This window comes from Patagioenas fasciata, chromosome 19 (genome assembly GCF_037038585.1).
Source record: "Patagioenas fasciata isolate bPatFas1 chromosome 19, bPatFas1.hap1, whole genome shotgun sequence".
NCBI classification, from domain to species: Eukaryota; Metazoa; Chordata; class Aves; order Columbiformes; family Columbidae; genus Patagioenas; species Patagioenas fasciata.
In genome coordinates, this window is record NC_092538.1 from 2,128,144 (window position 1) to 2,402,255 (window position 274,112).

The 274,112-nt window shown below is 55.6% G+C and overlaps 16 protein-coding genes and 2 non-coding genes across 22 annotated transcripts in view; 9 read left to right on the forward strand and 9 right to left on the reverse strand.

Annotated features, from left to right (window-relative positions):
* Positions 1-2,576: 2,576 nt before the first annotated feature.
* On the reverse strand, positions 2,577-6,947 carry LOC136110193 (fibrinogen-like protein 1-like protein). Its single transcript, XM_065853425.1, has 4 exons — positions 6,806-6,947; positions 5,627-5,770; positions 4,618-4,680; positions 2,577-3,205 (listed from the first exon to the last, which is right to left on the reverse strand). The coding sequence occupies exons 1-4, from the start codon at positions 6,945-6,947 to the stop codon at positions 2,577-2,579; spliced, it is 978 nt and encodes a 325-aa protein (XP_065709497.1).
* A 2,007-nt stretch (positions 6,948-8,954) lies between these two features.
* LOC136110194 (fibrinogen-like protein 1-like protein) lies at positions 8,955-12,127 on the forward strand. Its single transcript, XM_065853426.2, has 4 exons — positions 8,955-8,997; positions 11,055-11,151; positions 11,327-11,343; positions 11,377-12,127. The coding sequence occupies exons 1-4, from the start codon at positions 8,955-8,957 to the stop codon at positions 12,009-12,011; spliced, it is 792 nt and encodes a 263-aa protein (XP_065709498.1). The 3' UTR covers positions 12,012-12,127.
* A 2,240-nt stretch (positions 12,128-14,367) lies between these two features.
* On the reverse strand, positions 14,368-41,343 carry LOC136110195 (uncharacterized). The gene is made up of 4 exons (XM_071817010.1): positions 41,118-41,343; positions 16,527-16,670; positions 15,443-15,751; positions 14,368-15,222 (listed from the first exon to the last, which is right to left on the reverse strand). The coding sequence occupies exons 1-4, from the start codon at positions 41,341-41,343 to the stop codon at positions 14,603-14,605; spliced, it is 1,299 nt and encodes a 432-aa protein (XP_071673111.1). The 3' UTR covers positions 14,368-14,602.
* On the forward strand, positions 41,289-94,752 carry BAZ1B (bromodomain adjacent to zinc finger domain 1B). The gene is made up of 19 exons (XM_065853231.2): positions 41,289-41,546; positions 48,100-48,216; positions 50,115-50,259; positions 51,392-51,590; positions 54,989-55,110; positions 55,721-55,918; positions 59,413-61,108; positions 67,847-67,985; positions 69,144-69,274; positions 71,000-71,105; positions 79,384-79,482; positions 79,873-80,050; positions 80,330-80,515; positions 84,509-84,656; positions 86,147-86,294; positions 87,970-88,088; positions 90,280-90,431; positions 91,997-92,100; positions 92,639-94,752. Exons 1-19 carry the CDS (start codon positions 41,434-41,436, stop codon positions 93,003-93,005), a joined length of 4,467 nt encoding a protein of 1,488 aa, XP_065709303.1. The 5' UTR covers positions 41,289-41,433; the 3' UTR covers positions 93,006-94,752.
* Positions 94,753-98,435: 3,683 nt separating this feature from the next.
* FZD9 (frizzled class receptor 9) lies at positions 98,436-100,585 on the reverse strand. The gene has a single exon (XM_065853232.2). The coding sequence runs from the start codon at positions 100,557-100,559 to the stop codon at positions 98,808-98,810; it is 1,752 nt and encodes a 583-aa protein (XP_065709304.1). The 5' UTR covers positions 100,560-100,585; the 3' UTR covers positions 98,436-98,807.
* Positions 100,586-116,777: 16,192 nt separating this feature from the next.
* Positions 116,778-136,221, reverse strand: FKBP6 (FKBP prolyl isomerase family member 6 (inactive)). 3 transcript variants are annotated; one of them, XM_065852855.2, is made up of 8 exons: positions 136,009-136,221; positions 134,245-134,334; positions 133,632-133,834; positions 132,293-132,412; positions 131,495-131,689; positions 131,063-131,172; positions 127,883-127,973; positions 116,778-117,204 (listed from the first exon to the last, which is right to left on the reverse strand). In XM_065852855.2, exons 1-7 carry the CDS (start codon positions 136,187-136,189, stop codon positions 127,895-127,897), a joined length of 978 nt encoding a protein of 325 aa, XP_065708927.1. In that variant the 5' UTR covers positions 136,190-136,221; the 3' UTR covers positions 116,778-117,204; positions 127,883-127,894. The 3 variants fall into 3 exon arrangements, with proteins under 3 accessions (XP_065708927.1, XP_065708928.1, XP_071672988.1); XM_065852856.2 differs by lacking the exon at positions 134,245-134,334; XM_071816887.1 differs by lacking the exon at positions 132,293-132,412.
* Positions 136,222-138,650: 2,429 nt separating this feature from the next.
* On the forward strand, positions 138,651-143,791 carry TRIM50 (tripartite motif containing 50). Its single transcript, XM_065852850.2, has 6 exons — positions 138,651-139,061; positions 139,919-140,014; positions 141,267-141,497; positions 141,795-141,817; positions 142,546-142,670; positions 142,952-143,791. The coding sequence occupies exons 1-6, from the start codon at positions 138,657-138,659 to the stop codon at positions 143,557-143,559; spliced, it is 1,488 nt and encodes a 495-aa protein (XP_065708922.1). The 5' UTR covers positions 138,651-138,656; the 3' UTR covers positions 143,560-143,791.
* Positions 143,792-145,821: 2,030 nt separating this feature from the next.
* Positions 145,822-149,503, forward strand: NSUN5 (NOP2/Sun RNA methyltransferase 5). Its single transcript, XM_065852854.2, has 10 exons — positions 145,822-145,943; positions 146,087-146,209; positions 146,367-146,535; positions 146,606-146,714; positions 146,963-147,101; positions 147,711-147,826; positions 148,148-148,326; positions 148,437-148,641; positions 148,717-148,869; positions 148,983-149,503. Exons 1-10 carry the CDS (start codon positions 145,851-145,853, stop codon positions 149,083-149,085), a joined length of 1,389 nt encoding a protein of 462 aa, XP_065708926.1. The 5' UTR covers positions 145,822-145,850; the 3' UTR covers positions 149,086-149,503.
* A 1,715-nt stretch (positions 149,504-151,218) lies between these two features.
* On the reverse strand, positions 151,219-163,297 carry POM121 (POM121 transmembrane nucleoporin). 2 transcript variants are annotated; one of them, XM_065852847.2, is made up of 13 exons: positions 163,005-163,297; positions 162,736-162,930; positions 162,075-162,239; positions 160,003-160,083; positions 159,530-159,701; positions 158,553-158,644; positions 157,760-157,830; positions 156,914-157,032; positions 156,407-156,509; positions 155,527-155,700; positions 153,566-155,257; positions 152,276-152,404; positions 151,219-152,033 (listed from the first exon to the last, which is right to left on the reverse strand). In XM_065852847.2, exons 1-13 carry the CDS (start codon positions 163,277-163,279, stop codon positions 151,939-151,941), a joined length of 3,363 nt encoding a protein of 1,120 aa, XP_065708919.1. In that variant the 5' UTR covers positions 163,280-163,297; the 3' UTR covers positions 151,219-151,938. The 2 variants fall into 2 exon arrangements, with proteins under 2 accessions (XP_065708919.1, XP_065708918.1); XM_065852846.2 differs by having other exon boundaries at positions 155,527-155,703.
* Positions 163,298-164,206: 909 nt separating this feature from the next.
* HIP1 (huntingtin interacting protein 1) lies at positions 164,207-217,387 on the reverse strand. 2 transcript variants are annotated; one of them, XM_065852848.2, is made up of 31 exons: positions 217,205-217,387; positions 189,199-189,262; positions 188,487-188,629; positions 188,020-188,076; positions 186,324-186,404; positions 184,231-184,307; positions 183,903-183,964; positions 181,922-182,062; positions 181,340-181,397; positions 178,572-178,647; positions 177,577-177,708; positions 176,898-176,995; positions 176,703-176,775; positions 173,630-173,813; positions 173,453-173,541; positions 173,247-173,363; positions 173,057-173,158; positions 171,660-171,854; positions 171,373-171,520; positions 171,159-171,245; positions 170,943-171,050; positions 170,595-170,731; positions 170,403-170,513; positions 170,232-170,290; positions 170,012-170,105; positions 169,566-169,666; positions 169,347-169,452; positions 167,985-168,108; positions 167,750-167,811; positions 166,577-166,688; positions 164,207-166,274 (listed from the first exon to the last, which is right to left on the reverse strand). In XM_065852848.2, exons 1-31 carry the CDS (start codon positions 217,319-217,321, stop codon positions 166,270-166,272), a joined length of 3,120 nt encoding a protein of 1,039 aa, XP_065708920.1. In that variant the 5' UTR covers positions 217,322-217,387; the 3' UTR covers positions 164,207-166,269. The 2 variants fall into 2 exon arrangements, with proteins under 2 accessions (XP_065708920.1, XP_065708921.1); XM_065852849.2 differs by lacking the exon at positions 217,205-217,387 and adding an exon at positions 196,430-196,573.
* A 1,082-nt stretch (positions 217,388-218,469) lies between these two features.
* LOC136109879 (C-C motif chemokine 4 homolog) lies at positions 218,470-227,001 on the forward strand. Its single transcript, XM_065852857.2, has 3 exons — positions 218,470-225,819; positions 226,095-226,209; positions 226,654-227,001. Exons 1-3 carry the CDS (start codon positions 225,594-225,596, stop codon positions 226,751-226,753), a joined length of 441 nt encoding a protein of 146 aa, XP_065708929.1. The 5' UTR covers positions 218,470-225,593; the 3' UTR covers positions 226,754-227,001.
* Positions 227,002-227,307: 306 nt separating this feature from the next.
* LOC136109876 (E3 ubiquitin-protein ligase TRIM39) lies at positions 227,308-232,620 on the forward strand. Its single transcript, XM_065852851.2, has 6 exons — positions 227,308-228,084; positions 228,725-228,820; positions 230,383-230,613; positions 230,750-230,772; positions 231,372-231,484; positions 231,896-232,620. Exons 1-6 carry the CDS (start codon positions 227,653-227,655, stop codon positions 232,465-232,467), a joined length of 1,467 nt encoding a protein of 488 aa, XP_065708923.1. The 5' UTR covers positions 227,308-227,652; the 3' UTR covers positions 232,468-232,620.
* A 6,247-nt stretch (positions 232,621-238,867) lies between these two features.
* LOC136110096 (C-C motif chemokine 4 homolog) lies at positions 238,868-240,146 on the reverse strand. The gene is made up of 3 exons (XM_065853286.2): positions 239,981-240,146; positions 239,456-239,570; positions 238,868-239,169 (listed from the first exon to the last, which is right to left on the reverse strand). Exons 1-3 carry the CDS (start codon positions 240,048-240,050, stop codon positions 239,082-239,084), a joined length of 273 nt encoding a protein of 90 aa, XP_065709358.1. The 5' UTR covers positions 240,051-240,146; the 3' UTR covers positions 238,868-239,081.
* A 9,829-nt stretch (positions 240,147-249,975) lies between these two features.
* LOC136110260 (C-C motif chemokine 4-like) lies at positions 249,976-251,630 on the forward strand. The gene is made up of 3 exons (XM_065853485.1): positions 249,976-250,108; positions 250,604-250,715; positions 251,543-251,630. Exons 1-3 carry the CDS (start codon positions 250,036-250,038, stop codon positions 251,628-251,630), a joined length of 273 nt encoding a protein of 90 aa, XP_065709557.1. The 5' UTR covers positions 249,976-250,035.
* Positions 251,631-257,762: 6,132 nt separating this feature from the next.
* LOC136110113 (C-C motif chemokine 5-like) lies at positions 257,763-260,127 on the reverse strand. Its single transcript, XM_065853307.2, has 3 exons — positions 259,882-260,127; positions 259,275-259,386; positions 257,763-258,374 (listed from the first exon to the last, which is right to left on the reverse strand). Exons 1-3 carry the CDS (start codon positions 259,961-259,963, stop codon positions 258,287-258,289), a joined length of 282 nt encoding a protein of 93 aa, XP_065709379.1. The 5' UTR covers positions 259,964-260,127; the 3' UTR covers positions 257,763-258,286.
* Positions 260,128-266,084: 5,957 nt separating this feature from the next.
* TRNAE-CUC (transfer RNA glutamic acid (anticodon CUC)) lies at positions 266,085-266,156 on the forward strand. The gene has a single exon. It is a non-coding gene; the product is annotated as a tRNA-Glu (tRNA).
* Positions 266,157-266,709: 553 nt separating this feature from the next.
* TRNAS-UGA (transfer RNA serine (anticodon UGA)) lies at positions 266,710-266,791 on the reverse strand. The gene has a single exon. It is a non-coding gene; the product is annotated as a tRNA-Ser (tRNA).
* Positions 266,792-272,959: 6,168 nt separating this feature from the next.
* Positions 272,960-274,112, forward strand: part of LOC136110047 (myeloperoxidase-like) — a 12,339-nt gene continuing 11,186 nt past the window's right edge. The window contains exons 1-2 of the mRNA XM_065853204.1: positions 272,960-273,056; positions 273,628-273,724. Of these exons, the coding sequence (XP_065709276.1) occupies positions 272,960-273,056; positions 273,628-273,724 (194 nt within the window). The remainder of the gene's footprint in view (positions 273,057-273,627; positions 273,725-274,112) is intronic.

Below are 274,112 nucleotides of genomic sequence, written 5' to 3' on the forward strand. Positions count from 1 at the left end.
CAAGAGAGTTAGCCAAAAAAAAAAAAAAAAGATTCCTAAATACAACAAGAAAGTCCCAAATTCGACAGCTGAGAACGTTTTATTTAGGCTGTTATCTCCTACATCGGGTACAGTCTTTGCTGGGAGCTGGCAGCTGCCTCCTCTTGCCTGCCACGCACCTCATGATTCACCGCAAAGGGGCCTGAGCAGGAGGTGGTAGGAGGCGGGGGAGGAATACCGCTTCAAAAGGCAGATACGCAGACCCAGTAAAACTGTAGTGTAAAAAAATCCCACACAAGCATGACAAGACAGCAAAATATTTGTTTTCAGCACTTCTTATTTGGTAGCTTATCTTTCTCCATTTGTGAGGAAGGCAGCTCTCATCTCACCGAGCCAAACACACTATAAATTTAATGTGCTGTTGCAGGCTTTTTTAGCACATTAATATCACAGTGGCTGGAAGCTGAAATGGATGACATCTGCTGATGTGCTTCTTCCCACAGAGAAGGGAACACATTGATCCTTTCAAGAAAAGAGTAAAGCCATGATTTTTGCGGGAAACATTTTGCTTTGGTGAGTTGACGGTCGGTGACGGGATTGGTGTGTCCATAGGCTTGACCCTGGCAGAGGGGACACAGAGAATCACAGAATCACACAGAATCCCAGAATGTCAGGGGTTGAAGGGCCCTGGAAAGCTCATCCAGTGCAATCCCCCCATGGAGCAGGAACACCCAGCTGAGGTTCCACAGGAAGGTGTCCAGGCGGGTTTGAATGTCTGCAGAGAAGGAGACTCCACAACCTCCCTGGGCAGCCTGGGCCAGGCTCTGAGACCCTCACTGGGAAAAAGTTTCTTCTCAAATTTAAGTGGAACCTCCTGTGTTCCAGTTTGCACCCATTGCCCCTTGTCCTGTCACTGGTTGTCACTGAGAAGAGCCTGGCTCCATCCTCCTGACACTCCCCCTTTCCATATTGATCCCCATGAATGAGTCCCCCCTCAGTCTCCTCTTCTCCAGCTCTAGAGCCCCAGCTCCCTCAGCCTTTCCTCACACGGGAGATGCTCCACTCCCCTCAGCATCTTGGTGGCTGCGCTGGACTCTCTCCAGCAGTTCCCTGTCCTTCTGGAACTGAGGGGCCACAACTGGACACAATATTCCAGGTGTGGTCTCAGGCAGATCCTGCGTGAAGACATTTGCGCTTTCTGAGCTGTGATGTTAAGTCCTGCCATAAATCAATGCAAGAGCTGGTCTGTCCACTTGCCTGCTGACACCTCGGGCCAGAGCTCTTCTGAGCCCTTCCCGTGCTCCCTCACCTTGTTCTTCCCTGCTGGTTCAGACCTGAGTCCCTCCTCCCCAAACAAGATCTCTCTCACACAGTCTTAAAATCCCAGATATATATGTATATATAACCTTTGCTGGGACATGTTAGTTACATGTGAACTGTGCTAAGCCTGCAGCCTTTCTTTGTTAAGCCTGCAGCCTTTGGTGTGCTTCTGCTCTTGGAGAGACCAGGCAGTGTTTGGGGTGTGCTGTTGGAAAGTCCAAGCAGAGGAACGTGGTGTTTGCAGATGGTTTTGAGGGCAGGCTGCTTCACTTGCTCACCTGGAGCTTGGGAGATTCCAGGTGACATCCTCCTGCCCAGGGAACATTAGGACACCGCTGGACTCATCCTGCTTCCCCCGACTGTGGCGTTCCCCCTGCGGCAGGCAATGGGAGGGCAGCAGAGCCCACCTGCAAACCTCGACACTGGCAGCAAACCCCCCCGTGAGGAACAGTCCTGCGGGTGCTAGAGCGATGGACTGCAGGAGGCAGGAGGTCTTTCCACACGGAGATTTTGAAATCTCTTTTCCGTTTCAACATAGCAAAGGCAGGATGGTGCCTCCTCTTCGTGCTGTCATCTCTCAGAAGCCACCATGGCCCTGGCTCAGGAGGTGGACTCCACACAACACTGGGGGATGTGAGATGCATGGACAACGAAACCTAAACCTCAGTGTTGCTGAGAAATGTGAAAAGGTTTTGACATTTCCTTGGCAAAGGCCAAGTCTACACTCAGTATTTCAAGCTTTATTTTTGCATTGCTTTTGCTGTGCTGTCCTCAACGTGCGTCCTACAGAACCTCCTAACACGTTAACCTCTGTGAGCACTTCAAAGACTTGAGAGAGACTTTTACAATTGAGACATTTTGAATACAGATTTATTCGAATATTTAACAATGCTTAAGCCTGAAATGTAGAAGGTACAGAGTGGGAATTTGACTGTGCACATTAATATCTTGAGCAAGATCTTCAGCAGGTGAAAATTAGGTGGTTTGCCTGAAGTTGAGGATGTAAATTAACCATATAGGTTCACTGGGTTTGGCTGTTTCACATTTTATATGAAGCACAGTACAGACCTGGAAACTCCAGATCTTGCAGCACAGTTGAAGGGAAAGAGGGAATCTACAGGAGGGAGAAGAAGCGGAAGATGCCTTATTTACTTCAGTAGCCAGGATATGGCCAATCCTAGGACACCAGGTTTGGCTGTGACATGTTTTTCCTTTTTCCATCTCTTTGCAGAGCCAGAATCAGCCTCAGGTTGGACAGAAAGGAAACAAAAATGCAACTAACAGTAGGAAACTGGTTTGATGAGGATGGCAGACGCTTTGCAGTTCCCATTGCACAGGCTGCCCCATGTTATGGCCCCCCTAACATTCAGCCGTGCAGAATAACACGCCGAGTACCACCAGCCACCCCCGTAGCTGGAGGCACAGTTACCGCTGGAAGTGTCCTGATCCCGATCTTTAGTAGAGAACTTCATATTGTCGTGCGTGGCGGAAGCACTGTTCAAGGCCATGGCATCTCCTGCTGACCCCGAGTATGTTCCCAGCCTCAGCCGGTAGCCCTGGGACTCATTTTCCACACTGAAGAGGTTGTAGTCTGCAAACCTTGCATAGTTCGCAGCATCCCAGATGATAAACCTGACCTGGTAGACCTTCTGCCTAGAGATCTGATGGATGTACTCAGTGCCCAGCCAGTAGTCGGTGTGCAGGTTCCCAAAGCCGTACTTGTAGGTGGTCCAGGACTCGGCCCAGGTGATCTCGGTGCTGTGCCGGTTCCTCTGGATGACCGTCCAGCCCCCGTCTGCCACGCTCATGTTGCAGTACACCACGATGGGGTGCAGGCCGGTGGGCTGGATGACATAGATGCCGCTGGGGCTGCCAGGAGACACCTCGCTGCAGTCCCTGGGCCACCCTGGGGAAGGAGAGAACATGCAGGACCACCAGACACAGCACCTCCCCCAGTGTGGGACAGGGATTTCTAGGAAATGGGCAGATGTGGGATTGTGCCAGAATAGCAAAATTCTGCCACTGCTTCCTACTGCAGGTGTAAAAGCAGAAACTTCTATAAGGGATATGAAGTGATTAAAAGAATATGCATGTTTTTTGAAGGTATAAGCATAGAAATTACTTCTCCTTGGGGCTCAGGCTCCTGTTTCCTCACTCTTTCCTAGCATTCAGGTGTTTCTCTTTCCTTATAATGATATAGGGATCCAAGCTTAGCTTGGGGAGGGCTCTTATTACATAGTTATGCAGAAGTTTAGATGAGCAAGCGAGTTGTTCCTGCAGCCCTGGTATCCCCTGCATCGCTGCAGTGGGGAAAGAGGAAACCTCATTCCCTTGGCACTGGATGCCGTGGTCAGGTGTGAGACCCCAGCAGGTGTTGCCCAGGGGCACATCCTCTGCTCACCCTGTGCAGAGCTTCACAGCATAGGAGAGGACACGTGGCATGTAAGCAGCAGTTGCAAAATCCTTTGGGATTTGTATGGTACGGTGCAATGCGAAGCTGTCGCTACTAATGAGTGATGTCTGCGTGGCCTTGGCCCATGGAGTGGAGGAGCACATTGAGTCATAGAATCATTGAGCCATTTTGGTTGGAAAAGCCCCTCAAGATCATGGAGTCCACCCATAACCCACCCCTGGCACTGCCCCATGTCCTGAGAACCTCATGTCCGTCTGTCCAACCCTCCAGGGATGGTGACTCCAGCACTGCCCTGGGCAGCCTGTTCCAATGCCCCACAGCCCTTTGGGGAAGAAATTGTTCCCCACATCCAACCTCAACCTCCCCTGGTGCAACTTGAGGCCGTTTCCTCTGCTCCTGGCGCTTGTTCCTGGGGAGCAGAGCCCGACCCCCCTGGCTCCAAGCTCCTTTCAGGCAGTTCAGAGATCAGAAGGTCTCCCCTCAGCTCCTGTTCTCCAGCTGAACCCCCCAGGTCCCTCAGCCGCTCCCATCACACTTGTGCTCCAGCCCCTCACCAGCTCCGTTCCCTTCTCTCAACTCGCTCCAGCACCTCAAGTCCTTTCTTGGCATGAGGGGCCCAAAACTGCCCCCAGAACTCGAGGTTTGGCCTCCCCAGGTCCCAGCACAGGGACGGTCACTGCCCTGGGCCTGCTGGCCACACCAGTCCTGTTACCAGCCAGGATGTTTGTGGCATTTTGGCCATCTGGGCACACGCTGGCCCATGTTCAGCTGCTGTTACCACCATCCCCAGTCTTGCTCCCAGGAGTTGAACTGGGTTACCCCCAGGCCTGTTGCCCACCCACCACTGTTGGACCCTGGTGGCCTGGACCTCTCCCTGTTGCCAGTGGGGTGGAGGGGACACTCACGTTGGTTTGTGCTCTGCTGAGTGTTGCTGGATCTGCTCTGCCGTTCATTCTCTCCATCTTCTTCTACATTGGGAAAACAGAAAGAGTGAGATGAGCCACAGCCCAGGGGTAACTCCCGCCACACAGGCTGGTACTCCCAGCACTAAATTTTTCCTGGGCATTTCAGCAATGGCACTGAGCTAATTTTTCTTCTTAGATGGTAGCTTTTGGTTGTAAACTCTCGAAAGCAGTAAGATACTAGGAAGGGTAACACTCCAGTTATTGGGTGGCTGCCTTTTTGGTGCACTCAGCATTAAGGCTTTATGGAGATGCATGGAGTGGACAGCATATCCATGTGTTGGTACAAGGAGATACTGCTGGAGAGGAAGAACTGAGGACAAGATAGACTGTATATGGTTTCAGATCAAGATTAAACTGTCGAGTTTGATGCTGCTGTAAATCTGCATTGCTTCTCGGTGATGGTCAAAGGGATTCACTGTTCGTTCTGCTCATAAAAAGCTTCAGAAACATTCAGAGAGGTAAAGGAGCTCAAAGCATGTAAAGCAGCAACATTCTCTTTAGAGAGAAATCACAACATCCACATTTGTAAGACAACTTTCCCCAAGAGCCTCCAGTGGCGTGACCTTTATCAGTGACGTGACTAGGTTATTGTATTATTTAGTCACGGGCAGGCTTCAGAAAGCATTTTGGTTGGTCACCTATGCAAAGTTTCTCTGAAGTCTCAGGGCTACAGATGCATTGCAGATAGTGAAAGAAAAGGTTTTTCCTTTGAATATCTACAGTTGGCACATGTGGTCCTGTTAATAATAAAGAAGACTGAACTACAAAATCTTATGATGTTTGGTTAAGATCTGAAACTGGAGGAAGATTTGATCAGGTTCCTTTTATTTCTGAGTATGACTGCTCTTCCCCAACATTATTTTCCACTTTTCCCTCTCTGTGCAGAGGGGAGAGGGCTTCTGATGTTCGGATGAACAGAGTTTAGGGATGTAAAAGAGAAGACACATACCAGGATCGAGCTCATTTGAATGGAGATTAGCGATTTCATCTAAATTTACTTTTAATCTTTCCAGGTTTTCAATTTCCAGAGCAAGAAGAGGGGCTAGCAGGGCCAGCACCAAGGGGAAGACCAGCAGACTGGAGCGATGAGCAGCTGCAGAAAGAATACACACGGTCAATCTGGAAATGCAAACCCACTGGAAGAGAGCTGGCTAACTAAATTCAGCACAAGTTAAAACAAACTAATGGAATAAGTAAATCCACAACAGTATGTTTCTTCTTTCTTGAGCAGCGGAAGTATATAGAACAATTTCCAAAAAACAAGCATTCTCATTCTGCAAAGGCATACATCCCCAGAGAGAAGCACTTTTCCCCAGAAATTACACTTTACAGGTCTAAGTTTGCAGCTTCTAAGAGCAAGGTCATCCTCTTTGGCTGCAGTCTGGGCTAAAGCAAGGGGCTCTGGGTCCCACCATGGAGATGTGGAGCCAGCATCAGTGTGTGTGTCGAGAAAAACAGCTCACACTACAAGAGAGCGTGCTGGTTTGTAGGAGCTGCTGGGACCTTGGGGTAGTCAAACCCCAAGTGACAAACAAGGCACGGGAACCTGAGAGCTTGGGAAGAAAGGACCTGTTATGGCCACAATGCTGATGGTGCCCTGAGAATCAGGGGCTTCACTTAATTGTCCCCAAACTGTCCCCTCCCAGGAGGGTGCTGGGCAGAGGCTGGAGGCTGCCCCTTGTGTCACAGCTGTGGCTGCTGCAGGGACGTGCCAGGGGTCAGCGCGTCCTGCTGAAGCCTGGGCCAGCACACTGTGCTTTAGAGGGCGGTTTCTGCCAGCATCGGGAACCTGAGCAATTTGCCTCCTTGGACCATACAGATCAGGGCTCTCCCCAACAGTTTGTTCATGCTCAGCTCCATAGATTTGTGTCGACAGCTTGCTCACCCAGCTTCAGTACCCTGAAGGACTTATGGGGTCAATGGGTGATTAATACATTAATTAGCTTCCATTCTGATTTTTTTTTTTGGGGGGGGTGCTTTAGGTTGTGGCACAAATATAATTTAAACAAATGTTGCCTTTACAACACCACCCAGAGCAGAACGGCTTCGCTTATGGCCAGGAATGCAGGAGAGAGGATGAGGAGTAGGACAGTCACAGAGACCTACAGCAGGAATAGGGTCATCCCACCATCCCGAGGCCAGAAATGGTCAGTGGGAAAAGCAGAGCCGCAGGTGGGGTGGCAGAAGGGCAGGGGCAGGCAGAGGAGACGCGGTGTCCGGCCATAGTGTGGTCCCCCCAGCCCACCCCGTCCCACCCCACACTCACCCATGCCGTCTGCAGGGACCCTGCGCAGCGGGAAGCAGCGGGAAGCAGCGGGTTTGGCTGGCACAGGGTGGCCAACCGTGCCGTTATATAGGGCTCCGTGGGTGAGGTGGGACCAGCTGGCCCCAACTACAACACTCACCCCCTCCAGTTGTCACCAGTGTTGGAAATTTATGGTTTGTTTGCCCTCATCTGTAACCACCTCTGTTCATGCACCAGCTGTTGTGCTTCTGTGATAAGAGCTCCCGAATGCACCTCAGCAAACAGCACCTGGTGTTCACACAAAATTCCATCAAACCAACAAATACTCCTGATAAGAACTTTTCTTGAAGTTGTTATTACTTACGGGATTTGATGTCAAACCCTGTGGGGACATCCTGTGACCCGATGCCAGGGGTTTCTGTTAGACAGCCTCCAGGGTCTGCCCACCCCAGGATGGTGCATCCCCCCAGAGGGAGCCGTGCTCTCTGACACTGCACCCTGGTCCCTGCTCACCCCAGGGCTGCAAAGGGGCCTTGTCCCCAGCCCTGCCCCCCCCAGTGATGCAACTGCTTGGGCTGGTGTGAGCAGTGAGCCGGTCCCAGGGGGCAGCCACGCATGCGGGGGCGTTGCTGCCCAAGTGCTGCTGTGGGGCAGGTCCCACCACCCTCCCGAGGGCTCCAGGGCTGGCGCTGGAGCTGAGGGCTCTGCTGGAGGGTTTAGCACTGACTTCACAGCTCTGGGTAACCTGGGGAGCAACCCCTCATCACAGAGCTGGCTGCAGACTCGGTTAACTGGGTGACTGTGGGTTCGGCAGGTATTGACCAGTCCAGGCTGCAGCCAGGCTTGCAAATGCACAGGGATGGGAGGGGAGCGCTAAGAAAGGCAGTGGCACAGCTTGCCAGTGGTGGCTGATGGCTCAGTGACACTGATCTACGATCACGGTGAGGTGTTTATTGATGGCTTGAAACCAGCAGGTGCTGAGCTGCCAGAACACGTCCCTGTGCCAGCCCTGGGATGCTCCACAGTGTTGCCACGGACCCACACAGACTCTGCTGCCACCAAGCTGGTGCTGGCTGCTGGCCCCATGCTGCCTTCATCCCCAGGTCCTTCATCCTGGGTGGCATTGCCACCTCTGCTGTCCTTCAGGAGACCAGCAGGTGGTGGTGAAGGTCCCAGCACCAGCCCTGCCGCTGTGACAGCACCTGGCTGTGCCCTGCTCTGGGTTACACCAAGACTTGTCACCGAAGAACACATCCTCCCTGACCCCTTGTAAAATTCCATGTGTACTCACAGAAAAAAAGGATTCTTGCCAGCTCCGCTTGGCAGTATTATTTGTTGTGTTGGACAGCAATGAGTATCTCAGACCTGATCCAAGGCTGCTCCTCAGCAGTTTCCTTTTAATGAAGCACTTTTCTTCTTAGAAGAGCTTCCTAAAGTCCCTTGATAGATAACGTGGGGCTGTAGCATTTGTCTTTGAGACATTACTGGCGGCCAAATTTGAAAAAGATGAAAAGGGCCTCTGCAGCCCTTGGAGCCAGCCCCCCATGCCACGCAGGAGCTGCCCACGCTGCCCACACCCGCCATGGCACTCGGTGCCAGCACCAGAGCCAAGGTGCCAAGCTGTGTCTGTCACTGTGTGTGACCCTGGTGAGCACTGGGGTGGCCCTGCATGCTGTCACCCTTCAGTGCCTCCTGCCACCCTCACACGACAGGGATCCCCGGCAAGCTCTCCTTGTGCCGCTGTCCCTGGGAGGAGCAGCGATGGGGCATGAGCAGCCTCGGAGCAGTGATCCCAGCCAGGGCACGCAGAGGTGGCAAGAGGAGCTGAGTTACAGGGTGCAGGACAAGGGGCAGCAAGGGGACTGAGCCTCCTGTGCACATGGGGACAGGCGTCTGCCCTCGCTCCTCCGCTGCCCTCCCTCCCCCAGTGGGACCTGCTGCTGATGGAAGCATCACCTTCTAGAAGACAGAGTGTGCTGCAGCCAAAGACCCACCACTAGTGACACACAGGAGTGCAAATTGTCCCAACAGGATGGCAGCAGCGTGGGGCCAGCAGAGCCAGCTACAAGTGACAGGTGAGAAGCGGCTGGTGTATCCCAAGGCGTGATGTGAATAGAGGGAAGAAGAAGGTGAAGGTTTGGAGGGGAAGCCGGATGAGCAGCGGCTGAAGTCCCTGGGTTTGCTCAGCTGGAGCAGAGCACACTGAGGGCAGAGCTCATGGGCTGCAGGTTCCTCAGCAGGAGCAGGAGGGGCAGGGCTGAGCTCTTCTCTGTGACAGTGACAGAGCCCAGGGAACGGCAGCAGATGTGCCAGGGAGGGTCAGTGGGACATGAGGAAAAGGTTCTGCACCCAGAGGTGCTGGACACTGAACAGGCTCCCAGGGAGGTGTCACGGCCCCAACCTGACAGTGTTCAAGAAGAGACTGGACAGCGTCCTCAGACACACGGGGTGACCTGTGGGGTGTCCTGTGCAGGGACACGAGTTGGACTCAGTCCTTGTAGGTCCCTCCCAACTCAGGACATTCTATGAGTCTATGATAAGAGGGGAACAAGGATGAGACTCCAACCCAGTTCTGAGGGCTTGCTGAAACGACCATGTGTGAAACAAGTTAGACCTCCCGTGACAGATGCGGTTCCAACAGCTGTGGCTGCTGGATGAACTGGCCATGAGATGGACTCCCAGACAGCACCCAGCCCGGACCAGGCCGGAGCGATGCCCACCCCACATGCAGTGGGGAAGAGCAGAAGGTCGGCAGAGCCTTCCTGAGCCTGTTCCTTCCCACCAAGACGTGGGCCAAGGAAGGGATGTGTAGGGGAAGAAGAACTGCACAGACATCCCCCAGCATATTTTTGCTCAGAGATGCCCCAACCATCACAGGGACAGGATGGCCCCTGCAAAGGGGCTCCTTCGGCCCTCGGCCTCTGCTGATCAAGGACAAAAAAGGCGCCGGTGTTCGCAGCCCAGCTGCGGGTCTGGCTCCTTGGCAGCTCTCTGCAGGGAAGCAGCCCGAGACAGACCTCCAGCCATCGCTCAGGTGCCATGATGTGCTGGGATCTGGTGAATGTTGACAAATCATAGGTTTTACCCTCTTTGATCTCTGAATGAAACAAATCTCCCCTGTGCCCTTTTTGTTCACATTCCTTCCTTTCTGTTTGCCTTTCCCCTCTCCTTTAGCTCCTTTATTGTCCTGCAGCAGTTGGTAGATCCTCAGAAAGGTTTAACTCCTGGGCAGGTCCAGTATATTGCATTGATAAATGTCCCACAGCTGGGAGGTTAGGAGTAATTTATTTTTTTCCTCAAAAAAAAGTTTTAGGGCTTCTTTGTGTAATCTTGAGCAAAGAGAAGCTGCCAGATGGACACACAATGATTGCTTTGCCCGTGCAAACAGGGGAGCCAAGCTCCTCATACGGAGGAGGTGTGGGCAGGCAGGGACCTGGGTATAAAGAGACATGGGCCAGCATGGAGCTGAGGGCAGCGGCACCGACTGCTCAGGCTCCCAGCATCTGCTCAGCAGCACACAGCCATGGGTGAGTTCTCCTCTTCCTCACAGCTCCCTTTCTGCAGCACTAGGAAACCAAGCTAAGTGACAGCAGTGGGGCACTGCAGGAGCTGAGGACAACGTCCAGTGTCCATCCCACTCCTCCCCTTTCCATCCGCACGTTCCTGTCCAGTTCCCTGCTGCTGCCACAGGGCTGTTTCCTGCAGCCCTGGGGACTGCGTGCTGTGCACGTGGAGCGCCAGGTTTGTACACCAAACTCAGCTGCAGTGCTCTGAACCACTTGTTCTGAACGCTCTTAACACAGATTTACTTCTTTCCCATGAAAATACCCTTTTGCTGCTAGACCTGTAGAAAACACCAACAAACACGCCACATTTAAGACAAACATGAGAAAATGTGACTGCAGGTCGCTGTCTGGTGCAGGGAAGGGGCTGACCAGGAGGGTGACAAAGCCATTTCTCACCATCCTTCAGCCCTGCATAGGCAGAGCCTGCAGCAAAGCTGCAGCTCCCACCACCCCGGGACCCTCCTGCTCCTGCCTGTGCCCCATGGCTCTGCCATCCTGGGTCTGAGCTCCCCGGGGCTGTGGGGCTGCCCTGGGATCCTGGCAGTGACAGGCGCTTTCCTCCCCAGGGCTCCAGTCTGGAATGCGTTGGCTCTGCAGGGACCTTGTCCTGCCCGCCGTGCTGGGGTTGCTGCTCCTCTGTGCCAGCCCAGCGCAAGCGAGCAGGTTCCAGGGCGGTGAGTACGGGTGCTGGGGGCAGCGATGAGCTGCCGGGTGTGGGTGCAGCTGTACTACCCATTACTGATAAGAGGCATTCCCAGTATATTCCACTGGTTGTGCAGCACCCGGTGAGATCCAGAATCAGCAGCACCAGTACAGCTGCCCCACAATAACCTGTCAGTACGTCCTCCAGGACAGGTCCCTCACATCTTGCTTGACCTGCTCTTGCAGGGTTCCCCCCAGACTGCAGCCATCTCCGCAAGACCAGCCCCAGCGGGGTGTACGTCATCCAGCCGGCACGGTCTCCTCCACGCGTGGTGTGGTGCGACATGGACACGGAAGGCAAAGGCTGGACTGTTGTCCAGAGAAACACTTACTCCACCGAAATCACATGGAAGGAGTCCTGGACCACGTACAAGTACGGCTTTGGGAACGTGCAAGGTGATCACTGGCTGGGCACGGAGTACCTGCACCTGCTGACACAGCAAGGCACCTACAAAGTCCGCTTCGTCGTGCGGAACAGAGCCAATGTCACCCAGTATGCCGAGTATGACATCTTCAGCGTGCAGAGCGAGGCCAGTGGGTACCCACTGCGGCTGGGCCGGTTCCGGGGCAGCGGGGAGGACTATCTGACCGGCTACCACTCCCGCTACGGGGGCATACACGACAACATGAAGTTCAGCACGGCCGACAGGGACCAAGACCAGCACAGCGGGAACTGCGCCAACAGCTACGGGGGCTGGTGGTACGACAAGTGCCAGAACGTCCTGCTCAATGGGAAGAGGTACATCTTCTGGCCAGGAATCTGCTCGAGCGGTGACTGCACATCCTCCGTCATCCTGGTCAAGCCCACAGACGTGTGCTGACCGTGCCGCAGTGCCCAGCCTCCCGGGGGTTTCGGGGAGTGCCACCGTCCCCAGCTCAGTGCCCTGTCCCCGTGCCTGCCAACACCCTGTGCCAGCCCCGGTGCGTGTCCTGCGCAGCTGCAGCTCCTGCACCGTCAGCAGCTGGAACACAGCGGCTCTGGGGCTCAGGAGCAGTCGCCCGGAGCCCCGGGCATGCGGGCAGCTGTGCCCGGTGCCGCAGTGCTGGCCAGCACTGGGACGCAGGCACTGGTTTGGGGTGGGTGCCCCCACTCCTGTCCTGGGGAGAGGGAGACAGTGCACGTTCCCTTCCCTGTGCAGTCGGTGCCCCTGCTTTGCTCAGGCCCTGCTCCCCGCCCAAGCCCCATAGACCCCACAGCTCTGCTGCCCACGGTGGGAGAAATCAGCTGCAATAAACCCTGGAGCCAGACTTGCTGCCTCGTGTCTGCCTGCCGCAGTGACACTGCACACACACAGGAAGAGTCAAGGCCCCGGGGCAGTAGAGGTTGCTGGGGGGCATCTTGTTGGTGGTGGGGGTCCATTTGCTGCATCCCCTGTCTGAATCTCTCCCTTTCCTTGCTGCATTCCATGCCACATCTGGGACAGCCCCATCCTGCAGCCAGGACTGGGGGTGTCAGGGTGACCCCTGAGAGTGTCACGTCACCAACAGAAGGTTCATGCCATGGGGGATCCATCCCTGGCCTAGTCCCCAGGGTCCCTTGGCAGGGCTGGATACTGGGGGGTGATGCTTCGAGGCCCCAGCGGGGTGGGGCCTCGGGGTGAGCAGGGGTTTGGGGCACCCCATGGTCCTCATCCTGGGGCTGGGAGGCTCTGCGGGTGGCAGGACATTGCATGATGGCCACTGCTTTCCCACACTGGGGTGGATGACATGGGATGATCGCGACCTGCCAAGCCTGGCTGGTCATGGGTGACCCACATCTGCGTTTTGGTTGGAGGTCAGGGAGCACATGGGGGCTCAGGGATGGCACCTCCTGCCCTGTGAGCTGGACCCACGTCTGCACAGCCCGCCCCGTGGTGATGGTGTCAGCGTGCTGCTGTGGGACTGCGCTGGGATGGGCAGGCGGCAGCGCTGGGCACCAGTGGGAGCACTGGGTGGTGCCCCATGCAGGCACCAGCCTGCCAGTGTCTGCCCAGCAGGCACCAAACAGCCCTCCCCTCAGGGCTGGCAGAGCCCTGCAAAACACCTGGAGATACCTGTGCTTCCCCAAAGCTTCTCCAGCATCAAAAACGTGGAGTTTATTTAAAAGCAGATCTGCAGAGAAGGACTTGGCAGTTCTGGTCGACAACAGCATGACCATGAGTCAACAATGCGCCCTTGTGGCTGAGAGGACAATGGTACCTGGGGTGTGTGAGGAAGAGTGTGAGTGGCAGGTCAGGGAGGTTGTTCCTCCCCCTCTGCTCTGCCCTGGGGAGGCCACATCTGCAGAACCAGGTCTGGTTCTGGGCTTCCCAGTTCAAGAAGGACAAGGAATTACTGGAGAGAGTCCAGCGGAGGGACACAGAGATGCTGAGGCGTCTGGAGCATCTTTGTGATGAGGAGACACTGAGAGAGCTGGGGCTGTTGAGCTGGAGAAGAGAAGCTGAGAGGGATCTGATCAGTGGGATCAATAGCTCAGGGTGGGTGTCAGAGGATGGACCAGACTCTGTTCAGTGGTGCCCAGCGCCAGGGTGAGGGGCAACGGGCACAGACTGAAACACAGGAGGCTCCATGTGAACATGAGCAGAAACTTGTTTGCTGGGAGGTGCCAGAGCCTGGCCCAGGCTGCCCAGAGCGGGTGTGGAGTCTCCTTCTCTGAGCCACTCAAACCCGCCTGGACCCACCTGTGTGATCTGCTCTGTGACCCTGCGTGAGCAGCTGGGTTGGACTGGATGATCTCCAAAGATCCCTTCCAACCCCAACCATTCTGTGATTATGTGACTCATGAAAATTAATTCCCTGTTTCATATTTTCCCTGCAATCCCACAGACTTTTTTTGTAAGAAACCTGGCACTGCCTTAGCATGGTGGGTCACCCCAGATCACCCGTACAAACACACTGGAGATATGGAGCAGGTATTTGCAGGTCTTAGGTGTTGTTTCAGATGCAGGAGGTTTTAACAACTGCTGCACTGAGAGCCAGTGTGGGTGAAAACACTTCTCCGGATATAGGTGTTAAGGCCACAAGCAAGTGGGCTTAATTCAGATTTACTTGGAAATGAGGAATCCCTATCCTTCCACCACCCCAGCTAATGAGGGGGAGACAGAAACCATGAAAAGAAAGGGAACAATTATTTATATAGCTAAGAATAAGGACATCTTCCCATGATGTTCATCCAGACAGTATGTTTCTAAAGCACATTTTATTCTCTACAGCAGGTGTGTTTCAGAAGTACAGGGCTTGCAATGTGTTAGTCTGCTTGTAATGCAATTAAAATAAAAACAGCTCAAAAGGGAAGAACCCAGCAAGGGAAGCAGAGGAGAAAGAAGAACCTCTGTGAGCCCAGGGTGTGCCCCACCGCCAGCCGCTCCGCTCCCCCGGCAAAGGGGCCGGCGGGCCTGGCCACGTGCCCGGTGAGACGGGCAGCGAGGAAGCCCTAACAGGAGTTAACGGGTTTGATGAGGATGGCAGACCCTTTGCAGTTCCCGTTGCACAGGCTGCCCCACGTTATGCCCCCCCTGACGTTCAGCCGCACAGAATAACACGCCGAGTACCACCAGCCACCCGCGTAGCTGGAGGCACAGTTACTGCTGTGAATGTCCTGATCCCGATCTTTAGTAGAGAACTTCATGTTGTCGTGTACGGCACTGGGACTCTTTGAGGACATGGCGTCCTCCGCTGTCCCTGAGTACACTCCCAGCCTCAGCCGGTAGCCCTGGGACTCATCTTCCACACTGAAGGGGTTGTAGTCTGCAAACATGGTTCTGTTTGCAGCGTCCCAGATGATAAACCTGACCTGGTAGACCTTCTGCCTGGAGATCTGATGGATGTACTCAGTGCCCAGCCAGTAGTCGGTGTGCAGGTTCCCAAAGCCGTACTTGTAGGTTGTCCAGGACTCGGCCCAGGTGATCTCGGTGTTCTGCCGGTTCCTCTGGATGACCGTCCAGCCCCCGCTCATGTCACAGTACACCACGATGGGGTGCAGGCCTCTGGGCTGGATGACATACACACCGCTGGGGCTGCCAGCAGGGACCTCACTGCAGTCCCTGGGCAAACCTGGGGAAGGAGAGAAGGTGATTTAATAAGACCATGTTCAACAATGGGTTAGACCAGATGGCCTTTAAAGGTCCCTTCCACCCCAAACTATTCTAAGACTATTCTATTCTAAGACAGAGACACATCCTGTAGTCCTCCTGTGGCTGGTTCTGCAGGACCAAGACATTAATGAGACCTGGATTGCCAGAGCAGCAGGGATGGGTGCGAACACCATCCTCACCTGAGCACACAACGCCCGCGTCCTCGTTGTGGCCGCAGTTGTGTTCTCCCCAGGGCCGCCGCGAGCACTGGGTGAGGAGCTCCTCCTCCCCATTGCAGCTCACATCGTCCATCCAGATGGGCCCAGATCCACGCCCAAAATAAGCACTACTTTTGGCTGATATTGCCTCTCCACAGCCAAGCTGCCTGCACACCACAGAGGCATCTCTGATGTCCCAGCTGTCGTCACACACTGTCCCCCACTGATTGTGGTACCAAACTTCCACCCGTCCAGAGCACTGGTTGGAGCCGTTCACCAGCCGGAGCTGACCTGGAACATGGAGAACAACAATACAGAGGAGATTTGGAAATGGCGGATAAGACCAAAGAAAGCTGGAGCCCAGATCAGGAGATACTTTCTGACTCAAGAAGCGGAGTTGAGGCTCTAAGATGCAGGGTCTTTACACCTCTGATCATGTTCCTGGCTGGGGAGGGAGTCCTTGTCTTCTGAAGTGTGCACTTCCAACTATTTTGGCGTGTCTGGGCGTGGGTTTGCCATGTGTCTCCTCAGCCAGGTGGTCACCAGCCACCCTCTGCCACCACTGCAGGAGCTGTTTCACCCTCCCAGGATCATGAGTACCCCAGGAGCAAGGCTGAGGGTGAAGCAGGGAATGGTGCAGTCTGGTGAAGTACCCTCAGACAAGGGTCACAGGAGAAAACCACTTCTCAGTGATGGGACAAGTGAAATAGTGCTGGTGGTAGGAGAACCCTTCCTTTCTTCTGCATCCTTCCCACTGACCGCCCCCACTGTCCTCCCACAGGGCAGGGGATGTGTGGGGTGGGACAGCCTTGGCTTCGGGGGGGACTGGAGCAAACCCTCTGGGCTTCTCCACACACACACACGAGCAGAAAGGCGCGTGACTGCAAGGTCTGGTGTCCGTACCCACCAGACGTGTGAGGAGGGGCAGGTGGCACGTGTCTCTCTGGAGGGATGTTGGGGTTCTGCTGACAGTCTGGGGCGGTGGGAGATGCCCGCCCTGGCAGCCCACCCTGGGCAGTCCCGGCTGCGTGCCACGGGCAGAAACGAAGAGTTCCCATGTACCTACCGCTCACGGACACTCTCAGAGCAGACACGGTGTTATTTGAGAGAGATTGATTGGAGAGGGACGGGCTGGGGGTGCTCCCGGTGAGATGTGGGGCAGGCAAGGCCAACACACAGGTGAGGAGCAGGAGAGGAGCGTACGGGGCAGCTGTGGAGGAAGGGACAAGACAAGAGTCAAACAGAGCATCCCGCTGTCAAACATGCGATGGGGAATCAGCTGCAGTGAGCTGAAACAGCTGCAAGTCGCCCCAAAACTGGGAGGACAGCATGGGGTTGCCTTTCTGACGTGAACCTTGTAGCTGGACTCCTCCTTGCCCTCAAGCTTTGTGCCAGAGCCCAAGGTGCCCAAGAAATTTAGGGAGCAAAATCAAACAATAACAAGAGAGTCCTTTGCAGATCAGAAGAAATTTGTCCAAACAGAATCATTGCAGAATATTTTCTGCCCCTCCCACTCACTAAAGAGCTAGATGGTGTTTCTTCAGACGTAAATTCTGGAAATTCTGAAGAAAAAAAACAAGTTGTAATCAAATAGGAGTAATAATGTTATTCAACTTAATGATAATAATAGTTATTCCAAGATTAAAATCTGAACATTCATTTAAAGATGGCATCACAGCTGCACCTCTGGGGGTTACAGCAATGTTGGACTGCAAAACATGTGGAAATGGACGACTTTTCCAATGGTGCCTCTATTTTGGACACCCCGCAGTGATGGACCTTTGACAGCAATTGGAACCCTATGCTTTCATACACCAGTAAACTCAATCTTACATTTTTACCACAGTTACACTTCGGTTTATAACTCTGCTGGGCTAGAAATAGAGTGCAGCGGCTGTGCTGGATGTGAACCTGTCCTTTCCTCTGAACCTGTCTCTGCTCTGCTGGGACAGCGGGGCAGTACGAGGAGATGAGCTGCTGCCATACTTTTCTTCGTGCAACATCTTCTCTGCCCCCAGTGACCCATTTACGTGGGAAAGGCCACCCTGACCTCCCCTCGGTGGGATTTTCCCTCCTGCTCCTGAGCCCAGCCCTGGCAAACCCTGTTTGCAGGGACCTGCCCTCGCTTTGCAGGACCCCGAGCCTCACTGAAGCTCTCCCCGTGCGTTCACAGCGATGCGAGGTGTGAGACCCCTGTGCCTCCAGCCACAGGGACATGGTGACCAGGCCTGCAGGACGGCCAGCACCCCTCCAGTATGACCCAGCACTGGTCGGTCCCTCCTGCAGTCTCCAGGACAGGGAAACACGCAGGTTCGAACCCCTGAGCACCTGCCCTGACACTGCCCAGGGAGCTGGGCTGGGCACAGACCTGGGGACTTGCACGTCCCTTTTCAAACCTTCTCCCTTGCCCTGGAAGAAGCACCACAGACCTTGACTCTGCCCCTGCTTTGTGCCCTGTGCCATCTCCTGCCCCTGTGGCCAGTTCTCCATCCATGGGAGACATTGGACGACTCTGTCAGGGGGAGGGTCTGCACACCCCCTACCTGGCACTGCTTCTGGGGGTGCACGGATGGGGAAACCGCCCTGCCCCACTCCCCACGCTCACACTCACCCATGGCGACTCCACAGGGACACTTGGAAGTCCAGAAAGTCACTGTAGATATGCTTTCAGTCACAAGATTTATAGCTTTGCTGTGCCAGGGGAGGAGTGCGGTGACACCGCTGCGCTGGTCCCGTCCCACTCTCCTCTTGGGGTGTGTTAATCAGTGTTAATGAGTTGTCAGCGATGGGGCTGTAACCCGCAGCAGGGATGTTCATCTGCTCTGATAAGAGCCCTTATCAGGACCTAAGCAAATACAGCCCAGGAGCAGCAAGTGGCGTCCAGGCACTTCCATGTGTCAAGCGGGACTTTTCCTGGCCATGGCTGTGCCACCAAGGGGTGTTTGGAGATACTTGCTGAGCTCCCTCCTGTCACCCCCACAGGGCACAACCCTGGTGATCATCACACAGTCATCACACAGGGTCTGGGGTCCCTCCTGCACGATCCATGCAGAGATGGACAGGGGCTGGATGCAGCAATCCAGCACCAGGGACCAGGGCAGTGACCGTCCCTGTGCTGGGAATGGGGAGGTCAAACCTCGAATTCTGGGGGCAGTTTTGGGCCCCTTATGCCAAGAAAGGCCTTGAGGTGCTGGGGTGAGTTGAGAGAAGGGAACGGAGCTGGTGAGGGGCTGGAGCACAAGTGTGATGGGAGCGGCTGAGGGACCTGGGGGGTTCAGCTGGAGAACAGGAGCTGAGGGGAGACCTTCTGATCTCTGAACTGCCTGAAAGGAGCTTGGAGCCAGGGGGGTCGGGCTCTGCTCCCCAGGAACAAGCGCCAGGAGCAGAGGAAACGGCCTCAAGTTGCACCAGGGGGGGTTGAGGTTGGATCTGGGAACAATTTCTTCCCCAAAGGGCTGTGGGGCATTGGAACAGGCTGCCCAGGGCAGTGCTGGAGTCACCATCCCTGGAGGGTTGGACAGACGGACATGAGGTTCTCAGTGACATGGGGCAGTGCCAGGGGTGGGTTATGGTTGGACTTGATGATCTTGAGGGGCTTTTCCATCCAGAACAACTCTATGGTTCTATTCCATGATTCTCTGCAGCAGTCTGGAGCTCCTCAATGCTGACTAAAAGCTCTCCCACCCCCCTGGCCCTCCTGGGGCGCAGGGGGGAGTGGGGGCAGCCGCGGGCAGCGAGCGGGCAGGAGGCAGCTCCCGTCACCGCGGGGACGTCCTCCTGCCAGCGTGGCATCATTGAACAGCCACTGCTTGCTGATAGCAAGATGTTCTCCACCGGTTTTATGGACATTTGTTTCTAAGCAGATATTCCTACCTTACTCTCCTTGACTTTTTTTTTCCTTATTGGCCTCTGGGTCATCTGCAAGATGGGAAATGATTGTCTCCCAGCTGTGAGATGGGAGCAGTCGTTTATTTTCCCAGCAGAAATCTCAAAGCACATCCTGAGTAAAGAGAACACTAATATCTCTGCTGTCATGTACCTGTGCACACACATAAAATTTTATTGCAATGAATGTGTCACTTTCGGCACCTCTTGTGAGCATTATAAACCAGGATTGAGTTTATGTAAAGCAAATATTAATCTGTCGGGAAGACTGAACTCAAAAGTTCAATATCATCCAAGTACGGGCAGGAAGGAAATTCCCGTAATAGCTGATAAACTCTAACTGCACGTTCACCAGAAGAAAGGGGCCTTGGGTTACCATCTCATTGACAGAGGAACATCCTTCTCTTTGATTTCACTGCCTGCAAATGAAGACACCAAAAAGCACCATTTATGAACACTTTGCTGCTTACTGAGCCCTAATTCAGAAGCCAGGGCCTTTGTGGTGTATTTGCATTGCTTTTTGCACAAGTGTTAGTGAACTTTCCTCCTACCACCAACCTGCTGCTGGGCCAGCTGTCTCTGCCCCTGCTGTGCTGGTGCAGGAGCTCCAGCTCGCTCGTCCTCTCCTCCGACACCGCCAGGGAATTTGAGGCTCTTCCAGGATTGGGAACAGCGAAGGGATGTCCCTGCTGCTCAGGGATAACACATCGGCCCATCTGCTTCCATTTGCCTTCATCCCGGGCCGTTACAAGGATTTTGCTGTCCCCTTCCCATGTCAGACTGAGCCAGCAGCTGACCATGTCGCCTGTTTTTTGGGACCCACACAGGCACTGCTGAACCCCAAAGTGTTCACGTGAGCAGGGACCATCCCTGCACCAGCATAAATGAGACCGTGGAGGTGACAGCCCACTGGAGCGGGGCAGAGCGAGCAGGAGGACGCTGTGCTCTCCCGCATCCCTGCAGCAGCAGCCAGCGCCTGGGGTGACATTTGCCACCCAGTAGAGCAGGCCGGTAAAATCCACCTGCCCTAGGAAAATGCCTCCTGACCCCAAATCTGCATGTGGAGGGGATGGAGCAGGTGAAAAGTGTCTTCCTGTCCCCTGCCAGTGACAGCTGGTGCTTTGAAATGTGGGATTAATTAAAATCCACCATGTACAAAGCAAAGATGGTCAGCAAACGCTGGGACACTCCCAGCCTTTCTGTTCCCAGCCTGCATGAACTTGCTCCTTCCATGCAGAAACCCCAGAGCTGCATCTGGCCATTAAACCAGGAGGCCATTGGCCTCTTTCTTTACTAAAAACCCAAGGTCACCACTAGCCCTACACTGTCCTAGTCCCTGTCCCTGTCCCTTGCAGTTATGGATTAAAGGTTCATCACATAAGCAAGGTTTCTGCAGCACATCCCACGCCTGATTGTGACCGGTGCTGTGCAGGGATGGAAGAGGCACCCAGCGCCGATCCCTGGTGCCACCTGTGTGACAGAAAAGCCAACCCTGCAGCCCCAGTGGCAGCTGGGGCAGGAATGGGGAGACAGAACGGGCAGACACAGACCTTGTGCAAGGTGCTCCTGGTCTGAAGTTCACGACAAAAGCATCTGATGGTTGTCAGCAGGCAGAGCCCCTTCCCCGTGGCCTGCAGGGCTGGTGGGACACCCTGAGAACCAGAAATCAGACTTCCCAGCACACGAGAGAGCTGACCCCAGGGGCCGCAGCCGTGTCTCATCCGCTGGGAACCCAGCGTGGCACCATCTCGTGGCTGGGCAGCTCCTCCCTTCCCTTCAGAGCTTGTCTTCTGTCCCCCTGTGAGCCCAAAGGACGACGTGAGACAGGGCAGGTACATTATAACCACGTCACCTCCCTGCAGACCTCCTGATTCCCTCCTGGACACTCTTGAGGCACAATGTGACCATCGACTGGCACAGGAGTGAAAAGAAGAGATAGGATGAGCACTGGACCAGTGTGTAAACTCATCTTTGAGTAACAAATTGCTTAAAAAGGAAGAAATTAATGGCCAGCAAGCGTGTACCAAGAAACAGAAGCCCCTGAATGGCTCTGTGGCTGCTGGCGATGCTGTGGTGGCATCTGCTGCCTCCAGCTGAAATGCAGGAGCCTGCCCTGCACAGAGCTCCGTGGGGCAGGGACAGAGGGACGTGCTGCTCACTGCTTCCCATCTTCCAAACCCCGGACTTTATTGCCATGGATGAACTGATTAGCAAGCGAAGAACAAAACTAAGTGCTTTTACAGTGGTACTTTGTGCCATTTGTTTAAACCACTGTGATGATTTAACGCTCTGCTGTGGGGACTCTGTGACGATGGAGTTTCAGCCCGGGGAAGGGCTGGGGCTGTCAGGAGCCACCTTGCAGGTAGGACAGGTCGCTGCTGATCTCAGCACCGCTTTGTGTGCTGCAAGCACCGCAAGTCCTCAGAGAAAATGTGCTGGAGGAGTTTGCCGTGTGCAGACACAGACAGCACGGACAGCTTCAGCAGAGGGACAGGTTTGAACACGGCTTTCGAAAGGTGGTGTTGGCACCAGACTGGGTGTGACAAGAGCTGTTCAGGGCGAATTCTATTGGAGTTAAAATTAAAAATGTCAGCCAAATTCTCTAATTATATCCCTTTTTCTACCTTATTCATATCCATATATAACAGTTGTGCTGAGTTTTGGTACCTTCCCAGTGCTCCCAACACCTACACATCAGCCGCACTCCCCCTGCACAGGGCCAAGCTGTCTCCTGGTCCCCCTGGCCAAGTTCACGAGTGTCACCCCTTGGCACGGCGCACAAGGTCACTGCGGGAAACCAGCGTCACAGGGATGAAACACAAGGCTGTTTGAGTTTGCCAGTGCTATTGGCAAAATCCAGCTCTCCAGATGAATCTTTCATATTCCAAACCCAAGCATGGAAGAAATAAGATGATACAGCTGTCCTCATATCATCCCGGGGCCATCCTCCAAAGAGGCACTTCTAACACCCTTTTACTTTCAAGCCACTGAATTTTCATATGCACTCACAGCACACGCAGCCCCACAGCGCAGCGGCTGCCAGGTTCTATCAGCTCAGCAGAACATCATTTGCTTTACAGCGCTACAATACTTGATTACAGCATCCTCTTCCCTCTGCCCATAGATAGAAACTATTTTGAGGTCAGAGCTACTTGTCTCCTGAAATACCATCCTAGGTGTTAGGCAGCAAAGTGACTTTTTTTCCTACCCTGTCCTGACAATTGGGCTACAGTGACAGGCTTGGTGGGGCTCGGCCAAGCCCCGATCGCAGCAATTGCTGCCCTGTCCTGGTTCCTGCATCTTGGGTCCCCTCCAGGCTGGCCCTGGCCTGGGGGTGGCTTCAGCAGGACCATGGAGAAGCTCTGCAGGAGGCACCGTGTCCAGGAGCTGGGGACAACAAACTTCCCCAGAATGGGAAACCAGGTTAAACGGCAGCTTGGCATTATCTCCTCTTGGCCAGTGCTGAGGGGCCCAGTGAGAGCTGCGTGACTCAGCCTGAGGATGGGGTCTCCTCACTCCTTTCAATTCTCCGGCCACAGAAACCCAGTACATACGGAGGTGCTTCCCTGCCCGCTACCCAGCCTGTTAAAAACGCTCCTTTTAGGCCAGAGCAGATTTTTACCAAGCAGAGATCAGCAAAGAGAGGACCCCTTCTCAAAGACACCCTTGGGTGCCAAAGGAAAGGTCCTGGTTCAGGTGCAAAAGCCACCTCTGGTGCAGAGGTGACCACAGCTCCATACGTCTTGTCCACATGGCAACAAGAGGTGCCCCAGCACCCGCGGGACACACACGGCTGCGACTGACCCCAAAGCAGGATCCTCCCCTGGGGGCTGCTTTGACTGAAAACGACTTTTAGTTTTCTTCATGCAGTTAGAAACTTCGCACGGTCATTGTTTGGATTTAGTTTGAGCAGAAGAAGATAACACCTCAAGACAGAGTTAATGTTTTTCTCTGAGTAACTTTCCAGTGGTTTTGAGTTGGAACAAAGAGAATATAAGGAGTTACTGTTACCGTAGTCTTGTCTGGGAGCCAAGGTCTTCCTGAGCTCCCTGTCTGCGGTGCAGGCAGCTGGGAAGGGGGACACGGTGGGACAGACCTCGACTGACATCAGACTCAACAATGAGAACATCCCACGCCATTAGCGTCGCGCTTCCTATGTAAGGAGAGGTGGGTTTTCTGGCTAGAGAGATGGAACCTGTCTGGTTCTGCTCCGTTTCAGTGGAGTTCTGTTCGGAACTTCTCGAGTTTTTCTCCACTCCGCTGTCTGCAGAGGCCTCTGGGCCATTCTGCCTTGTTCGCTCTCTTCTCTCCCCAGGATCAGCTGTTGGGCACCAGGATGCTCCTTCCTGGGATGGGCTGCTCCGTGCGGATGGAGTTCATGAGGAATTGCGCGGAGTATCTTTTATATTCTATTTTCCATTTTATATATCTTACTACTAGTAATGGTATATTAGCATTATTTTTGTTAATTTATTTAACTGTGTTTGTCTCAATCCATGAGTTTCTCCCCTTTTGATTCCCTCCCCTGTTTAGGGGTCAGGGAGAAGTTAGCGAGTGCTATCGTGGTTTAGATTGTGAGCTCAGGTTAAACCACGACACTTGGTGACACTCATCAGTGAGGAGGTGTTTCCTGGCCAGGGCTGTTGAGCAGGGTTTGCCTGTTGCACACTCCTGCGGTGCAGCTGCCTGTGCTGCGGGGCTAGGCCTGGAGCTACCAAAACCCAGTAATGGCGATCATTATTGGCTCCAATAGTAAAATGATGACTGAAAATACATACACACGCATATTTGTGCCTGGGATGGACATCTACCGCCATGTCTCTCAGAACCGTACCTGAGGACTGGCACTTTGGTACCCGGGATGGTGCTGCCCCCAGCACACGCCTGTTCAGAGGGGACGCTGCCCACTGCCCCTCCTGTTTCAGCAGGACCACCGTGCTCTGGGCTCACAGGTATGAAGTAAAGCCAGAGCCTTTTGGTCAAGTTCAACAGCTCACTGATGCTGGAAAGAAATTAGAGCCTAGCTGAGTTAGATCCAGGCTGGAGCCAGGAGAGCTCGGCTCCAAGCTCAGCATCCAGAATCATAGAATCACAGACTCATAAAATGTCCTGAGCTGGAAGGACCCACCAGGATCATGGAGTCCAACTCGTGTCCCTGCACAGGACACCCCACAGGTCACCCCGTGTGTCTGAGGACGGTGTCCAGTCTCTTCTTGAACACTGTCAGGTTGGGCCGTGACACCTCCCTGGGAGCCTGTTCAGTGTCCAGCACCTCTGGGTGCAGAACCTTTTCCTCATGTCCCACTGACCCTCCCTGGCACATCTGCTGCCGTTCCCTGGGCTCTGTCACTGTCACAGAGAAGAGCTCAGCCCTGCCCCTCCTGCTCCTGCTGAGGAACCTGCAGCCCATGAGCTCTGCCCTCAGTCTGCTCTGCTCCAGCTGAGCAAACCCAGGGACTTCAGCCGCTGCTCATCCGGCTTCCCCTCCAAACCTTCACCAGCTTCGCAGCCTCCTCTGGACACTCTGCAGTAGCTTTGTCTCCTTTTCTCCTGTGTCCCCAGCCCTGCACACAGTGGATGCTGCAGGTGAGGCCGCCCCAGCGCAGAGCAGAGCGGGACAACCCCACCCCTGCCCGGCTGGCCGTGCTGTGCTGGGTGCACCAGGACACGGTCGCCCTCGCCCATTGAGCCTGCCCAGCACTGCAGGGACAAGAGGACATGCCGGAGGATGCCAGCAGCAAAGCGACTGAGCATCTGTCTGTGTCTCCATGCGATCTGCACCCACCATGTGTTATGAGCTGGGCCATGTTGGCTGCTGCACTGGGAGAGGGTCAGTGATGCTGGTGCTGTTTGGGACACCCCCTGACAGCCCTGCATGACCCGCAGCACACAGCGGGGTCGGGGTTTTCCTGCAGCTGGACCCACGCAGCCTGGTCCTCGCTGCAGGTGCTGCTCTGCCCACCCCACCTGCCACCTGTCAGGGACATGGACACGACCTCAGCAACAGGCAGGCGGCCATCACCATCGGAGCTGATTGACTGAAATCATCCGGGGAAAACTGCGGCAGAAAGTTTAGCACAGTCTCTGTGGAATATATCAAAGTGGCGTCAGTCATCTAATAGGATAAGTAACATAAGCTGTGTTGCACAAAGAGCAGCACTAATGGGATATTGCTTTATGCAGGAGACAGTTTGATATATCTGGGCCACTGCTAACTAAATCCTCCATGAAGTCCTCTCTTTGTGGCTCTTCTGGCTCCAGGATTAATCAGCTCTCTCCTTTTATCTGAAAGACACGAGGCCATCGGCTGCCTGCAGCTCCCAGTGCAAAGCACCGCGGGAACCCACGTCACCCACTGGTGGGAGCGCACAGCGGCGGCCTCGGCCACCCGCAGGGCTGTGTCCTGCGCTCAGGTCCTGATTTATTTGTGGTGGCTCATGCCTGCACGATGCCCAGGGACCCTGTGTGGTCCAGCGGGCACTGGGGCGTGTGGCAAGCCCTGATTTTGGTTGTGACAGCTGCCTGGGGCGCAGGGGAGAGGCGCGTCGGGACACACATGGCCAAAGTCGTGCTGAGGATCATAACTCGGGCTCATCCTGACTTTGGAGCACTTGAGGAAGGGTTGACTTCTGGTAGTCCAGGAATCCTCCCCAAAACCAAAAGTCTGCCTCATAAAAAGCCACAGGGCAGAGGAAAGGAGGAAACAAGAGACTCACAGGGAAAGATTGAAAAGCCCTTCTGAAATAAACCCACAGCAAGCTCAGCAAGCTGTGTCTTGGCAGGTAACAGGCCAAGTGGCCCCAGGAGGACCCAGGTGTCCTCCAATTTTGTGCAGCTGAGGCATGAAGTAGAGAAAAATGCCCCGTTTTACACCAGTGTACAGTTTAGCAGAGCCCTGCGCAGAGTCAAGCTCTGAGGGCAGCTGCAGGACTTTCCACAGCAGAGTCGTTTGGGTCCTCACACCCCGACTCGCTCCTCTGAGTGCATTTCATCCCCAAAACCCCGTTCCAGCAAGATGTGACATCCATTCGTGAGACCAAGACTCCCGGCCCAGCAGATCTCGGTGCTGCAGCCCGTGGTTTGGGTGCAAGCACCGAGGGCTTCAGCCGGTGGTGCTCACAGCTGGTGCAGGGTCCTCAGGCCAGGCTGGTGTCCCCTGTGGCAGCAGAACATGCACCAGCCTCGCTGCCACAGCCGCGGTGCTGCCACCAGCCTGCAAGGGCAGGCGGGGTAACTGAATAATCATGGGGGCTGACTGAGGAACATCATTGCTCAAGATGCAGGAACACAAGAGGAAACAGTTTTCAAGAACAGATTCCAAGAGCAGCCAACAGACCAGCAGGATGCTGCGTCCAGGGATCCTGTGTAATCAAAGGCCCATCAAGGGAGGGAGTAAGTGACCCAGAGAAGGGCTCTGCAAACCAGCAGGTTAAATGTCTCCAAGTCACAGCGTGTCCTGGAAGCTGTTGCGCGTTTCCCCAGGTGCCCTCAGGCCAGGCAAGCAGAGGCACAAGCCCAGGGACACCCACGTGTCGCCTCTCCAGTGCCCGCTGGCTCCTGTGGGTCACCACTCCTCAAACTCATTCTCCACACACTCAGGTACCAGTCTTGTAAAGCTTCTGCTTCTGTCTCTGAGGATGAAAAATCAAAGAACATCCTCAGAGAGGCAGCTTTACCTCCTCCTTGTATTCAACTCATTTTCTCAGATAAATCCCCTTAGTTCCAGCAGGTTTAACAGGAGTGGAAGGCCATTTGAAATGAGTCCAAACACTTCTGTTTCCTATATGTATGTCTTTCAACTTTAAACCAGCCTTTTTAAGTGCTACTTAAACAGCCTTCAGTCTCAGACAGGCATCAAAGGAAGAACTGGCCGGTCAGGAGAGCAGGCTGCCTTCTCCTCCTAAGTTTGGAAAGGAATCACAAGATAACAAATTAATTCCTCAACTAATGTGAATATTTCATGCTGAAAGGGTTTTCTACAGCTCCCAGTCTGAGGAGGCTTTTGAGCGTGCATTTGTACAAGGAGTTATTGCCCTGTTCATACTGAGATGGCATCTGGCAGCTGTGATGTAAAGGCACTAATCTACATTCGCAAAGAAACATTTGAAAGGAAGCTCTTAGGGCTGCAAAAGTTCAAAGAATGACCAAGTTTTCCATCCTTAAGTAGAAAAGTGACCAAGAAATAACTGATAACTTCAGTACAATATTACATAACCAGAAATATGTGCAAAGTTTAAAGAATAAAGACTACAAAGCATCTACTAAAGAATAGGATTTCAATAGGGGGATTTTTAGAATTGCTTACGTGATTTTAAAAAGAAAAGGGATGAAGAGGCTTCATCTCCCAAAGGAGTCTATGGCTCTGCAACATGACTGCAACCCTCGTTTTCCAGAGCGCTGAGCGGAGCGTTGTGACAGCGCTTCCCACTACAAAGTTCTGTTTCTACCCTAAAAATAATTCTAAGAAGTTTGTTTTCTCGCTTTGAAGGTCAGATCTTTCCCTAGCTGGTTTCTTTTCATTTGAGAAGATGCTCTTTTTGGTTGACTGTCTTTGGGCACAGCTCTCTCCAGATTTACAAGCTCTATTCGCAGCGCATTTCCGATCTGACGTCTCTTTGCAGGCGCTCTGTGCAGCACCACATCACGGGCTCTGACACTGATGACCGTCTTTCTAGGAGAACAATGAAGAGAAGAGTTTTGATGCTGCAGCCCAGGACAGGCGCCTGGGAGGTGGGACACATCAGCTTGTGCCCAAGGAGGTGGCACCGACTGACAGGCTTGCTGTTTGACCCTTGTTGAGACAGAACAACAGATTTCCTTGATGGGCTCAATGGTTTGCTTAGCAAACAATCATTTGCCCTCATCCTAAGTGTAAAAGTCATTTTACGTGCCTCCTGATCTGCAAAGACAGGTTTGCAGTGACCCAGAATTAGATCCCAAGTTGCTGCTGGTTATCCCCATCAGCCGCTGTGAAGGGCTGTGCATTGAGGACCAGTCCTATCACCTTCCAGCAACTGTGTCCCTTGCTCAGCTCTGCTGTCCCTCCTTTGAGCAGGGAACTGCCCCGTGGAGAATGTCACCTCTCACAGACCGCCGGGCAAATGAATGAGAGCAGGACAGGAGGTGGAGATGGCGCAGCCCTGAGCCAGGCCAGGAGCAGGACAGAGAGCCCCAGCAGGACAAGGGTGTCTGGGGGATTCTGGTGCAGGCAAGGGAGGACGGGGATGGAGGGGAAGAACGACAGTGGCTGAGGGCTGGAAATGGGGAAAGGGGGATAGATGGGGCTCCTGGCAGGGGTTGGCAGTGACCATGGTTCCCATCACACACTCCCTGCTTGAATGCTGAAGGCACCAGTCATGGCTCCATCTGGGAAGAGGCAGTTGATGATCAGGCTTTGCTCCAGATGGTTCTGTCCGCACGAGGATGCTTTCGCCTGGCTGTGATTAAAGCCTCCAGAGGAGCTGAAGCTGCACAGACCTCCCATCTCCAGGTCATCTGTGGGGGCACCTTCTGGACAGCAACACTGTCCCATCGCTCAGGTTTGCACCATCAACACGCACCCGGGATCACTTGCCTGCTGAGCACAGACTGTCCTCATGGCTGGTGGTTCACCACCCTGGTTTCGGTACCTCACAAAACAGGATGGACCACCAGTCACTGCAAGGATAACCCTCTCCTTCCCAGCAGGGCCAAACATCCAGCCCATGAGCTGGGTTGCCCTTCAAGCCTCAAACTGCTCTTCAAGAGATCTCTGGTGCTGCCTGGGGACCAGTTGCACACATTGTCCAAATGCAGGACTGCCATCTCCTGGGCAGCTGCAAATCTCAGCCTGCAACAGCCCCAGGAAACCGTCCCGGGGTGACTCAGAGGCCGCGTGGCTCGGGAGGCGCTGCGATGGCAGGTACTGCCCGCGATGACAAACTCAGCCTTTGGGTACTTCAAATGCAGCTGCAGTATGAGCTCCAGGGTCAATTAACAGCTCTGTGGCCACTGTGTGCTCAACCTGTGCACTAGGCAGAGCATGATTCCCATCACTGAGTAATGAGGTTTTGCTCCAATGCAAACATGAGCAGGGCATCATGGACTGAAAGTCCCTGAAGAGCCAACTGGGCTTGAACAGACACCCTTTGTTAGCCCACGGCACCTTTGGTGCAGTTTCTTACACACCATTTCCCAGTCTGAAAAAGGATTTGGGGAAACCAGACCTTCACCAGACTCCTGCACCGATGCCAGAGGGTCACCGTGCCTCAGAGCCCAGCGGTTTGCCATGGAGGAACGTGCACGTGGCTCCACGCTGGACACGTCCCTCCCCACGGGCCCTGCCCTGCCTCCTGCTCGCCGGGACTCCCCAGCCCAGCACTGGCCTCATCCCCCCCGGTCCCCCAGCCCACACGTTGTCACTCCCCATGGCCGGACCCCTCGTGCAGCTCCAGTGCCCGAGCCCGCAGTGGGGCTGTGCACGCTCACCTCTGCCCTTTGGCCAAACACCTCCACCCCAAACTACCCTAAAATCCCAAACCCTCCTCCTTTCATCACACACCAGTTTTCCCTCTCCTTTCCACCTTCCCCTGCAGCCCAAGGATGCAGGCAGGAGCCATGGGGGATTTCAGCCCAAGCGGTCACGCTCTGACACAACGACAGGTAACGTAACCAAGCCTTACGGGAAGGACCACACAATCCTTTTTTACTGGCTGGAGCTGCCTGCACTTTGAAAATAACTCCTATAGCACCTCAGAGAAGTGATGGGAATCCTCGACAGCTGTTCTTAAACTCACCACCAGATTTGTGGCATTAAACCTCCATTCTGGGAGCAGCAGGAAAGAAGAACAAGTATCACCATAATAAAGATTCAGATGCCTCAGCTTTAATGTTGTGGTCTATATATGTGTGCAGAAATTAGGAGAAGACACTGACTTGGGACAGGAAAGCTATGGAGGCATCGGCAGTGCTCCCAGAGGATCATTCTGGACGTGATCTGTCTGCCTGGTGTGGTGGGACGGCAGCGGGGAGCCGCGTGCCCCAGGCAGGATGGGCAGGGCCCTTTTTGGCAGCACCATGGCAGATACAGGACCTGCCCCAGAAATGAGGGTCAAGGAAGGGTATCTGTCGGGACAAAGCCAAGCAGAGGATGCACCACAGAGGCAGACATGGAGGTTCTAACTGCATGGGTGAACCTGGAGGTGACCGGGCTGAGACTACCCAAGCAGAGCAGGACACCGATGTGCCTTTTCATGCAGGAAGGACAACCCCAAATTTAGTCCAAACACAGAAGCCAAGTTAAAGATACCAAGTGTAGCAATGCAGTGAGAAGAGAGCCTGTGTCCAGCAGCCCTGTGCAGACTGTCAGAGAAGCCAGACACCCACTCTGTGACTGCGTTTCTCCCACTAAGTGACCCTGCAAAGTAATTTCTTGCTGCACAACATGGCACTTGCACAGGAAAACAGCAGGAGCTGAGCTTTGTCCTCCGCAGCACCCACAGCCAAGTGAGGTCCGGCAGCCACCCATCCACCCCGGCTCTCTCCAGAGCCTTGAAGAAGCATCCAAGGTGCAGCTGATTCTGTTATGAGGAAAATACTTCTCCTCTCTCTAAGCATGCTGCTGGATCCATACCTTGCATCACGTGGACAGAAAGAGATGCATTTGTAGCTGCATCCATTGGTAGGCACTCTCATTCTGTTAATAAACTTTATACTTACATTACAGCATTACCACTGTCTCCTGCCTGCTAAACAATAATTTTACATGCTGTGGAAAACACAGCTGACTTCTGTCTGCCCACAGACACGATGTTCTGTGCGTTAACCGATGTGTTACAGGGATACGCAAAGCACAAACCTCTCTGTTTCCAAGATTACAAACACCTCAAACAAATGTCCTGTGGAGTCAAATGCCTTTCCTGCTCCATCAGCAGAAATGATGTGGTTCTTCTCCTACTAAAGCAATAATAATCTGGTAATAACATCTACAATCTGGTAAATACTAAGTGTGAGATTCAGATACATAAGTGGGATCATTGAGGACCAAAAGTAACTGGAAAAGCCATGAAAATTCCGAGATCAGCAGAGTCCTGCTCCTGTATTTCAGCGGAAATACTTTCCATGGAGACATGAAGACTTATTGAACACAAAACCTGCATATTTATATTTAAGGAGTGATAAAGTTTTCCATGTTATACATATTTGTATGAAAATAAAATGGATGTCTCCTTGTAGCTTGGGTTACAGCTGAGGCCTGGGGACACGGCATGAGAAAAGAGATGGGAAAACTCAACGAGGGAGGACTCACAGCAGGCTAAAACTCATATATCTGATTAATCACCTTCTGCATCACACCCAGGGAAGTTCACGTTGAGTTATGGAAACTCTAGGGTCCTTTCATACCATTAAAGTGATGGGAAAGGCGCTTGTGTTCCTGAGAACTGGGCTATAAGGGAGTAGCACTGAGGAGATCTCCATCAAACCAAAATGGGTTTTTGTTCATTCAGTCCAAAGGGAGAGTGCAAACTTCAATTAACTCAATAGCTGTCAAGAGCTTGGAGACCTGCAGATTAATGGTTCTGGCTGCAAAACTGCAGAGCATCAGCACTGCAGGCAGCCCCGCCACGCTACAGACGGGCAGGGAGCACCAAGAGCCGCGTCAGACTCGCCCGGCCCGCGCTGATGCGGCTGTGCCGGGGAGCTCCTCACCGTGCCCGTGAAAATGCCAGAGCTCAGAAAAAGCCTGAGCCCGAGCTGCCCCGTCAGTGTCCCACAACATCCTTCTCTCTGAATGGGAGAGGTGTGGAGGTGATGGGTGGACTGTCACACCCAGAGAGTGGTGGTCAATGGCACAATGTGTGGATGGACATTGGTGACAAGTGGCGTCCCTCAGCGGTCCATACTGGGACCAGAACTGTTTAACATCTTCAGCAGTGACATAGTGGGATCAAGGGCACCCTCAGCAAGTTTGCAGATGACACCAGGCTGAGTGGGGCAGGTGACACACCTGAGGGACGGGATCCATCCAGAGGGACCCAGACAAGCGGGAGAAGTGGGTCCATGTGAACCCCACAAGGTTCAACAAGGCCAAGTGCAAGGTCCTGCACCTGGATCTGGGTAACCTCCAGTATCAGTCCAGGCTGGGGATGAAGGGATGGGGAGCAGCCCTGCGGAGAAGGACTTGGGGTCCTGGGAGGTGAAAGACTGGACATGAGCCAGCAACGTGCGCTTGCAGCCCTGAAGGCAAATCGTACCCTGTCTGCATCCCCAGCGCCGTGGGCAGCAGAGCAGGGAGGGGATTGTCCCCTCTGCCCCGCTCTGTGAGACCCCTGCAGTGCTGGTCCAGCTCTGGGTCCTCAGCACAGGACACACATGGACCTGCTGGAGAGGGGCCAGAGGAGCCCCAGGAATGATCCGAGGCTGGATCAGCTCTGCTGGGAGGACAGGCTGAGAGAGTTGGGGTGTTCAGCTGGAGAGGAGAAGCTCTGGGGAGACCTTAGTGCGGCCTTTCTGGATTTAAAAGGGCTGATAAGAAAGATGGGGGCAGACTTTTGAGCAGGGCCTGTTGTGATAGAGCAAGGGGTGATGGTTTTAAACTAAAGGAGGGAGATTCAGGCTGGGCATGAGGAAGGAATTGTTGGCCCTGAGGGTGGTGAGAGCCTGGCCCAGGTTGGCCAGAGAGGTGGTGGATGAACCATCCCTGGAGACATCCCAGGCCAGGCTGGACAGGGCTCTGAGCAACCTGAGCTGGTGAAGATGTCCCTGCTCATGGCAGGGGGGGCACTGGGGGAGCTGGGATGGTCCCTTCAACTCAAACTATTCTACAACTCCCTGATTTTATGTTAGATGCTGCCATTTCCAGTGAGCTCACACAGAGGTGCAATGTCGACTTTGGGAATAGGAAGGGCAATGCAGTGAGCTCTGGGGCTGTAGGCATCTCTGCTAGGAAGTGGTGGTACAAATGACACAAAACCTGCCTTTTTCCACATGTATAGTCAAGTTTTAGCTATGCAGTATCAGTTCCACGCAGGAGCAGAAAACCAGCCACCCAGGGATGTCACTGAGGGACAACGCCAGAACAAGCCTGCTCTGCGTCCACGGGAACGGAGAACCAGAACACAAGTCACTGACAACCCAAAATGTGCTTCTGCACATCAAGCACCACCACCTCTCCCTGCTGGCCCGCAGTGACACAGCTGAGCTGGTGTAAAGTTATCTCTGACTAAATCGGGAGAACCCACATCATCCAGTAGGTTCCATTTTCTCCAGTAAGGCATATGGATTCTTAGCATACAAAAACAATGGGCCTTTTCAGGATGCACCTTCACTGTGGGCTTTGCGACCATCAGATGACAAATCCCGTGTAGATGCAGAACATCTAATGCTCAGCTATCTTAACTCACAGTCCTTGTCCCAAATCCTGGATTCCCTTCCCCAGGAGCTGGACTGTTGGGATGGTCAGTGGCCCACTTGCTGCCAAAGGACACATATTGGATGGATCTCCTTCCTCTTCTTTCTAACACAACTAGGGTACACCAAACTAGAAGGTAAAGTAAAAACGTCATGATGGACAGAGATGCAAAAAACTGAAGCAGTAACTGGAGAGGTAGGTCTGTCTTGATGTGCATTATGATCTGCTCTTGCATCTCCCGGATTTTATAGAATTAGAGAATCGTTTTGGTTGGAAAAGCCCCTCAAGATCATCGAATCCAACCATAACCCACCCCTGGCACTGCCCCATGTCCTGAGAACCTCATGTCCGTCTGTCCAGCCCTCCAGGGCTGGTGACTCCAGCACTGCCCTGGGCAGCCTGTTCCAATGCCCCACAGCCCTTTGGGGAAGAAATTGTTCCCAGATCCAACCTCAACCTCCCCTGGTGCAACTTGAGGCCATTTCCTCTCATCATGTCACTTGCTATAATAGTTGGGAGAAGAGACCAACACCTTCCATAGTGAAACCTCCTTTCAGGTAGTTGTATAGAGCTCAAAGGCACTTCGACACAAAATATGAACCTGCCATGGCTCATTGGCTCCCACGTGGTGCTCCTGTGCATGATCAAAGAGTAAAACATTCTGGTTTCTGTCAGGCCAGGGATGGCAACCTGGTATCATTTCAGTGGCACCAGCCCTTCATGTCCCCAGGCACAGCTGCTTCCCACGACAGGCACCCAGGTCTGCACTGAGGACAAGGTGTCCTTTCTTCACCCTCAGACTACATGCCCTTGGTTTGCCTATGGGATCTTCTCAACTCTCATTTCCAAACTCATCTTCTTGTGCAGAACCTCTTGCCAGCACGGGCAGGCTGAGCTGCATTAGGTCTTAAAAAAGGCCCCATGGGCCTGGAGGACATTGTCACACAGCCCAGGACGGAGGCAGAGCCCGTACCTGGTGCAGACTCCGCTTCGGGGTGTCCTGTCCCAGCAGCCCTGGGAGAGGAGCAGCGAGCAGGGCTGGCCAGAGCAGGAGGGTGCAAGAAGGTGGATCTAGAGGTGGATCTTTGCTGCTGTCCAGCCACAGGGGAAAACGGCTGTTGTGACGCTGTCTGGCAAGTACTGGCAGCACTAAAGCAGAAGCATCCAGGTGTGGAGAGGGACAGGAAGGGTGGGACACCCCAATGCATTTGGGGGGGTGCAGTGTGGTACAGGAAGAAAAGGAGGATGGGCATGAGAAGGCAGTTCAATACCACCCTATTGCTGGGCCTTTTGTACAGCCTGAAGGCAGAGGGTATGCATATACATATATATAGCTAATAAAAGGCATTTCCCCTTTTCAACTCATTGCCTGGCCCCTTCAAACATAAGAACAGCTAAAATCAGACCAAGGGGCTATTTAGCCCAGCATTGCCTCTGCAGAAGCCTCTGGAGAAGCAATCGGGGCAATGATCGGTTTTAATTTCCATGAGAATGTCAGCCTCCAGATACCTTCAGCTGGGAGATTCTCGGGGCTGGATGTGGTTTCTGTCCTCTCTTGCCAGCTATTAAAGTAGGAATGGTTTCTTGGCTAACCCCCGCTTCCCCATGCTCTGGGAAGCCCATGGCACCATTTACAGAAGCTCACAACAAGCAACGGGTCTCCCATCATTACCAGACTGGGGTTGGGGGGGACCGGGATACTCCTGCTCTTCGGGGCTCCGTTTCACTAACTGCGAACTGCTGCCTGTGGCAGAGCTGCCACAGCGCTGCGCCAAGGATCTGGGGGCTGGGAAGGTGCAGGGACAGTCTCCTGTTCCCAGGAACCTGGGACCTCTGGAGTGTGAACTTGCAGCTTCCAAATTCCCGAGCTGACACAGCAGGATTCCCCCTGAGCTGGCTCTGGTATCCAAAAGGTCACTACGGTTCATTTTAGAAGGAGCGTTGGAATTGGTGATGTTGTGGGTAGGTAGGAAGCTCCTGCTTCCCCTGCTGCAGTAACAGCAATGAGTCTATGTCTTAAGAGTCAGAGATCTCAAACATCACCCTAGAGGACAGTTTTGAGTCTGTATACTTGGAAAGTGCTTTGGCTAGCCACGTGAAAGGACTTCGACTGGGAAAGGAAAACTCTTGATTACTAAAAATCATTTTACTAACCAAAATTTTTAAAAAATAATATTTCAGTAGGTAACTCAAACATGGAAAAAGAACAGCAAGTTCTGCTCTTGCCTTGGCTTCAGGGACATGAAAAGATTAAGGAAGGTGAAAATACGGGAGAGCTGTCAGTGTGATTTCATATGCGAATAAAATGCTGTTCCAAAGCTGTTGGGAGTGTGTGAGGAGCTAAAACACCTGCTAAGCAAACCCTGCAGAGCACACATGGGAAATGGTGTCTCTTCATTCCGGCTGTGGAAGCGGAGCTGGCGCTGCAGGGACCAGGAGAAGCACAACTGCCTCACGGCAGCTCTTTGCAACGCACCCAGAGATCGCAAGAACAGCCACAGGCGCTCAGGGCCGCGACACCACCTACCAACACAAGGGTGTGCAGCTGCTTTGAGGGGATTGCTGTTCCCTGAACCCTGCACATACGCCATCCGCCACTTCAAGCATATTGTACAGGCATGTACAAGGTGATGTTGTCCTTGAAAATGAGGGGACATTCAGCATGATGGTCTGACGAAAGCTGCAATTGCTCTCAGAAAGGAAATGCATCCAAAATGAACTTGACTGCTTGAGCTGAGGGGCTGAGCACAGACATGCGCACCCAGATGTGTTTGAGTCAGCAGGGCACTGCGGCTCCTGCCCTGCTTGCAGGTGCGCGTTGCAGACACGGTGTCATTGCAGCGTGGAGCAAGCAGCTCGGCCTCCAGCAGAAGGTGCTCTGAGGTCTGCAGAGGGCGAGTTGAGGCTCCAGGCAGGGCTGGGCTGCGCAAGTCTGCAGAGGGGAATGTCTGCAGCAGATACATGTACTTATCAGATAGGTTCTGCCAGCTGGAACATGAAGTGTTGGAGATAAACGTTCACCTGCTGGAAACTTGCCTGAGATGGGAACCGGCTTTCCATCGGAAACGAGGCTTTACAGGCTGAGAGCAGAGGTCACCAGCGCACCAGGGGACTTGCAGCGTCACTAGCAAACAAAACAGGAAAACCAGAACCAAGGGCAGTCTCAGAGCAGCAGCTGGGTAGAAACACCTTCCTGAAAATGTTCAGGCAACAACCTGTGTGCTGCCAGGGCAGATCACACTGGAGCTCTGCTTCAGCATCTTAGATAAACTCAATAGACGAGGCAGGTGACATTTTTGAACGCTGGGTCAACCGCAGCCCTTGGGCAGCAGGGATGCGCTGTCGGGGGGACACGCTCTGTGTACACCCGAGGTATGATTTTCAGTGCTGATGAGCTGTCACGGAGGCATCCTAAAATGACTCCAAGAAAATAATAAGCTTAAACCAAGTTTAATTCAGAACTGAAACCAAACGACAGACCATAACTGAACAACAGAAACCAATGCAAGGGGGAGGCGTAATCCAAATCGATCAGCACTGCGGCAACATTTAATAAACTGCAGGTTCGATGTACCAGTTGGGGATATTATTACTAAATGACCACATAAGACCGAGGATCACAGCCCGCACACACTCACTCAAGAGGCCTCTTTCACTCAGGAGTATCCAGAAGAAAGAGTCACTTGTGTGGGGTGGGCAATGGCTCACTAAGGGATGTATCCAGCAGAAAATCACTCACCAAGGAGCAGGTGAGGGCTCTCAATCCCAGGAATTCTTCTTAGATGGTGTCCCTGATCTCACAGGAACACCTGATCACAGTCCCACTCCTCCCAGACCAACTCCACAGGGCTCTTCAGACAGGGACCCATTTTATAGCCTGGTCAGATCTGACTGTGCTCATTACAAGATGGTCCAGAAGCTTCTCTGGGCCTGTGCACCTCCTTGCCTGAGGACCCATCTATTGACCAAGAGTCCTGCTCCTCCTGCTCCCCCCGCCGGGTGGGAGGTGGCCTTGAGCAGTCACCATGTCCTGGGGACCGGATGGTTGGCATTGACCAAGGTGTGTACACAAGGACACGCTCAGTGGGGCACAAAAGGTACTAAAGACCCAGCAACTACCCTACTGAAAGCTCCAGAGCTCATTGAGGATGTGCAACTGTCATGTGAGCGATTGACTCCTTTACACCAGAGAACATCTGCTCACCCTTCCTGAGGAAATAACTCATCTTCTAGAAACCTGCTCAGAAATGAAGACTTCAGAAGTGAAAATCATGCAAGAACGGAATGCCCCTGATGGTCTGAGAGACAGGGATATGGAGCCTGTCCCTTGGGTTCATTAGGATATGGATAAATGGAAGAGAATAAGCTCCTCAGGTCTTGGGATTCACTTATTTGTCCCTATGCTCAGCCTCAGCTATTTCAAAGCAATGGGCAGCATTAGGAAGCAGGAGCTTTGTCTCCAGGGAAGCCCCGAGGGCTGTCAGGCTGCTCTCCGGGTCAGCCCAAAGGTCAGTACCACTTCCCGCTCTGCTCTGTGCTCAGGCAGGACACTTCACTCTGCTCCTGTTCTGCAGCCCAGGATCAAGTCACAGAGAGCAAACACAGTGCCCAGCACAGCCAAAGCCACCCCGGGCATGGAGGAGCAGGTGCAGCTGCGGTGACGGCTACAGCGGCAGGAAGGACACCAGTGGACAGACAGCAGGACACAGCAGAGCTGACAACCACGAGGGCTGCGGTGACTGCAGCAAGAGGAACTGCGTAGATACCTGGAAGGACAGTGATGAATTACTCTGAATTATACAGGGGAGCTGCTTGGTGTTCAGCAGTGTAAACCCTGGATTTAACCACAAACAGATAAAGCTCACCTAGGGAGGGATTTTCTTGTTCTCTGACCACACCTAAATGCTGGGACAATTGGCAAACTCCCAGTTCTGGTGCTCCTGTCAGGTTTGCTCCTCTGAATCATCCCAGCTTGTCCTCATCACGTGTGGGCCTGGCAGCAAGAACAGGGCTGCAGACACAACAGCAGGGCTGCACGCACTGTCTCACGGAAACACTGTACCCAAAACTGCTCTGGCTCGCCTTTGGCTTTTTAACAGCCACAGCACATTGGCGGCTGTGCTGTCACCCTCTAACGGCACCCGGACTTCTTCCTCCTGCTATTTCCAAGCTATTTCCAACCAAGTTCCTTCAGTATATAAGTTCGTACACTGCACTGTTTTGTTTCTTCTGAAGCCAGCTCCCCCTGATCATCCTGTACCTGACCCTTCCCTGTACCCACAGCCTCTCCCGACCTCATACATTGCGTAATAAATTAATAGAAATAAGTCATTCTCTAAAACCAATTCCTTGTGATCCTTTATCCACCTCAACTCCCCCTCTGATAAATTGTCATCTTCTGTTTAGCTGGGCCCTTACCCACCCCATCATTTGTACATACAGCTCTGAAAGTCTGGGAACTTCACCAAAGCAGCATCAAACTTTGCCACATTCTTCATGCATTTTCCCCATGCTTCCCGTGTGCTTATGAGCACAGCTCAGCTGGAGTTGCACAGCCAAACACCAAGCCAGGGAGACTGAGACTTCATTGGCTGGAGGTGCAGAGGTTTTGAACTTCAGGGCCTGGTTAGAGCTTCAGCTGCTGCCGTGATCCCCAGGAGCAGGTGCATCCCTGAGTGCTGTCACCAACAGCAGGCAGGGCAGAGGGGACACCTGCCCTTGGCTCTCTTCAGCACCAGAGGAAGCCTTTGGCATAAAGTAGTAACTTCTGCATTTACAATTTATGCCATGATGCTTTTTCAGTGGAAATTCATAATGGAAGGACACATTTACAGTCTAGGTGGTAGAAAGGCATTACCCAACTTTGTGGGCAGTTTGGGGAGCTGAATTTTGCCCAGGCTGCTTCTTTTCACTCTGAGTCAGACACAGCAGGGCTTACAGAGCAGACCTACTCCTCAGTGCCATGAAGCAGCACCGACCCAGGATGACTAGAAAATACTTTTTTAATACACTAAATTTTAAGTGAATTCTGTTTTCCTGATCATTGAAAATGGGGTTAGAGGGAGCAATGCTGGGCTTTATTTTTGCTGTGCTTCTGGCCAGTGCTGCTTCAATTCCCAGGAAACTCTGATGAGACAAACACACCACATACAGAACCCCAGAGTGTCAGGGGTTGGAAGGGACCCGGAAAGCTCATCCAGTGCAATCCCCCCATGGAGCAGGAACACCCAGCTGAGGTTCCACAGGAAGGTGTCCAGGCGGGTTTGAATGTCTGCAGAGAAGGAGACTCCACAACCTCCCTGGGCAGCCTGGGCCAGGCTCTGCCACCCTCACCAGGAAGAAGTTTCTTCTCATATTTAAGTGGAACCTCCTGTGTTCCAGTTTGCACCCACTGCCCCTTGTCCTATCACTGGTTGTCACCGAGAAGAGCCTGGCTCCATCCTCCTGACACTCACTCTTTATATATCTGTAAACATTAATGAGGTCACCCCTCAGTCTCCTCTTCTCCAGCTCCAGAGCCCCAGCTCCCTCAGCCTTTCCTCACACGGGAGATGCTCCACTCCCTTCAGCATCTTGGTGGCTGCGCTGGACTCTCTCCAGCAGTTCCCTGTCCTTCTGGAGCTGAGGGGCCACAACTGGACACAATATTCCAGGTGTGACACAATATTCCAGTTTCTTATTAAAAAAAAAAAAAATCACCAAGCAAACGAACCACACAAAATACCAAACCCACAGCTCTCAACTTTTTCTTCCATGCTCGCACAGCAGCCCCAGGGCCCCGACTCTGCCGCCCCCGCTGTTCACTGTGCACCCCGGGCCGGCGGGTGCCCAGAGCCGGCACTCGGAGCACCGGAGCCGTCCCCACCGCCCCCGCCGCGTCCGGAGCCGAGCCGGCTGTTCCGCTGCCCCCTGGACCGGCCCTGCCCGCCGGACACCCCCGGCTGCACAAACCGGCGGGCCCGGCGACACCGGCCTCGGCCCCTCGCCCGCCCCAGGGCCCGGCCGGCGGGAGCCGCCGCTTTGTCTCCCCACAGAGCGGATGAGTTCAGTCCGCCGAGGCGAGCCCAGCGCTGCGGGGCTGTTCCAGCATGACTCAGGCCCGGCTCCGCCGACCGGAGCTCCCTGAAGGGCGGCAGCGCCACCGACCCGCCGGACCCCCACGCTCCCACAATGCCCCGCGCGCCCCTGCGCCTTTAAGAGGTGGTGGGCGGCACGAGCCGACCGAGCAGGACAAAGCCCGGCGCGCGGCCCCGCCGCAGTACCCGGATGGGCGGGGGGGCGGGGGCGCGACCCGATTGGCCGTCGCGGGAAAGGGGGCGGGCGGATAACGGAGCCACAAAATGGAGTCGCGCTCTCTGCTACTTACATAACGCGACCTCTCACCTCGCGCGCGGTGCAAGCCAGCTTGCTGCGCCGGTGGGCGGGGCGACGCGGAGAGATTCGTGGGCCGTGCAGCCAATCCAGAGCCGGGAGCGCCGGTGTCCTGCCAGTGGGCTCTCAGGGCTGCGGCGACGGGGGCGGGCCCTGCGGGGCGGGAGGCAGGTTGGGGTGCGCGCGGCGAGGCTGGGCCCGCCGCCCGCGCGGGAGGGGGAGGGAAATCTCCCGCCATTTTTCAATCCTCCCGCCCGGGTCCCGCCGCCGCCGCCGGGGTCGTCACGCGGATCCGCCGGCTCCGGCCGCGCCCCCGCCCGCTCCCGCCATGGCGCCACTGCTGGGCCGCAAGCCCTTCCCGCTGGCCAAGCCGCTGCCGCCGGGGGAGCCGGGGGAGCGGTTCGTCATCCCTCACACGCAGGAGGCCTTCCGCACCCGCGAGTATCCGCCCGGCCGGGGGCGCGGGGGGACGGGGACGGGGCGGCGGGGAGGACGGGAGGGGTTCGGTGCCGCCGCTGTCACCTGCCGCGGCGGCCGCCCCCGGGCCGAGCGGCCCCGCCGCTGCTGGGTGCGGAACCGGCCTCGGGCGGCCCCGGGGCGGCCCAGCGCGGGGGACCGGGGCGGAACAAAGCGGGAGCGGGGCCCTCAGGCTCCGGGCGGGAGGGGCCCGGCCCGCGCTGCCCCCGGGGCCGGTTGCGCCCGGACAAGTTTCCGGCCCGGTTCACGCGCGGGGACAGCGGGGCCGGGCCGCTCGGAAGCGCCGCTAACAGGGAAGGGCCGCCCGCGGGCTCGGCGGGCCCGGCAGCTGGGGCTGGTTAATGCAGTTAGCGCAGGAGCAGCGCCGGGGGGTGCGGTGCGATTTTGGGGTGTGAACCCCGTGGGTAGGGGGTGGGATTGAAACTGGAGACTCCCACAAGGAGGAGGATAAAGCGGTGACAAGCAGCTCGCCTGTGGACAGCCCAGGTTTTTGGACTCAGTGTGAGTTTTGCATGAAAAAGCATATTTTTGTGTGTGTGTGTGATTCCACAAGAATCAGAGTGTGACGGTCCCCGAGCGGCAGGACGTGGGTGGGCGACTGTCACAGCCCGCGTGTCACAGCCCGCGTGTCACAGCCCGCGTGTCACAGCCCGCGTGTCACAGCCCGCGTGTCACAGCCCGCGTGTCACAGCCCGCGTGCAGCCGGGGTGTGCGGGGCCGGGTGGGCCGGCAGGGTCGGGACCTGTGCGCCCTCCCCTGCAAACTGCTGGCTTGTTGCTTGTGTTAAAAGGATCAAAACCGCAAGAACTGAGGGTGGGAAGTGAGGCGGGAATGCGTGAATATGGGAACATACCTCAGAGATCTCGGGGTGTGGAAGACAAAGGGACTCTAGAACTTGTACAGACCCCGTACTGGAGAGGGTCTCCTTACCTCAGTGCGAGGAGCACTCAGTGAAAGCCTCTAGGAAGGGTTAGGCAGGTCTAGAGGAGGAAATGCCTATCTGAGTGCAGATAGACATTGCTAGTGCATTCAGCCCAATAAAATGAGACTGGAGAGTGTGTATATACTTGCTTTTTAGCAGTATTTTAACTTAAAGCATCCAGTCTGTGACTCAAATACCTGCTCTTGTGGCGTGTGCAAACTGAAAGTAGCTCAGTCATCCGTCTGGTCTGATGAGGCGGAGACTCGTTCTCTCACTTTCAGTATGAGGAACCCTCAGTGAACAAAAAGAGGGAGTTTAATCCTAATTACTGCTTTTGTGAGAGAAGATGTGACTTTTTGGTGTGGCTCAAGTGGATCTGTGAGTAGCTGCAGGGCATGTTTCTGCAGACACTGGAGGGTATTAACATTAGAGGAGAAGAGGATGGTTTCTCATCCTCAGAGGGGATGGTGGCAGCTGCAGGGTCAGAAGGAAGCAAGTGCTGAGGTTCTGGACAGATGCTCTTCTCTTGCAGAAACACTGCATGGGGTGCCGGGGGACATGGACAGCCCAGCATGTTCTAGAAAGTTCGTCCTGGCAGGTAGAGGTCATGAAGCTAAAAGGAGAAACTAAGCGATGTTTGGTTTTTCTATCTTGCTTTGTTGACTGTGTAACAGGCAAAAAGTGGAACAGAAAAGTGCACATGAGTAAGTTGGAGGGATCTGTTACCTAAGGAAGACTTGGCGCTGGTTTTTTTGGTCACTTGTGTCTGTCCTAGGTGGCGCAGAGGAATGGCTTTTGTGGGTGGCGTGGCCTGTGGATAGGCTGTGCTGAGCAGTACCCGAGTTCCCTTGAAAAACTATTGATCAGCTCTTCCCCTACAGGGTGTACAGGTTCTTGCCCTGCACAGCTACGAATGGGGTATTTGAAAGACTTAAAAAGTTTTTAAGAGTCTTTTGGTTTTCCTTGGCCAGGGTGTGCAGCTGTGGATGGGGCTGGTTGGGCTGAGCTGTCTGCCCAGGGGCTGGGCAGCACTGGGCACAGGGATGGGCTGCTCAGTGGAGCTCAGGTCTTTATTTGGGTCTGATGTTTATTCGGAGCTTTATTTGGTGTCCTGCGACTGCCAGATCCCCAAAAACCTTTTAAGAGAAACTGTGCTGTGTAGAGCCCGTTGTGTCCTGTCAAAGCTTTAGGCTCATGATACCTGACTGGGAGGGAGCGATGGGGATGGGCATCACTGAGCACTCAGTCTGGAGCTCTGGGATCTGCTCTGAGTTGTGTGAGGTGTCAGGCATGTGGAATCTCAGAAACATTTTGGTTGGAAGAGACCCTCAAGATCATGGAGTCCACCCATAACCCACCCCTGGCACTGCCCCATGTCCTGAGAACCTCATGTCCGTCTGTCCAACCCTCCAGGGATGGTGACTCCAGCACTGCCCTGGGCAGCCTGTTCCAATGCCCCACAGCCCTTTGGGGAAGAAATTGTTCCCCACATCCAACCTCAACCTCCCCTGGTGCAACTTGAGGCCGTTTCCTCTGCTTCTGGCGCTTGTTCCTGGGGAGCAGAGCCCGACCCCCCTGGCTCCAAGCTCCTTTCAGGCAGTTCAGAGATCAGAAGGTCTCCCCTCAGCTCCTGTTCTCCAGCTGAACCCCCCAGGTCCCTCAGCCGCTCCCATCACACTTGTGCTCCAGCCCCTCACCAGCTCCATTCCCTTCTCTCAACTCGCTCCAGCACCTCAAGACCTTTCTTGGCATGAGGGGCCCAAAACTGCCGCCAGAATTCGAGGTTTGGCCTCCCCATTCCCAGCACAGGGACGGTCACTGCCCTGGGCCTGCTGGCCACACCAGTGCTGTACCAGCCAGGACACTTTTTGGCCACTTGGGCACACGCTGGTTCATTCAGCTGCTGTTGACCAACACCCCCAGGTCATCATTTCACAGATGGTACAGTCTTGTCTGGTTTATGTCACCTGTGCACCAGGTCTGTGGGACGTGCACTGAGCATTTGGTGTCTACCAAAAGCCAGGATGTATTCCCTGGTGAGCGGCTCATTCTGCTCCAGCGTTGGAGCTGCTGCAGCTCGAGGGTGCTGGGTTTGGAGAGGTGACCACCTCGTGCTGGCAGGGGTGGCCTGTTCCAGCCCAGGCTTTCCTTCAGCCAGCAGTCTACGGTTTGGGAGGCTGTGTTGTTTTCCTCCCCAGACAAAGGCTTGCTGGCTGCTGGTGTTTTTGTACAGTAAGGAGCACGGAGTACAAGAGGAATTAGTGTGCAAGGTGAAGGCTGTTCACATCTTCACTGTGAGATCAGCCAGTCTAACTGGCTGAAAGATGGCAGCACCAAAGCACAGTCGTGTCATGCTCTACATCTATAGATATATATATAAAAATATAAAATATAGAATTATTTTATATATATGTTGAGCACCCCGAGGTGTTTAAAAGACATGTAGATGAGGTTCTCAGGGACATGGGTCAGTGCCAGGGCTGGGTTATGGTTGGACTCAATGATCTTGAGAGTCTCTTCCAACCAAAATAATTCTATGATTTTATATATAGATATATATACATGTATATGTATGTGTATATATATATGTATATATACACATAGGGCAACTTTTCCACCCGCGCAGGGACTAGTGTCTTATAAAGTACCCACCTTCCTGATAAGTTTGCCTTCTTAGCTAATACAAGTGGAAACAATTAAGATACTCCAAAGCTATTTTGGAGTTGATAGTAATTGCTGGGAGAGCATCAATAACCCAGGAAGAAGTAAATTTTGTATCTGCCTAATAGTCCTCTTGTGCAGTGGTTACCTTGTTTGCTTTTAAAGGTTTTCCTTTGAGTCCCTTGTTGCTAAAGTAACTCTTTTTGCCTTTCCCCATGGAGTGTTCTTCAGCGCATGCAAACAGATGTGATGTATTAACTGTTACACTGTGGGTAGTCGTCTGTTTACTTTAGCGTGTGTGTTATTCGTGGCTTTTGGGGGAATGTTCGCAAGTAGCTGGTGTCCAGGATTTTTTATTTGTTATTGTGTTGGGAATCGGTGGCGGTGGCAGCTCGGCTGTGTGGATGGTCAGTTATGGCACGGCACTGTGCCCGCACTCGTGTCCTGGATCAGACCCGCTCAACAGCCTGAAATGTGTTGGGTTTGTTTCCAGTCTGAGTGGAAAGGACAAATAGTGTATGTGTAGTGGAAAGTTTGAGCTATAGGAAGCTTTGCAAAAGCGTTCTCCTGTGTTTTGGCTGTGTGCTCACCCAGGGTATCAGAGCAGGACCTGGTTTGGATCAGAGCACAGGGTGAGGGCGCTGGGGACGGAGCGGCCGCGGGGGCAGCGTGCGCTGAGCTGACCCGCGACAGGGGGTTAAATTGCATTGCAGAGCTGAGCTGGACAGGGAAACTGCTGTGCCTGATGCTTTGAAATTCCATGTTGAGCTGAAAAATATGAGTCCTGATAGGGTGAGGTTGAGCTTGTTCTTATAGGTGTGTACCAGGAGGGGAAGAGTTGTGGGGAAAATGCTTGTGTTAGCATGGGAAACGGTGTTTGGAAAAACCATGTCTTTCAATTATTTTTCAACTGAAAATGAGCATTTATTTGCTGTCCTTGCTGGAAGGAAAGGAATCTCCTCACAAGTCTAGAGAGAAGAAAGTTGCTAAATGTAGGAGGGAAGACCGTAGTTTTATTTCCTAGCTGTATCTCAAAGACTTATTTATAGTTATGCTGTTGAAGTTATTCAGGCGATGTGCTGAACCCTAAAAAGGTGCCTTTTCCGTAGCACTCGTGTCACAGCTGCGAGTCCAGGAGGGACACGGAGGTGACGCAGGGGACGAGGGGAGGGCACGGGGCAGGGACTGTGCCACCCTGGCTCTTCAGGTTCCTGAAAGGGCTGAATTTGCTTTTAAATCTTCCTTCTGCAGGAAAGGCAGAGGAAGCAATAGTATTATGGTCGCAATTTAGTTGTTCTTAAAGTGGATAATTGCTGTAAATATGAGGAAGACTCCTGGCTTCTTGTTTGAAGGCTCTTGTTTTCTTTTTTTTTTTTTTTTTATTTCACAGCTTAGCATTGCTACAAAATTTTACTCCAATAGCAATTCTGGTGCGGCCGATGGTGCAGGATGGTGCAGCTGAGCTCCTGAGGCTGTGCCTGCCCCTCCTGCCCTGGAGCGCTGCTGGTTTCCATGGAAACCTGAGCATCTTGGAGGCCTCAGGGAGGGTCAGAACAGGCCAGGAGGCTCCGGGCTGGGTGAGGGAGGATGGAACTGCGGGACTTCTCCGTGGTTTCAGGAGCTTTTCCAGGCAGCGGGATCTCTGGGGCGACCCTCTGGAACCTGTTTCTGCGTCTGTTTTGGGGGCTGGAACGTACCTGTGCGTCAACAGCCACAGTGCAGCTGCTTTCTCATGGGGCTGTGAAGAAACGTCCAAGAAAACTGGCTTTGTTGGAGTTGTCTTGGCTTCCTAATAGGAATCTTAAAAAATAAACAATAATTTAAAAAATTAGGTTAGTTGCACTAAGATTTCCTTGCAGCACAAAGCATGGACAGGCTGCAGCGGGCGCTGCGCTGTGGCTGCTGACTCGGCCTCGCGGGAACGTGGAGCCATCCCAGCGAGACTTGTCACCGCGGTGCTGCCACAGGGACCTGCTTTGTGCTTTCCGCACACTCGAGGAGCAGGGAAAGGTGCTTTTCTCGCCTCTGTTGTGTTTTCTCCACTTAAATTACCACCGGTAAGCATATGGCAACTTGAGCAGGCTGCCACAGCGTGGCTTGGTGTGGATTTACACTGTGCCAGCTTCTCTGATAGTTGTTCCTGTATGTGTGCTATCCGTAGAAAGTGTGAAGTAGCTTCTGTCTGTTTTCAGTGGTGGTTAATTAGGGCTTAGGTGTGTGCAGCACAGCCAGGGGTGCTGCCAACAGGAGCGAACGCTGTAATTCACTGTGCTCCCCGCTTCGCAGAGCCTCACCCGGGCACCTCATAACCCTGAGGGCAGGAGAGCTGCACCTTGAGGACGCAGTTGGTAAGAAGGGTCATGATGTGCTCACACACGCACTGCTCTGGTTGTACCCACAGGGACGCGGCCTTTGGAGTGATTCCCGTTTCAAAGCTGCTGAGTTTTTTCCTCAAAAGATTTGGGGTACCGGGTAGACTGGTAATTTCTGCCTAGAGTCTGTAACACCGCCCTAGGGCACTCGGAGTAGCAGTTCCCCAGCAGTTACTGTTGAGCATTCCACGGCAGTTCCTGCAACAGCTCCTGCGTGTGCTTGTGATATTGTGAGTGGGATTTTCCAATGAATCAGGCTGGAAAAGCTGAAAAGTAGCTTAGCAATGCCACCAAACTGAACTGGTGGGGCTGTGGCTCCTGTCCCGGTATGGAACAGGACGGGCTTTCCAGCTGCAGAAAGCTCTGGTGCATCCTGGCCTGAAAACTGATGGCATTTAGTGCAGCATCGCCTCGGTACACGCAGGGTCGCGCTGTGCCGTCGCCATCCTCAGCCTTTGTGTGCCCCAATAGTACAGTTTTAACTGAATTCGATTGTCTTGCGCTACCGTGATGATGCTCTCCACCACAAAAATCCTGTTTTCCTGAGCTGCCGCTTCTCCAGAGAGTATGAAGCACGTTTAGAGAGATACAGCGAGCGCATCTGGACGTGCAAAAGCACCGGGAGCAGCCAACTGACCCACAAGGAGGCCTGGGAGGAGGAGCAGGAGGTGGCCGAGCTGTAAGTACCAGGGAAGGAACTGGTGTGTGTCCGTCCTCAAGCTTTGGGTGCATGTGGGGTAAGAGATTGCTGCTTGATGAGGTGAGTTAATTAGGGTGGTTTTTTTACTGACTGTAAGTAGATCTGGGGATTCTGGTGATGAAAGCAAATTAAGTCCAAATTTGATGCCATCACTACTGCAGTGGAGTGGTGCACTTATTCAGTGCTGTATCTCAGTATTACTTGACCTAAAATAGTTCAGCATATGGTGCTTGGCATATTTTAAAGCACCTTGAGCGGTGGGAATTTTTCAGAGGGAAAAAAATCTTGAAGGAGCTAAAGTGCAAATGCAGTAAAGAGGGACCATTGGAGTGTTTCACATCAGCCAGGTCCACAGCTGTCATTATTTTTTCCAGATCTGCGTTGGAATCAGTTGTACTAAATAAGAAAGATTATTTTAGGGTGAGGTTTTGGGGATCGCGTTGACTTGAAACAATAAAGACCAAAGGGAAACCAGCAAGTCATTCATTACTCTGCCAGCCCACCCAGTGCCGGTGTCCCTGACCCCCCTCTTGCCCCATGTCCCATCTGAGACCATTGGGGTGGCTGCAGAGACAGGATTTTCCATAAAGGTGCAAGTCCTTGGCTCAGCCAGCTTTGTGATTACAAAATTATATGAATTATGCCAAACAAACAGCATGTTTCTCTGTTCTGTGAACTGATGACCCTGATTTAAATGGGAGAGATTCAGCAGCTCTGCCTGAGAGGTGAAATTTGCTGCTGCCTCTGCCATGGAGCATCCACGTTTCTGATTAACTGGCAATATCACAGAGTTAATAGCCTAAGGAGAAACCCGCCCTTTGGGTTGGGGGGCGGCTGCAGGGCCCGTCCTGAGCTGGGCTGTAAGTCCTGACTCACAGATCACTGCTCTGGTGTCACTTACTTTTGCTTAACACTGTTGGGTTGGTTGCTCACTTCTGAAGACGTTAAGAAATGTAAATGAAATATAAATGGAAGTTTTCTCAAGAAATTTAGCTGTAGTGGCTCTAAATGTGGAAAAAAAAACTCTGTGAAATGAGATTTTGGTTTTGTATCTTTGAAATGGGATTAAAACTTCCCAGGCAGTTTCCTGGCAGCTTTATTACCTGACACGAGTCTGAATAAAAAAAGCTCATTAAAGGGATAAATTTGTTGGTGGCAGTTGCAGAGCAGCAGGCACAGCTGAGGGCTGTCAGCAAGGGACCCCTGAGTCTGGGCAGCTAAACTGGGCTTGGAAAAATGGAATAGTTCGTTCCTCCTTGCGGTAACTTGAAGCGGACTTCACTTTTTGGCCAGAACGCGTTATGCAGTACATTTCATGGTGCTGCTGGCAGGTGACTGACCTGATTCTTTAGAAAGATAAAGTCAGTCAGACAAACTTGTAGCAGTCCTTTCTCTTGGAATGAAAACGTTTGAAGATGATGGTGAAACGCACAAAATGTTCCTCTCTGGGAAGTTAATGTGGTTGTGAAGCCTGTCTCTGTCTTCACTGTGGCAGCAGTCTGCTTGGAAGGAATGCTAAACCTCTATCAGCATCGTGTTATTGTTGGAAACAAGAATTTAAACTAACAAGCCCCAGAATAATGACGTGGTCTTGAAATATATTTAACATCTACTAGGGAGGGAGCAATAACCAGCAGGAATGGGCTCCCCAGCACCGCTGGAACCCTCAGGATGCTCTTTCGGGGCAGGACAAGGACAGCCAGTGACCTTGGTGGGTACAGGGGAGGGCGGCAGAGACCCTGGGGTGTTTGCATGTGAATGTGGCATCTGCCCCGAACATTGTCCTGCTGTTAACGTCGGGAATTGCGACATGGGAGCTGCTTTGCATTTTGGCTTTTATTCCCTGAATAATGAGAATTTCTTATGTGCTTGCTCAGCTTGAAGGAGGAGTTCCCCATCTGGTATGAGAAACTGGTGCTGGAGATCGTGCACCACAACACCGTGTCTTTGGAGAAGCTGGTGGATGCGGCTTGGCTGGAGATCATGACCAAGTTTGCAGTGGGAGAAGAGTGTGACTTTGAGGTGAGGATCTGGTTTCCATTTTATCCCGGAGCTAATTTTGGATATCTGAGGGCAGGAGACGGGAAGGATGTGTTACCCGCTTGCATTGTCAGAAAGTTGGTGAGAATTTCTTTTCTATTGAATCCCAGTGGCAGCACCAGCGTTTGAACGCAAAACGGTTCTGGAAGCAGAAACACATGGGTGACCCATAGTGATGGCAAGAGAGAGATGACTGATCCATGTTGGGGGGGGAATAGAGATACATGTGTTACGCTGCTCAAATCAGGGGTGTCAGACTCATTTTTATCAGCCTTGGGATTGCCAAATGTAATTTTAGGACTGTGTAAATGAAAGAGTCATTACATTGATACAGGCCTCAAATTACCTTCAGCCCTTTGAAGACAACCCTGAGGCTGATGTGGCCCCCAGTGAAAAGGAGTTTGGCAGCCCTGGCTTAAATATTTGGTGGTCTGTGTATATATTTAAATATATTTAAAAATACATATTTTAATTAAAAGAAGTTAAAAATTGTAGTCTGCCGTAGTCTTTTCATCTAACGTGTTCCCAGAAGGAGCAGGGGTCTTAAACCAACGCAGCTTGAAGCCAACTGCTTATATACAAACTGCTGATGATGCTCAAATGATTAGAAAATTCCCTCCAAAACTGGGAATGATGGGGAAAGCTCACACTTTTTAAAAATAAAGGAAGGTTATGAGATATTCTCTGTTAGCACGCTGGTCAGGATCCGTTGTCTCAGCGGGGGCTGCTGCTGAGGCACCTCGTGTGCACACACACACACACACACACACACACACACACACACACACACACACACACACACACACACACTCTCTCTCTGTCCTTGGGCTGAAAAAGCAGCAGGGTAAACTCTGGAAAAGCTGGCACTTGTCTCTTAGTGATTTGTACAAAACATCCAGGTAGGAGGAATAGCAAGAAATCCTGTAGTTGTTTCATGAGAGGGACCATGAGCTTCTCTCAAGGAGGATGTGAATGAAGCGTTTTGCCAAATTATGGTTTGTAGGTCGTCTTGGTTGCTTTTTTCCTCCCTCACGATGTTAAAACTCGTTAATTCACGGTGTTAAAGCTTGTTAATTTGCGTGTCTGGCTCAGGTTCGGTTTTCATTCCATGCAGGTTGGTAAGGAGAAAATGCTGCCCGTGAAAGTTGTGAAGATACATCCCCTGGAGAAAGGTGAGGAAGAGATGTCGGAAAAGAAATCGGAGGGTGCCTGTGATTCCCCGTCCAGCGATAAGGAGAACTCAGGCCAGGGCACCCAGGACAACCAGAAGGAGGGGACCCTGAAGGAGGATGACAACAGGAGGGAAAGTCTGAGTAAGTACTAAGACACCTGGAAGTCAGTGTTTGAATCCAGGTGTTGGGGCTGGGCTGGGAGCGTTGGACAGGACGTTCGAATAGTGCCATGTCCTGAAAATCCTGGCATTGTCACTGTTGGTGGCACATCAGTGCTGATGGCTTTCAGCTGCCCTGGCCTGTTTTAAAGCAGAAAATGTGCTGTCGTACTGGGGTTTAATAGCAAAAGCTATGCCCGAAATGTAGAAGCTTTGAAAGTATAACAAGTGTATGTAAAAAGAAGAAAGCAGGGGTCGAACAGCAACGGTTCCTGCAGGATTGCCACATTCTGCTGTGATGATCACCCTCAGGATAAACAATAAACATCTCGAGTTCTAAAGCCTCTTCTGTCACAGACAAGCTTTAGTTTTCTTTCGTGTCCCCAGTTAACATAAGAAATAAATGATTTTTTTATTTTGGTTTATCCCCTTCCCAGTTGTCAAAATCTGAGACAAAATCAATGCAGAAAGATGCAGATCATTTCTTTTCCAAGGGTTCCAAATAACGCATGCTTGGAACTGTGCTCCCCTCTTCCATATCTGTTCCTCGCTGCTGCAGGACTCGCCGGGGATGTGCAGGGCTTTTCTTGACTCTGAGAAGGTGCTGGTGAAAGAGGGGAAACAAAAGTAGTTTTGCGTCCTGTGTAACTTCTTAGGAATGGAATTACGAGATTGTTTAAAAGAGATTTCGAAAAGCATTTTAAAACAAACAAAAAACAACCCTGCAGCATCGCTGTCATCTGGACCGCTTAATTTTAAAGGCATGTCGATGTAATAAACTGTTTCTGCTTGTGAATAGCCACTAAAACCTGGGGAAGGTGTGTGGAGAAAAGGAAACTGCGATCAGCTCAGTGAACAGAGTCGGGAGTAGAAAACAAGTTCTCTCAGGCTCTAGACCCAAACTTAATACTGGTCAGTGTTCCCGATCAGTACTGGGAAATGTGATGAGCTGTTCAGACTTCACTGAAGTGCTTTGTAAAACCAGGAAGGCAAAGTGTTGCAGGAACAATGTGGCCTTATACTCATCCTCTGAAACAGCAGTGGCGCTTGGAGAGGGACTGATGCGCGGTTTTTATGTTTAATTAAGCGCTGGTTCTCAAACTACCTCATAAAAGGCAGGGCAGGTACCTTTTACTTCAAAAATACTCATTGACCAGATGTTCAGCCCACTTGGTAAAAGGTGGACATGGACATTTTCAAATCAGAGATGCTCCCTGAGTCCTAACAAAAGCAGTGAGCACTCGTTCTTTTAACTCTTGTCCTTTTATGCATTTATTTTGTTGCTGATGGTTTTATATTCTGGGCTATAGCAGAACACAGGTTCATAGTGAACTCATTCCTGAATCTGTATTTCAGAGTTCGTTAAAAACACGACATAGTGTTTGTTCGTTTACACAGCGTCCTACAGGAGCCGTAAGGACTTGGTTAGATTGAGCGGGTTCAGGCCCTGAGCTGCAGCTGCGGGAGCCCCTGCGCGGTCTCGGGAGGCACCTGGCCGGGCTTCGTTTGACTTTTGCTTTCTGATAACCCGCATACTTGAGCACCGGTCATACGGGGGGGTCCCTGCACAGGTGAGCGGTAACGGGCTCTGCGTGGGGCAGAGTTCCCAAGGCCTCTGCGCTGATGCTCGTGATGAACTTGCTGATGATGTTTGTGAAAAAAGGAGCGGAGCAAGCGCTTCAGTCCCTCTGGTGAGCAGTCTGCTGTGCTTCAGAAGCTGAAAAGACAGCTTTATACCGGCTTTATCGCATCATGTGCGCAGTCTGGAGCGGGTTTGTGGTTTACGTTGCTTAGGGAGCAAATTCTGGGGAATCCACAGAAGTGAGAGGAAAGGGTGTTTTTTCCTGAGCGTGGATGGTGCAGGTTCTGCAGCTTGAGCTGCACTTGGAACTGCAACAACAAATGAAGTATGCTCTTTGTAAAATAACTTCAGCAAGGGATGGAGAGTGATTTCTCCCCCTGTCCCCACTGAGTATCCAGGTTCTGTTTGGTGCAATTCAGTGAAGTCATCCCTGTTTGTAGAATGCAGAGATGAAATCACAGAGGGAGCAACCGCTTCCAGGCCTGTTGCTGAGGAGCTGTAACCGAGTCCTTCAAAGTCGGAGCCAGAACTAAGCAGCACCTTGTTATTTCTTAAATATGAACTTGCCACGCACAGTGTTTGGCCACTTCAGAGGCCTCGAGGGAGATCTGTTACAGAGCTTGAGGTGTCTTGTGTGCGACTTCCATGGTGCTGTTGAGCAGAAAAACATCGCTCAGTGTTTTCGAACTAAGATCTTTTAATCACAAACGTGGAGCCAAAGTGCAGAAGTTAGATCTCGCCCAACTTCCAATGAGAGGATTTGGCTGCTTTCACATGCGCTGTTGCTGTCGTGACATTCGAGGGGGGTTATTTTAAAGAAAAACTGTGTGGAGAGAGGCTGCACATTGAGCCCGGAGTGCCCGTGACCTGTTCCAGCCGAGACGGCCAATTTTGGAAGGGCTGGAGGCAGGGGCACAACTTGATTTTATACCACGTGAGCTCTAATGCTGCTGAGGCTTGTAACACTATGGGGCTTACAGTGTGACAGTGATACATATATATATATATGATATTATTAAGTCTGACTTTGGTCTAGCATCTACTTGTATTCTGTGTATACTTAGGAGGTAATTATTCTCATCTAACGTGCTTTAGTGCTTTCCTTGAGTCAGAGCCACAAAGATAAAAACATTTGGGAGTTGCTTTCTTACATAAACTTGGATTTTGTCTTAAATTATTAGCGTTTGCATCCTGAACGTAGAAATAATAAACTCAACATCAGCTGGCAAGAAATATGATGCCTTTGTGTTCTTTCAGCTCCATCTCTCCTGAGAATAAAGTCTGGTTGTGTGAGCATGCTTAACATCTACAGCTAAACCAGCCCATACACACAGGGCTTGTAACTGTAAAGCACTTAATGGCTACCAAAGTGATTTTAAAAGTTAATTAGAGTCAGTAATTTCTCCCGTAGAATCATTTCAAATATGGCACAGCAGAGAGAGCCGGGCTCCCAGCGGTTTGGGAACCCTGCTCCTCATCAGCTCTTGGGATGTTCTCCCTGTGCATGGGGAGTTCCAGCTGATTGTCTGGAGAGAGATGGGTTTGATTGCTGGAGAGAGATGGGTTTGATTGCTGCAGGCGTCACCTGCCGCCCCAGAGCTGTGCAGGGGCTCCCTTCCCAGCCTGTGGCTTCAGGATATCTGTAAATCCCCATTTGGGATTTCCTTGTGATGTTCTAGTTTAACCAAACACTGCATAGATAGCGAAGGGTGGGGGACCCAGTCCAGCCACCGTCTGAATTCTTTAACTCTTTTTTTGGCTAATCCTAAGACCCTTCCTGCCTTTCCTCGCTTTACCAGACGATCGGGCGCGCAGGTCTCCTCGGAAACTTCCCACGTCTTTGAAGAAGGAAGAGAGGAAGTGGGTTCCACCTAAATTCCTGCCGCACAAATACGATGTCAAGCTGAAAAATGAAGATAAGGTGGGTTGTGCGCTCAGGTCCTTTCTATCATAACGTGAATATGCAAGTTTAATTAAATAATCACCGAGTCACAGTGCTGCAGTAGCTTTGGAGTTGTTGCTGTTAGCCGACTGATCTCGGTCAGGCAGTTAATGGAACAGACGGCAGCGGCTGCTCCCGTTCCATCGCAGGGAACTGTGCTGGGAAGCTCCGCAGCTCTGCTGCTCGGGGTTCATGATCTGCTAACTTGCCAGGAGAGGCAGCGCTGACCTCCCTTTAGTGAGAGCCACTGGCAGAATTACTCCTCTGGTCTCGGGGAAAAAAATCAAATAAACACCAATATGTGAAAGCTTTTAAGTTAGTAGGAAACACAAGCTGGAGCACGGTCAGAGGTAAAGCAGCAGATTTGGAAATCTGCAACATAAACTCACTTGTTAAACTTTTTTGACTGACTGAATCTCCTCGTGCATCTCAGTCTGCAAGGTCTGTTTGGTTTGAGTCTTTCCAAGAGCGCTTCGAAAGAGCAAAGAGTCTGGCCAGAAAGCAGTACAATGGTCCTTGCTCCATGCTATGTATTTCTGACGTGTTTAGAAGTGAAATGTTAACAGCCTGTCTGTCCGTTGTCTCAAAGATCATCAGCAACGTGCCGGCAGACAGCTTGGTGCGGACCGAGCGTCCTCCCAACAAGGAGATCCTGCGGTACTTCATCCGGCACAACGCGCTGCGGGCCGGCACCTGCGAGAACGCCCCGTGGGTGGTGGAGGACGCACTAGTGAAGAAATACTCCCTCCCGAGTAAATTTAGTGACTTCTTGCTTGACCCGCATAAGGTAAGAATTCCTCCAGGTATCTCCTTTGCTTTCTCAGCCGTTCCCCCTTTCAAACCGGCTGGGCAGAGCCCTCAGGGTGCGGGGTTTGGTGGTCCCAGCCTTAAATCAGCTCAGAGAGATGCGGAGCAGGAAGTTCCACTCTTGGAGATGGACCTTTGGGAGGTGGCACAGCCGAAACGTTCATCTGCTTTGAAAATCTGAGGTGTAACTGCCTTTTCTTGATGTTTTTTCGAGTAGTTTACATGACCTGGGCACAGAGTGGCTGGAGAGCAGTCAGGCAAAAAGGGACCTGGGGTACTAATGGACGGGAAACTCAACATGAGCCAACAGTGTGCCCAGGTGGCCAAGAAGGCCAATGGTGTCCTGTCCTGTATCCAAACCAGCGTGGTCAGCAGGCCAAGGGCAGTGATCCTTCCCCTGTGCTCTGCATTGGGGAGGCCACACCTGGAGTATTGTGTTCAGTTCTGGGCCCCTCAAGTCAGGAAAGAGATTGAAGTGCTGGAGCGGGTCCAGAGAAGAGCAACAAGACTGGGGAAGGGACTTGAGCACAAGCCCTATGGGGAGAGGCTGAGGGAGCTGGGCTTGTTCAGTCTGGAGAAGAGGAGGCTTAGAGGTGAGCTCAGCACTCTCTAGAACGACCTGAAGGGCAGTTCTAGCCAGGGGGGATTGGGCTCTTCTCCCAGGCACTCAGCAATAGGACAAGGGGGCATGGGCTTCAACTCTGCCAGGGGAAATTGAGGCTGGAGATTAGAAAGCAATTCTGTGCAGAGAGAGTGGTCAGCATTGGAATGGCTGCCCAGGGAGGTGCTGGACTCACCGACCTGGAGGTTTTTAAACTGAGATTGGCCATGGCACTTGGTGCCATGATCTGGTCAATGGACTGGAGTTGGACCAAGGGTTGGACTGGATGATCTCTGAGGGCTTTTCCAACCCAGTCCATTCTGTGATTCTGTGACTTGTGTACAAGTCAAGACTGATTTCCAGGTGTAAGGCAAACAGAACAGCTCCAGTTCTTAGCCAGTAGTGTCAGTTATTGGACCATTTTCATGGTTCCAGTGCAACAGCTGGAGGTATTTGACTTGTGATTCTTGGTTCTTGTGTGGTGCTGGATACCACAAATTTCGTATTGAAGAAGTAGCAGCAATGGGTTTTTTTTCCAGCCCTTTGTAATAACCAGCCAAATGTACTGTTAATCAAGTAAATGCCTTATCATGACATTTTCTGGTTTTCAATCCATCTTTGGGAGTAGAAAGCACGATTTTAATGTAGTAAACTCACTTTTTCGTGGACTCAATCTTTGTCAGGCATTGTTCTAGAGCTGCAGGAGAAGTACTTGCTTGTCAAGGTTGAAGGCAAGGCGGCAGTGAACTGTGGCAGATGCTCCCTTTACCTCCCGCCACCCCTTTCCTTTAGATCGGAAAGATGATAAGAAAGATAAGGGGAAAGGAAGAGAGACTTAGACTTCAAGTTGGAGAGTTTTAAGGGGTTTTACTAATGCTACTAATAAATAGAGACTATATATACAAAATATACAAACCCAGTCTGGAGCGCTGGATGTGGAGCTGGTGTCACTCCAGCAGCAGAGCTGGGTGTGCGGAGCTGGCGGCTCCAGCAGCTGCAGGGCCTGAGGCCTGTGGATCACAGGCAGACAGACAGACAGACAGGGGCCTCTGCAGATGCCGACCATGGTCGAGGAGAGCACGACCCTCGTGATCACCCTCTTATATAGGGGGTGTGACAATTATGGGGTGGAATACTCCGTTGGTCAGTTCTGGTCACCTGTTCATCCACCCCTCCTCAAACACGCCCCTCTCACAATGGAACAGGGGAAAACTTACCAGTCTTTGCTGGCTGCCATAGTAATAAATCTAAACATGAGCTTCTTCAGCATTCCCTTGGTCTCTGATCAGCACCGAGTGCAGCATCCTAGGGAAAATGTGCAGGCTAAAACTCAGCAAAGTACCGGCACCTAGAAGAACTGAACTGACAGAAAAATCACCAAAAGAGAACTGATCTTGTTTTTAACAAAAGCAGGACGTTGCCATAGCCCCTTTTCCCTCAGGAGAACACCTATTTCTAGCGAGCTACTGGGAACTGTTCTGGGCACCCGTAAATCTGCATAAAGGGAAAAATAAATTCGGTGTTTCCCCTTGCTGTAGCGTTTGGGGTCCCTGCCCTAAAAGAAATTAAAGTTTTTGCTGGTGGTGGACAAATACCCAGTGCCCTGCCAGACAGAGGTGCCTTCAGAATAAGAAAAGACACATAAGTGTAGGATCCTTGGTTTGCCTCACAGGAGGCCTGAGCTTTGTGTTTGGGGTGGTGGATTTGCCATCTGGCGTAGGTTGAATTTATGTGGAGTTTTTAAATACTGGGAAGTGGCTGGAGAATTTATTAATCCAGAATGAGTGTTCTGGCAAGAGATGGTTGAATGCAAAGGAGAAGTTTTAGATGTAATATGTTTGAATTCTGTCAGTGCTGGATGCTTTCAGCTTCAGGAACGCTCTTCAGCAGAGGTTTTAACACAGAATTTTTGTAGAATGAAGTTATGCAGACGCGTTTGAAAATCTTCAGTAGTGATGGGCTATTGAAGGCTCCTAAAACTTTGAAGAACCAGAAAATCTGAATATTCCCATGGCAGTTTTAACTTGATCACATTTGTGTATGTCTGTTCTTAAATGCTTCTCAGATACTTGCACCTTTTGCTATGCTTGCCACTCTGGAATTTATTGTTAAGGAATCTCAAATTTTCAGCCCGTTTTCTGGTAATTTTATCCATAATCTAAAGGTTATATCTTTGTATTTTATTTTTCACTTCTTGAAATGAGTTGGTGTTCTGGGTGCATCCCGAACCTGAGCTGGAGGTGCTGAGGCAGTCCTGAGCTCGGTCTCGTTGGCTCTGGGTTGCACTGGTCGGTGCCAAAGGTGCCGTCAGGGAGGTTGTGTCAGCACCTTTAAACCAGACGCATCAGGTATCCAGTGACGTTACTTCAGAACCGAATCCTCTCGCCTTTGTTCCAGCTGCTTTCGGGCAGTTCAGGGACCGTCTCTGGACCCATCACGCACCGTTTCTGTGCTCCGGCAGCTTTCGCCGGGTGCGACAGAACCCGACACGACTCGCTAAGAAATCTGGAGGCGGAGGAATGGTTTTTAAAATGAACGTCAGTGTTTTCCAGGCAATCCCCCTCCCTACAACCGTTTCAGTAGAAACAAAGCAGTTTCATGTAATGTAGTAGGAAACATTTACAACTTGTAGTGTTTCAATTTATAAAGCGAAATGTGAAGTTTCAGGAATGGGCTAAAAACCTCCTTGCCCAATGCAGTGACTACAGCGCGGCACATTGGAAGCCGTTGCAGGAGCCGGTTACCCTTGACGTATTGAGGTATTGCTTGTTCATTGGAAAAATACATTAAACGTGGGCAAAAATAATTGACAGAAAAGTATCTAGATAACGTTTTACCTTTGAATATTAATATGATTCTTTCTTTAATTTTAGTATATGACTCTCAACCCCTCAACCAAGAGGAAGAGCTCTCGGTCACCAGACAGAAAACCGCCCAAGAAACCCAAAGCTGATGGGTCATCCCTGGGCCAGCCCCTGAGCCCCACGCTCTGGTGCCACGTGCATTTGGAGAAGTCTATTATTTGCTCTCCGCTGAAGGTGAAAAACTCGAAGAATTCAAAAAGTCCTAAAGAGGAGCTGGAAGAGGTGATGAAAATTGTGTCACCTGCTAAACTTGGTTCCAACTTTCACATTCCAAAGAGGAGCCGGCTGGGGAAGGGCAGCAACAAATCCTTGGACAAAAAGCAAAGAGGCAAAAGGGTTCTGAACGGGCAGAAGTCATCGGGGAAATCGAAGTCTCCTAGAAAAGGCTTGAAGACCCCCAAGATGAAAATGAAACAGATGACACTGCTGGACATGGCCAAAGGTACCACTAAGGTGTCCAGGACTCCCAGGAATTCGGGAGGCACCCCCAGGTCTTCCAGCAAACCCCAGAAGCATCTTCCTCCTGCCGCGCTCCATCTCATCGCCTATTACAAAGAAAACAAAGACCGGGAGGACAAAAAAAGTGCTCTATCCTGCATCATCTCCAAAACAGCCCGGCTGCTCTCCAATGAGGATCGAGCCCGTCTCCCCGAGGACCTGCGAGGGTTGGTACAGAAACGCTACGAACTCCTAGAGCACAGGAAGAAATGGGCAACGATGACCGAGGAGCAGCGGAAGGAGTACATGAAGAAGAAAAGGGAGAAACTGAAAGAGAAACTGAAGGAGAGGGCAAAGGAGCGGAAGGAGAAGGAGATGAAGGAAAAACTGGAAAAACAGAAAAGATACGAGGACCAAGATCTCAAAGGGAAGGCCTTGCCTACGTTTAAACTGGTGGATACTCCAGAAGGACTCCCCAACACGCTCTTTGGGGACGTCGCCATGGTGGTGGAGTTTCTGAGCTGTTACTCAGGGTTGTTGATGCCAGATGCTCAATATCCCATCACGGCCGTTTCCCTGATGGAAGCGCTTTGTGCGGAAAAGGGAGGGTTCCTCTATTTGAACCGAGTGCTGGTCATTCTCTTGCAGACCCTTCTGCAGGATGAAATTGCTGAAGATTATGCTGAGCTGGGAATGAAGCTTTCTGAAATACCACTTACCCTGCATTCTGCTTCCGAGCTGGTTCGCCTGTGCCTGCGCAAGTCCGACGTGCAGGAGGAAAGCGAGGTCTCGGATAACGTAGACGAAAGCAAGGATTCGGCAGCTTTCGAGGATAACGAGGTACAGGATGAGTTTTTGGAGAAACTGGAGACGTCGGAGTTCTTTGAGCTGACTCCTGAGGAGAAGTTACGGATACTCGGAGCGCTGTGCCACCGGATCCTGATGACGTACTCGGTGCAGGACCACGTGGAGGCCAAGCAGCAGGCGTCGGTGGAGCTGTGGAAGGAGCGCCTGGCCATCCTGAAGGAGGAGAACGACAAGAAGAGAGCGGAAAAGCAGAAGCGAAAAGAAATGGTGGCCAAGAACAAGGAGAACGGGAAAGATGAGAATATGATGGGGAGAAACGAGAAGAAAAAAAACGAGATGATGAAAATGGAGCATCGGGTAGAAATAGAAGCTGATGATATGATCAGTGCTGTGAAGAGCAGGCGCCTGCTTGCCATCCAAGCCAAGAAAGAGAGGGAGCGACAAGAAATACAGATGAGAGGTAAGTAAAACAGCAGGAGAGTAGAGCGTTTGTGTGTTGTGGAGTGGTGTAAGTTAATGGCAGAATTCACAGCCCATTTTCAAAAGCATTACCTGGTTTTAAGGGATTTACTCACTGCAGTGTAATTCATCTGCTGTGGTTCCTATGACAGCCCCAGGTCTGGGATGTTAAGAAAAGCAATAACTGCTGCTAGTTTTTTGTCTCTGAGCATCTTTTGTTGAGTACCTTCCTAATCCTGTCAGGCCCAGGAAGGCTGGAGAACAGAAAATCTGTTTTGGGGGCAGAAAACAAACACACACAAAGGTGTTTGTGTATGTCTGTGTATCTTCTGGCTCTCACGACCAGAGGAGGCGTCTCCTGCCTCAGAGCTGCTGCCCTGCGTGGTCACATTGATGCGACCAGACCTCCCACGTAAGGACATAGGCGATAAATTTCAGTTTACAGCTTGTCACTTTAAGGACTTTGTTATAGAGTTGTATGAATATAAACTGTCCACTCAACCCTCTCTAAATCATGAGTTGCAACACCAAATTTTGTACACCTCAGTGTAAGTAATGCTTTTGATTCAGGAGTCTGGAATATGAAGAGCAAAATAGTTTGTAGTTACAGTTTGGGGCATTTTTGGGTTGTAGATGTGGGTGTTGGGCAGGTGGACGTGGACAGCACAGCTCAGCTGGGTGGTGGTTGTCCTCTGAAAGGGCTGCGGGATGAGTGGCCCACGTGGAGTCTGGCTTATCTGCTTGGCTGGAACCCGGGAGCAGCTGTTCTGGGAGACCAAGGACAGGTAGATAATGGGGAATGTCCTGAGAGTTCTGAGGAAGGACATGGATACAACCGCGCCTCACACTGAGCGCAAATAGACCTTTCGGAGCTGGTAGGAACTGTGAGTCTCAGAAGTGTCGATAAACTGCTGAGGATCTGGAGTGCTGTCCTGCTTCTCTAGCAGGAGACAAAACGCCAGCTATCTAACGTGCTGTGCTGAAGGGGCTCTGGGCCCTGGTTCTTGCAGTGCCCTGTTGTTTGATAGCAAGTTTATGGTAAGATTTTGCTGCAAAATGAAACACACTTCAGACACTACTGCTTGGGATGCTCCTTGTTCTCACTTAATAGTTTGTACTAATTATATATGAAGCACAAACATTGCCAGCTGGGCAGGGAGGGGATTGTCCCGCTCTGCTCTGCGCTGGGGCGGCCTCACCTGCAGCATCCACTGCGTGCAGGGCTGGGGACACAGGAGAAAAGGAGACAAAGCTACTGCAGAGTGTCCAGAGGAGGCTGCGAAGCTGGTGAAGGTTTGGAGGGGAAGCCGGATGAGCAGCGGCTGAAGTCCCTGGGTTTGCTCAGCTGGAGCAGAGCAGACTGAGGGCAGAGCTCATGGGCTGCAGGTTCCTCAGCAGGAGCAGGAGGGGCAGGGCTGAGCTCTTCTCTGTGACAGTGACAGAGCCCAGGGAATGGCAGAAGATGTGCCAGGGAGGGTCAGTGGGACATGAGGAAAAGGTTCTGCACCCAGAGGTGCTGGACACTGAACAGGCTCCCAGGGAGGGGTCACGGCCCAACCTGACAGTGTTCAAGAAGGGACTGGACACCGTGCTCAGACACACGGGGTGACCTGTGGGGTGTCCTGTGCAGGGACAGGAGTTGGACTCCATGATCCTGGTGCGTCCCTCCCAACTCAGGACATTTATGATTCTGTGAAGAAAAAACAATGTTACATGGATGGAGATGAGAATCACTTGTCTTGCTTGCTGGGGAGGTTTGCTTCATCCTTTTGAACTCCACACAGCAAACTGGGTCTCTCTGGCAGGGAAGGAAGGAGTGAGCCTTTCATTACAGTTTGAATTCATATTGCTTGCTTCCCACGCAACAAACCCCAGCATTTTGGGCACCCAAGGCTGTGTTTACCTCTTCAGCAGTGGCTCCCGGGTGTAAAGGTACCTTTGGAGTACCACAGAGCTGGGTCACTGATGGTGGTTGGGGCTGCGGGGTCAGCAGCTCGGGTTGGGTTCAGCGTGTGGAAGCAGCTCTGATAACCACGGGGAGAGCGTGTCCGTGTGCTCCTGCCGCCACGCGGCCTCTCTGCGCCTTTTGCGGCAGAACGGCTCTCACACTGCGGCAGGGGCATTTGCTTTTAATTGTATTATGTCTCTGGGGGAAGGAAGAGAGTAGTTGCTGACAAAACGCCTGTTGTGCAGTATTTCATATATATATATAGGCACACACAATATTGTATTAATACATGTACTATATGAACCATTGCATAATAGGCGTTTTGTCAGCAACTACTCTTTTACACATATAGCTCTCTATAGATCTATCTTGCAGTCAGAGATTTCTTTTCACCACTCTGGCAACAGCTGTGAGACCAGGAGCGCTCACCTCTTTCAGGTGAAACCTATCAGGGTTGCAGCCGGTGCTGCCAGGCTCAGAAAAGAGCCCAGTGTAAGGAACCATAAATGGTTTTTTTGTTGTTCTTTCGTAAAAAAAATCAGTACAGAACTTCCTGTTGAGATAACATCATTAATATCTGTATTTTCTCGATAGTAGGAGTCAAGTCACTTCCATTTCCACATTATTACAGCAGGTGTTCTTTGCCGTGTCGCTCTGTGAAGCAACAGCTCCATACAGGCTGGAGGAGGACGGGGAGCTGGACGGTGAGACGGTGACGGCGCCCGCTGGAGATGAGTGTGCCAGCCAAGGGCAGCTTGCTGTCAGATGTGAAAATGAGCTGTGGGGAGGAACCCTTTGCTTTGGTTTCTTTGTTCTCATTTTGATTGAACAGTTTTGGCGTATGAGTAAGAGGAAGACTTTCCCTTGGTTGAGGAAGAGCAGGTTAGAGATCGTTTAGACAAACTGGAGATCCCCAAAGCCGTGGGCCCTGATGGGATGTGCCCGCAAGGGCTGGGATGAGAGAGTTGGCAGATGTTATTGCAGAGTCACTCTCCATCATCTTTGAAAGGTCGTGGAGAACAGGAGAGGTGTCTGAGGACTGGAGGAAATCCAGAGTCACTCCAGCCTTCAGAAAGGGCCAGAAGGACAACCCAGGAAACTACAGGCCAGTCAGCCTCACCTCCATCCCTGGAAAGGGAACAACTCATTCTGAACATCATCTCCAAGCATGTGGAAGAGAAGGTGGTTATCAGGAGTAGTCAGCATGGATTCACCAAGGGTAAATCATGTTTGAACAACCTGACAACCTTCTATGATGGTACGACTGGCTGAATAGATGAGGGGAGAGCAGTGGACGTTGTCTACTTGGCTTCAGCAAGGCTTTTGACACCGTCCCTCACAACCTCCTCACAAACAAGCTCAGAAGTGCGGGCTGGATGAATGCACAGTGAGATGGATCAAGAACTGGCTGGATGGCAGAGCCCAGAGGGTTGTGATCAACGGTGCAGGGTCTGGTTCAGGCCTGTAGTCTGGGGGTTCCCCAGGGGTCAGTGCTGGGTCCAGTCCTGTTCAACCTGTTCATCGATGACCTGGATGAAGAGACTGAGTGCACCCCCAGCAAGTTTGCTGGTACCAAACTGGTACCAGAGGCTGAGCTGCCATCCAGAGACCTGGACAGGCTGGACTGAGCAGAGAAGAACTTCATGAAATTCAACAAGGGCAAGAGCAGGGTCGTGCCCCTGGGGAGGAACAATCCCCGGTATCAGTACAGGTTGGGGTGGACCTGCTGGAAAGCAGCTCTGCAGAGAAGGACCTGGGAGTGCTGGTGACAACAGGTTGACCGTGAGTCAACAATGTGCCCTTGTGGCCAAGAGGCCAACAATACCTGGGGTGTGTGAGGAAGAGTGTGAGCAGCAGGTCAGGGAGGTCGTTCCTCCCCCTCTGCGTTGCCCTGGGGAGGCCACATCTGGAGTTGTGTGTCCAGTTCTGGGCTCCCCAGTTTAAGAAGGACAAGGAATTACTGGAGAGTCCAGTGGTGGCTACAAAGATGATAATGGGTCTGAAGCATCTTTGTGATGAGGAGACACTGAGAGAGCTGGGGCTGTTGAGCTGGAGAAGAGAAGCTGAAAGGGATCTGATCAATGGGATCAATAGCTCAGGGTGGGTGTCAGAGGATGGACCAGACTCTGTTCAGTGGTGCCCAACGCCAGGGTGAGGGGCAACGGGCACAGACTGAAACACAGGAGGCTCCATGTGAACATGAGCAGAAACTTGTTTGCTGGGAGGTGCCAGAGCCTGGCCCAGGCTGCCCAGAGCGGGTGTGGAGTCTCCTTCTCTGAGCCATTCAAACCCGCCTGGACCCACCTGTGTGATCTGCTCTGTGACCCTGCGTGAGCAGGGCTGGGCTGGGGATCTGCAGAGGTCCTGCAGCCCAACCAGCCTGGGGTTCTGTAAATTTGGGGTTCTGTAAATTTAAGCTTCTCTTCTTTCTTTGCCTCGTCTTTATTGTGGCACTTGATGGTTCATGTTACAGCTGGGTAGAGAGGATCCCTTCTCGTTGGTCCCCACGATATCCGTGCAGAGTTTGCCGGCAGCTCGGTTTGGTCGGAGCGTTGGCTGAGGAGGGAACTGGACCTTGTGCTGGCGTCAGGTGGCGGCAGCGAGTCCTGGGGAGGTGTCAGGGAGAGAAATCCTGGGGACGTCCTGTCAGCTCTGTGTGTGTGTGGAGGGTGAGAACGGCGCTCGGTCAGCGCGGGACCTGTGGTTTGTGAGTCTCGGGTTTGGGTGACACGAGGCGTTGGGCGCTCTGAGAGCGGCTGTTGCTGCTCATCCTGACTGTGTTTGCCGTGGGGAGGCCGTGAGGTTCAGGGAGGAGCTGACATTTACAGACACGGGTTGTGCAGCTGCTGCGTCTGGCACCTATGGATTAACGGGACATTTTGCCATGCTGCAATTACTGCAAGTTGGTATATTGTTCGTATATTGTTATATAAAAGCTGATATCTAGTGTTGGTGTAAGAACTTCAAGGGTGTGTTTTCCCCTGTGTCACCTCCAATCAGTCGGGATTGATTACACTGGCAGGACTTCAGAGACTTACCACATATTTACTAATCAAGTGTTACCAAACCTTTCATGATACAGAAAGTGGCTGCAGGAGAAGGAGCAGGTAGTGGAACAGTGCCAGTGAGGCTGGGACAGCAACGGGCACCCAGCCTGTGCCTGCTCGCGTTCACCTGCCCCGCTCCACAGCCTTCCATGTGCTCTCATTCCATCTGCTTCAAACCCTCCTCTCTCACGCAAAGTTAAGTCTTCATTTCTTTCTCCTTTTTATTCTTTCCCGCCAGTTTTCTCAGGACACAGAAGGAAGTTGCCCAGAGCCTTGTGTGCAGGTTGTGAAGCAGCGACGGTTTTGTTGGATCAGGCTCTGAAGAGCCAGCGTGACACAGTTCGGTGTTTTGTTCCTTGTTGTTCAGGCAGTTCTTGGTGAACATACACCTGTTCTGTGTAGGGAGACTGTTGAACCATCAAGAGAAGTGTAAATCTTGTTGGCCTTAGTGTTTTGTCTCTTGGCAGAAGATGCTTTCCCTCTTGCTCTTTACCTAGAGATGGGAAATTACATGTTTTATTTTGTAAAACTCTCACCAAGGAGTCCATGATGCCAGGATTTAGGCCATTGCCTGTTTTTCTTCCCCTCTTCTTTGCCAACAGCCATAGATATTGAGAACTGGTGAAATTCCAGTACTTGTGTCATGAGTGTTTTAATGCTCTTCCACATCCCAGCGTGGCTGGGACAGCGGGGGCTGGCAGGAGCTGTGACTTGGTCGCTGCTGGGAGACTCTGGTGCCTGGAAGAGCCTCTTGTGCCGGGTCTGGTTTGGGGCAGGTGGGGACCGTCCCCGTGGCTGTGGTGGGAAATGCAGGTGACACATCTGGTGTCACCCCCGAGCCGAGGCCAGAGCGGGAGTCCTGTGGGATACCGAGCTCTGGTTAAAGATCTTTGAGCCTGTTGTAGGGAATTGCACAGCAATGGATGCTGCTTCACTGGTCTAGAATGAAATATGATAATAAGGACTAACTTCTCTGGTCAATTTTTATGCAAACTTTCCTCTTTCCTCAGCCCAGTTCATCCTTATGCTTTGATTTTGATTAAAGGAGTGGAGCATCTCCCGTGTGAGGAAAGGCTGAGGGAGCTGGGGCTCTGGAGCTGGAGAAGAGGAGACTGAGGGGGGACTCATTCCTGGGGATCAATATGGAAAGGGGGAGTGTCAGGAGCATGGAGCCAGGCTCTTCTGGGTGACAACCAGTGACAGGACAAGGGGCAGTGGGTGCAAACTGGAACACAGGAGGTTCCACTTAAAGATGAGAAGAAACTTCTTCCTGGTGAGGGTGTCAGAGCCTGGCCCAGGCTGCCCAGGGAGGTTGTGGAGTCTCCTTCTCTGCAGACATTCAAACCCGCCTGGACCCCTTCCTGTGGAACCTCAGCTGGGTGTTCCTGCTCCATGGGGGGATTGCACTGGATGAGCTTTCCAGGGCCCTTCAACCCCTGACACTCTGGGATTCTGTGACTTCTTAATAATTCTTGAGTTTTTTCTAGAATGGTGGGTGGAAAGTGAGATAAAGGATGGATGGCAGTGCTAAAGGAATGCTAACTAAAGTCACACACACACACACGTATATATGTGTATGTATATGTATATATGTGTATATATATGTGTGTGTATATATATATATATTTATATGTATATATATATGTATTTAATTTTTTTTACCCTAATGGTGTAGTAAAATGAAATAGAATATTGATGACTGGATACAATAAAAGCTAATGCTCCTCTATGCTAATTTCAACAGTGAGGATGGAGAAAGAAGCAGAGGAAGAAAGAATCCGGAAGCATAAAGCTGCAGCTGAGAAAACCTTCCAGGATGGAATCGCCAAAGCGAAGCTGGTGATGCGCAGGACTCCAATTGGCACCGACCGTAATCATAACAGGTGGGAAGGGAAATGGTCCAGAGGAGCTTGATCACATCACAGGCCCCAAGAAGCGATTGGTGTGGAGGGTATTGAGAGGAGTCCCTGTGTACTGAGCTGTGGGGAGAGCAGAGGTGAGGGGGTTGTGGATATCGAGTTGGGGTGGTTGAACCCGAGCTGGCAATACAACCACACAGCTGCTCACTCACCACCTCCCACACCCCCGACAGGGGAGGGAGAAACTTGGATTGAGCTAAACACAGTTTAATAAAATAACGAGATACTAATACACTGCTAGTAAATATAGATATAAAATAGAAATAGAAAATACTCAAGGCAATTCCCCATGAACTCCTTCTGCACCAAGCAGCCAGGCCCAGGAAGCGATACCCCAGTCCTGAACAGCCGATCCAAAAGAGAGAATGGCAGGAAAGCGCAAAGACCTCTGCAAAATGGCAAAAGGTCGAACTAAACATCCCAACCGAACTCCCCCGGCTGTGCCCCGGAGCAAGAGAGAGAGAGAACAACCCGGAAGGTCCTGACTTCTCTTAAACAATTAGCATGATACTAATGGGCTGGAACACTCTTATTGCTCAGTGTGGGGGTCAGTCCAGCTCTATCCGTCCATCCCCTTCCTCGCTGCCTCACACTGCGGGCAGAGCTCAGAGTGTCCTTTGCTCTCAGACCAGAGCAATTCAAAACATTAACTCTGTCCAGGGGTGTTATCTGCTTGTTCTTAAACTATGTCCAAATGATGAGCGTGCTAGCTATGAAAAAGAAAGGTTTCTAACTGTATGGAGAAAATTAACCCATTTTCAGGCAAACCAGCACACGAGTGTAACGGCCTTTGCCGCTTTACGGAGCAGCTTCTTGAGGCCTTCTATAGGGGTGAGGATCCACGAGCCAGTGGAGCCAGAAGTGCTGCCATTGCTGCTCAAGAACCCTCTTATTTATAGCATCTCTTTTTTTTTTTTTTTTAGTGTTTTTTGCACAGGAATGCTTTTAGGATGAAGCCTTGCTTCTCATGTCTCTCAACTGTGCTAATAGAAAGATACACATGCATTCAGTTTTTGTTGAGTCAAGCACACAGATGCTTCTCTCCTCTGTGCAAATAAAAGTGGACATGTGTAACTAGGCAGAAGAGGAGGCAGATAACCTGCTAATGTGTGTTTCCTACAGGTATTGGCTGTTTTCAGATGAAGTTCCTGGCTTGTTCATTGAGAAAGGCTGGGTGCATGACAGCATAGACTACAGATTCACCCTTTCCCATCAGAAAAAAGATGATTTTAAAAAGGACTGCAGCCCGGGAGGTATGGTCAACCTGCTTCTCCGTGGGTATTTCCTTTGTTGTTGTCTGTAAGGATGGATTGATGAATGTAAGAGAACTGTCTAGTCTGAGTGTTTTCATGGGGAAACTCTGATTTGAGCCTTCTTTAAACTCAAGAAGCCTGCACGCAGGACAGGCTGATGCTCATGATGATCCCCCACTGCTGCAAGTCCTGAGAGCTGCCTGCAGTGTCCCTCTGCCCGCAGCGTCTCGTGGGATACCATCACCTTTAGAAGCAGCCGGCTCGATGTCAGTCGCGGGCTAATTAATCCCTCTGGTTTGCTCTGACCCTGCTGTGCCAGGCGTCCTGGAGAAGGAGCCAGTTGTGCGCTGTAGAGTGAGGGTGTCCTCACTGTTAGAGTGGATCTGGGGAACAGTTTCTTCCCCAAAGGGCCGTGGGGCATTGGAACCGGCTGCCCAGGGCAGTGCTGGAGTCACCATCCCTGGAGGGTTGGACAGACGGACATGAGGTTCTCAGGACATGGGGCAGTGCCAGGGGTGGGGGAACAGTTGGTCTCTTCCAAGCAAGCTGGTTCTGTGATTCTGTCCGTCGCCATGCTGATGCTCCGCTGTTGGTAAGACTCCCAGGTTAATCTGTGAGGTAATATCAAGCAGGTCAGTCCTCTAGATCCCTGTGTCTTTGATGATTGCAGCCGTTGTGGCACACAGCCCTCTTGTACACATCCTCACCTGCTGTTCCCCTTGCAGCCAGCATGCAGGTGAGGTGCCATGATGAGCTGAAGTTCTGGTGTGTCCTCTGTCATTTTCCGGCTGACTTGGAGTCTGGGTGGTTGGGGCATTGCAGGGAGAACGTGGACATGCACAAAAATCAGTCTGTGGGGGGGGAAACTCAGCATGTGTATGTGGCAATAGTTCTGGGTACAGGAGGACATGCTGTGACCTGACTGCAGCTGCAGTGTCAGTCCTCATCGCCTCCTGCTCCTGGAGCATCGCAGGCTGACACGGGCTCCATCTGCAGCAACGCTGCACGAGAGGCTGTTGAGAGTTAAACCAGAACCCTCGCCTGGTGCTTTTGGTTTAGACAATGGTCAGAGCAAACATCTGAAGAAGATCGGAGCAGGGCACACGCACTGGGATACCTCACCCAGCTGTCTGCATCTTTGTGACTTGCTGAACTGGAGGTGGTGTCGTTCAGTGACCCTTCATGGGTGTATTTTATTATGTGAACTTTATCAAATATTGACCAGCTGTGTTCCTGTGCACCAGCTGCTTCCAGCTGCATTAATTCCTCAAATGCTGCCTGTCTGTTTACCCAGCTAATGTGCAAGATTTCAGCACATTCCTTTTGAAACTTAAACTCTTGCTGATTTAAGCCTTTGCTTGTTAAATTTGTGTCTGACTGCTGTGCCAAGGTGCTCAGAAATGCAAATACATCCTATTCGTGACTCAGTTCTAAAAGTATTTTTGACAGTGTGTAGCTAAAAAGTAAAACTAGTTTAATGTATTTGAAATAGTACGTGCAGTAATTTCTTTAAAAATCCATTATCTTTTGGTGTTTCTATAAATGAATATACAGTGTATTTTAGCAAGCTGATGCTGGAGTAGTTTTCCCTGACAAATGCATTGCTGGCCTAGGTGCTGAATATAAATGCTGAACTGGAGGTAGGTTTGCTTTTGCAAAATAAAAGCATTCTCAGAGGAGGAAGGCGAACGAGAGCAGCTCTGAGGTTGTGCCCTTGTGTTGCAGACAAGCGGAAGAGCGCGGACAGCAGACTGAGCAAGCTCCACCGCGCCGCGCACGCCGCCGACCTGCCCGCCGAGACCACCACCCCCAAGCAGGGCCAGAACTTATGGTAAGACGCGCTTCTATCGCTGCAAAGTGCTCACAGCTTAGAGGTCAAGGGAACCAGACAGGTTTCGTTTGGCAGGCCCTGCAGATGGCTGGAAGGGCAGCCAGTCAGAGCCAGTGAAACCACTGGAGTCAGTGTAATCTATCGGACTTAAAGCTTGTGTGAATTAAGTTGGTAAAACGCTACTTTGATGTATTGCTTTTTAAATATTTTATATTCAGAAGATTGTTAATTTAGAAGAACTGGTGTGTACTTTTTTACAATATTGGTAAGTGTTATTTTTTAACCAAAAAGGAAAGGAAAAAAAAAGGGGAGGAGTTGGGGAGCAGTGACCTAGCTAAGCATGTCTAGATTTTCTTTCATGGTTCATCTCAGCAGACCTGAATTGTGGCACATGAGGTCCTTGAGCACATGAAATTCACATCTTCATTGAGATCTCTGCAGCCAGGGCTGAGCCCCGCATGTTCCCGGCCCCTGTGAGACGTGCAGAGCGTCCCCAGCTCCTCGTCCCTGCCCTCCGGGCCGCACCGCAGACTCTGCTTGTGTCCGTTTGTTCTGCTCTAGCACCACAGCGTGGAATTGACTTTTGTTGCTACTGATAATTGTAGCTTAGCAAAATTATTCTCCCCAGTTGACAGCCTGTTATCCCTTTAACACTTCCCAACGCCAAGCAGTAGCCACCATGTCTTCTAAGTGAATCAAATCTAAACGCTCTGCCTTTGATGGGTTTGATTGTGACCTGCTCCAGTAATTGCCCCAAGGTCTTACCCTCACAGAAAATCTCCTATGTTGGCTGTTGCCCTGTGTGGTGGGGAGTGATCAGTGGTGTCCTTATGCCAGAACATACTGGCTACAGCTTCATCCGCTATGCTGCCTGGGAAGGATTCTGCGTTTTATTTATTTTTAGATAACCCTGAGAGGTAACTGTCTGAACGTTCTTGCTCGTGCGGCTCCTGTGTTAGCACTGACTTTCCCCCAGAATTTTCCCCTGCGGTTATTTGGTCTTTGGTAACATCCCCAGTTGTGAGCGTGGCTCTGTGGTTCCGCTGCTGCACATCAGAACGGCCTTAGTGAGGATGTTCCTGCGTCCCCACCAGGAACTGCTGAAGAAACTGAAACCTGTGGATGTCTTGATTCCTCTAAACCATCAGCACAGCCTGCTGAGGCTTTGGATTGTTCTAACCCTTCTGTTTCATTGCTGGCGGAGTTCTGTGCATGCCTCCCTTCCCACCAGTATTGCCGTGACAAATCTCACCTCTTTCTCAGTCTGGTCCTTTGCACGTGGCCAAAATTGAAGCAGTGGGGCTTTCCTGGGGAGTGGGGCTGAGCAGAGGCTGTAGAGGCCAGTGTGATCCCCAGGGGGTTCTCTCTGCTCTGATACTCCTTCCTTTCACAGACGTGTTCCAGTAAAAAGACAAATTATATAAGGAAAACAGTAGCTTAAACTAATACTGCATATAGCTATAAACTGAAGGCAACGTAAAGCCAAATCAGATGAGTGAAGTAACACAGAATGCCTGAAACTTGCAATTCCAGGCTGAACTTGAAAAAGCATAATATTAGATATTGCAGCGTTGAGTTGCTCAGTCAGGCAGCTCAACAGCACGCTGAGATACTAATGGACAGGAAGCTCAACAGGAGCCAACAGTGTGCCCAGGTGGCCAAGAAGGCCAATGGTGTCCTGTCCTGTATCCAAACCAGCGTGGTCAGCAGGACAAGGGCAGTGATCCTTCCCCTGTGCTCTACATTGGGGAGGCCACACCTGGAGCGTTGTGTTCAGTTCTGGGCCCCTCAGGTCAGGAAAGAGATTGAAGTGCTGGAGCGGGTCCAGAGAAGAGCAACAAGACTGGGGAAGGGACTTGAGCACAAACCCTATGGGGAGAGGCTGAGGGAGCTGGGCTTGTTCAGTCTGGAGCAGAGGAGGCTTAGAGCTGAGCTCAGCACTCTCTAGAACGACCTGAAGGGCAGTTCTAGCCAGGGGGGATTGGGCTCTTCTCCCAGGCAGTCAGCAATAGGACAAGGGGGCATGGGCTTCAACTCTGCCAGGGGAAATTGAGGCTGGAGATGAGAAAGCAATTCTGTGCAGAGAGAGTGGTCAGCATTGGAATGGCTGCCCAGGGAGGTGCTGGACTCACCGGCCCTGGAGGTTTGTAAACTGAGATTGGCCATGGCACTTAGTGCCATGATCTGGTCAATGGACTGGAGTTGGACCAAGGGTTGGACTGGATGATCTCTGAGGGCTTTTCCAACCCAGTCCATGCTGTGATTCTGTGATGAAAGAGGTCAGAGGGGGAGCAGAGGCAGGACAGCTCTGGAGGGAAAGAGCAGCTCTGTGAACCAGATCGTGCACACTTTCAGGGCTGAATTGAATTCTGTTACCAAGAGCTGCTTTGTAAGAAGTGACCAAAGTATGCAGTATTCTATTTTTCAAAAAAAGAGAGCAACAAAACCAAAAATTAAGCAACTTGTTAAGAAAAAAAAAGGCTTACATGGCAGCCAGAAGCCTAAAATGCTTCCGAAGAGATTGTCTTAAAGTTTCTGTACTAGATGGGCAGAGCAAGTGGTGCCTCTTACCTGTGAAAAAGAGGTTTGAGAAAACTTGGAAAACAAACTGCAGCAATGATGAAAGAGCGTTCTCAGTACGGTTCATGGCAGGATGAGGAAGCTATTAGAAGTGAGAATGCCTGCTTAAAAACTGAGTCTAAATGGAAGAAATAAAAAATGATAAACTGAAGTGCAGACCAAGGGCAAAATATTTCTTTTTCCTTGGGGAATAATGGTGCTTCATGAGACCCGGTGCTGCAAGGCCTGCGGAGGATAAAGCGGGAAGCTCCTCTCGTGAGTGAATAACTGCCTAAGAAATGTGAAAACCTGCAAAAATACTCTTAATTTGTGTGTTCAGCGGTGGGATGGGTGGATATAATGCTGGAGGAGAATGGGGAGGTCTAAAGAAAGAGGATTTTCTTATGATACAGAAAAAAGAACTGAAAACTACACCAGCAAAGGGCGGTTCTGAGATAGGGAGGCAAGTGCTGCTCTGGATCCCCCGGCCGATGTGTGCGACTCGCTGCCACCACCTGCTCGGGATCTGCCAATTCATAGCTGTTCAAAGCCCCAGCTGGACAAATCGTCAAAAGAGGAGCTCCCTGGGGAGTGTTAAACACAAATATCCCTGTCCTGGCACACAGGGTGCCCTCCAAAAGATGCCAGAATCCGTAGGGCCAAGTCGAAGCAATGTCCTTGTGTGGCTGTCCTGCTCTTTGCCACTCAGAAATAACACAGTAAGCCGGGGGAGTCTGGGGTTTGTTTGGCCTGGCTCCTGTGCTACAAGGCCTTTGTTTTCTGTCAGGTTTGGCACCGATCACCGTCCCAGCACCGCTGGTTTTCACCTGCGCGCACTGTTCAGCCAGGCAGTGTCAGGGTATGGAGCTGAATGAAGCCCAGGGGCAGGTCTGAGCCCAACGGGGCCCTCACGCCCTTCGGGTGAGTGGGGGGCACAGGGGCAGCTTCGCAAAGGAAACGTGACCACTTCTACCTCCATGTTCTGTGCTGTCTGAGTGCGTTTCTCCTGACAGGGCCACCCAGAGCCATTCCACAGGTAAGCACTAAGCTGCTTCAGCTGACAGACTGTTCTCCAAAGCTCTAGAGCTGCAGGAAGCCTGTTCGCTCAGTGCCTGTCTGGCAGCTGTCACCCGGAGCACTAAGCTTCCACAAAACACCGAGTGACAACCTGAGCGCTGTTATTTCAGGGGAGAACCAGTAACTAGAAATCCCTCAGAGGAAATCCTGTTACAGCATCTCCCTCGGTGGCCGTTGCCGTTGATCCCTCCAGTCTCAAGCATGCCCATGAGCATGGATGGTTATGGAGGAGTCTCCTCCTCAGCTGCTTTTTGTGGGTTGTCCGTGTGCGGCCCGAGGAGCCCTGAGACCACGCTGAAGTCCTTGGATATCTGCAGTTTCTCTTGTTTGGATACAAGGGCTGGTTCCGCTATAACTCGCGATAGTGTGTGGTGTGTTGGAAGTTGCATTTCTTTGCCTTCTGCTTTAACTGCTACTGTCTGTCTCTTATCAAGTAGTACATCTACCATGGGATTGAGAGTAGCCTTAGAGTGCATGGAGAGCATCTTTAGTTTACCCCATTATACTTAGATTTATGAAATTTTGACATGAACAGGAAATGAACTCCATGAATGGTTGTGTTTCACAGTCCTGCCCCTCTTCTCCTCGAGGACAGGAGCTGGTAGCACATGGATGCAGAGGGAAATAGGCTCCATATTTCTGCCAAGAGCTACAGAAACAGTATCTCATGGAAGTGGTTTCTGCTTTCAGTACTTTGTCCCCAAAAAGAAGAGGGTGCAGTGTTCTGTCCTAGAAGTACAGAGGCTGAATCATTGTTCTCATTCAGAATAAAAAATGTTTGATTCCTTCTGTCCAGAGGGATGGACCAGTCCCATTTGTAACGTTGTGCACCACTTTCACTGATCTTGATGCTTATTAAAAAATCTCCCCATTCAAAGCTTCTGGGCACGTGGGTCCTGAAAAACTCCTTTGTCCATTCCATAGTGCATTGTGAGCTGTGTCCGTCTGTCCAACACGAACCATGGGTTAATCACAACCTTTGCCGTATATCAGTGTGCAGGACACTTCTCACTCATCCTGGTCAGAAAGCAGCTGAATTTTGGAAATAGTGGCATCTCTGCAGAGTAACTCGGTTGTTCCTCATGTGTCAGGAATACAGCTTGGTACAGCGGGTCCCCTCAGCAGACGGTGTGAGTCACCTGGGTGGGTGCTGGCAGGGTCCATCTCACGCCTGTGTTCTGCAGATGGAGCTCCCCTGTTTGCACCAGCCCCCCCCGAGCAGGTGCTGATCCTGGGCTCCCCCAGACGTTATTCTCTCCATTTCTTCATTCCCTGCTCTGCAGTCCAGGTTTTACACCTTTCCCACTCTGCTCTGCACTGGAGCGGCCTCACCTGGAGCATCCACTGTGTGCAGGGCTGGGGACACAGGAGAAAAGGAGACAAAGCTACTGCAGAGTGTCCAGAGGAGGCTGCGAAGCTGGTGAAGGTTTGGAGGGGAAGCCGGATGAGCAGCGGCTGAAGTCCCTGGGTTTGCTCAGCTGGAGCAGAGCAGACTGAGGGCAGAGCTCATGGGCTGCAGGTTCCTCAGCAGGAGCAGGAGGGGCAGGGCTGAGCTCTTCTCTGTGACAGTGACAGAGCCCAGGGAACGGCAGAAGATGTGCCAGGGAGGGTCAGTGGGACATGAGGAAAAGGTTCTGCACCCAGAGGTGCTGGACACTGAACAGGCTCCCAGGGAGGTGTCACGGCCCAACCTGACAGTGTTCAAGAAGAGACTGGACACCGTCCTCAGACACACGGGGTGAGCTGTGGGGTGTCCTGTGCAGGGACATGAGTTGGACTCCATGATCCTGGTGGGTCCCTCCAACTCAGGACATTCTGTGATTCTTTGATTCTCTTTCTTTCTGTACCTCACGGCCCATTCCTCAGATCAGGGAGGGATATTCAGTTTCAGTGAATACTGAGAGCTTTTTACTTGATGCTTGTGCCATTTCTCTTTTGTTTCAATTGCTGACCAGTCTGCTGGCTTGTGCTGCCGGAAATGTGAGAACAGCATCCCAGCTGTTATTTAGGGATGCAGGAAGCTCTTACCCTGACTGGATCTCCCCCTTTGGATCAGTTTGAAACCCTCCATCTGGTCTTCACTCTCCCACAGGTGTCTTTCCCATCACTCTGGACTGTGTTATTAACCTGTGTCAGGGCACCAGTTGCCTTCCCCTCCCTCGTATCAAGACCCACAAGGTCACAGCCCTGTTGCCTCCCCCATTTAAACACAGCCCTGTCTTACCGTGTTCATGCCCTGGTCCCACGCTGGTTGAGCCCCAGGGGGAACTGGAGGCTGTTCCTTCATGTCAGGGAGCGTGTGGAGCTGGCTCAGGAACCGGGAGCTGTGGCTGCACAGAGCGGTGTCACCAGTCAAACTAACACAGGTTCCTTTTGATGTGTTTGTATTTTGCACATTTGAGTTCAAGCTGATGTAGATCAGTTTGCTCTCCCAGAAATCCCAGTTTTCCGCTCAGGGCATACCGGGAGGACGCAGGTACCTGTTGCACATGTTCTCCCTTCCCTGTCCCACTTCCTTTTCAGCAGGAATGAAGTCGTGCCAGGGCTTACCCCTCGCTGTCTCCCAAGGCTGATCTCTGCTTTCCCAGGCTGCCCAGCAGCCTGTGTTGTCTTTCCCCCAACCACAGAACACTGGGGAATCCAAGCGCCGTTTGCTGATTCTTTCCACTGCCCGTTCACATTTACCATAAGGCAAAACTGTGCAGAGAATTCCCCCCTTAGATTTGCAGCCATGAGGGAAGGCTGAGGACACTCGGGCATGGTCCGAGCTATTTTCCAGCTGGATGCCGTGGTGTATGGGCAGCAGTGACCGGTGTTGGTTCACCATGACCTGGGCAACCTCCTCACCATGCCTGAGGAGTCCTGCTGGGTGTCTGCAGGGGAGCTGTTTGGAAGCTTGGTTTATGCCGTTTTGAGGGATTCTGCATGCTGAAATATGGTTTAGAACCAATCCCAAGATTTGCCTCAAGGGTTTGGAAGCAATTTGATACCAAATATTCTAGAGAAATTTCTCTGTATTTAGCAGAAGTCCAGTAGACTTAGAAATGCTCGTCCTTGCAGTGGTCTGTGTGTAGACCCGCTGGTGAATGCAGGAATCTAATCTGTCACTGTACGTGGCATCCATAAGAAAAAGGCACAGGTTGTACTGTCACAGATCTGTGTGACTGTCGGTTGGGTCCCATGCCCGGCCCCTGGTCCGTCACTGACGCTGCCGAGGTGCCTGTGCTGGCTCTGGTGCTGGGACGTGTTTGAGCCGCCCTGTCCCGTTTCTCCGGGCGGGTGTGCAGGGGATGGTGGCGGCCAAAAGATTGGATCCCGGTGTGGGAGGTGAGGGTGCTCTGCGGGGCTGGAGCGCACTGAGCAGGTCACTGGCAAGGAATGATCTTTCTTCCATTTTTAAATCAATCCTATGTTTTATTAGAGTAATTTATTTTCTGACTGAACACAAACTGTGAGGCTGTTCCCCCAATATGAGCAAACTAGAACTCTGAAATATTTTCTTTTCAGAGATGATATTTAGTAGATATTTCAGACAGAAAAATAAGTATTGTGGATACAGCGATTCCAAGAGAACCAGAACAGCGTCTTTCTCTAGTTACTTGGCTCACCTGAGGTTGTACCCAAGGAGAAAAATCGGATCTGGAGTCTCCTGTGTGGCTGGCAAGGGTCACATCGTGGTCCTTTGTAATTGTTTCCATACAAGTTTGGTATTTCTGTTCCCTGGCTCCCCTCTTCTAAGGAGCAATCGTCTTCTGGAAGATTTGCAATTAGTCTTATCTTCTGTAAATGAGCTCTGGAGCTCGGATTGAATCCCTGTCTCCATCAGCCGAGGAGGTTCCGTGACATCCTAGAACAGAGTTGGGGGGAAGGAAAAGCGCAGAATTTCAGGCTGTATTGTAACTAGTTTAGATTACAACCCATCATTAAAACTCGACTGTACTGGAACTGCAGAGAGAGCACCTTGTGTAGAGAACCCTGCAGAAGTTTTCCCCTTTACATTCAGCCACTGCCATTGCTGTCCTGACAGACTTTCTGAGCAGAAAGGTTTAAAGCTAACAAGCGTGGTTTTCGCGTACCGCATCTCAGCGTTCAGGTTAGCGGGAGCTGCTCGGACAGGAGAATTTCTGCAGCCCCCGAGCCGCCCCGTCGCCATCGCGGTGTGAGCGGTGCCGTGGCCCTCGATAACCCACGGGGTTCATGGAAGACGCCACAGGCCCTGCAGAGCGACTGAACTGCCAGGCTGTGCAGCGTGTTAACGTTTCCTAGTGCATCTGCAATGATGCTCAGATCACTTAAACTGAGTGCAGTATGGGGAATCTAATCCCTGGGGTACATGACTAGATTCAAATGCTGATGTTTTAACAAATTTAATAGGGGGAAAAAAAAAAATCTATAAATCAGTTCTGCGTTTAGTTTGTTTTATTTTTCTTACCCTGGAACTGGCTACATTTGGGGACCTTGAAATGAGGCCCATCTGATTCAAAATGCTGATGCCAGCATTACTGGAAGTGTTTCACCTTGCTCCGCTGGAGGTTACCCGTCAGGCCTCCCGGATAATGCTGGTGAACTGTTGATAGGCAGCAGTTGTCTTGCCCCGGATACACGTTAGTGAGCTGGTGTTGATGTGTGTTTTATCTCGCAGGTTTCTGTGTGACAATCAGAAGGACCTGGACGAGCTGTTGGATTGTCTGCACGCGCAGGGGGTCCGCGAGAGCCAGCTGAAGGAGCGCCTGGAGAAGAGGTGAGGCTGCTGCTTCCCTTGGCACCTCCCCCAGCTCACAGCACCGTCACATCCTCAGCACCAGCCTGGCCGGGTCAGGGGCAGCGTCCTGCGCTTGGCTCTGATGGCGCCTGTGCTGAGGGGGGAGGATGTTGAAGATGAGGAATTGCTCATTTTTGGGCGGTGCCTGCAGGTTCCTGGTCAGTAACGCTTGAAACTGAGGAGGTTCTGTCAGTCTTTAAACTGCAACTGGAAACAGAGGCATTGCTGTTCCACCCCCCGAGCCAGTGCTGCCATGTGCTTCAGCCACCTCTCAAAGCACGTTCTGCTGGTGGAGCCCGCGGGTGGCGCTGGATACCGGCGCTGTCCCAGGGCACTGCCTGTGTTCAGAGGTTGTTTTTGATTTTCCAGGTATCAGGACATCACACATTCTATCCATTTGGCTCGGAAACAGAACCTGGGCCTCAAATCCTGCGATGGCAACCAGGAGCTGCTGAACTACCTCCGGAGCGATCTCATTGAGGTTGCAACTCGGCTGCAGAAAGGAGGGCTGGGATACATCGATGTGACACCAGAATACGAAGCAAGAGTGAGTGAACAGGCAAAGTGCTTGGTCATCACAGGTGTAGGTTTTTGGGAGGGGATTGGTGGGATTTTTTGCAGGGCACAATGCTTTTCTCTGAGCTGTGCCGTGCAGGATCTTCAGCTGCGTGTGAACTGCAGCAGAAGCAGCAGTAACGTGCTGATGCCATGAGCAGGGGCGGTAGATACCAACACTGCACTGAGTATCAGACGTACGGGACAGACGCACCTGAAACAGCACAGACAGGAGCCTGGGGCTGTTGGTGACCACATGCTCTTCCAACAGGTGTACTCGCTGGAGAGCCTGAAGGATTTTGGAGAGTGTGTGATCGCACTCCAGGCTGGGGTCGTTAAGAAGTTTCTTCAAGGCTTCATGGCCCCCAAGCAGAAGAGGCGGAAACATCAAGGAGAGGACTATGTTGCCAAGGCTGAAGAGATAGATGAAGACAAGAAAATGGCAGAAGAAGCCAAGGTATTGTTCACTTCAGGGCTCTGTTTTGGTCTTGTAACATAACTCTTTGAGCAGGGGTAATAGATTTCATTGGGTACTAAATCCTGAGCAGCTTCTCTCAGCTCCAGTATTAGAGCACATTGGGTTTGTCATTTACAGGGCAGGCGATCCATGGTTATTTTGAAGAGTAAAGGTATTGGCAAAATTAAAATAATTATGTGGAACTGCAGTTAATTTTCTCTGTATGAACAGGAAATGGGTCAAGTCAAATGTTTGACTTCTTTGTGCAGTTCCTTACACAAGTTGCGTAATTTAATAAAAGCATAGCAGGGAGAACCTGACAGGAGTTGTATCCATCAGGGAGCACTGATGGCAGCTTAGTGCCTTTGATCCACACAGAGAAGGAGCGGCAGGTCTGTGTGGCTGCTGGGGAACAAGGGCCGGGGAAATATCAGCGTTTCCAAGAGGCACAAATTGCGTGCACGGAGACAGCACAGCAGGTCTGACCTGGGGCTGGACACGGACACCTGGACAAACAAGCCGTGCGTGCCCGCAGCGGGAAAGCGGAACTGTGGTATAAATCCTTCCGAGTAAAGCTCAGGAGGGACGGAGGAGAGCTGTGGGGATGCGCCCGGGTCAGTGCAGCTGAGCTGTACCTGTGTTGCGTCTGAACAAGGATCCTGGTGCTCAGGGGAGTTTCTGGGCACAAAGTTGAACAGGACGTTAGTGCCCCACTGCCCCTCCAAGTGCTCCTGCCCTCATCAGTCACTGCTCCAGCAGAAGCAGCAAGGTCAGAATTGGGTCAAGACAAGCATTTGAAATTCCCAACTTAAAAAAACCCCCAGAAATATTAGATGTTTGACTGGTATGGTTTGTTCGGTGGTTTGGTTTTTTTAAAGCCCCTGTCAGTGCATGCTGGACCCTTGTTCAAACATCAAGTCTTTGCCATGCAGTGGCATTGCCATGTTAGCAGGATATTTGGATGGGCACTGGAGATTTTCACACTCCTCACTTGTCCTGGAGTATTTAAACTTCGCTGACTTTGAATCCCTTGTATCTTAGTGCAAAGGGAATGGAAGGCGACCTTGTCCTAACAGCTATCAGCAGAATAGCAAGCTGTAAAAACCAGTGATGTCTGGGACAAAAAGGACCTGGATCAGCACATTTCCTGTATGTACAGCAACACCACATTGTACCTTAGTCCGTGTGTCTTACAGCTGTAACTATAAAGATGGTACCTGTGGGACACACCTATTTACTACAATATCTAAATGGACAGTAATTGAGCAGCGTAAGCTCTGTATTTAGACCCTGGTCACTTCTCTACTATTGCTAAAGCTATACTAACTTTCAAACCCAAATTGGAGTTTTTTTGCCTGAAAATGGAGCCATTTTGGTCGTGAATGTTTGGGTATTTTCCCTATTCTACCTCAGAGCATCGCTCTGTTACTTCACGGCCTGGTTGCAGCAGTTGTTACCCGGCAAGGCCGGGCTGTGCTGTGGGTTGCATTGGAGCAGTTGCAGAACTGTCAGCTCCAGCCACCCCGTCTGACCAGTGACCAAAACCTCCCGGCTCGTCCTTTCCCCTCCGCAAACTGGCTGCAGCAGTAGCATTTCTGAATATTGCTGGACCTGTAATCATAAGTTACTTTGAATTTTTTTTCCAGTGTTATGCATTTTGTGGAATGAACCTCCACACTGAGCGGTACGGGCACGGGTTCGGCGCAGCCGGTTGGGTGTGTGGCCGTGCCGGTCTCCCCGGTGCACTGGCCCTTGTGCCGATGTCTCGGGGGTGTTTCCTGCCGCACTGCGGTGCCTTCGTTATCTGGCTCAGAGTTTTCTAGACGTCTGTGGTGGCACAGGCAACATTCAACCTTTTTGTTGTTTTTTTGGGTTGGTTTTTGGTTTTGGGGTTGGTTTTTTGCCTCGGTTTATCTGGAATAACCTTCCTTTTTGCCAAAACAGAAAACCTTTATAGATGCCCTTGGAAGAGCAGCCCAGATCTTAGATACAGTTATCTGATTTAGAACAAAAAACACCGCTAGGCTTTTAAAGATGAATCTCCTGCATAGGCCAAGAATTACCAAGTCTTTGAGAGCCAGAACTGCGCTGAGCTTGCATAGCAGGTAAAATACAGCATAGCCATACTGGAAAAATACACTTAATATACTTAGAGGCTATATGAGTGAAACTGCAGCCCTGCAGTGTGGTTGTGTCTCGTTTTCCCTGTGAGAAACAAGGTCTGGCCCCTGTTTGCTGACATAACCGTCTGTCCTGAGCGCTGAACGTCGCTCTGAGCTCCAGCCGTGCCAACGGAGCTTCCTCGGGCCTGTCCCACAGCAGGACAGGGACCGTGTCACCTCCTCGCAGTGTGACACCGTGACAACATAGTGAGAGTGGGATTGGGATCGGTCACCCAAAAACCAGCTTCACAAGCAATAGTTACAGTTGGCGCTGTTCAGAGGGATTTCTGTCATCTGCAGATACCAGACAAGGTTTGTCCGCCTTTACCCAAACAGGCGTTTTCTGGCACTCTGGAGTTGAAATGTGACTTTTCCTTTAGTATTTCTGTGGGTTTTTGTTTTCCCTGCTAGGTTGCTCCTCTCCAGTCCGGAGGGTATTTTCGTATCTTCTTGCAGTCTCCTGTTTTGCCTGGTTGGCACTGCGAACTCCCTTGAGAATGGTGCTGCTAAAATGCCACAGTCTCATGATGCTTGGGAAGCAAGGCTAGAAATCTGTTAAATTCCACAGGCTCGGGGAGAAAAATCTAAGCAAAACTTGCCAACAGCTTTTGCAGATTTATCTTGGCCCAGCAGTTCCCCAGTACGTTAACAGCAAAACCCACGGAACAGTTCCTTGGAAAATCAATTACACAGTATGAGAAGCACCTCAACAATGTTGTGCAAAGCAGCAGCGCGATCTGCCGCGGTGGGCTGGGCAGGATTCCGTCCGTCTCGAGCGTCTGGGGCTCCAGGTTCCACACCAGCGATGGCAGCGAGGATGTTGGCATTTTAGAACAGTGTGTGTGTTTTTCCAAGCATCTCATATATGCTGTGCTTCCTCAAATTCAGTGGGAGGAGAATGTGCAACTCTGCAAAAACCCTGGGTTTTGTTTGGCTCCCAAATTGCTGTCAGCTGCAGAGTTTAGACTTTCCCATCTGACACTTCACTGTTTGTTTTTTCATTCTCCTGGGGTAGAAGAACATTAACTTGAGTCCCATTATGTCCCTGTCATGTCTGGGCCATCACCTCATTGTTGTAAAGCGAAGGATTAACGTTGGTGTTGAACACGCAGCAGTTCTGGATTACTCTTCTGTTCTGGTGCATTTCCGATTTACCGCAACATCATTTCAAACCTCCAGAGCTGAGCTGGAGCTTTGGCGTGGGGCTGGCGATGTGCGGAGCGCAGCGGTTGCCTCGCTGCAAATCTCAGGTTTAATGAGCTCCCGCTTGCAGCGGATTCTGGGATTTCACGTGCACTGAGCTCATCTTGTCTCAGCAGAGTGGCTGGTTTGGTATTTGGGGCTCCAAACGCTTTGCCAGTCAAGTGTGATTGTCGCCGGTGTCACGGTCCCGCCGGCAGCGTGTGGCGGGTCCGGCTGCCGGTCCCTGGCCCGCGGCTCCACGGGAGGGCAGCACAGGCTGCTCCCGCCGGCCCCGCTGCCTCCTCAGTTGCATCCCGCGTTCTACAGTGCGAGATTCCTACCTTCTGTTTTCTTAGCCCCGTGATTATTTGGGTTAGACTTCCAGAGCAAGAATTCAGTGGAGTTCACGTGGGTTGTTTCAGCCTGGCCGTGAAACGCAAAAAGGCTCTACTGTTATGAGCAAACTGTCTGATCCAGGGAAGCTGGTTATGGATAAACCACAAACAGGGCTGCTGAGGCTCTACAGAAGGAAAGAAATACAGAGTTGAGCTTTGGTTGTTAAGGGCCCCAGCTAAAGGATGTAAAAACATCTTGGGACTGTAGCGAGCTGTGTCTGCGCTGCGTTGTAAGCTGTGAGCTCTGTCTGCAGGTTGCTTCAGCCACGGAGAAGTGGAAGACGGCGATCCGTGAGGCCCAGACCTTCTCCCGCATGCACGTGCTGCTGGGGATGCTGGACGCCTGTATCAAGTGGGATATGTCGGCAGAGAACGCCAGATGCAAAGTGTGTCGCAAGAAAGGTATGGATTCCTGCCCTGCGCCTGCCCAGGGGTGGACGCTGTCACCTCTCCATGCCCTGGTTAGGCAATGTGGCCTTGTAGCCTGTCACTCTGTCTTTTGGCTCTATTTTGAGTTTCAAACATCAGGATTTACAGTCAGAAGTGTTGATCTCACAGAAGCATTTGACCCTGACTCCAATAAACCGTTCTTATGAAACCAGTCTTGCAGAACATTGCAGAGCTGCTGACCCCGGGACACTTGGACACAAGTCATCTGCAAACCCTTCTGGGTGCACTTGTGCCCCTGTCCATTCCCTGGTTTCATTTCTGAGTTGGAATGGTCTTTGGGTCTCAGCCTTGTCAGTGGATCCTGTCTTTTCCAGAAGGAAGAAGCAGGGAGAGGATGGGAAGGTTAATGATCCTTTCAGCCGCGTGGCGGGAGCGAGGTGGGGTGACGCCACGTGGAGGCCGGAGCGCGAGCAGAACCGCTCGCTGAGCTGGGGAGATGCCCAGATGGGTGACACGGGGCCACCCTCTTTGTGTGCACTATAGGATGAAGGGTTTAGAGTGGTGCAGGTAGAGAGGGGACTAGAAAGAGTGTCACCAGTGACCAAGCGCTGGGATTTGTTCTGCCATAACCTCCTTTTGGATGGGAGCCTGGAGGAAAGAGCTTGCGAGTACATTCTGCCTCATCATGTGCTTTTTGTCTTATTTTGCTCAAACACTGGTGGGAAATGAGGGCAGGCAGAGCTCTGGGGAATGCTGGGCCGCTTTTGTTTACCAAAAGGCTGCACCATCCACCTCTTGAAAGAAATAAGGCCTGAATTGGTGCAACATCCTCTGTCACCCTGGAGCCTCAGGGACATTCCAAACCAATGCAAAACTGTCTGTCTGCTGGTGAGAGGGGATTCTAGGCCACATGTCAGGAGGGGCTCACCTGAGACTGGTTTCACAGGACTTAAGAAGCGGGGTGCTAAAGGACGTGCTGGCAAGCTCTCTGTGCTTTCCTCTTTCCCAATAGCTGGCTCAGGACTGTCCCTGTTCCCCCGCGTCAGTGGGAAGCACAGACAGACCAGTTCTGCTGCATACTGATTTCCTTGTAGGCTTGCTGCCTTAAGTAAAAAGCAGATGCTGTGCAGGTTGACCAGATTGAGGCCAGAATAAGAATAACTACATCTCCAGCTCCTTGCTGGGCTCAGGCACCTCTGCAGCAAACTTCTCTTTCTCTGTGTTTGACTTGAGATTTACCTCAGTGGAACCTATTTGGCAGGTTTCTCCCTTTGTCTCAAATGAAATCTTTGCAGGGCAAGAGACTTTGCGTTGTGTTTTTTTCTTTTGTTTTTAAATGTTTCCCGCTGCAGCGGTGGGGCCGGGCGGGAAGGTTCCCGCTTGCAGGGAGCGCTTTGCATCTTTCTCTTGCTTTGCCCCAACCTCCAGCACCGCGGCAGCTTCTGCTTCTCAGGCGAAGCGAGGCCGCGGCGCTGGGGTACGAGGACGTTGCACTCTCCTAGGCGAGGACGACAAGCTGATCCTGTGTGACGAGTGTAACAAAGCCTTCCACCTGTTCTGCCTGCGGCCGGCGCTCTACGAGATCCCGGACGGCGAGTGGCAGTGCCCGGCGTGCCAGCCGGCCACAGCACGGCGCAGCTCGCGGGGCAGGTGAGTCCGTGTCCCTCGCAGCGCCGTTCTGGCCGCAAGACGACCAAACCCTCCCGAACCAGAGCCCCTTGGAACGGTTTGAAATTGCCAGCCTGGCACTGGAACAATAGCAAAGCACACCTGTGTTGTACTGACCCATGACAGCTTCAGGGGTTTTAATAAATCACTTCAGCGTGGCAGTGAAAACATGCACAAAACATCAACCCAAACTGGGTGCGCGAAGGGCTGTTGTTTTCTGTGGGCAGCGGGCTGCATTGCGTTTCTGTGAGAGCGTAGCTGGCAGCGCTGCAGCTCTGTGTCCGCTGCGCTCGGCGCTGGTGTGTTCTTGTCAGGTTAGAGCAGACATCGCTCCAGGCCACAGTTCGGCCCCTACAGTGCTTCCAAAAAATCAAGCTGCAAAATGCCGCTCTGGTGTTTTTCTGGACCCGATAAACCTTAGCAAGGCAGGCGTCTTTCCAGGGCCACAGAGGGAACAGGATTTGAGGAGGAATCAAAGTTGTTCTGTGCAGCAGGAATTAGCAGTTTCCTCCTGGCAGCGAGGGATTGAACTGTTTTTTGAATCGCAAGCTGGGAGTTAAATGTATGCGAGATGTATTTCTCTGTTTACGATGTGTGGCTGTGCTGCACGTACCCGCTGCTCAGCGAGATGAAGCATGGAGTTGCACCTGACGCACAGACAGCGGCTCCTCCTCCGGGGCAGCAGCACAATGGGAGCTGCACTGGCTCCTAATGCACAGGTGGTGTACAGCCTAAACGTATTATTTACTCCCTGGGCACCGTTTAAGAGCTCGTCAGGCCTGTACAAAAATGACAGAGCTTCAGTGCAGCTGTTGTGGCCCGAGATCACGGTTACTTTGATGTGGCAGAGTCACCTGCAAGCTGCTGGGCCCCTGGCCCAGAGCCACCAGGTGGGGTGGCACCTGTCCTGTTCTCTGCTTTCTGCTCTTGTCCTCCCACCCCAGGCAGGAAAAAAATGTCAACCTGGGAGCACTTTGGCCTCCCCTGTACTGGGGGAGCTTATTCCTTTTACTACTTGAGATCTTCTTTCTCCAGAGGGCTGAGACTCCCACAGCAGCTTTGCCTTTGTCCCATTTTGCCCGTGTGTGCAGTTTTGTTTTCCTGTTTTTGCGTTGTTTGAATGCTTTAACAGACACATGCGAGAAGTCGGAACAGTCCTGGGCAGGGAGTCCCTGTGGCGTCTGACATCAGCGCTGGAGTCGGATGCTCTGCTCCCTAACAAACACAAGCTTAGCTGTGAATAATGCTAAACAAGGTCTGTTTCCTCTGGTGCGCGTCCGAGTGGCACAGCAGTGGAAGGAGATAATGGGAAAATATTCCAGCAGAATATTTTAAAAGCCCCCTTTTGAAACTCCTTAGGCCAGGCCTGCAGACCTGGGGAAACAGCTGCCCACGATCTTCTCATCCTTTATCACATGGTCAAGGTGCCTAGAACAGCAAAAAACATACAGATTTTCAGCCCAAATGTTCAGACAGCAGCCTGGGAAGTCTGATTTTAGCTGTAGCTACAACTTGATACTCTGAGAAATACAGGCGACTGCTTCAGCCCGAAGCCAGGTGTTTGTTTGACGTTGGGTGGTGAACAAGCAGGGCAGAGGGCCCAGGGCCTGCTGCCTGGGCTCTGGTACAATAAACATGTTTATCTGCCTTGCTGTAGAAACTACACAGAGGATTCTGCTGAAGATGAAGGTGGAGATGGTGAGGAAGCTTCTGATGAACCAGATGCTGAGGAGGAAGAAGAGGAGGAAGAAGATTACGAAGTTGCTGGACTGAGATGTAAGGCTTTGACCATGCAGCAAAGTAACAGAAAGCGTTAAGGCTCTGCATTCAGTGTCCAAAGTTTTGATCATATTTGGGACCCGTGCTTTTCCTCGCACAGAACAGGTTCTCACTTGGAAACAGTGTCGCAGGGAAGGCGCTGGGGGTGCTGCACGTTGCCGGGCGGCTGTTGTGAGCTCTTGTCCCCTTGTGGCAGGTCAGCGCTGGCAGAGATGGACCCTGCGGTGAGCAGTCGCTGCCCTGGCCGCGGCAGCAGCGTCCCCGGTCTGTGCCCACAGGGTTTGTCAATCAACTGGGTGCTCTCAGAGGTGCTTCTGAAGCTTTAACCACAACCCCCTCCCCCTGCGTTTTCCCTTCCCACCAGCTCACAATCTCTTAAGTGCAGGATTTGTAGTGATTTGGCAAGGAGGCATTTTCAGATAGCCGGACTAGCGCTTCCTCCGCCCATCCCTGTGGAAGGCGCAGCACTCGAGCCGCGGCAGCTCCCTTTGCTTGCACACAGACGCCACTCGGGATGCGAAACTGGCTCATTCCTGGGCAGCTGAGTGGAATAAAATAGCATTTTCTAGATCCTCAATGACCGCTTCTCCACTCACCCACTTTTTAGTATGTGTATCCACTTTGTTTTTAGTGGAATTTGACTTGGTCTCATTTGGGCAACTTGATGCACTGAAAAGATCCGTCTCAGAGTGGCACGCTGCCAGCACTTGCTTTCTGTCAAAATGCCCTTGACTGACATAAAATTAACTTCAGAGTGTCTTAACCAGGGCAGATGGTGAAATGTGTGGACTGGAACCCAAAGGATTATCCCCTCTTCTTTCAAGGGTTTCCATCCAGGTCTTTCAGGCTTGATTCCCCCGCTTTATTCTGGTTTCAGGGATGTTCACTGATACCCTGGCTATGTGCGCTGCTTGTTGTTCTGCGGTGTATCCATGTCCACACTTGGAGTGTGTTCAGCCTGTGTTGCTCGGCCAAGTCAGGAGCTGAGCCAAGGTTTCCAAACAATAGCAAAAGAGGGTTGCAGTCACTAAAAATAAAGCGCTAAACGCAACCCCTGGTTTTAAAGAGCATTAACATAGAAAAGGTCACCGTGGAAAACTTCTGTTTTAATAGAGAAGTCCCATTAATCCTTGTGGCGTTTATCCTGGGGGATATAACCTAGAATGTTGGATTGTCAGACATTTAACACATGCTGCACGCTTGACACACAAGCGGAGCGACAGCAGGCGGACGTCCCAGCGCCCCGACACACGCTCCCGTCGCGGGGGGCCCGGCAAGATGATTTATGGGACAGGGCTGGATTAGAGGCCGCAGATGAAGTGCTGCAGCGCTGGATGCAGCTCGCTGGAGCACTTGTGACCAGGTGGAAGGAGCTTGGCTGGGGAAGGCGACCGACACGTTCTCCTGATACAGAGGGGTCACGGGAGAAACTTAAGACAAGGGAGCGCGTCAGCACGCTTGTGTTTCCATCAGCACGAAGCTCTGACAGGGAGACTGACACACAGGCAAGTGCCTTTCTGTGGGATATGCTGCGGCAGCCCCAGTCTTGGGTAACAAAATCCCATTGTTTCCCACTTGCGGCACATGGAGCAGCTCCCGGCTGCAGTAACCCAACACTCCCCCTGCACACAGTTCACTTTTCGGGGGGGTTTAGCAACTGGCGTATCCCACTGTGTGGGGCTGCTTGGAAAAGCACCCGGCCCCAAAGTGGTGAGGAGCGAGGGGACAGCAGGACACCAGGGAAATGGCAGATTTCTGCTCCTGGTGCTTTCAGAAGGGGTGTTGCAGTGAGATCAGAGACGAGTGTCTGTCCTTGCGTTGCTTCCCCAGCTCTCCCTTGAGTCCCGACACATCAGGGTCTCGGCTCTTGGTTTGCAGGCAGAGGGGCTGGGACCCCCAGGTCTCCTCGGAGCTCGAGGATCTGGCCGTGCCCACCATTAAACAGGAGGCTGGTGCCAGACAGCAGCAGCCTCTTGTTGGGTAGAAGGGGATTACCCATGTATCTCAACTGAAGAGGGTATTGAGCACAGGACAGGAGTGAGGAGGAGCTGCCGGGGAGCTGGGTCACTGCAGCCACCCGTGGGCTCGCCAGCTCCTCTGTGCTGTGAGCAGGGGGCTGGGCAAGGGGTGTGTGATCTCTGCTCCCACCTTCACTCCTTCCTCTAAGCCCCTGGTGTGTCTGTTTCAGTGAGACCCAGAAGGGCAGCCCGGGGCAAGCAGAGCGTGGCCGTGTTCTCCTCCAGGCAAGGGAGGCACCAAAGGAAGAAGCAGTCGCTGCACCCCGCCAGGGGACCCCGGCAGCGGGCGGCACCTGACAACAGCGCAGACATTGATGAGCTGGTAAGAGCCAAATTGCTCCCTGGAGGCTGCTCACATCAAGAGTTATAAAGGAAACAGGTGTTGCGCTTCCTCCCCTTCCCAAAGAAATAACCCTGAATGGGATTTAAAAGCCAGGCTGGGGGCGGGTTAACAAAGGGGGCAGATCCTGAAGGGCCGGGTACCAGCACAGCACAGATATGCCAGGCATCTTTCCCCAGCCGCTTTCACACATTGTCCCTCTTGAGTAGCAAGCGGCCTGCAGCTTGTTAAAGGGTTTTTAATAGTATCCATGTGTCTCTGCAGAGAGGTGGGGGCACTGAGGGGGTCCTGCACAGTCAGAGAATGCCAGCAATGTTGGACCCTTGCTCCCCAGCCTTGGCCGTTTTCTGACAGTTGTTGTCCGTATGGTCACTCCCCAACCTCCACGACATAATTTGGCTGGTGTAGGTTTCACTTGACATTTAAAGAATAAAACCTTATGCTCCTGAACAGAGCAATTCTGTGCGTGCTGGGCAGGGTGGAGCTGCAGCGTGCGGTGCTGTTTGTCCCGGGAAGGGACACCCCGGGGGATACGTGAGGAGACTCCAGCCCCATGGGCCACGTCACCAGCTACATCTGTCATCTGTCCACTGAGCAGCACGACGAGTGCTGTGTCCCGTCACCTTCGGGAGTGGCTGCGATCATGGTCTCGTTGCTGGGTGGGCTGGCACTGGGACTGCAGTGTCCACTTAACTGGTCTGTGTTAGAGATTGGAGAGAACCAAACCAGTGAGCCTGGCACGGGCTGCCACAGCCAGCTTGGAGGGGTGTTAAATGGGGAAAATCATACTGGAACAGCGGGGTCTCTGACCAAAGGCTGACTTGGGGAAGAGGACTGTGCTGGGGCTCTTCCACTTACGGTTTGTCCCGGGAAGAGACCAAAACTGGCTCGGGAATAGCGCCCCATGTTGTGGAACCTTCCCGTGGTCGGGAGCTACGTGAGGGACGTTCCCGTGCGGGTGCCTGACCTTGTGCTCAGCCCGTGCACAGGACGGCAGCGCTGGAGACATCAGCTGCTCGGTGGTATTTAAAAGGGCACGGCCGGCTCTGCGGTGTTGGTGCAGCAGCACAGGCGCCTTCTCCCCCTGCCCCGGGCTCGGAGGAGCCAGGGAGAGGGAATTTACACTCTCGGTTTGCTGTCCTTTATTCCTTGGCTGCTCGTTTTGCCCATGCTGTCTTTGAACCTATCTTGAAAAAGCTTGCTGCCCCCGGAGAAACAGCCAGGCTGCTTGTGAGCAATTCCCATCAGAGCTTCTGGATGGGGCTCCCATTCCGCAGCTCAAGCTGCCTCTCTGTGTCTTGGCTGTTACCACCAAAGGTCCCGCAGCAGAGCAGTTTGTCTCGATTGTTGTGGAAGATGACTGCATTTGAAAGACTCGAACTTTATTTCTGCAGCAGTACCACGTATCCCCACCCTGTGGGATGCTCGTAAGCGAGAGGATTGAAAAGCTCTGCTAAGAACCAGCTTCTTTGGCCTCGAAACTGTTTGCCAAATACTGAAGCCTGTAGTGCTTCCCCTCCTTCTAACAGCATCCTTTGTGTGTGCAGGTCCTTCAAACAAAGAAGACGACACGTCGCCAAAACTTGGAGCTGCAGAAGTGTGAGGAAATCCTCAGCAAGCTGATCAAGTACCGCTTTAGCTGGCCCTTCAGGTGAGGGCGGCTGGCCTCTTCCTCCTCCTCCTCCTCCTCCTCCTCCTCCTCCTCCTCCTGGGGGCAGGTCTGTCCGCAGGCCGTGCGGAGCCGTGGGCTCCTGCTGGATCGTCGCTGGTTGCGAGACTGGGGTTTCAAAAGCCGGTTACGGGTGGGGAGAAAGGGAGAGAAGCTGCTGCAGAAGGAGCCCGCACGCTCTCTTAGCCCCGCTGGGTGGGAGATGAGGTGGTGTGGCAGCGGGTGCTGGGGTGGGGGCTCTGCAGCCCCTGGGTTTGCAGGGCGCTCTGCAGGTGCTGTGACAGCGATGGCAGCCGGACCTGCCACGTCCCTGTGCCTGCACCAGCTCTCTGGGCACAGGACGAGCTGCCGTCCCTCCCCTCGCGCCAGGGGTGTCGGTGCTGCGGGGTTGGTCACAGCACGGGGTGCAGGACGGGGCTGCGCTGGAGCCGAGGGCTGGGGGGGTTCTTGCTCCTGCAGCTCTGACCGCGTGGCCGGGACCGGCATTTTCCTCCTATCTCTGTGGCTCTTCGTTCGGCAGGGAGCCAGTGACCACGGAGGAAGCTGAAGATTACTTTGAGGTCATCAGCAACCCTATGGACTTCCAGACTATGCAGAGCAAGTGCTCTTGTGGCAATTACCGCTCGGTGCAGGAGTTCCTCGCCGACATGAAGCAGGTGTTCTCCAACGCCGAGCGCTACAACCAGAACGGGAGTCACGTACTGTCCTGCCTGGAGAAGACAGAGCAGTGTTTGATTGACATGGTGCACAAACACCTGCCTGGCCACACGTATGCGCGCAGGAAACACAAGAAGCTCTCTGCCGAGTGCCAGGAACTGGAGGAGCAGGAAGGGGACAGTGAGTCAGAGCCCCTCGAACATTCCCGGGGGCGGAAAAGGAAGAAATGAGGGATGGGGAGACCAGGGGAAGAGCCAGAGCTGGAGCAGGCCTGGTGGTGCTGCCGGGCAGCAGGATGGGTTGTCTGGAGGGAGCTGGGAAGCAGCAGGCACTTCTCTATTAATCCAGCCTTCCCTTTGGCCTGTCCTAGTTTCGATTTTTCTGCAATTTCCTCAAATATTTTGTCATCCATTGAGTAAGCAGAGATTAATTACTGCTTCCTGCATAATCCGCAAAGCTCTGAAGGAGTCTGTCCTGCAAGGAGGGGAAGGTGGGAGCGCGACGGGGAGGCCGGGCCGGGAGCTCGGAGCCGGAGCCAGCTCAGCGCTGCCTGCTCCCTGGGGATGAGCGGCCGAGCGCTGGGACCTCTGCCTTGTGCTGCCCGGGACGTGACACCCGCCTGGAGCTGCCGTGGAGGGATCATGTTGCTGCACGGAAGGACTGGGTGCGATCAGGCCAATGGGCTCCGAGTTCTTGTATGTATATATTTATATGGTGTTAATTCGGAGCCCCTGCTGAAAGGCTGCGTGGGGCGGGCAAGCACTTACATTTATGGAGATGCGGCTTTCACCAGCATCCTGGCACACTCGGCTTCCAGGTGCTCGTGCTTTTCCCCTCTCCCTTCCAAGGGAGCGATCTCGGGAGGCTGTGCTCCGAAGGAGGCTTTTCTGAGCTGGGCTTTTCTGAGCTCGGCTCTTCACGTGTACGCGGCACAGAGGAGCCCGTTGGCGTCCCCGCTCACCTGGATCCCACACAACCGCGCAGCCCTTTGGGTGGCCCGAGTGCCAGAAGCAGACGGGAGAGCGCTGGCTTCGTGCGCCCTCAGAGCCGGGGCAGCAGCAGAAACATCCCTGTAACTTTCAAGATTAATTTTCTAGTGAAAAGTGGCTCGTTTCTAGCTGTGATCTTGTACAAAGAACACCTGTAAGATACCGTTGTCTTGCTTTGGCACATGTACAGTTTATATGAAATTGTGTTTGCTTTATATCTTCCCCCCTCTTAAAAGTCATTTCCCTGCCAGTAGCTGGAGTTACATCAGGGTCTGTTGGCAGGGGCTGTCCCAGTCCCTCTGTAGCCGCGCTCTCACCATGTTTTATAGTGAAGCCATCCCCATTTCAGCTCCTTCGCCCTCCCCCAGCGCAGCGAGACCGTCCCGCACCGGCCGACCCGCCCGCCCTGGGGGAGCTCGGCCCCCGCAGCGGGTCCTGCTGCCCCACATACGGACTTTGCTCATCACCTCTCCCTTTCCATCACGACGGGTTTTTATCACACAATCAGGGCTCCAACTTTTTATTATAGAGGTTTTCAGTTTGGGACAAACCAGCCACAGGGCTGCTCTGTACTGCTTTTGCAACAGAAAAGCAAAAGCAGCTGTTGCCGCTCCTGTGATTTGAGAAGAAAAGAATCATTGATTAAAAATTTCAGCCTAATTTTATGAGATTTTAGGATTTTTTATCGATAGGTATTTGTTTGAGGTCTGGGCTGCCGGGGGCTGTGGAGCCCAGGCAGGTTCCAGCCTCTCCCTCCCAGCTCCTGCCCCACAGAGCAGCACTGACGTTTGTATTCCGCACGTCCCCTTCAGACGCTTTGTTCTGTCCTGTCCATAGAGAACGTTTTCTGCAGGCCCCACACGGTGAAACCTTTGGAATTGTACGTTTTTTAAAAATAAATGTCATTTGGGGGGGAGGGGGTTTCTGCTAAGGGCTGTACTTGTAATAAATTGGAAACTTAAAAATAAACATGTACTTGTGTTTGTAAGACCAGCGTGCAGCGTGTCCTTTGCGGGGCTGTCGGGGGTCTCTGCGCTCCCCGTCAGACACGGTGACGGTGTCGCTGCCTCCCGGAGGGACAATGGGGCCGCAGAGCGAGGGACGGAGGCAGCGGCAAGTCCGGGTCAGCTCAGCCCGCAGCTCTGGAGGAGCATCTTCTGGGCTGTGCTTTGCTGGGTTGGGTTGTACCTGCTCCGGGATGTGCTGCGGTTCCAGCGCTGCAGCCGGTTGTGCCACAGGGGCAGATCACGGGAGCAGCCCTGCGTGGCCACCCCTCCTGTCCTGTGGCTCTTGGCTGGCGGTGACTCGGGCTCTGTGGGGTGGTGCTGGGCGACGACCGAAGGGAAGGCGAGAGGGTGATGGTGGAGCTGAAATGTCTCTGCTCTTCCGCCCTGGCACGGGCTGGCTGCCTCCCTTGTGTGTTTTGCAAGTGCAGCGGGGAGCTCAGCGAGGACGGTTCCTGCTGCGTCCCTGGAAACACGACTCGTGTCCCCCCAGCCCGGGCTCCAGCCCGAGCCGTGCTGGGCTCTGCCAGCCGGAGCTGCAGACTGGGCCGGTGCTGGTGCACAACCCGCCAGCTGCGCTGGGCAAAGGTCTGTGTGCTCCTGCCGGTGCTGCACTGCAGGAGAGCGGTGGCTCCTGGGTGTCTCCATTGTCCTGGCTCAGGAGCTGAGCTGGGAGCGCTCCAACCAGGTCCAGCTCTGCGGGCGGAGGAAAGTCCCATGGTGGTCTGGGGGCTCCCAACAACAGGCAGATCCTGCTTTGCCCAGAGAAGCCTCATCCCTGCGCCACCAGAGCTGGACCGGCAGCAGGACCTGGGCGAATCAGTGTGACTCAAGCTGGGACGTTTCCAGGCCTCAGCGTGGAGACTTCACACCAGCATCTGCTCAGAGACCTTTGCTGAGATTTGCTTTTTATAGCAGCCCCTGCATGGCATCGGTGTCCTGTGCGGGCTATAAATAGCTGTCCCCGTGCCCGGCAAGCGAGTGTGCGGGGCTGGGGCAGTGCTGGCCCTGCTGCTGCTGGCACTGCGGGTGGGGGACAATCACTGGCCCAGCTGAACCCCATCTCATGGGGGCTGGCCTGTGACAAACCCCAGGCGGGCACAGCAGGTGAGGGGCCTTGAGCTTGGTCCCCCCCTTAGCTTCCTCATGGCTTAATCATTAATATTAATCAATTAATAGTCTGGGTAGCTTGGGCACACTCCCAGAGCACAGTGACTTTCCTTCTGTGACTCAAAACCTGGAGGGTGTCCTGCCTCACAAGTGGGAATAATACCCACAGCTCAGTGAGTGCTGGGGGGGCACAAGGCTCACTTCCATGCTTAGCTAGGCCAGGACTGGGGGTGTCCTGAGCAGCAGCTCTGGCTCAGCCTCTGCAGCCATCGCCCGGGCTGGGCTGAGCACCCTCAGCAGCTGTGCCCGAGCCGGGGCTGTGCCTGAGCCGGGGCTGTGCCGGAGCCGGGGCTGTGCCGGAGCCGGGGCTGTGCCGGAGCCAGGGCTGTGCCTGCAGGGACGGGGCAGCGCTGACCTCGCTCAGCCCACAAAGGGGCGGCTGCTGCTGCCCCCACCCCGCTGGGGCTGCCGCAGGATGGGGAGGGGGCACAGGGATGAGCCTGTGGGGGGAGCCGGAGGAGAGCTGAGCCACCCCAGCACGGGACTGAGAGCAGCTGTGACAAGGGGACCGGAGATGTCCCCGGCACAGGCCTCTTCCAAGGGGCAGCTCTGCTTTGGCACCGGCTCCCTGGCACAGCTCCATGACCCCAGCCATGCCCAGCGCTGTGGAGCCGCCGGGGCCGATAGTGGGCGGTCAGTGCCGGCGGTCCCGGTGCTGCCCAACATTTGGGCCCGGCGGGGCCGGTTATCAGGGCGAGCACTGGAGAGGCAGCGAGTTTCCTGGCAGTGCCGGGGTGCTCAAGGGCAGGCTGTCCCCGCCGGGTGCCGGGACACGCACACAGGCCCTGGCAAAATCGCTGTGATGCGTCTGGGCCCGCGAGTCGAAGGTGCACTGAGCTGGCTCAGGGCTCAGCGCTGGGGGAGTCCGGCACCCCGGCTGTACCCCTGGCACAGCGACGCAGCCTGTGCCCCCAGGCAGCCCCCACCCCGCACCGTGCCCAGCTCCCTGGGCTGGACTTTGGAGCCTCCCGCGGCCGATGTTGACTCTCCTGCCCCAGGTCACGGCCCTTTTATCTGCCCAAACAAACCTCCCGCGGCAGCTGGGGGAGCCCATGAAGCTGCGACCCCCCAGAGCAGTGGGGCCAGGAGATGTCACCCCTCTGGCACCATCACACCAGCCTGGGTGCCCAACAGCCCCACCTGCCCCCCCCAGCACCCCAGCTCAGGCACGAGCCCCTGGCCACCCCTCCCATCCACACCGGGGGCTGTGGGGGCTCCTTCACACCTCAGCTGCTCAAGGCTTTTGTCAGGTCACCAACATCTCCCACTTTGCTGCATCAATCACAAAGCCCTGGTGCAGCGTGGTGGGGGTGCGAGGGGCCACCAAACCCAGCCCTCCCGCCACCTCCAGCTCGGAGCAGGGGGTCTCACTCCTGTTCTTTGGCTGCTGCTCCTGCCCGGGGTCTGAGCTGTGGAGGCTTCGCAGGGGAGGGGACCCAGGGCTGCTGGGGCCGGGGGGCTAATTTGGGTGCAGAAAGGAGGGTCCCCGGCTGGCTTATTACTCCCTGGGCAAGAGGAACAGGGGGCCCAGAGACCCTCGTTGAGGCCCAGCACTGTCCCAGCCCGCAGGCTGGCTAATTAACAGGCAATTAGGTGACGGATGAACCCGAGCATCACCAGGGCTGCCTATGTCCCTCTCACAGCCCCTGCCTGCCGCAGGTCCCACGCTGCCCACGCCCCTGTCCCCAGAGCTCACCTCTCCCCCCGGCACCAGGCAGCCCAGCCCCACGCACGCTCCGCAGATGAGCTGCTCCCCGCAGAGGTGGCTCTGGGCAGGGTGGGCAGCGGCCACTGCTGAGCCCCCCAGAGCCCCCCTGCCCGGGAGGACGGTGTCACCCGTCACCGCTGCCAGCCTGCGCTGGGGACAGCCCTGGTCACCCCCCCAGCCCCGCTGACACCAGCTGAGGCTTGAGTTTCCCTCCGGACAATGGGGAAGGCGAGAGCTGGGATCGTAATGAGAGCGGGGGATAAATAAAGCTGCCCAGAAGTTTCCATTACCAGCACCTCGGGCTTCTGCGTGGGACATCAAAGCTGAGCGCTCTCCGCCCCACGGGCCCGTGTCCCCGGCCCATCCCCGCGGCTCCCGGCCTGCGGAGCCCAGGGCGCTGGAGCTGAGCCCCTCGCCCGGCACTGAGGCCACAGCAGCCGACTGCACCGACACAAATCACCTACGGAGCGCGGAGTGGAAAAGATGATTCGTTAGCGTGACAGCGCAGGAAAAGCCTCCTCCGCCTCCTCCTCCTCCTCCTCCTCCTTGGCAGGAGGCAGCAGGCACCAGAACCGGCCTGAGGAAGCCACGACGGGAGCGGGGTTGGGGACCCCCTGGCACTGCACTCCTGCCGAGGCCGGCGGTTCCCCGGTTCAGCACTGACCCCTTCCACCGGCACAGGAGCCCCCAGCACCCACCACAGGGACCCCAGCCCTGACCTGCCGGGCTGGGGGCTGCCCAGGGCTGTCCTCGACACCCTCAAATTCCTCCACACAGCACCAGGCTCGGTTGAAATAACACATCCAGGGTTTATTGTTTTTTCCATTCCTCGCAGCTAATGATTAAAAAAAAAAAAATCTAAAATAAATTACAGAATTAAATAAACATGACTGGATTATTCCCCTCGCCCGTCCCCGATGCCCCCCCCAAAGAAAGCGTTAGAGAGTGACTGGATTTGGCAACAGCAACAACAACAAAACAACCTCTAGGAAAAAGCAGCTACTTGTCAGGGTTCAGCAGTGCCGGGGGGGTCCCACGGGCCTCGCCACCCCAAACCAGTGTGCGTCCCCCCTCCTGCCCTCGCCCCCAGCGTCCCCTCGCCCTTACCCGTGCGGCCGCCTTCCCCCGGCGCGCCATCCCCAGGGAGGGGACGGCCCCGCTCTAGACGTGCGTCGGGTTGTCCAGGTAAGGGTCCGTCTTGGTCATGTGCAGCATGACCGTGGGGGCTTTGTAGTGGCAGTGCACCCCCCCGCAGCTCACCCCGCTGCAGGGCTTGCCCCTCGTCCTCACGCCCAGCTTTCTGTTGCACAGGCTCTGCCAGGTCTGCAGCGTCTTGGAGCTCCACACCCACACCCCGCTGGTGATGCCCACCACCAGCGACATGAAAATCTTTAGCATAAAGACGGCCACGGTGGGCACCGAGGCCTCCAGGGAGCAGTTGGCGGCGCGGCGGCCGGGGAGGTGCAGGCAGCCGCGCTCCAGGGCCCTGAGGTTCCAGTAATCCACGTTCAGCCGCTCGTAGAAGTAGCAAACGATGACGCAGGTGGCCGGGACGGTGTAGAGGATAGAGAAGACCCCGATCTTCACCATCAGCTTCTCCAGCTTCTCCGTGTTGGTGCCACCCGTCTTCATGATCTTCCGGATGTGGAAAAGGGCGACGAAGCCCGTGAGGATGAAGGAGGTGCCGATGACCAGGTAGCAGGAGAGGGGGATGAGGACAAAGCCGGTCAGGGCGCTGACGTCCATGCTCCCCACGTAGCACAGCCCTGTCAGCTCGTCCCCCGCCACCTTCCGCATGGTGAGGATGATGATGGTCTTCATAGCCGGGATGCCCCAGGCAGCCATGTGGAAGTAGCTGCTATGGGCCTCGATGGCCTCGTGTCCCCACTTCTTCCCAGCAGCCAGGAACCAGGTGAGGGTGAGGACAACCCACCAGAGCGAGCTGGCCATGCCAAAGTAGTAGAGGATGAGGAAGACAATGGTGCAGCCCGTGCTCTCCAGCCCCTCCTGGATGATGTAGAGCTCGCCGTTCTCCCGGTCGCAGGCGATGTTCTCAGCCCCTGCCACCGAGCGGATGATGAAGGCTACGGAGTAAACATTGTAGCACATGGAGAGGAAGATGATGGGCCTCTCGGGGTACTGGAAGCGGTGGGGGTCAAGCAGGAAGGTGAGGACAGTGAAGGCGGTGGAGACGAAGCAGAGGGTGGACCAGACGGCCATCCAGATGAAGGCAAAGTCCTTGTCCTCCCGGGACCAGTAGACGTCCACCCCAGGGGAACATCTGGGTGCGCAGGAGAGGCTCTTCTCCACGTACTGGAACTTCTCGGGGTTGTCGCAGGCCCCCAGCCCGTTGGGTCCCCGGCCCTCGGCGGTGCCCGGGGGCCAGGGCCGGGGAGCCACGGGCAGCATGCCCTGGCCCTTGTGGGGCTCGGCGGCCGAGGCGTTCTCGGGGGCCTCCATGCAGAGGGCGTTGGGGTCGTTCTTGGTGGGCAGCTTGCCGCAGTCGAGCGACTCGGGCCAGCCGAAATTGAACTGCTCCATGATGGGGACGCACTTGTGGCGGGCCTGCTCGCACATGGGGCGGCAGGCGGGGATGCTGGCGCTCACCTGGTCGGTGCACATGGGCGCGTAGAGGGAGCAGAGGAAGAAGCGCAGGTGGACGTGGCAGCCGTACTCCACCAGCGGCGCGAACTCGTGCAGCTTCAGGGCGGCTTCGCGCTGGCTCTCGTGGCCCAGCAGGTTGGGCATGCGGGTCAGGTTGTACCCGATGCCCCGGCACATGGGGATGTCCACGGGCTGGCACCGCGCCGCCCGCCCCCGCGGCCCCTCCAGCCCCCCCAGCTCCAGCCCGCGCCCGGCCGCCGCCAGCTGCCACAGCACGGACAGGGCCAGCCGCAGCCTCAGCGCCGCCATCGCCGGCCCCGGCCCCGCGGCTACAGCGCCGCCATCGCCCGGCCCCGCCGCCCCCGCGCCCCCGGAACGGCCGCTCGCTGCTGCTGCTGCTGCTGCTGCGGCGGCGGCGCCGCGACGGGGCTGCTGCTGCTGCCGCCCCCGCCCGCGGCCCCGGCCCGCGCCGCCCCGCGCGCCATGCGGCGGCGGCCCCGCCGAGCGCCCCGCGCCGCCCGAGCCCCGAGCGCCCCGCGCAGCGCCCGCGCCGGGACCGGCCCGCCGAGCCCCGCCCGCGCCACGCCCCGGACACGCCCCCGGGGCCGGGCCGGACACGCCCCTCGGGGAGGGGCGGGGCGGCGGCGGGACCCGGAACCGGCACAGGGACCCGCGCCGGGACCCGCAGCCGAGCCCGCCCCCGCACAGCCCTGCCGGGAGTCCCGGTTCACCCCGGGTGAACACCCGGCACCGCGGCCTGAAGCAGCCACAGCTCCACCCGCCCCTCCGCACCCCGACACCCCCGCCCGCGGACACGCACGTGTGTCCCCGACCCGCACCTGGGCACAGGAACGCGCGGCCTCGCCGGTGCCCAAACCCAGCGGGGCCTGCCGGGGCCCGACCCGCTCCCGGGTCACGGGTGAGCAGCTGCGCACACCCGGGCGACGGTGCCCGTGGGGTTCGGGGCTGCGCTGGGACAGTGGGGACCGTTGGGGGTGGCCCAGCCCCAGTGCCCACAGCGTGGGCTGGGAAAGCTGTGTCCCCACCTGGCACCCCTGTCCCCGGCTGTCACACAGGGCAGGGAAGGGTGTCCCACTCCCACAAGCAGGGGACAGCAGCGCCACCCAGTACTGGTGATGTGTGAGGCCAAGGCAACTCCCAGCTGGCGACACAAGTCAGCGTAGCTGAGCTGGGGCTGCCAGCCCCCAAAATCCATTGTCACCCGTGCCGGGGGCAAGGAGAGGCTGGAGGAGCTGATGGTGCTCAGGCCAGCATTAAAAACTCACTGTGGGTGGCAGAACAACTGGGGACAGGCTTTGCTGCCAGTGCCACCATCACAGAATGCCACCAGCTGCCCTCCATGCCCAGGAGCTGCCAGTCCCCTGTTTGACCCTGGACTGCTGGGACAGGGCTCTCTGTGCCATCCCCAGCACCCATTTGGATGGAGGGTGGCTCAGCCACCTCAGGGACAATTCGGGCAGGTCCCCAGGATGTCCTGCCGGGACACCTGGCACCCGGCGCCCGTCTGCGCTGGCGGCGGACACGGGCACAGGCTGGCGCCGGGGTCCGGGCACCGCGCCGTTCCCAGGCATTCCCACAGCCCTGCGAGTTCTTTGGTGACAACATAACAACCTGTCAACGCGGCTCCTAATCGCCAGCCGCGTCCTGACACCCTGGCCATACATTATTTAAACGTCCCCGATCCAGCTCTATAAGGAAATTCCATGGGAGCCACTTATCGGTTATTGTAACAGTGCGGGAGATAAGCCCTAGCACTGGAATTTCCCTTCAGCACAGGGCAACTGCTCACCCAGCCCCAGGGCCCTGGGAAAAGGGAGATTTGGGGGAATTTGGGGTGCTGGACAGAGCTTGGTCCCCTTGGCCCCCAGCTGCTGGGGGTCTCAGAAAGCACCGTCCCATGTGGCCGGAGCAGCATGTGGCTTCAAGTGGCTTCACACCTTCCTCAGGTGCTCTAAGAAATGGGGGGTTGGGGTATTTTGTGTCGTGGGGCAGGTTTGGGTGCAAACTGTCACCCATGGATGAGCTGGCATGGAGGCGGCACTGAGGGGTGCGGGGGCCTGTCCCTGGGGTCCCTCACCCCATCCATCCCCCACCCCAGGATGTGTGTGCTGTGCGGGGTAAGGGACACAAGGGTGGCGCTGTTACCACTCCAGAGTACCCTAAAGCCCAGCTCCTGTCACCAGGGCTTCACTTTAGGGAGCTGTTTGCTAAGGAAAATTCAGAAACCCCACCTGGAGGCACCTGAAGGACTCAGTGCCCAGCTCCAGGCAGGGGCAAGATGGGACCCCCGGTGCCAGCCCCATGTCCCAGCTCACCCCCATGGGTGCTCTCATACCTCCCAACCCCGCAGCTTGGGCTGTGAAGGGTTAATGGGGGGTGGGGAGCAAACACACAAATAAATGTCTTTTAATTTAATTTTGCTTTAATATGTAAAACTGTTGCTCTTGGCAGGAGGCACCGCAGCCCAGCCAAGAGCAACACGTGGATTTTGAGAGTCAAGGGGCTCCTTTTTTAAGGGAGAGGAGCAGCTGCCCCCACCTCCGCCATGCACCCTGGGGTGCTCCCCCCTGCCCGACACCCTCCTTGGGTGTCCCACGGGATGCCCAAGCTCTGCCCAAGCCCCAGGGACCCACAGAGGGGACAGCAAAGGGCACATGGGGCACTTCCTGGAGCTTCATCCCACCCGCAATGGCGGCAGCTTGGTGCCGGCTGTGTGCAGGGGTACCAGGGGGTGCCCCCAGCACGCCACCTTTGGCCATATCCTGCCCTTTCTTGGCAGCTCTGCCTGTGGGCAGTGACCTGCGCACCATGCCCGCAGCCCTGGGGACGCCGGGAGGGGACAGCACAGCGCCTGCTGCCAGGACGGGGGACATTGCTGCTCACAGAAGCCGAGATCTCCAGCAGGTCTGGAAGCTTCGCAGTGAAAACACGAACACCAGGTAGAGCAACCCAGCAGATTTACAGCCTTGGAAGTGGCACCGGGCTGGGAATCCAATGTCAATAGCTGGAAGAAACGGCTCACAGAGGCTGCACAGAAAGGCTGCCCGGGCCGCGGCCAGCCCGGCCAAGCGGGGCCGTATCGCAGGAGCCTGTGGTTCCTGGCAGCAGCTTTGCCCCATTTCCTTTCTTCCCGTCAACAGCACTTGCAAACCTGCGGAAGAGCCTCAGTGAGGGGAGGGGGAAGCAGAGCAGGGAGGGCCATGGCGTAAAGAGAAGCTGCAGTGATGCCTCTGTTGCTGTCCCGTGGATGGGCTCTCCCCAGGTATCAGGATCTGGGGGATCCCCCAGCACTGTCAATGGGGACAAGCCCCAGTGGCAGTCGTGGAGGGGGCAATGGAACTGGGGACAGGGTAATGGAGCAGGTGGGGTTGATGGACGTGTCAGGGCGATAGGTTGGGGGTGGTGATGGAGCTGGGGAGGGGACCGTGGGCTCTGTCCCGCTGAGCCTTGGCCATGCCAGAGGTGACAGCCCATGTCCCAGCCGTGCTGCCCCTGTCCCTACCCCTCTGGGCAGGCTCTGTCCTGCCAAGCCCACAGACCCTCGGGCGTCCCGGCTCCCCCAACACCACTGGCTGTGCCCAGGGATGAGCCTGGGCCCTGCAGCACCCCGGTCTGTCCCGGAGCGAGGGCCATGGCCCAGCCCCGCAGGGATCCGGGGTGATAATTTTCCCTTCCTGAAGAATTTCACAGGCACAGCCGGTGCGAAAGGCCGCTGGGTTTGATTTCAAAGGGATGCCGGGGCCGGATGGGCTGGCAAGGAGGTGGAGGGGTCTGTCCTGGGAACACTGCAGGGCCACAGGCTGGCACCAGGGGTGGCTGTCCCTGCCCTGGCCACCATCTCCCTGGGGACACCTCCCACGCATCAGCAGGAGGGATCCTGAAGCCCAAAGGCTTCGTGCCCCGCCACAGTCCCGCGCAATGCAGACGCACACACACGTGCACCAGACCGAGCACACCACAGGACAAGGGATGCTCCGTGTGACCTGGCAGGTGGCAGCAGGGTGGGAAGAGGAGGATTTTGGGGGTACAGACCCCCAAATCCAGGCAGAAGAACCTGACACTGGCAGGAGGACATGGGGGAACATACAGCATGGATCCTGCCCAACCCCAGCTGCCACCAGCGGAAGGGAAAAGCCATTTCTTCCCTGACTCCAGCATTAATTATAGAGCTGAGAACCCCAGCGGAGGGAATTGTCAGCACTGCTCATCCAAGCTGTAGCTATCCTGGTGGCTTCACAGGGCTCTGCGGCGTGTCACCAGGCTGGCAACCCCTGTCCCAGCATGGCACCAAGGGCACAGCAGCGCCGGTGGCATCGGGCAAGGCAGGGAGTGATGGGCACAGCGAGCTGAGCCCGCACGGCCCCACGTCCTGGGGGGGTCCCAGTGGCCCCAGCCAGATGCTGACACCCTGCCCCTTGCACTGGGACAGCCCGGCCCTGGCATGTGTCCCCTGAAGGACAGGACTGTCCCCTCCTTCTCTCAATCCGCTGCCACCCGCGCTCCCTGTGTCCCGGCTGACGCAGCACGGGCTGGGACAGTCCCCGGCCAGGCCAAAGCTTCTCAGTGTCCCCGAGGGCCATGACCCCCCCTCCCTGTCCTACCGCTGCCTGTGTTTGCCATCTCTGACTGAACGGGCAGCGGTGCAGCTGCGGGCAGGGGGGCGAGATGTGAGGCACTGTGCTCAGCTGCCCCCCTGCCATCCCCTTGTTGCCCCCACGGCCACCCCAGCCTGATGGCAGCAGTTGGGTGACACTGTGTCCTGAGCGCCCAGGGTCACCTCCTGGCCTCGGGACACCTGCGTGTGTTTGCGGTTACAACCCTGGAACATGTTGGGGACACCGGGTCCAAGGCTCAGGGACATGAGGACGGTGAGAACTCAGGGATCCTCGCTGCGGCCTGGTCACCCTGTCACCTGGCAGCTGGGGACCCTGTGGCCACCACAAATTGTGGGTGGCGTGGACGGGCAGTCCTGCTGCTGGCCAGCCCGTGTCCCTGACCACGGCCACAGGGTCCCCAGGCGCTGACAACCCTGTCAATGCAGTGTGGCCATAAAGCAGGTAGGGGACACATGGCATAGGGCATGTCCCCAGCCTCCCAAGAGCCCTGGGAGCCCAAGGGACCATCACAGGGATGGGAACCACGTGCAGCCGGGGGGGCTCTGGGGGACGGGGCGGAGGGCAGCGGGGTGTCCCAGCTGGGAGCATGGGGGGAGCTGGCGAGCAAGGGGACAAGAGGGGACACTGGGCAGGCCCCCCTCCACCTCCCCAGTGTTTTAGCCAGGGAGTGCAGCTGGCAGCACAACCAGCTGCCTGCAGCCTCTGGGGGGGCTGGGACACGTCCCTGGTCATGGGAACCCCCCAGCATCAAAGGGGAAGGCGGACTGAGCCCTGTTCTGCCCCAGCTGCCTCGCTCACCTCTACAGACCCCTCTGGGGGGCAGACAGGACCCAGCTGAACCTTGACAGCTGGCGTTCACTCTGAACCCTACTGATGGCAACATCCAGTGTTTGTGGCAGCTGCCTGAGGGAAGCAGGTGAAGGGCTGGAGCTCCCTCCCAGCTGGCTCAGCCCTGGGAAGAACAGATCACAGAGCTGCCAGACCAGCCGTGGGGCGACTGTCTGTGCCCCAGCTGACCCTCAGTGCCCACCCCCCCATTTCCTGGCAGCCCGAGGATGGGCAGAAGAGGTGCCTTGTGCCAGGAGCAGGCTCTGTGGTGCTCCCAGATGCCATCCCAAGCCAGCACAGAAGCGCTTTTCATCTTCAGCTCCACTTTCCCCCTCAAAAATGAAGCTTCTTCCCCAGGACACCACACCCTGCGGTGCAGCTGAGCCTCCCGCTGCCGCAGGTGGGTGTTGGTGCTGGGTCCCGGTGCCGGCACAGACACACGGCCCTTTCTTCGCCCCTCGGCCCCGTACAGCTCGCTCGGCGCTGGCAGACAGGTCTGCGCCGCACAATGTGCCTCCTTGTTCGCCCCGGCCCAGCGCCGGCTTGCGGGGAATGGCAGGGAATCGCCTCCGTTTCCTGCTGGAGTTTTATTACATTCACCGTATAAATAAACAAATATGATCCAGAGGAGAAGGGGAGAACCATGGGGCAGCCTGGAGCCAAGCAGGACGTGTGGGGTGGGGATGAGCCCCACGGCATCGGGGCTGGGAGCACCCCAGGATGGGGTTGGGGGTCCCAGTGTGCCCATGGTGGCTGTGCCCCCGGGATGGCTGTGCCCCACAGGATGTCCGTGCTCCCCAGCTGCATGCTGAGTCCCTCACGTCTCTGCAAGGAGCAGCCGAAATCCCAGCAAACACAACCCAGGAGGCGGCTCTGCAGCCATGGACACGGGCACCGCGACCCGCACCCCCGGCCTCTCCTGCTCTGCAGCCTCTGAACGGTGTGAGGGGCCCGGCACAGCCGCACCGGGGGCTCTCGGGCTGGACCGCAGTGGGACGTGGCCAAAGCAGCCCCGGGGAGGCAGGAGCAGCCCCACAGGGCCCAGCTGTGCTGCCCCGAGAGCGGAGCTGGCTGAGGGGACTGGGACTGGGACTACCTGGAGAGGGGTTTAATGTTCTACTGAATGGGGTGAGCTGCCCGTTTGGTTGCTCAGTCTGGAGTGAGTTGAGAGAAAGGAACGGAGCTGGTGAGGGGCTGGAGCACAAGTGTGATGGAGCGGCTGAGGGACCTGGGGGGGTTCAGCTGGAGAACAGGAGCTGAGGGGAGACCTTCTGATCTCTGAACTGCCTGAAAGGAGCTTGGAGCCAGGGGGGTCGGGCTCTGCTCCCCAGGAACAAGCGCCAGGAGCAGAGGAAACGGCCTCAAGTTGCGCCAGGGGAGGCTGAGGTTGGATGTGGGGAACAATTTCTTCCCCAAAGGGCTGTGGGGCATTGGAACAGGCTGCCCAGGGCAGTGCTGGAGTCACCATCCCTGGAGGGTTGGACAGACGGACATGAGGTTCTCAGGGACATGGGGCAGTGCCAGGGGTGGGTTATGGGTGGACTCCATGATCTTGAGGAACTTTTCCAATCAAAATGATTCTGTGATTCTACGATTCACATCCAAATGGGTGTCTGCTGGTCAGTCACTCTGCTCCTGGTTGCTCTCACGCTCCCATCACCTGCCCAGCACACGTCCACAGCCCCGCAGCCCCCAAACCCTTCACGGGGAAATCCGGACCCGATCCCAGGGGGACACCTGAGGCAGATGGGGTTCAGCACAGGGAATCCAAACCAGTGAAGAATTAAATTCAAGACGGCCCAAATGTGTCCTAGACAAGTGAGGTGACCTCCCTAGCATCCCCTGCAGTGCCACTTGGACCAGCCAAGGGCCGTCCCGTCCCACGGGCCCTGGGCAGCCTGTCCCTTGGGGCAGCCCCGGGCGCGTGTCCCACTGGGAAGGACTTTGCTACTGGGGTGGCACCGGCCTGTCCTACTTGTAGCTTAAAAACACCCTCATATGCGAAGATTTATGAAAATACTCAAGAATGTGACGTTTCACCAAAAACTCCTGCACCATGGCGGGTTAGCTGGCTGCCTCCTTTCCTTTTCCAAAAAATATTTTCATAAGATGGGGCAGAGCTGCTTCAGTTCCATCATCGTCATCACGGCATCGAGAGCTCAAGACGGCAACTTGGAATGGAAACCCTCAGGTATGTTAAACAAAAATACTATTTACCGTTCACTTACTAATCCTGCCCTCCTCTGGGGGAAAAAAACACAAAGCTCCCATATTTATTCAGCAGAACTCAGCACTTTTGGCTTTTGCCAATGGTACCTAAATATAGTTCGTGAGAAACAAGTAATCTTTCAGGGATTTTTGCTCCCTTGTCTCCCCAGCCACCTTTCTTTGAAGGTCAGGGGCTGCAGGGAAGGCTCTTAGCCCATTGGCAGCCCCTGCTATCTGGGTATGAATCCTGCACCAAGAAAAGGTGCTTTTTGGATGTGTCACCAGCCACCCCGCGTCCTCCCGCACAGTGACTCTGCCCTGTCCCCGTCCCCAGAGCCAGCCGGGCCCTCTCCTGCCCCTGCGAATGGCACCAACCCCCGGGCACACGCCGGGTCACGGGAGGAGATGGAGCAAGGCGAAGGGTTGTCGGGAAGGTCAACATCTGGAAATGACACCTGGTCCCAGGGCGGTGCTGGACCATGGGTCCCAGCCCCTGGTGCTGGTGGAGCTCCCCAGGTGGCATGAAGTGGTCACTTTTCAGGCTGGACATGAGGAAGGAATTGTTGCCCTGAGGGTGGTGAGAGCCTGGCCCAGGTTGGGCAGAGAGGTGGTGGATGAACCATCCCTGGAGACATCCCAGGCCAGGCTGGACGGGGCTCTGAGCAACCTGAGCTGGTGAAGATGTCCCTGCTCATGGCAGGGGGGGCTCTGGGGAGCTGGGAAGGGCCCTTCAACCCAAACTGTTCTGTGATTCTGTGACGCAGCAAAGGCAGAAGAGCTGCTGCCCAGGGGGACCACAGCTCTGCAGGAGGGAGATGGCCCTGGGGACAGGAAAGGAGAGAAGATGAGAGAATTAACGGACAGAAGACAGGGCAATCCCTGCCACTGCTGAAAGACCTTGCCGAGAAGAGTTGATGGAGGCATTTGCAGAGGGTGAAAACTGAGCTGAGCCTCTTCCCCTGACCTTCAACCTGTGTGTTCCTGTCTTCTACCTTGTTCTGGGGTACCGGGGAGTTATCTGGTTCCCCTTCTCCTCGTCTAATCCTTTGTCCAATGGGGACATGAACCGAGGGCATGGTGCTGGTGGTGGCGGGCAGGTTAATAATGTTCCCAGAGCTGACGATGGCAGGCAGAGCCAGCAGGTCCCACAGACACTCCATACTTCCAGAAACCATGACCGGAAAACAACGGTGCCTGGCCCGAGTGACTGTCGCATCCCCTCACAGCGCCGCCGGTGCCCGCAGGCCATGCCGGCAACGCTGAGCGCTGAGGATTTGGCCAGGACACAGTCAGCTCGCAGCTCCTGGCAGAGCCGGGTTCGCCGCAAACCCCCCAGAGCAGCGCTCGGGGTGGCTGCGTGGTGAGATGGGCGGCCTGGGCTGGCAAAACGGCTCCTGCCCAGCTTCTCCCCTCTGAGATGCTCCTTCCCTCCCCAGGAGTCCGCAGCTCCCCGAGTCCCCGCAGTGACAGACTGAGCCCAGCCCTGTGCCCTCTGGCCTGACAGGTCCCACAGGACCCCCCAAGCATCCCCGGCCCACGTGAGCCCCACAGGGCTGCCAGCCCATCCCATGGGATTCGGGAAGGCAAGGCAGCAGCCTGCCCGTGGCAGGACCAAAACGCCGTTGTCGAGCCACCCCAGGAAGGGATGTTCCCCAAAGCCACACGGGGGTTTGGCATGGAGCACGTCGGTCCCCCCACTGCCGTCCAGCGGGGCACGGACTCGGTCAGGCAGGCGTGGAACGTCCCAAACACCCTGGCACAGCAAACCCTTCAAACCCTTCCCCGCCGGCCGCGCTGCTCCCCCCGCCCGCCCTCCCCTCCTGGCTGTTGCATTTTCCACCCTCACTGCAAACTCGCCAGCACAGGAAAATGTGAGGCCATGGAAAACCGAGCTGCTCCCCGGCAGCTGTGCCACCTTCTTCCTCCTCAGCCCCTTCATCTCACAGACCACAGGTCACCCCGCTCTGTCCCACCCCAGACGTGCTGCCCATCCCCCCCGTGCCACAGCTCACCAGCCCCCAGCAGGACTCCAAGACCCCGAGCTGCGCAGAGACAGATTTGGGGCTCACTGAGGCTTTCATGGAGCAGCCAGAGCTCCGAGGGTGAGGGAGTATCACAGAAGAATAGAGTGTCCTGAGCTGGAAGGACGCACCAGGATCATGGAGTCCAACTCCTGTCCCTGCATAGGACACCCCACAGGTCACCCCCTGTGTCTGAGGACGGTGTCCAGTCTCTTCTTGAACACTGTCGGGTTGGGCCGTGACACCTCCCTGGGAGCCTGTTCAGTGTCCAGCACCTCTGGGTGAAGAACCTTTTCCTCATGTCCCACTGACCCTCCCTGGCACATCTTCTGCCGTTCCCTGGGCTCTGTCACTGTAGGAGCACCCAGGACCGAAGTCTCGGTGCTGCTGGAGCCTCTGCAGTTTCCCATCCACCCTCCCCAGGCTGCTCCGGGCCTGGCTCCTCTGCAGGTACATCAGCTCCACCACGGTGACCTCCAGGGCGGGATTGTCCCCGCTAGCAGGCGGCATCCCCGGCACACACGAGCCAGGGAGGTGCCGGCATCTCACCCCACAGCCCTTCTGCGGGAGCAGAGCTGGGAATCGCCCTTTCCCCAGCACACCGGGCAGCAGGTCCAGCACTTCTCATTCACTGGCCAGGGCAGGAGCCCTCCCTCAGCTTCCAGTCCCATTTTAGAGTCAATTCAGAGCCTCCTTTTGCCCACATCCCTCTACAACCTTCTCTACTCCCTTCTCCAGACCCCCCACCAGTCTGCCCAGCACGGCTCCCATCTGACCTTCTGCAGAAGGATGTTCTTCCAGGGGGAGAGGCAGGGTGGGCGTGAGGTGTGCGTGGGGACAAGGGGTAAAACAGCTCTACTCTGATTCACCTTTTCCCAAGAGCTGGAAAACAAAAGCCCAGGAACATGAGAGAGCTCCCGCTTCCCTGACAGGGCTGAAGATGCCTTGGCAGCCCCTGCCCGCGGTAGAGAACAGCGGTTCAGGGGGCCGGGCTGGGGGGCTGCCCCACAGACCATGGCACAGGTCGATAACCAGGGTGTGAGCTCCCCGAAAGGGATGCTACACAACACGCTCTGTCCCACTGCTGTCCTCCCCAGCTAAGGGACTCGTTCTCAACATCTGGCTGACTCAAAGCAGCATCTGGTGTGGCTTGAATTCCCACATGGCAGAGCCGAAACCGGCACTCGGGAGGAGGAAGGTGCCGAGGGGCCGGCGCGGCATCAGCCGAGTCCAGTTCCAGCAGCCTTGCCGTGGCCTCTCTGATCCGAGCAGGCCACAGAGCAGGGACCTGCTGGCATCTGCGGGGGGCACGGTCACCACACCAGAGAGGGACAAGCGGGGCCGGTTCAGGGCTGGGGATGCTGAGTCTTGCACAATCCCAACTCCCCTGCAAGAGCATCTTTAACTCAGAGCCGCATCACCCACAGGGAGGGCCCTTGGCCGCGGTCCCCACTGCGGATGGGGACACTTGTGTCAGCCGTCAGGCAGCGCTCAGCCCCAGGAGCCACAGCGAACAGACATAGGTTCGCTGAAACAACTGCTAATTGTTCCTAATTAGGGCCAGGTCTTGAATACTCATCAGTGCCCGGTACCAGCTCTAATGCCTTTCGCAGGAGCGGTGGCAGCGGAGCAGGGGAAGGCGCCCCCCCCGCTGGCGCCCGCCCTGCCGAGGGGCTTCGCGTTCGTGCTGCTTTCAGGAAACAGCAAAACACGCTCCGGGCTCCTCCGGGCTTGCACAGCAGCTCCTGGAGGGATGGAGACGGGACTGAGGGATCCCAGCACCGCTTTCCCCACAAAATGGGGTCCTTGCCGGAAGGCAGGGCCTGGGACAAGCACTGGGACACGATGGCAGCAGAGACATCGACATTAACACTGCTTCTCCTTGGAGCAAATCCTTATTCTGAGCTCTCCAATACTTTAGGGTTCACCTTAAAGCATCAATTCCAGTTCACTCATGACCATGGACCCTGCAGACAATGCCCAGGCCCTCGCTCAGCTGAGGACATTGTCACACTGTCACCTCCACCTGCGCAAAGGTTTGGGACGGGTGTCCCAGCCCAGCTGCGGGCACTGGAGGAGGAGGGGACAGCGGGGACTCGATGGCCAGACCCAGGTGCCAGCTCGTCCCACTGCCCCAGGGCTTGGAGGGGCTGGGGGCAAACGGCTGCCCCCGGGAAAAGCCCCCAGAAGGATGGTGGCCAGGTCTGAAACAGTTGCCCCATGGCTGCTGGTGGCCAGGCGGCCACCACAGTCACTCTTCCCTCCTACCCCGTCACCAAGTGCCAGCACAGGGGTCCCTTCTACCCCCGCCTCACCAGTGTCCCCCGCTGTGACCCCCAAAGCCAGCAGCTCCGGCAAGGGGGCGGTGGGGAGGGCACAAGCTCAAGGGCAGCTCCAGCCTGACCGGCCATGGGATGTCCCAGCTGCGGACACCAGGGGCTGCACGGCCACTGCTGCCCCACACCCTTACATAGCTCGGGAGCTGCAGCTACACAAAAACCACCTAAATGTGTCAAACTGCCAAAAAAAGAGCCTGTGGGGCTGTGGGTGCCCTTGGAGGAGCTCAGGCGAGAGGAAGCAGAGCCAATGCCAGTCTGGGTGCTCTGTGCGTGACACCAGCCCCAGGGTTCTTCCCAAAGCTGGAGACAAAACCTTCTGAATTTTGCAAAGCCGAGAAGCACAGCAAGGTGACAACATGAGGGCTCAGCTGCACCCGATGGCCCCAAACCCACCCAACAGAGAACAAGCTCCCAAAACCTCGCAGATGCCGGACACACCTTTGCCACCGAGCGCCAGCACGAGCGGAGCGGCTGGTGCAGTGCCCGCAGGGTCCCTGTGCTCAGACCCGACTCTGCCAGACGTGTTTGCACCAGGAACCCCAGCCTGGGGTGTCCCAGAGGAGCCCCTGCTCTGCTGGGGGGTGGGGGGACCCCTTAGTGGCCACACTGCAGGGGGGAGGTGAGCGTACCCCAAACGGCACCCCGTGTGTCCCCCACAGCCGGGGGCGCTGCCGCAGCCAGCGCCGGCACGCCGGGGAAGAAAGGAATTTCTGTGTAAATCCCATTTACTGTCGGGTTTCTCACTTCCCCTCCGGCAGACAACCCCGGCCCTCAGCGCTGCGCTGCATGAAGGGGCTGTTTAATGTATTTTTGGAAGAAGGGGAAGAAAAAAAAGAAACACTCTCTGAAAAGAGCCTCTTTCAGCTAATAATGAAGTGAGTATTATATTAAGAGTGAAAACATATTCAGGGTAACTTACAGAGGGAGACAGAAAACCTTTTCATAACACCCTGGCCACAAACACAACTGCCAATTAAACTGGCTTCATTTGCTGGCCGGTGCCAACACAAACGAGGGGCCGGGGAGCGGAACACGCCGGAGCTGCGCGGTCGGTGCCCGGTTGGGCTTGGCCGGGGCTGGCAGCACCGAGAGGTTTCCACTCCGCTGACTTTCAGAGCCAGACGCTGAAATATAAAGGTGCGAGTCCCCTGTCCCCATCCCGGGCTGTCCCGGCACAGGGTGTCTGGCGGAGGGGGGCTCCAGTACCGCCAGGGTCCTCAGTCTATGCCCGCGGTGACCGGGGCTGCACCAGGGCGCTGCCGCCAGCAGTGGGGATGGGGCAGGTGGCTGTTCCTGGCCACAGCGGAGGGTGCTGAGCTGTGGGGACCCACACATGATGCAAAGGTTTTGAGGGACAGCAGCTGCATCCCCCACCCCAACACCCCGTGCCGGGGAGAGGAGACTCGTGACCAGGGCTGAGCTCGGCCCAAACCTGGAGCACTTCCCAGCACCTCTGTCCCTGCTGACGGGCTCCCAGGTGCCCGGGATGTCCCCGCGTGTGCAGGTCTGCAGTCCCACGCATCCTGGTTCCCGGCCACCCCCTCAGCCCACGTGCCTGAGCACCCAACGTGATGGGGGTGTCCCCACCCACACCCTCCCAGGCTCTGCATCTGCTGCCACCCGAGGGGACAGCGCTGAGCGGGTGGCGCTGCCCTCGCCCATGGGTGACACATGGTGCGTGGTTCACACTGCACCAACGCTTCATCTTCGCATCACAGACCAAGGAACTGAATCAATGGGCCAAGGGCTCCCGACATTTGGGTTAAACACCCACGCTGGTGCAACAGCCTCTGAGATCAGATAATATTTTAGTGGAGCAAACGCTCAGCAAAGCGCAGGAGCTGCAGGTCGACATGTGGTAAACACCAACGGGAAACACAAGAGCGCTTGTGAGCTGGAACCAGCTTTTGGAGCAGTTTCTCCAGGGATTGTGCTGAGGATGTTTGTCAAACCATTTAATGGGCTGGGGACAGAGGGAAGAGTCATTTTGGCCAAAAATAAAAGTTCCAGTAGTGAACTTCTCAAAGGCCCAGGTTTTCTGGTTAACAAGGAGAAAGTGCCACTCTCTGTAGAGATTTTGTCTGTTTTGCTCAAGGACTTCTATTTCTGTTTTAATGCCAAGTCCAGATCCAAACACATCTTTGATTTCACCCAGAGGCTGCGAGTTTGTATTTCTTCCTTAAAAAAAAAGCGCATAAGTCATTTTTGGCTGTTATTTACTAAAGTAAAAATGGGAAAAAATAGACTTCAGCAAGCTCTAGTTAACCATGGGAAGTCTCTCATACAGCAGGAAAGTGGCCACCAACCTGGAGCCAGCGTCAAGGTCAGGCACGAGTCACAGAGCTGGCTGGGTGGCGGCTCAGGGCCGGCAGTGGCCGTCCCCGCAGAGCTCGCTGCCCGCAGCTGATGGGCAAATCTCCAGAGGCTCCAGCAGCTCCTCACCGGGCCCGGGGGCCAACCCACTCTGAAATATTTCTGTGTTTCAGATTTAGCAGGCGCGATGCCCTCCACAGTGAGGTTCGCTCATGGAAATTGGAGAGCTGCGGGTCCTGCCTCCGCAGGTCAGCGATGGGCCGGGGATGCGCCAAGTTTCCATGTGCGATGCAGCCGCCCGCGGCACCCAAGGGCTGGCAGAGAAACACCAGCGCGGCCGGGGCAGAGCAGGAGGAGCTCCGCGAATGGCACGGCTGCCTCCTGCGGAAAAGCCTGCCCACCTTTACGTCATAAAATAGAATCTTAGAATAGCTGGGGTTGAAGGGCCCTTCCCAGCTCCCCCAGTGCCCCCCCTGCCATGAGCAGGGACATCTTCACCAGCTCAGGTTGCTCAGAGCCCCGTCCAGCCTGGCCTGGGATGTCTCCAGGGATGGTTCATCCACCACCTCTCTGGCCAACCTGGGCCAGGCTCTCACCACCCTCAGGGCCAACAATTTCTTCCTCATGTCCAGCCTGAATCTCCCTCCTTTAGTTTAAACCATCACCCCTTGTCCTATCTCAACAGGCCCTGCTCAAAAGTCTGTCCCCATCTTTCTTATGGCACCTTTTAAGTCCAGAAAGGCCTCCCCGGAGCTTCCCTTCAGATCTATCTTATCACAACGGCCAGGATGCACAAAGTTCCTTCCTCCTTGTAGGGAAGAGGCAACCGTGTCTCAAAGGAATTTAGCAAAACGATTTGCACAGGAAAAGACCAATATCCAGATTTAAAGCCCATCAGAAATGGTGCCCTTATGCGATTGCCTTTGGCCAAGCACGACGAGGGCAGCATTGCCATCTAGTGTCCAGCCAGGACAAAGGACTCGGTGGGACACTCACCCCTGTCACCAGCCAGCAGGGACCATGGGGAACAGTTTTAACACCCTCCTGGAAAACAGTAACAGTGAACAGTGGGGGAGGCCCTGGCCACAGTGGCTGTGAGAGCCCTGGCAGTTTGATCAGCGAGAGCCAGGGCTGACAGGTTTTAATCAAAGCCAGGGACTAGAGTCGCCTGCCCAGCTCAGGTAAAAGTGTCACTTACCACCTTCCACACAACACTTGCTGTTCAGGTGTGTATCATCCCCGCATGCTGTTCACCAGGACAAAGCATCACAGTGCACGACTAAAAGAATTGGTATCAAATAACTGTTCCTTTCTGATGAAAGGCTCTTGGAGTCTTCTGGAAAGAAGCAGATCAGGGCAAAAAACCCAAACCAACTCATCACTGGCTTGTTCTACAGGGACAGATGACAAAACCCAAGCCCTGCACTGACTTTGGGTCTCTCTTCCTTCTCTATTCCTCCCAGAGCCCCCACCAGCCCTTCTGCAGCAGCACAGGACAGGACGAGCAGCAGAGCCCAGGAACGCTCGCACGGGGCTGCCAACCCAAAGCCTCTCTAACCTCCTCCTTTTTTCCTCTCTCTCTTCTTCTTGACATCCTAGGGCAAGGGCATTTTATTTTGAACAACATCAGAATGCAGTGGTGAGGAATCCAAAAGCCACTGGCAGAACAGGAACGATTCAGACATTTCTGTCCTGGCACAGGATCGCACGGTGACCACAGGCAACAAGGCAGGGAACCATGGTCAGAAGACATTATCCTTCCAAACTATCCAAACACAGGCAGGATAAATATTGTGAAGATATTTTATGTTACCAGGTTCCTCCTCCTTGCTGGTTTTGCAGTTACCTGCCACCCTCACTAAGCAGCTGGTTTTGCATTTGTTAAATCCCAGCCACACCACAAAGGCCACGTTCAGAGAGACGTGGGGAGCACCCAGCGGGTTTCTGCTCCGAAAGGAAAGAGACTTAATCAAAGGTAGAGGAGTTGGCAATATTTGTAAGAGATAAAGCTGCTGCTCTTGAGTAATTTGAAGTTTAGTATCAACATTCACATGAACATTCAGCCAAAACAAAGCGCGTAACAGGCTGCTGCCCAAGAAGGGAGCCAGCTACACAGCAACGGACCAGACCGTCTCTCCAAATTCCAGCTCCTTACACTGAAAGAAGAGACATTAATCACTCTTGCACAATAAACTGGCACAAGTCCTGCCAGCCTGAGTTCTCACTTCGCTTTATTTTCTCAGAACAAAAACAACATCAAACATAATCGTTTTAAAGAACAACCTGTATAAACAACATGAAACTTCATGGCATCCTGCTGCCATTTACAGGTTCCCTAAAGCAGCCCAGAGCCTGTAGGGTGTCAGGGAAGAGGAACGTGCGAGGGACAAGAGACGGCACTGCCCCTTCTGCACACAGCACTCTTGGTTCTTCTGGAAACAGCCTCAGAATACAGCAAACCAAACCAACCGCGGGAAAAACAGGTTGTGTGTGAACGCAGAACCTCCAGGTCGCACTCTGTGACCTCCAGGTCACACGCGGTGCTCCCGGCGCACAGCTGCGATGGAGACATCCCTGGGTGCCGGGTCTCCTCATCCACCAGGGGGTCCTGGATAACAAAACACTGCAGTCAGTGTTCCTACAGGGACCGCCTGGGCATTTTATTCCATTTTAGCATAAAAAGTCAGTTGTTACTACAGTGCTCCTGAAAGCAACACCCAGAATTTCTGTGGATTAGCCCAAGTAGAATGGGTGCAGTGAAATCCCCATAAAATTCCTTCAACTTCCTCACATCAGACCGGGAGGAAACTGAATATTAAGTGGCGAACTCCAAAGTAGCAAGTGCACCTCAGAGGAGCCCTGAGAGCACCGTGAGGCCACCTCCCCCTGCACAGCGTCACTGGGGAACCCAGAGCCTGACACTCACTCTTGGCCTTCAGGAGACAAGTCCTGTGTCTTCTAGAAGCTTCACCATACTCCTCACCTGGGATTTCTATTGCTTCTCACCATTTTTGCTTCCTCCCACCTTTTCCCCTCACCCACAGCCCTTTCTGGTCATCAGGCCACCCCACAGCAACACTGGTCACAAAATCCTCCCGGCACCTGGTTCTTGTTTGCTCCCCCATCCCCATCGCTCCCACTCGCAGTTGGGTCCTCACCAGCCCTGAGGTCCTGGCACACATGGAGAAGGTGGGGGGTTCAGTGCCCAGCGAAGCCTCTTTCTCTCATCTGGAGCCCCCACCCCGTCCCCACAGCTCTTGAGGGTCACTCGAGGGAACCAGCATGTCGGCATGGGGTCTGTTGCCTCTAGATACAACCCAGACCTGTTTCTGAGCTGGGGTTTTTCTTTTCCCCTCTGTATTTCAAAGGGGAACCTCTCAGGTCACTGATCAGGACTCGGGTCACCTGCCTCACCTTCTACATGGCTACGGTTCCAGGTCTCCTCCTGCTGCTCCTCTCCCAGCCCCGCTCTGCCTCTGTGCCCACAGAACCTGCTCCCCGGCCCCACAACCCGCTCCAGTTGGCTTTCAAGTGCTGGTCAAACCCTGCGAGACCTGCGGTGAACACAATGGAACGTGGAGGTCCCTCTTGTCCCCAGAGCCATCCAGCACCCAGGATAAATGCCCTCTGGACACACATTCACGCTGCTTTCTGATGCGCCCGTTATCTATTCCAACTTCCTGCTGCTCACAATGCTGCTGCTACTGGCACCTCTGAGATGCGGCCATGGGGGTATTTTCCCTGATTTGTTGGGTACAGATGGTATCAAAACACTGTTGAGAAGTGAGAAATCAGCTGCATCCCTCTGTCACACACAGAACAACAGAAGGAATAAAATTAAAGAAACCCAGAAGAATCCTTGGAAATCTTTCCACAAGACAACCCATCATCCACCTCCAACACAAGTCCTGAGAATCACAGTTCAGAACAGACCCATCCTCCCTCAGCTCAGGAACAACAGGAGCCCAAACCGATCTCTGCTGCTCCTGCACCAGCTGTAGCCACTGCAGCTCGCTCAGCAGCAGCGATCTCTGCAAATGTAAATCAAATTACCAGTAGCGAATGGGGAATCCCGCTCCTCAGAGGGTATCGGCTTACAGACTGCTAAGCAGGAGGAAAAAAAAGCAGTAATTGTCAGGAAAACAGATGCTTTACAGACTAAAGGATGCGAAGATGAAGGATCACATGAGGCTCAAAATACACATCTCGTTCATTAGACATCCTTGAAAGGCACCACAGGATCACGGGATAATTAGGGCTGCGAGAACACCAGCAGGTCTCCAGTCCCAGCTCCCAGCGCAGGGTGAGCTGTGAAGATCATTCGTCTTCCTCCCGTGACCCGAAGCAGCCGGCTCCATTCAGTCGATACGCTCAGGGCCACACGGAACCCGTGACTCCAGTGCCTCCCCGCCAGAAAAGCCTGAATGGGGACAATGGGCCTCGCTCAAGGGCCGTTCCCAGCTTCAAGTTTGGGCTAATAAAAGCACAAAATAGTCAAGCAGTTTAAAGCTTGCCAGAAACACCAGCAGAGCCCAGCACAAACTGGGATTCACGGTAACAAGTCAGCGCAGTCACCGCCCTGGCTCACCCAGACAAAAATCCCACCTTCCGGGCTCATTCCGGCCACCTTTTACTGCCAAACCTTCCAACCTGAGGGCTCATGGGGTTCATTGTAATGCAAGATATCCACACTCCATGCTTTCTGGCATCTCCTCCAACCAGGAGGAGGAGAGGGAGCTTCGACGGAGGAAAACTACTGGAGAACACTTCATCTCTTCTCTTTGGAAATGAATCAGAGATAGAAACACTTCAATCATTTCTCCAGCTCACAGCGTAAAGTTCTAGCAACCAGGACAAGGAAAGAAAGGTTTCCATGGCAGGAAATGGGAAAGAAAAATCATTATACTTGTGCTGCAGTTCCTGCGCATTACCAGAGAAAAGCGTCTTTGCTCCTGTTAAAATGCAGCTGACTTTACTCTGCTACTTGTCAGTCTAATATCATCCTCGTGCAGCACTTTCTTTTATGTGTCCCTGATAGGCATACTTAAAAGATAATCCTTAAAAGATAATCACCCGATGTTTCCACTGGCTGTTAGTGGTGGTTTGGGGTGTCTATCTGGGTATAAAACCTACAGCTACTGAAACTTCTTGCACACCATAAAAATAAAGGATCAAACTGTGAGTCTTCTGGTTTCACGGCTGCTATTTGAAGTAATAAAGTCTTTACACGGAGCTAATTAAAAAAAATATTCAAACTGAAACCCTAAAGCCATTTCAAGGAGTGTTTGATCAGTTCATCTCTTTCATTTCCACCTAATGGCTACACAATCAAAAGCGAAGCGGAGGGGAAGCCCACGGCCCTCAAGACGCAGAGCTGGATGATGTTCAAAGCGTTCCTGCTCCTGCAGGTAGAACGGCGCGCTCCAACCGCGGCTCCGCTCCAATGTTTGTTTCCTTCCCTTAACAGCAGCTTGGCAGCAACTCAGCCACGCAAACCCGCCCGGCACACGCTCGCTTTGATGTTCAGACACTAGTCTGTTGGTCCCAGCTATTTTAATTCGTGCTTCAGAAAGACAAGGCGGTTGAGCATCAATTTACAGCAAGCAACATGCCAGGTCACAGGTCGTTTATATTCACAGTCACCTTTCCTCTGCATTAAAGCTATAATCAACAGTTAATGCTTAACTAAGGGTTTAAAATTTGTTAAAGCTGCTCTCTTGCAAAAAGAACCGCTCTTCCCCAGCTCCCCCGTCCCCGGCTCCATCTCGCAGGGCTGTGGGGAAGCATCACGTAGGCACCAAACGCCGCAGGGAAGAGTTTCGCCAAAGCGGGAGGGAACTGGAAAGGAAGACGCGTGCACTGCAAACCCAGCTCTGCCCGCTCTGCTCTCAGCTCACCCGCGCTCTGAGCAGCAGCGTGGCCTCGAGATCACCCCGTGAGAGCCTGAGAGGAGCAACCAAGTCAGCAGCTCTGCAGAGAGGCCTGAAGGCTGGGCTGGCTCCTGCACCCAGGGAAACGCCTCTGGGAGACGTCCATGGAAATGCAGCCTCCACGTGTCTGTTGTGGGAGACACCAGAGTTTCTTTTCAGCACTTCTGTGCATGGGGTTTTCACCGTGGAAAGAAGGGAAGTTTTGAGTTGGTAGCCGGAAGGATCCAGCCCATCTTGTTTCACAGGAGCACGCTGGAAATGCAGGTGTTGGGTGCAGACGTTTGGAGTGCAGATCAGCTAAAACCTTGAGTGGCAATTGCCCGAGAAATGCTCTTCAGTCAAACCTCAACAAGCCCAAAAGGAAACACCACTCTGGAACAGCCTGGAGAAAAACCACAGCTACCGGGAGGGGAAGCAGCTCCTCCTGAAACCTGACAGGCTCCCGTGCTCCTGAGCGGCAAGAAGAAAACCCAGCGCCAGCCGGGGCAACACCAGCCCCGACAGTGAGATGAGCTGGGCAACCCGCCCGCTGCGCGGTGAAGGACCAGCTCCTTGCACCACCAGGCTGTCAGGGTTTTATGTGGACAATTACCAGCGGGAATACGCCGTGTCGCCAGCCCAGGGGCCCATCTTGGAGCACGCAGATAATCACCGCATTAAGGCACCACTTATCTGCTCTTGCAGAAGTGATTCTGCCATCAGCCACATCCTCATTTCTCTCTCTAGCATGTTGGTCAGGGATGTCCGGCTGTTAGAGCTTCAAGTGGATGCACTTTTATGGTCAAGACGACCATGACACCATCTTCAGAGTGCAATAGCACCCAAACATGCAGGGACTCCCCACAGCCAACAGCTTGAACGGGCTCCAACCGCCCACCGCAGCCGCACCATGCGTCCAGGTTCACAGGAGAAGGTGCGAGGAGCAGGCGTGCTGTTCCTCGTCTGTATAATCAAGCTGTATGAACTTCCACTGCCATCTCAAGATCTGTGCTTACAGGCTTTTTACTCAGGATGTGAAGTGGTTTTTTTCTTGCAAGTCAATTTGTCACAATGCTCAGCTCCGCGAAGGATCCACAGCGAGTTTGAAGCGCTGTCTGTGCGCTCGACAGACAGCTCAGTGGCAGGAGGAATTCTCCAGAGATCTTTAACAAGTCTCGACTCAAAAGACCCTGAATACTGATGACATGCAGCACCATCCTGAACCTGAGGTGATGGAAGAGGGATCTGTCAAGTCTGCTCAGATCTGTGACAGGACAAGGATACCCAAAGCAAAAAGGAGAAACACACCGCAGAGCTCTTTCCCAAGCATTTCTAAAAAGAAAGTCCCTTAAAAAAGCACCCAGACAGAGCAACAAAACAACTTGTTCAAAGAGCAAGAGGTCTCGCAAGAGGGACAATTATGGGAAGGTGAAAGGAAGGATGAACTCTTCAACACGCACTTCTGACTCCGAAAGAACTTCAGCCAGCAAGTCTGGGCTGCAACTGATCCCCGCGGCAGCTCCCGGCCCTTCAAGGGCTCAGATAACTCTCATGGCAATAATGCTCAGCATTCTGACAAATCAACAGGTCCCCAATAAAGCAGGGTGGGCAGGGGGAGCGGCACATGAAGGTCATGCCCACCCTTACTGGAAATAACTCTGCAATTCTGCAAACCAGCTCACAGCAGTGCCAGGACAGCCCCTGCGTCTGGGGCAACGCACTTTTCCCAAAGCCCCGCTCCCCGAAGCCACCGTTGGCATCTCCAGTCTCAGTGCTGCCAACCACAAACACCATCTTTTGGCAAAGCGCTCTTGCCATGATGTCAAACACATCAACGGGCACCGCGATGCCGCCCCTGACCCCCATCAGCTGCTCCGTGTCACTGGGACAGAACGGACACCCCAGGACGGGGCTGTGCTTGGGGAACAACACTTGGTATCTCACAAGCAGAGGAGTGTTTCCCAAACCCACAACGAACAGTTTTGAGGGCACTCGGCACTCTTTTTGTTAACCTCAGCTGTCTCTGTATCATCACAGCTACCAACATGCCCAGTTAGAGCACGTTAAACATCGCACAGCGTGTCAGTGCTTCACCGCTCACCCCGGCCGGGCTCTCCAGCCCCTGACCAGCGCCAGCACTCCCTTGCAATCCGGAGAACATCTCCCCTGAAGCCCAGGGTACCAGGTCATTAACAGTTTGCAGTTTCATTTGAACAAAGCAGTGACTGTGGAATAAGTAAAAAAACCCCAACAAAACAAACAAACAAACCCAAACCAAAACATGGAATGCCCCCCCGGCAAAAAAAAAATCAGGCACAAGGGCACTGTTCACACCACTATCATCCAAGGTTTTCTTCTTCCAAACTGTGTGTTGAATCATAGAATCACTTTGGTAGGAAAAGCACCTCAGGATCATGGAGTCCACCCATAACCCAGCCCTGTCCCTGCCCCACGCCCCTGAGAACCTCATGTCCGTCTGTCCAGCCCTCCAGGGATGGTGACTCCAGCACTGCCCTGGGCAGCCTGTTCCAATGCCCCACAGCCCTTTGGGGAAGAAATTGTTCCCCACATCCAACCTCAACCTCCCCTGGCGCAACTTGAGGCCGTTTCCTCTGCTCCTGGCGCTTGTTCCTGGGGAGCAGAGCCCGACCCCCCTGGCTCCAAGCTCCTTTCAGGCAGTTCAGAGATCAGAAGGTCTCCCCTCAGCTCCTGTTCTCCAGCTGAACCCCCCAGGTCCCTCAGCCGCTCCCATCACACTTGTGCTCCAGCCCCTCACCAGCTCCGTTCCCTTCTCTCAACTCGCTCCAGCTCCTCAAGGGCTTTCTTGGTGTGAGGGGCCCAAAACTGCCCCCAGGATTTAAGGTTTGGTCTCCCCAGGTCCCAGCACAGGGACGGTCACTGCCCTGGGCCTGCTGGCCACACCAGTGCTGTACCAGCCAGGATGTTCACGGTCTTTCTGGCCATCCAGGCACACACTGGTTCACGTTCAGCTGCTGTTACCAACACCCCCAGGTCCTTTTCCACCAGGCACATGAACACACTGCACTGCGCTCTGGGCCCTGTCTGCAGTTCCCTGCACACCATCATTAGATCAGACGTGCCCCCATGGTGTAACGAACTGGAAGCCATGCCCAGTGTCCTGGGCACACGTGTCCAGGGCAGCCCTGGCCACGGGCACCACAGCTGCTTCTCCTCTGCTGGCTGCTGAAGAGACCAGAGCCCACCCACCTTCCGGAGCCGTGTGACAGGTACTGGCACGGGCTGCAGAGCTGCTCTGGAAAGAGAACGATGCTAGGAGAGGGGAGAGCTGGAGAGAAACCAAAACAAACCAAAAAAAAGACAACTGAGCCACCTTATTAAAGCTTTTCTCCTTCCTGTGCTTAGCAAGGAGAATGCTTAATTAAGCCATCCTTCAAGCCCTCCCACTCACTCCAGCGACACTCAGCATAAAGCAGATATTTAACAATTTCCTGCACAGCACAGGACGTCTCGGTGGGACAATAATTTGCATACTCGAAAGGCAAAGTGAAATTGCCGGTTCTGTGTTGTTGAGCTCTTCGCGGTGGGGAGGGACAGCATCAGCAGGAGCACGTTTCAGATCTGCTCAGTAAGAAGGGAGAGCGGGAGGGGAAGGAACAAGTTGCTGTTTACTCCAAGTCTGGAGACTTCCCAAGGCAGGAGCTCTGACTGCGCTGCGTACATTCTGCTCCCTTTATTTGCAAGTCTCTTTCAGCTTATTAGGTCAGTTTAACTGGCAGCTGCTGATGATTTTAAGCCCAATTATAGTCACTTCTACCAGGTGACACAGCCCCAGTTCTGCACCCAACTCTCAGCAATTAACAGCTTCAGAACTGCCAGACCCTGCTGTTCGTAGTCATCTCAGGTTTGACCTCAGAGTTTCCCGCTGTAATTTCAGCATTGTCTGTTTTCCCTGGAGCACTTCCCTGCGTGCTCTCCACTACCGAGACCACTTCTCCTGTGTATTGAGCTCATACACAGGAGAGACAAGCTTTTGGCTCACCTTTAATTAAAAAAAAAAACCAAACCAACAACTCAGACTCATCTGTCTGGAGTGAAATTATCGCCAAGAACCCTTTACTAGAATCCAGACACTTCCAGGGAATTCTTCCCTACCCCTCAGGATTAAGTTCTCTCGATTGTGAAGGACCACAGCAACACAATGATGAGAAGTTCTGTCCCCGTTCCCCTGTCCATTCCGCAGGCTGGGGACACCCAGGGGGACTTTGATCTGCACACGTCCCAGGTAACCCGGCTCGACACGTGCTGCACCACACAAGGTGTGCAGACACAGATGAATAACCCAAAGAGGGACAAGCTCCAGACCCAAACCGCTGTGTTTGCAAGAAGCTGTAGCACGAGGGATTTAACAAAGTGTTTGTGCTTCTATTTCTCCCTCTGAGTATTTCTGAAATCTTCCAGGAAGCACCACAAGTGGCCCAGCATTTCACCAAAGAGAAGATCTGTCCTGACCTGAAACTCTGTTAAAAAAGAAGAAAGTGTGTTCTGAAAACAACATTGTGGCAGTTAGAGAAACTGGATTCTACAGTGGAAGGGACAGAGAAACACTGGGTAGAATGAAGATACCCAAGTGTGTCTGAGTTTGAGTGTCATTATGCAAAACATACAAACACAGCCCTGGATTATTTAGTACGGAGGAATGAAGCATTTGTTCCTGTAATGGAGCGACCTCTGCAGAACTCGGGGGGCCCAGCAAACCCCCCAGATGAGCTCTGATGGGCACAGCAGTGTGCTGGGCGAGAAAATGCCACAACTGCAGCTCCGAGTCTTTTAGCTGATAAACTGGGTAATGAGCCAGGTCCCAGCTCACCCAGCAGCTGCTGCCACAGGAAGTTCTCCTCAACTGTTGTGATTCCACTGGATCCTGCAACATGAGCCACAGGTGCTGTTCACAGGCCATCGACCAGCCAAACGCCCAAACCTAAACTGAACTCACACAAAGCTGTCAGAAAACACCAAAGAATGTTCTACCTCAGTCAGAGTAATGAGTGGTGCCTTTGATAGCGAGCAGGACCTCCAGCTGGAGCCGCTTTGCTACTCTACAAAGACATAATAAAGTTTTGAAGCAAGATGTGGCAGCAAATCCAGCATCAGCTCGCACGAGGCCCTGCCCTGCGAGAGCCTCCTCCAGCCAGGGGCTGTTCTTGCCCTGAATTAACAGGAGATTCTGTGTTGGTCTCAGTGAGTTGTGTTTGTCTGGAAGACATAGGTTTTTTTTTTTTTTGTAAATATTGTAACTAAAATCAGCTTCAAAGAAGGTGAGAAATCAGGCTGACTGACAGCTGTCTGTCAGCTGTGTCAGGCAGGAGAGCTCCCAGAGGGCGCTGCTACATTTGCATGGGAAGGAGCCCCAGGAGCAGCTCAGCCCCATCGTCACACTTGTCCCCAGCAGAGGTTTCTCTTTTCCCCTTCCCCTTCGCACTCCTCAGCCTCCACTAACCAAAGTCCCTGTTTTACTCACAACAACGGCTTTGTGCCATTACACCAACAGCGTGCACCTCAGCACCTCTGCCAGCTGCTTTTTGGGAAACAAGAGGCCACACAGCCTTTACCAGTGGAGGACCCAGAACCATAGAATGTCCTGAGTTGGAAGGACCCACCAGGATCATGGAGTCCAACTCGTGTCCCTGCACAGGACACCCCACAGGTCACCCCATGTGTCTGAGGACGTTGTCCAGTCTCTTCTTGCACACTGTCAGGTTGGGCCGTGACACCTCCCTAGCAGGACCTGGCTGGTGACCAGAGGGAACAGCTCATCAGCACGTTCATTTGGAGTTCCCACCACAAAGCAGGACCGGCTGATGGACAGGAGAAGCTGTCCTGGTTGGGCACTGCCACGTACCACTGTCAGACACAAGATCAGGTCCTGCAGTTTCCAAACTGAGTCTCAAACTCACCAAATGGAGAATCAGAGCCTCCTGACCAAGTCTGGGGCCACAGAACTCCTGCACACACTGGTGAGATTGCACACCATGGAATCATTTTGGTTGGAAGACGCTCAAGATCGAGTCCAACAATTAACCCACCCCTGGCACTGCCCCATGTCCCTCAGAACCTCATGTCTGTCTGTCCAGCCCTCCAGGGATGGTGACTCCAGCACTGCCCTGGGCAGCCTGTTCCAATGCCCCACAGCCCTTTGGGGAAGAAATTGTTCCCCACATCCAACCTCAACCTCCCCTGGTGCAACTTGAGGCCGTTTCCTGTGCTCCTGGTGCTTGTTCCTGGGGAGCAGAGCCCGACCCCCCAGCTACAACCTCATTTTAATTTTAAATCTGCTTTCACAGGTACTTGCCTGGGGGTAGGTACCTGCTAAGAGATGGGATCAGCCTCATTTGAACCCAAAGCAGCAGAATCTGCGCTCCGGGGCTGTTCAGCCCAGCTCAGAGCAGGGCACTGGGGTGCAGGCTCCGGCAGGGAGGCACGTCCAGCCCGAGGAGGGTTGCGCTGCTTTCAGAAGCAATCGTTCGATCAAACCTGTTCCTCAAAACACCCCAATGGCCTCAAAAGCACCAACAGAAGAGCCATCCTTAAAACACCGACCTGCACCCGCGCTGCTGCCAGTGGTGAGGCCGCCACCGCTCTTCGGCACGCGAGGCGCTGCCTGTGTCACCTGAGAGGGAACAGCAGCCAAGTGACAGCCCCGAGCTGCCGGTGCGTCCTGACAGACGGCTGCTGTCACTTTCCGCAGCTCCTTCCCCAGGGTTTACCCTGAGGCAAGAGACCAGCCAAGGCTTCCACTCCCCCTCAACCCTCCCGAAGGTTTTGACAAAAAAAAAAAAAAAAAAAGCATGATCAAAGAGCCTTTGTGCATTTATAAACCCGTCAATTTTGCTAGAAGATTTAAGGCTTTAAAGAGTCCAAAACATCTATTTGAAAATTTTCTATACAAACAGGTTTTTTAATATTAAAAAAAACACAAATAAAATATTTAGGTTTTTCTGAAGTGAGACATTCCAACAGCTCCAGACAGGAGCTGGAGGGGAGGAGGAAATCCAGTTCTTAAGTTTGACAGGAATCATTGTTTTGTTGTTTCTTTTAATTGGCAGAAAACAAGACTCCATTGCTACTTTCCCCCCCTGGCCCTGACAAGGAGTAGCTGGGATGAGCAGCGCAGGAAACAACAAACCCAAACTTACTCAAGTGGTACCAGTTTCAGTTCCTGTCCCACACCAGCATCGATTCACCTGCCATCAATTTACACCCTGTCCTACCCCATTACCTGATATTCCGCCTCCAAACCCCTCTCATGCAGCAGAGAAGCAGGTTCTCCACTTGAAAACACCGTTCTGACACAACAGAGGTTTGGGGAGACCTCGTTCTTTTTCACGACTCGATTACCTTTATTTCTGGTTAGCCAGAGGAAGACCTGAGGGAGGCAAACATTCGGCAGCACATTTCTTTCTCCTTTTCCATGTAGTCGGTGTAGCAGCTGCAAAGCAGAGCACAGCAAAGTGTCAGGGGCTGGGGACCGTCTGCCCAGCCAGCAGTGCCACAACCAGAAATGTGTATTAATTTTTCTAGAAAGATACATTCACCTAACGTAAGCGTGTGCTCACAGCGAAGCAGCAGCTCCTCCATTCCTTCCTTCTGCCTTGTCAGAGCTGGAAATGTTGTGCCTTATCCCCAGACCTTGGGTCTCAGCTCTACTGGTGACTCTTAGCCAAGTGGAATATTTGACTTTTGGTAGCCAGAAGCTTCCTACACCTTTTTTTTTAAGTATGTGATGATGCAGACGAACCCCTGCCCGTAGCCTGTGGCCTAGTTTGGTGTCTCCTGGTTTGTGTGGCTCCTTGTGCGAGTTCCAAGCAGGAGCCATCAGCCAAGCGCTCTCCCCAGGATATCCACCTTGGGCAGCGCACCTGGGCGGAGGAGGGGGAGGGGATGTGTGTCCAGACTATGAGGGTGACAGGGCAGATGCTTCATCCTCCATCCTCACTTCCCTGCCAGCATCACATGAACATGGCAAACGCTGCCCAGGCTGCTCTGGTTCAGTCGCAGCTTCTCCAGCACAGCGAACTCCACACCCTGCACTCCCACCAGCAACGACCTCTCACCGGTGAGGAATCCCTGAGCCAGAGGTGACTCAGTTTGGGCACCGTCCCAGGGATCAGTGGCTGCCCACAGGGTCAGCCTTCCTGCATCTGCTACCAAATAAGGCCAAAAGCTAAGGATTTTGCTGCAACGCATCAGAAAGAGCCCAAGTGAGGTGCTGGCTGACGCGCTCTCAGGCCCCCAGCACCAGCACTGCCTCCAGAACCCCCCAGTGCTTCAGTCAGCACAATCCCAGCACAGTAAGTCTGTCCTGTGAAGTCTCAGACAGATGTTGCCACAACTGTCCACACTGAGAAGATCACGAATGCCCATCCAGGCCATGGATGGTACACTCACGTGTGACCACAGCGGGAAATCCAAGAGCCCCCCACAGGGGGACACAGATTCATGCCAGATGTTGGAACCAGCCCATTTGGTTCTGGATTTGATGCAACGCAAACCACTGAATAAAAACCACCAAATCCAGCAGCAGAATTTGCACCAACCAGACTAAAACAGCTGGGACCAGACAAGCATTCCACAAAATCTCCACCTCAGATTCTGCTTCTTTTTCCCTGCAGTGAAGCGAATTTTGCCAAGAACCTGGTTCACTTGTGAAACAGATGTTTTTTCAAGTTTTGTTTCAGACAGCAAACCAGTTCATTAACACACAACATTCCTTCTGACAGAGTACAAATGGACTCAGCGAGGAAGTTAAAAGCCTCTGAGAACACGATTTTGATTCATGTTCCATTTCTGAAGCATTTGCCAGATCACATTACGAGTTTTCTCAGGCAAAGCAGTTCAACACCACTAACGGATCTAGACCGAGGCATGGCAAAATTAACAACACGCAATAACGTTGTCTTCATCTATTTCATACTAATCCCTCTCCTTGTCTAGTAAAAGCAAAAAAGACACCAATTTTAACTGGCACGGAAGCAGAAACTCTGAGACAGTGGTCATTCGACACGTACTCAGCTCATTGACACGCGTGTCAGCCGCATGTGCCACCAAGATGCGGTCAGAGGTGACGTGCTGCCCACTGCTCCCCCAAAGCAATGCTGGTGCCGTCCTGCAACATGGCCCCACTGGTATTAGCAATGTTTCTGCTCCATCTGCCAACGTCTTCCAAACAAGCCTATGGAAACACATGAGGCTTCTAGAATCAGGACTTCTAGCAGCTTTCACGAGTGACCCTGACACCCCTCACACCTCCAGAGTTCAGGAGCCAGATCTGCAGGGGGTTTCAAAAGATGGACCCAACACGTCACAATTACACAAACATTTACAAACCACTTAATGTGTTAAAGTTTTAGTAACCTTTTTATAAACACTACGTTCCCTTCACCTGCTGTACAGACTGTAAGAGCTCCATTCGTGGGCGGTTCGTGGTTGCAGATATAAGTGATTTCAAATCAGATCCAGCTTTTTGAAACGACTTGCACTCACTAACAGGTTGGTCGCTACATCCCCAGAGGCAGCTCAGGGTGAACAGAAGGGGTTTATTTCCAATCTCCAGACCAGCAGCTAATACTACTTTCAAGTTCTTTGTACTTCAGAAGTAATAGAAGTTTGCAGACTTGGTGGCGTTAAAGACGTGGCTATACAGGACACAGCATGACAGCCCTCTACCCAAACACCGCCCGGTGAGCACTCAGCCCACAAGAGCAGCTTTTCCAGCCGCACCAGCTGCTCTGAGAAGTGACGTTACTGCTCCCTACAAACCCTTTTGCAAACACCCACCAGCGACACACAGAAGAAGAGGCTTTGTATTCAGGGTCTGCTTGGTGAGGTCTGAAGCTGGGAACTGCGCTGCCTCCTGCACACATGAACAGTGTAGAACAGCACATGCTTTAGGGAACCAGCTCGTGCTTCTGCCCATTCCAAGGGGAGAGCAGAAAGAGGGCAGAGACCAGCATTAGGAATGTTTTGGTGGGGCATAACTAAAGCTGGCAGGACTGTGTATCCTCAGCCTGTGGGCCAAGGGAACATTTGCTTTCAGGATTGCTCGCTTACTGCCCCTGAGACAGCAAGGAATTAACCAATATTAGTATCTACAGATACTAGCACTGTACAGATACTAGCACTGCATACTGTGCTGAAGAGCTGCTGTAATTAACCACCGCATCTTAAAGGAAATGGAAATCATGCTGATTAATCCAGAACGTTACTGGCTTGAGTGCCAGCCTCCTGCATTTCATCGGTTTTGAGGTTGAGTGGCTCCTGTCTCCACCTGCTCACACGGAGCATAACAGAGAAATTGCGGGTGCTCTCAATTCTCACCCATCACCCGCAACCACTGTGTCTGCAGAACATTTGAATCAGCTGTCCCCACACTCAAACCTTCTGCATTTTCCTACGTCATTTACTGACCCAGTAGTTTTGTGTTTTGTTTCTTTTTTACACATTTTTCAGTATCTTTTGAGTGGTTGTTTCCAGCCTAAGCACTCTCTCTTCCCCAGGGATGGAAAGGAGTTCTCTCACCTTTCCAACTTTTTCAGCTCATTGTTAATGTCGTGGTTAAATGGCTGTACACGTTGAGCTCTGGCCAGGAAATCCCGGGCTTTCCCGTATTCTGTCATGCAGAGACAAGCCTGCCAGGGATAGAAGACAGATACATCGCAAGATAAATACAGACTCCTCACCATTCTTCAGGACTGAAATGTGTGCATGCACAACCATTTGAGAGGCAGATCCAGTTAGCTCAGGAATCCCTCACTAAAAATCTGTGTGACAGATTTACAGAGAGCCAGATTTTGCAAAAAGTCACATGTAGACAAGTCACCTCGACTGCTGCAGTAGCTTAGGAGGCTTGACCCAGGATTTAGTGGCTCTCCTGGGTTCATTTGAGGCTCTCCACAGTCAGACCAGGGTAATTCCTTGATGTGGCTATCAGAGGAATTTAATTTTGCCCACCTGGCCACACCTGAACAGTGCTTTGGCATTCCTGTGGTCAATCTCCAAGGCCTTCTCCCCATATGCCAGAGCTCGTGCAGGACGTTCCAGTTTCAGGTAAGTAAGTGAGAGATTCAGCAACACCAGCAACTTGGAGGCATCAATCTGAGACCGCTCGGCCTCACTGCCTGGGCTGCGACCGAGGATGGAGAACACCTGAGCAGAGACGGGAAAGAAAATGAGTGCACAACAACTTCTCCCCAGATCCAACCTCACCCTCCCCTGGTGCAACTTGAGGCCGTTTCCTCTGCTCCTGGCGCTTGTTCCTGGGGAGCAGAGCCCGACCCCCCCTGGCTCCAAGCTCCTTTCAGGCAGTTCAGAGATCAGAAGGTCTCCCCTCAGCTCCTGTTCTCCAGCTGAACCCCCAGGTCCCTCAGCCGCTCCCATCACACTTGTGCTCCAGGCCCCTCACCAGCTCCGTTCCCTTCTCTCAACTCGCTCCAGCACCTCAAGGTCTCTCTTGGCCTGAGGAGCCCAAAACTGCCCCCAGGACTGGAGGTTTGGCCTCCCCAGTGCTGTGATGTTCTCTTCCCTCTCAGAAAAGGGTTCAGCCTATTTCTGCCAACCCTCCCCCTGCTCCATTTACCACAGCTGCTCACACAAAAGCAGGTGTTTAAGATCTGTTCTTAAATATCAAACTATGCCTGAAAAATATAATGAAGTTACTTGATCTCAAAATTGTTATGGTGAGCTAGCACATAATAATCACTGCTTTCACGGCTTTTCACAATGGAAAACACATTTTTTCTGGTGTCGCACCCTTTTGTATCTGTCTTTGGCATCCTCAAAGCATTGCTTATTGTAGAGGTAGTTGCCAAACCTTCTCTCTGTGTCTGCCACTTTCAACACCTTTTGTAGTGGAAATGTATCCTGCTGCTCCTGTATAAAGAAATACCTAAATGTCAGCTCAAACAAAAGGCAACAAGCAGAGAGTTCAACAGGAGAGTCCTGCCCAGTCCCCTTCTATTCACAGAGCTGGTGCCGAGGCCCTACCAGGGTCCAGCCAGGCCACCAACATGTGACATTTCCCTTCACCAGGCTGCAAGATGCCACTGTCCTTGTGCGGGTAACTCCCGGTGAAGAGCACAACCTGCTTGGTCAGGGAACTCACCAGGACCAAACAGACTCCAGGGCAGGAAAAAAGCAGAAATTTGTTTTTAAATCCTGCCCAAGTCTCTCACCTGCTCAGCCCAGAGCAGCCAGTTACCACCAGGGCTGTCGCTGGCACAAAAGGTGACGCTGACTGAAAGGTTGCATCGCTCTAACGGCTCAGCATCACCCGCGGGGGCTGCCCCGGGCAGACCCTGGACCAGCCTGACACCCACATAAGACGGGGACCCAGCAAAACAAAGAAACCCCAACAGGAATAGAAAAATTAGAAAATATATTAAAAAAATGAAGGGATGGGTTTTCTGCTGGGTTTCCAAGTTTGAATCAGCTCCCAGAGAGCTCACTTAGCCAGAAAGGGCAGAGAACCAGCACAAGGGGGAGTGAGCACCTTGTAACAAGTGTGTTTGCTCGCAGGGGTCTGTGGGGAGGGAGGAGGGGGTAAGCAGGGCCTGCCCCAGCAGCAAGGCTGCCTGTGCCCCACAGCCACAGCCCAAAGCCCTCTCCATGGAAAGGGAATTACCAGGAACCAGGGAGGAGGGCAAACAGCGAGGCAGCCCTTGGGAGAGCAGCCGAGAAGCAGAAACAGAGGGGGGGTTGGGGGGGGGTGTGCACTTGAACACAGTGGACTGAACAGGGTTTTGTCCGGCCAGCTCATTCCTGCTCCTTCAGAGAAATTCCTTGAAGCTGGTGCCCTCTAGTGAAACCAAGAGGTTTCTTGAAAAGCTAAAAGTAACTGGAAGTTGTTCAACCAACTCCAGCACAGGGAGCAAACAAAGGGAGCAAACAAAGGCAGGACTCATGGCTCCCCCTGCGCAGGGGACACACAGAGGGACGTTTGTGTCCGGGCAGAGCCAGCAGCCAGGCTCTGGGTAACAGCACCTGCAATTCAGCTGAATGCAGGTAACACACGAGCAACAGGAACTGGAAGGAAAGGCAAGAAAGGTTTAGCCTCCAGATTTAGGTCTCAAACATTATTAAAGCAACTCACAGGAGTCAACTCAAAGAACGCGTCAGATTCAGCCGAGTCCAGGAAGTCCAGCAGCTCCACTTCGAAGACAACCGTGGCGTTCGGGGGGATAAGGGGGGGACAGCCCAGCCGCCCGTAGGCGTAATGTGGTGTGAAGACAAATCTCGCTGCCTCTCCCGTCTTCATCGTCAGCAGCCCAATCTCCAGCCCTGACAGCGTAACGTCTGTTGCAACAAGAAGCGGAAGGTTGTGAGAATCACAGATCTGGAAACCCCCTCACACACTAAACAACAATTTCTCCCAAAGCCTGGAGGGAAAAATCCTCAGGAGCTCATACGCCATTCTATCAAGGCAGCCTGTTGTGGAACCACAAGACAGTTTGGAGCCGGGGGCAAACAGCCAGTGCCGCGAGCGGTGCAGGTGCTGCTGCTCCTGCCAGTGCCAAGAGGGCAAAGAGCGACTGGTCTCAGACCGAGCAGCACCAGTGGGCAGCAGGAGCCTCGTGGGTTCCATTAGCAAGCTTGAAAAGCTTCAAATAACATAAAGATACTAAAGAGCATTTAAACTGACACAGCTTAATGGGCTGGCCTTCAGAGCCCCGAGTCCCAGGACAAACTTTTCACCTCAAACCCACCTTCTCCAAGTTTCATCAGCCCAGGATTCTTGCTGTGGCAGTTGGTGCAGAAGGGCTTGTCCCAGCGATCCAGGTACCCAGAGTACTTCACTGTGTGGCCCAAAGCGAGGAGTGGGGAGGAAAGCAAGAGCCTAATTTCACACCTAGTGACATTACCACTGGAAGCACATGGGGGGCTGATTTTATAGAATCAGAGAATCATTTTGATTGGAAAAGACCTCCAAGATCATTGAGTCTGACTGTTAAAACACCCCAGGCACTGCCCCATGTCCCTCAGAACCTCATCTCCATCTGTCCAACCCTCCAGGGATGGTGACTCCAGCACTGCCCTGGGCAGCCTGTTCCAATGCCCCACAGCCCTTTGGGGAAGAAATTGTTCCCCACATCCAACCTCAACCTCCCCTGGCGCAACTTGAGGCCGTTTCCTCTGCTCCTGGCGCTTGTTCCTGGGGAGCAGAGCCCGACCCCCCTGGCTCCAAGCTCCTTTCAGGCAGTTCAGAGATCAGAAGGTCTCCCCTCAGCTCCTGTTCTCCAGCTGAACCCCCCAGGTCCCTCAGCCACTCCCATCACACTTGTGCTCCAGCCCCTCACCAGCTCCATTCCCTTCTCTCAACTCACTCCAGCACCTCAAGGTCTCTCTTGGCCTGAGGAGCCTAAAACTGTCCCCAGGATTCGAGGCTCAGGCTCTTGCTTTTCTTCCTTCTGCTGCAGAACAGCAGAAGCAGCACAAACTACCTCATCTTTATACCAAAAACTTGGTCAGATCCAAGTAATCAAGTGATGATGATTGTGTTCTAACACTAAATAAAAGTTGCTTCAGTCCTGATGCCTTTGTAATCAAGGGGTGAGCTTTTGTGTTGCTAAGAACTGAAATGGAAACTTCAGCTGTAGACATTAAAATGCCCCAATTATTTGCAGAAATATGTAACAAAGCCTTTCCCAACCAAAGCTTGGAAGAGAAGCAAAGGGGGAAATGTCCCCCTCCGAGCTCAGCTACTCCCCAGGGAGCTGCATGGGTAACTCAGTTCGCAACCCCACTGCAACAGGCTTCCCTTGACACAGCACCAGGCCCTTGCGCTTCAGGAACCCCTGTCAGCTTCAAACTTCTGCTCTGCACTAGGAGCACAGGTGGGACCTGGAAATCTCCCTGTTCTCAAGGTCAGGATGCCCTTTCATTTAATCTGTCAGCCACAAGAACTTAAACAGAGTATCCCAGCTGCTAAAAGACTGATAAGCGAGACTAGTCTCAGAAAGACCTACTACTGGATAATAGAGGCACTTTTAAGTTCTTGTTCTGACCTCATGCTGAAGTCCAGTGCCTTCTGATTTGCTGCTCATGAGCACGTCAACATCAGAGGCTCAAGAATCCTTCAGAGCAGGTTCTGTCCCCTCCATTTCCCCAGTGCCCATGCCAGGCCCAGCCACACAGACCAAAACAAGGAGCTGGCAGCACGACCTCAGTGAGACAGAGGAGCACAAGACCCCAACTGCAGCCTACGCTGCCAAGGACTGTAGGCTTTCTTAGTCCTGCCATCAATAAAGAAAGTTGTCCAGGAGGCAGCTCCTGGTGGGGCCCACGGGGCTGTCCCCACCACACGGGGCAGAAGGGGCCTGTCCTGAGCTCCAAACCCCAGAGTTGAGCTCGAGGCAGGATGCCAGGCTCACTGGACCCCACCGGGCCTGGGGAGGTGGGAGAGCCAGAGTGGGACCAGCTGCTGCCCCACGGGAAGAGTGCGACCCCCGGGGCTGCCCCCCCAGCGGTACCTGCCACGGAGGCACCCGGGGGCACGAGCTGCCCGCGCCCAGGTCGCAGCTCCATCTTGCGCACCCCTCCATCGCCACTCAGGTCCTGCAGGCCCCGGGCCCGCACTAGCGCGGCCGGGGAGGACGCAGGCGGTCCCCACCGCTCCTCGGGCCCGGCCACGGTGCTCCCGCCACCCGCCATCGCTTCAGCGCCTCGTCCCGTCCTGTCCTGTCCTGTCCTGTCCACCCCTCGCCCTCTTCACCAATCGCTGCCCGCCACACTCTGCGCCCTCAGCCAATCACGCTCCGAAGAGCGACCTCGTCCCTACACGCTGCCTCAGAGCCACGCGCCGGCTCCTGTCGGGAGGACACGCCTCCACACAGCAATTGGCCAATGGGTGATGGATACGTCACGGGACTCGCAGTGCACGCTGGGGGGTGTAGTCCGTGCCGCCGGGGGCGGGCGCGGTGCGGCGGGGCTGCGGCTGCAGCTGCTGCCGGTCCCCGGGGAGAGCGGCCCCACGGGCAGTGCAGCCCTACGGGCAGTGCTTCCCTCCGGCACACCCAGAGGGTCCCGCTAGGCGTGTCTGCTTCTGGGCCGGGGCCGCGTTTTCCCCCCCGGGCAGCAGCGGCCCCAGCGCCGAACCAGCGGGCCGGGCCTGGGCTCGCTCCCCCGGCAGAACCTGCGGCCCCGGGGCGGTGCGGCTGGGGACGGGCCCCTCGGAGGGTGGAGCGGGAGACCCCCACAGCCATCCCCCCCCGCAAGGAGTTGGTGCTGCAGCCTCCTGGGCCCAGAGACCCGACACCTGGGGCTGATCCCTCAGCCTGTCCCCGCTCCCCCACCCGCAGCCCCTGGGGGTGCTCGAGGCCGGACCCTCCTGGGTGAGCAGCGTCCGCATCCCAGCTTTCCCAGGCGATGCTGAGAGGGAAGCTGCGGGCTGGCTGTGAGTCAAGAACTGGGAGCAATGGCACGAGAAACCAACTGTTTGCACAGTCACACAAAACCACGCGGCTGCCCCGGCCCGTGCTGCAGGGTCAGCGCTTGGAGTTTCCTTCTTGGCTTCTCCAAAAGAAAGAGTTTTTCTCCAAACAACAAGAAAACACTGTTTCAACCAAACAAGAGTTTTAGTTGATGAGAAAACGTGTTGGTGAGAACATTACCCCTGCCACAATGACTGAAGCCCCGGGACGCAGGGAGACCGGTTGCTCAGGGAGGCAAACCCAGCTCTTATCAGGCTCCTGCCCGCACAGTCATATGATGTGTGTGCCTGGACGTGTGCGGTGGGCAGCGCTCCGGGGGTGCGTCACCGTCCTCAGAGCTGGAGAGGGGCACAAGCCGCTCCCTGGCCTCTCTGCGGTGAGCAGGGACATCCTGAGGCTGCAGGAGAGGAGCAGCTCAGCTCCCTGTCCCATCAAGGGGACACTGGTCCTGCCACCTGCCTTGTCCGCCCTCTGGCAGGGTGGAAATCTTCAGCTTGATCGGGAGAAGCCAAGTGACGTCCTTGGGGCTCAGTGCAGCAGGACCAGCAGAGCCCCAGCCCAGGCCAGGAGGAAGCGGCACAGGGTGCGTGAGTGGTGCGGTGAGCGGGACGCTGTCATTCGGGTCTCTGGGAGGTGTCTCAGTGTGAGCAGAGGGAGCAGCTGAAGCTGGTTGCCCCATACAGGGTCCTACAGTGTCTGGCTGCTCACCAGCTGACACTGGAACTTCTCCGCTCACCGCTCCTATAGCAATGTGCGGTGAAAGTCAAGCTCAGGTCACAACCTCCCCTTTCCCTGAGGAAATTACCAAGTTTCTGACTTCAGGTTTATTTTCTTCAGCTTCAGGTCATGTTTGTGACTTGCCCAGGATCTTGGCAGTTTCATCCCACTGAGCTGGGAGCAGCCAGGGTGGCAAAGCTGCACAAACCTCATAATTCAATAACAGGCCAGCCACAGGTGGCCCCAGGGCCACAGGAGAGGCTGGGATGTGGGCTCGTGCCCCGTGGGGGTGCTGGCCCGGAGCGTGGAGCACTGTGGGGACCACAGAGCGCAGTGTGTTCCAAGGGGCTGAGCTGCAGCCACAGCCCTGCACGCTGTGCCTCAGCTTCCCAGCCCTGGTGTCAGTCAAATCCAGCTTTATGGGTGTTTGCTACGTGGTGGTTGTCCCCGTCTCCTCGATGAATGTGCATTTTATTATTTCCTTTTGCTTAGATGCACCACTTGAGCTAATGCCAATCTTTTGGAGGATGTCCATGGGCTGAGACAATGAGCTGAAAGAGATCTGTAGGAATTCATACAGGCCAGGGTCAATACTGGCATTTTTCAGCAGAAAATCCCTCTGGGCTCTGTCTCCAGCCCTGACACAAGGTGGGCTGCACTCTGACACCCCCACCAGGCAAAGGCAAACGGGAACAGCTTGGTGGTCAGTCCTGCTGCCCTGGGCAGATCCAGCAGGCACAGCCAGGAGCGAGCTCATGTCCTCAGTGCCCAAACCCATCGTGGGTTAAAACAAACATCTCAGACTTTGCCTGGAGCCTGAAGATGAGTTTGCAACTCTGCGCTGCTGCAGGGCGGGAGGGCGGTAGAGGCATCTCTCTGTTTCACCTTTTCTCCATCTTTGCTCATCTCTACTCCTCCTGCTCTTAGAGCAGGACTGAGCTCCCACCCGTGTTTCCCAGACCAGGTCTGTGATGGCTCGGAGGATGAGCATCAATGAGCTGGAGGACCAGCTCCTCTGTCCCATCTGCCTGGAGGTCTTCAAGGAGCCCCTGATGCTGCAGTGTGGGCATTCGTACTGCAAGTCCTGCGTGGTGTCACTGTCCGGAGAGCTGGATGGGCGGTTCCTGTGCCCCGTGTGCCGCCAAACTGTGGACTGCAGCGCCTCGCCACCCAACGTCACGCTGGCCCGTGTCATTGAGGTGCTGCAGAGCCGGAGCGAGGCAGAGCCCACCCCGGAGTCCTGCCCCACGCACCACAACCCCCTCAGCCTCTTCTGCGAGGCCGACCAAGAGGTGATCTGCGGGCTCTGCGGCACCATCGGCAACCACCGCCAGCACAAGATCACCCCCATCTCCACCACGTACTGCCGCATGAAGGTTGGTGGGCAGAGCTGGCCAGGATCTTGGGGTGGGGATCAGTGCGCACTGGCCAAATGTCCCCTTTCCTTCAGGACACAGGCTGGAAATGATGCCAGCTTGGGGAGCACAGCACAGTCAGATGTGGGGCAGGGTCCCTGGGCTGGGGGACAGAGCACAGTTCCATGGCACAGCCAGATGTGGGGCAGGGGCCCTGGGCTGCGGGACAGCTGTTTCAGGCTGAGCATATCCCCAGCCGAGAGGGCTCAGGATTTGGGTGGCTGCAGTGTGGCAGGGAGGGTTGGGGAGTGTCGGCGGGGCCTTTCAAGACTGTTTCCAAACACCATCAAAAGGAGTCTGGAGATAAGGGCTGAGGCAGGTGCCACAGGAGAGCGGGGAAACAGGAGCCCCAGCCATGCAGAGTAAACAGCTAGCGTCCCCTGCCCGACATCACATGAAAGCCCCAGGAATGGAAACGCGCAGGGTCACCCGTCCCCTCTGCTCCTGGCACTGGGGAGATCAGAGCAGGAGGCAGCAGCGACACTCCTGCCCAGCCGGGGTCTGGGCACGGGCGGTGGGACGGTGCTGCCGGCCGGGTGCTGTTTGCAGCTGCTGCCACCCGCTCACCTGGTGCGGAGCTGCCACGGGGTGGGAGATACGGAGGGTTGGGAATGGGAGCAGAGTATTGGTCAGCAGCGGCGATTGCTCTGCTGCCTCTGGCAACCCCAAATCCTCTGGACCAGGAGAGCAAAGATCAGCAGGGCCACAGAGCTCAGAGAACATGGCTTCTGAGGGCCATGTGCTCCTTGGGGGACAATGAGCACTGCCTGCCATCATGGATGCAGCCAGAGGTCCCTCAAGAGGTGCTGTGTTTTCAGGAGGAGCTGTCTGTGCTGTTGACTGATGTCCAGCAGTACAAGAGAAACCTGGATGAACACTTCAGCAAGCTCATCAACAACAAAAGCCGCATCGCAGTGAGTGCCACGGGAGCCTGTGTCCCCATGTCCTTTGTGTCCCACACAGCCCCTGGAGTAACAGCAGCTCCTGGCTCTCCCCAGCTCGCCTCCTGTACCCCTTCCCTTCCCTGGGGTTGCAGACAGGGTTTATCTTCCACCCCGATCCCTGAGGTTTGTGTTCTCCACAAAACTCAGTGATTAAACACAGATCTGTTTTGGGGAGGGGTGACGTAGCCCTCTGAGGCGGCACAGCCCTGTTTTCAGAAGGGGTGAGCTCACCCTTGTCAAGTGTCCTGGCGGGAGCAGCAGTTGGAGCTGTTTTGACCAAATGTCCTTGGAGGTGGGGAGAGAACAGGTGGGAAGGACCCTGATCTGAACAGGCTGGTGCTTTCACATTGAGTTCACACCTGGTTTAGCTGTGTGTCCATTTCCCATGGAGCAGTTGTCTCCAGGGGACCTCCTGGAATCCCTTCTGTGGCCAAAGCTTCCCTGTGGGGCTCCTCAGGAGGGCTCAGCCCAAATGAACAGCTCTGCTGGGAGGACAGGCTGAGAGAGTTGGGGTGTTCAGCTGGAGAGGAGCTCTGGGGAGACTTTATTGTGACCTTTCTGTACTTTAAAGGAGCCGATAAGAGAGATGGGGACAGACTTTTGAGCAGGATCTGTTGTGACAGGACAAGGGGTGATGATTTTAAACTGCAAGAGGGGATATTCAGGCTGGACATAAAGAACAAATTGTTGGCCCTGAGGGTGGTGAGAGCCTGGCCCAGGTTGCCCAGAGAGGTGGTGGAGGAACCATCCCTGGAGACATCCCAGGCCAGGCTGGACGGGGCTCTGAGCAACCTGAGCTGGTGAAGATGTCCCTGCTCATGGCAGGGGGGGCACTGGGGGAGCTGGGAAGGGCCCCTCAACCGAAACCCTTCTGTGATTCTATGAAAGTGGAACTGAGCTTTCTCCTCCTTAGCCCAGGACATGGGTTGTTCCCTGGGAGCAGAGGGACCCAAGAGCTCTTTTAAGGCTCTTCTGAAGCTGGTTGGGACATCAGGGAGTGAAAACCTGGGGGAGGAGAGGTGAAAGGCGAGGTGTCTCTGTGGTGACCTGCTGAGAACAGCAGGATGAAACAACACCCAGTGTAGAGCTGTGCTTCATTTGGAAAACAAGTGGAGGGCAGCTTGGTGGGACACATTGACATTGCTGGTGGCATCTCTGAAGGTAAACAGTAGGTGAAGAGATGGAAGGGGCAGCCTGCACAGCCACTCACTGTCTCCCGCAGAACGAGGCAGATGTCTTCAAGTGGGTGATCCGGAAGGAGTTCCAGGAGCTGCACAGGTACATTGACGAGGAGAAGGCCACCTTCCTGGAGAGCGTCGAGGGGAAGGCGGCCCAGCTCATCACCTCCATTGAGAGCCAGGTCAAGCAGACATCTGATGCACTGCAGCGGCTAAAGGAGATGCAGAGCTCTCTGGAGGTGCTCGGCAACGAAAGCCAACTGGATTTCATCCGGGTGAGTGCACTCGCTGGTGAAGGCAGCGAGGGTGAGCCAGGCTCTCCAGCCCCGAGGCCTCCCCTGGGCAGTGGTACCCTCACCCAGCACAGCTGTGGTATCCCCAGCAGTGAGAGCTGAGAGTCCTCTGCCCAGCCAGGGCGAAGGGAGAACCCTGTCCTCCAGGAGAGCGATGCCCTGAGCTCTGCCCCAGCCTCCTTAGCCCCGGGCACAGATGTGTGGACCTGTGACCACACAGAGGAGCTGCTGTTCCATGAGTCTCCGACCACCAACTCTCTCTTTTCTTGTGTTTTCCAGAAATACGGCTCCTCCCAGTTCAGGTGAGTGGTGGGACCCAGCAGCAAACAACATGGATGGGGACAGTGAGAGAGCCCCGACCAGTGGCACCTCAGCACTGCTGGGGCAGCCTCGTGTGGACAGAACCCCAGGCTGGCTGGGCTGCAGGAGCTCTGCAGATCCCCAGCCCAGCCCTGCTCACTCAGGGTCACAGAGCAGATCACACAGGTGGGTCCAGGTGGGTTTGAATGGCTCAGAGAAGGAGACTCCACACCCGCTCTGGGCAGCCTGGGCCAGGCTCTGGCACCTCCCAGCAAACAAGTTTCTGCTCATGTTCACATGGAGCCTCCTGTGTTTCAGTCTGTGCCCGTTGCCCCTCACCCTGGCGCTGGGCACCACTGAACAGGGTCTGATCCATCCTCTGACACCCACCCTGAGCTATTGATCCCATTGATCAGATCCCTCTCAGCTTCTCTTCTCCAGCTCAACAGCCCCAGATCTCTCAGTGTCTCCTCATCACAAAGATGCTTCAGACCTCTTAGCATCTCTGTAGCCCTTTACTGGACTCTCCAGTAATTCCTTGTCCTTCCTAAAGGACACTTCAAACACTGCTGTACTGGTGGGCAGCCACTGCCAGAGCCATGCACCAGCCCCAGGAGAGGGGAAGAGCAGCTGGTGAGACAGCAGTGGCTCCATCACACACGGCAGCCAGGTGAGAAGAGGTCACACACTGTCCCCTTCACCTGTGTCACGGCTGCCTGTGTCTTTCCAGGTCAGAGCTCCCCAGCCTGCACCCAGGTGATGGCATCTTTAACCCCGTGTCCTTCAAGCCATGCTTCCACCAAGATGACATCAAGATGACGGTGTGGAAGCGCCTGCACCGCCGTGTCCTGCCAGGTACCAACCTGCCCCCCCAGCAGCGTGCTGGTGTGTGGGACATGCTGCCCAGCCAGTGTCGCGCTGCCCCGGCCTCTCTTCTGCTCTCTGGTTGTGTCCTCCCCTCCAGGAGAGCTCCTGGAGCGCTGGCTGGCGCAGTGTCTTGTACTGGTGCTGTTATAACCCTTCCAGCTGCATGAAGTTCAGCAACACCAGCTTGTCCAGCTGTGCCAGCCAGGGGGGTCACCCAGAGCCAGACCCCGTCCTGCTGCTGCACCTGGAGCCATGTGCTTTCCTTCCAGCTCCAGAGATGCTGAAGCTGGACCCGGTGACAGCGCATCCCCTCCTGGAGCTCTTCAAAGGGGACACGGTGGTGCAGTGTGGGCTCTACCAGCGCCGGGACAGCAACCCCAAGCGTTTCAACTCCAGCAACTGCATCCTGACCTGCAAGGGCTTCTCCTGTGGGCAGCATTACTGGGAGGTGATAGTGGGCACCAGGAACCACTGGCGCGTGGGCATCATCAAAGGCACAGTCAGCCGCAAAGGGAAGCTCAGCAAATCTCCCGAGAATGGTGTGTGGCTCATCGGCCTGAAGGAAGGGAAGGTCTATGAGGCTTTCAGCACCCCACGGGCTGTCCTGCCGCTGACCACCCGGCCCCAGCGCATCGGCATCTACCTGCACTACGAGAAGGGTGAGCTGACCTTCTACAATGCCGACAGCCCCGACGAGCTCAGCCCCATCTACACCTTCCAGGCGGAGTTCCAGGGTCAGCTCTACCCCATCGTGGACCTGTGCTGGCCAGAGCGAGGGCCATACTCGCCCCCCATTATTCTGCCTGCACCCCCCACCAACCGGCACTCCCGGGTGCTGCAGGACCATCCCGTCCCAGGGGAGCCCCAGAAGCCGTAGCCCGGCAGTGGGACGAGGCTGTGGCTGCATCCCAAGGGCCCGCAGCAGGGACAGTCACGTGCGTGCAGGGCTGTCCTCCCATGAGAGCTGTGCTGCCACGGTGTAGAGCTTCAGCAGCATGGGAGGGTCCTTCTCCTCTCCTCTAAGTGCACAGGATGTCAGCCTTGGTCTGCAAATCCCTGTCCCCAGTCTGGTGGGGTCACCCAAAAATCTCCAAAAGATCTCCCTACGGAAAGGAGCATCTGCTGGAAACGTGGAAGCTGTGAGCGTCCGAGGGTCTTTGTTCACATCTGTCTTCTGAACAAATAAAGTTTGCGTGGGGTGAGCTGGTTGCTGGCTAATACCGGTACCGTGTCTGAGAAACCACTGCAGCCAGAGCTGGGCGGCCGCAGTGCTCTGAGGGGCCGGGAGGGGCTGCCGAGAGGGGGGGAGCCAAAAGAATCTGCAGAGAGCAGCTTGCTGGGGTAGACACCAGCCTGCCCGGGGCAGAGCTGCTTCCAGCTGCACAGGGGTGACAGCGGTGTGGTCAGAGCCTGCAGGCAGGGAACCGCGCCTGGGGCCGAGGCGGCGTGAGGAGGGGAGCACAGCCCAGCCCCGCACACAGCGGGGAGCACAGCCGGGCAGCGGCTCTGCAACAGCCCCTGGGCAAAGAGTCACCTGCCACCCATTCTAGGGCTTGTCACCAAAATTCACACCCAGCCCACACCAACTGAGAGGCTGGCACACAAAATGTACCATCACGAGGGGCAGTAGTTATCCCTGTGAGGTGCATCTGCCAAACTGGGGCACCCAAATGTGGCTTTACACCCATCAGACACAGGGACAATGCAATTGCAGTGATCACTGGCACTCAGCACCCATCACTGCTGACAGTGCACGGCCGCTGTGTTCCCGCAGCGTTCCCACTGCTCGGCTCCTGACCCGGCACCCCTGGAGCTGGTCCTGGCAGAGCTACTGCTCTGTGACACCAGGCCAGGTGTCAGAGGTGCGCCAGCTGTGACAGGTAACAGCCAGAGCTGGTGTCCTCCCAACTGACACAAGGACAAGGGTGTCCTTGTTCGCTCATGGGCAGCTCTGAGCTTCCCAGAAGGAAAGTTCTTATTTCCAGGGCTGGGCTCTCACAGAAGGTCCTGAGTTGGGAGGGACCCACCAGGATCACGCAGTCCCCGTGTGTCTGAGGACGCTGTCCAGTCTCTTCTTGAACACTGTCAGGCTGGGCCGTGACACCTCCCTGGGAGCCTGTTCAGTGTCCAGCACCTCTGGGTGCAGAACCTTTTCCTCATGTCCCACTGACCCTCCCTGGCACATCTTCTGCCGTTCCCTGGGCTCTGTCACTGTCACAGAGAAGAGCTCACCCTGCCCCTCCTGCTCCTGCTGAGGAACCTGCAGCCCATGAGCTCTGCCCTCAGTCTGCTCTGCTCCAGCTGAGCAAACCCAGGGACTTCAGCCGCTGCTCATCCGGCTTCCCCTCCAAACCTTCACCAGCTTCGCAGCCTCCTCTGGACACTCTGCAGTAGCTTTGTCTCCTTTTCTCCTGTGTCCCCAGCCCTGCACACAGTGAATGCTCCAGGTGAGGCCGCCCCAGCGCAGAGCAGAGCGGGACAACCCCACTCCTGCCCGGCTGGCCGTGCTGTGCTGGGTGCACCAGGACACGCTGTGGCTCATGTGCAACGTGCCGCCTCCTTCACTCGGTTTCACTCCACCACACAACGCTGTCCCTCACACCGAGTCACCTGTTACCGCGGCTCCACGGCACCAGGATGGGCCGGCGGCACCAGGATCCCCGGGGCAGCCGCTGCCCTCGCACCACAGCTCCTGCAGCCCCGCACGCTGCACACCTCCTGCCGCCAGGCGGGGCTGGTCACAGAACCCCAGAGCATCAGGGCTTGGAGGGACCTGGAAAGCTCATCCAGTGCAATCCCCCATGGAGCAGGAACACCCAGCTGAGGTTCCACAGGAAGGTGTCCAGGCGGGTTTGAATGTCTGCAGAGAAGGAGACTCCACAACCTCCCTGGGCAGCCTGGGCCAGGCTCTGTCACCCTCACCAGGAAGAAGCTTCTTCTCATATTCAAGTGGAACCTCCTTGTCCTGTCACTGGTTGTCACCGAGAAGAGCCTGGCTCCATCCTCCTGACGCTCCCCTGTCCACACTGATCCCATGAACGAGTCACCCACCCCTCAGCCTCCTCCCCCGGGCTCAGCCCGTCCCGCAGCGCGGCCAATGCTGAGGCGGCCCCGCCCCGGCCTCTCTCGCCCCCTGGCGGCCCCCGGGCCGGAGCGGCGCACGCGGCCATGGCGCTGTACAGCGCGGCCGCCGCTGTCCTGCAGGAGCTGGAGCGCGGCCATGGCGGCGTCAAGAGCCTGGTGTACAACAGCGGCTTCCCGGTGAGGGCCGGGGACGGGGACCGAGGCGGGGAGGCCTGTGGGGAGGCAGGCCCGAGGCGGGGGTAGGCACGGGGGGAGATGCCGGGAGCTGGCGCGGACTCAGGCCCTGTCCCTGTCCCCGTCCCGCTCCGTCCCGCCCGCAGCACGTCCGGCAGCTCTACGCCCTGGTGTCCGAGACCCTGCGCTACTCCCCGGTGCTGGAGAAGCTGCTGGCCGGCGCCGCACTGCTGCAGGCCGAGAAGAAGCTGCCCCCGCAGCTGGCGAAGGTAATGGGGCCGGGGCAGCCCGGGTCGTGCGGCCGGGGCGGGCCGGGTGGCGGGGTCGGAGCGGGCCGGGTGGCGGGGCGGGGCGGGCCGGGTGGCAGGGCGGGGCGGGCCGGGCCGGTCTCCCCGGTCTCCCCGCCGCGCTCACCCCGTCCCGCAGGTGCTGGTGTACGACCTGCTGTTCGGGAAGGGGCTCAAGTGCGGGGGTCGCTGGAAGGCGCTGGCCCGGCGGCACCGGGCGCGGCTGCAGGCCGAGCTGGCCCGGCTGAAGGTGCAGCACCGGGTGAGCCGCAACGAGGACCTGCTGGCCCCGGCAGCCAGTCCCGCGGGTGAGTGGGTCCCAAGCGCCGTCCCTGCAGCGCTGCTGGGCCGTGTCTGACCCCACTGTGCCTGCCCCAGCCTCCCAGGTACCGCGCTATGTCAGAGTCAACACCCTGAAGACTTGTGTGGATGATGTGGTTGACTTCTTCAAGCGCCAGGGCTACTCCTACCTGGGCAAGGCAGCCAGGTGAGCGTTTCTTCCTTCCATCTCACCGTATCTGGGACACCAGCAAGGGCTTGGGACGAGCTCCTGGGGGTTGGAGGGCTGTTGATGCTCAGAGTGTCCGGGTTGGGGTTTCCATCACTCCCTACTCTTTCTGCCTCTCCTGGGGCTGAAGTGAAGATGTGGCATGAAGGGCGTTCTCAGCCTGGGCTCTGGTGTGGGGCACGGGGAAGCAGGACTGCGTGTTCATCCTCTCTGTGCCTTGTGGGCAGTGTGGAGGAACTGAGTGCTCTCTCCGGGAAGAAATTCTTGTTGGATCTTCATCTCCCGGAGCTGCTGGTTTTCCCTCCACAGACGGACTTCCACGACAACGTGCTCTACACTTCAGGACACATAATTCTGCAGGACAAGGTGGGGAGCGGGAGGCTGCAGGGTGACAGGGGGAGACGGTCCCTTTCTTCCTCTGTGCCGAGAGCTGGGCTGGGGCTGGCCCTGCTGCAGCACTTGGGGTCTAGCTGGGAGCTGTGGCTGCAGCTCTGAGTCCCCTGGGGCTTTGCTCCCATAGCCTGGAGGTGTGGGATGAGCGGCTGTGAGGGGCTGTGAAACCCCCGTTGGAGCTGGGGAGCAGGAGCCAGGAGGAACTCAGTGCTGTGTGCTGGGCAGAGTATTCCACCAGTGAATGGTGGGGACTTGCTGGCTGAACGTGAGCCAGCGTGTGCCCAGGTGGCCAAGAGGCCACCAGCATCCTGGCTGGTACCAGCGCTGGTGTGGCCAGCAGGCCCAGGGCAGTGACCGTCCCTGCGCTGGGACCTGGGGAGGCCAAACCTTGAATCCTGGGGTCAGTTTAGGGCCCCTCATGCCAAGAAAGCCCTTGAGAAAGACCTTGAGGGTCTTTTCCAACCAAAATGATTCTGTATTCTATGACTTATCTCTGTGTTGCTGGGCCCCCACAGTGTCAGCAGTACCCCGAGGGTTTCGGGGTGTTTGCTGGCCCCCCTCACGGGTGTCGTTCTCTCCCAGGCCAGCTGCCTCCCCGCCTTCCTCCTCAGCCCTGCTCCCGGCTCCCACGTCATCGACGCCTGCGCAGCCCCGGGGAACAAGACCAGTCACCTGGCTGCCATCCTGCAAAACAAGGGGTGAGCAGCTCTGTGTGCTGGGGGAGGGAAGGACTGGGGCCCCCCTGATTGAGCACAAGTTGCAGGTGGCAGGGGGAGCTGCAGCTTCTCACCCTGCTCTGCTCAGGCTGGGCACGCTGGTGGCTCTGATGACATTGGCCACTGGAAGGGCCCGAGGGGACATGAAGTCTCACAGGAGCCACTTCCCAGCCCCTGACCCTGCTCGCTGCCCAACATCAGCTCCTGAGCACACAGCCGGTGTTCAGGGCAGCTCCCCCATCCGGGAGGTTCCTGGGGCTTGGGGGTGGGGATGTTCACGCCTCTCTTGGGCTCTGTCTCCAGCCAGATCTTTGCCTTTGATGTGGACACCAAGCGCCTGGCCACCATGAACACCATGCTGATGCGGGCAGGGGTCACGGCCTTCCAGCTGGCCCAGCAGGACTTCCTGACTGTGGATCCCACAGACCTCAAATACCGCAAGGTGACCCACATCCTCCTTGACCCGTCCTGCAGCGGCTCAGGTAACACGGGGGGCTCCAGCTAGCCCCACTGGAGCCAGGCTCTGGGTGTGGGGACCGTGGGTAACAGCCTCTGTGCCCCCAAGGATGGTGACCCGGCTCTGTCCCCACAGGGATGGTGACACGGTTGCTGCAGGAGGAGGCCGCCCCGAGCGCTGAGCGGCTGCAGGCGCTGGCCGGGTTCCAGCGCAAGGCCCTGAGCCATGCCCTAAGCTTCCCGGCACTCCAACGCCTGGTCTACTCCACCTGCTCTCTGCACCCGGAGGAGAACGAGGCCGTGGTGGAGGCCGTGCTGCGGGATCATGGCTCAACCTTCAGGTGCACTGGCCTTGGGGAAGCGGGGAGCGAGGACGTGCTGCGGGGCTCGGCTCTGACCTTTGTCCCACACCGCAGGCTGGTGAACACCTTCCCGTCATGGCCCTGTCGCGGCCTTGCCGCCTTCCCCGGGGCCGAGAGCTGCCTCCGCGCCTCGCCCACCGCCACGCTGACCCAGGGCTTCTTTGTGGCTGTCCTGGAGCGGCACGGGGATGGGGACGCTTCCCCCAGGTGAGAGGGGGGGTCCGGGCAGGGGGGTCTGGCTGTACCCAGTGTGGGAGGAGCTGCAGTGCTGGGGCTGCGGGGCCTCGGGGCGCAGCTCAGGGTGCAGCTCTTGTCCTCAGCTCTGTGCCGGCAGCAGCCGAGAACCCGCAGCCCATGGACGGAGCAGAGCCAGGAGCAGCTCCCAAGAAGAGGAAGAGGAAAAAGCAGAAGGTGAAGGAGTGAATCCTGTTTCCAGGCTGGGCTGGCAGGGAGCTCCTCCAGCACCGTGTGAGCGGCGGCAGGTCCCAACACAAGGAAAGCTTCACACCAGCCACAGCCATGGGAATTCTGTACCGACCTGCCCCCCAGGGACCCAGTGCCAACCCCTGGGGCCATGCAGGTGCTGGGGGAGAACCTGCTTCGCCAGCGCTGGCCCTTGCAGCAGTAGCTTTGTCCCTACAGCCAGATCCAGGCTGGGGCACCTGTGACCAGCACCTGGGTTCAGCACAACCTGCATCTCTACACCCGGCAGAGCTCCAGCTGGACCAGAGGCCTCGTTTTACAATGTTCCCCCCCAAATCCTTACTCCAGCCTGATGTGGGATTTCAGAAAAGCCTTTGACAGTAGGGACGGAATGGATTAAAGTCTCTCTCTCTCTCCACTGTGTTTTCCAGCATGTTTGTGCAGTCTTGCCCTGAAATTGCCACTGGTCAGAGCCAATGCAAAGCGAGGGGAAAAAGAGTGAAAAAAATCATAATAAATAACAATTCCATCCGTGCACCTGCCTTTGACCAGGGGGAGCGAGGATATCGAGCTGGAGGGTGGTGGAAGCAGTTCCGGTGCTGCCCCAGGAATCAACCGCAGGCAAGGCAGATGTGAACACGGTCGTTTTATTTTAAACCAGGGACATAAGAAGCAAGAAAAAAAAAATGCACATTCACACTAAAATCCTCATCAGCCACACCAGGAATGATCCAAGTCTTCAGTTTGAGTTAAACCCCCCTGGCAGCCCCAGCACAAGGGTCTCTCCCAGCAGGGTCTGTGTGGTGGGGAGGGGGACGCAGCAGGGCTGGCATTTGGCACCAAAATGGGGCAGCACCACCAGGCTCTGCTCCCCAGGGCATCCCCACCTTGTCCCCACTTCCCCCTGGTCTCACTGGGGCCAAACTGTGGCTCCTGCTCGGTGTCCCTGTCACCCCCAGGATGGACAGCGGGGCTCTGGGCAGAGAGGAACTGCCTGGCTCAGCCCTTGCGGCACCAACCCAGGGACATGTGCCTGGGTGGCTCTGCCCGCTGCCCCGTTCCTGCCCGCGGGGGAAGCTGAAAACCCTGCAAGAACAGGCAGCAGGTCCTGCCTGCACCCCCTGCCCGCGGGGCTGCGCCCCCTGTGCCTGCTCACCCACCCTCCTGCCCGCGGGGAGAGACGCCTTGTTCTGGGAGCCACCAAAACCACTTGTCACCATAACACCTGCGAGCTCCTGCCCCTCACCTTCGGAGAATTAAAAAAAGAAAATAAACAAAAAGAGGTTTAGTCACATACACATACATCACAGTTTAAAACTGGGGAGATGGAGCCGGGAGGAGGGCGCGGCGGAGCCCGCAGGACGGAGCTGCCTTTCCCCGCACAGCTCGCCCCGCGGGCAGTGCCGGGACACGCGGCTCCTCACCGGCCACGGCGGCAACAGCTCAACTACCAACACACTGCGGGGTCGGGCAACCTCACTGAACCAAGCTTGAAGGAATTCAAAGGCAATTTAGCTTAAATATAAAAATAAATTTTTACTTTGTTAAAAAACGTTTAAATATTTGTTTGTGATTTTTTTTTTCTTTTTTTTTTTCTGTTTTTTTTTTTTTAATTTAGACTTCAGCAGACACACACACTCACACAGCTGGAGAGTAAAAACCCGGCAGCAAAGCCCTCCTGGCAGCGCTGGGTGACCCCCCCGGCTCCAGCAGCGCCCGGGTCCCGCTCCCTGGGTGGGACAGGGGAGGCAGCACCACAACTCCGAGGAGCTGGTAAAACCCAAAAGGATGAGCTAAAAATGAAAACCAGTTTGGGTTTGGGGAGCGGGGGGAGGAACCCGTTTGCTTCAGAGCCCCCCGAGGTGGGGAGGGGGCACCAGGAGAGGGGAAGCGGTGGGGCTGCCAAGGCTGAGCCCCATATCTGGGGGTCCAGGCACTATCCCCCGCAGCTGCCGGCCCTTCAGTCACGACCGGGAAGGGACGACTCCCCCGCGCGAGCAGCCACGCAGTGATGCTACTGTCAACACCCAATTAGCCGGGGCGCGTCGCCGCAAAGGGACGGGCGCCCCCACAAAAAATGAAACTCCAAACAGCAAATCCGGCATAACCAACATGCCGCCACGCACACGGGTCAGTTCTTCCTCCAAACTCGATTCAATGAGCGCGTTCAAACAGGAGCACGGATAAAGCAGAACAGAGGGGGCTGGACATGAGCGGGACGGGGGGAGCCCCATGGCTGGATGGGAGCAGCAAGGGCCGGGGGAGGCTCAGCGACCCCCAGCCCCACCAGGCTGCGGCACATCCTTGGCTGGAGCCTGGTGGGGGGTTAAGTCTCGGCGAGGGATCGTCACCCCCGGCCCTGCGATGCCACAGCCCCGCCAGACCGGCACTGCCGCCCCCTGCTCGTGCTCCGCAGGGACAGCAGCCAAGCAGAGCCCTCCCAAGGAGCGCGTTCACCAGGCCACGGGATCCAACAGCAGGGAAAGATTTCGGGGCCTGGTGAAGACGGGATCCCTCGGCAGCCGGGAACGGCGGCGCCAGCAGCGCAGCCCAGCTCGGTGCAGAAACACACGGCTCTGCCGGCTGTCGGGGGCAGGGAGGAGGGCATGGGGACAGCTAGAAGAAGCAAATGGGGAAAAAATGTACACGTTATGAAACATGGCAAAATAAAGAGAGGGAGGAAACGCTGCGATATGTACAGAGGTTCATCCAGCCTCGGCTGGGGAACTGTTCAAGTAAGAAGAGTTTGGTTCATCCTGTCCCACCTCAGTCGCTGCCACCCAGCAAGTGGGGACCGCACAGATCGGAGCCCCCCGGTGCGTGCGGGCGCTCCTGGCGCAGGCAGTGCTGGGGTCACTTTTTGCGGGTGTGTTGTCTCCGCGCCTGCAGCCGCTGCCGAGCACCTGTCTTGGAGCCCGCCCCGATGGAGAAGGCGGGGGTGGATGAACCTGGAAGCAGAAAGGTGGCTCAGGTCTCTGCAGCCTCGCTCAGAGCTGGCACGGGGTGGGGCAGCGTCACCCCCATCCCATGGAGAATGGGAGGTTTTGTGTCCCCTGTAGCAGGTGCCCCTTGTGCCGGCTGTGGCACTGCAGCAGGGCTGGGCACAGCCTTGCCCATCCGCCATCCACCCCACAAGGGGACAAGGTGACCCGCCAGCTCCCCAGGGCCGAAGCACCGACCCCTTCCTTACCGAAGGAAGCGCCGACTCCCCCAAAGGCTGAGGCCGGGGTGCTGGGTGTCCCGAAGGAAATGCCGCTGCCACCGCTGCCCACCGCCCCCGGCACGGGCGCGCTCTGCCCAAAGGTGGGCGCGGGGGCTCCTGGAAAGCAACATGGCACCGTGAGCCGGGGTCAGCCAGGGGGACGAGCCGGCACAGAACAACCTCCCTGCGGGGGCTGAAGTGCCACAGTCCCCCAGGACCAGCCTCCTCACCTCAGAAGCCCTTTTAATGTGAGAAGTTGTGCCCTCATTGTAATCCCCGGGCTCTCCTGCCAGTACGGCAGCGCGGGAGGATTTACAGCCAGGGAGGAACAGAGGCCTCGGGCTTTCCAGACCAAATAGTTTCTCAGAATGTGAGTTTCAGCTCTGTGGGAGGTGAGACAGCTCAGCGAGGGTGCAAAGTGGCAGAGAAAGCCTCAGACAGCAAGTGAGAAGCAATTGTAACGCCTGGCTGGCAGCGCTCCCACTCACAGAGGCACTCCGGGTCGCTTTTAAGCAAAAGCAAGACCTCAACTTCTGCTGCGCACACAGTTGAGCTGAGCACCCGTGTGGGGCCAGGGAGCTGGTGTAATGGGAGTGGGGGGACTAAAGGACCTTCTCACACCAATAAAGCCCTTGAGGAGCTGGAGCGAGTTGACAGAAGGGAATGGAGCTGGTGAGGGGCTGGAGCACAAGTGTGATGGGAGCGGCTGAGGGACCTGGGGGGTTCAGCTGGAGAACAGGAGCTGAGGGGAGACCTTCTGATCTCTGAACTGCCTGAAAGGAGCTTGGAGCCAGGGGGGGGTCGGGCTCTGCTCCCCAGGAACAAGCGCCAGGAGCAGAGGAAACGGCCTCAAGTTGCCCAGGGGAGGTTGAGGTTGGATGTGGGGAACAATTTCTTCCCCAAAGGGCTGTGGGGCATTGGAACAGGCTGCCCAGGGCAGTGCTGGAGTCACCATCCCTGGAGGGTTGGACAGACGGACATGAGGTTCTCAGGACATGGGGCAGTGCCAGGGGTGGGTTATGGGTGGACTTGATGATCTTGAGTTTTTCAAACCAAAATGATTCTATGAATTACAGATTCCTCTCCACCACCGAGGGCTGAGGACCTGGACAGTGAGTGCTGGAAGCACCTTCCTTTTGCACGACAAGGCTCCCAGTACAAGAACCAGCCCCTCCAGCGCTGCCAAGCCTGGGGAGCTCAGCAAGGTCCGCCAGGAAAACCGCTGCCTAAATCCAGCCCTGCCTTTCACCCCCAAAAGTCCCATGCGCCGTGGCTCACCTCCAAACACAGGCTTGTTGTCGGGCGTGCTGGGCACGGCGAAGGCGAAGGGCGTGCTCTGATTCTGCGCCAGTGAAGAGCCGAACGGTGTCGTTGCTGGGGCCGCCCCGCTCTGCCCAGCCCCGAAGCTGAACCCCACGGCCGCGGAGCCGCTGGTGAGGGCGGGGGTGCCGATCCCGAAGGTGCTGCCAGAGGGGCCCGGCTGGGCAGCTGCCCCGAAGGTGAAAGGAGAAGGGGTGGTGCCGAAAACAGTGGTGCCAGTGCTGCTGCTGCTCGTGGTTTGGGTGGTTGAACCGAAGCTGGTGGTGGTGGAGGTGGCTGTCCCGAAGGAGAAGACCGACGTGGTGGTGCCGAACGCCGCCTGGGTGCTGGGGGTGCCGAAGGAGCCCTGGGTGCTGGTTGTGCCAAAGGTTGGCTGAGCACCGCTGCCAAACGCCGGTTGAGCTGCTGGCTGGGCTGTGGGGGCCCCAAAACTGAAGGGAGCGCCGAAGCTGACAGGGCCGGCAGCAGGTTTGCTGGCGGGTGGCTGGCTCTCGGCAGCCCCGGCGCTGAATGCTGGCTGACTCGCTGCACTGGGGTACGGTGGCGGCGGTTTCGCGCCAGCGCTGAATGAGCTGCCAAAAGCTGAAAGGGAGGAGCCGAACGTCAACGTGGCTTGACCTGTGGTGGCCGGGGTGGAAGAGGTCAGCGTGGTGCCCCCAAATAGGCTAAAGCCCACGGTGGTGGTAGGAGCTGCTGAGTTTGAAGGCGCTTGGCCAAAGGCAGGGCCTCCTGGGACACTGGTTGTGGCAGTGACTGTGGTCGAAGATGGCTTTCCAAACTGGAACACGGGCCCCGGGGTGGCAAAGGTGGTTTCTGTGCTGGGAGCCGAGCTGGCCGCACCACCGAACAGGAAAGGCTGTGACGTGGCAGTGGATGTGGCAGCGGTGATGGCCGGGCCGGCGACGGGGCCGGTGGAGGCGGGTGGGTTGAGTCCAAAGCTGAAGACAGGTTTAATGGTGGCATCTGTGGAGGAACTCTGCGTGGTGGCAGTTGTAGCTGCGGTGGTGAAGATGACGTTAGGGAGACCTGTGAATCCTGCCAGGGTGGCCGTGGAGGCGGCTGGCAGCTCTGTGGCCGAGGCCGGCTGCGACGGGGGCTTGAAGGCGAAGGGAGAGGCCTTGGCTGGAGACGAAGCTGCGGTGGTGATGCTGCCGAAGATGGGCTTGAACACGGTGGTGGTGGAGGATGTCAAGGAGGGCCCTGAGCTTGCAGACATGGTGACAGCGGGTGAGACGACAGCCGTACAGGCTGCTGCACTCTCGCTTTTCGGCAAAGCGCCAAAGATGGGTTTGAAGACGGGGGCCGTGGTGGGCGCAGCAGTGGTTGCGGTGGGCGCAGAAGTGGTTGCGGTCGTTGCTGGCTGGCTGGCAGGTGGGGCGTTCGTGATCCCGAAGAGGATGCTCGGCTTGGGGAAGGCGGGAGGTTTGCTGGGGGTCGGGCCCAGCTCTGGGAAGGCAGGAGGTGCCAGGCTGCTGGGGGTCTGCGCCCCCAGGGCAGGGGGGGCAGCAGAGGCAGCTGGGCTCAGCACGGGCACAGGTTTGGTGTCGGCAGAGGTGGCAGGCGGAGCGCTCGACTCCAGCGACACAGCGGGAGCTGGGGGCTGTGAGGCCAACGAAGGCGGCTGAGGGGCTACCGCAGCTCCAGCAGATTCTGGGAAGGGGGACAGCGCTTATTTAGGGACACGGTCACCCACAGGCACCCACTCCGCTGCCGCAGAGCTCCTGGAGCAGCACCTGCCCATACCAGCCAGACCCAGCCCTGCAGCTCCCAACAGGCCCACGGGCTCGGTGCCCACAAACTTGTTCCCCCAAGCCCTGCCAGCAGAGCACTGGAACAGGGAGTTTAGCCACCTGCCTCCCACAGAGACAGCGCAGAGCTCCTGCTGCACCTGCCCTGCTCACCACCCTCCCCCTCCTCACCTGCTGGTGTGGGGGCGGCCGAGCTGCTCTGCATCTTCTTCAGGCTGTCCAGCAGCGAAGGGGTGCCAGCCGGGGCAGGAGCCGTCGAGGCCGGCGCAGGTCCTGGGGCGGTCACAGGGAACACCAGTAGCCTGGACGCGGGTGGAGTCTCTGCAGTGGTGCTGGGGGCCGCATCTGCTGGGAACGAGCCAGAAATCAGGAGCCAGGACTCGCCGTAGGGAACCAGCCCTTAGTGGAGCTTCCCCAGCTCGTAGGAAAAGGCACAACATCCCACAGCTCTGGCCCCACGGAACCTCAGCCACAGAATCACAGAACAGCTTGTGTTGAAGGGACCTTCCCAGCTCCCCCAGTGCCCCCCCTGCCATGAGCAGGGACATCTTCACCAGCTCAGGTTGCTCAGAGCCCCGTCCAGCCTGGCCTGGGATGTCTCCAGGGATGGTTCATCCACCACCTCTCTGGCCAACCTGGGCCAGGCTCTCACCACCCTCAGGGCAACAATTTCTTCCTCATGTCCAGCCTGAGTCTCTCTCCCTCCTTTAGTTTAAAACCATCACTCGTCCTATCACAACAAGCCCTGCTCAAAAGTCTTTCCTCGTCTTTCTTATGGGCCCCTTTTAAGTAGGGAAAGGCCACAATAAGGTCTCCCCAGAGCTTCTCCTCTCCAGGCTGAACACCCAACTCTCGGGCCGTCCTCCCAGCAGAGCTGTTCCACCCCTCAGGCACAAGCTCTCCTGAGCCCAAAGGCACCGAGACCATCCCCAAACCCAGGGTGCAGGCAGGACCGGCCCTGGAGCTTCCCGAGCCTGTGCTACAGACACCCCCTGCCCTGTGAGCCCCAGCCCAGCGTTTCGCCCCCTCCGCGTTCCCAGTCTGCCCTTACCAGCCTTATCCTCCAAGACTTTGTTGAACCACTGCAACGCTGCCTTCTTCTCCGCGTCCAGGTCCTCCGAGGTGATGGTGTATCCCAGCTGCGGCGGCGGGGGCTGCCAAGAGAGAGCAGCAGCTTAGCTCCTTCTCAGGGAAGCCGGCAGAGCCTCTCTGAACGTGTGCTGAAGACTGGCCGTCGCGAGCCCTGTGTCAAGCAGGTGGTTCTGCCGCAGCACGCGACTGCGGAGCTCCGATTCCCCATTCCTCTGGCCCCCGTCTTGGTGCTGAGGGCACGGCAAGGCCTTTCCCCAGGCCATTACCTGGTCCGGCAGCAGGCAGCACAATCACGCACAGCCCACCAGACACTGGGGCTGGGGATAGCGTCACGTCCCACTCGGCCAAGGACGGGGCCTCCTTCCTGAGGGCAGGCAGGTCAGTCTCCCCCCAGCCCTGCAGAAATTGCAGTGAGCACATTCTATCGCCAGAGGAGGGACAACGGGGCTGCAAGACAGCGACGTACCAGCGCCAGCTGGTCTCCCCGGCGAGACGACAGCAACTGGATCTTGCGCTTGCGCTTCCCGCTGCTCCCCGACGGCGGGCTCAGCGAATTCTGCTTCTTCCGCACCGGCGTTTCCACCGCTACAGAGGGAGACAAGTCAGGAGCCGCTCCGGGCACAGGGAGAGGCGTTTTCCTTGTGCCCATGGGCTTGACCCTCCCCACTCCTCTCCAGGTGACCCAGCTTGCAGGACAGAGCCAGGGACATGGCTTTAAGCCGAGGATGAGGCTGCAATGCCTTGGAAGAGCAACTGGCCCAGTACACCCTGAGGGGCTGTTCCAGGAGCGTGCTGGGGTTCCACAGGGCAGCGGCCCCTTCCCACCCCCATGGACGGTCCTTGCACAGCCCAACCACAAACCAAACCGCGTGGGCCACATCCAGGGCAGCGCCACGGGACCCCGGCTGCGATGGGCACAAAGCCTTTCCTCTCCTCTCCCTTTCAGCTGAGGAAGCGTTGGAATAAGCTCAGCCTGGAATTTGGTCAGGGTGCGACCTGTACCAGGACAGATCTTACCCCGGGGCTGATGCCTGGACCTGTGCTGGTCTGAGGGCTGGTGCTCCCCCTCGCAGGCCAGGTCTCACACATCTGCCAGCACCCTGACACCCTGTGCTCATCACCCAGAAATCCCTTCAGGGCCATGGCAGGGGGCAGCAGAAGTATCACTGCCACAGAGTCCACATGTCCCTAGCTTCCAGGTGACATCTCAAGCCCATCCCACCTGCAGACCTCAGGCACCTCCTGTCCCGCTCCTCGCTCGCACTGCTGGCCCATCCGAGCCCAGCACAGAGCCAGAGTCGCCTTTGCTCACCTTTCTCTGGCTGCAGCTCCTTGTCCGATTTCACCGGCGTGGAGGTGTTGGAGCGATGTAACTCCTCTTCCCTGTGCAAGCAGGAAAGTGACAGTTAGGGACAACCCCAGGCTTGGCGTTGTCCCCAGGGAGCAGGACAAGGCCAAACATGGTACGGTTCCCAGGCATGTTCCTTTGCTTCCACCAAACAACAAATGTCAAGAAAACAGCCTGAATGTGGCTCCAGTGAGCTGCTCCCCTCCCCAGCCCTTTCTCCTGTGTACCCTCCACAGGGGCCCGGACAGGAGCCCCCACCCCTCGCAGGTCCCTGGCTTGGACCCTCCCTGTCACCAGGGTGGGTGGCTGTGGTAATTTTAGTTCTGACATAAGTTCAGGTCCTCCTCTGAGCTGGGAGAGAGGAGAACAAGGGCCGGCACCACTAAAACACGACCTTACTGGAGCTCCTGTGAATTGATTTTGGGAACATGGCAAAAATCAGGGCCTGTCTCTTCCCAAGGTTTTGGTCACTCGAGCAACCCAGGCCAGACCGATGGCACAAAGTAATGTTGCTCTGCAGCAATCTGAGCTCCTCAGTCTCTAGGCTAGCATGGCAGGGATGGCACAGCTGCCGGGGTCACAGTGCAACAGGAACAGGAATCAACACAAGGACAGGCGGGATTTCCACACTGGTGGGTGACACCTCAGAAAGGAGCCTGGACTGTCCCAGCTCCAGTGGGGAGTGGGACTTGGGCACTGGGATGGCTGAGAAATCGGCTCTGCTCCTCCCGGCTGGCACTGGGCCAGCAGCTGTTACCTGGCTTTCTTGAGAGGCCACTCGGGTGTCTGGGGGCGGGAGGACGCTGGACTGGACAGAGGGGACACGCTCATGCCCCTTCTTTTCCGCAGCTGGAAGGCAGAGAGAGACCAGCAGTAACTCTGGCAGGGAGCACAGCCTCCCCTCCTCCCGCAGGTTAAACACCATTTCCCAGGGCGGTGGCTCAGGAGCCTGGAGCCACCACTTCACTCCCTTCCACGTTCAGTGGAGCATGAGTTCTGCCCACCCCAGACTGAAGACACTCTGGAAGAAAGTGACCTTTAGGCTCACTACAGGATGAGGAGGCTGTTGGTCAAGACACCGGCTCCTGCCTTCGCACGGCACAGAGAGTCTACCCGGCTGCCTTGATGCCCTCGCATGTGCGGGGCTGCTCTGGCAGGAGCTCAGAGCAGATGGATCCCACCTCAGGGATTTTAGACTCACCCCAGCCAGAGGAAACCTTTCCCTACCAACACATCCTGGAGCAAACCTTTCCCCATACAGCCCACAGAGCCCTGGTTATGTCTCACTGGCCCATCTGCCAGCCCCATCCAAGACATACGGAGTGTTTTATTACAGCTCAGCAGCTGCTGAGGGGACCTGGCTCCAAGTGGGGACACACAGCTCCCACACTTGCTGACTTCAGCTGAAAAGGTGGCAGTGCAGCAAAATGTCTCTTTTTGTTTCCTTTCACCTGGATCTACCCCCGAGCAGAACGGCCAAGGCTGAGTGTGGGGGGAAATAACCTCCTTTTTGCTCTGATGTAAAACAAGCACTGCGGCAGCATGGCACAGCCTGGGGACTCCCCTGGCAGCGTGCACCCAAGGACAAGTGACACCACTGTCAGCTGCTGCCCACAAGGGGACAAAAATGGCCCTTCTGCCAGGGTGCCAGCAACACCATGCTCTTTGTACGATCCCAGCAATGCTGAGGATCATCAATCCACCCTGTGCTGCCTTCACCGGGGCACCTCCTACCTGCACGAGGCCACGGCTGGAGCTGTAGGAGCTGGCGATGGCGTTGCGGATGGAGCTGGGGATCCCACCAGCGTACGTGTTGTTGAGGGAGCTCACGGAAGAGGTGCGGGACCTCTTGCTGGAGCCGTCATCGGGGCAGTGCGAGATGAGGCCCCTCTTCAGAGAGCCAGGCCTGGAGGGGGTTAGGGAAGATGTCAGGATCTTCCCAAAGCTCTGCCCACAGTTCTTTTCAATGTGGGGCAGAGGGAGGAAAGCAACCCCGCTCCCCACCACAGCGCGGGGCTCGGAAATGCGCAGCGGCGCAGCCCATATGGCCACCAGCCTGTGCGCAGAGTGACAGCCCGGAGGCACAGCCACAGCTGCTCTTTTTTCCCCCCAAAGCAGAGCTCCACAAGCACCTTTTCCAGAGCCCAGCAGCTCCCGGACACCCCTCCCAGCTCCTGGCAGTTACACTTGGTTCGACAGGCACTTACTTGGGGATGAGCGAGGCGGGGGCACCGTTGGCCACCAGCGGCTCGAATGCCGAGTGCCCACTGCCACTGCTGTCGTGGCGCCTGCGGAGAGAGCACAGAAACCTGGGGTGGCAGCAGCAGAGACGGGGGCTGCCCCCCACCCAGGGAGAGGACCCTTCCCCAGGGGCTCAGCACCCAGAAAGCACGAACCTTGTCTTTTTCCTGCCACCCGATACCTGAGAGAGTTTTTCCTCATCTGCATCCTGTTGTGGATTTTCTCTCCACCTGGTCCCGTCCTCAGGGACTCTCACCCCATGCTGCCTCCTCCCAAGCACCAGCAGTTCCATCGGCTGCCAGCTGGGCTGCATAGTTTTGTTTTAAAAAAAGCCTTTTTGTCCAAATCCATTATTCTAAGTCAAAATATTTAGATATTAGATTGGATCTGGGGAACAATTTCTTCCTCAAAGGGCTGTGGGGCATTGGAACAGGCTGCCCAGGGCAGTGCTGGAGTCACCATCCCTGGAGGGTTGGACAGACGGACATGAGGTTCTCAGGACATGGGGCAGTGCCAGGGGTGGGTTATGGGTGGACTTGACGATCCTTGAGGTCTCTTCCTACCAAAATGATTCTATGAGTTTATGATTTCAGAGACACTCAGCAGCTTATTTCTGGAACAGACTTGAGCTCTGCAACTCCTGTGTTCGACCTCTTCCTACCCAGTGCCCTGGGCTGTTTGAGTCAGAAAGAGAATCCCCCTTCCCACAATGATCTGGGAAGATCTGAAGCCGGACAGTAGCAGCAAACCCTGCTGTGAGACGGAGCGGGACGATCAGCCCTGTCACTCAGCCCAAGCGTGTTGCCTGAGCACACCGAGCCCGTCGCGCAGGCGATGCTGCGTTCTCCAGCTGACGCAGGCTCCTTTCCACCCTCAAAGGTCACGGGATTTTCTGTCTACAAGCATTCTTCACGCTTCCCAGACAGTAATGCCTTTAAAACTGTCTTTTGTGGCAAAGCTGCATAACAGCATGGTAAAAAAATAGAACAAATACATTTTAAAAAAGCCAATCCTGTCTGTGCACCCATCCTGTCATTGTCCTGCTCGGCTCTTGTGGGGTTCAGGTTCACCAAGCCAAAAGGGAAATCCCACAATAAAGGCGAGGACAGCATGGCTCCCTGCGACCAGCGCTCATCCCGCTGCGCCCTGGGCCAGCTCCGGCAGCAGCCCCCGCACAGGACAAGGCACCAGGCGCTGTACGAGCCGCTCTCCGCTCCAGCTCAGGGAGCCCCAGTGCGGGAGGGGCGTGAGGAGAATGGTCTCCACATACAGAGCAGAAGGATGAAAAAGAGGAGAGAGAAGAACAGTGATGCCACACCGTGCCTGGGCAGTTAGAAAGGCTTCGGCAGACCCTGGCACCTGGGATTTACGTGCTGTCCTTCCTAGAGTGCTGGCTAAGACACCGCACCTTGTTTCTTGGAGTTGGAAATCGCTGACCTTGACTAACGAAAGCAGAAGAGCCTCTCGTGTTCACCCGCGTGTTTTTACCTCCTCCTGCCAGCTACACTGCACAAAGGAAGCATGCAGATCTTTTACAGCTCCCACCTGCAGCTCTAAGACTCAAGGAACCCGCCTTTCCCGGAGGCCTGGGGCTCACTGAAGGACAGAGACAATGAGTCTGAAGTCAACACCACCATTTCACACCACGTTGTCGCAGTCTGCACACCCCTGTGATGACAGAGGCCACTTCTCTGCCAGGGAGCCCCAAGAGGCTCCCCCATCCCCTCCCAACCCCAGGAACGCCGGAGAACACGCCTGACCCACAAGCCTGCTCAGACAACAGCCTAAACCACCTCTCTTTGATCTCAAGGAGAAGTAGAACTCTCAGAGGACTTTCCGACACAGCCCAGGGGGCTGGGTGATGGGGTTGCCCTTCCTCTCCGTGGTTCAATTCCCACAACACTTTTTGAAGCCACACTCCTGGCCACACCAGGCCTGGCACACTCCGGGACATGTCCCTTTTGTCACCACTGAAGCACCAGCCCCATTTACGACCTTCCCGACACATGGGTGGTGACCTGGACCGCTGGTTTATTACCTTCTCTTGCTCTCCTGATTGTTCCCAAAAGCGTGCTCCTCCTCCTCCTCCTGCTCCACAGCCCTCTTCCTGCTCTCTCTGATGGCATTCAGCACAGTCTCTTTTGCACATGGATCGGGGCTGCTGTTGGCCGGGAAGGCCACGGGTGAGATCAGCTGCTCCAGGCTGCGAGGTGAAGCAGAACAAGGCATTAGGCACATTGGGGTCCCCAGAGTGAGACCCCCCTAGATCCAGGGCTGCTCCCATGGAAGCAGAGAGAGGGCTCCAGGGGGTTTGGATCGCGCAATCCTCTCTGCAACGCAGCAACACTCGGGATGGGGATGGAGTGGCCACCACCAGGATGGGGACAGAGCGGTCACCATGGGGATGAAGCACTCGCTGCCTGGGACAGTGATGGAGCCGTCACCACTGGAACAGGGACAGAGTGGTCACTGCCCAGGAGAGGGACTGAGTGGTCACCACCGCGATGGGGATGGAGCAGCAACTGCCTGGGGTGGGGCGGTCAGTGCCTGGGACGGCCACGGAGCCGTCACCACCGGGACAGGGGATAGGGATGGAGTGATCGGCCGAGATCAGCCCGCCCCGGGCAGCACAGCGGCCGAGGCCCGGGTGACCCATTTCCGCCGGCCCCGGGGCAGCTCCCCGGCCGGTCCGTACTCACGCGGGGGATCGGGTCATGCCGGCGGCCGGCCGGGCGATCCTCACGGTGACGGGGCTGCGGAGCGGGGCGGCCCGGCGGGCCCAGGGCGCGCTCCGGGGCGAGGAGCCCTCCCAGCGGGCGGCGGGCGGACACACGGACACGGCGCTCCGGGCCTGCGGCAGCGGGTACCGGCGGCGCGGGGCCTGCGGCGGGGCCCTGCGGGGACACACGGGTCAGCGCCGCCGGGCCGCGGGGCTCCCGCCGCTCCTCCCTCCCGCCCCTCCGCTTACCCGAGGCCGAAGCGGCGCGGCGGGGCCCTCCCGGGCCGGCCCGAGGCGGCGGCCGGGCCTCCGTTAGCGGCAGCTTTGGCGGGCGGGCGCGGCGCGGGCGGGCCGGGCCGCATCGCGCACCAGGCCCCCGCCGCGCCCAGCGCCGCCGCCCCCAGCAACGCGCCCCGCAGCAGCAGCAGCGAGGCCAGGGCCAGCGCCACGGCCAGGGACAGGGACAGGGCCAGCGCCGCGCCCCGCCGCCCCCCGAGCCCCGCGCCCGGCCCGGCCCCCGCCATCGCCAGACCGCGCCGAGCCGAGCCGGGCCCGGCATGCACTGCGGGGCGGGCGGGGCGGGGCGGGGCGGCCCGGCCCGGCCCTTCCCTCCCGCCGCCGCGGGGACCCGGTCCCCGCCCTGACCCCGGGGTGGCCCCCGGGCCGGGGAAGCGTCCGTGTCGCCATCACGTCCCTGTCCCAGCGCCCGTGTCCGCACCCCGACCGCTGTGTCCCTCTGGCCCCAGCCCCCTTGCCCCCGACCGCCGTGTCTCTCCCCCAGCTCCCCGTTTCCCCATCCCCACTCCAAACCCAGTGTCCCCGTCGCCGTCCCGATCCCCACACCCCGCTCTCCCCATGTCCCCATCCTGTCCCCTACAGCCCCCGCACCGTTCCAGCCTGTGTCCCCCCGTCCCAGTCCCTATTGTCGCCTGCGTGTCCCCACACGCACCAGTGCTGACCCAACCGTGACCACGTGTGGCCCTGGCAGGGCTGGGGGACGGGGAGGGCGGGGGGCACCCCGGGAGTGTGACATCCTGCCGTGTCACAGCTGGCAGGGGACATTTGCCTCACATCCCCCCAGTCAGGGCTCCCAAGGGCCACCCAGCAGCAGCGCCCTGCCAGGATGGGGACAGCAGGGTGCTCTGCATGTCCCCACTGTGGTGTCACCCTCCCAGGAAGCGACCGGGGCAGTGGGGAGGCCAAACGCGCCCTGCCCCTCAGGCTGCGCAGGGCCCAGGCTCTGGTCCCCTCCCAGGGAAGGGCAGAGGTGATGTGCAGGGTGGCCCTGGGGACAGAGCCGGGAGGGGACATCATGGCCGGGACATCATCCAGGTCACCTCCACAACACCTCCCCAGGTTATTTTTTGGGGAGGGGCAAGCACAGCCATCAGGGCACAGCCCCACGGTAACACCACCCAGCTACCAACCCCCCCACCCCGGAACCCACAGGGCTGGGCTGAAGGCTTTATTGAAAAATCCAAAACACATGACTTAGTAATTATTATTATACAATGACAAAAAAAAATCAACCCAACCTGCAGTGGAGGGGCACCCCTGCTGTCCCTGTCACCAGCCGCCAGCACCAGGGACCGTGCAGGGGGACGGTGACACCCCCGCCAGTGCCCGGAAGAGACGGCAAAAGGAGGGGAACTGGTTTCGGCAGAGAGCGGTGTGACTGTCCCCAAGCCCCTGCCCTGGCCCCTCACCGCCCCCAGCCCTGACCCGCCTGGAGGCCTGAGGTAGTTGGGAGCACCCCGTGCAGGCGAGACCCCCCAAAAAAGAGCAAGGGGGGGTACTGGGGCTCCCTGGGTCCCGCAGCACCGAGATGGTTGGTATTGCATCCGGGGGGGGAGCCGGCTCAGGCCGGGGTACGGCTGCAGGTGGTGGGAGGCAGCGAGAGCCCCGGGCGGGGAGCCCCAAGACCCCCCGTCAGGCTGGGGCACTGAGCTGGGCACGGTGGCAGCTGGGGGACATGGGGACAGCGGGTCCCTGCACGGTGGACGGTTGTGCTCTCCTGCACAGCACGGGTGGCAGCCCTGAGGCCACGGTGACGGGCTGGCCAGGCAGGGGACACAGGCATGTCCCAGCGCTCGAGTGCCAGCTGAGGGCTGACAGACACCACCGGGAAAGCAGGCAGTGACAGCCCAGCCACAGTGGGCGATGCCACCACTCCCCAAAGGTAGAAAGGCCAAATCCTGCAACCTCGGCACCCTGAGGGGCTGTTCAGGCTGAGTCCCCCCAGGAGGCAGCAGCTGCCTGCAGGCAGGGTACAGGCAGGGTGCAGGGGGGGTGCAGGGGGGGTGCAGGGGGGGTGCAGGCGGGGTGCAGGCGGGCATGCTGCCAGGCCAGGAAGGCCACCCTGACCCTGCAGGGGTGGCTGTGAGCCAGCAAGCCCATGGGGACAGGCGTGGGGGACGGGGACATTGCTGCACCATGTGATGTCACCGTCCCCACCACAGGGAGCCAAGCCAGGGGCCCGGAGCTGGCAGTACCCCCCACGCTCTGAGCCCCCCACTCCAAGGCACAAAGGCTCCCCAGCTGGCACCCCCACCCACACTGGCAACGGTGCCTTAGGTACCAAAGAGGACATGGAAGTGGCACCACCCCAGAGTGAGTGAGCATGGGGAGCTGCTTGCTCCGGCTTCGGGGTGCTGTGGTTTTGGGGCACCCCAGCTGCCCCCCAAACCCTCTCTGCTGCTGCCCCAGAGCCACCCTATGTCCCCGGGAGCTGGTGGCTTGTGTGGTGGCACCACAGCTGCCCAAACCCGTGCCCAGCACCTTGCAGAGGGTTTATTGCTGGCGTGAACACAGTGATCTGTTGGGGCAGGGCAGCCCAGCTCCAGGGGTTGGGGGGGGCAGTTTGGGGACCTGGGATGGGGAGGCAGGAGCTCAGGGCAGCATCCTCTTGCTGCCTGCCCTGCTCCCCACTCACCGCTGGCACCTGGTCCCACGGGAACGTTCCCCCCACCCTGCAGCAGCCAAAGGCACTCGGTGTCCCCACCGGAGCAGGGAGCACGCTTAGCACCAAGCCCAGCAGCACCCCAAAAGCTGTCCCCTGACCCGGTGACACCCCCGGGGCCCTTGGTACCCCAACAGGCTCCTTTGCGTGGGGGGACATTCGCACCGAGCCAGGGAGCGGGTTAAGGCTGGAAAAGCAGCGAGAGGCGAAAGAAACCCGCCTGTTCTCGCTCTGCCAGAGCTGGCTCGAAGAGTTCCAAAGATCTGTGCAAAAACAAAACTAAAGGGTTAAAGACCCCCTGGAGACCCCCCCCAAGCCCCAAGCAGCTCTAATAAATACACGTGCGGTTTGCGGCTGGGCTGGCGAGCCCTCGCTCCCGGCGGCTCTCGGTGCTGCAGTGCTGGAGGCAGCTCTTGGCAGGGGGGACGTGGGGGACCTGTGCTTCGGGGTGGTTTTTGCACCGTTTTTTTGTGGATCTTCCCCAAAACACTGCACCAAGCTGATGTCCAGCCCGCCGGGGGGGTTCTCCTCTGCGGGCTGCTCCCACTGCAGGTGTTAATCTGCAGCAGGAGAGGGGAGGGTCAGCGGGTGCGGAGCAACGCGGTGCACCCCCTCACCCCATTCCTTTGGGACACCGGGGCTCCGCAGGGCAGCAGAGCCCACAGTGCCCGAGCACCCCACACAGGGGCGATGGGGGTCCCACAGGTCAGGGTTCCCACGGCTTTGCCCTCATGTGCTGACTACCCCCCAGCTCCACTTGTGCCAGCCAGAGGGAGACCCCTGCCCACTGGTTGCCAGGGCTGTGGGCAGCGCTGCCGCTCCTGCCTGCTCCTTCCCCATGACAGGACTGGGATCCACTCACCATCCTCCTGCCAGCCCTCCGCCACTCCGGCCAGCTCGTAGTGCTTCTTGCGCAGCTCCCCCAGCTTCTGCCGCTCCTTCTGCAGCTGGTTCTCCAGCTCCAGCACCCGCACCTGAGGGAATGCATAGAATGACAGAACCACTTTGGTTGGAATAGACTCTCAAGATCATGGAGTCCACCCATAACCCACCCCTGGCACTGCCCCATGTCCTGAGAACCTCATGTCCGTCTGTCCAACCCTCCAGGGATGGTGACTCCAGCACTGCCCTGGGCAGCCTGTTCCAATGCCCCACAGCCCTTTGGGGAAGAAATTGTTCCCCACATCCAACCTCAACCTCCCCTGGCGCAACTTGAGGCCGTTTCCTCTGCTCCTGGCGCTTGTTCCTGGGGAGCAGAGCCCGACCCCCCTGGCTCCAAGCTCCTTTCAGGCAGTTCAGAGATCAGAAGGTCTCCCCTCAGCTCGTGTTCTCCAGCTGAACCCCCCAGGTCCCTCAGCCGCTCCCATCACACTTGTGCTCCAGCCCCTCACCAGCTCCATTCCCTTCTCTCAACTCGCTCCAGCACCTCAAGGGCTTTCTTGGTGTGAGGGGCCCAAAACTGCCCCCAGGATTTGAGGTTTGGTCTCCCCAGGTCCCAGCACAGGGACGGTCACTGCCCTGGGCCTGCTGGCCACACCAGTGCTGTACCAGCCAGGATGCTGTGATGCTGTTGTATGTCATGTTGTATGTCATGGCACCCTGTGCCTGGCACACCATGGAGCCATGCAGGGCCAGGCACCCCCTTTCACATACATTATCTCCACAATATCAAGCCCAAAGACCACTGAGGTGCATTCCATGAGTGCTGCGATGGCAAATGGCCCTGGGGAAGGCACCGAGCTCAGGTGGGTGCTGCCTTCACAGGCAGGTAAAGGCAGAGCAACCCGTGCGGGCACTGCAGGAGGGGTAATTCCCCAGGGACAGCCCGTGGGCATGCAGGAGCGGGGGACGCCCCAGGCTGTTGTGTTGTGATGGTGACAGCATTGGGGGAGGCCTGAGGATCAACCATATCTGGCTCCTGGGCAAACCCATCCGCTGCCTTCTGCTGGGGCCAGTCAGGGTCCCCCCCAGGCTCTCGTTAGCCCTAACGAGGCACCAGCGAGTGCATTTCTCAGAACATGGGGGAACATCCTACCTGTGAATCCATTTCCTGACGCTTGATCTGGGTGAGTGTCATGCTGGAGAAGTCCATGCTGTCTGCAGAGAAAGACACCCCCAGCTCTGCTCCAGCTCCTGCCACCGCGTGTGAGGCGCAGGCAGTGGGGCAGCCGCAGGCAGGGACCCCGTGGCACGGCCAGCCGGCTGGAGATGGGGAGCACCAAGAGCAGAGGTTTCAGGGCAGTTCTGTGCTCTCGCAGCCCTGCGCTCACCTTTCTCCTCCACCTGCGACTTCCCGGCCTTGGTGGAGGCCACCACAGCGGCTGTGGCCTGGGTGACGCCCCGGGAGGCCTGTTGGAGCTTGCACAGGTTGGTGCTGTCCTTGTCTGCCTTCACCTGCCGGACAGTGTGGGGGGGAGGCACTTAGACCCCCGCCGGGCGAGCAGGAGCCCCCCCACGGTTTGGGGCAGCTCAGGGTCACCAGAGTGCGGCTGGGGAGCAGCGTCGGTGCTGCCTGTGGGACGGAGCCGCTCCCAGGGCCGGGTGCGGGCAGCAGCAGGGGAGCACTCGTGTTGCCAATTGGGCCAAAGACCTGACTGTGATGCCTGCTAGAAAGTTAATATTACACTAATAATAGATGGGATGTCTGGCAGTAATTCACTTTCAGTTGTAGAACAAAACCTACCCTGGAACTGAGATGTCAACCATGGACAATTGATTACCTAGGGATTATTGCCGAATTTTGTGGACGTGCTTAACTGAAAGTAAACTTTGCTGATTGTAATACTGTTTTAATACAAAACCACACCTCCAGGAGACATCTACCCACCTCCAGGAGACATCTACTACTACATGCGTAGTAAGATAGTGTTATATACTTTGCATGCAAATACTGCAACCCATCAGCCCTCCAGGGCTGCCCTGAGGGTGGGTTATATACTGGCAGGGTTTTGTATAAAGGATTGAGACCTCGCATTGCTGGTATGCTAGTGTTGTCAATTACCACTTAAAAGAATGAATCCTGTCTGCAATTGCTAACCCAAAGATATGTAAATCCTTTCAGTTTTAGGTCAGTCTAAAGAAGATAAGAGTGACTTGCAAAACACCTAATCATGAACCACAAAAAACACTGTCCTTGCAGTGCAGACTGCCTGGAACCTCACAATTAGTTCAGTCTTGCTTTAACACATCTCCAGACCGTTAGATAAAGTGTCCTTTAGCGGAATGCTGCTCATTATACGCTAAAATGAATATGTAACCAATATGCAAATGTGTAACCAACTGGCTCTTCAGGGTGTGAATGCAGTGATAAAGTTTTGTATACAATGGCTGTTACTTTCCTTGCTGGTATGCTGGCTTTATTCCAGCATCCAGCCTTGCGCAACTCTGTAACAAACAACATCTCTGTGAGCTAGGATTTGGCTTTTTTTGCACACCAGGTGACAGAACCCTGTTCTGGGGACAACACTAATTCCATCTAGCATCCAGACTCGTACAGTTCTGTAATAAAATCAGTATCTCATCTCTATGTGCAGAATTTGGCTCATCTGCATGCACACAGGGTACAGAACGCTGTTTGGGACAACATGTGGAGCTGCAGGTGGTGCGGGAGCCTCCCGGGCAGCGGCTCCTACCTTGGAGGCTGCGACCAGCTGGGCGGTGCTGGCCGCGATCTCCCGGGAACAGACCATCAGCTCCTCGAACGTCCCCTTGCCTTGCACCACCAGGTCGGCAGCATCGCTGTGGGAGGGAGAGAGAGGGGCTGGAGCATCCTCCCACCACCCCGTCCCCTCCCCACAGGGACAGCAGGACCCTGCCATCCTTCCCCGCCTGCCGGTGATGGTGGCACTTACACCAAGACGGTGGCACCCCAGCCCACGGCCTTGGAGGCGGAGATGAGACCCTCGGTCCAGCGGGAATTCTTGGCGTAAAACTCCTTGGGGGATGCCGCACCCTGCCATCGGGAAAGGCACGGTCACACGCTGGGGACAGGGGGGTGGCAGGGCCTGGGACCCCCAAACTCCTGAGTAAGTCAGGATTTCATTTAGGATGTGCACGGGAGCTGCGGGGACACTGAACCTGGGAGGTCACAGGGTCCCCTGCAGGGGAAGGGACATCAGGGACCTCGGTGAGACCCTGGGGACCGGAGCCAGGGTGACACCCCGGTGCTGGGGCAGGAGCTCCTGGCACCCAGTGCTGATGCCCCAGAGAGCAGCACGTCCCCAGTGAGCACACGGTGATCCCCAGCTGGCCAAGCACCTGCTGCCCATGCCCTGCCCGCAGCCCTGTCCCCGCTCACCCGTCCACTCTCCACAATCTCTCTCTGGAGGTCCTTGGAGGCCAGGACCAGGACATGGATGGCCTGCATGAGGTCCGTGCAGGAGCCCAGGATCCTGTGAGACAAACCCCACTGAGCCTCACTTGTGGGGCCAGAGAGCCCAGCGCTGTGGGGCAGCTGCTCTGCCCGTGGCACTGGGCCTTCTCCTGCCAGCCCAGCGCCCTCCAGCACCACTGCTTACCTCTCATTCACTTCCAGTTTGACCCCAGTGTCACCAGCCCGTGCCTTGCTCAGCATCTCCTGGTAGAGGGGGGGAGGCTGTGCTGAGCCCCACGCACAGCCCCAGCTCCATGCCAGTGGTCCCGGCAGGCACAGCACCCATGGGTGCCCTGCGGCACACGGTGCCCCTCACCTCAATGCGGGCAGCTGCTGTTTCGATGGCTGCTGCTGTTGCCGCCATCTCCTTGTCCACCAGATCGCCCAGCTCCTCCTGCTTGACGTCCAGCCCTCTGGGACGCAGCTCCTGGGGACATGACAAAAGGGACGGTGCAGGGGTGGCACAGTCCCTCTGACCCTGTCCCACCAAACCCCCCGGGGCACCCACCTCCCCAATGATGCTGATCCGGCCCAGGCAGGTTGTCACCGAGCTGCAGTCGGCGCCTTCCACTGTCCCCGGGTCTTGCAGGGCGCTGAGGTAGCTGATGGCCTCGCTGCCGCACTGCCGGCACAGCTCCAGCAGCCCTGCGCAGGCAGCGAGAGGTCAAGGGTGCTGCACGTCTGGACCAGATGCCCGGTCCCTGCCTGCCCCAGCCCCTGCCTGCTCCAGAATCCTGCCCACCCTGCTCCCTGCCCACCCCAGCATCCTTCCTGTGCCAGCCTCTGCCCAACCCAGCCCCTGCCCGCCCCAGCCCCTGTCTGTGCCGTCCCCTGCCCGCCCATGGGCAGCACTCACGGTCGGCGGGCTCCATGGGGGCCAGGTGGGAGGTGGCGCTGCCCTGCAGGAGGGTCTCGCTGACCAGGTGGGCGAAGAGGCCCAGGCAGGGCAGGAGGGAGCCCACGGCTGTGGCGGGAGGGGGGACACAGGGCTCAGCCCCAGCGGGCTCTGCCCACCCGGCCCACAAGTGCCAGGGCTGCCCCTCCCCAGCCCAGCCCTGGGTGCTGGTCCCACCTGTGCGGTCGGAACGGAATTTGCCGTGTGCGTCCTGCAGCCGCTCTGCACACTCGGAGGCTGCCAGCGTCCTGGACAGCAGGCAATCTGCAGCAGACAACAGGCAGGGCTGGAACATGGGGTGTTCCTGTGCGCAGCACAGCCGCTCTCTGCGAGGAACAGCAAGGAGGGGGCTTCGTGCGGTGCTGGGTTTGGTGAGCACCAGGGAACTCACCCGCTGAGCCGGTACAGCCGATGTGAGTGGGATCCTCCATACGAGCCAGGGCATCCTGCACCATCCGCTCGGCCTCCCGCGCTGTGCCCTGCACCAGGGCGAACTGCTCCTCGGCCATGTGCTGCTGCAGCGCCTGCTCCCTGCTCTCCTGCCAAGCCAGTGCAGGTGTGACAGCCCCCACGGGGAATCCCCGCACCCCACTGCTGCCGCCAGCCCCCATAAGCCCCCACAGCTTGGCATGGCAGGGGACATCAGGGTGCCCGGTGCTCGTGGTGCCCCCAGGGTACCTTGTCTCTCAGCTGGGACTGCAGCATCTCCAGCTCCGTCCTGTTGCTCTCCTGCTGGTGGCTCAGCGTGTCCCGCAGCTGCTGCAGCTCGGCGCGCAGGGCGGCCATCTCCTCCCCGTGCTGCTCTGCTGCCCGGTTCAGGCTGTCCCGCTCCTGCTCCAGGCTGGCAAGCCGGGTGCTCTGCTCTGCTCCCGCCTGGGCAGGCACAAAACAGCGGTCAGGGCTGCGCCAAGGGTGAACACTTTGTTTTTGGGACCTGCTCATAGTCCAGACTTGCGCCATCCTGACTGTCCCTGTTCAGCGTGTCGCAGCCTCTGCAGGTCACAGCCCTGCAGCACCCGCCGCCTGGCAGCACCCCTGCAGCACTGACCACATTGCCTGGGACTGGCAGAAGCTCCCTGGGGAGCCCTTTTGCTTTTATCAGGGAAAATTCACTTTTATTATCACTGTTGTTACCCTGATACAGCAGCAGATGAAGGGTGCTGGCTTCTGGCCCTGGAGCCAGCTCTGCCCCAGCGTGCTGCAGGGCCTGCCCATCTTCACAGAACACCAGCCTGGTTGGGCTGCAGGACCTCTGCAGATCCCCAGCCCAGCCCTGCTCACGCAGGGTCACAGAGCAGATCACACAGGTGGGTCCAGGCGGGTTTGAATGGCTCAGAGAAGGAGACTCCACACCCGCTCTGGGCAGCCTGGGCCAGGCTCTGGCACCTCCCAGCAAACAAGTTTCTGCTCATGTTCACATGGAGCCTCCTGTGTTTCAGTCTGTGCCCGTTGCCCCTCACCCTGGCGCTGGGCACCACTGAACAGAGTCTGGTCCATCCTCTGACACCCACCCTGAGTTATTGATCCCATTGATCAGATCCCTCTCAGCTTCTCTTCTCCAGCTCAACAGCCCCAGCTCTCTCAGTGTCTCCTCATCACAAAGATGCTCCACACCCCTCAGCATCTCTGTAGCTGTTTGGGACTGGCAGCTCCATTTTTCTGCCAGCTTCTGCCCTCCACAACGAGCCTGGAAGCCTCTGCCATCCTCCACAGCTTCACAGGCACGAAATACCCTCTGGCACAGCAGCAAGTCCATGCAAAGGCGATGCCACCACATGCTCCCTGCCTGGGTTTCACAGCAGGGAGAGCTGTCCTGCCTGACCCTGCCCTTGCAGGGACCTTGTTCAACAATCACTGCTGCTGGAGCCGTTGCTCTGCATGCTCATGCACCCCGGAGGGCTAACCCCCTTGGTACGATAGCTAAACCCACCCAGATGTGGGGAGGAAGAAGCCAGGGAGCTGGTTAGCAGGCTGGGATGGGTAGCAGCTCACCCAAGTGCAGCGACAGCAGGCAGACCCCCCCCTTCACCCAGGGTGCCTGTCCTGGGGTGCAGGGGCCACCCATGGGGTCTCACCTTGGTGCTGGACTCCAGGGTGGCCTGGAGGACCTGCAGCTCCTGCCTGCTGGCTGCCAGCTCCCGCTTCAGTGTGTCCAGCACCTCCGCCTGCTCCTGAGACTGCGGGTAAGCAGAGAGACTGCTGGAGCTGGTGCCCCATGCGGGAACTCCCCTCTGCACCCCGGCGTGTCCCCGTGTCCCCACTCACCTTCCTCTGAGCCTGCTCGCTCACCCGCTGGAAGGAGTCCTCCAGCTCCTTCTTCTCTCGCTCCACATCCCCCTGGGCCTGCCTGGCTACTGTCACCTGCTTGGTCACCTCTGCATTCTGGGGACAGCAGAGAGGGAGCTCAAGATGCTCAGTGTGCGGGGGCATGGCCACGAAAAGGGGGCACGGGGGACATTTGGGGAGCCCACCTTGCGCAGCAGATCAGCGTGGTTCTGCACCAGCTCGCTGTACTTCTCCTTCAGCTTGCTGTACCGCTGCTCGTTGGCCTGCGCCCGCCCTGCCACGGACACCTCGGTGAGCACCTGGACCCCCACCCCGAGGCTCACCCCACCCCACGCTGGGCATCAGCTCCCCCCCTTGCTCACTTTCGATCTCCGTCAGGCTCCTCTGTGCTTTCTCAGTGTCTTCACGCTGCTTCTTCAGCTCCTCCAGCTCCGTGCGCAGGAACTCACTCTCGTCCTGCGCCTGCTGCTTCAGGTGCCGCTGCTCGGCCAGCTCGGCCTCCAGCTCGCTGGCCCGGCCACGCAGCTGCACCGCACCCCGTGCGCTCTGCAGGATGGCAGGACATGGAGTCACAGTCAGTGTGGCTGGAAGAGACCCTCAAGATCATGGAGTCCAACTGTTAACCCAACACCATCACTGCCCCATGTCCTGAGAACCTCATGTCCGTCTGTCCAACCCTCCAGGGATGGTGACTCCAGCACTGCCCTGGGCAGCCTGTTCCAATGCCCCACAGCCCTTTGGGGAAGAAATTGTTCCCCACATCCAACCTCAACCTCCCCTGGCACAACTTGAGGCCGTTTCCTCTGCTCCTGGCGCTTGTTCCTGGGGAGCAGAGCCCGACCCCCCTGGCTCCAAGCTCCTTTCAGGCAGTTCAGAGATCAGAAGGTCTCCCCTCAGCTCCTGTTCTCCAGCTGAACCCCCCAGGTCCCTCAGCCGCTCCCATCACACTTGTGCTCCAGCCCCCTCCCCAGCTCCATTCCCTTCTCTGAACTCGATGTTTTTCTTGTTGTGAGGTCAGCAGCTCCTGGTGCTGTTTGGTGGCTGCCAGCAGCATCCAAAGCCCCCCTAGTACCATCCGGTGGCCACCCGGGGGGCAGCAGCATCCTGCAGAGCCCCGACTGCAGCACGGTGATGCTGGGCCGCCAGGGTGAGCCTGATTCCCCCAGCACACTTGGGGATCCCCCAGTATGGACAGGGATGGCTGCTAGGGATGCAGAATCAATCCGGGATAGGATAGACAGGTTGGTCACAGCTTCCCAGCTTTGGGACCAAGATAGTTGGTTAGCATTCAGAGACTGCTTCTACCAGGCTCAAGATCAGAGCGTCCCGACACGTAGGAAGTCAAGGAAGGGAGCCAGGAGACCTGCGTGGTTAAACACGGAATTGCTGGGCAAACTTAAGTGGAAGAGGAGAGTTTATAGATCATGAAAGGAGGGGCTGGCCACCTGGGGAGAATATAAGGCTGTTGTCAGAGGGTGTAGGGAGGCAACTAGGAAAGCTAAGGCCCCCTTAGCATTAAACCTGGTGAGAGGGGTCAAGGACAATAGGAAGAGCTTTTTCCAATACATGGCAGATAAAACTAACAGCAGAGGCAATGTAGGCCCACTGATGAACGAGGTGGGCGCCCTGGTGACAGAAGATACAGAGAAGGCAGAGTTACTGAATGCTTCTTTGTCTCTGTCTGCTCTGCCGGGGGCTGTCCTGAGGAGCCCCGTACCGCTGAGGCCCCAGAGGAAGGCAGCACAATGGAGGAGTTTGCCTGGGTTGATGAGGGCTGGATTAAGGAGCAGTTGGGCAATCTGGACATCCATAAATCCATGGGTCCAGATGGGATGCACCCGCGGGTGCTGAGGGAGCTGGCTGAGGTCATTGCTGGACCGCTCTCCATCATCTTTGCCAAGTCTTAGGAAACAAGAGAGGTGCCTGAGGACTGGAGGAAAGTAAATGTCACTCCAGTCTTCAAAAAGGGCAAGAAGGAGGACCCGGGTAACTATAGACTGGTCAGCCTCACCTCCATCCCTGGGAAACTGATGGAACGACTTCTCCTTGGTGTCATCTCAAGGCATATCAGGGATAAGAGGGTCAGTAGGGGCAGTCAGCATGGCCTCACCAAGGGGAAGTTGTGCTTGACCAACCTCATTGACTTTTATGAGGACATAACAAGATGGACGGATGACGGCAGAGCGGTGGACGTGATCTACGTTGACTTGAGAAGGGCATTTGACACAGTCTGCACAGCATCCTCACAGCTGAACTGAGGGAGTGAGGTCTGGATGACCAGGTAATGAACTGGCTGAAGGGAAGAAGCCAGAGTCATGGTCAATGAGCAGAGTCCAGTTGAGGCCTGGATCCAGTGCAGTGCCTCAGGGTCAGTACTGGGGCCGGTATCATTCAATATATTCATCAATGATTTGGACGAGGGAATAGAGTGACTGTCAGCAAGTTTGCTGGTGACACCAAGCTGGGAGGAGTGGCTGACACTGGAAGCTGTGCTGCCATCAGAGACCTGGACAGGCTGGAGAGCTGGGCAGGGAAACATTTAATGAAATAGAACAAGGGAAAGTGTAGAGTCTTGAATCTGGGCAGGAACAGCCCCAGGTTCCAGTGTAAGTTGGGGAATGAGCTGTTAGAGAGCAGTGTAGGGGAAAGGGACCTGGGGGTCCTGGGGACAGCAGGGTGACCATGAGCCAGCACTGGGCCCTTGTGGCCAGGAAGCCAATGGTACCTGGGGTGGGTTAGAAGGGGGTGGTCAGTGGGTCAGAGAGGTTCTCCTGCCCCTCTGCTCTGCCCTGGGGAGACCACACCTGGAATCTTGTGTCCAGTTGTGGCCCCTCAGTTCCAGAAGGACAGGGAACTGCTGGAGAGAGTCCAGCGCAGCCACCAAGATGCTGAAGGGAGTGGAGCATCTCCCGTGTGAGGAAAGGCTGAGGGAGCTGGGGCTCTGGAGCTGGAGGAGACTGAGGGAGGACTCATTCATGGGGACCAATATGGAAAGGGGCAGTGACAGGAGGATGGAGCCAGGCTCTTCTGGGTGACAACCAGTGATAGGACAAGGGGCAGTGGGTGCAAACTGGAACACAGGAGGTTCCACTTAAATGTGAGAAGAAATTTCTTCCCGGTGAGGGTGGTAGAGCCTGGCCCAGGCTGCCCAGGGAGGCTGTGGAGTCTCCTTCTCTGCAGACATTCAAACCCGCCTGGACACCTTCCTGTGGAACCTCAGCTGGGTGTTCCTGCTCCATGGGGGGATTGCACTGGATGAGCTTTCCAGGGCCCTTCCAACCCCTGACACTCTGGGATTCTGTGATTCACGTATGCAGGAGCACAGCCAGTGCCACACGCTGCCCCATTCCCAGCAGGAGCTGCTGGGTCTCATCCTGCTCCTGAACTGCAACATGGGCACCCACCACGTAACACCGCGGGATGGTTGACACCCACCTCGGCCTTGAAGTTCTCCAGCTCCTCCTTCAGGGCTGCGATCTCCCCGTAAAGCTGCTCGATTAACCGGTCCCTGGGAAGGAGAGACACCAGGTATATCTCCAGTGCAATCAGCCGTGTTGGTGACACGGGGACGTGTCCTGGGAGGGGAGATGTCCCCTGTGCCACCATGGCTGCTGTTCTGGGACTGCTCACTTGTCATCCTTATTCATCCCGTTCTGGCTGTTGAAGTTGAAGGGGTCGCTGCTGAAAGAGCTGCCAAAGATGTCATCAAACTTATTGTCAAAGAGGCTCTGTGGGGAAAGCACAGGGACCTGGTGTGAAGCCACCACCAAATGGGAGCCCTCATCCCCTCATGCCCCCGGTGGCACCACCGAGCCAGGGGTTGGATCGCCCCTGTTGCTCCCAGGATGCTGACCATGTTGAACACATTGGACACAGAGCATCTCTGGTCCATCCCCACCGAACTCCTGGGGGCAAGAGCCCCAAAGCCATGTCACCACGTGTTCCTTCTCCTCCGGCAGTGCTCAGTGCTCGGGACAACCCTTGGTGGGGAGGGACGTGAAGGCCCTACGCAGGCACCCAGAGCTGAGGGGCGATGTTGGGAAGCCACACATCCCCAGTGCTCAGCACTGGAGGGCACCAAACCACTAACAGAAGCACCGTGAGGTGAATTCAGCCTGGCTCAGAGCTGGCAGCACCCAGCACCCACACCGGCCCTCCCCAGGATGCTCCCCAGCACCCAAGGCCATCCCCACCATCCCAGCCCCCACCATGGCATGGTTTTGGAGAAGTAACCCCAGAGTTGGAGCTGAAGGGCACCCACTGTCCCCTCTGCAGCCCGAGGGACACAGGCAGCGCCGCGGCGGCTCACCTGGGAGCCCGTGTCCATCTCCACCAGGTCTGTGATGGGCTCGCTGTCGGGTGAGGACGCCTCGGCGGGGATGACGACCACGGGGCTGATGTGCTCTGACAGGGCCGAGGCGCGCAGGAAATTGGGAGGGTTCTGGGAAACAGTGGGGGGAAGAGGGTTAGGTGGGGAGCACTGGCACCAACATGAGGCTTCCCAGAACCCCAGGCTGGTTGGGCTGCAGGACCTCTGCAGATCCCCAGCCCAGCCCTGCTCACGCAGGGTCACAGAGCAGATCACACAGGTGGGTCCAGGCGGGTTTGAATGGCTCAGAGAAGGAGACTCCACACCCGCTCTGGGCAGCCTGGGCCAGGCTCTGGCACCTCCCAGCAAACAAGTTTCTGCTCATGTTCACATGGAGCCTCCTGTGTTTCAGTCTGTGCCCGTTGCCCCTCACCCTGGCGCTGGGCACCACTGAACAGTCTGGTCCATCCTCTGACACCCACCCTGAGCTATTGATCCCACTGATCAGATCCCTCTCAGCTTCTCTTCTCCAGCTCAACAGCCCCAGCTCTCTCAGTGTCTCCTCATCACAAAGATGCTCCACACCCCTCAGCATCTCTGTGTCCCTCCGCTGGACTCTCTCCAGTAATTCCTTGTCCTTCTTGAACTGGGTAGCCCAGAACTGGACACAGTCCTCTAGATACATGGATGGTCCAAATCCTGCCCTGGCGCTGATCTGGCTGCCCAAACACAAGGGGATGGAGTCAGGACCCACAGGGATAGATCCCAGCAAGGGCTGTGGGTCGGTGCAAGGGGATCCCAGCCCCTGGCAGCTCCATCCTGCCAGACCCCACCCAGGGAGGGACACAGGGATGCGCCTCAGGCCCCATGACCCCACATTGCCATCAGCCCCAGGAACCCGGGCAAGGTGACCCTTTTTCATCACTCTCCCAGTGCCTGTTGCTACTCCTGGCCATGGGGACAGTGAGCAGGGTTCGGGGACCAGAGGGTCTCACCTCCGGCAGCTGCGGGATCTGGATCAGCCTCTTGAAGTACTGGAGGTTGCTGGAGCGGTAGAAGAGGTCCTTCAGCCTGCGAGGGGCAGGGAACGCTCAGTGACAGCTCTTGACCAACCCTGACACCCCACTCCAAATGTGGGTGGCTCCAACCCCTCGCCTGGCTCCAGGAGGGTGTCACTGGGCCACCATGCTGCCACTAAACCCATGGTGGGTCCTTGGAAGACCCCACTGCCACCCCACCCCTGGCAAAAACGGACTGTTGGAGGTCTTCTCCTATAAGCCCAGGACCCGAGGAGCAGAGAGAAGGACCTGACACTTGAGCAACCTGGTCTAGTGGGAGATGTCCCTGCCCATGGCAAAGGTGTTGGACTGGATGACCTTTAAAGGTCCCTTCCAACCCGAATCACCCTGTGAGTCAATGAAACCATGAAGAACAGCAGAACAGCCACACTGGGTGGGACCAAGGCACAGCCACCTCCCGGTGCTGTTCTCACTGAGGGACAGCTGAGAAACGTCACCATCGCTCCCATCACGGCCCCGGCCATCAGCAGGTTGGGGGGTCTCCTGCCTGGAGACCACGTCTGCACCATCACCAGGAGCAGCTCCCCAGCAGCAGCACTGCCTTCTGTTGGAGCCCCAGTTTTGGGGAGCAATGGCAAGGCCTGCGTCCCCTCCCAGCCACCGTGGTGTCCCATTGGTATCTCAGTGCTGTCAGTACCCGCCTCAAGGTCTCTGCCCAGGGGTCAGAGCCAGCACATAGCCCTGCTCTCTGTGGGGTTTGCAGCCTGTGACCTTGAACCGAGCTGTTCCCCGGCACCGTCACATCCTCCCCCTGCTCTCGCCCAGTTTTTGTCTTGACTGCTCTAAATAATCACGTAGCAGAGGACAGGGCACTTCACTGCTGGCCCTTTCTCAATCTCATTTAAAATATGGTGAGAGGACCAGCTCCAGCAGCATCGCCGGGGGCACCTGAGACACCCCTGGTACAAAACCCGACCACTTGTCTCCTTTGTGCAGTTCCTAATGCAGGGGAGACCTGACCTCACATCTCACAGAGTGGGATGCATCCAGTCCAAGCCCTGCCACGGGCAGGGACATCTCCCACCAGACCAGGTTGCTCAGAGCCCCGTCCAGCCGGACCTTGAACACTTCCAGGGATGGGGCACCCACAGCTTCTCTGGGCAGACTGTGCCAGGGTCTCACCACCCTCACCGTGCAGCATTTCTTCCCCATGTCCAACCTAACCCCATTCTTGTTCAGTTTAAAACTCTTGTCCCTTGTCCCGTCACTGCAGGCCCTGGTCAAAACTCTCTCCATCTTTCCCATAGCCCCCATTTAAGTACTAAGGGTCCATCACAAGGTCTCCCTGGAGCCTTCTCCAGGCTGCACCCCCCAGCTCTCTCAGCCTCTCTCCAGGGCAGAGCTGTTCCAGCCCTTGGACCGTTTCAGCGGCTCCTCTGGCCCCCTCTGCCAGGTCCGTGTCCGTCTTGTGCTGGGGACCCAGAGCTGAACTCGGTGCTCTGGGGGTCCCAGGAGAGCAGAGCAGAGGGGGAGCATCCCCTCCCTCGACCTGCTGCCCACGCTGCTGGTGATGCAGCCCAGGAGACACTTGGCTTTCTGGGCTGCAAGCACACACTGTTAGTTCATGTCTACCAGTCCTTCTCCACAGGGCTTCTCTCCATCCATTCATCCATCCATCCATCCATCCATCCATCCACCCACCCACCCACCCATTCCAGTCTGTGCTGGTACTGGGGCTGCCCTGACCCAGGTGCAGGACCTTGCACTTGGCCTGGTTGAACCTCATGAGGTTCACACGGACCCCCCAGCCTGTCCAGGTCCCCCTGGATGTCACCCCTGTTCCCCAGCGTATTGACTGTGCCACTCACCTCAGTGTCACCTGCATTTCTCAGGGCACTTCCATTTTTCCCCAGAACTTTTGGAAATAAATACATTTGCTTCCACTGCACATTCCCCAGCAGCACTGCTGGTACCCCGCTTTCTGCAAGGCTCCCCAGGGACCCCCCAGTTCTGCAGCACCCAAAGCTTCCATCCTTTGGCCATCCCTTTTCACAAGCTCCTTTGGGTTTGTGCAATTGGCATTTTGTTTGAAATTCAACAGAATTGGAGGTAAAATCTCTTTTCCCCGTCCCATGCCCCCAACACTATGACCGTGAGTGCCCCCCAGAGCTTGTGCAGACCGCTGCCCCTGCCAGGAGCATCTCAAACCACTTCCACACGCTGCTTGTGTTCTACCAACACATCCCTCTCCAAAAAGACCCACTCCAAGCAGAAAACGCTGCAAAGGGTGCTGAGCACCCTGCCCACCCAGCACCCAGCCCAGGTCACCCCTGGGGTGTCCCCCTGGCCAGCCCCCCATGCTTGGCTTCCCAGCCTCCGCCCAGACAGCACACCTACAAATTGCAGTTAAAACTGCAATTAAAGGGTTTGAGGGTTTTAAATCATCAGACATGCCGTCAGCGGCTGAACAGTCTCGTTAGAATTAATAACGCTGTTATCTGGTAATTCAATACCCGTGGATGAGCCGAGTGGAGCGGCCGTCCTGAAGGGAGCTCTGGGAAAGCCGAGAGATTGAAGTGGGTTGGATTTCAGAGCAAGATGCTCCATCGCTGGGTGGCTGAGCCCCCGCACAGAGCTCTGGTGTCCCACAGGGCTCCGGTGTCCCCCTGTGCTCCCTCCACCCCAGCAGCACCCCTGGGCATTGCGGGTGGCTGGGGAGCCATTGCCCCGGGCTGGGCACTTACTTTCTGAACTGCTCCAGGAAGCGATCCCGGTGGCCCTGCAGCGTGTCCGCCGGCAGACCTGGAAGAAGCAGCAAGTGGAAATGTCACTGGGCATCTCCATGGTGGAGAGACCTCCGCGGATGAGGGGACAACCCCCCAGCACAGCCATCTGGCAATGGGTCTTTCCCAGAGACAATCACCCTCCTCCTGGGGTCTGAACGCTCTGGGCTCGGTGTCCCGCTGCAGGATGGGATTGTGCCCCCCCAGACACCCCCAGGGCAGGTGACAGCAGTGAGCTGGCGGTCAGGCAGCTGCCACCATGATTCGAGGTTCTGGGAGATGTGGGTTTTGCAGGTTTTTTGCCTACCCAAAGCCAGGGGGGTCCCGGTGGGCACCATCCCCATGGCCGAGGGGTGTTCACAGGGCAGGCTCCAGGGACCACTTGGTGCCCAGCGCTTGCATCTCCTTGCCCCTCCCGGTGATGCCCCTCAAAAAGTCTGGGAAGGAGATGGGGATGGAGGCGAACAGCCCAGCCTAAGCAAGGCGGTGAATCTGGTGTCCCACTCCATGTCCCCTCGAGGTGGTGGTGCTGGGGACACTCACAGGAGTGCAGCTTGAAGAGCAGCTTGACAGTGTAGTCGTAGAGGTGGCTGCAGTCCAGGATCACCTGGATGAGCGGGGCCAGGCGGCACTGCCCTGCGGCTGTCACCGACACCGAGCGTGACATGTCCAGGGAGCTGAACACTGCGGGGAATGAGAAGGGGATCAGGCTCCGGCAGCACTGGCGGGTGCCACACCGTGTTGGCTGCACCCACAAACATCACCCAGAGCAAGAGACCTGCACCCCTGACACCCACTGGTGCTGGGGGACCCAGCCTGCTGTCCTTCAGGTGTTTGCAGGCTCAGTGCGAGGGCAAATTCCCACCTGAGACCCCCACGCTGCCCGGGGACACCTCAGCCTGGCACTGGGGACAGGAGGTGGCCTGTCCTGAGCCCTAGGAGGGTACCAGGGCAGGGCTCTGGTCCCCCCAGGACACACAGCCCCGGTGCCCTGCCTGTCCCCCGGGTATTCGGGGAGATGCCCCCAAACCAGCCAGGAGCAGCCGGCAGCACCTCACGTCTACAGCACCAGGGCAGTGCTGGAGTCATCATCCCTGGAGAGTTGAACAGACGGAGATGAGGTTCTCAAGGACATGGGGCAGTGCCAGGGGTGGGGAACAGCTGGACTCAATGATCTTATAGGTATTTTCCAACCAAAATGATTCTGTGATTCTGTAATTCTATCCTCTGCCATTGTCACATCAAATTGCATCTTCTGCTGGGGTTGCAGGACGTGCCCCATGGCACCAAAGTCCTTCTGCCAGGGCTGGGGCCACCCTGGGGCACGGGGCGATGTCCAGTGACTGGCTTCATCATCCAGACTTGCGGGTCGCCCAGGAGCCGGGGCTGTTTGCCCGCAGAGCTGCCGGCAGGGTGGGCAGGGTGCTGCAGCTTCATCTCCATCCAGCAACGTGCCCTCAACAGGCAGAGCAGCCAGAGCTCCTGGGAACACTCTGGGGATGGGGCTGCGCCACGGGGATGAGCCCCACAGCACCGCCACCATCTCAGCATGCGGCCATGAGGTGAGGGTTCCCTCAGTACAGCCCCATGCCGCCAGCACCCACAGCCTGCTGCACACAGCTGATGGAAGCTTGCCCCCAAATTGCTCTAATTTACCTCAAACCTGATCCTGCTCGAGCATGCAGAGTGCGTGACAGTCCTGAGGGCTGGGACTGAACTGTTTCACCCCTCGGCTGCTCACGCAGGAGGAAGGCAGGTGCCCCCGCGCCTCCCCCAGCGCCAGCTCTGCCGCCAACACCCACGGCAGCTCATGTTCACCGCTAATAAAAACCAAAGCCTGTCGCAGGCCCACGAGTAAGAACAGAAGAAATTCAGCCCAGGGAGTCTGCTGAAGCGGGAGAGCCCAAAGTCTGGGTGGTGGAATCACAGAACAGTTTGGGTTGGAGGGACCTTCCCAGCTCCCCAGCTCCCCCCTGCCATGACAGGGACATCTTCACCAGCTCAGGTTGCTCAGAGCCCCGTCCAGCCTGGCCTGGGATGTCTCCAGGGATGGTTCATCCACCACCTCTCTGGCCAACCTGGGCCAGGCTCTCACCACCCTCAGGGCAACAATTCCTTCCTCATGTCCAGCCTGAATCTCCCTCCTTTAGTTTAAAACCATCACCCCTTGTCCTATCACAACAGGTTCTGCTAGAAGTCTGTCCCCATCTTTATTATCAGCCCTTTTAAGCCCAAAAAGGCCACAATAAGGTCTCCCCGGAGCTTCTGTTCTCCAGCTGAACACCCCAGCTCTCTCAGCCTGTCCTCCCAGCAGAGCTGATCCAGTCTCGGATCATTCCTGTGGCCCCTCCGGCTCCTCCAAGCGATGGCTGTGGTGGGCAGCAGGCTGGGGAACGTGCCCAGCACCACGCACGCAGGGACCTCAGCTAATAATAATTTTGGGGAAGTACCCAGAAGAGAGACGAGCTGCGATGTGTGCAGCTCAGCCCCACAGACCCCCACCCAGGGCAGCGCAGGGACTCACCCGTCTGGAAGAGGTTCAGCTCACACTCCAGGTAGTCAAACATCTCCACCGTCAGCTGAAAACTAGGAGAAAGGGATGAGGGTGGTTGGGGAGTGTCCCTGCAGCCACTCATAGGCCTCAACGTGTGCCAGGTGCCACCCCAGAGGGACAAGCGGCTGCTCCGGTGTGGATGCACCAGCCTTGCCCAGGCACTCTGCCCACCCCCAGCACCACAGCAGGGTGGGTAAAAAGGCGCAAGGTCCCGTCCCCAGCTCGGTGGTCCTGCTGGGGAGGGTGGGCAGCACCGTCTCATCCTCTCCCTCGCCCCCCACCCCTGTCCGGTGCTCACAAATTATTGACATCGTTCTCTCCCGCCTCGTCCAGCTGCCGGTCGGACATCTGGAGATTGCCAGGGAAGCGGGGGTTCTGTGGGGAGACAGGAGTTGGAAAAGGGTTAAAAAGGACTTGGGAAATGGTTAAACAGGAGACAGAAAGGTTTTTGACCTCCACGGCTCCGGGAGCACCAGGGTGGCTGTGGTCCAAGAGACTGGGACATCTCCTCAGATACAGCGAGGGAGTGATGCAGGGGAGAGGGGGCTGACACCAGATCTGCTGAGCCCCAGTGACTGCAGCATCCCCAGTCCATGGCACCTGTATCCTCCCCAGCAAGACAAGTCAGTTCTCCCTGCGCTCCTGGAGATGGGGCCACCAGCATCGCCAAGAGCTGGAGGGGAAGGAACCAATATCTGTTCTGGGAAGCAAAGCCTCTCAGAATCACAGAACAGTTTGTGTTGAAGGGACCTTCCCAGCTCCCCCAGTGCCACCCCTGCCATGACAGGGACATCTTCACCAGCTCAGGTTGCTCAGAGCCCCGTCCAGCCTGGCCTGGGATGTCCCCAGGGATGGTTCCTCCACCACCTCTCTGGGCAACCCGGGCCAGGCTCTCACCACACTAATACTCTTCACGCTCCCCAAGTGTTTTGGGGAAGGTCCCATCACAGCTCCAAACCAAATCCAGGTGACAGGTACAGCCTGGCTTCACAGAATAACCTCCTTCCAGCAGAGCTGGGAAAGAAAGGAAGCTCCAGGGGTACCAAACTGCAGCTGGTCACTGTGAGGACGATGGCGCTCGAGGCCACATGGGGATGCATTTGTGTGCCAGCCCACCTTGACCTTCCACCGGCTCTGGGCAGTGTCCTGTTACTTTAACACCACAAGCATATTCTCTTTTATTCTGTAAGAAAGCATCTGTCTAAATAATAATTTCTATTGATCTGAGCGTGGCTTCCCGAGGCACAACAGGACACGCTGCATCCCTGACAACAAACCCGCTCCCCACGGCCCCGGCAGCCGGCACGGCACACGTGGAGCTGACCCGGAGCCCCCGCAGCCTCTCCAGGCCAGGACCTGCCCGGCAGCGCTGCTCCACAGCCTGGAAACAGCTCCTGAGCAAGGGGAAAACCCACCTGGGGTGGCTCCCTGGGAGCACCCACGGCCCAAGAGCTCCAAGGGGAGAGAGAATAAATGGATTTCAGTGACAGGCAGTGATTATTTTGAGCTGGGGAAGCACTGGGTGGGACAGGATGGGACATCATGCTGACTCCGGCCAGGACTGACCCCGCAGCATCCCCTGTGTGGAGATGTTTCACCAGCCGAGGCAGAAGCCCTGGGAGCAGCGAGGCTGCTGGGACCGAGAGGTTTGTTCTGTGCCACCTCATCCCCATTTCCTGATCTTCCTGGTGAATCTAAGGTGAGATTTCTGGTCTGTGATGAACTGGATGCTCACAAAGAAACCTTAAACCTCTGACTCTGCTGAAGTTCTGTTGAGAAGAACTAAACTGTGTATGCTCAGCAGTGCTCAGATTAAGTCAATCATTATTTTCCCATCGATCTTGAATTCCCAGGCTGACTTGTTGCTCCCACTCCATTTTTCCTGCCCATATGAAAACCTTATTTTAGAAAGTGCTAGAGTGCCTTACACCCGAACTTCTGTCCCCAGCAAAGGGAGGTTTCTATACTCATGTATTTAATTTCTCCTTTGCTCTGCTCATTGCACCAACAGGGACATCCCCAGCCCAAACCCCGACATCTCTCCCCACATCCCTGGTGACGCAGAGAAGCCAGCCTCCAGTGCAGGGTTTTCTGGGGGATTTACACCTCAATCCCCCCAAACTGGGGGTTTGTTACTGTTTCTTGTAGCTGCCCCCCACTCCCAGCCCAGCCCTGATCCCCCACAGAACCGTCCATCCCTGAGGTGTTGGTCCTTGGGTCACTTCATATCCAGGCTGAGGACGGGCCCTGGCAGCCCGGGACATGTTCCAGGGATGGTCACGACAGAGGAGAGGACCCTCGGGGGTGACAGCCCCTGTCCGGCCACCTTTGTCATTCCAGTGCCCCATCACCCACCCCTTGCTGTGGCTGTGGGGAGGGTCTGATGCTCACCTTGGTGTGAAACTCCATCTTGGTTCTCAGCAGTTTGAGGTAGATGCTGCAGAGCTGCCCGTAGCCCTCGCTCAGGTGGCCCTGGGGACACCAAAATACTGGTGAGACCTGGGGCGGGTTGTGACACAGGCTTCTCCCATTGCAGCACAAGCGATTCCCTCCTCATCTCCCCCAAAACCAGCCAAAACCCTCCTTGCTGACACAAAGGTTGTGGACTGGCTTGCAGCAAACGTGCTGGAAGTATCTGGTCAAGACCTTTTCAATACCTCCTCTGCAGATCTCAATGCTGCATTTGGCCCTCAGAACTGAGTTTAATCATTTTGGTTGGAAAAGCCCCTCAAGATCATGGAGTCCAACCATAACCCACCCCTGGCACTGCCCCATGTCCCTGAGAACCTCATGTCCGTCTGTCCAACCCTCCAGGGCTGGCGACTCCAGCACTGCCCTGGGCAGCCTGTTCCAATGCCCCACAGCCCTTTGGGGAAGAAATTGTTCCCCACATCCAACCTCACCCTCCCCTGGCGCAACTTGAGGCCGTTTCCTCTGCTCCTGGCGCTTGTTCCTGGGGAGCAGAGCCCGACCCCCCTGGCTCCAAGCTCCTTTCAGGCAGTTCAGAGATCAGAAGGTCTCCCCTCAGCTCCTGTTCTCCAGCTGAACCCCCCAGGTCCCTCAGTCGCTCCCATCACACTTGTGCTCCAGCCCCTCACCAGCTCCGTTCCCTTCTCTGTACTCCCTCTAGTGCCTCAATGTCCTCCTTACGATGAGGGGCCTAAAACTCAAGGCATTCAAGGTGCAGCCTCACCAGTGCTCAGTACAGTAGCACAATCACTTCTCTAGTCCTGCTGGCCACACTATTCCTGGTACCCGCCAGGATCCTTTTTGGCCACCTGGGCACACGCTGGCTCATGTTCAGCCGCTGTCACCAACACCCCCAGGTCCTTTTCTGCCAGGCACTTTCCAGCCGCTCTTCCCTGAGCCTCTACCATTCATGGGGATGTTGTGACCCAAGTGCAGGACCCGGCACTTGCCCTTGTTGAACCTCAAACAGCTGGCCTGAGCCCATTGATGCAGCTGCTCCAGATCCCTCTGTACGGCCTTCCCACCCTCCAGCAGATCGACACTCCCACCCAATCTGGTGTCATCTGCAGACTTACTGAGGGTGCACTCAATCCCCTCATCCAGAGAACTGATGAAGAGATTAAACAGAACTGGCACCAGTACTGAGCCCTGGGGACACCACTTGTGATCGGCCACCAACTGGATTTGGCTCCGTTCACCACAACTCTTTGGGCCTGGCTCTCCAGCCAGTTCTTTACCCATCACAGACACACCATCCAGGCCATGAGCTGCAGCTTCTCCAGGAGATGCTGTGGGATACGGTGTCAAAGGCTTTGCTGAAGTCTAAGTACAGAACATTCACAGCCTTTCCCTTATCTACTGCCTTTCATAAACCCAGGTTTTGCCATGAAATAGGAAGACAGCATTTAATTTTGGTGGGATATTGAACACAAGCAGCAGTCCCAGCCCGGGGAGGTCACAGCAGCCATGGACAAGCATCTGCTCAGCCCTCAGAACCCGGATCCTCCGGGGTGAGATCACGGTCCAAACCAACACTCGGGCCTGGCCTGGCACTGGGTGCTGCTGAGGGACCCCCGGGGTGTCCCCACCGCAGTGGCTGGTGGGGTCGGCCACTTACCCACATCCTGCTCATGTCACTCAGCTCATTCTTGTATCTCACGGAGTCTTTCAGCACCTGGAGGGAGGAGGAGGAAGATGAGGATAAGCAGGCAGTGGGCAGTGCACCAGGGCAAGGTGTTGACATATGCAGAACTGGCAATCAGGATAAGGAATGGGAGATCTGGGCGCTTTCCCAGCCCCGCAGCCCACTGCTGGTGGTATCACCCCCAGCCCCAGGGTGCCTCAGTTTCCCCATCCGCAAATGGGACAGGAGGATCCTGGCTGGCAGCTCCTGCACCAACACCAACACCCCGTGCCAGGCAGCTTCCTCTGGCACCGGGGGCTGTAGTGTGGGGGTGTGTGTAGAAGTGGGGGAATCCTCATGCTGGTCCCCACCAGGGACAGACCCCCCAGGAGGGAACCGACCCGCCAGCACCTCCCACCGCCCCGTGCAGCCCCGCAGGGACAGGATTTGGCCCCACTCACGTTGGAGTGGCCATCCCGGAGGAGCTTGTGGAAGACGTGGCAGAACTTCCAGCAGAGCACAGCATTGCCCGACAGCGGCAGCCGGTTCACCACCGACCAGAAGGTCTGTGCCCCCTTCTCGTGGTGCGTGCCCAGGATGCACGGTGCGGGCCGGTCAAGGAAACGCTCTTCTCCCCTTTGGCGGTGAGAGGGGAGCTGGGCCACCGCAGGGAGCTGATCAGCTGCCAAGGCCGGGCACACGCTGTCCCCAGGGGTGGCACATGCCGTCCCCTCTCCTCCAGCCCCACACCATCGCTCGGGAGCACTGTGGTGGGCTCGGGGCTGGGGCTGTGTCTCCACCAAGCCCCCCTGGCTGTGATACTGGGGTTCTGCTCCTCACAGCAGCACGTTCACAAGCACCTTTGGGGATCAGGCACCCTCATCCCAGGGCAGACAACCTGCTGCGGGTGTCTGGCCCTCGCAGGGGATGGCAGCGCCGGGAGCACAAGGCTGGGCAGCCACACACAAGCAAAGGTGCAGCAGGAGGAGCCGGGACCCCGCGCTGTGCCGGAAAAACCCCAACCATCACCGAGGGCCCCCAGGGTCCCATCCAGCCCCCCCAGCACTGGCTCGGCTGTGCCAGCACCTCTCCCCACGCATCTCCTCGCCACTGCCCCTCTTCCAGCCCCGCTCCCACGCTCGCTTGTCCTGTGGCCAACTTTGGGAAGGATATTTCTGGCATGTTTCTCCTTGACAGCCACTTCCTGCGCATTAATGGCCTTATTGATGCTGACGGTCTGCAAGAGAGAAGTGAGGGGGGGTGAGATGGGGCGGGCTCCGGCTCCCCCCCAGTCCCCCCTCATCCCCAGGGACCCCCTGGCTCTGCCGGCACCTGTCGCTGGCTGGGTCCCATTCAGGTCCCCAGTCCCTACCCGTGCCAGCTGGATGCCACCCGGTGCCGGATGCCTTTCTGGGATGGGGTTGGCATCCGCGTCATTCAGCTGCTGCCAGGATTCATTTACTCAACATAATAACGATGCAATTAAAGCAGCGAGCACAAAGGACCCTCTCCTGCCCTCAGTTCAGGGGAACATTTGGTGGCTCTGCTCTTGGGGGTGCTGAGCGCAGAGGGTATTTTGGGGGGCGCAGGACGGTGAGGCTGAGTGGAGCAGGACCAGTGCTGCCCACGCTGTGTGGTGGCAAAGGACACATCCTGGCTTCATCGGCACCAAAGCGGAGCAGCAGCTCTGCGATTGCTGCTGTTCTGTCCCAGCGCCCCGGTCGGACACGGCCCCAGCTGTGGGACCAGAGGGGCAGGACATGGACCTGCTGCCGTGGTGCACGGAGCTGCCCCGGCTGCACCCACTGCCACCTCCGCACCCACCACAACCGGCACATCTCGGCTCGGCCACATCCAGCCATGGCACAGCCGGTCCCGTCGCCCTGAGCTCCACGGCCGCCCCAGCCCCGCTGGGAGCCGCACAAGCCTCCCACGGGCGGGCAGGGCTGCAGGCAGCGTCCCCTGCCCGGACTCACAGCGCCGGTGTCGGGGACCCCGGGAAGCCCCGCTGGGCAGAGCTGCCGCTCCACGGAGCCTCTGGAGAGGCAGCGGCAGCTGCTGGAAGCGTTGGCTGGGCAGGGTTTTTAACCCTACCCCGTTCCTGCCCCTCGGGGAGCGCTGCCTGCAGCGGGGGGCAGTGCAGCTGATTCTGCTTGGCTGCAGTTCAGGGGAAGTGCAGCGATGTTGGCCCGGTGTCACCCCAAGCTCCTGCGTCTCTTGTGGTGATGCTGAGCACTTGCCCAGCACCTGCTCCGCGAGGATCCCACTGCCGAGGGAAGAAACTGTCTGGCTCAGCATGGCTAGAAGCAGCTAATTACTGATATAAACCAATTAAAGCAGCGGGATTAATCCAGGCACCTTCCTACTGCAATCGCTCTTGCATCCCCGCGTGCTGCCCTTCCCCAAGGCGGCTCCATCACGACAGACTCCGATGACTCTGTGCTGAGCGGGGCTGGGCGGCCTCGCTCGTCCTGGCACTTGTTCCTGGGGAGCAGAGCCCGACCCCCCCTGGCTCCAAGCTCCTTTCAGGCAGTTCAGAGATCAGAAGGTCTCCCCTCAGCTCCTGTTCTCCAGCTGAACCCCACACACGTCCCACCTTGAAATGAGGGTCCTGGACCACACGGAAAAAGCCACGCGCAAAGCCAGAGCTGGCGCGTGGGAGCTCGTGGCCAGCGGCAGGATGGGGACACTGTGGGACGTGTCCCTTGTCCTTGAGAGACCAGGCGGGGTGGTCTCCAGTGGGAAGCAGCGCCAGGGAAAGCTGGAAATGCAGCTCCCAGTTTTGCCACTGCTTCCTGATGGCTTTTCCTGGCAAAGCAAGGACACGTTTTTCCAAGTGAAGCATCTCCCTGTGACCCCACCAGAGTGACGAAACATGGTGTGGGTGACAGGGTCTGGCAGCCCTGGCTCTGCCTCCAGGACCCTCTGTCCCGCTGTCCCCGCTCTGTTTGAAGCAGACGTGATGTCCATGTGGATGAGGGATGCTTTTCCAAGGAGCGCAGGGCAGCAGCGAGGGACCAAGGCTGCAGGTGTCACCTCCAAGGGACCAGCAGGGTCAGGGAGGGTGACAGCGGCCAAGTTTTGGCTGCAAGACTGAGCCAAGGAGGAGGGAAACAAGGGAAATTTGGGGCTGCCTTGAAAGAAAGCTCAGACCTCTGTGCCACGGAGATGTTTTTCACCCCAACCCAGCGGGTGCTGCTCCCAGCGCTGCCTGGCACCCATAGCTGAAAGTATTTTAATTTTAATTTAATTACGAGTTTCTACACTGCAAGGGCCGTTTCCCACTCGCCAGCCCACGCGTGCCCTCAGCAGCACCGCTGGCCCAGCTCTGGTTTCTGGCCAATGAGGGGATGTTGGTCTCCAGTCCCCGACCCCATGCGGGTGCCACCTCCATGCCGGGAGCCGGGCAGGGGACCCTGGGGTCAGCGGGGACAGCCGGGTCCTTCATCCAGCCCCACACCCCACACCCCGCTGCCGGGAAAGGAAACCCGGGCGCTTCCTCTTGTGCAACGCCAGAGGCAGCGGGGCCGGAGGGAAGAGGCCAGCAGGGCCCTGTTTGCACAACCAGGGCTGCAAGGGGGTGACACCGCCACACTGTGTCCCCTCGGGCAGTGCCACGGGGCTGGGGTGTGGGGCAGAGCCCGGTGGAGCAGCACCCATGGCAGAGTTGGGCAGGCAGCACCCTGAGCACTGCACAAACCAGTAACCCTGCAAGCACTGGTGACCGTGGCACAAACCAGTAACCCTGCAAGCACTGGTGACCGTGGCACAAACCAGTAACCCTGCAAGCACTGGTGACCGTGGCACAAACCAGTAACCCTGCAAGCACTGGTGACCGTGGCACAAACCAGTAACCCTGCAAGCACTGGTGACCACTGTGCAAACCAGTAACGCTGCAAGCACTGGTGACCACCGTGCAAACCAGTAAAGCTGCAAGCACTGGTGACCACCGTGCAAACCAGTAAAGCTGCAAGCACTGGTGACCACCGTGCAAACCAGTAATGCTGCAAGCACTGGTGACCACCGTGCAAACCAGTAAAGCTGCAAGCACTGGTGACCACCGTGCAAACCAGTAAAGCTGCAAGCACTGGTGACCGCGGCACAAACCAGTAACGCTGCAAGCACTGGTGAGCTGCACAAACCAGTAGTGCTGCAAGCACTGGTGACCATTACACACGGGTAACATTTCAAGCACCTGTGGAGCGGGTGAGGAATCCCCACTGCCACAGACGGGGAAAGGCTCAGGTCACTTAGGAGAGGAGCACACAGACTACACAGGGACAATCCAACCTCATATCTGTCCCACAGCAGCAGCTTCTCCTCCCTCTGGGGGTCCCCAGGAACCCCTGTAAGGTGTTTTCCTCTGGCCTGACCCACCACCACAGCCCTGTCCTGGGGGAATTTCACACCCACAGCTCCACACCTGGGGGACCCCCAGCCAAGGGTCATGTCAAATAAACACCCCTCTGGGTGCACAACTGTGGGTTCAACAGGGACAGAGGAGCCCAAAACTGCACAGGGGGACCCGGGACAAAGCGACAGAAGCTTTCTGAGCACCGAGAAACACTTCCCTCTTCCACACGCACATCTGCACACCCTCACCCCCAGCCAGATCTCCCCAAATTCCGCTCTCAGCCTCCTTGGAATCGCAAATCCCCCATTCAGGGAAGAGCCGAGCTCAGGTCAGGAGCCGCACGGCACCTTCCCGCTCCTTTCATTTCCAAAAGGAAATGAGTGTTGATTAAAGAATCCTGAGCTATTGCAAATTATTTGGAGAAACTGAGTAAGTTGCAGTGCAAATCCTCTTAGTAATGCTCCCTCATTTCTCCTTAATTCCTTTCTATAAATGGAGAGCTGGGACGGAGCATACCTCCGGAAAACCGCGCAAGACACGGGGGCTCCGGGGGAAGTGAGCGAGGAGGGAGACCTGACTGCAGCAAGCCTGGAAAAAAATCCATGAGCTTAATTAAAATGCAAATCCCAGCCTAGCAAAGCTTCACTCTGGCCCCGGAGCTGTGCAGGACACGGGGGTGCAGGCGAGCTTTTCGGAAGGCACGTCCCTCTTTAAATATCACTCACCGACAGCAGCTAAAAGCAAATCACAGCCAAAGCTGCCTGGATAACACTGGGGGTGCTTAATGCCTGTCAGGGGTTGGGCAAGAGCCCCTGGGGAGAGCCGGGGGGCTGGGATCCCCCCTCCATCATATGCCCGGCGCCTTCGGCAGCACCAGGAACCAGCACCAGGATCCAGGACCGGGATCCAGCACAGCTTCGTGCCGCGGCAGGGATGGGACAGCAGACAGGCAGCGCGGTGAGCCCCGTGCACCGTGGATGTGAGGCCACGTATAGGGTCAGGATGCTCAGCAAAACTGGGTAACTTGCAGTCTTCCTGCTCAGTCCTAAATGCTGCTTTTGAATGTGGAGTGAGAGGAGACATTAAAAACACCATCCCATCATCTAATCCGGGCTATTTGGCTGCATCTGCTGCTGGATCCATGAGCTTGGAAAGACAGTATTGCTGTCCTGGCCGGCTGCGTGCTGGAGCCGCTCCGGGGATGAAGAACCTTGAGGGGGGCTGTGGGAGCATCTCCCCAAAGGTACTGCTGCTCTTCTCGGCTCCTGCTCCCAGCAGATGAGAAATAATTCCCCAAATGCACAAATCTCAGACTTCCCTTCCCATCTTGCCCCACAGCGTGTCCTGTTGCCTCCCCTGTGACACATGGGACACCCAAAACAGTCACTGGGAAGATGGCCACGAGCTCCGCGAGCATCTGATGGCAACACCACGCGGCTCCCCTTGGCAGAGACCTGCCCTGGCATCGCCGCCTCCGGCTCTGCTCTGCCGAGGCTGGGAGGACGATGACTTCAGACCCATGTCACGCTTGGTCTGTGCCACATCAGCCCCCATCAGCACACAGCAAAACCCTCTGAGAGCGATGGAGAAGCTGTTCCAGCACACACGGGGCTTCCAGGGTAGAAACCAGGAGGTGTCAGAGGCCAGGAAGGGGTGATGTGATGTCCAGAGGTCTCCACCCCACCGGGAGACATCAAGAGGGTGGCAGCTGCCATCCAGCTCCCACCGAGGCCTTTGCCTCGTCAGCTCTATCACCGTTATCATGGTAGAAAATTACAATAACTTGAAGGGTACACATTTGGAGTGTGTCTGAACAGACCACCCCAGCAGCTCCCAGCTCCTCCAAGGGCAGCAAGGTGGCATCAAAGCAGAGGTCGGCATCCATAGGGTGACGTGCCCAGGAACTGCCTGTGCGAGGGCTGAACCCACCGCTGCGCCGGCCTTTCCAGAGCCCCAGCGAAAATCATGAGCTCAGCACCACCACAAGAGCAGGGGCAGGATGGGACAGCATGATCCAACCGCTTCCACACCCTCGAGGCAAGCAAAGGGAAAGAAGAAGACAACCACCCAACCAACTTGTGTTGGGTCCCAGGGACTCCTGTGAGACACCCGATGCCAGGAGGGGGAGCCGGGCTGGTCACCAGTGGCTGGAAGGATTTGGTTCCACCAGTCCTGGAGACAAGAGTTTGTTATGCAGAACACATCACTGCTCCCCATCGGGGACCAGCACCCAAAGAGGTGGGGAGCGGACTTCTCCAGCGCCATAAACAATTTGTGCAGATTAATTACTTGGACGTGGGTTTTTTTAAATCCAGTTTTAGGAATACGGACTTATCCAATACACAGATAAACGTTTGGAAAAAAAGGACACAGCAAGGAAATTGATTTTGGGGACAACACCTGGCAAAAAGTGAAGCTCCAGAAGAAACCAGAGGTCACCAACGACCATCGGGGAAGCTGACACCAGAAAACTTGGATCCATTTGAAGCCTCTGGCTGAAGTAACAGTGAAAACAGAAGCCAGAGATGCTGCAGAAGAGCTTGGGGGTGCTTTGGTCAGAGAGCTTGGGGGTGCTCTGGTCACCTCCAGCTCCTGTTGTGCGTCCAACCCACCACAACCAGAGCCCAGGACGAGGGGCCGGATCCGAGACAGGGCAGAGACCCAGGAGGCTCCCCAGGACCCCCACAGTCCTCCACAGCTGCTGTCCACGAAAACACTCCTTACTCTTCTCATTTAATCAGTGATATGGGCACAACACTTGTGCTCCACGTTCCCAGCCAGCTCAGCCATGGCCGGAGTGTCTCCCGTGAGCTGCCGCTTCAGCCAGGCTTTCAATTTTAAGCAGGGATTTTAAGCGAAGATAATCTCTTCCAGCAGCGGTGATTTCTATCTAGGGATGGAGGATGGCTGCGTTTTCCAGGCTCGGTGGTTCAGCAAGAGGTTTCACCAACTTCAAATATTCCTGATATCCTTCAAATCATCCCAACCAGAGTCTTCTGCTTCCCAGCAAATTCAAATCTTTTGGCATTTTTTGGAATGGGAGGAAATACCGGAGCGAGGATGAAGGATGCAGGGAGCAGACAGGCAGGAGCTCATCTCCAGATGTGCACTTCAGCCATCAGGTGCCATCCCAGGACCCACCTTGCTTGGGAGCTTTTAGCCCGGCTGGGAACACCCGGGTGCGTATCACCCTTCCGGGGTGCTGACGAATCCAGTGGAGCCAGGATGGCCCCGGGATGCGGAGCCCGGCAGTGCTGGTGCAGTGCTGGTGGAAATCCTGCCGTGCAACAGCTCCTGCTGAGCATCCACAGCAGGACGGGGTGTCCCCCACCCATTATCCGAGCAGGATGGGGTGTCCTCCACCTGTTACCCCTCCCGGTGTTCGGATCCTGACATGGAGCCAAGAGCAGCCAGGACCATACGGGCTCCACGCTGCACCCGAGGGACCTTCCCCAGCCCTAACCCGGCTCTGCCGGAGCACCATGAAAAGCAAATTCCCTCTTCCCAGGTGAGCAGCGCAGGGGATGAACACACCTCCCTGCAGGAATGGACCCTAAAATCCCATTTTCCACCCCAAACCTGTTTCCAGCACCTATGCCTGGGGCTGCTCCGTGGGGCCAAAGGGGCTGTGACAGCAGCATCACACGTGGGGACATGGGGACGTGGGGACACAGGTGTTCGTGGCAGCATCTGAACCCCGCTGAGTCGAAGACTGGGGAAAAGTCAGTTAAAAGGGGTAGGTGGGAGCAAAGCCCGACCCAGGCTGCAGCATCACGGGGGGAGACCGGGTTTAACGGCGAGGATGAGCCCGAGAGAGGGGGCGCACGGCCCCCGCTGCCACCCCAAACCCACCCCGGGGTTCCTCCTGATTTTCCACCGGGAGACACCGACACCCGGGGGTTTGCGAACACCCCCAACTTCCCTGGGAAGGAGATTCGCTGGGCGCAAGCCCTAATTGCAGGGGCACCCCGGGGTGCCGCGCTGCTGGGGGGTTCCCGGGGGGGGATCCCCGGTCGGGGGGTGCGGGGATCCCCGGGGCCGCGCACTTACCACCTTGCCCAGCTCCATGGCGGGGGTGCGGGGCGGGCTCGGTGCGGGCTCAGCGCGGCGCGGCGGCGCCCATGGCGGCGGCCCCGCGGGCGGCGGCGCTGGAAGGTTCTGCCGGGCGGCGGCGGCGGCGGCGGAGCCGATGGGGGGGGGTGGAGGGTGCGCGCACCCGCGCACGGGCGCGCTCCCGCGAGGGGCGGCACAGCCGGGTTGGGGGGTGGAGGGGCCGCCGCGCGCCGCCGGAATAACAAAGGAGTCCCGCGGGCGCGCGCGTGAGGGTGGGCGCGCCCCCGCAGAACCGGGCGCTCAGCGCCGCGGGGTCGGGCAGAGCGGAGCCGGAGGGATGGCGGGGGCACGGCGGGGCCGAACCCTCTGCACCCACCGCACACCCCCTGCTGACCTCCTGCCCCACTGCCCGACCCCCTGCCCGAGCCCCGACCCACTGCCCGAGCCTCTGCTCACCCCTGCCCTGTTGCACAGCCTGGCTGACACCCGGCCCCATCCCCTGCCCCATCCCCTGTGCCACCTGCACCCTTCTGCTCCATCCCCTGCCCCATCTCCTGTCCCCTCCCCCATCTCTGTGCCTGGGGAGAAGCTGCACCTGTGGGTTTGGCCGCTGACCTGCACAGGGTTTCCCTCGCACGGGAGCCCACTCGGCTGTAGCAATCTCGGTTCCAACAACAAAAGAAATTAAACTGGTGTGCTAAATGGGTCCCCTGACCTCAGTCCCCCATCCACGGGCACACAGGGGTTGTCCCACTGCGGGACAGGCAAACACCCAGGCAGGACTATCCTGTTTTTTTCCAGTGCTCAAGAAGCACTTTTAACATCTTCTGATGAAAGAAACTCAGACAATTCTTCTACTGTTCTACAAATCCCCTCAAAGCAACCCGAAAGCAGGGAGGAGGAAAAGCTTCACAGCTGCCCCTCGGCTGGAGCTCCACAGCCCTAAGAAAAAACTGCTCCTGTGGTGCTGGCCCTGGCCGAACACACTAATCCCCCGGGATTACTAAGTCTAGTCACGGCTCAGCCACTTACTCCAGGATGGTGACTTGGCCACTCTTAATAAGATAATAAGATCCCACATCCCTGCGGGGACCTCTGAGGATGGAGTGCTGACACCCCTGCGCCCTGTCAGCACCCAGCGCTGCACCCACCACTGATCCCAGCCTGGGGGGGCAGCTTTTGGGGCCAAGCCCCACATTGTGTTTTCCTTGAGTGGCTGCTAAAGCCTCTGCTGCGATTGCTGGGACAGACGGATGGACAGACCCACCGCTTAGGAGCACTGCAGGGACACAGCTCGTCGGTTTGTGTGCTGGATCAAATGTGTTTTGCTGGACCAGATGCTTTCAAGCAGCAGCCAAATTCCTCTGGGAGCAGAGTCTGGTCCCTGCCCTGAAACTGGGGTGAGCAGGAGGCAGCACGTGGGGTGCGGGTACCTGCCCCGATTGTGGGCACCTGTCCCCGTCACAGACAGAATCACAGAATCATTTTGGTTGGAAAAGCCCCTCAAGATCATCAAGTCCAACCATAACCCACCCCCGGCACTGCCCCATGTCCTGAGAACCTCATGTCCGTCTGTCCAGCCCTCCAGGGATGGTGACTCCAGCACTGCCCTGGGCAGCCTGTTCCAATGCCCCACAGCCCTTTGGGGAAGAAATTGTTCCCAATATCCAACCTCAACCTCCCCTGGCACAACTTGAGGCCGTTTCCTCTCATTCTGTCACTTACTACTCGGGAGAAACACGACACGGCTCTCGACAGCCCTGATCACAACAGGCAGGAATGGGCTCTGCTGTGCTGGCACAGCACCAACCCCAGCATCCCTGGGACAGGGTGCCCTGGACCCGAAAGCAGAGGGGACAAACCCAGAATCGAACACCGTGGCCAGGAAGGGACAACAGGGTTTGTGTCCTCGCCACGGTGAAGCCCCCGGTGAGCGATTCCCAACCATGCACCCGGGGCGGAAAGTGGGAGTTTGGGTCCTGCTGTGCCACCCAGCCCCCAGCATGGAGGTCCCCTGGCTTAATGGGATCCTGGAATTCATTAAGTCAGCCTTAGCTGGGTTTAGAGCTGCTCTGAACCTGATGCCACAACCGTTGCTGCCTTCCTGTCCCGGGATGTCCCTCGGATGTGATCCACGCCTCCCAGCGCAGCATCTCCAGGGGCCACAGCCCTGCAATTAGCACTTGGCCACCAGGTTTTAATGCCTCATTTGCACAAAGAGACCTTAAGGCAGGTTTGCGAAGAGCACACTGTGCCGGGCACAGCCCAAAACAAAGAGCATCCTCTGGAGCAAAACCCAATCCCTCCTGTGCACATGAACAGGATGAATGTGACTTTTCCTATGACGCCACCTGCATGGGAAAATTATCGCTTGTAAAATAATCTGCAGGATCCATCCTTTAGCCATATTTACTGGTGACACCCTGTAATGCCATCGAATGCTGTGTGCAGCCAGGCCAAGCTGCCCCCCACATGCTCCACCTCCCACTCGCAGGCTTTCTGCTCCCAGCATCCCTCCTTAATCCCACCAATTAAGTCCGCTCACCATCATTAACCTTATTTTTCAACATCAAGCTTTCATACAAGCTCAGCCCTGAATCAAACACCTCAGCTGGTGCTAAAGCTGGTTTAGACAGAAGATAATTATTGGCGTTATCGATGATGTCCTGTGGATGAGGCAGAGCTGGGACAGGCTCACGTCACAGCCACCACCGCTGCGTGGCTCCTCGTGGCTGAGCCGCTCTGACCAGCCAAACCTGAATTTTGGAGGCCACCAGGAAGCACTTGGGGAACAGGCAGAGGGCTCCAAGTCCACCCGGTTTCACAGCAAGGGGGGTGTTCAGATCGAGGGCAAAAATAGGAGCCAAGATAGTTCTAGAAGAAGACTAATTTAAAGGCAATTTTGGAAGGGTTCCCAGGGCACAGGGAAACCCACATTCCTCAGGGACAGGCAAAGCTGCGATCCCCAAGCTGAAAGCACCAAGTGAGGACAGCAGTGTGTGCGACCACACGGGGGCTCAGGAGGGACTGATGTGACCCTGGGGACACATCCCACCACTGCGGGCTGCATTGGTGTGAAAGGAATTTCCTTGCTTTACCAGCCCAGGGGAGTTCCCCACAGTGGTTCACCACATGGCCATGGAAAAACGCTGGTGCTGGCACATGAGAGCTGCTCCTGCCCTGCACGGTGGCCCCGGGTTATTCCCAGGGGCTCCCATAAAGATGCCGAGGCTCTTTGCAGCTGCAGGAGCATCAGCTCTGCTTACAGCATGGCTTCCTTCAACTGCTATATATACAAATATATAGACATATAATATTTAACATGCTCACACAACTCCGCCAAAGCCTGTGCGATAAGTGAACTTGCTCTAATCTGTGTGCTGCTGCGGCAGGAGCAGGGGATACAGAGCATCCCAGTCAGGTGTGCAAACCCACACGCTGCATTCCTGGATCCTGCCTCCCGTCCCAGTGATTCGGGACGAGCCTGCAAGGATCAGCCCTGGAAAGCCTCTCCGGAGGGAATGCAGATGGAGGGAACTCCCTCGCGAATGAAGGTGGGGGGGATGCTGGGGGTGGCGGAAGGAGCTGCTGAAAACCCCAGGGCATCAAAAGTCCCTCTGCTCAGGGCTAGGATGGGATGGTTCCCAGCAGGGAACAGGGATGGCAAAGCCATGGAGAACGCGGGGAGAGGCCACCCCTCGCCTCACCCTGTCCCCCAAGTGCCCTCATCATCCTCCCGCTGTGTGGCGAGGCGCAGAGCCCCCTCCTCACCCCCAGCTGTATCTAATCTCCTCCAGGGCTTCGCTCTGAGACCCTTGACACAGCCTGGGACACCCTCCATCCTCCTGCAGCTCCGATATTCTCCTGCGAGCTGCCGGGACGGTACGTGTGGTCTGGACCGCGACGGATGAAGAAGCAGGAGAGATGTTCAGCATCTCCCCTGAGCTCACCAGAGGCTCCACGAGCAGCTTTTAAACTCTGTTTTGGCAGCTGACTCTTGCTAAAATGAAGGGAATTAGGGCTAAAACATCTTGGCAAATGTAGCCTTTTGTCATTACAGCCAGCTTGATGAGGTTTGTTCAGTAATGACCTAGAAGGCATTTTCTTTTATTGGTTTTACATTCCCTACTTCTATTTGAGCAAATCTCCGCCTGAGCCGCCGCTCGGGGCGGGATGGAGCCTGGACCGCTCTGCTCTGTGGAGCATTCACATCTCTCTCAAAAGCCTCCTGCCTCTTTTTCCCCCACCTACTGTTCATTTTACCAGGTCTAAAAATACTCCAAAACCTTTTAAACCCTCTTCCCCTGCAGCCGCCTCCCTCCTTGATGACTAATAATATCTGGTGCTCCCTCTTGATCTTTATTTCCCAAGTCCTCCCCGAGGGAAGGAACCAAACAGGAGCTGCGCTCTCAAACCACCCCTTGGATTCAGTCTCTTAAATTCATTTTCCTCAGGGAATGACATTTTTCTTTCCAGCTGCTCCAGTGTAGGAGCAGTTTAAATCCACCTCCCCAGAGCAACTCTCTTAGCTCACGATAAACTAGTCCTGCCCCAAGGCTTAACCATTCAAGGTGCCACTGGAGCATCTTTCCAGTCTGGGACCTCCAGGATCCCTGGGTTTTCAGAGCTCTAGGTACAAAACAGAATAGCAGATTCAGCAGGGAAACCATTGAGCACTTTGAAAATTATTTCTTTTCTATTTTGCAGGTTTCAGTGCTTTTCAGCATCTCTTTGGATCTGGAGCCGCAGACACTCCTACGGGGGATGCACCATTTGGGGACCTGTTTAGGCTGGGTTTAGTTTTTGGGCCATGGAGCTGGGTGAGTACCACGGGCTGCATAAGGAGTTTTGCTTTCTAGGAGAAGGGAGCAAACGCTGGGCACCAGGGTGTATTTGTCACAGCATGATTTAGAGGAAATCCCCACCTTTATGGCAATGGATTTTGATTGTTACTGAGCTGGGACTGTTACTGATCCCCCACGCTGCTCCGTGTCCTTGCGAAACATCAGGACCTGCCCTGGGCACCCTGGGCAGCAGCACCTTCCCCATGGGTTATTGGGGACATGGGGATGGAACAGCCGCGGGGGCAGGAGCTGAACGTGTGACGAATTTCTCTGGACTCAGGCACCACAGTTCAGCCAGATCCCACACAGCCACAGCTTTCAGAGGAGATCCAGCAATGAACAGCCTGCAGAAGAACCTTACAGTAACAGCAACGACGTAAAAAAATATCCCCTACATCATCACAGCCTTGGTGAACCAGCTGCTTTTCAGTACCAAACCTGCACTCGCATGCAAGGCAGATTTAAAGGGTGTTTGGGTGCTCTGATAGTTCTGGAAATCCCCCCGAGCCGACTAATGCTCAAATACCTTTGCAAATCTTGATTTAGGGAAAAATATCCGCTCTGGAGCAGTGCTTAAAAAGCTCAAGGCCATTTTCAAATCCTTGTAATGCCGCACTTCCCTGGGCATGTGAAAGCGAGAGGAAAAAGCAGATCAGACGCGGGCACAGGGCCAGGGCTGGCGGCTGCGCCGAGGGCTTGTGCCGGCACGGAGCGGGCAGGAGCGGGCGGCACAGGCAGCGCAGGCAGCACAGGCGGCACAGGCAGCACAGGCAGCACAGGCAGCGCAGGCAGCACAAGCGGCACAAGCAGCACAGGCAGTGCAAGCAGCACAGGCGGCACAGGCAGCACAGGCAGTGCAGGCAGCACAAGTGGCACAGGCACACAAACAGCACAAGCAGTGCAGGCAGTGCAAGCAGTGCAGGCAGCACAGACAGCACAGACAGCACAGGCAGCACAGGCAGCACAAGCAGCACAAGCAGTGCAGGCAGTGCAAGCAGTGCAGGCAGCACAGACAGCACAGACAGCACAGGCAGCACAGGCAGCACAAGCAGCACAGGCAGTGCAGGCAGTGCAAGCAGCACAAGCAGCACAGGCAGTGCAAGCAGCGCAGGCAGCACAGGCAGTGCAAGCAGCACAGGCAGCACAGGCGGCACAGGCAGCACAGGCGGCACAGGTAGCACAGGCAGCATGGGCAGTGCAGGCAGCACAGGCAGCAGAGGCAGCGCAAGCAGTGCAGGCAGTGCAGGCAGCACAGGCAGCACAAGCGGGACAGGCAGTGCAAGCAGTGCAGGCAGCACAGGCGGCACAGGCGGCACAGGCAGCATGGGCAGTGCAGGCAGCACAGGCGGCACAGGCAGCATGGGCAGCGCAGGCAGCGCAGGCAGCACGGGCAGCGCAGGCAGCGCAGGCAGCACAAGCGGCACAGGCAGCACGAGCAGCTGCCGGCAATGGGGGTTATTTCAGTGGACACCGACCCCCCAGCTCGTTCCCGCGGGTGCTGCTCTGGGCACAGGGGACACGAAGGGCCCCAGGGGGCTGAACCCCACTGGCCCTGTGGGACAACGGGTGAAGCCGGTGCTGCTGCCAGTCTCGTATTACCCCTCCTGCCTTTACAGGAAGGAGCTTTGTTGTGTTGTCAATATACAGATTTTCTTTAAAAAAAAAAAAAAAATAAAGCCAGAGTTTGTGCTGCCAGTATCGACTGTTGGTTATTTTTAGCTCCACGTTCAATCTATAGCCCTTGGTGTCACAGCAACTGCACGAGCCTCATGTAACGTCGCCTGGACGGAGCCGGCCCAAGGTTAGGTGGAGCTCAGTGAGCAGCTCTGCAAAGCCAACAGGATTAAAAATGCAAGAGGGAAAAGGAGAGGCAGGATGAGCCGCAGCCTCCCCGCTCGCTGCTTCACCCTCTGCCCCGTCAGAACAACCATTTTAATTATCTGCTTTCGCTTGTGCCCTGAACCGAGACCACAGACCCGGTGACAAAGCCACCTGTGTGATGCTTCAGCGCAATGTCCGGCCAGGGCTTTCACATACAGCACCCAGGACCTTCCCACACCTTCTCCTGAGCTTTATTTCCCCAAAGGATGGAGGAGAAAGGGGTTGAGAGGCTGCTCTCGGTGGTTTGCAATGAACACCACAGCTCAGCACCCAAACACTAACAGCTCCAGCACATCCACACCACAGACGAGGAACAAACTCGTCTGAAATGAAACCACCTGATGCAAGAGGCTGGGAAATGTCACAGTAAATGTTTTCCCTGCAGCTGGACCCAATCCTACAGGGCCAGACCCTGCCAGACCACACCAGATCCCCGCCAGACCCCACCAGATCCCTGCCAAACCACACCAGACCCCACCAGACCCCGCCAGACCCCACCAGATCCTTGCCAAACCACACCAGACCCCACCAGATCCCTGCCAGACCCCAACAGACCCCGCCAGACCCCACCAGATCCCCGCCAGACCCCACCAGATCCCTGCCAAACCACACCAGACCCCACCAGACCCCGCCAGGCCCCGCGAAGCAGCGCTGGCAGGACGCAGAGAGCTGCAGACGCCGAGCCTGCCTCGAGCTAACGGGCAGCGGCAAAAGTATTTATAGGAAATAGGCAACATATTTAGAGCCCCGGGAAAGCTTCCAGCCCCAACTATGTTCATATTTAAGCGCCGTGCAGGGAGAGGTCGGAGCGACGCAGGCAAGGCCGGCTCACAGCAATGCCACCTCCTCCAAGGTTTCTCAGCTTTCTTTGGCTTTGCAAACCGCTCTCCCACCCCCCAGCACCTCCGTCCACCTCCCCATCCCCGGCAGAGCTGCTTCCCCCTAGTGCCGCAGGTTCCAGAGCCGGGGTCCGCAGCCCGAGCCCTTGTGAAGGGGCAGCAGGTTCGTCTCCCTCCCACCAGACCTGCGGGATCCAGGTGCACATTGCAACCCAGGGAGAACACAGTGGAGCAAACGAACTGGTGGCTGAATGACAGATAACAATGAGACTTTTAATTCATCATCCCCTTACATGCAGTGGGTGACCCGTGCCAGGGTGATCCCTCATGGCTGAACCTGCTCCCCTCTCCCCCAGCAAGGAAATAACTAAATCCTGGTGTCCAAATCTCTGCCACTGGGAAGGTTTGACCTTTATAATTAACAAATACTGGTCTAATAAATACATAAGACCTAAGCCTAAAGGTGACAGAGGGCTGTGGGCAATGGAGCAGGACGGAGCTCTGTGTGCATCTCCTGGGATCTGCCAGGAGATCAGAATCATAGAACCACAGAACAGTTTGGGTTGAAGGGACCTTCCCAGCTCCCCCAGTGCCCCCCCTGCCATGACAGGGACATCTTCACCAGCTCAGGTTGCTCAGAGCCCCGTCCAGCCTGGCCTGGGATGTCTCCAGGGATGGTTCAGCCACCACCTCTCTGGCCAACCTGGGCCAGGCTCTCACCACCCTCAGGGCCAACAATTCCTTCCTCATGCCCAGCCTGAATCTCCCTCCTTTAGTTTAAAACCAACACCCCTTGTCCTATCACAACAGGGCCTGCTCAAAAGTCTGTCCCCATGTTTCTTATGGGCACCTTTTAAGTCCAGAAAGGCCACAATAAGGTCTCCCTGGAGCTTCTCTTCTCCAGAATGAGCATCCAGCCTCATTAAGCCACTGCCGTGGTCCTCAATCCCCAGTCCCCAGCAGCCGTCCCCGTGTCCAGGCCACCCCACACTGTTCGTGCCGCTGTCACCGCGCTCAGCGCCCGGCGATGAGGCGTCTGCTCCGTGCGCAGGAGCAGGACGGGCCAGAGGAACCAGGGATGTTCTCTGCTGGGTGTCTCACTGCAAATGAGACCCATCCCACTCTGGCACATGAGTGCAAGATTTCTGTGTTCTCTTTCAAAGGCACCAGTGGGTCACACACTCTCCGGTGCCCGTGGTGCTCCCCGCTGCAGGTGATGTGCCATGACCGCCCAGCTGCGCACATCTGGCGTGCCGCCCGCCGCTGGGTGTGGGACACGGCTCGGGAACACGCGGAGCAGGGCTGGGATCTCCGCTGGGACACAGGGTGGAGCCCGAGCTGGAAAAATACCCCAGCGTATAAAGGAAACGGTGTTTCATGTGTTATTGCTGCCTGTCTGACGCTCACCAACGGGGAATTGCAGGCAATGACTCCGTGCAAAAGGCTGCGAAATCCCTTCCTGAGATCCAAATATTAGTTTTTACTCATTTTCCTCGTTTGAAAACAAACAGTGCTGGCCGGAGCGCGAGCCAGCACGCCCTTCGGTTTACCCAGCCCGAGAAGAAAGGGTTGCACTGTCCGGCTCCTGTGAGTGCCGGCACCGCGGCTGGAGAGGAACCCAGGGCATAAAACGAGGTCTGGGTGTGGAAAACATGCGTGTTCCTGCTGGCAGGACAGGGAAACGGGCTGGGAGGCACTCGGACTGTCCCAGCATCAGTGTCACATCAGCACGTCCCGGCCACCACAGCCCTCCTGCCCCACCAGGGCAGCAGGACCCGAAATGGCTCCCGGGTGATAAAAACTCTAGGAGGGGAAGACTGAACCTGTGGCATGACCAAAACACTAATGGAGAAGTCTAGAGGTGACATAGTTAATTATGTATGGGGCTGTCCGGGGGAGCCTGTGCCAGACCCGCACCCTGCCCAGCTCTGCACAAGGGCCAAAATCCCAGTTTTGTCAGGCTGTGCTCTTCTTTTGCTCCCGTTTATTGGCGGTCCTGCAGCAGAAGAAGCTTCGCTTCCCTCCCAGCGGGCAGAAATCGCTGAACATTTTGTCTGAGCTCTTTGCTCACCACGCAGCAGCTTCAGCAAATACCTGATCACTCATCCACCCCCCCGATGTTATCAACTTCTGCAGCTTGGGTGAACGCCGCCAGCATTGGGAGCTCTTCTGCCAAACCAGCTGCGCCAAGGGGTGAAATCTGGGGGTTACAGAAAACCCAGGCAGGGGTGAGAGGGCCCATCCCTGAGACGGACACCTCGCCAGGGCTCAGCAGCTGGTGTGAGGGCACTGGGAATGAGGAGAAGGAGAACAAGACCCAATCTGAATGGAAAAAATGCAGGACACGGTTCCCAGCCCGGCGCTTGCGGCGGTGGGACTCTTCAAACTTGGACATCTCAGCTACAAAAATAATAAAACTGGAATGCATAAGCAGGGAGCAGCCCTATTTCTAGCTGCAGCTCCTCCCCGAGTGCTCGGCCTCCCCGACGATGCCGAAGCTCAAGGCGCTTCTGCCCGAGCTATCAACAGAGCTGGAGCGGGACTGCAACAGCGGGCAGACAAACCAGAGGGGAGCGTCGTGGCCAAGAGCATCGCACCAGGAGCAGAGCGAAGCCGTGAGATGGTCTCACTCAACCCATGTCCTCAGCTGGCGTTGCCTTTCAAGGTGCCCATGAAGCTGTGGGGCACGGCAGAAGCTCCAGGGTGGATCCCACCCACCGAAATGTTGGTTGTGCCGTGGCCCAAGTCACCCCAGTGCCTCCCAACTCTCCTGTGCGAGGGGAAGGTCCAGTTCACCCCGTGCTGCCTGTCACCTCCCATTCATCACTAGTTGGGGTCTCCGCAGGGATGAGATGCCCTGCGCTTGGAGGGGACACTGGGACACCCATGGACACCTGTGGTGGGTGCCAGGGTGAGCAGGGCTGGGCACAAAGCCTCTCCTGGGACCACCGGGAGGAATGAGCTGCACCAAAGCAAAGCTCCTTGCTGAAGGGGCTAAAAACCTCACCTGACACCTGCCCCATGTGTCCCAGCAGGACAGTATAGACCGTGCAAGTTCTAGACAATAGAACGAGACCATAAAATTCAGCTAACTCAGAAATACCTACTTTGCCCTCTCCATGCAAGTATTTACCTCCACGGGAGCAGTCAAACCTTGTTGACTCTGTCGGAACATTTCATTCCCATGTGTGAAGTGCACAAATCTTTTCTGGCTGGGAAAACCTGGGATGTCTGCCAGGCCATGGACTGGGAATGGCTCCACCAGAAGGGATGGCTCCTTCTGCATTGAGTAAGTCAATTAAGTCACTGAAGAAGTCATCACTTCTGGTGGAGCCATTCCTAGCCTACATGGACTTCTTCAATGCATAAGTCAAAGTCTCCTGCTGCCTCCACTTCAGCATCGCCTTAAGACCTTGGAAAAGCCCTTGAGGTGCTGGAGCGAGTTGAGAGAAGGGAACAGAGCCGGTGAGGGGCTGGAGCACAAGTGTGATGGGAGCGGCTGAGGGACCTGGGGGGTTCAGCTGGAGAACAGGAGCTGAGGGGAGACCTTCTGATCTCTGAACTGCCTGAAAGGAGCTTGGAGCCAGGGGGGTCGGGCTCTGCTCCCCAGGAACAAGCGCCAGGAGCAGAGGAAACGGCCTCAAGTTGCACCAGGGGAGGTTGAGGTTGGATCTGGGGAACAATTTCTTCCCCAAAGGGCTGTGGGGCATTGGAACAGGCTGCCCAGGGCAGTGCTGGAGTCACCATCCCTGGAGGGTTGGACAGACAGACATGAGGTTCTCAGGATATCAGGCAGTGCCAGGGGTGGGTTATGGTTGGACTTGATGATCTTGATGGGCTTTTCCAACCAAAATGATCCTATGAATGTATGAAATCTTCAAACACCACTACCTGGTGGTGTGAGACTTTCGCTGTGAGCAGTTCTGAGGGCATGTCAGCAAGGACAAGGGCCAGCACCCGTGGGACCTGCTGCCAAGCCCATGGAGATGCAGAAGCGGTGACTGGTTCCCGGTTCAGTGAACTGCAGTGATTGCACTTAGTCCACAAGTGGATGAACTGCGACCGTCACCGGCAGCAGGCTGGGGACCTCAGGGCCACATCTCGCTTGTGCAGAAGATGCAAACTGTTCTTTGCCACCCCACCTGGAGCCCTCCCGCGCCCAGCTCCTGGAGGAATGCTGCCGGCGGGAGCTGCACCTCAGGACGCATCACTAGGGCGGTGAAGGTCGTTGCTGAACCTCCCCATCACCCTTTCTGTGCTCTCAGAAGGAGCAGGGACAATTCCTGGGTGTCCCTGATGTTCTGGCACAAGCACCTTGCAACACCATTTGCATTTACAAAACCCTGCATTCTTGTTCACTTCCATGTGAACACAATGACTGGAAAACACTATTTTCCAGCCGGCATCTGCTAATTAAAATAAAATGCGATGCCATGCACTCTAAAGAGAGTGCTGAGCTGCTCACACGGAATAAAAGAGACAAATGGTAACAATAAATAGCAACTCTCCAGCCCAGCTCTGGCGAGAGAAGCCTGTTCTTCAAAAGGGCCCCTTTGTTTGCTGCAAATTGCCTCTTTTTGACATGGTAAATATTTAATGTGCCCTCTCCAGGTGCCAGCCGAGGGGCTGCGCCGTCCCACGCGGGAATCGGTTACTTGGCAAAGCCATGAACGTGGTGGAAAGACGAGTGGTGGGTGCTGGACCATGGTAGAGCCCCCAGGGCACAGAAATCCAGATGCCAATGGGCTTTGCTGCAGCATTGGGGCAGCGGGACCAAAATCCCAGCTGGGAAGGGCACAGGCTGATGCTGTGAAATTGGGATTTACTGTAATCACATCAAGCTGGCTACCAGTCAGACTGGGGGAAAATAGCGTGTAAAATCACGAAAGTCCTGCAGCAAAGTAACCACAGCTTCAGCGATTCGATGTGAGTTTGCTCAACAGTGAAGAAACAAAGAGTCTTCTCCACCTCAAGACTCAGAGGGTGGCAGATTTGGGCAAGTCAAGTTCAACCTCACAACACAACCTGAGTTTCATGACCAAGCCATAAAGAAAGCCTGGCGGCATCACTGTGAGTGGGATAAAGCCAAACGAGCTGCGCGGCTCCCTGATTTCTCAGTAACGCAGCTTTTGCAGCCAGCGCGCTGATGGTTTTTGTGTTGCTGAGAACAGAAAAAGCAACGGTGTCCCCTTGTCCCAGCACCAACCCGGCATGGCCGGCTCAAGGCCGGGCAAGACGGGATCAGCAAGCGTGTGCCAAGGCACAGGCTGCGAGACACAGCTGATGGCCAAGGCCACCGCACAGCCCACAGTGGGGACAGGGACCGCCCGGAGCACCTCTGTGCTGGGCTGAAAATGTGGTTGGAAGCTGTGGCCAGGCTGAGCCCGTCCCCATGGGACATCACCAACCATGACCATGACAGACCTACACTTGGCACTCCCCATTGGCGTGAAGCTCATCAAGCAGCAGAAACATCCAGCCAAAAGAAGGGACCGAAATTCTGTGGTTACAAAAGGAAGCTCCGTGTGCTAAGACACAGTTTTAAATTGAACAAAGATGGGGTTAAGTTGGACATGGGGAAGAAATGCTGCACGGTGAGGGTGGTGAGACCCTGGCACAGGCTGCCCAGAGAAGCTGTGGGTGCTCCATCCCTGGAAGTGTTCAAGGTCAGGCTGGACAGGGCTCTGAGCAACCTGGTCTGGTGGGAGATGTCCCTGCCCATGGCAGGGCTTGGACTGGGTGATCTGTGAAGGTCTCTCCCAACACAAACCATCCAGTGAATCCATGATAAAATATTAAATGTCTGCATATGCCTTGGAGCAAGTAACTTTGCCTTTTGCCTGTAGACCAGGGATCATTTACCCTCCACCGCCATCAGCCCGGAACAGCACACAATGTATAATTAGTCCGGCCGTGGGCTGGGACTCGCACAGCCGGGCTAAACCACCGGCTGCGCGGCTGGTTCCTGCTGTCGCCGGGGAACAGTCTGTCCCCAGGAAGTGTTCACATTTGGTGACTGTGCAAAAGAAATCAGCCGAGCTGGTGGCAGAGACCAGGGCCAGGATCCAGCCCTTCCTCCAGCGTCTGCGCCACCCCCAGCTGCTGGCCCCATGTCCCCATCGTCCCAGCGTGGGCCACCCTCGAGGGACAGTGGAGAGGGGCTGAATCCCTTTAGGCCAGAGAGGTTTTAAGTCGATTCTCCACATGCTGTGCCAGGATCCAGCCCAGGGAGGCTGAGCCTGCAAAGCCTCCTCTCCTGCCTGCATTGCTGGCTGTGTGCTGATTATGTTTTTTACAAACATAATTGTCAATATTCTTAATTAAAAAATACATTTTAAATAAAAAATTAATTTTTTTTTAAGTTAAGGTGTGAGGTTTGCATAAGAACAAACCTGCAAAGATGTGGCAACCTCTGGCTCCAGCCACTGCTCCTGTTCTTACTCGCTTGGAGTTACAAACATATCCAGCTTTTTGGCTCAGAAATACATGCGTCCAAGGACCTGGTGTCTGCTGAGCTCAGGGTCTGCACAAAGGCTGGGCAGACGTTTTCGCCCACCAGCCACGGCACCAAACGAGTTCCACAGCCGGAGATGGGCGATGGGACGAGCGGGAACGGTGCTGGGGGAGGCGACGCTCAGCCTGGCCCCAGTCGCACCCACGGGACGAGGCGCTGGGAGCTGCCACGGGCACCTTCTCCCCATCCTCAGCTTCTCGGATCTTCAAAATAATTGTCCCTCCTGCAGCTTCAGCCTCTTCGCTTTGGTCTGTCCAGAGGTGTTTCCCTGGAACAGCAATGCTGGGACGAGCCACCTCCTCCCTGTGACAAGCACTGCATCCCCTGCCCTTCCCCAGCGCCTTCCCCAGGCTCAGGGGCCGCTGTTGGTGCTGGCGGAGAGGCCACGCTCTGTCCTGAGTCCTCCAACAGGAGTTGGGTACAAACAATCCCCCTGGCTGGCTGCTTTCCCACAGGTTTGCAGGAGGTGGGAGTTACGCAGGCTGGAGTTCGGGGGGCAGAGCCCCCGTGCTCACCAGCGGAGCAGCCTCGGCGGGGAACGCTCTCCCAACCGCAGAGCCACAGAATTACAACGCCCCGCTCACGTTGTTCGCGCTGATCTGTATTTTAAAGATCAGATTTTAAAGAGCCTCCTGAAGCCACCAGGGTGGCCAGTGCTGAGCGAGGGGCAAAGGGGCTTGGGGGCAGAAACGATCCCCAGCCCTTGGTATCCCCACCACCCCCTTGGCACTTGTTCCAAAAGCACTGCGTCCCTGTCCGGAGCAGCCCCTGGACTCGCTGGCAGGTGTCCCCCACTTTCAGTACCAAACTTATTTCTCCTCCTGGGGCTCGGCTGCTTCTGGAGTCCATCACCACATTAAAAAACTCAAGTTATTTCTGCATGCATTTAAAAAAAAAAAAAATCAAACCCAAACCCTTCCACCCCAGATTGCACTAAAAAGCAAAGCAGCCCCTAATCTGGTAAAAGACGAACTATTTTCTTTCCCTGGGGATGGAAATAAGTTCCTAAGAGGGACTTGCTGAAAAGAGATGAGATGACTCATTTCTTCGCTGCTGAAGCTGTATTCAATCCCAAACACCTCTAATTCCGATTAAAAGACAGGAGCCTGAAAGCACAGGGGTTCGCCCAGCACAAAGCACGGGAGCTCATTTTCCTGCAGATGAAACAGCCGTGAATTAATCCCCTGTACCACCTACTCCCCCAGGACGGGCTCAGCTGCCTTCAGCCCTCGCTCCCCGCAGCCCGGAGCTATTTTTTCCTGTTCTTCCTAGTGTCAATATGTTTCTTTAAATATCTTTTCTGAGAGGCTATATATATAGCCCCACTCTGGTGCTTTGAAAGGAGCCTCATTTCCTGTGTAAGAACTGAAGTTCTTGGCAAAGCTGCTGGCGCTGCAGCACCCAAACCACAAAAATTGTGTGTTTTTGCAGGAGTAAAATGGTATTTCCTCCGCAACTGCGAGTCGTACCAAACCGGGTCTGGTCTGAAACCAACAGGGCTGCTGTGCCGTATTCCCAAATGTTAAATGATGGGGGAAAGGGATTAAATGCATTAGCGGTGGCGGTCGGGCTACAACAGTGGCAGAAGGTGGCACAACCCGCCACGGTGGCCAGGACGTGCACGGAGCTGCTTTCAACCTGCATTTGGCTGTGAAAAATTTGGGTTCCCACATCAAAAGAATTTAGAAACCAGCACTGGGGGAGGAATTAAAAACAAAAACCCATTTCATTTGACATCCCTCTGTGGCTGATACATTTTCTCCCTCTCCCACATGGGCTCCGCACACCTGGTTTTCAAGCGGGCTCCTCCAGCAACAGAGTGGGGAAGAACCGGTGAGAGAAGCTGGTGGCCATGGGCAGCCCAAGCGGTCCAGATTCCCCTCTGTTACTTGGTGACTTTCTCAGGGCAAAAAAAACCACACTCAGAGAAGATAAGGTGCAAGTTTCTTAGTTTTCTGGAGGAATTTTAAAGAAGTATCTTCTCCCAGCACCCATCACTATGAGGACTTGGGATTAATCCCCAGTGGACCAGGGCACAGAGACCCTGATGGGCGGGTGACCTCGGTGCACAAAGGCCCAGCAGCACCAGCTCTGGGGACAAGCACAAAACCTCTGTTCCCATTCACAGCCCCAGGCACCACCTGCACTGCATGGACGTTCCCAGCACCGGGACCCAGTGCCATCTCTGGGCTGGGCAGCCCATGACCACACCGAAGCACGGCTGGGGTGTCACAGCAATGCTCAAGACAGGGGAATATGGGAGAGTTGTGTTGTCATTTTTGCAGCCCAGAACACAACATGCAATCACAACATAGTGCTGTCCTTCTGCTCAAAAACCACAGGGGCAGGAACAAGGACTGAGCTCAGTGAAGGTCCCACTGGGACTCCAAGGACACTTCTTGATACAGCACCTGGCTGCTACAGCACTGGTGTGGCCAGCAGGCCCAGGGCAGTGACCGTCCCTGTGCTGGGAACGGGGAGGCCAAACCTCAAATCCTGGGGGCAGTTTTTGTCCCCTCACACCAGGAAAGGCCTTGAGGTGCTGGAGCGAGTTGAGAGAAGGGAACGGAGCTGGTGAGGGGCTGGAGCACAAGTGTGACAGGAGCGGCTGAGGGACCTGGGGGGTTCAGCTGGAGAACAGGAGCTGAGGGGAGACCTTCTGATCTCTGAACTGCCTGAAAGGAGCTTGGAGCCAGGGGGGTCGGGCTCTGCTCCCCAGGAACAAGCGCCAGGAGCAGAGGAAACGGCCTCAAGTTGCGCCAGGGGAGGGTGAGGTTGGATCTGGGGAACAATTTCTTCCCCAAAGGGCTGTGGGGCATTGGAACAGGCTGCCCAGGGCAGTGCTGGAGTCACCAGCCCTGGAGGGTTGGACAGACGGACATGAGGTTCTCAGGACATGGGGCAGTGCCGGGGGTGGGTTATGGTTGGATTGGATGATCTTGAGGGGCTTTTCTAACTGAAATGATGCTACGATTCCCTGTCTTCACCTTCTGAGCACGTGTCCATCTCCAGTGTTCCGTTTCCCAAAAGAGGGAAGGGGCCGGTGCAGGAGCAGCTGAGCAGAATCCCGCTGGGTCAGGAGTGAGATCGTCCCCCACCTGCAGTGTCCTGGCCCCGGCTCTGCTCGGGGAGCCTGTGATTCCGCCAGCACCGGGCAGCACCCGGCCTGGCCAGACACGTCCCTGCTGGGAACGAAGGGAAATTCCCCCCGGCAGCCTGAAACATGAGCGATGGAGCAGCACGGCCCAGCATTTCACCCTGGTGAGCATCCTCCATGCCCTCGGAAGACCTGCATCCTTCTGACTCCGTTTTCACCCTCAAGATCCTGGTTCACCCAAGCCCTGAACATCTGGTCTTCACCAAACCAGCCAAGTGAGCCAGCGCAGAATGAGATTTGAACCTCAGCACCACCGCGGTGCAGCGATGCCACTGAGAGCAGTGCGGTGAGAAGGGAGGAGACCAGGGGGAGGATCTCGGAGCAATGAGGAGAGCTCACACCTTCCCCGCAGAGCTGCCACGCCGGGACACGCTCCTCATACAACCAGGAGAACTTGCAGGGGCTGCAAACGCCAGGCTCAGATACCATGCGACATATAAACATTTCTCTCAGCATATGGCAGAATTTTCACTTTTGGTGGTTTTTCTCCTGCCTTAGTGAGCTTTGCTCTTTTCAAAGATTCATCCCACCGCAGCTGAGGCAACGAGCAGCGCTGAATCCCAGCAAGTGAAACACCAGCAAAAGGGCAACAGTCGTTGCAACACCCATCCCTGCATGGCAGCGGTGCAGCCCCACGGCCGCGCATCTGCGGGGCTGCAGAACGGCAGGATTTGGTGTCCTTATTGCTCAATTTCCCATGAAAACTATCAGCGTTGACAGCAAAAGAGGAGCCCTCGGGCGTGTGTCCAAACCAGAGGCCTGATCTCTGCGGTTGTCGCTGAGAAGATCTCGCCCCGCAGGCAGCAAGACCACGCGGAGCGGCACAAGGGCAGGGACATCGCGTTTCAGCGCGTCCTCGGGTTTCTCACATTTGCATCACCAGGAAAACTGAGACACTTGACCAACCGTGGGAGAAGAAAAGAGGCCACCAGGAAATTCATTCCCGTTCGTTCCCAAGCCAACAGACAGATGTTGTCAGGGCAGAGCTGTTGTGCAACCTGAGCACCACCACAAAAGCATCCCACCACCAGAGTTTCTCACCACCAGAATGTCCCACTACTGTTAGAGCATCTCCAACCACCGGACTGTCCCACCACCACAAGAGCATCCAACCACCATGTCCCAGCACCACAAGAGCTTCCCACCATGGGGATGTCCCACCATCACAAGAGCTTCCCACCACCAGCATGTCCCACCACCACAAGAGCTTCCCAGCACCAGACCTTCCCGCCATGGGGATGTCCCACCACCACCAGAGCTTCATAGTGCACTCTCATTTTTCCAAGCTGAGTCTCAGACCATGGAAATCAGGCGGTGCCAAACCCAAGCAGGTGTTACCTGGGCTCACCAAACACCCATTTGGACACATTCTTGGCTCTTTGAGCCCAGAACAGTCTTCCTGGTAACTGTGCTGCTGTCATGAGACAGGCAGGTTTGGGAGGGAAGAGGGAATGAGCCTGTACATGCAGAAACAAAGGTAAAATCTGCATTTTAAAGGCCATTTAACAGATTAAACTTTTCTTAAGAAAAGTCACTTTCAAAAAAAAAAAAAGAAAAGAAACCCCCAAACCCACGAAGTTTCTATAGAAAAACATCAGAAAGCAGAAGTTTGACAAAACCCGCGGATGACCAACGTGTGGAAGATCTGAGGGTGCCTGGCAAGTTCCCTAAACTGGAGAGAAAGAAAGAATTATGAAGAAAATAAAAGAGTAAGATGGGAAATTGCACAGAACTGAACACACAGAAGAATGAAAATCCAGGCAGAGGCTGAGCTCTGTAAAACACACACGGTGCCATTTGTCTGCACATCGGACACGCAGGTGGAATCCAGCGGGACAGCTGTGGCGCTGGGGCCGCGGTGCCGGTGCCGCAGGTGCTGCTGTCCCAGCCCAGCCCGGTGTCCCTGCTGGGTCCGCCCGTCCCGGGGAGCAGCGGCTCTGGGGAGCACGTGGGAGCTCCGGGGATCCCGCGGGTTCGTTTGCTGACCCACGGGACCAGGTAGGCGATCGCACACACCGCCTAGTCCCAGTTCCAGCCCCAGTGCTATAAATAATTGATTTTTGAGGTAACTCGAGCAAGGAAGGTAAGACGACTCCCTGTGCATCATCTCATATCCAACCTTCATTTCTGATGTTCGTGCAAAAAGCTCCTCAGAGGTGATCCTTGGTTGTTAGTTTAATTACCAAGCCACCACTCACATGCTGTGGTCTCACCCAGGTCCTGCTTCCCCACTTCCCAGAGCAGCTGGTCCCACTGCCCCTCTTCTGCCTCAGTTTCCCTTCCTCTCCCCCTGCACTCAGGACAGCACCACTTCACCTTTCCCTGGACATAGAGCAGGTACCAGCTGTTCCCAACGCCTCCCTCGTCCCTCTTCATCATCTCCACAGTTTGTCCAGGTATCTCCAAGCTGCTCCCAAACACACCCTTGCCCCAAATAGTGAGCTTTTTGCCCCAAAGCACCCCTGATGTCCCCCTCCAGCACCTTCCCCTCTGTGCAGGACATTGAGCCATCGCTTAAAACACAGGTGAAGAGCAGAAACACCTGTCCAGACACTCTGGGGGTTGACGAGGAGCAAACTACAGCTGCTCTTCAACACATTGGTGCCTCTTCCCAAGAGCAGCCCACAGGGGCCGTCCCTGTCCCACCGCTGCTCATGTCAGTGTCCCTGTCCCACCCTTGCCCATGCCAGTGTCCCTGTCCCAGCCCTGCCCATGCCAGTGTCCCCAAGCAGCAAAGGATGTCTCTGGGGGTGACTGACCCCACCTGTCACAGAGCTGCACCCTGTCCCTCCAGCCAACCGGGACAGAGGCTCCTGTGTCCTGCGGGTGGCTCTGAGGATGCAGGATGGAGTGTTGGGAGGGCACGGGCCTGGGCACCACATGCGGCTCCAGCTGGGCTTGGTGGCCAAATCCCGCTTGGGCAACCCAAGCCAGCTGGGCTTGCCCCCCACCCCGCAGGCAAGGCCAGGGGGGAGCCCAGGACCCACCCACTGGGCTGCTCCCTCACAGTCCCACAGGGAAAGTTCAGCCACAGCCCAGGGGGACCCTGACTTGTGTCCCCCCACCCCTGGCGACCCGTTGCCCCCATGGGCGGGGCTGGGCTGTCTGGCTCCGCCCACTCAGGAAAGCCCCGCCCACTCTAGCCATCTTCACCTACCTGGGCCATCCCCGCCCACTGGAGTCAACCCAGTGCACCTGGTTCGGCCACGCCCACTCGGATTAGCCCCGCCTCCCACTCCACCCAGTCATCCCAACACCGACATACCTGCCAACTCGAGCCAGCCCCGCCCATCCGGGGCGCCACGCCCCCCGCGGCTCACCTGGCCTGGCCACGCCCACTCGACTAAGCCACGCCCATCTGAAAACAGCCCCGCCCACACAGTCCAGCCCTGCCCGGTTTGAAGCAACCTCTGTTACCTGATTGGCTCCACCCCGAGAAGCCACGCCCCCGTCTGGCCCCGCCCTCCTCGGGCGGCACCCCCACACCTGTCAGCATCGCCCACCGGCCCGGCCCCGCCTCGCGGCCCCGCCCCGTACCTGGGCACGCTCGAAGCTCTCCCGCTCCGCCTCCAGGCCGCCGCCGCCCGCCCGCCGGCTCAGCACCTTGGGCAGCGGGTTGGACACCTGCTTCATGGAGCTGCTCACGCGGTCCATGGCCCCGCCGCGTCCGCCGCCGCTCCGGCCCCGCCGCGCCCTCACCACCGCTCAGCTCGGCGCCGCCGCTGGCCGGATCCCGCGCCATTGGCCCGCCCACCTGCCACTCAAGCGTGGGCACGCCCCACCGGCACCGCCTCCAAGCAGGGCGGCTCCGCCCGCCGTTCCGCCCGTGCATTCTGATTGGCCGCTATCACTGCCACTCGAGAGGAGCCTCCCGGGAGGGACGACTCCGAGCAGACCCAGGCGGGCAGCTCACGTGACCAACGCCAAGCTCACTGGTCCGACCGGAGGCCGCTCACCGCCAGCTCCCGCCTCCCCGCGAGAGCCCCGCCCCCTGTGCCGCCTTCAGGGACCGCCCTCTTAGCACCGCCCACTTCAGCCCCGTGGTCACGCCTCCCTGCCATGGCCCTATGATGATTGGCTCCCGCGCTTGCCGCTCACACCCCGTTACCCGTACTCGCGCCTCGCCCGTGCCCGGGGTGGCGCCCCCTGGCGGGGCTGGGCGGGCCGGGGCGGGGCCGGGGCCGGGGCCGGGGCCGGGGCCGGGGCCGGGCCGGGCCGGGCCGGGCCGCTGAGGACTTCGCCGGGGGCTCGGGCCGGGTTGAGAGGCCGCTCGCGCTCTGGGCGGGAAGGGCTGTGCGGAGCCGGTGCAGCCCCGGGGCTCGGGAAACCTGAGCCCAAGGGCTCTGAGCTGCGGCCGGAGCCGGGAGGTCCCACAGGCCCGGGTGTGCGGCCTGCGCAGCTCCGGTTGTGCTGAGGCCCGGCCCAGCCCAGCCCCAACGCGACGTGCGGGGCTGCTCCACCCCGCGGCCCGGCCCCCCCTCCCCCCCTCCAGGACGCGGTGGAGCGCGGACACGTGCGACCCTGCCAGCCCCGGCGGGTTCCGGTGGCCCTCGGGGTCTCCCCTGTATCGCCCAGTCCCTCCGGCCCGCGGTGCTGGCTGCGCTGCTCGGAGCCGCTGAGCAGCGTTTGTCCGGCTTTGCTGAGCTACGGGATGGACCCGGGGCTTTGTGGTCCTGCCCGGGGCAGGGAGCTGGGGGGCGGGGGGTCAGTGTGGGGGGGCTGTTGGGCCTTTCGTGTCAGCCGGGGGGTGGGGGGCTCTGGGGGTGTGCGGGCTCAGCTGCGGGCACCGCTGGCAGAGCAGAGCTGGGAGGGTGGGTCATTTAAATGGCAGGGGGGTCAAAAATGGTTACAGATGTCTGAAAAACAAGTGAAGAGAGGTGAGAGCAGGTTTTCGCTTCCCTGCCCAGCTGGCAGGTTGGTGGCTGAGGTTCTTTTGCATAACCTGATCCAGGCTTGTGTCTCCTGCCCCTCCGCTCATCGGGGGTCTGTGCTGGGCTTGCTCTTTGCCCTCTCTCAGCCCGGTGAACTGCTGGGCTGTGGCTCAGAGCGGGGATCCCATCCCACTTGGGAGGTGAATTTCCCACTGGGGCCTTTGCCAGAATTTGAACATTTCTGCAAAATATGGGCAAATCAGTATTTTTGCAGAGAGCCTGAGGACTCTCTGGGATTGCTCCCCAGTTAATCCCCAGGGGTCCCAAAGGGGGTTGTGCCAGCGGGTTCCTGGATCCTTAAAAACAGATCAAACAAAATCAGTGTCTTTGCTTTAGGTGGGGAGCAACTCTGCAAACCATCCCGTCTGCTGCTGCCAGGGGCGATGGGGCAATCTGGGAACAACTCTTTAGGATGTGGGTTGTCAGGAGCTCTTGTGCAAGCAATTCTGCCTGTGTAACTCACTTTTGTGGCTGACTTTTCAGCTGAAACAATTGCCATACAAGCACCTTCCTGGAGCTGCCTGGTCGGATGTTTGTGTGGTAGACCTTACCCGTCTCTGTGCCTTGGAGATCAGACTCACAGCTGCTGGGAAAGGGCCCACACTGTGCAGCTGGGCCATCTCCTCCCACCCCTGCTCCCTGTCTGCCTTCTCTCTAATGTACTTTCTGGAAACCTGCCTCCTTCCTTGCGGCTGGTCCCAGAGGAGGTTTAATGGGTTTAATTCAGCTGCTGTTACAGCGAGGTGATTAATAATTGAAGAAATGAAATAATTGCCGAATAGAGACAAGCAAAGAACAGAGGAGGGCGTTTGACAGAGGGCAGGAAGGTCCTTGTGTCTGGGGGCCTGGACCTCAGCCCCCCAGAGGGGCCGCAAGGCTTGTGTGACCTGCTCCTCGTGCTGAAGAGCAGAGTCATGTCTTCCTCTGCCATGGCCAGGGCTGACTGTCCACTGTGGGACCTGGGCTGGCCAACCGGGGACTCCTGTCTGGGCAGAAGCAGAGGAAGGTGGGTGGATACGGGCCAGAACGGGCTGTTTCTGCCGGCTGCTGCTGGATTCTCCAAGACACGGACTGTGACAGGATGGAGCTGGGATCCAGCCCACTCCACCATTGGCTGGCCCAGTCCACCCAGTGGCTCCCCTGGATTGCACCTTGGGGTCTGGTTGGCTCCTCTGCAGGGTTTTGAGAGGCTCCCTCCCGGTGGGACAATGTGCTTCATTTTTAGGCTGCTCTGCAGGGGTTTGGGGGCTGCTTCCTGGCAGGAGAGGCTGCCTTGCTTTGGGGCAGGTTGAGAGATGCTCTGCAAGAGGCACAGGGCTGTTGCTGTGTGAGGTTTGTTCTTGTGCCTCGAGTTCCATGGGGAGATGCTGGAGAAGGGCTGATGTGCAGGGAAGGTGGATTGGGCACCGGCTGGGGTTCATCTGCTTGGTTGCTCTGTGCTCCTCTCGCTCTTGTCCAAAGGGCTGGACTGCAGCCTGGAGGCAAAGGGCGAAGGGGGAGCCTGTGCTGGGGGTGTCTGACCTGTGTGGGGACAGAAACTCACTTCCCCAGTGCCACCCAGTCCAGTGCAGCTACTTTCACATTGCTTGGACAGGAGACCTTGGGCTGTGGAGCATGGTCACCTTTGCTTTCAGTAGCTACGTGGATTGTCTGCAGGATGGAGATCACGGGCCTGGTGGCTGCTGGGACATGCAGAGGATGCTGTGTCCCCTCTCTTCTTCCCTTCAGGCAGCATGTGGCACCCATCAGGTGCTGGCTCAGGCTGGGCAGGGGGACCAGCGGAGGTCCTTCCCCCATTCCAGGGCTCCGCAGGGCACCTTCCCCAGTGCTCACCCCAAACACCCCCACAGGGGTTGCTCCCTCTCCACCAGGATGTTGCTTTGCAGCTTGGTCTCAATCCAAAGGACCTGCAAGTGAAGAGGGAGAAGTGGCAGGAGGGGAGTCAGGAGGGGCTGTGTGCCCTGACCGGGGCTGGGGATGCTCTTTTCCCAGAGCTGGAGGCTCCTGTTTCCCCCCTGCCCAGCCAGAGCCGGGACAGCCCCAGGGTGCTGCCACGACTCCCCTCACCCCGCGGGCTGGCCTGGGCTCAGGGACAGCACAGATCACAGATCCCCCTTGTTCCTGCAGGAACACAGAGGCTCAGAGCGCAGCACAGTCCTTCCTCTGTTACCCAGCCGGATGCACCAGTGCCGGTGGGCGCAGGGCTCCGGGCAAACATCCTGCTCGCCTTTCCCTGCTGGAGGTGACCCCCTTCAGTCGCCCCTTCAGACACACCAGGGCACAGTCTCCTGAGCCCACCCAGCAGACGAGGCGACCCTGGAGGGCACATCACCTGGAAAGGTGTGCAGGGGAGGGCAGTGGCTGTGTTGAGCCTTCCACAAGTGCAATCCTGCAACCACAGACATAACCCTGCCCTGGTGACAGGGCTGTTTGCTCAGACCCTGGGACAAAAACATCCTGTGAGCCGAAGTGCCCATCTGGTGCAGGGAGAGGGTGCAGGGGGGTGGTCCAGACTCCATATGAGGGCGGCATCTGGAGTTCTGCGTCCAGTTCTGGGCTTCCCAGTTTAAGAAGGACAAGGAATTACTGGAGGGAGACCAGTAAAGGGCTGCAGAGGTACCGAGAGGTCTGGAACATCTTGTGAGGACAGGCTGAGAGAGCTGGGACTGTTGAGCTGGAGAAGAGAAGCTGAGAGGAATCTGATCAATGGGATCAATAGCTCAGAGTGGGTGTCAGAGGATGGACCAGACTCTGTTCAGTGTTTGCCATCTGCTGGAGAGCTTCCCCGTTGCATGGGCAGCAGGTCCAGCTGGAGCATCGCCCGGAGCCCAGCATGGGCCCTGGGGGTGACAACCTCGCCCAGGAAAGGCTGGTCTCTCGCATGGTAGGAAATGGTGAACTTGCTTTGCTTCTGTGTTATGAGGCAGTCTTGGGCTGCCAGGACGTGACCAGTGAGGAGAGGTTTTCTCTGTGTGACGTGGGGTGTGCAGGGTTGTGTGTGGGACCGGGGGCTGCGGGAAGGTGTGGACGGGAGAGCCAGTCTGTCCTTGTCAACCCATTACGGGATGAGCATAACCAAATGTTCACCAGTGCTCTTGTGGAGCATCTTATTGCAGCCCTTTGGTACTTAAAGGAGGCTGATAGGAAAGATGGGGACAGACTTTTGAGCAGGACCTGTTGTGATAGGACAAGGGGTGATGGTTTAAACTAAAGGAGGGAGATTCAGGCTGGACATGAGGAAGGAATTGTTGCCCTGAGGGTGGTGAGAGCCTGGCCCAGGTTGGCCAGAGAGGCGGTGGATGAACCATCCCTGGAGACATCCCAGGCCAGGCTGGACGGGGCTCTGAGCAACCTGAGCTGGTGAAGATGTCCCTGCTCATGGCAGGGGGGCACTGGGGGAGCTGGGAAGGGCCCTGCAACACAAACTGCTCTGTGATTGTCCATATTTTCTAGATTCCTGTAATCTCAGTCTCTGACTTGCAGACATCCCAGGTACCTCCATCTAAAGACAACAGGAGGCAGACTTCGCAAGGACAAAGTACCACTTCATGCCAAGTGCTCAGAAATGCCAGGTCCTGGGTCTCTCAAAGCCGGAACCCAGATGGTTTTGCTTTTGGTTTCTCAGAACCTCTGCTGCCGTAGCTAAACCAGCCCTGCCCAGTGCAGGCTGCTGGTGCTCGGTGCTCAGGGCAGCAGCAGGGAAACGCGTACGTACATGTGGCTGGAATTTGGCATCTGTCTGGGGATGTATTTCCACATTTCTGTGAGGGCCGCATCCTGATGCAGCCCCTGACCACTTCCCGCTCTTCAGGCTCTTGGTCCAAAAGCGGGGCTTTTTTGAGCACCCCAGATTTGTCTGGGAAGATGGCACAAACTGCAGCAGTATATTTCTGCTGTGTGCTTAGAAACGGTTGTCATCTTTCTGCTGACATTTACCGAAAATATTCATCTGGAGGCATATCCTGATATATAAATTTCAGTCCAGAGATTCCAATGCAGTTTCACAAGCTGCGCTGTGGATCTGACAATCCCGCGGGACCCGCTGTCCTAGGGAATCAGATATGAACAGTCTCGGGGTGTAGGCGAAGGGTCCCTCGAGCTCAGTGTCAGTGTATCCAGATGTGGCCACAGCAGATCCCTTGAAGAAAAGGCAAATACTTGTGCTGCCTCCCTTGAATGCACTCCCAGCCTCCAACCATTCTCGTTTACAAATCTCCCTGAGTTCGTCGCTTTGAAATCCAAGCCCTGGCTCAGACACATGGAAATTTCCTTGTGATCACCATGTCCCCTGGCAGGAGCTTCCCGTATAAAGAGCCTCTTCCTTCTGTTCCTTTTGAACCTGGCTGTTGCCAGCTTCATATGCTGGTTCATGGTTCTTGCTCTGGGAGAGACAGCAAATAATCACTATTTGTTCTTCTTTCTAGGCCACTCATTTTGCATTTTTCAATCAGATCCTGCCTGGCACGGTTCCCCTTCCCATGCTGGAAAGTCTTGATCCCTCTGGGGGATCTCATCTGAGATCTTGCTTGTCCTGGGAGCTGCACCACCCTGTGCTCACTGGCTGCACCCGTCACTCTATTTCCAGCTGATTTGCTCCCAGTTAAAACCAGCGTTTCCCATATGGGTGATCTGGCAGCTCCCAGGGGCTGTGAGAACGTGATCCCGAGACACGGCTCCAAGCGAAGAGCCGATGTGGTGGAGCCGCTGCCTCCAGAGCTAAGAAAAGACTCCTCCTGCATCCCAAATCTCTTCGGGTGGTGAATCCAAAGATACCATGTGTGGTTTCTATCGAAAGCTGAAATGCACCATAAGGCAGAGGTTTCACAGACTCCGTAAATAGCTACTATTTAGGATGTATGATATGGAGGAGGCTTTAGAAATCAAAATATTTAGAGATTTGCATTATTTGTCTTGGCAGGAAGGAGCAGCTGAGACTGAAATACAAAATCTTCCTTCAAGAAAGGAACAGAGGGGAGGAAAACAGTGAATAGGGGGAATAACAGAAGTGTCAAAACCTCCAAGAATTCCTTTTGCGATGAATGGGAGCAGGAGATACAGCCTGGTGTATCTGAAAGGAGAGAGAATTCATTGAAAATGTCTAGGCGCATTTATATTCCCGATAGAAAATATTGATTTTTAAGAATGGATTTGACATTTCCATCAAACCCATATTTGAATATTGCGAGAACATCCAGAACACTCAGCTAAAAGCAGCACCAAGCTGGGCTGTGTTGGTGTGAGCTGCATCAGCCAGGACATCTCCAGCTCATCCCTCAGCCTGTTCTCCTCCTCTCAGGTTTATTCTCGTCCCTGTGTGGTGATGTGTAACAGGAACGTTAAGATGGGTCTGAATGGGTAATGTGTGCGAATGTTGGGTGTGAAAGCACCAGTAGAAATGCAGAAGCAGGGCTACCAGAGCGGCAGACCTTGGTGGTACCTGGGTGAGCAGGTCATGAGCGCATCATGATCATCTCCTCTCGGTCTGATGTCAATCTCATCTCTCCATGTGGTTCCCCAGCCTGTTGCTCGGGCAGACCCGTCTCCCCCAGCCTCAATCTGCCGTCTGCTGCCTCAGGGGGGGTGTCAGTCTTGGGCTGATATCTTGGGCACCTCAAGCTGTCGTGTCTCTTGTCTCAGGCTGAACGTCCGTCACTTGTGCATGGCCAGTCCTGTGGGGACAGGGGTGTGCAAGGGACCTGTGTGGTCCAGGCAGCTCCTGCCCATGCACCCAGCTTCACCTACACCTTCTTAGGGCAACGGAGCTGGTGATGGGCTGGAGCACAAGTGTGATGGGAGTGGCTGAGGGACCTGGGGGGTTCAGCTGGAGAACAGGAGCTGAGGGGAGACCTTCTGATCTCTGAACTGCCTGAAAGGAGCTTGGAGCCAGGGGGGTCGGGCTCTGCTCCCCAGGAACAAGCGCGTGGATGCGTGGTTGGGAGGGGAAGTAAATGGACGGAGAAAAATATCTCTGACTTGCAGGGGTCAGTGCACACAGGGAATTCTTGTGGCTTGGCTTGTCCCATGCAGCTCCCAAAAATGCCCAGGGCAGCTTCCTTCTCCATCTGAGACCAAACCCCAACATGGTCCCCGTGGTCCCCCCTGCAGCCTTCCATTACTTGGTCTGGGGTCGCAGAGGGACATGTGGCATCCATCTTCCCTCTCCCCACGGTGCCCCGAGCTCTGCCCAGGTTTCTCTGCAATGTCTGGTGGCTCCCAGCCGCTGGCTGCTGCCTCGGCCACCACCTTTCCCTGAGGAGCTGCATTGCAGCGAGCAGGAGAGGGCAAAGGGAGGCAGTGGGTGGCTTTGGAGTGCAGAGCAGCACAAGGAGGAGAGCAGGGAGGAATGTCACCTCCCCCAACAGCTGACCTAGAGCAAGGATGGAGCCATGATGAACAGTCTGGCATCTTTCCAACACTCTGGCATCTCTGCCGTGATGGTCAGGGCTGCAGAACAGACCTCCGAAAAACCCCTGAGTGAGGGGAAGGGCTGGGCTGTGTTGGAGGGTGTTGGGCTCTTCTCCCAAGGACAGGATGAGAGGAAACGGCCTCAAATTGCACCAGGGGAGGTTGAGGTTGGATGTGGGGAACAATTTCTTCCCCAAAGGGCTGTGGGGCATTGGAACAGGCTGCCCAGGGCAGTGCTGGAGTCACCATGCCTGGAGGTGATGCGCTAGTCGCTGTGGGTGAATTGTCCCCACTTTTTGATGCAGATATTCTAGGAAACATGCGTGTGTGACATTCTGGTCATTCTCCATCCGTTGCCATCATGTGCCTTCCAGGCAAAAGGTCCTTCTGCTAATCTTCTGAATCGCTGCTTTGAGGTTCTCTACAGAATCCTTTGGTCAGGGGGAAGGAAAGGAGAACTCATATCCTGTTCTCTATCATTTCTGGTATCTTATCGTTATATAATACGCCATGTCAGGGTGCTGCTCTCATTGAGGTTCCGAGCACTGCCCTTCGTGGCACCCTTGACACAGCACTTCTTCCATTGTGTCATGCGTTTCAGCAACGCTTCCGGCGTGTTCCGTCCTCGCTCACCATCTCCCTCTATAAAATGGGATGAACCTGGGGACCCCACAGCAGGCACGGCGAGGAGCTCTGCTGCAGTCCAGCCTGACTCCTGCAGTTCATCTCCACCCAACAGGAGCATGGAAGCCTCCAGAGCTGCCCTTGCTGTGCTTTTTGTGGCTGTCCTCTGCTACCAGGTCTCCTCTTCTACACGTGAGTCCAAGCTCTCCTCTCCTCTCCGAGGAGCTCTCTCCTCTTTCTTTCTGCTGTATAAGGTCTAGTAATGCTTGGCAGCTCTTCCCTGCAAGCATGGGCTGTGGGAAGGAGAGGCACGTCTTGCTGCTCACTGGCTTCCTGAGGGAAGGATGGCAGCGGTGCCCATGGTGGGAGCAGCACCTTCCCCAGCAGGGATATTCTGGTCTTCTGACCTTCCTTCTCCCTACTGGTGCTTTTTCTGGCCTGGTTTAATCAGAAAACTTCTCTTCCAGTTTCTGTCAACTTTTCTGGTCCCTGCTGTGTTCAATACCTCACCAAAGCGCTTCCCTGGAGCCGTGTGCGGGGACATGAGCACACGGGCAGCCACTGCCCCGAGCCCGCCGTGATGTGAGTAGATCTGCCCAAATCCTGGGGGTGCTGCTCGACTGAAGGGTGGCAGCGCCAGGAAACCTCATGTCACCCCCCATCCTGGCAAGGGAAAGCACCAGGCTGGGCTCTCCCAGGTTAGAACAGCCTGGAAACATCTCAGAGGCCAATCCCACATCTCAGGCAGCTGGTTTCTGGACCGCTGTACTAGAGCTGAGCTGAAAGAGCTTCTGCTGGTCACCCCCTCATCGTCAGAGAGCGGGACCCAGGCAGGACGGTGTCCTGGCTGCAGTGGGCATGCCGGGGATGAAGTGGCGTAAACGGCAGAGAACAGGACACCTGCAGTGACATTGAGCCAGCCTCTCACCCCGTGTTTCCCTGCAGCTATAGGAGGGTCTGGTTTGGTGGGTTCACCACGGCAAGGAGCAGGTGGTCTCCTCTCCTCAACTGGATGTCTTTCTGCAGATTTGTCACAAAAGCAGACAAAATGGTCTGTGCCAAACCCAGTGATAAGTGGGTCCAGGACCTCGTGAAGCACCTGAAGGACAAGGCAGGCAGTGGATGAGCAACGCCCTGCTCCCTCCAACATGAGCTCTGCAAGGACCTTCTCTCGTGGGCACCTCCAAGATGCAACCTTCTTTTCTTACTACCCATGATTTTGGCACATTATTTAATACACTCTTTAAGTCTTTTATTTAAGCTTACACAAAGGTTTTTTTAATTTATTTGGCATTTTCAGTGAAACTTTTCATTCTAATTTGTACTGATTGTCTTGAAGTTATTTTTGTATAATAAAAAGGAGCAAAACCTGCAGCTTCTCGCACTGGCTCTTGAGATGCTTCAGAGGCCGTGGTGGACAGCGGTGGCTGGGCAGGGGTCTGGGCTGGCACTGGGTGGGTGTGCGGGTGGCCCTGGCTGCCCCCAACCCCTCTGTGCTGCACCCCCCGGTGCTCCCCTGCCCGCTCCCGGGGCTGTGGGCAGCTGCCCACGCCTCTGCCGGCCCTGCCCGACCTCACGGCTCTGTGCTGGGTCCGTGTCACGGGGGCGTTTCGGCGTGGTGGGGTCACCGAGCTCAGGCACTGGGCAGGCAGTGCCGGGGCTCCCGCTGCAACCGGGGGCTGCTCGGCTCAGCAACACCAGAGACAACCCCATCTCCTTTGCCAGCCCGGTGCCCGGGGTTATCTACTGCCACAGATTATTTCTGGCACTTCCTAATTTGTCCCGCTCTCCAGACAAGTTTTTCTTTCACTTTGACACGCAGGCCCGGAGGAAGTCGCAGGCAGCCCTTAGGGTGGTGCAGCTGTCCCGGCCACGCTCCTCCCCTCGGGGCTCTCATGGTGCTGCCTCGCCGGGAGCCGGCCCGCAAGCCTGCCCGCAAAGCCTGCCCTTGAACCGGCCTGCGAGCCGGCCTCTACTGGCTGACCCCGGGGGAAGGAATCGCCCGGCCAGGCCGCGGTGGCCACCATGTCACTGGCGGGTGCCCTGGAGCGGCTGCAGGAGGAGGCCATCTGCCCCATCTGCCTGGAGTACATGAGCGAGCCCGTCAGCATCGACTGCGGCCACAACTTCTGCCGGGGCTGCATCGCCAAGCACTGCCAGGAGAAGGGTCTCTGGTCGGACGGGCCGTTCTCCTGCCCGCAGTGCCGGGCCTCCTGCCACCGCAGCGGCTTCCGACCCAACCGCCAGCTGGCCAACATCGTGGAGAGCATCCGGCAGCTGGGGCTGCGGGGCGGCACGGGGACGGAGCCGGGGACCCCGCTCTGCGCCCAGCACGACGAGCGCCTCAAGCTCTTCTGCGAGGAGGACGAGGAGGCCATCTGCGTGGTGTGCCGGGAGTCCCTGCACCACCGCCCGCACACCGTCTACCCCATCGAGGAGGCCGCGCAGGTGTACAAGGTAGGGGAGGCTGGGGGTGCCGGAGTCCCTGTCCTTTCCTGGTGCACCCTGGGCACTGCGGTGACGGGGGATCGGGTGCTGGGACGCCACTGCCCCGCTCCCAACAGCCCCGGAAAGCAGAGGAGGGGGTGGCAGAGAGTGGCACCCATTGCAGGGACCCTCTGGCTTCCTAATTGTGGAGTTACCCAGGTGCACCCCCATGCCGCTGGGTGCACAGCAGCAGCCTGGCTCCCTGCCCCCCATGGCCCCCCTGGAGAAGGGCGACGGTGGGTGCTGCCCTGGGGAAGTTTTGCCCAGTGGAGGGGTTCACCCAAACCCCGTGTCCCAGCGATGCTCCGGGCAGCACATCGCCAGCCGCCCCGTGCCCTGGTGTTGTGGGGACGCATCGCTTTGCTCTCCAAAACCTAAGAACTGTGAAAAATACAGAGAAAACCGGAGGAGCGTGGAGAGGGTTAACGCTGCGAGGGGAGTGAAGAGCGCAGCTGCTGGGCTCGGGTGCCAGGGCTGGCAGCGCCTGGCACGGGGTGACCGTCCCCTGGCTGCCCGCTGGCACCGGCCGGCCCGGCACAGGGGACCCGGCCCAACTGCGGCGCTCGGCGGGTGCTGCTGGGCGAGCTGAGCCTGTTCCTTTGATTTTCAGGTCAAACTCCAGAAATCCCTGGAGCACCTTTTGAAGGAAGCAGAGGACGTGAAGAAGCGTGAGTCAGCGGAAAGGATGAAAACCCAGGAGTGCAAGGCAGGTGCCTGGCTTAATTCTTAAAGAATGAGCTTCAGAGATATCGGCAATTAAAAAACAAACAAACAACAACCCTGAATCATCTTGTCTGAGGCCATGGATTTGGCATAGCCATCAGGATGGGACGTGTTCACGTCCTGTGCTGTATGGAGAACCCGTGCTGGAAATCCGGCTCAGTGGCTGGTGCAGCTCTATAAAAAAATGAGAGCTTTGCAAAGATCAGCACGCCAGCTTCCCCGAAATCACGGGCGTTTGTGTGCCGGTTGAACAAATAGATATTGGATATTTTTTATTTGCCTTTTGTTTTGCAACCTGTGTTTAGTTACAAGCCAGGCATGAGCCATATGGTGAGTTCTGCCCCACAGCAATAGGGACTAGGAATGTTTTCATTAAAAAAGAAGAAAAGCTGAATTACTGCGCCTCTGCCTAACTCCAGGCAATCCCAGGAGAGTAGAAACAGCTGCATTTCATGTCCCTCCAGGCTGGAAGCTGGAAAGTAAAAGTAACTACAGGAAAGGAAACGAAACTACTGGGCTGAGTTATCCAGCCCCCAGCTAGAGCTGATGATTAATCAGCCTTGGCATGAGAACAGGTTTCTCTGCGCTCCCCTAGGTATTTGCTGCAACCTGGACAAGTGGGTGTCAGGTTTTTGGGGTGCTCCTGCGTGCTCACGATCCCCCGCAGGGCTGGGATGGGGCTGGGGGTGGTGACAGCTCGTGTCATTCTCCCCCGCACGCCTGAGTCAGGGCGCGGGGGCTGCGGCTCCGCTGCCTCCAGGTTCCCCCGGCCTGGCGCTTTTTGAGTAAAAACAAAATGAATTCCCTTAGTGAGCAGTGGGGGAAATGTCTGCAGTCATCCAGCCTTATCAAACCTTAATCACTCAAGTCCAAGAAATCACGTGCTTGGACAGAAAAGTAGATGCAGTTCAGTTTCCTTTTGTTTATCTTCTGTGTTGTGAGGTTTTGTGGCTAAATGGAGCTTGTTTTCCTGGAGCTTCACATTTCTATCAAAGTGCCAATATTCAGGGCTCAGGTGAAAAACCCTCAAGCATGGCAGGCCCTGCCTGTTGCTGGCTGTGGTGAGAGCTCTCGGACACCCGCAGGGTCCCCCCCGCTCCCCGTTTCCGTCTCTCCCCACCCCCGGGGCGTCTTCCGCCTGCTCCCTTTGCTGCGGGTTCTCCCAGGGTTTCCTCCGGGCTGCCTGAGCGGCGGGTTAGCCTGGATCTGCCTGGAGGGACAAGTGTACCACATCTAACAACAGCCGACCCCAGCGCCTGACGGCGTCTCCTTGCAGCCCATCATTAGACATCTGAGGTACAGCTGAGCAGAAGTGCCCCGGGCAAGGTCCTACAGCTGGTAAACAGAGGATGTGGAGTGGGACCCGGGCGAGGTGAAAGCGCAGCAATGAGCCTCCGGCTCTTTTTTAAAATAGATGTGCTTATCAAAAAAATGTGGTGGTTTCCCAAAGCCTGATGCTGGGCATGGATGCTGGAGCATCCGTCTCCATCTCAGCTGCCTGGCTAACGTTGCCCCTTTTCACCCCATCTATCTTCTCATCGCAAGGAGACGGTGAAGAAAAAGCGGGAGAGGATTGTGAGTGAGTTCGGGAAGCTGCATCGGCTGCTGGCTGATGAGGAGAAGCTGCTGCTTCAGAAGCTGGAGGAGGAGGAGAAGCGGATTCTGCTGATGATCAATGAAAACCTGGCCAGGCTGGTGGAGCAGAAGTTCTTGCTGGAGGAGCTGATCCTGGAGATAAAGGAGAAGACCCAGCAGCCGGCTGATGGGCTGCTTAAGGTCAGGCTATGCCACCAGCTCCCCTAACTCAGCCCCCAACCCTTTCAGTCTGGGCAGGTGGCCGGAGCTGGGCTGGCTGGTGGGCACGAGGCTTTGGAGCCCCACACCCAAAATGGTTTTTCGCTTCTCCCTCTAGGACATGAAAAGCATCCTGAGCAGGTGGGTACCTGTGCTTGTTCCTCCTACTGTCCTGGCTGCCTCCAGGCTCTAAGATGTTCGTGTCTGCTCCACACCAGCCACCCCGTCCTCACTGCCCAGAGCCTGTTTTGGTCCTTCCTGGGACTGACAAAGGGACCGAGACCAGTGGTGGCTGGAGAAGAGATTCCATCCTCCTCTTCCAGGACCCCAGAGCCAAAGTCTGTCCCCATCTTTCTTATGGCACCTTTTAAGTCCGGAAAGACCACGATAAGGTGTCCCCGGAGTTTCTCTTCTCCAGCTGAACACCCCAGCTCTCTCAGCCCGTCCTCCCAGCAGAGCTGTTCCAGCCTCGGATCATTCCTGTGGCTCCTCTGGCCCCTCTCCATGCTGGCTTGGCCTTGCTCCCTCCTTCCCAGGGACTGGCACCACAGCTCCCACATTGTTTAGCTCTGGTCCCATCAGGGTTGCTGATAAGCCAGCGCTTATCTCTGGTGCTCTTCACAGAGCTCAAGGGAGGGAGTGCACCTGTGCAGCGACAGAAAGGCTTTAACTCCCCGCAGCAGGAGACCGACTGTGCTCTGGGCTCTGGGTACGGCCCATGGGCATCGCTCTCCTTACAGGTGTGAGGAGGTGAAGTTCCAGGCCCCCAAGGCTGTGTCCATGGCCCTGAAGGAAGACTACAGCATCCCCGAGCGCTGCCTGGGCATGAGGGACATGCTGAAGAACTTCAAAGGTAAGGGGGCTGCTCTTGTGCCAGCTCCTGGCCTCTGATCTGGTTTCATGGTGGAGAAACCTTCCTTGTTCTGGTCTTGGATGAGTTGTGAGCTGACCCTGAAGCCCAGGAGGCCACTCAGGAGTTCCAGGCTCTGTGTTACCCTCGAACTCTTGCTTTCAATGTTGACTGCTCCCAAAGCTGTGCCGGGGGCTGCAGAGCCGCCCTTGTTCTGATCCTGCTCTGCAGCCAGATGCCAAACATTTTGCTGTGGTTTGTGGTTACCGTGATTTTCTGTATTGTGAAAAACCAGGGGCACACACAAATAAATATGACACGTAGGAAGATCTGGAAGAGACTGGCAGCCAGGTCGCAGGCACCTGCTTGTGTCCACACCTGCAGACCACTGATCTGTCCCTTCTCTCACTCCAGTGGACGTGACGCTGGACCCTGAGACAGCGCACCCCGAGCTCACCCTGTCTGAGGACCGCAAGAGCGTGCGGCGCGGGAGCAAGAAGCTGCTTCTGTCCCTCTTTGAGAACCCCAGGAGGTTCAGCACCGCTCCGGTGGTGCTGGGAAGTCAGGTCTTCTTCTCGGGCCGCAGATACTGGGAGGTGCAGGTGGGAGACAAGCCCGAGTGGGGCTTGGGGCTGTGCCAGGAGTCCGCCAGCCGGAAAGGCAACGTCCTCTTCTCCCCAAACAACGGCTACTGGGTGCTGCGGCTGCACAACAACGGCAACTACGAGGCCCTCACGTCACCCATCTCCCCTCTGACCCTCAGCGTGAGACCCCGGCGCATTGGGATCTTCCTGGACTATGAGGCAGGAGAAATCTCCTTTTACAATGTGAGCGACCGCTCCCACATTTACACCTTCACCGACAAGTTTTCAGGGAACCTCCGGCCTCTCTTCTTCCTGGGTGCCTTTTTGGGGGGCAGAAATGCAGAGCCCTTGGTGATCTCCTGGGTCAGGGACACACAGGGAACTGGGTGCATTGTCCTGTGACGGCGGCTGCCCTGGTGGGCAGAGACCTGGGAGCCCAACCAACTCCTCCCATGAGTGGGACAGCATCAGGGAAACAGCTGTGTGCCTTGGTGAGCATCATGGCAGGGTCCCCCTGTGCTCCTGGGGTGACCCACCAAGTGTGACACCACCCCATGCCCTGTCTGTGCAGTGGGAACATGCCATAACCCACTGTGCCACCAGTGGGGACCCCGCTGACCACCGCTGTCCTGCCGCTCACCTCACGGGCTGCTGGAGAAGGGTGGGCACCCAGCCTGCTGCGTAGTGCTGATGTTGGTGTGAATTGTGCTGGAACAAAGCAATAAAGGGTTGGTTTGGGCAGCCTTGTGTGATTAGCAGTGTGGTTTTGTGGTGCGGCCATCCCTGCTCATTAGGCTCAGCTAATCCATAGCATCTCAGGGCAAAGGGTGCTGCTACACCTGGTCCTCTCCAGCACAGAGAGGGTCCTCGAGGGATCCCGTTGTGCTGTCAGCAGGACATCGCAGCAAGCTGGGCACCCGCTGGGCAGGGACTTGGTGGTGGCAGCTGCCTGTGTGGTTGACCACGCTTCCGCCTGGTCGTTCTGGGTGAGGGCAAGGGGACATCTGTAGGGCTGTGGGTGCTGCTGAGCTGGTGGCTCCTGGGCTACTCCCTCTTGTTCCCTGAGAGTGAGGTCTGTGTGTAGACAAGGTTCTTAGGGACATGGGTTAGTGACATTGCTGGGTTAACTGTTGGACTCGATGATTTTGAAGGTCTTTTCCAACTGTGGTCACCTCCAGGCTGGGCAGGTCCAGCCTCTCCACCTCCCCTCACTAGCCCCATGGGTGGCAGATCTCCAAGCGTTGCACACCAGGACGGGTACGCCAGGGCCTGCAAAACCCAGGGAAAGAAAAATTTCCCAGCATTTGCTGGTGTCTCCAAAGGTCACCTTCGGTCTCTCCATCCTCTGGGACATCCTCCCTTCTCCTCAGGCTGTACTGCAGCCCCAGCCTCTTGCCTCAGCAGCTGGCCACCGTGTCGCTGCAGAAAAAGCTCTGAGGTCTTTAGGCTCAGCACTGGCATCAGCCAGTCCTACTCAGCACAACTTCTCTGGGGATGCCCCAAATGGTGCTTTAGGAATCTCCTAGTGGAAAATGATGCTGGACCTGAGGCAGCGGTTCCTCTCACCTGAGTTTTGTTGTGTTTTGTGGAGTCCCACTCTCCTCCCTCCAGCTGCAGGGTCTTTATTTTGGGGGCTGCATGGCAGAGAGGACAGACCAGCCAGAAGAGCCGGGTCCCAGCTTTGCCGTGTCCCAGGAAGGAGAAGATCAATGGATCTTGGTGGGTGCTGCAGATCATTGACCTCCATGGAGATCATGCAGAGGCAGTTTATGGAGCCTGAGAAGATAAGAAAGGAGATGAGGAAAGGACATGAACTTTGAGGTCTTGACAGAGGGCTGGAAGCAGAGGCAGTTGTGGGGGTAAATGGTGAGGACAGCCTTGAAAACCTGTTGTGCAGGGTGACAGCTGGGAACGGACCGGGATAAATGTCACTGAACGGGGCGGGAGGAGGTGGTGGGATGGAAACTGTCCAGGAGGCAAGAGCAATCTGACCGCAGCAAGGTGACAGACGAGTGGCACTTGCTGCAGCGCCCGAGGCACAAAGAGTGTTTCCAGAAGAGGCGGGAGGAAGTGCAACAGTTCAGAGACCTTGCAAACCGGGGGAAGACATGAATGAGCAGAAAGGATGTGAACTCACCCCGATGCGCCAGCCAAAGCGTTCCTAGAAATCCTGAATCTGCCTCTCCCGGGAAGGAGACTAAAGGTTGAAGGCATGAGATAGCCCTGAATATGCTATAAATTTGTCCCTCTGGTGAACTGTGCACATCACCTGCAACTACGAAACTGCTTGAGGCAGATCCCAGTCAGCCCTGAAATGCCCAGACTGGTTGGCAATGGGCAACGAGAGAAAAGCCAGGAGCACTGGGACCTGCTGACTTAGAGCTAAAGCTGCTCCGAAAGCTGATTGCAAACAAGTTTTCTGTTTAAGTCATGACAAACCAAGCTCATCCCTCTCCCCAGTGGAAATGCATTTATTGCCTGGCTCTGTCCTCCACACAGATCCTTCCCAGCAAGGACCAGGTCCTGCTAGGAGCATCCACCTCAGCCATGAGGGACGTCTGCCCGGCACAGCGCAGTCTGACCCGAGAACCTGGGTCTTCCCGCAAGCTCTCCTGCCCCAAGCAAGCTGGTGACCCTCACACGGCATCATAAGGTTATTTATTGCCAAAGAGACTGACCTGTATGTACCAAGCTCATCACAGTCACTCCATTTCCACTTGATTTCTTTATGTTGAAGGAAAATGAGCATATACATAGCTGAGGGACCTGGGGGGTTCAGCTGGAGAACAGGAGCTGAGGGGAGACCTTCTGATCTCTGAACTGCCTGGAAGGAGCTTGGAGCCAGGGGGGTCGGGCTCTGCTCCCCAGGAACAAGCGCCAGGAGCAGAGGAAACGGCCTCAAGTTGCGCCAGGGGAGGTTGAGGTTGGATCTGGGGAACAATTTCTTCCCCAAAGGGCTGTGGGGCATTGGAACAGGCTGCCCAGGGCAGTGCTGGAGTCACCATCCCTGGAGGGTTGGACAGACGGACATGAGGTTCTCAGGACATGGGGCAGTGCCAGGGGTGGGTTATGGTTGGACTCGATGATCTTGAGGGGCTTTTCCAACCAAAACAAATCTATGATTCTATACATTTTGCAGGGACATTTTGGGTTGAGACAGTCTCTTGCAGTGGTGGGTCCCAGGACTGATCTGCTCAAGGTTTCACTGATGTCAGTGATCCCTGGGGATACCAGGTCTGGCAGAATGGCCATGGGCTGGGGTTGGGTGATCAGTGAGTTGTTGTTCTGAGAAATCAATAGATTTATGTCCCATTTTTAGGTTTTGGATCCTGGGCCAGTTTGGTCACCCAGAGGAACTGATAAGATCCCTGATAAGATTTTCCACAGCAAAACTTACGGTTTTGTGGTTTTAGAAATGTGCTTTCTCAACATATGTTATAGTTTTTCTTTCTCTTCTAGTGTAGTGGAAAATGCTTTGTCATCTTAGAGGGATGTGAGTCGTTGTCTGCGTCTTTCTAAGAACTGAGCAGAAATGTTCTTTTGGGTCCTCATTGGCACTTCTGCCTTCTGTTGTCTGTTACAGGGAAAGTGACAGCCAGGAACGATTTCTAGCATAATACTCTGTGTCTCCCTCAGCCCTGGAAGTCTGGGTTTATTGCTACTTTAGGGGAAAAAAAATCTTTTGTTTGCAGTATGCAAACCCATCCACTTTTATGTGCCTTTTTGGGTCCAGACCCCCAGAAGAGACACCATCGCCCATCTTGGTGTCTCTGGGAAGAGCCATTTCAGCTGGAGGATGGAGCCTCCTCCCTCTGGCCCCTGGGATGCAGGGGAGGCACAGAGCCGGCACTGCTGAGCACGTGGGTGTTTTCCCTTCAGGGTGTCTGATTCCTCTCTGAAAAAGTGGAGATGTAAAAGCTGCCAGACCATGAGCCTCGATTGCCTTCAATTCATAATCAGCACAGCTCAGCTCCTTGTTCTGTGTGATGCCAGACTCTGATCCCCATCTCCCGTGGCTGTCATACCTCAAAATGCCTACAGACACACCAGGGTGATATAAACAATACATATATAGAGACGTGCATGTGTATTGTAATAATGATGTTATTCTTATCACAGTAATGATTTTATTTTTTTTCACAGTTAGGATTTCCCAGGGCTTTCATTAAAAATATTTACTTTTATACAGATGCACAAAATACTCAGTAAATACCACAGTCTGTTTTCAGGATGAATCTCTCTTTTAATAGTTTACAAATTCTGAAACCCTTGACACCATTGCTCTTGTCATGGTCTAAATCCAGAGGAAACCCCCTGCAAGGCACCATCCTCTTGGGTCCCATCTGCTGCCTCGGGCTCAGTGCCCTTCTTGTGTTCCCCTGCCCCATCTCCAGCGGGTGCTCCCTGAGCATCCTGTGAGGCTGTTTCTGGGAGGGATGAGCATCATGATCAGCCCCTGAGACCCACACACCAGCACCAGGTTATCCAAGGGCTGTATGGTGTGGGAGTTTTCTTGCCTCAGCTCTGGCAACAAAATCAGTCCCAAATAGCTGCATCAATGTATATGGACACCTCAGATCCTGGTGGCAGTTTTGGGCCCCTCATGCCAAGAAAGGCCTTGAGGTGCTGGAGCGAGTTGAGAGAAGGGAACGGAGCTGGTGAGGGGCTGGAGCACAAGTGTGATGGGAGCGGCTGAGGGACCTGGGGGGTTCAGCTGGAGAACAGGAGCTGAGGGGAGACCTTCTGATCTCTGAACTGCCTGAAAGGAGCTTGGAGCCAGGGGGGTCGGGCTCTGCTCCCCAGGAACAAGCGCCAGGAGCAGAGGAAATGGCCTCAAGTTGCGCCAGGGGAGGGTGAGGTTGGATGTGGGGAACAATTTCTTCCCCAAAGGGCTGTGGGGCATTGGAACAGGCTGCCCAGGGCAGTGCTGGAGTCACCATCCCTGGAGGGTTGGACAGACGGACATGAGGTTCTCAGGACATGGGGCAGTGCCAGGGGTGGGTTATGGGTGGACTAGATGAGCTTGAGGGTCTTTCCCAACCAAAATTATTCTATAATGCTATGATTCTATGATATGGCAAATATATCCCCAGCTCTGGGCAGGGTGATTCCTGGGTACAGATATGGGCTCATGGTGACACGGGCACTACAAGCCTCTGCCTTTCTGTCTGTGCTCTGGGCCACCTTCCTGCACTACTCTTCCTCCTCCTTTTTTGTAAAATGTGGTGTGAAGATGACCACAGATGCCTCCTTCATGATCACACTGCTGTTTGTAGGACTTGCAGGCAGCTGTCAGCTCTCAGAGAGATGCCAGCTGCCTTTGCCTTGCTCGTGCGAGCTGTGTTCACAGCTCCGTGCCCGGGGGTGTGGGTTGACGAGCGCGCTGTGTTCCTCAGATGCACTTTGAGGGCTCCTCTGAGCTGTCACGCGTAGGTGGGTGTAAGATCAAGAAAGACGTGAGCAACTCAGGGCTCCCTGCGAGCTCTTGGAATAGCGGTGAGGAGTCAGCCGAGGTACCTGGAGTAGGTGTCTGCTGGGGGTGGCTTGAACGTGAACCAGGTTGCTGAGGATGTTGGCACGTGGGGTTGTCTGTGACAGGCTCAAACAGTGCATGGGTTGGTTGGTGCTCCCCGATGGTCCTGTGCTGTGTGTCCTTCCACAGGAAACCCCAGGGCTGCAGGATTGCTGCCAGTGCCACAGGGACAGGTGGGGCTTGTACCCAAGAGGGACTGCGGAGGTTCGAAACATTTTGGGGTGACCCCATTGCAGGTCTCCCCACTCCTGTCCCGGCTCCTGCTGTTCCCTGGAACAAGGTCAGCTCTGGGCACTCAGCTTTGTGCCGGTCTCAGTCCTCAGGGTGAAGCTGCTGGGCTCTGACACTCCGGTACGGGGCTGGGTGGCACCCAATGGCCAAGGTGCAGCAGCTCTCTGCCCTGAGCCTTTTTTGTTGCGCTGCCCTATGGGCACCAGGGGTCCAGGCAGGACGAACCCAAACCCTCATTGTTCGTCCAACAGCACCAGTCTAGAGCCGATCAGAGTAACTTACAGGCCAACAGTTGTGTCTGCTCCATCTCCTGCATCTCTGGCGGGACACCAGATGTCTCCTTGCAGGGACAGACCCTGCCCTGGGGCTGGGCCCTGGCAGGGACATTGCAAGGGACATTTCGTCTCTGGACGGGTGTCTCCAGAGATGGGCTGGTCTTGGAGGCACAGAGGAAAACCACCTGTGCTCAGAAGAGGGACACACCTGCTAAGCCTCATGTCCCAGCTAAATGAAAGCTTGATGAAATAGTTCTAAATATCTTATAGTGAAACATATTTTTATCCATCCTCAGCTCTTGGAAGAGCTGATCCATTTTAGCTGCAGTTCTCAGAAAACTTTCCCTGAAACAGCCGGCGTGTAAAATTTCAACCCCTAAAGGTTTTAATTGACTATAATGAGGCCAGTGATGTAATTTAACTAGCTGCCAGTAGTCATGAGTACTGATTAAATACTTTATAAAAAGAGTGAGCCAGGCTACCTGAATGTAATCTGTGCCCTTTTCACACCTCCTGCTTCGTGATTTTTCCTTTCTTGTTTTGCAAAGCAGGACATTCAGATAGGGGAAGCTTGTGGGGGTTTTGACAGCATAGAAAAGGGAATAAAGAACACTATTATCATTTGAGCTACTGTCATTGCAAAGCATTGTAATAGAGGCAAAGTTCTTACCAAAATATTTATTTCTTGAAATATTAATTAGATATTACATCAAAATTACAATTAATTAAATACAGAAAATATAACCTAAGAATGAACCTTCATTTAAAAAAATAGATCTATAAATACTATACTTATTTGTCTAGAGCAGAGTTATTGCACCTGATCCTTCCCCTATAAAAAATTAAATAGCAAAACGTTAAAGTCAGATTTTGGTACATTTTCAGTTTCCTAACTAGCTTTCAATGACACGGGAGCACTCCTGACGTGGCTCGCAGCTGGCCAGCAGACGTGGGGTGTCAGGGTCTGTCCCGGGACCTCAGTTCAGCTCCAGGTCGCTCATGTACTCCTGCACCCATTCCTCCTCAGGGTTGGCACAGACTTCGCGACTCTTCTTCGTGACAAACCTGTGGGGTGCAGAGAGGTGAGATTGTGGTGGGAGAACAATGGGTCAGGGGAACCCTGTCCCAAGCCCGGCCTCTCCCAAGGACCAGCAGAATTTGGACATGCAGCACACCATGCCCATCGTGTCAGCAGTGGTGGAGCAGGACCATGGAGCATCACCATGCACCTCGTGTCCCACATACCTCCCATCCCCTGGGACCAGCCTCCATCCCTGTGTTTTGGAAAGGGTCTTTCTGGATCCCCAGCCCAAAGGCAGAGCCCCCCACCACCCCAGAGGAGAGGACTTACACGACGCCCGGCTTGGAGCACTGGCTGCTGGTCTCATAGTATTCCACCACAAAGCTGCGGGGCAGCTGCCGGGAGGTGTAAGAGAAGCAGCAGGAGATCGGTGGGTCAGAGCCAACTGTGAAGAGCAAAGATGGTCATCAGCAGTGGTAAGAGATGGGGAACAGGGCAGAGAGATGGGACCACAGACCCCCGGGACAGGGAGATGGGACCGCAGACCCCCGGGACAGGGAGATGGGACCGCAGACCCCCGGTCTGAGGAGGAGGGAGGACGTAGAGGAGGAAGAGAACAGAAGAGGGTTTTTTTCATTCTCCCTTCAATTCTTTCTCTTCTGGATTCACCCTGGGTTGGCACTGGCAAAGCCCATGAGCTGTGCCATCCCATGGCAGGAGAGCCCCAATGGCCCTGGAGCACCTGCCAGAGCGTGGTCTAAGCCAGGGGTGGAAGGGCTGGCAGAAGGGACCCTGTTCCAGCAGCAACATCTCTCATGTCCCCATTTAGAGAGGACGGGGATATCCCAGACTTACGTGGTGCAGAGGAGGTCTCGTAGCAGAAGGCGGCGATGAGAAGGGCGAGGGCAGCCACAGAGACCTTCATGTCAGCTGAGAAGTGGTGGCCGGAGCTGGAGCAGGCAAGTGGAGCTTGAAAGTCTCTTTTCTGTGCGATGCTGAGGCAGGCAGCAACTCCCCTATTTATGGGGTGAGGAGGTCCGTGCAGTGGCTTGCGTAGGCATGATGGAATTTCCACCAGAGAAGAAGCTGCTGGTGGTGGAGTCTCGTGGTGGAACAGAGCAGCAGCCTCAGCCGGAAGGGTGAAGCTCCCCTTCGATTCAGAGCCTCCTCAGTGAAACAGGATATGAAACACTCACCATCGCTACTTCTACCTCTTTCTTGCATGTCCTTTAGTAAGAAGTTCCTTGTGGAGGTTCCTGCATTGGTCAACAGGCCTCTATTACCCAACCTGCCCAAGCAATTTTGAGGTGAGAGTGCATCCTTCCAAGAGCTGTGCCAAGGGGCTGAAGAGTACAGGTGGAACAAGGCTGGTGAGGGAGAGAGGGGTTGAGGTCTCCTCCACCCTGGACTGTCTCCCTCCCACACCTGGACAGCCCGTGCTGCCCCAGTAGCAGGGGATGGGGGCCATCACCAGTGGGCTCCATGTCCTGCACATGCTTCTGAGGGGACTCAGGGCATGTCCTGCAGCTGTGGCAGCACTGCGGGCACAGCACAGGTACTGCTGGGCATGAAGTAAGAGTCCCAGAAGCCAAACCACTTGAATTCCCTCCTCAGTTTAAGGGAAGAGAGAGATGAGATGATAGGACATTATGTCCTGGAGATTTCTGCCATACTCCAGGAGACCCTAAATGACCAGTTTAGGTCAGACACTTAAATTTCAATGGCTATTGATAGATGAGGTGAGGTCTATAATTGCTGGGCATGGAGATGCAGAGGGCCAAAAGAAGCATGGAAATGTTGGCCGTGACCCTGAAGATGAGGCAGGAGGGGCTGCAAGAGCAGGGTGAGGAAGAAGACGCTGCTTCTGAAAGATCAGGATCAGATCACCTGTGAGACAAGGGCAGAAACTGGGATTTCTGGCAAAAGCAGAAAAGGTAAAATTGTAGTGACCATATTGTATGACAGAGAGTAAGAGCTCACAGCTCTCTGAGGGTTGGGCAAGGGCTGCAACCAGGGATGGGTCACTGGGAAGAAGTCAGCAGCCTAAGTACAGACTGCCATGGAGGTCTATCAAACTCATCCCCAAGGAGGAGAGGGAAGGCCTGACAGGGAGGTGATGGGTGCTCTGGGAAATGCTGAGTGTTGTCCATCCGTAATGAGATGTTCCTAGAAGGACATTCTAGAAGAACAGGGAAACACGTGCATTTCTGGGAAATATCTGCATTTCATTATATTCAAGGGATCACTGAGTGGTGATGTCTTGGCAGATGCTGCCTGAAAGTCAGTGGAAGGATTATAACATGAAGTGGAGAAACCCAACCGCACCACCAGCACCTCTGCACCCACCACAGCCCTGGGTGCTGACTCACCCTGTTTCTATTAAAGGATCCTGGCTGTAAACCCAAGCACCTTCTATAAATAACGCAGTGTTTTCCAAATCTCACTCCAACATGGTGTACGCAGCCTCCACCACCCGTGGGCTGCCCTGCCCACCCTTCTGCCAGCCACGGCAGGTCAGCTCCACACAGGCTAACTGCTCTGCCCATGCAGGCAGAAAGAGGTCTGGGGGACAAGACAGGCAGGGACTTCCACAGGAGAAGTCACAGAGGTGAGGCACTGGCTGGGAAGGACAGATCTGCCCCATGGAGCAAACGTAGCTTTGCCAAGCAGAGCCTCACCTCCTTCCTGGCCCCATCGTAACCAAACTGGTCCCCTCTCCATCCATCCTTTGGTCACCTGCAGAGATACCTCGCAGGCTCACCCATCAGTTCAGACCCCACTGCCACCTCCACTTGTCAACTTCCTTGTCCCCATTTGGTGAGGGGCTGGAGCACAAGTGTGATGGGAGCGGCTGAGGGACCTGGGGGGTTCAGCTGGAGAACAGGAGCTGAGGGGAGACCTTCTGATCTCTGAACTGCCTGAAAGGAGCTTGGAGCCAGGGGGGGTCGGGCTCTGCTCCCCAGGAACAAGCGCCAGGAGCAGAGGAAACGGCCTCAAGTTGCGCCAGGGGAGGTTGAGGTTGGATGTGGGGAACAATTTCTTCCCCAAAGGGCTGTGGGGCATTGGAATAGGCTGCCCAGGGCAGTGCTGGAGTCACCAGCCCTGGAGGGTTGGACAGACGGACATGAGGTTCTCAGGGACATGGGACAGTGCCAGGAGTGGGTTATGGTTGGACTCGACGATCTTGACGGCCTTTTCCAACTGAAATGATTCAGTGATTCTATAATTCTCTGTATCATGGGGGGATGAGGAGAGCCTGCCTCTGCAGGCAGGGCGTCCAGCCAGGCAGGAGGTGGGAACCCAGCGTTCAGCCCGACGCCAGCTGGACCAGATATCAGCTCTGAGCTCGTGTCGGCTCACTTGGCTCCTCTCTCAAGGAGTGCGAGTTGTCTGTGTACGTAAGAGCGTGGTTTGCCTCTGAGCTGTTCCCTGTGATTGTATCTTCAAGCATTCATGGGTCATGTCTTGAGATCTGCCACCTACAGCCATCTGGTCCTGTCCTGCTCCCAAGGCACACGCTGTGGGTAGGGCAGGCAGGAGAAATATCATTTATGGTGCAGAAATGTTTTGAGAAAAAACAAGTTTCATTAAAACACAAGAATTAGTTGGAAATCTGCATTGATTATTCAGATGTTTTCAATGAGACATTTTTCCACTTCAGGCAGTTGAAAACCTCCATTTATACCTTTGTCAGCAAGCAGATGCCAAATCATTTTGGACTATCAGGGACTGTTTTATAATTAATAAAAAAATTTCTCAGTTTAGCTGAGTCCACTTAGGATCAGTTTAGCCCAGATAACACGTGCTCCATGAGCCACGCAAGGGCTGGAACTTTTCTGCTGCTGAAAACCAGATATAACCCCAGAGTCAGGGTGTTTACTTCCCAGGAATCTGCTTTTTACTTAGAAATCTGACAAAAGCCCCCACTGTGCCAGCTCTTCACAGCATGCATCGAGGTGGGAGGCTACAGTCATATCAGTGATGACCTGAGATGCTGCAACACATTCCTAAAAAATGTGTCCTCACCCACTCTCCCACATTGCAGTCATGGTAAAATGAGAAAGTAATTTCTCCAGTCTCTTCTCCCTTTTAGACGGAGGGGAAACTGTGTGTCATGGATGAGGGACCATCTAACCCGGGAAGTGCTCTGAAATAGAGAGATGGCCATGGAGGAGCGGGCTGTGGCACCTCAACGGGAAATAGGTTCACAGAAAAATGGTGGTGGAAGGTGGAAGGTTTCCCAGCGTGGCTCCAGCTGTTGTCAGGACCCACGACCCAGCCTGTGGTGTCCCCTTGTCCCCACCGCTGACAAACAGTGCTTGGAGTCAGCAGGACGGGCTGTCGGAACAGTCTGCTGATGTTGCATCAACTTACATATGGGGATACAGTAGAGGTTTGTGCAAAGCCCCCAAAAAATCCCAGGAGAAAGTGCTAAGTAAAGCAAATGCCCAAAATAAACGTGGTGGTAGCAGAAATGGGGAAATTCTCAGTCTTGAATGAAAGGGGAAACCTGGTGAGATTGACTGATGTAAGCTGCTATTTATAGCAGGTTTTAATGTTGAGGAGTCAGGATTTGCTCATAAAAGGAAGTACTTAAAAATGTCCTGGGTTCAGAAACTGCCTCTAGGACAAGCTCCGCTTCCACCTGCAGCAGCGTCCATCCCGTCCTGCTCCGAGCTGGGGCACCCATGACTTTCCATAAGTGTGCAGAAATTTCACCCCCGCCATTCTTGTCTCTTCTGGAGAAATGTTGGAATTTTTAAGATGACATCATGTCCAGGAACTGTCTCCAATGGGAACCTGTGCCTGTGGGAGTGACTGGGAACCATCTGTCTCCATGACTCCACGTGGAGGGGAGACCACGGGCACCGCCGGCCCCCTTGCACAAGAGACCCCTTCGCGTCTCCCCAAAATCGTGTCGTGCCAGCAAGATGTTTGTAGCTGATAAGACAAATATATCATGTTAAAGGTTCAACCTTCCTCCAGCAAGGACATTTTCTGAAAATAATATATAAGGAATACTACCACTTTCTAATGGCTGATGCCTCAGGTTTTTACTGACCTTTCTTTTGAAACAAAACAAACCAAAGGGGGTTAAGTGTACTTTATTTCAAACCAAATTAAAGTGAAAGAAAAATGGCTCCTTGCTTCATACCCTTCTCATCCTTGGCATCAAAAGGAAAAGAAAGAAACAGGAAAAACTTGAGTTCTAGTAATTATTTGAGCCTTAGGGAAGCGGCTGTGGAGCTGTGCTCCTCGGTCAGCCCAGCTGCCGGCTCTGGGGGCTGGGGCACCCCTGACCCCCACCCCTTGGCATCCCTCAAACCCTGCAAATGCCTGGGAGGACCAGGAAAAGTGTTTCTGCTGGGGCTGCATCCTCTGCCTGGAAGGACAGATCACCTCACTCTGACCTTTGCTGAGTCCAGAAAGAGCAAGGAAGGACAGGATGAAAATTTGGAGCTCTACCAGGGTGAAAACCAAAACCAGTTTATAAATTAACCTACTGGGCCTTGTGTGCTCATCATAATCCCAGAACCCCAGGCTGGTTGGGCTGCAGGACCTCTGCAGATCCCCAGCCCAGCCCTGCTCACGCGGGGTCACAGAGCAGATCACACAGGTGGGTCCAGGCGGGTTTGAATGGCTCAGAGAAGGAGACTCCACACCCGCTCTGGGCAGCCTGGGCCAGGCTCTGGCACCTCCCAGCAAACAAGTTTCTGCTCATGTTCACATGGAGCCTCCTGTGTTTCAGGCTGTGCCCGTTGCCCCTCACCCTGGCGCTGGGCACCACTGAACAGAGTCTGGTCCATCCTCTGACATCCACCCTGAGCTATTGATCCCATTGATCAGATCCCTCTCAGCTTCTCTTCTCCAGCTCAACAGCCCCAGCTCTCTCAGTGTCTCCTCATCACAAAGATGCTCCAGACCCCTCAGCATCTCTGTGTCCCTTCGCTGGACTCTCTCCAGTAATTCCTTGTCCTTCTTGAACGGGGGAGCCCAGAACTGGACACAGAACTCCAGATGTGGCCTCACTAGCAAAAAGGAAAAGCACCAAGCCACAAGTGGATTGTTTTCATTGTCACTGGTGCTGCTGGAGGCCGGCTCTCCAGAAAGTCTAGTGGGCTGTGAGTATCCCACAGAGCACAGGGCAGGCAGCTGCACTGCACAGATGCTGTGGGGACAGCTGAGCATCGTGTCCTTCCCCTGGCCATGGAGGGAGCTATGACCAAGGTTAACCTTTAAACTTGTGCCAGGGCATTGCCACAGCTGGGGGACTTCCCTCATGTGTGGCCCTCAGGCCTCCTGAAGATGTTGTGTCCACCTGCTTGCTGACAGGGATGCGTCTGCTCTTGGTCCCCCTCCACAGCACTGATGGGGGTCAGGAACCCCCCGGAGCTGTGAGCCCCTGCTCCCTCAGCAAGCTGTGAGCTTACCAGGTGCCGTGGTCGTGCATGGAGACCGGCAGCAGAGCTCAGGTGTCTATGACCCTCACGATTTATTTTGGCTGCAAATCACTTCCCATGCATGGGGGAGTTTGTTGGTTAGGGTGCTCTGCAGTGTCTCTCTGAAGTGCAGGTTCCATCCTGCTCCTTGTGATGCTGAGGCTTCAGCCACCCCAGATGGGCTTGTGCCCTTCAAAAGGGCCATTGTCCCTTCGCCCCAGCCAGCACGGGCTCTGCCTGGCACCCGTGTCTCCTGGGGGAGATGGGGGGGTTCGGGGAGCTCCAGCACCACTCCTGGCGTGCCATGGCCCCGCCGTCTCCCTGCACACCCTCCGCATCCCTTGGGGACCGTGCAGAGAGGTGCAGGAGGGACCTGCTGGGGATGGTTTGCAGGTGCGAGCAGAGGGGATCTGGGCTTGGTCAGGGATCACCTTTGTCACAGACCGTGAGCAGAGGGACAAGGCTGTGACCCCTGGGGCGCTGCAGGTGAAACAACCAGCATCTCCCAAACAGAGCACCCCACACTCCAGAGCTTGCATCTGCTTGTGGACTTATGGGCAAGAGGAGCAAACAGCTAGCAGGAGTGACAGGGATGGGATAATGTCCCTTTTCACACCCTGAGGTCTTTCTGGCCATGCTGAGGTGCCAGGGCTGGGATGGGGCAGCACCCACAGATGAGCTGCACCCCCAGGGGAAGCAGACAGGGCTTCCCCACCAGCCTGGGGACAGCCCTCACCGTTACCTGCCAGCAAAGTCCCTTCATCCCCCTGCCCTGGGCTTATGTGTTTTGTGACCCGTGGCTCTTGGCAAGGGCAGGATTTTGGCTTGGGGACTTGAAGGAGTCCCAAAGCCTCTGGGCTAATCCTTGCCACCATCTGTCTCAGGAGATGAAGGCTCAGCACCCACTATAACCTCCTTCTCTATAGTCTTCCTCTTGAATAATCTAGGCTTTCTTTTTCTATCCTGCCTGCACCCAAACAAATCTCGTGCCCCAGTCTGGGTGAGGCTACAATGACTAAAAAAAGGACTCGTTTCCAGGCATAATAAAGGAAGCTTGGGAGAGGTCAGCTTACAAATGCTTGAACTGTAGTAACTGACAGCAGAGGGCTCTGGGATTTGACAGAGAAGCAAAAACCAGTATACGGAAACAGAAAACTGAAACTAGAAACTGGCCTTGGAGGTTGGAGGGGTGCTCTGGGGACAGCCTGGCAGGAGCGGGCGGCCGGGGATGCAGCTGGGGATGGACTTGGGGATGCAGCCCGTGCCTGGGGGCCAGAGCACTGTGCAGGGTCGGGAGCTGGGAGGGAGAGGTCGCCCCTTCCAGGAGGGTTCTCAGAACTCTCGGGAAAACAACCTCAGAGGTGACAAAGGACGGTTTTGTGAGCACTAATGGGTTTGTGCCGCAGACACAACCAAGCGACTGCAGCTGCAGCAGCTCTTGGCAGCTCCTACTCCTCCAGTTCTGCCGAATTCATCAGCAGTAAATGACGTCTCCTTTCCTTCCACTGACCATCTCAGGGCTTCCAGATAGAGGGCAGAGCTGCCTGGTGCAGATCACATCACACCCCCATCGCACCTCTACACCACCCCTGGGGACAAGATAGCACCGCGTGGGCCACTGGCCCTGCAGCTCGCTCCTTGCAGGCGGTGGGCTGAAGAGCAGAAGCTGTGAAGTTCCCATGAGCAAAGCTGTCCGGGGCTGGTGTTAGCCACAAAGCTGCCTTTCGGCAGCCACAGCCTTCCTCACCCAGCGATGCTGCGCCGGCAGCAGGCGTTTGTCATTTCCCCGTGCACATGTGAGTTGCAAGCACGGAGGAACATCAAACTCCTACTGTTGGTTTCTGCGTGATTTATTTCCATGGCAAAAAAAGCCATAATTTGGTTTCACTCTGCAGCAATTCAGCCAAAAGCTGGAGCCACTTCTCGTTCTGCTGTGCGTCTCTGCCCAGAGCTGCTCAGACTTACCCGGGGAAAGCAGTGCTGGTCCTGTCAGGGCTTGCTGTGATCCCGCTAAACCCAACGCCTTCCCTGATACCCATGTCAGGATTTACAGAGGCTTTAGCCCCAGTGTAAGCAGATCCTTGGCCACTCTGGTGGTGCCTCTGCCCATTTACAGGGTGAGCCTGCAGCCTGTCACAGCCACAGCACCAGTGTCCTGGGCTGTAACACAGGATAAGACCATGCAGGGAAGCAGGAGTGTAAAGATCCTCCCTGGGGGGTGAGTGTGTGGAGGAGCAGATCATCATCTGTCTCAGGGACCTTCAACCATCTTTCCAAGCAACCTGCACCTGTCCCTGCCCCACGCGAGCCGATTTGGGAAGGACGGTGTCTCTGCTGCTCTCGCTTGCAGCTCCACGGGAGCTGAGCAGGGGATTTGTACTTCTGGGTGTGAAATTCCAGGCCCTGGAGCCCACCCACAGACCTGAGCATCCCCCCTGTGGTGGAGGGGGGCTCTGTCTCCAGCTGCACCCCCAGGCTCTGGTGGGACATCAGGATGCCCCACATCCCCCATCTCCATGGGACCGTGTGGCCACCGCTCCAGCACCGGGGACTTGCTGAGGCTGGAAAGCCTCTCCCGTGCCAGGTAGGTTCTCCACCACTTGTTTCTCACATTTTTGGCCAGAATATACATCTCGAACTCAGGAGAGCTTTTGGAGGGAGAGGTTCAGGTTGGCAAGGTGTCTCTAGTGTGGCAAACTGGCTCTTCCAGTAAACTCCCCTCTCCCCAGGGCTGAGATTGGGGGTGGCAATAGACCCTCCTGCCTGCAAAGACCCTCCAAAGCAGGTGAGATCCTGCAATCTCATTGCTTTGTGGAGGCCTGAGGCTGAAAAGCTGACTGTGAGTAGCCTGTAAAGATGAGATGGTTTTGTGGATGAGGGCAGAGCAGTGGATGTTGTTAATTTTGACTTTAGCCAGGTTCCCATAATGTCTTCATAGGAAAAATGATAGATTAGATAAATGGCAGTGAGAGGGACTTGGAGGGTTGTGATCCATGGCACAAAGTCCAGTCACCAGTGGAGAACCCCAGGGATCAATACTGGGGCAGGTGCTGTTTAATATCTTAATGACCTGGATGATGGGACAAAGCGCACCCTCAGCAAGTCTGCAGGTGACACAAAGCTGGAAGGAGTGGCTGACAGAACAGACAGACGTGCTGCCATCCAGAAGGACATTGTCAGGCTGGAGAAATGGTCTGAGGTCCCTTCAAGTCCCTAACATTCTGTGATTCTGTAGCAAAACCTCATGGAGCTCAACAAGGAGAAGTGCAAAGTCCTGCTCCCGTGGAGGAACAACCCCAGGCACCAGTGTATGCTGGTGCACACCAGCTGGGAATCATTTTGGCATAAAATGACACAGGGCTCCTGCTGGACACCAAACTGGACATGAGCAGCAATGTTTCCTTGCCACAAAGGCCCCCAGGCTGCGTTAAGAGGAGCGCTGCCGGCGGGGCGCGGGAGGTGACACTTCTGCTCAGCACTGGTGAGGCCACTCCTGGAGTGCTGGTCCAGTTCTGGGCTCCCCAGTATGAGACACATATGGACATACTGGAGACAGTCCAGCAAAGGGCCACAGAGAGGACAGGAGCATCTGTCCCAGGAGGAGAGGCTGAGAGATCTGGGACTGTTGATCCTGGAGAGGAGATGGCTCAGGGGATCTTACCAGCTTGTGTGTGGGGAGCAAAGTAGACGGAGCCTGAGTGGTGGTCAGTGACAGGACAAAAGGCAATGGGAAATTCCATTTAAACAGCACATAAAACTTGATTACTGAACATGGAAACAGGCTCCCCAGGGAGGTTGTGGAGTCTCCATCCCCAGAGACATTCGAAGCCTGCCTGGCCATGGTCCTGGGCACCTTCCCAGCTGACCCTGCTTTGATCTCCAGGGGTTCCTCCAGCCCCAGCTCCTCTGTGAACCATGTTGAACAAAGCACTGTGGGGCTGGCAGGGGCAGAGCTCACGGTCCAGCCACCTCTCAGCTCCAAGTGCTGTGGTTCAGCACGTTTGATAAACGCCCGGCACGAGCGCGCTTTGGTGCCTGCATTTTCTTTTTTTTTTCCAGAGTTGCATAATCTTAGGCAAACATTGTGTCTTTTGCTATACAGACGCACAGGGAAAATCCCTCCTGTAGCTCAGCTAAATAGTTCTCCTCTTTGTGGCCATGCCACTTGGCACAGTTTAGTTTCCTTTTGATTTGATGAAATCGAAAATGAACGCTGAGTCAGAGCTCAACATACTTGGCTCCGGTGTGAACATATCCCATTCTTTTTGTCTTTTTTTTTTTCCCCCTAATTCCCTTGGGCTATTTCACTTTCCTGTCACCATCTTTTATCATTCTGGAATTTCCACTCGGGCTTCTCCCGACAGACTCCAGGACTCGCTATTAAAAGGGAGCAAAATCCAGCTGCTGCAGTCTGAGCCGCATCTGCCAGAGCTTCTCGTCCTGCTCCGGCTGCTCTCACCCCGAGGGAAGATGAAGACCTCCGCAGCTGTTTTTGCTCTCCTGCTCATTGCAGCCTCTTGCTCCCAGACTTTCTCTGGCCCAGGTGAGTCCTACTTTTTTATTTGTGATGGAAGAACAGATCTGAGCCTTGACATTATTTCTTTGAGCTCCCCTGGTAGATAGCTTAGAGTTTTTCAGCATTTGTATCACTCTCCACCTTGCACTGAGATCAGTTGCATGTAGGAATCCTAGAAGTGGAAAATCATCCATCCAGCCATCTGTCTGTCCATCCATCCATCTATCCATCCAGCCATCTGTCCATCCAGCCATCCGTCCATCCATCCATCCATCCATCCTGGACTTGGAGTAGTTATTCCTGTTTAGGGATTTCAGTCTCTTCCCTGGGGCTGGGAGAGGCGGGGAAATGAAATTCCGAGCGATGACTGAGTGACAAGGTGATCCTCAAGTCCATTTCAATGTTAATTATTCTAGTTCCTCACTCCCTTCACCCCTAGCATGGCTCCCTGAGCTGGTGGGTGGGCTGCTCCCAACGCAGAGCCCAGCACATGCTCACCTTGTCTTTCTTTGCCTCTTCTAGCTGGATCCGACCTCCCGATCTGCTGCTTCTCTTACACGCGCCACAAGCTCCCGTGGAAGATCATCCAGCGTTATTACAGCACCAGCACCAGCTGCACCCATCCTGCCATTGTGTAAGTACCAGACAAACTGCAACAGTGTGGGGACAGTCGCTGTGGGATCTGTGCCTGCAAGTGACTGGCTCTGCAGGGTGGCTGTGGGCATGGGGGGCTGTAGGAACAGAGCAGGGAGAGAGGAACCCCAGGGAGAAAGGGCTTGAACAGGGACTGCTGGGGATTGGGGTGCTGGAGTGAGAGAAGGGAACAGAGCTGGTGAGGGGCTGGAGCACAAGTGTGATGGGAGCGGCTGAGGGACCTGGGGGGTTCAGCTGGAGAACAGGAGCTGAGGGGAGACCTTCTGATCTCTGAACTGCCTGAAAGGAGCTTGGAGCCAGGGGGGTCGGGCTCTGCTCCCCAGGAACAAGCGCCAGGAGCAGAGGAAACGGCCTCAAGTTGCGCCAGGGGAGGTTGAGGTTGGATGTGGGGAACAATTTCTTCCCCAAAGGGCTGTGGGGCATTGGAACAGGCTGCCCAGGGCAGTGCTGGAGTCACCAGCCCTGGAGGGTTGGACAGACGGACATGAGGTTCTCGGGACTTGGGGCAGTGCCAGGGGTGGGTTATGGTTGGACTCCATGATCTTGAGTGTCTTTTCCAGCCAAAATGATTCTATGGTTATATGATGCTCTTTGTGGCGATGCCCAGGGATGTTCCTGCAGAAGCTGAGGATGCAGTGTGGGAAAAGGGGTGGAAATGGGGGAAATCTCAACCAGCCACTGTTTTTAGCATCAGCTTGGGGCACAGGGGACAACCTCTTGTAATGCCCCAATGTTGGGATCCAGGGTCTCCTGGGATGCAGGTCTGAGCAGAGACTTAATACGTCTCATCTCACCCCCGTTCCACAGGTTCATCACTAAGAAGGGCCGCCAAGTCTGTGCCAACCCCAGTGACCCCTGGGTTCAGAGTTACCTGCAGAACTTGAAGCAGAACTGAGTGAAGCAAGGTGGCAAGTGTAGCTGCTGTCACACACAAGTCCTGTTATCCTGAGCTCCTGCGATGGAACACGGTGCTGGGGCGACACGAGTTGCATGATCCCACATCATCTGCAGGCAGCTCCAAGGGACTGCTGGACGGGGACCACGAGACGCCTCATGTCGGGGTGCTGCTGCTTGCCCTTGGCTTGCAGAAACCAGTCTGTAACCTGACCCAGCTGCCCTGACACCTCCTCCTGTGGCCTGGGAGGGCCCATGGGACTGCACCTCTATTATTATTCTTATATTATTTTAAATTATTTAAGAAATTATCATATAGAGTAGGCAGTAATATCTTTTGTGGATAATAATGCTATTTATGGGAGGATAGCAGGGAGGGTATTTATGGGAGGGTGGCTCAGAGTCTCAGTGTTGGATGATGGGTGGCCCTGGCTTACATGTGTGAAGCCATGATTATAGAGAATAAAGTATTGGGGTAAAACCTCTGCTTTTCTCCCTGTGTCCTGTTATGCAATGTTCACCAGCACAGAGACAGAACCTCACCCTGAGCCTGTCTGCACACTCTGTATGACATGTGATGATGGGAAATGGTTTGTGGCAAACCCATGAAGTTTCCATACTGCAGACATATGAATATCCTCCGACACCTCATTCCACACCGCATACACCCCCACCTCCCACATCCTCTACAGAATTTGATGTTTGTGTGCACATATAGGCCTTATATACACATGCATGTGCTCCCCGCACTCCCCAGGCATATCCCAGATCCTTGCTTGCTGCTCCCAGCCCCACACGCTGCACCTTGAACTGATCCCCCGGTGGGGTGGTGACAGGACACGCTGTCAGGGGCAAAATCCTGCCAGAGGCTTTGGGAATGGAGCAGGGACAGCGGCTCAGGGTTTGATGGGAGGAACAGAGTGGATGGAGCTGCCGTGGTGCTGGGGCTGTCCTGGGAGCTGGTGGGTACCTGGGGGTGCTGGGGGCAGAGCAGGGACAGTCGCTGCCCATACCCTCCTCTTTGAGCCATTGCTGCCAGCTAAGCAGCAGTGCTTCCCAGCACAGAGCCCACAGGCACCCACACACACACTGTCAGTGGCCCTGTGGCATCTCTCCTCCCACATATCTGCTCCCCTGAGACATTGCCACATCTCAACCTGCCAGCCCCCGTGTGCGTCTGGGTCCTGCTGAGCCCCAGCAGTGCTGCTGGAGAGGAGCAGGGATCCCCGCTTTCTTTCTGACCACCCCACCCAAGGCTGTTCCTCACTGTCCCACCAGTAAAACGAAGGGAAGGATTTGGCTGTGCTGCAGAAGTAAAACAGCCACCAGCAAACCTGCTTTGTCCTGGCTGTAGTCAATCCCAGGATGCTACTTTCCATGAGAACATGAGTCAGAATGGTTTGGGTTGGAAGGCAACTTCAGAGCTCCCCCAGTGCCCCCCCTGCCATGAGCGGGGACATCTTCACCAGCTCAGGTTGCTCAGAGCCCCGTCCAGCCTGGCCTGGGATGTCTCCAGGGATGGTTCATCCACCACCTCTCTGGCCAACCTGGGCCAGGCTCTCACCACCCTCAGGGCCAACAATTCCTTCCTCATTTCCAGCCTTAATCTCCCTCTTTTAGTTTAAAACCATCACCCTTTGTACTATCGCAATAGGCCCTGCTGAAAAGTCTGTCCCCATCTTTCTTATTGGCCCCTTTTAAGTGCAGAAAGGTCACACTAAGGTCTCACAGAGCTTCTTTTCTCCAGCTGAACACCCCAGCTCTCTCAGCCTGTCCTCCCAGCAGAGCTGATCCAGCCTCGGATCATTCCTGTGTTTCCTCTGGTCCCTCTCCAACAGGTCCATGAGAGGAGCAGATCCCAAGGGTAAAAACACAGTGCTGGGCAGTGCTTGCCCATTGTAGTCATCCTCATACTTCTCTTCTTCTGCACACTGAGGAGAAATATCCCAAACAACATGGTGACTCAGAGCTGACCTGGCCTTGCAGCCATCCTATTCCGGTCGGTATTTCTTCTTCCTAATGAAAAAAAAAATAGCCTTTCTCTTCTTGTGTCATACTTTCCTGCAGCGACAGATCAGACTTGGCAACCCTGAGGCTGGGAAAGAACCTCCACATTGTCTCGTGATTTCCCTCTAGTCTTGTGTTTTCCTGGCTAGAAAGCTGGCTGTGGGCAGGTGGGCTTGGGGACACCCAAGGAGCAGTATCCTAGCAAAGGGCAGACCCAGCCCAGGCATCACGCTTTGGCCCAGGAGATGGTGCTGGTGAGGGGGTCCTCTCCAGGTCCCTGGGGGTAGGTCCTGACCACCCTGCTGGGAGGATGACTCGGGAAAGACACAGGCTGTCACTCACCCCCAGCAGGGTTCGAGTAGACAGGGTCAAGTTCCAGTGTGGATGAGGTAGATCAACATGTCTGCAACAATCCTGTCCCACACTATGGTCAGGGCTTGTGATAGTGGGGGAGAGACAACCTGCAGAGAGGTGTATGCTGAGCTTCCCACTGTGCTGTGGAACGCAGGGTGGCCACTACACCGTGGGGTGTGTGGACAGGAGCTGCTGCCCGCAGGTGGGCAGGACAGGATCCTGAGAAGGGGGCGGTGAGGGTCTCCTCTACCCCTGAGGACATCCCGAGCCCCCCATGCCTGCGGCTCAGTCGCCTTGTGTGCAGAGCAGCAGAGTTCGGTGCTGCAGGAGCCCAGGTTAGACCCTGATGTGGGCTCTGAGCACTGCGAGGGGATGAGGATGGATGTGGTGGTGAGAGGGAAGGCTGGGGGGGTCTGAGGTTTGTCCCAGGTCCAGGGAGCAGGGGACAGGCTGGCGAGGCAGGAGGACTCGGTGCTGCAGCTGGGTCTTGTCTGGACAATCCCTGGCCTAGAGCCCAGCGCTCGTGGGAATTTCCCTCTCCAGCCTTTCTGGTTTCGGTTTCCTTCTCAAAGCTCCAGGACCAGCCGCAGACCCAGCCTGCTCTGGGACCCCTGCTCCCCTCTGTCCCAAACCTGTTTCCCCTACACGGGCCAGGCACCACCAGGATGGATGTCTCTGCCTGAGGACAGTGACTGTCCAACCCGGCTGTCCATGCTGGTCCATGGGGGACCACCAGTGCCACGGTGGGGGTTCTGTAAGAACAAAGGAGAAATTGTAGCCCCTGGAGACAAATGTACAGGGAGAAGCCTGGCCACAGCCTGTCACCTGCTGCCAGCTCTGGGCAGCCAGGAGGGGAAACCTGGACAAACCAGGAGAGCTGCTGTGGGGAGAGATGCTGCTGAATCCAGAGGATGTATTGGTTGCTCTCAATGGTCTTGTCTTGGTCCTGGGCAGCACCAGCCCCTTATTGTCTGCTGCACAGAAATCTACAAGAGATGGCTCAGCTATTGATCAGTCACAGAATCCCAGAACCCCAGGCTGGTTGGGCTGCAGGAGCTCTGCAGATCCCCAGCCCAGCCCTGCTCACCAGGGTCACAGAGCAGATCACACAGGTGGGTCCAGGCGGGTTTGAATGGCTCAGAGAAGGAGACTCCACACCCGCTCTGGGCAGCCTGGGCCAGGCTCTGGCACCTCCCAGCAAACAAGTTTCTCCTCACGTTCAGATGGACCCTCCTGTGTTTCAGGCTGCGCCCGTTGCCCCTCACCCTGGCGTTGGGCACCACTGAACAGTCTGGTCCATCCTCTTGACACCCACTTTGGAGATATTTAAAGCATAAATAAAATCCTGACACCCTTCTCCACATCAACTCTGAGATCCCAACACTCCCTTTTCTGGAGGTTGCTTTGCAAGCAGTTCAGGAACATCCGTGCTGTCAAATGGGGCGTGAGTCGGGATGGGCTCCACCATGAGACCGTGTGTGGCACATGGGGCACAAGCAAGCATGGAGCCAGGTGCCAGGCCTCAAGATGCAACTCAGCAAGACCAAGTTGTTCACAAACCAGATCTGAGCCAAAAGAATGAGAGCCCAGTTGAGAGGCAAGGAAAGAGTTCAGCTCCACTTGCCTGCTGGAAGGCGACCATCACTCAACCATTGTACTTCTCCTGTGCTTACTGAGGTGGACAAAAACCAAGCCCACCTGCTCCCATGGGGACTGGCAGGTTAACTCTGCTGGACCCAGGATCCACAGGCTTTTCCTTTGATTCCTGCTGCTCAAGTGATGCTCAGAAGGCACCCAGAAGAAGACTCTCATGGTGCCATGGCCAAAGCACCAAGCTTGGATCACAACTGGACATGCTCAGGCTGGACCTGGTATCCTGGTCCTTCTGAGAGCATGAACCCTGTGGCTGTCCCCTTGCTCCCAGTGAAGTGGGAGAAGCCCTGGGAAGGGAGGTGAGCCATGAAGACCTTCAGCCCCAATGGCTGCAGTGTCTCTCCAGTGGCTCCTGTTCCTAACTCGATTCTGCAGTTACCCCCTCTGTCAGCCCCCCTTCTTACTCTTGGCTGTTCTTAACATGGGGAGTGGAGTTGTGGTTATTTCTAACCACCATTGCTCAAGCAGCCGCTATATTGAGGGTTGTACATCCTGCCGTGACCTCTCACTGCAGGTTTTTGGCAGCTGATGGTTTGAACTTGGCCTCATGGCTCAGCCTCTTTGAGTTTCGTCTTTCACTGCTCGTGTTCTGGCAGTTCCACATCACCCACCATCCCCGTCCCCTCCTCCCTGTGGAGCAGGTTGCTCCCCACCTCTTCCTGCCAGGTCTTTGTTCATCTGCAGGGCTGCTGCCAGGGCTGTGGGACCCCCAGTACATCCCACTGACCCCACACGTCTCTTCCCATCCCAGACCTGGGCACTGGGATCCTGGCCTGCAGCCTCCCTCTCCTTCCACTGCCTCTGTCCTCTGCTTGCAGCTCCCCTCTTCTTTTCTCTCTGCATCTCCTTGATGTTCCTCTGCACCCACCTCCACTCCCCCACACCAGTGCTCCCCATCCCCAGGGATGGCCACCCACTTCTGCTTGGCGCTGTGTCACCTTGTGCCCCACCACTAAGGATTTGGGACCCCCTATGCCTCTGGGAACCCTGGGGTCCCTCCATCCCTCAGCCCCTGACATAGAGACTTTGAAGCAGTGAATAAGAAACTGCAATAGAAAGGTGGCCAAGAAACAGGGAGATTGTGGAGAGGTGGTGGTGAGCAAGGGTAGAACAGGAGACCATTTGAACATCTGCAGAGGACCACGGCACCCGTGGGCTTGGGGTTGTTTTACAGACACTGTATCTCACACTGGTTGGCTTGCCCTTAATTATGGGGGATCATTTGTTGCTAGCAATGAGGGTGGGCTGAGAAATCACTCCCAGGGATGATAAGCAGCTCATTTCTTGGTGCAAAATGTCCTGGGAGGCGAAGAATTGACATGCACAAGCTGCCAGGTGGGAATGCTCTTTGGCAAAGGGTGTTAAAAAGCTTCTGAGCTTTTGCTTCAGACAGCTCAAAGGAGACAGCGTGGAGACCAAAGGTCCCCATCCGCTGCACAGAGCTTCAGCACAGAGGTCAGGCCTGACAGTCTCATCCTCTACCCACAAAGCTATCAGCTACTTTTAAATGCAAACCATAAACTGATAAAGAGCTTCTGTCAATTTTACTTGGTGCAAAAGATCTCTTGTCCTTTTTTAAACCAGATTCAGGTTTCCGTCCCAAAGCAGCTGCAGAGCAGCAGTTGGTGCACTGGCAGAGCTCGCCCAGCGCTGAGCGCATCCCGGGCTGCAGCCCCGGAGCGGCTCTGCTGGGACGTGCTCCTGGCCAGCCCCTCTGCCCCCTTTTCTGAGGGTGCAGAGACACTGCTATGCTTTTCAGACACCCCTTTGCTGAACCTGCAGCGGCAGGTCCAACGGGCCCAGCTCCATCAGCTCCTGGCCTTGTTTTCTGATGTGATGGGGGAAAAGGCTGGAGGATGGGGAGGAGCAGCCCTGGAGGTGCTGCAGCCATGGTGGAGCTGCTGCTGCTTGGTGCTGGGAGCAGAGACGTGATGCAGGAGAGCTGAGGTTTTAAGGGCTAAGGTGGCATTTCCAGCTGGGAAGTCGGGGTGCTTCCCCTGCCTTTCCCAAAACAGTTGTAGTGGGTCCCACTGACCCCAGTTTTCCAGGCAAGAGAGGAATAACCACTTCCAGAACTGACACAGAGAGACAAAAATCTTTATTCTTTGGCATCAGCAAGAGACAGCATTTTGAGAACAAGGCTGAACAACGCGGTTCTACAATGAGCATCCTGTAAATAACCAGTGTACCACATCCTCCTTTGAGAAGACAGATCTTGCTCAGAGCATCTACCGTAGCATGGCAAAATTGAGCCAGCTGACCTGGAGGTCAGCCTGGGCTTACGTGACAGCACTGATACCTGATTTTGACAGACCACTTCCCACAGATAGCTCTGGGGATAAAATCCGCCTCCCATTCTAGTGGCAGAGGCACAAGGAGGGGACAGTTTAGCCACATGTCACACAGCAGGCTATGCCAAGGGGGGTCTGCAAGCCCAGGAGGTCCCCAGCATCACAGCTGCTTCTGAGGGTAGATAAATTATACTGATAAATTACACCTTTGCAAGACAGAAGGAACATCAGGCGTCCCAAGGTGGCTCAGCAGGTCCTGGTGCTCAGCAACAGGATTTCTAGGTCTGTGCTAAGACTCTGCCAGGTGGCCTTGCAGGACGGTCCAGGTCAGAGCCCTCTAATCTCCCACCACTCACTGCAGCTCCAGGGCGTTCACGTATTCCTTCACCCATCTGGCGTCAGGGTTTGCACAGACCTCCCGGTCCTTCCTGGTGATGAACCTGTCAAGTCAGGCAGGGACATATTAAAGTTCTGAAGGGAGAAATGGACATGCCAAAGTGGCACCCAGGGCTTTGGGTCACCTCCTGGGCAGATGCTCACCTGCCCTGTGATCAGCAGTAGCTCCCAAGGGGATCATTTTCCCTCCAGCCTCTCATCCCACAAACCCCCAAGCATCAGTTGAAGATGTCCCTGCTTGTGGCAGAGCAGTTGGACTAGATGACCTTCCAAGGTCCTTTCCAAACCAAACTATTCTATGATGAGGAGGCTGTGGGATCTGTTAAAACCCAAAGGACAGGGAGAGATCAAGGGTCCTGTGGGCTACACATGGACCTCCTTCCCACACCTTATTCCCAGCCCCAGGATGGTTCAAGGCGATCGCTTATTTCTCATCTGAGGAGGATGAGTGCTTCACGTGTTGCACATGGGACTTGTGGTGGATGCCCCCTTCCATTACTCCAGAGAGACCTTACTGCAGCCTTTCTGGACTTAAAAGGTGCTCATAAGAAAGATGGGGACGGACTTTTCAGTAGAGACTGTTGCAACAGGATAAGGGGTGATGGTTTTAAACTAAAGGAGGGAGATTCAGGCTGGGCATGAGGAAGGAATTGTTGGCCTGAGGGTGGTGAGAGCCTGGCCCAGGTTGGGCAGAGAGGTGGTGGATGAACCATCCCTGGAGACATCCCAGGCCAGGCTGGACGGGGCTCTGAGCAACCTGAGCTGGTGAAGATGTCCCTGCTCATGGCAGGGGGGGCACTGGGGAGAGCTCTGAAGTTGCCTTCCAACCCAAACCATTTGGTGATTTAATGATTTTGTGCTCTTGGCCCCCTTGGATGTGAAGCAAAGAGCTCAGAGGCTGGCAGAGCTGTTTCCCAGAGCCCAGAGCAGGAGCCGGTACTTACACAACTGCTGGCTGTGAGCACTTGCTGCTGGTGTAGAAATAGTCCTTCACATGGCTCTGGGGCAGCTTCCTTGAAGTGTAGCTGAAGCAGCACACAGTTGTGTCAGCACCAACTGGAAGAGATTGGGAAAGTCGACATGAGTCTATCACACACAGCAAGGAGATGAACTGCACAATACCCAGCCGAGACCACGGGCAACCATCCCCTGAATCAGTTGTGGAGCCCTCTTCTCCTCCTATTTCCCCAGCAAATCATCAGGAAAGTGCTGTGAACACCACAGCTTAATTAAAGGTAACTGCTAGGATGTCTTGTTAAATGTTTTGAACTCACTTCCAATGATAAAAATCCCTTCAGCCACCCTGGGACCACTCTTGGAGCCCAGCAACAAAATTAGAGGTGATGAAACCTGAAAACTTGGATACTTATCAGTAAAAGTCATCCCTCGGATACAAGGATGCTAGAAAGGAAGGCTGGTCCCAAGAAAGTAGGGAAAGACATTCACACAGGTTTCCAACCATTGCAGATATTTTTTTTCCTATTCTGCTTCAAATTTACTGCCAATCAGAGCAAAAATGCACCACACAGAGCAGAGACATGCTGTACTCACTCGGAGCAGGAGAAGCCTGAGGAAAGAGGGCAGCAGCGAGGATGATGATGATGATGGAGACGAATGCTGCACAGACCTTCATTATGGATGGAGATGAGTTGTGAGGGCAAAGGCAGGACCAGGGCAGAATCTTCTTGTGTCTGGTGCGAGGTGCTGCTCAGTTCCGGGTTTTTATAGGCACGGTGGACAGATCTCTGGGGCAGATTTCAAGGTGAACCCTTGGAGTTTCCAAGACGTAACAGAGCTGATGTCATGGCACCTGTGCCTCAGAAATGCTGAAGAAAAAAAAAAGGGAAGCAACAGATCTAGGAAATACCAGAATAGCCTTTGTGTGAGGTGAGGTGAGGTAAGGCAGAGTAAATCGGCAGCAGCATGAGGGCTTGTACTGACCAAGACAGGATATGAAATCACCCTCGAGCAGCAGGTTCACACTTACATTCACCAACACAACAGTACTCATCCAGTGTGGGTATGGTGTGTTGTAGAAGAGGAACCTGTCTTCACTAGGCTGTTGCTACAGTAAAAATGTGAAATAATGTACTAAAGTATTTTCAGTGGTACCTGCATAGTATTTTAATTGATGTTAAAAGGTGCATTGGCCAGGGCTGCAAATAGAGCATCTCTGCTACGAGAACAGGCTGATAGAGTTGGTGTGTTCAGCTGGAGAAGAGAGGTTCCAGGGAGACCTGGACTGTGGCCTTTCTGGACTTAAAAGGGGCCAATAAGAAAGATGGGGACAGACTTTTGATCAGGGTCTGTTGTGATAGGGCAAGGGGTGATGGTTTTAAATTGGAAGAGGGGAGATTTGGACTAGACATACAGAACAAATTGTTGGCCCTGAGGGTGGTGAGAGCCTGGCCCAGGTTGGCCAGAGAGGTGGTGGATGAACCATCCCTGGAGACATCCCAGGCCAGGCTGGACGGGCTCTGAGCAACCTGAGCTGGTGAAGATGTCCCTGCTCATGGCAGGGGGGGCACTGGGGGGGCTGGGACGGTCCCTTCCAACTTAAACTGTTCTGTAATTCTATGAATCTCTAAAATTCATGTCAGCATCCTCCCTGAACGACCAGGAGGACCTCAGCTCAGCCTCTTTTTCAAGGACCCAGGCCTTCAGGACAAAGGTACCCAGACCCTCAAAATGGCTGGGGGATGGTGCAGGTCCAGGTGGGGGATCCTCGCTCCCGTGGTGGCTCTGGGACATTCAGGAGGTGGATGCAGGGGGCAGCGCAGGCAGCACGGGCAGCAGACACGCTCTGAGCTCTGCTGCCTGTGCAGTCAGCGAGGATGTCCGACAGCCTGCAGACTGGTTGTAGATCCAAGCTGGAAGTCTTGGCACTGTAAAACATAAAATCCTCAATGCTGTGCCTCCAGTGTGGAGTTCAGGACCTCCAAACCCCTCCTGGCACACCCCAGCACCAGCCAGGACAGACAGCGCTTGCCTGGGTAGCCCCACAGGATGGTCTGACTCTACAAACTCCATCTTCTCCCAGAGACACGGGGCAAACACAAGTGCCAGTGTGGGTTTGGTACAAAGTGGGATGCAGAAGGCAGAGCAGGAGGTTCCCTTGTCCAGGGAGCACAGAGGGACCAGCTCCCATGTGAAAGTGTATCCCCATCCCCTGTGCACGCTCACAGTCACAGGACTCATGATGCCCCAGGTCCACCCAGGGCCGCCCAGCGCTGCCCTTGCCATGTGGTGATGGGCTCCCCGGGATGCCCCGGAGAGTGTTTCCCCTTTTTCCACCTCCGTCTTCTCTGCAACAGGCACCAAATCCACCAGTTCAGAGTCTGTGGTTTCTCTGGGTATTTTCTCTGGTCCTGGTGACAACTGCTGTCCATGGGGCACCACGAGCTCAAGTCCCCGGGATTTCCTCGCCCTCCCACAGCCCCTGCAGCACAGTGCTGCTCTGCTCCTGCTGTCCTTCCCTCCCTCCAGCTCTGGGTCCATGTGTCCCCTTCACCACAGTGTCCCCTTCACCACAGCGTCCCCACAGCTGGGGAGTGGTGCTGCAGGAGGTCCCCACTTGCTCTACCAGCCCAGGACTGTGTCAGGGACCCTGCTGGGGTGGGCAAAAGCCCATGGATTTCCCTAATCTCTGGTGACCAGTGACAGAACCCCAGGGAATGGCAGAAAATTTGTCTGGGAGATGATCACAGTATGTTTGGGATTGGAAGGGAACTCAGAAGATCATCCAGTCCAATCCCCCAGCCAGGGCGGAATGCCTAGATGAGGTCACACAGGAACATGTCCAGGCGGGTTTGAATGTCTCCAGGGAAGGAGACTCCACAACCCCCCTGGGCAGCCTGGGCCAGTGCTCTGTTACCCTCACTGAGAAGAAGTTTCTTCTCAAATTTAAGTGGAACCTCTTGTGTTCCAGCTTGATCCCATTACCCCTTGTCCTATCATTGTTTGCCACCGAGAAGAGCCTGGCTCCATCCTCATGGCACTCACCTCTTATATACTTATAGACATTAATAAGGTCTCCCCTTAGTCTCCTCCAAACTAAAGAGCCCCAGCTCCCTCAGCCTTTCTTCATAAGGGAGATGCTCCATTCCCTTAAGCATCTTTGTTGCCCTGCGCTGGACTCTCTCCAGCAGTTTCCTGTCCTTCTGGAGCTGAGGGGCCACAACTGGACACAATATTCCAGGTGTGGTCTCCCCAGGGCAGAGCAGAGGGGCAGGAGAACCTCTCTGACCTACTGACCACCCCCTTCTAACCCACCCCAGGTACCATTGGCCTTCCCGGCCACAAGGGCACAGTGCTGGCTCAAAGATGTGCCAGGGAGGGTCAGTGGGACATGAGGAAAAGGTTCTTCACCCAGAGGTGCTGGACACTGAACAGGCTCCCAGGGAGGTGTCACGGCCCCAACCTGACAGTGTCCAAGAAGAGACTGGACAGCGTCCTCAGACACACGGGGTGACCTGTGGGGTGTCCTGTGCAGGGACAGGAGTTGGACTCCATGATCCTGGTGGGTCCCTTCCAGCTCAGGACATTCTGCAATTGTGTGATTCTACATCATTCCCTGAGGTGCCATCCCTGCAGGGTTGGCCATGGTGGTGTCCTGTGGACCCTCTGGCCTCCTGCCTTCAAAAGCACATGAAAAATGCAGAGCTGAACTGAGTGACTGGCACCACAGGGTTGTCACAAACACACAATGGGGGCTTTTTTGGGGCAGCACAGCAACACCTGAGCAGCTACGCAGGATTTTCAAGGGACAAAATCTCCGCTGGGATTTGCCAAGGAACATCTCACTCTTGAAGATGGGGAGAGGGATTATTTATTGCTATTCCTGTATTGCATATATTTCAGTACTGCAATTAGCCTTTTGTTCTGGCTAATTTATGTATGTGTTGCTCATGCCCCAGATCCATGGAGGGGTGTAGAGCAAGGCAATGTGTCTCAGCCTCCTCTCCTGCTACAATAGCAATTGTGTTTTGTCCTGAGCACTGATCTCTCCCTGCTGCCCAAGGCTGATCCTGGGGCTGGGACTTCTCTTTTGAACTAAATTTTACATCTTCACCACCTACTTCAGCATACAGCCCTGCACACTCCTGGACTCAACATGCAGATCCTGGGATGCATTGCTCTCTCCTCGCACTCAGTGGGGTGACGATCCCTTGTCTCCCCTTCCTCTGCCATCACAGATGGGGGCAGCCTTGGTGTAGAACGTGCCATTCAACCTGTTTTGATATGCACAGGTCTGCTGCAGAGGAAGGAACTGTTACTGCCGATGGCAAAGTATCTGACAGATCTCGATAAAGATCTAAGAAACCATAGACAGATACTGACGCTCCGCCGACCGCAGAGCTGCCAGAGCTCACGCTCTGCTGGAGCTTGTAGAGACAACCAAAACCATGACATCTGCATCTTTCCAAAAAAGCAGGGTGTCTGCGCCTCAGCCCTGCACAGCTGCCTCTGCCCTACCCAAGGGATGGCGTAATCCCGTGTGATCATTGCACATAGAGTCAGAATCCTTTTGGTTGGAAAAGACCCTCAAGATCATGGAGTCCAACCATAACCCATCCCTGGCACTGCCCCATGTCCTGAGAACCTCATCTCCGTCTGTCCAACCCTCCAGGGCTGGTGACTCCAGCACTGCCCTGGGCAGCCTGTTCCAATGCCCCACAGCCCTTTGGGGAAGAAACTGTTCCCCACATCCAACCTCACCCTCCCCTGGCGCAACTTGAGGCCGTTTCCTCTGCTCCTGGCGCTTGTTCCTGGGGAGCAGAGACCAACACCCTCCAACACAGCCCAGCCTTGCCCGTCACTCAGGGGGTTTTCGGAGGTCTGTTCTGCAGCCCTGACCATCACGGCAGAGATGCCAGAGTGTTGGAAAGATGCCAGACTGTTCATCATGGCTCCATCCTTGCTCTAGGTCAGCTGTTGGGGGAGGTGACATTCCTCCCTGCTCTCCTCCTTGTGCTGCTCTGCACTCCAAAGCCACCCACTGCCTCCCTTTGCCCTCTCCTGCTCGCTGCAATGCAGCTTCTCAGGGAAAGGTGGTGGCCGAGGCAGCAGCCAGCGGCTGGGAGCCACCAGACATTGCAGAGAAACCTGGGCAGAGCTCGGGCACCATGGGGAGAGGGAAGATGGATGCCACATGTCCCTCTGCGACCCCAGACCAAGTAATGGAAGGCTGCAGGGGGGACCACGGGGACCATGTTGGGGTTTGGTCTCAGATGGAGAAGGGAGATGCCCTGGGCATTTTTGGGAGCTGCATGGGACAAGCCAAGCCACAAGAATTCCCTGTGTGCACTGACCCCTGCAAGTCAGAGAGATTTTTCTCCATCCGTTTACTTCCCCTCCCAACCGCACATCCAAGGAGCACCGGGCCCTCTGCCGTCTGCTGTGGAAAATGTTCCCGGAGCCCGTTCATTCATCTCCACCACGTCCAGGGCTCATCCAGCTGCTGAGAAGCTCCGCGGTGCTGCCTCCTGCTGCCCCAGTGCTCAGGGAGCTCTGACACCCCTGGTGTCACCCTCTGTGTCACCCTCATTCACCTCGGATCTGAAACCCGCTGTGCTGGGTGCTGCAGGGACAGGTGACAACTGCACTGTCACCTTGAGCCCTGGGCTCTCCCTTGTGCTCTGCAGAGCCCTGGTCAGTGGGAGACCCATTTCAAGCCCCTCTCCACCTTCCTATTCATCAGAAAACCTCTTTTCTAGGAGCTGAGTGCAGGTGATGGGGCAGAAGTCTGCTTTTCTTTTTGTCCCAGCCTAAGACTTTTAAAATTTATTTTAATTTTCTTTTTCTTAAGCAAAATATATTCTTAAATATATTCTTAAGCCTTATTTTCTTCAGTTAAATGTATGTGACCAAGGAAACCGGCTGTATGTGAATTCAGGACAAGGGTGGGGGTCACAAGCATCGCTGCTGCAGGATGCCTGTGCAATGCTGGTACATTACTGCCGCTGTGACCCCCACCCGGGCCCTCCAGCAGCCCGAGCACACTGGATAACGAAAGCCTGATTCCTTCTGTGGCGTGAATGAAGGCAGAAGTCTGCTCCCTCGGAAGAACTCTCTAGAGACCAGGATCCCCTACTCTTTGCAGCTCCAGATGAAGACCCAAAAGATGGCTCCAACTGGCTGTTTTTGCCTAAAAAACAGGATGCAAGTGTTACTGTAAAACCAGTGGGAACGGGGGCTCCAGACACGCTCCCTCCACCCCCAGCAGCGCACAGACCCGCTTGGGGAGGGCTCTGCTGACAACAGCCAGTGTGCACCTGCACTGCTCTGTTCTGCGGAGGTGACTATGGGGAAGCCCCTGCTGTGCACCAGAGCTCGGGTTGGTGTGTCCATGAAGATGGATCACCCGCACCCAGTGTGATGGGTGTCCCGCAAATGGGGTCCATGCTTCACTGTCTGCAGGACTGAACCTCCATGGTGAACCCCCCAGGGACTGACAAGTCTTTTCTTGAACCATTGACCATCCTTGCCTTCCCCAAACCTGCCTTCAGCAGTGATCAGTCTTGGCATAACCGCCTCCTACTTCCCACACCTGGCAGACATGGGGTCCTCTTGCACAGAGGGTCTTCCGAATGCCACAGCTCTCAGAAAGGACCAGACACCCATGCAAAGTCCCCCAGAAAGGCTGTGTTGTCCATCCCATCTGGTCATCTCCTTGGGCTATGGGACCCAAGTGTCCCTGTCCTTTCAGGGCTTGGTTGACAGCCACCAACAGGTTCAGCACCATCACCACCTCATCCCTGGTGGTCTAGTGGTCAGGATTCGGCACTCTCACTGCCGCGGCCTGGGTTCGATTCCCAGCCAGGGAAGGGGTTCCCTGCAGCCACCGCAGGTCGCAGCCTTTTCCTGGGTGGCTGCACAACGCTCGAGCAGCTCCTGAGGTCTGGCCTGGGGTTCAGGAGCTCCCACACTCAGCACATGGGGCTAGGCCAGGGTTGGATGAATTTTGTGGGGTGGCAGCAGCCTCCTGTCCACATTCTGCCATCAGGTTGCATCCCCAGTAGAAAAACAACCCCGCGTAGAAGGCAACCACAAGCCTGTGACAGGCTGTAGGGAGCTGGGTGACACAGCTATAGGGAGCTGGGTGACATGGTTGTAGGGAGCTGGATGACAGGTTGTGGGGAGCAGGGTGACAGGCTATAGGGAGCTGAGTGACACAGCTGTGTGGTGTGGGCTGGACATATAATTGCACGATTTCTTCTTGTGATAAGGAGAGGTGCAGGCTCTGAACCTCTTAATCCTCTGCTAAAGGTGAGGTGTCCCTGGGACATCAGGGCCAGGGGAGAACACAGGGTCCCTTGGTGAGGGGTGACAGGTCTGTGTCCCCTGTCCCCGGGGACAGGGGCTGCCAGTAAAAGCTCCCGCTGTGAGCAGGATTTGAACCTGCGCAGGTAAACCCCATTGGATTTCAAGTCCAACGCCTTCACCGCTCGGCCATCACAGCACCTTCACAGAGGGGTCTCCACAGGAGCCCTTGGCTGTCCCCCTGCCCCAGGGACAAAACAGGACCCGATCCCACTGATCCCACCCTGGACAGGGGGCACAGGCACTATTGGTGCTACTGCCACCTGCCCTGCACAGGTAAAGGAATCAGCATCTCAGCAGTGCTGGGAAAGGGAACTGGGCACCAGTCACACCACCAGTTGTGGTGACAACTCTCTTCAGAGGAGGCTTTCTCGCTCTCTACAGCTGCCTGAAAGGAGGTTGGAGCACAGAGGGTGTCGAGCTCTGTTCCCAGTGAACAAACTGGACAAGAGGAAATGGCCTCAAGTTGCGCCAGGGGAGGTTGAGGTTGGATGTGGGGAACAATTTCTTCCCCAAAGGGCTGTGGGGCATTGGAACAGGCTGCCCAGGGCAGTGCTGGAGTCACCATGCCTGGAGGGTTGGACAGATGGAGATGAGGTTCTCAGGGACATGGGTGGGATTGGACTGGGTGATCTTGAGGGTCTTTTCCAATCAAAATGATTCTATGATTCTAAGCACTTACCTGTCCCTGATTAGGTGCACGCTGGCTCTGGGAACCCATCCTGAGATATCCAAAAGCCTCTTTGGGTTCCCAGAGTTCTGCCCAAGAGCCGTGCTTTGCTATGTCACTGCCACCCCACACCTCCCATAGGGCTTTATCAGCAGTTTGGGTGGAAACCTCACCATGGAGGAACTGCTCCCCCATTCTCAGCTCCCAGTCCAAAAGAGGGTCTGTCTGCATTCCCACCCTCCCTGGCATCTGTCTCACTGTCTGGTTGGAGTTCCGTCCTCCACTGGGCAGGGATGACCATAGACCTGACACTGAGTCGGGCTTGGCACTGTCCCACAGGCACGGATGGATGCCCAGACATGGGTGACCACCTGCTCAGATGCATCGATGTGTTGGAAATCAGATGCTCAAACCAGCTCCGTCACTGGACACAGGAGATAGTGAGTAGAGCAAGTCCAGAAAATGCAATAGAGCTAAAGAGAGGGGTGATGAGGGGGGAATACTTTCCTTGAACAATTATGGAGAGACTCAGGAGAAAGGTTAAGCTTAAATTAAACCCTTTCAGTTATCCAGGTTTCCTTCCCCCTCTTCTAGGTGCCATGTCCACATCCAGAGCTGAGAGACACAGTCCCTGGATCTCCAGAAGTGCCTGTGGGGTTCAGGTCAGCGTGTGGCACTAGAGTGGGGACCCTTCAGCACTGGAAAGCCACTAACATCTTGATGGGCACAGTGGCGAAGATGAGGTTTACGTCTGCAACGAGCTGTTTCTCCTTACTCCTTTAGAGGATGAAGTATTGTGTATCCAAAGAGCTCTGCTGAGGTGAGGTTTCATTTCAGGGTAAGGGTTCAAGCATCCTTCACATTGAAAATGGAGGAACCTGAAGGGACCAGACTGGAGTCCGTAGAACTGCACATTTCTGGAGCACAGAAGGAGGAGCCTGGAGGGGTCCACAGTGCATGTGGAAAGGATGGGGGTGTCGAGACCCCAATGAAGGGACCTGGAGAGGACCAGAGGGGGAGCAGAAGGACCTGGAGAGGCATGGTACCCAAACAGAGGAGCTTGGAGGGGACGGGAGGTTGAAAGAGAAGTCTGAAGGAGTTGAGGAGGGCAAAAGGTGTGGTCTGGAGAGTTCTGAAACCCAGACAGAAGGGTCTGGAGGACACCATGTCCCCGTTTGGTTCTTGCACCCTGGCTGGACTCAGACTTTTGTTGCACTGACCAGAATACCCACAATATTTCTCAGAGTTGGTTTCTTTTGTTGACTTTTTCTCTTATTTAATCTTGTGTCATTGGCAGTGAACACCTGTTTTCATCTACAACTCTTGTGATGTTTACAGATAAAACAATCTTGCCTGGTGGAACGAACAGGATGTTTTCATAGAAAAGTCTGAGTTCAACAGAGAACTGACAGCTCTTCTCTTGTAATAAATGGCACCTCTCAGTGTTACACAACAGAGAAAACCACAAGGTCTGTCACGAGACAGGCCTTATTCTTCTTCAGAGAAATGTTCCCCTTGCAAGTTTTTGCCCTTTGATCTTCCAGGTTTCAGAAAATAGCGGCTGCCTTGCTGAAGCGCTGGTTTGCTGGGCCCAGCACGCAGCGGTCACCGTTCACTGCTGTGGCCCGTTGCCTGGTGCAATGTTGAAGACACTTTGTCCTGACCATAGAGCAGTGCTTAAACATCTCACTGGTTGCAATACGGTGGCATAGGATGATCAAGAGGAGAATGCTACATGTGACTGTGAATGCTCGGAACCCATGCAGGCAGTTGCCGTCCCAGGCTGGAGACAGAGGCCCTCCCGGTGTGCCAGGTCCCCTTCTCCAGAGCTGCTGGCTGATGGGGGTAGATTGGTTGAACCATGGGCAGAAGGAAAGTGCTCTGGGTGAAAGAGCTACAGCTCTATAGTCTGATGAAATAAAGAGGAAATAATCTCTTTGCCCACAGTTTCTCAGTTTTCAGTTCACCTTCTTTCAACCCACATCACTGCCGTGGGGTTGGCCCCTTACCTGTTCCCCAGAGAGCATCCAGTGACGAGCCTGTGTCCAGACCCTGGACGCACCCTTGGGTCCATAAGAGCTATTCCAGAAAGCTGGACTATCAGCTCTGTAGATTATTCTCATCACCAGCTTTCGCCCTTGTACCATCTTCTGAAACTCCTCTGCTGTCCAGAGGTTGCATTTCAGTGCAACTTTCGGCCTTGAGCATAGAACCAGATGATCTTCTCCATAAACAGTTAAAGCCACTTTTTAGGGCTTCAGCATTTATATTTCTAACACTGGAAAAAGTGGTTTTATTAAATGTTGAACTGCTGGGAGCTGCTCCTCCCTATCACTGCTCTCTTCTTTCTCTTTTATTCTGCTTGCTCCATCCCTTTACAAGCTCTCCCTTTCCTTGGGTGGAGCAGAAGATGCGCTGGAAACAGTTTTGTGAACCTGTAGTGGTTCTTCCACACCACTGTGCCTTGGACAAGGACAGGCTTGGCTTGTATGGGCCGTAGGCTCTCAGTAGTGTCTAAATAAATCCACAGTTTGAAATATAGGAAAAATATGCCACTGGCAGGTGAAAGAAGGAACTTCATATATTTGAGGCTGCACTTAATTTAAGTCCTCGGTCACTGTTGTTCTTGAGACATTGTGGTTCACCTCTGGGTTTTACTCGTATAGATGTGTCTTTGTCATGAAAATGAGTACTGAAAGTGCTTTCAGGAAAATCAGAGGTGTGTCAAATGGGGAAGGGGAGGATGTTGCTTTGTGCCTTTAGGATGGGAAATAAGGAATGTAATACTGAGCTCTTTTTTTTTCTTTTTTAAATTTTACTTTACTTAAGTGTAATGATCTTGTTGATACACCTAATGCTTAATTACATATTTAGCAAATACCATCAGTGGTCACATAGCTACAGGTTGCTAGATTTACACAGGGATTTACAGGTCAAGATCTGCAACCTGAATAGTAATACCGAGAAGTAATATCAGTATTACTGAGAAGTAATGTTAGCAATGCCAAGAGCCTGAACGAGAAGTCCGCAGCTTCTAAACAGGACAGGGAACAGATCTGATGGAGGAACCTGCTACTTGGAGGATAATTAATGGATAATTAATGCCCTGGCTGCCCAGATGTCTTGAACGCTCTGCTGAATGAACATCAGCCTTAGAGGGCAGGATACACCGGTTTCTCTTGAAGCTCAAAATATTGCGCAAAACCACCATAAATCCTAGTTGGAGGGGACATGGGACACCTTGCCTGTGGACACATGGAAGCCCTGGGTCCTGCACTCACACCCAGGCCCCAGTCACTGGTAGGACACATGTAAAGTTAACCCAACGTTTGCATGGCAGGTGCTGCAACCTTGGGAGCAGCATTGGGCCACCCACAGGGGATGGTGCTCACCCTCTAATGCAGACGGTGTCCCTGCACCAGGGGCAACCAGGACTGCACTAAAGCAATTGCAATGGTTCGTGTCAAAGGTACAAAAAAACCAGAACAAACACCTTTCAGGTACCCGGATTTCTGCTTATGTGCATTTTGCAGGCAGAAAGCTGGATGGACAAGGCAGAGCGCCTGCCAGAGGGATCAGCGTCCCTCTGATGCTGGAGACAGCTTCTACTCCTGGATTGGAGTTTCTTTTTAGGGGAGAAATATTGACATTGTATTTTCAGCTTCTGAAAACCCAATCTTCACTTTTTTTTTTAAGATTTGAAATCATGGATGTTTGTTAGCAGTTTCCTTTCCCATATTTCTTTCTATTTATTTTTTCTGAATACGAACTGTGAAAATATTTAAACAGTAGGAAGGTTTGGATACCTAATCTTTTGAGATTTACATGACTGACTGTAAGTAAAAACTCAGCATTGTCTTTAGTGATCAGACTGACAGATGTTCAAACAGCTGCCTTCCCGTTTGTCCACTGAAATACAGCCCTTTTTCTGAGTGTAAAACTGTTGTAATCCATGTTGAAGTCCACAGCTGACCCAATACTTTGCTCGTTTCTGGATATTTCAGGTTGCAGTCTCCCATTTTGTACCTCTGCCCTGTTCTTATTTGCACAGATGTAACATTGTGACTGTCCATATTACTACAAATATGATTTAACTGGAGACAGCTCGAACTTGCTCTGTGCAGCTGCCTCATTCTCCATCCAGTCCTTGTCATCCACAGTGATCAGCAGTGATTTTATATACTCAGCACTTATTTTATATACATTTCCAAATCACTGATGATCTGCCTATTATTTAATTACACAAACAATCTCACTAAGAAATATCAAATGGACAAAACTTTGGTTTTCCTGGATATCCAGGAAATTTTGGTAGGTCCACCATTCAGATGTGCTGTATTTGGACCTCAGTGCACTCCACAAATGCAGGTTGGCAAACCGACCCATTTCTGTCTTCTCAAACCATCAGATGTGCCAACCAACAGGGAAAAAGAAACCAAATTTCTGTATCATCTTTTACCACCATAAAATTAAGCTTATACTTTCACTTGTAGAAAATAAACATGTGCCTTTATTCTGGCTTGTCAGAAAGGAAGTCAATATTTACTCAGAAGGAATGGAGTGCACCTTTCTGCCTAATCCAGGGAAGCAAACCAGCAGATATTTCCTCTTGGCATAATCTGGTCCTGGTTTCTCCCTTTCTGGCCACACCCAGGTCAGACCCAGCTAATTTCTGCCCTGGCATGGATGCTATAAAGGGCTGGCTTGTTTCCCAGTCCTACCAGCTCTGCGGAGATGGCAGGTAAGATCAGCGGCTTTTTAAATTTTATATCTGTATTTGACTGTTTTGATATTTCTGGCATGGGTATTATTGCATTCCACGGGTGAGCCCAGGGAGATGAGGAGACAGAGTGTTAGGAGCTGGTTGTCCTTCATACTTCCTTCTTCCCCTGTATGTGAAGCAAGGACAGCTTCCTTGCCTCAAGTAGCAATAGCCTGCAAGATTGCAAAGAATAAGCAGCCCTCAGTCCCTATGAAGATGGTTGAAGAATTTCCACAGGTTGTAAATGGTCTACATCCCCTAAGCCTGGACTACACCTGGCTGTTCCCTCCTTGACAATTACCCAGCCCAGTTTACTGAACATTTCACGAAACAGGGATGAACTGGGGGGTTCAGCTGGAGAACAGGAGCTGAGGGGAGACCTTCTGATCTCTGAACTGCCTGAAAGGAGCTTGGAGCCAGGGGGGTCGGGCTCTGCTCCCCAGGAACAAGCGCCAGGAGCAGAGGAAACGGCCTCAAGTTGCACCAGGGGAGGTTGAGGTTGGATGTGGGGAACAATTTCTTCCCCAAAGGGCTGTGGGGCATTGGAACAGGCTGCCCAGGGCAGTGCTGGAGTCACCATCCCTGGAGGGCTGGACAGACGGACATGAGGTTCTCAGGGACATGGGGCAGTGCCAGGGGTGGGTTATGGGTGGACTCCATGATCCTGAGGATCTTTTCCAACCAAAATGATTCCCTGATTCTATGTCCCTGTGTCCTGCCAACACCTGCAACTCCAGCCTCCCCAGCCAGAGTCACACCTGCCAGCCTGATCAGAGGGATGCTCTATTTTTTCCTAGATTCCAAAACAAATATTCAAACCAAACCTGTCAGTCTGTTCTGATGACCCAGTGAAGCCCTGTCCATTCAGCAGATTTATGTTGAATTTCTCTCTAGGCATAAAATCAAGAATTACTCTCTTAGGATCCATCATCACTCTCTGCTTATTTGGAGCGCTGGACTCTTCAATAACTAGTAAGTTTCTGTTTCTCATTCTGCTGCTACCATGTGTGTAAGGGTGTGGGTCAAAATTCAACCTGAGTTCCTAATTAGATATATCTCCAACATAAAATTGAAATATCCTGTAGATATATTCACAAACAATGAAGTCAACGCCTAAGAAACTTGAATTGTCTATTGAACCAGCAGGTTGTCCAGGCACTGGATCCTTTGATGACAGGGAGCCTGTGTCATGTATTCTGCCTCCTATGTGCATGTCCTTTCTTACAGGGGAGAATAGCTTCAAAAATAAGGGTGAAAAATAACTCCCTAAAAGCCTCTCACAGCCACCAGAACCAGTTCTGTGAAATGGATAATAATAATAAACTACTACCAGTTTACAATCGCTTCTTGTCCTGTGACTTTCAGGACCTCAGCAGCTGAAGCAGATGAGCAAGGAGCAGAGATAAAGGTGTCCAGGCAGCACCAAACACAGTGGGAACCGTGTGTAAATCACCTCAGCACCCAGCAATGGGGTGGGATGTGTAGCTCCTGGTGTACATTGCAAAGTATCCTCAATTTCTGCTTTTTCTTCTTTTTTGTTTAGCAGAGAACTCAAAGGTGCTGTCAGACTCGTATCTTCTGAGCATCATCAGTGAAGCCAGGCGGCTGGTGGACTCAGAGTATTTACATGCCCGAGAAAGGTGAGTCCTTTTTGCATGAGAGCCTCAACACTTCCAGGAAATAGGACAAAATATATGTGTGTTTCTTGTGTTTTCCAATGCATTATGGAGATGTCTTTGTTCAAGGGCTCTCCCTGTTGTAGTTAGAGAGAACCCGCAGCTATTGTCTCCTCATCTGCGCTGCCATGGGCAACTCTCAGAAGTCCATAGTGGTCATGGTGAACAGATGTTGAGTCCTCTCCTGGCTGCTGAAGTTCTGCCCTTGTCTGGAGGGACCACAGGCATGAGGCAGATGAGCACCCTGCCACAAAGGAGTTTCAGTGGGATTCAGAACCCTCGTGTCCCCCTGTGTGTTGTTCCAAAAGGCTGGTTCCAGGGTGCTCTGGGGAGGAGGGTCTCTCCACCCAAC

Bases quoted from the DNA above. Each gene is read 5' to 3' on its own strand.
- LOC136110194 (XM_065853426.2), top strand. From the start codon at position 8,955: ATGGCAGCAGCGTGGGGCCAGCAGAGCCAGCTACAAGTGACAG. The intron at 8,998-11,054 runs GTGAGAAGCGGC...TTTCCTCCCCAG, and splicing joins GAGCCAGCTACAAGTGACAG to GGCTCCAGTCTGGAATGCGT.
- POM121 (XM_065852846.2), bottom strand. From the start codon at position 163,279: ATGGCGGGGGCCGGGCCGGGCGCGGGGCTCGGGGGGCGGCGGGGCGCG. The intron at 160,084-162,074 runs GTAATAAACCAG...CTCTCTCCGCAG, and splicing joins AATCAGGAGAGCAAGAGAAG to GCGCCACGACAGCAGTGGCA. The intron at 156,510-156,913 runs GTACGTCGCTGT...CTCTCTTGGCAG, and splicing joins GGGGAGACCAGCTGGCGCTG to CCCCCGCCGCCGCAGCTGGG.
- LOC136110195 (XM_071817010.1), bottom strand. From the start codon at position 41,343: ATGGCGGGAGATTTCCCTCCCCCTCCCGCGCGGGCGGCGGGCCCAGCC. The intron at 15,752-16,526 runs GTAGGTACATGG...TCCATGTTCCAG, and splicing joins TCTGAGAGTGTCCGTGAGCG to GTCAGCTCCGGCTGGTGAAC. The intron at 15,223-15,442 runs GTGAGGATGGTG...CTCCTTCCCCAG, and splicing joins CGCGGGCGTTGTGTGCTCAG to GTTTGCCCAGGGACTGCAGT.
- HIP1 (XM_065852848.2), bottom strand. From the start codon at position 217,321: ATGGACCGCGTGAGCAGCTCCATGAAGCAGGTGTCCAACCCGCTGCCC. The intron at 177,709-178,571 runs GTGAGACCCTCT...ACTGTTTCCCAG, and splicing joins AGATCCCGCAGCTGCCGGAG to AACCCTCCCAATTTCCTGCG. The intron at 173,159-173,246 runs GTGAGTGGGGAC...GCTTACCCGCAG, and splicing joins GCGAGCAGGCTCAGAGGAAG to TCTCAGGAGCAGGCGGAGGT.
- LOC136110096 (XM_065853286.2), bottom strand. From the start codon at position 240,050: ATGAAGGTCTCTGTGGCTGCCCTCGCCCTTCTCATCGCCGCCTTCTGC. The intron at 239,571-239,980 runs GTAAGTCTGGGA...TGCTCTTCACAG, and splicing joins CGAGACCTCCTCTGCACCAC to TTGGCTCTGACCCACCGATC. The intron at 239,170-239,455 runs GTAAGTCCTCTC...TGCACCCCACAG, and splicing joins TGCTCCAAGCCGGGCGTCGT to GTTTGTCACGAAGAAGAGTC.
- LOC136110260 (XM_065853485.1), top strand. From the start codon at position 250,036: ATGAAGACCTCCGCAGCTGTTTTTGCTCTCCTGCTCATTGCAGCCTCT. The intron at 250,109-250,603 runs GTGAGTCCTACT...TGCCTCTTCTAG, and splicing joins CCAGACTTTCTCTGGCCCAG to CTGGATCCGACCTCCCGATC. The intron at 250,716-251,542 runs GTAAGTACCAGA...CCCGTTCCACAG, and splicing joins TGCACCCATCCTGCCATTGT to GTTCATCACTAAGAAGGGCC.
- FKBP6 (XM_065852855.2), bottom strand. From the start codon at position 136,189: ATGGCGGGTGGCGGGAGCACCGTGGCCGGGCCCGAGGAGCGGTGGGGA. The intron at 134,335-136,008 runs GTACCGCTGGGG...TGGGCCACACAG, and splicing joins CCCGGGTGCCTCCGTGGCAG to TGAAGTACTCTGGGTACCTG. The intron at 132,413-133,631 runs GTGAGTTGCTTT...TTCTTTATACAG, and splicing joins CGTTCTTTGAGTTGACTCCT to GAGCAGCAGGATACATTTCC.
- TRIM50 (XM_065852850.2), top strand. From the start codon at position 138,657: ATGGCTCGGAGGATGAGCATCAATGAGCTGGAGGACCAGCTCCTCTGT. The intron at 139,062-139,918 runs GTTGGTGGGCAG...CTGTGTTTTCAG, and splicing joins CCACGTACTGCCGCATGAAG to GAGGAGCTGTCTGTGCTGTT. The intron at 140,015-141,266 runs GTGAGTGCCACG...TGTCTCCCGCAG, and splicing joins ACAACAAAAGCCGCATCGCA to AACGAGGCAGATGTCTTCAA.
- NSUN5 (XM_065852854.2), top strand. From the start codon at position 145,851: ATGGCGCTGTACAGCGCGGCCGCCGCTGTCCTGCAGGAGCTGGAGCGC. The intron at 145,944-146,086 runs GTGAGGGCCGGG...TCCCGCCCGCAG, and splicing joins TGTACAACAGCGGCTTCCCG to CACGTCCGGCAGCTCTACGC. The intron at 148,327-148,436 runs GTAACACGGGGG...CTGTCCCCACAG, and splicing joins CCCGTCCTGCAGCGGCTCAG to GGATGGTGACACGGTTGCTG.
- BAZ1B (XM_065853231.2), top strand. From the start codon at position 41,434: ATGGCGCCACTGCTGGGCCGCAAGCCCTTCCCGCTGGCCAAGCCGCTG. The intron at 61,109-67,846 runs GTAAGTAAAACA...TAATTTCAACAG, and splicing joins ACAAGAAATACAGATGAGAG to TGAGGATGGAGAAAGAAGCA. The intron at 79,483-79,872 runs GTGAGGCTGCTG...TTGATTTTCCAG, and splicing joins AAGGAGCGCCTGGAGAAGAG to GTATCAGGACATCACACATT.
- LOC136110193 (XM_065853425.1), bottom strand. From the start codon at position 6,947: ATGGGTGAGTGTGGGGTGGGACGGGGTGGGCTGGGGGGACCACACTAT. The intron at 4,681-5,626 runs GTATGTGTCTTC...TTCCCAATGTAG, and splicing joins TTCAAATGAGCTCGATCCTG to AAGAAGATGGAGAGAATGAA. The intron at 3,206-4,617 runs GTGAGTGTCCCC...CTCCTTCCCCAG, and splicing joins TCAGCAGAGCACAAACCAAC to GGTGGCCCAGGGACTGCAGC.
- LOC136109876 (XM_065852851.2), top strand. From the start codon at position 227,653: ATGTCACTGGCGGGTGCCCTGGAGCGGCTGCAGGAGGAGGCCATCTGC. The intron at 230,773-231,371 runs GTGGGTACCTGT...CTCTCCTTACAG, and splicing joins ATGAAAAGCATCCTGAGCAG to GTGTGAGGAGGTGAAGTTCC. The intron at 231,485-231,895 runs GTAAGGGGGCTG...CTCTCACTCCAG, and splicing joins CATGCTGAAGAACTTCAAAG to TGGACGTGACGCTGGACCCT.
- LOC136110113 (XM_065853307.2), bottom strand. From the start codon at position 259,963: ATGAAGGTCTGTGCAGCATTCGTCTCCATCATCATCATCATCCTCGCT. The intron at 259,387-259,881 runs GTGAGTACAGCA...AATCTCTTCCAG, and splicing joins TCAGGCTTCTCCTGCTCCGA to TTGGTGCTGACACAACTGTG. The intron at 258,375-259,274 runs GTAAGTACCGGC...CTGACTTGACAG, and splicing joins TGCTCACAGCCAGCAGTTGT to GTTCATCACCAGGAAGGACC.
- FZD9 (XM_065853232.2), bottom strand. From the start codon at position 100,559: ATGGCGGCGCTGAGGCTGCGGCTGGCCCTGTCCGTGCTGTGGCAGCTG.
- LOC136109879 (XM_065852857.2), top strand. From the start codon at position 225,594: ATGCGTTTCAGCAACGCTTCCGGCGTGTTCCGTCCTCGCTCACCATCT. The intron at 225,820-226,094 runs GTGAGTCCAAGC...CTTCTCTTCCAG, and splicing joins CCAGGTCTCCTCTTCTACAC to TTTCTGTCAACTTTTCTGGT. The intron at 226,210-226,653 runs GTGAGTAGATCT...GTCTTTCTGCAG, and splicing joins TGCCCCGAGCCCGCCGTGAT to ATTTGTCACAAAAGCAGACA.